At 47.9% G+C, this 281,216-nt stretch overlaps 2 protein-coding genes across 2 annotated transcripts; both read right to left on the bottom strand.

Moving 5' to 3' along the window:
* Nucleotides 1-2,798: 2,798 nt before the first annotated feature.
* MTMR10 (myotubularin related protein 10) lies at nt 2,799-41,516 on the bottom strand (the record flags this gene model as incomplete). The annotated part of the gene is made up of 16 exons (XM_080690820.1): nt 2,799-3,395; nt 3,965-4,147; nt 7,688-7,858; nt 8,638-8,807; nt 13,241-13,311; nt 13,917-13,986; nt 14,975-15,105; nt 16,680-16,768; nt 16,850-16,937; nt 19,203-19,371; nt 23,719-23,809; nt 30,423-30,565; nt 31,213-31,285; nt 32,146-32,282; nt 41,277-41,337; nt 41,457-41,516. The coding sequence occupies 16 exons, from the start codon at nt 41,514-41,516 to the stop codon at nt 2,799-2,801; spliced, it is 2,304 nt and encodes a 767-aa protein (XP_080546946.1).
* Nucleotides 41,517-50,771: 9,255 nt separating this feature from the next.
* TRPM1 (transient receptor potential cation channel subfamily M member 1) lies at nt 50,772-182,324 on the bottom strand (the record flags this gene model as incomplete). The annotated part of the gene is made up of 27 exons (XM_080691709.1): nt 50,772-52,032; nt 64,904-65,036; nt 65,954-66,156; nt 67,512-67,656; nt 68,585-68,605; nt 70,754-70,928; nt 73,385-73,636; nt 76,591-76,719; nt 81,891-82,022; nt 82,652-82,774; nt 83,631-83,859; nt 86,494-86,786; nt 89,830-89,859; nt 90,735-90,875; nt 94,045-94,095; nt 94,524-94,658; nt 95,888-96,058; nt 100,512-100,612; nt 106,191-106,263; nt 107,288-107,411; nt 107,821-107,995; nt 111,516-111,687; nt 113,192-113,316; nt 114,575-114,788; nt 123,926-124,121; nt 127,931-128,010; nt 182,250-182,324. 27 exons carry the CDS (start codon nt 182,322-182,324, stop codon nt 50,772-50,774), a joined length of 4,959 nt encoding a protein of 1,652 aa, XP_080547835.1.
* Nucleotides 182,325-281,216: the final 98,892 nt, after the last annotated feature.

The raw sequence follows: 281,216 nt of genomic DNA on the forward strand, positions 1-281,216 counted from the left end.
AAACAGGTGCTTACCGCACGGCCGGGTCTCAGGCCAGGGAAGGGGCACGCAAGGGTGTTCATCCAAGAGCCAGACCAAGGACCAGGGGACCGGAGCCCCGGCCTCCCGTGGACTACCCGAGGCCTTCCTGGGGGAAGCGGAACTCCCCTGCGTTGCACTGATGGAGTGGGAGGACACAGGGCCTGGTCTGTGGGCGCCAACGAGGCTGGACTACAGCCTTGTTTCAGATGCTGAGCAACAGGGGCGAGGATGGGCGATCGCCGGCGTGGGGGTGCTGTGTCTTCAAGCACTACCCCGTAGTAGGCGATTTCACACAGACAACTACAAGTCATTTGTGGAAATTTTATTTAGCGGTCAAAATTCCCTTCACATTCATTCTGTTGGACAGCAAGATCTCACATCTTCTGCCGGCCCTACTTCAACTGAGTCCACAGTTTTAGGCACAAAGTCAGGTTGTAACTACTGAGGTTACTGCTACGGCAAGCAGATTTGGTTGAAGTTGTGTTGAACGGTTTTCACCCTCTGTTAGTACAAATTAAAGTCCTCTCTTTAAATAGTTAGATACTTCTGGTTTTCCATCATAAAACAACACTAAGACACTATGTTTCAAGGCCGGCACCGTTTCAAGGCCGGCACCGGGCTCGGCTCGCGCTGTCTGGCCGGGCGTGGACCCGCCCTGGGGAGCAGGCGAGCTCGGCCACAAGGCTCGGCCGCCAGTGTCGCTCTTGCTCCGTGAGCCGCGAGCAGCTGCCCCGCGGCCCGGACGACGTCACAGTTGTTTCTCTTGTCATGCACAGTGACCTGTGGCACAACAGTCATGACAGAACAAGTATGCAGCAACCAAGACATCTGACTGCATCCGATTATGATGCAAAGATGCACACTGTGGTGTATTAATAGTACCTGATCTTTTTCAAACTTGTCTATTAACAAAAACCAAGTTTCTAAGGGAGTTGAAATAAATGTGAGGGAAGAAAATCATACAGAAATGGACGATCAATCCAAAACCTTTACAACAGTAAAGAAGCAGCTTGACGAGAAATGGAGAATTATTACACTTTGAATGGTAGGAGATGCGGTGGTGTTTTCAGGGGGTTGGGGCATATTTCTAACCAAGGACTATAAAATCTTTAATGACAAGGATGCTGTTTTTATAAACTGAGAATAACTCTTCTTTTTAAGGCAACAAGTTGGCTTTAAAAACATTAGGTTAATCCACAAGGTGAATTATCCTAAGAGATTTATAGGAACTTCTGTCCTGTTCAATATAGAGATGTTATTTTTATAAGGCAAAAAAATAGAAATAGCTATTTAATACATATAAAAGTTAAAACACTATTTTGGAAAAACTTTGTTGTAGGAAAGGAAATAAGCTAACTAGACACTTTAAAAAATTTCAGAATCTTAAGATGACAGTTTAAGAAATGTTAACAGTCAAATTAGAAAATGTCCATCTTTTAAGCAGGAGAGAAGGCACCACAGGCTGCCACGGGTGTGAGAGTGTGTGAGTGTGTGTGTGTGTGTGTGTGTGTGTGTGCGCGCGCGCGCGTGCGCGCATGTGGAGAGAAGGCACCACAGGCCACCATCAGCGTCCAACCGGGGGAGCTTGGGTGGGGACTGTGCGTGGCCAGCCAGGTTCTGTTGCAGTCTGGAGACAGGCATCTGAGTCCAGGGTACACTTTCTGTGCTTCTCAGCCTCTTGTAATATTGCTGTCAAAAGCTAGAGCGGGATGTGGCCCCAGGGAGCACTTCTCTAGTTATTAAAATTGGCAGTATTTTGAGAAGGACTTCTGGGCAGGTGCCCTATTTGTGAGCGCAGTAGTTATTTCCAGGGGGAAGAGCCAGCCAGCAAGTTGCCCAGACTGGAAACGCCAACAGGGACGCCCATCATGGCCTGGCAAGCCCTGTGGCCTGTGAGGCAGCAGCACTGCCTCACGATCAGCACCGCGGGCCGCTCTATCCCTCCTGGGGGCTTCCGGAGGGACAGGAATGAGGCTTCGGGGACCCCGGGCCATCGTATGAGGCTGAGCACGAGAAACCCATTCTGACGTGCAGTGGGATTTCAACACCCTAACTCCAGAAAGTGGAATAATATTTTCCTCTGTTATTCATTTCTTAATGTCAAAGGCACGTCTTAGTTTAATTATCCGCAATTAATGCTTGAAAGTTACAGTGCGTATCATTTTTCGGTTAGTCTTGTGGGATTAAAAGCAAACTCCTGACTGCAGAACACAGCGATCTAGGTCCCGAACAAGGGGCCTGAAATACTCAGCCCGGAACAAGGGGCCTGAAATACTCAGCCCGGAACACGGAGCCCTCGCTGGTCAGTTCAGAAAGTGCCGGCAAACCCAGGAATACCTACTATCATCTGCTGGGGGTTACCCGATGACCCTGGAAATCTACTAAATACCAACTTCCTAACTTTCCTGACAGTTAGGTCTTTGGATTGCTAATCTGAGTATCAGGTAACGGTCAGTAGGTGTTGCAAACAATGGGTGCAGACAGAGTAAATGAAACCGAGAAAACCTGATTAGTTTGATCAGTTATAAGAATGTGGGATGTCTGTCTGCAAACCACTTAAAATGGGCCAGAAATGTAAAGACAGAGGACATAAAAACCAAAACTTACATTTCTCTTAAAATAACTATGGGGAATGATTCAACATATCTTTAAATATTAGTGCAAACTTCAACTATTATTTTTACACATAAAATTATCAGTTTAAATGCCTCCGTTAGCAATTTCAATCCAGAGGGGAAAACTTTTGGCTTCCCTCAAAATGTTCCAGAGTCTCCATTTCAGTCTTCGTTTGCTAGTGTCTCAGTAGATAGCCATATTTTGGCCCCACTTAGAAACTTGCTTAAAGGCGTTCCTAAAATACTTCGCCTGCAGAGATTCCCCACAGGAGAAAACGGAAAGGACGAGGAGAGGAAGTCTGGGGTCCCCGCGGTGTCGTGGGGGCCCCGGGCTCTGAAGTACATCCTGCTCTGGTCCAGCTCCGCGCAGCAGGCTTCCAGGGGGCCGCTCTGCCGCTGCCGCAGCATCCTGCCGAGCACGTCCACTTCGTCGGCCAGCAGGGAGAGCTTGTGGAAGGCGGTGATGGGGCCCCCCAGGCTGATCTGCGCCTCGGGGACCCAGCGGAAGTAGCACAGTTTCCACAGCTTGATGTGCGCTCCAGAGAGGCGTGGCACAATGGCCCCGTGCAGGTCAGCGGGTTTGGAGAACCACTCTCTCAGGTAATGCTCCAGCTCGCTGCCCTGACCGTCGGCGGGCTGCCCTGGGTCTGGCTTTAGTCTCAGTATTAAGGAGTTTCTCCTCGGAGGTAATTCCTGGTCACTGAGGAGCCCATTCTTGAAGGAAGATGGCAGTCCTCTCAGCGTGGAGCTGTAGCTTTTCTGTGGGAACAGAGCTCTGAGCATTATTTCCTGCAGTGGCCCATTTCAAGAAACCCTAATGGTGCAATGGCTAGTTAGCGTTTAGAGGCAGTGGAGAAACTTCGGCTTCAGAGAGCATTTCTGTTCCTTCCCTGGTGATGCTACTCCAGTGCTCCTCCCCTGGAATCGTGCTGCTTTTAGGGCTGACTCTTCTGCGTCTGTAACTATACCTGAACCGGCATCAGCAGGGGAGGCTACCCTCTACATCAGCTTAAGTGCACATTTACAAGACTTATGCGTTGGGGGTGGGGGGGCACCTAGACTTGGTTAACTGCAGAAAAATGAACGGGCAGACTGTAGGGTTTCAGGAAACGGGGACCCAGGCTCAGTACAACCTGCCAACTCTCAGATGCTGATTGGGCTTGGTGTCCTTATACACCAAGAAATGTCAAGTTGAAAAGGGAGTGACCCTCAATTCCTACGCTCACAGAGTCACCATGGGAACCGGCTGTACTTTTAATATTCTTTCTGAAAAAGACCCGCGTGGCTGTGTGTGAGCATGGGGCTTTCGTTGTGCTGCTGAGGGTTACCTTTGTCCGCTTGAAAGACTTCGTGGAGCCGCTCTGCACACAAGGCGCGCTCCTCCCGATGTAGAAGGGGTTGTGGAAGAGCGTGCGGTCCTTGGCTGTGAACTGAAGAGACCAGTCCCAGACCGAGGGGAACCTCAAGCCCTTCTCATCACCCAACAGGATGTTTTTGCTAATAGCAAATTCCTGCAAAGTAAAACGTTGAGCGCATGTGAGAGGGTGCAGAGCGAGGGCCTCCTCTCTGAGGTGAGGTTCCGGACCAGGGCGCTGGGGTGAGCAGCATGGCGCCCCCTGCTGGGAATGTGGTGTCGGCCGAGAAGGGAGCTGGCTGTGCTACCGGGGGTGCATGGGAGCCGGCTCTGGGCTGGCCACATGGCCTGGGAGCAGGTTTCCCACCCCGGCCTCACCGTGGAGGCGGCCCGGGCTAGCTCACACTCAGCAGTGGCCCTTGGGAGCCGCCCCAAGGCGCCCTCGGAGGGTGGGAAGTGATCCTGTTTTCCATCCTATACCTGTCAGTCTTTCCAGATGTTTCTACAAAACCAAACCAAACCAAGAATTTCTCTGGATGAGTTAAAAGGCAAAAGAATGGAAGTCACTGAGGACAAACCCACAGCAGCCTCGCCCTGCCCCGGCCAGGGTCCTCGCCACCACGCTGCGGCCACCAGAAATGGCTGTGCTGAAGAAAGCGGGGTGTTTATAAGACTTTCATAAGGCCAGGCGTCATGGCGCACGCTTGTTGCAGATACCAGCAAAAGCCACACTCTCTCGGCATCTGCATTTTCGCAGTTAAATAGGCAAAATCTCAAAGTGAGAAATAAGCCCCGAGAGAAGGTGTGCTCGCTGGCCAAAAGCATCTTTCCACTTTTAGATATTCTTGCATAACTATTATTCTTCTAGTATTCTTTTAACTCTCTACACGAATTGCTCCGGTGATGTGAGAACAGGACTATGAAAGAAATTGAGTCTGAGGAAATAAATTCTCTAATAATTTGTCTAAACGTCCTTGGCTCTGCTCAAAAATAATAAAAACTGGCCAGAACTCAGATGCTGTGATAAGCACTCCAGCTGCAGCAATCACAAATGGCCTCCGACCCTCATTCCAATCACTAATTTAGGTTAAGCTATTAACTCCGGTAAGGTAGCTCAGTTTAAGGTAACTCTGTTTACCCTTGAGATCCTGCCTAGAGACAGAGAAGATAAAAACCTTGTGTGTGACTGTAAAGCAATTTAGTTGATAAACAACTTAGTTGCCCAAATACAATAGACTCAAGGAGAAAGATTGTTGACTTTTACCTCAGTATGAGCATTCATGGAGACAGAGACTGACCGCAGGGTTAGAAATGAATATGACAAAATAAAGGACAGACGTTCTAAATATATATGTATGAAGGAAAGGAAATACCGTGTAAGAGTAAGAAAAGCATTTTTGCATGAAGAAGAGCTTATCATAAGAAAGTCCCAACTGGGAAAGAAAGGAATTAGAAAGTTAGAAGCAGGTTGCAGAGGGTTTGTGACAGAGAAATGAATTATTAGAGATGAGTAGGCTTTTAATAGGCTTGTTGTCTAAAGAAGAGTGCTCAGCAGTTAAGGAAATACATCTGACAATTAAAACCAAGAACTTTGTGGTGTTGTTTGTGGTATTTTGTCTGCAAAACTGTGTTGTGAGTTTGCTTAAGGTTTCAGATTTAGAAGATAAGATGCCAACACCTGAAGAAACTCCATCACATCCACCTGAATCACCACATCTCCCCACACTTGCTATATGACTGAGCCCAAAAAGATGGAAAGTTCCAAGAAAGTTAAAGAAGATTCCCCGAGAAGCCCCCAAGCCTTGGGCATGCCTGTTTGGAACTGCTTATCTGCAAAACCTGAGAAAGAATCCGGAGGGAGTTAATCTCTCAAAGATCAACAGCAAGCTGAAGGACTAGTTTTATTACCTTTGTTTACATGTCATTCATTATTATTTCAAAGTGATTACACCCACCCCCTTCTTCTCTTATTATTAACTTTACTGGTGAAGGGTATAAATTTTGGGGGTTTTTTGTAATAAAGTGTCATTGGCTCAAGAAGCCTTTGTCCATCTCAGGTTCTTTTCCAAAGCGTCGTACCTAAAAACTTAAGGAATTCATAGAGGGTAAAGAACCACTGCAGATAAGATTCTGCAGAATTTCACCTGCCTTTTGCCCCATCTTTCTGAGGCTTCCGACCGCGAGTGGACTTGCCCCCCACAGGACTGAGCCCGTCGGCAACAGCTTGTAATCTCAGGGCTTGGGGGCTGAGACAGGAGGATCGCACAGGTTCGAGGCCAGCCTCAGCTACTGAGTGAGGCTCTCAGCAACTTAGTGAGACCCTGTTTCCAAATAAAGTATAAAATGGGTCTGGGGGTATAGCCCAGAGGTAGAAAAGCCCCTGGGTCCCATCCCCAGTACCACACACACAAAAAAAAATAAATAATTTTATAAATTTCTTTCTTTTTTTAAGGTACTGGGGATGGAACCCAGGGGGATTCTACCTCTGAGCCACATCCCCAGCCCAATTCTTTATTCTATCTTGAAACAGGGTCTCATTGGGTTGCAAAGGGCCTCACTAAGTAGCTGAGGATGGCCTCGAGCCTGCGATCCTCCTGTCTCAGCCCCCCGAATGCTGGATTACAAGCGTGCACGACCATGCCCGGCTTAAGTTTTTTATTTCAAATAACTAAAAATTTATTAAACACCAAAGTATTTAACTTTTTTTAGTTACTTGAAATCTTACTATATCGAGGTATACAAAACAATCCATCTTAAGTTATTAAAAGCTGAAATAAAGTAAAACATAAACCTCAACAACAGGGAGGGGGCAGCACCAGGGATGAATCCCAGGATGTGCAGCTCTGAGCTGCACCCTCAGCACTTTTTATTTTGAAATGAATGCTTGGTCAGTTACTGCGGCTCTCACTAATTGCTGACAATGGCCTCAAACCTGTAGTCCTCCTGTCTCAGCTTCCCAAGTGCTGGGATTACAGGTGTGAATCACCAAGCCTGGCTCCTCAGCCTTTAAAAAAAATTGTTTGTTTAATATTCCCTGTCTGTGGAGGGCCATGCTAGGCAAGTGTTCTACCACTGAGCTACACTTCCAACCCTCCTCAATCATTTTTAATGTTCCTTAGCAAAATATATTTAAAAAGTTACTTTTTAAAAAATGTGAAAGCTGAAAATATTTATCTCCAAGGAAAATCAGATTTTCTACCAACAGTTCCTGACTATTGACATCTACGGTGGCTCAGACTGGAGCACACAGGAGCGCCCTGGCTCCAGGCGTGGGAGAAGGCCAGGGACATGTGAGGGCTGTGACTCAGTCAAGGATGAGCGCGGCCTCCCTCGGGCCAGCCCACCACTGGTCCTCAGTGCAGTGTTTGGGAAGGTTAAGTCCTTTCAAGGAGGCACAGAACACACTATGCACAGATGGCCTCCCCAGCCATTCGGTCTACAGAGCTGACAGGACCAAGGCTGGGCTCCGAAGCCGAGCCGCTTCCCCTGCTGAGAAGTGGCCCCGGCCCCGAGAGCGGAGCTGCCTCCACCCTCCGCGAGGTGCCTTACGCTCACTACGAGCAACTTACAGAGGAAAAACATAAGACGTTCACTCATAAAATGAAATCACTTCTTGACTTCTGCCTCTGACGCACTGAGGACAGAATCCTTTACAGTCACCGACCACGCCAGGACGGAGGGGCGGCGTGGTACTCACCGTGCTCTGCTTCACCCGCTGGTGGGGAGAGTTGAACAGGAAGGTCCCAAACAGCGAGATCCGGGTGCTGTCGCACAGCACCGCCAAGTAGGTCTCCGAAAACTCGAAGGCTGAGGGGTACTGCTCCAGCAGCTGCCACGTGGCGTCCAGGAAGAGCAGGAACAAGGGAGACTGGCAAGGAGACAGGGCTACTCATGCGGCCTCCAGCCACACGCACCATGACCAAACTCCTGCTGCCATTGAGGAAGGGGCAACAAGAAAACACCTGGCCCAACGACTGCTTCCTAAACTAAGCTAAGGCCACGCGATGAGCAGCTGCACCACACCTAAGCGCACTTGGTCACGGAAACATCGCCACACTTATTTGCTGAGTAAGCTGAAATAGCAAGGCCAGAAGGCAAGCAGGCTGCCACCATGGAGAGCGAGCTGTGTGTTCAAGAATCTCCTGGAAACAGTACTGTAGAACTGGGAGTAAATACCAGATTCTATAATTAACTTGTGGTGGACCTTCTACGCTTAGAAAACATCCAGAAAACCTCCCCAAGTTCCAGAAGCCAGCTGGCCCAGCCTCGAGGACACATGGCGTCTCCCCAGGGCAGCCCTCCCGGCAGGCCTCCACAGGTCAAGGCAGCGGCTGCCTCGCCTGCAAGACACCACGGACCCCCCGCAGCCAGCCATGGCAGCCACTGGCGCCCGAGAAGCCCTGTTCCTCACCTGTGTGCTCTGTTTTAAGGATATGTGAAATTATAAAAGTGATTTTTCACCTACACAGCTATTATAATTTCTTGTAAGTATATCTACTTGGGTTCTAATCCAGTTAGCCTTGGACTAAGGAAGCTGAGAGGTATTAAGTGCAGTATTTTTTTAAAGCCCCTTCATTTTCCTCCATAATGACAGAAGTTTTGCCTGTGCACACCTGGAGACCGTTAACGAGACTTAGGACTTGTTACCTCTTTCTCAGATCTCTTCAGATGGTTGCATCTGTCCAGGAACGGAAAGCCTGCCATGACCCACTCCTTCTGTATCAGACTCTGAAATCCAGTAATGGTCCTAAAATACGGATCCAGCATCACTTGAACCAGAGAAGCTGTGAGACAGCTCAAGTCTCTTCCCTCCTCCTCTGTCAAGAAAATGGGAAGAAAATGATTACAATAAAGAGAAATGCTGACAGGAAGGAGAAGTAACCTAGGTAACTCAGTCCTCGGTGCCTGGCGGCCTTCGAAACAATCCACGAAAGGGAACCTTATCACATTTCAGCAACTCTGAAATACTGTCCATGCTGACACAGCCTAACTTGGTGTCGAGCAGAAGATGGTCTTTTCTACAGAACATGTGACCCCTCGGCACTTTGGACAACGATGGCTCTGCCACTCCCGTTTTGTTTGTCAAGTCCACTAAGTGTAACATCTTCCTACTGCAGCTGCACCCGGCAGCGACGCGGGCGAGGGTGAGGAGACTGTCCTCCGCGATCTGGAAAGGTAGCAGGCATTTCTTCCCTCTTTCAGAGCTGTTGTCCTTTTCAGTGAGGCCATAATTAACTGGATATCAAAGTCAGCCAAAGAAATGAGAAAACTATCACCCCTATCCTTTATGATTATAGATATAAAAACCACTAACAAAATATTAATAAATTACTCCAGGAATTTACCGAAGGAATGCAAGGCTGGTTTAACATCAGACAACCAAACTAACATTACATTAATATATTAATAAAATAATGTGATATGTTAGGGCAAAAAGAATATAATCATTTCATCGGATGCAAAAAGTTCTAAATTGATTCCTGATACAAATGATCAGCAAACCAGGAACAGAAGAGAATGTCTTTCCTCTGACTGGGAGCATTTACAAGACGCCCACAACTAAATCAGTGTCAGTGGAGAGAGATCAATGTCCCCAAGACTGAGAATTACAAGACAAAGATCAGTGGAGAGAGATCAATGTCCCCAAGACTGAGAATTACAAGACAAAGATGTCTGCTCTTGATCCTCCTGTGGTATACTGTACTGAAGGCTCCAGCGAGCAATTAGGCATAGAAAATAAATGAAAGAACCAGATAAAAAAGCAGGCGAACACGGTATTTGCTGACAACACTACCCAGTATGTAAAAAAAAAAAAATGCTAAGGAATCTGTACACTACTACTAGAACTAATAATAGATGCGTTCAGTACGATCACAGGACTTCTATACAGAATAACAATCTGAGTACGTATTAAGCCTGCAAATTAAATGAATACCTGCAATCATAGTAACATTTAAAAACAAGAGATTTAATATATGCAATATTTGTACAATGAAATTTTAAAAATATTGCTGAGTAGAACATGGTGGTATATGACTAGGTCTCAGCAACTTAGCAAAACCCTGTTTCAAAATAAAAAATAAAATAGGGCTGGGGGTGTGTGGCTCAGAGATAGAACTCTCTGGGGTCCAATCCCAGTACCACACAAACAACAATGGCAACTATCAAACACTGCTGACAAAATGCTAGACCCAGCTAACTAAGCGGAGAGACAGTCACTTCGTCATCGGCAGAGCCGCTGTGGACAGCATCCTCACCACACGCTCCTGTCCATTTTCACACCCATGGACATTCCAGGGGCTTTTATTTTCCTTTGGTGGGGCTAGGGATTGAACCCAGAGGCGTTCTACCTCTGAGCTACACCACCAGCCCTTTTATTATTTTTTAAAGTTTTTTAAAGTCAGACCTAGCTTTAGTAGGTTTTGTTTTTTCTGAGCCTAAGGTTATACAGAAATATAAAGAACCCAGAAGAGCTAAAATAATTTAAAAAAAAAAAAAGGTGGAATAGTTACGTGCCTTAATTTCTAAGCTTACTATGTAGCTATGGTACTCAAGATAGTGTAGTACTGGTATAAAAATCGACAAAAAATCAGTAGAATAAAATAGGATCCAAAGTAAACCCTTACCACTCAAAGTGCCAAGGCAACATACTAGAGAAAGAGCCTTAGCTGGGTGCCATAAGGCACGCTGGTAATCCCAGGGCTTGGGAGGCGGAGGCAGGAAGACCGCAGGTTGGAGGCCAACTTCAGCAACTTAGTGGGACCCTGAGTAACTTAGTGAGGACCCTGTTTCAAAACAAAAAAATAAAACAGGGCAGGGGGTGTAGCTCAGAGGTAGAATGCCCCTGGGTTCAGCCTCCAGTACTAAAACAAACAAAAATAATCTTTTTAACAAATGGTGCTAAAACAATTTAATATCTATATGTGAAAAAGATGAATTCAGACTCTTATCACATACAAAAACTCATTCAAAAGCTAAAGATAAGGCCAGGCGTGGTGGCGCACACTTGTAATCCCAGCACTTGGGAGGCTGAGACAGGAGGATCGCACAGGTTCAAAGCCAGGCTCAGCTACTTAGTGAGACCCTGTTTCCAAATAAAATATAAAATAGGTTTGGGAGTATAGCCCGGAGGTAGAAAAGCTCTTGGGTTCCACCCTCAGTACCACCAAACCAAACAAAACAAATAAAAACACAAAAAAAACCCTAAAAAAATAAAACGAAAACAGTAAAAAGTGTCCATGACCTTGAGTTAGGCAAATAGTTCTTAGACGTGGCATCAAAAGCATGATACGTAAAAGCAAGCAAATTTTACTTCATCAAAATTTTTAAAATTTAGCCGGGCACGGTAGCGCACGCTTGTAATCCCAGCATTCGGGAGACTGAGACCGGAGGATCGCGGTTTGCGGACAGCCTCAGCTACTTAGTGAGGGCCTCTCCAACTCAGTGAGACCAGGTTTCAAAATATAGAATAAAAAATAGGGCAGGGGATGTAGCTTGGAGATAGAATGCCCCTGGGTTCCATCCCCAGACCCCGAAAAAAAAAAAAATTAAATTTGGCCAGGCATGGTGGCGCAGGCTTGTAATTTTAGCCTTCAGGAGGCAGAGACTGGAGGATGGCAGTTCTTAGCCAGCCTCAGCTACTTAGTGAGGCCCTTTGCAACTCTGTGAGACCATTTCAAAAACTAAAAAGACTAAAAAAAAATTTTAATTTGTACTTTATTATTATTATTTTGTGTGTGTGGAACTGGGGATCAAACCCAGGGGCATTTTACCTCCAAGTTACATCCTCAGCCCTATTTTTTATTTTGAAACAGGGTCTCACTAAGTTGTGGAGGCCTCACAAGTTGTTGAGGTTGGCCGCAAACTTGGTGATCCTCCTGTCTCAGCTTCCCAAGTACTAGGATTACAAGCCTGCGCCACCACACCCAACTCAATCATTTGTACTGTAAAAGACATTAAGAAATTAAAGTCAAGCCGGGCGTGGTGGCGCAGGCTTGTAATCCCAGCATTCGGGAGGCTGAGACTGGAGGATCGCAGTTTGCGGACAGCCTCAGCTACTTAGTGAGGCCCTTCGCAACTTAGTGAGACCCTGTTTCAAAATAAAGAATAAAAAATAGGGCAGGGGGTATAGTTTGGAGGTCAAATGCCTCTGGGTTCCATCCCCAGACCCACAAAAAAAAAAAAAAAAAAAAGAAATTAAAGTCAAAGAGTAGGACACCCAAGACAGCAGAGACACAGGCGGGAGGAGACTACAAGTGCCTGGAGCTGGGACACAAGAGTCCTCGTAGGGTGATGGAAGGGCTCTAAAACCAAACTCAGGGTATTTACTGAAAATCACTGAGCCATACATTCAAGACGGCAAATTTTATAGTGTGTAAATGACACCTCAATGAACTCTCAGACTGCACTTTAAAAGTCGTAGTAGAGCAGGCTCCATATTTCTGAGGCTTTTATATTCCAAATGTGTAGAGCAATTGAGGCCAAGTGGGAACAGTCACTGGTTGGGAGGAGACAGCGCCTGACTGCCGGGCTGTGCACCCAGTGGCGAATTAAAGCACCCGACCGCCGCAGAAGGACTGCTCTGTACAGCGCATTGTTCTTTTTTCTAAGGGTTTTTACATCTCAGCCTTGCTGAAGTCAGTCAGGATGAGGAGCCTGTAAAAGTGTTCCAGAAGCTCCAGCAACATCCTGCACTCAGACACGGGGCAACGTGACTGTATCATAAGAAGGCAGTTTGTGGTAGCAAATCTTATCTGTAAACTCAGAAATTCTACTGGGGGTGAATTATTTATTGTATTACGTTATAACTTATTTCTACCAAATCATGCAAAATTCTCATTACTGCGAACTATTTATTGAACTGAATTATTTATCCAGTACAGTTCTGATAATACACTATTTCCTTAGGATAACAATGTAGCATGAGCCAGAAGGCATTTAAACTAAAACAAACTGCTATTGTTAGAATGACAGCAAGACTGGAGAGGACGCCCTCAGAATCCATGCTAGGCACGGATCTGCTAAGGCCCGTCTCCTCTAGAACTATGATGTATTTAAGAAAGGCTCAAAGCCGGACCCCTTCCTATTCTGCTGTGGTCGGCGTGCCCCTCCTTCCCTCGAATGACGTGGAAAGTCCGCAGTGTCCTTAGCAGCACTGTCCTACGAGACGGCTCAGATTCATGTAATTGATTTGAAAGTGGACAGTCACCAAGGTTGGCTGGCATGTGTCTTCAGGAATTATTTTAATTACCTTGTAGTACTACAGAGAGATGTTTGCTTTCTAGCATGTATACAAGTTCTGTTGAATGTTTAAGGAAGGCCCTGAAAAGGGAAAAGGAAAAATACCGTTAAGTATCAAATTTCAACTGCAAATAGATTTTAAAAGTACCTGCTGTCAAGCAGAACTCATCTTTTGTTACATCCATTCCTATTCAAAATCTTTAGAAATTCTTAATTTCTTTGGTATGGATAATTCTTCGACAGAGTATATTTTATGCTTTTATTGCCAGGGAAATTCATTAGTCCTTTATACAAAGGAAGGGGCTGACTTATACACAAACTGGTGAAATCTGATAAAAGGACAGGGGTGGAGGAGAGGGCAGGGGTGGCCGGGCCGGGCAGCAGCAAGAGGGGCCTGTGGAGACGGGAGTCCTGTATCTTGACTCTGGTAGTGCTTCTGTGTGTCTATACATGGAATCAAACTGCAGAGTAACACGTGCATAGGCAGACACGCGCACACACGAGAACACACATATAACGTGGTGAAGTGCGCGGATGGTCAGTGTCCATTTCTGTATTTAGTTACCTAAGGTGTCTGCACTGAAGGGAGAGAGAGTACATGGTTTTCTACTATTCCTGCACATCCTGTGAGTTTATAATTATGTCAAAATAAAAAGGGAAAGGGAAAAAAGTGAATGTTGACAAACCTGATGTATTCTAACCACCGGGTACTTTCCAGCGAAGACAGCCATTTTTCTTCAGTTTCTTCAAAAGGCTCTGTAATACACACGACTGCATATGTATGCATGCATTTATAAACACAAGTTGTTTTCAGTACACGATCGCTGTCAGAGTTAAGGACTACAGCACAGTTCCTAGTATTAAGAAGGCGTCATGCATTTTCCTTTCAGCACCAGAGCAAGTACCTAAGACATGTAACGATTCTACAACGGAGCAAATCAAAGCCTTCCCTGGGCCCTCCTTCTGCTCTCTGGCTCCGTGGAGGAAATCTCTGAGCTTCTCTCCCGAGAGCTCGAGAGTCCTGGCCTTCCCACGCCTCTGCTCTGGCCTCCTGACCCACTCTACAGCTTCTTTATTGCCAAGCCAGCGCTGCCTCCCATACACGTGGCGCTGAGTGCGCCCACTGTAGGAACAAGAGGGCACCTCCACCGCCTGCCCTGGGCCGGACCCTCAACCAAGGCCCTGGTGTGCTTTCCAAATACCTTTCCCCGGGAAAGCTCCCCTTGCAGCCAGCGCCCAGGCACCTCCAGACCTGCTGAGAGGCCTCCTGTCCTGGCCCCGGGCGATGCGTGCTCTCTCAAGGAGGATCCACCTATGCACAGATACACCGTGGGACCCCTTGCCAGGGCACCCCAGGGTCACCCAGGAGTTTGCTCAGCAGAGACTAGAACCTATCAGGCCCACACAGAACATGGCTCTGAAAATACAGCTGTAGGCATTAAGACCTTGACAAGTTTGTTTCTGAAGTTCTACTTGGCACACGCCTTTGTAAAGTATTCTACTCTACCTTCCATGACTTGAAGCAGACTTAACAAGTCATGTTTCCAATACAACAATGAAAAGTTTAAACTTCATTTGCTAGAGGCTGACTTTCCTATACAATAAGATGCAGGTCAAACAAGACCTCATGAGTCTTCCTAAATAGATCTATCTCTATATTTTTAAGGAACATTACTTCTCTGGAGAGTTTTCATATCATTCTTCCTCTAGTAGTTATATATACAAAAAATAAAAGTGGAATTACCATTAACGCATAGTTGCTTAAGTTTTACAAATGCCGCCTGTATTTCTTGAATATTAGGTAAGATCTTATCCAAATCTGTTTTGTAAACATCACTTCTCTGTGGATGACTTTTAGTTATTGCATTACAAATCCTAATAAAGACAAAATCCTTTAGTTACTATTCATTCAGTTCTTCAACCTAACTCATTTCTAGGTCTGACTTTATGGTAGTATGTGACACATTCACCTCACGAGGCCTACAGTCTAGTGAAAAACAGGCGTCATAACCTATAACATACACGTGTGCGTACGGGGAAGAGTATGATAACGAAAAGCCAGCAGGCTCCAGCTGGGCATGGTGGTGCACGCCTGTAATCCCAGTACTTGGAACAGGAGGACTGCGGGTTGGAGGACAGCCTTGACAACTTAATGAGATCTTGTTTAAAATAAAAAAGGGGCTGGAGGTGGTAGCTCAGAGGTAGAAGGCCCTTGGGTTTGATACACAGTACCAAAGGAGAGAGAGAGAGAAAAAAAAGAACCAGCATGCTCCAGAGAATGCCTGACGGTGAGTCCTGATCTCATCTGGACGTGACCGGGAACAAGCGGAGTGGCGGGTGGAGAGTGCGCACAGCCCGCAGGCAGCGCCAAGGACCAGGATGCAGGCGCTGGCCTGGAGGAGGGGAGCGGGCGGGAAGAGACGGCAGCCCGTCACCCAAGGATGAAGCGGGTCGAGCTGGAAGCGCCGGGACTCACAGCATTTCTGAAGGTAAAGATGACACTGTCGATGGGGCTGGAGGCGGGGAAGGCAGCAGCTGCCCCTCTGCTCCACGGGCTGCTGAGGAGGGAGGTGAGATGGCGAGCCCTCCACTTGGGTTTTGAACAAAGGGCCTTGGAGACGCCACATGAAAGATGTCAAATCAGAGCAGCTATAAATGCGTTGGCCACTAAAGCCACAACCCTGAGTGGACTTCTTTAGGATGGGAATGGGGGGGGGGGCGCGTGGCCTCGGACTCCATGAGGGAGCAGGGCGGCGGGCGAGGCGCGAGTGCCTGTCGCTTCGAGGGCTGAGAAAGGACTCCGACTTCTGCGACATCGAGGCTACTCACAACTAGAGCAGATGCTGCCAAACGTGCTGAAAAGCATTTCCCAAATATCTTAGCATCACTTTCCCAGCTGTTTGACTTCGGAGGCCTCAGAAAAACACTGAACTACAGGGAGCACTTGACTTATCCTGAAATGTCTCAGCTAGAAATCACTGCACTTTGAAAAGACACACACAAGGCGATGTTACTGCAAGACGCCAGCGAGCTCAGGCCTACGGGTGTTCTATAAACCAGAGAACTGATTTCTTCCCTTTTTTTGTGGTACTGGGGATGGAACCCAGGGGCATCTACCTCCGAGCCTCCCCCCTATATTTTATTCTTTATTTTGAAACAGGGTCTCACTAAGTGGCGGAGGGCTTCACTAAGTAGCTGAGGCTGGCTGAGAACCCAGATCCTCCTGTCTCAGCCTCCCAAGTACTGGGATGACAAGCATAGTCAGAAAGAACTGATTTGTTTACTAAATAATTTTTATATAATTTTAATGTTTTCATATGCTTCACAACATGGCAATTTATTCAGAGAATAATGGTGCTAGCTAGTAGGTCACGCCAACCCAACCATCTGCAGTTAGCCGGGGATCGCTGTACTTATTTGCCTAAAGTGGCAAAGCCATCCTCAGTCACCTCTGGTCGATCTTCCTCTGCTGCAGCGTGTCTTTGATGAGGGCCATTCGCACGAGAGCGCTGCCGTTCGCGTGGCTCCAACACCAGAGCTACGAGAGAGGCAGAATCCGGACTTAGCTGGGCAGAAACGCTGAACTTCAGCACCAGGACACCCGGCGGCAATCACTTACTGGCACCCTTCTTCCAACAAAAGAATGGGAGAAGACCTTCAGGTCTTGGTCTGCCAGAGAGCTCGGCACCACAAAGTATTCTGGGAGGCTGGAGGGGAGAAAAGAAGAGAGATCACAAAGGGAAGCCTGTGCTGCCGGCGGAGAGTGGCTCTGGGCAACCATCTACAATTAAACACATTTACCCCGCTCAACCTGGGCTCTACTTGGCAGCCAGTTGGTGCACACGCATGACCCTGGTATTTAGTCCACACCACGTGTGGCATGGTCAGTTCTTAAAAAATTAAAATGTATAGCATCAGAGAAATTCAGGAAAATAAAATGCTTCCCAGAATGACTACTAATGGAACATGGATGCGACAGGCCGGGAAGGCGATGTCAGGCAAACAAAGGACACAAAGTCCACAGCTCCGCTAGCCCCTCCTCCTGTCTGCGCCTACCACTCCCATTGCCGAAGGCCCCGTCAGACTAGGACGCTCTGGATAACAGCTGCCAGCGGCCAGCTCGGCGACCTCACGACACCCCTCCACTCTTTTCCCTCCGCGTGCCAGCAGGTAGGCAGAGGCAGGCCCTGCGTGTCACGGCGCGCTGGCCGCGGGCCCGACTCCAGGAGAAGCAGCGTGCACACGCTGTGTGCTCAAAGTGCCTTCCCTAAAACTATGCCTCAGAGCTTCGTGTAACCGGGCAGTGCCCCCACCCCAAAGCCGGCCGCCAGGAACCGGCGAGGACTGGGGTGATCCTAAGGCATTCCAAAAACATTACAAATACGGCCAGTACAAACGATAGTATTCAACTCAGAAAAGACTCCTGGTCATTTTTTCCTTTATGTGTGGTACTAGGCAAATCCAGGGCACTCTGCTACTCCACTACCTCCCTGGCCCTTTCCATATTTTATTTTGAAACAGGGCCCCATTCAGTTGCTAAGGCTGTTCTCGAACTTGTGATCCTCCTGCCTCAACCCCCCAAGTGCTGGGGTTCCAGATGTGCACGACCACACCCAGGACACTTTTGAAGGAGTCTAGGGAACCAGCCCACGCTTCTGGGAAATAAAGAAAAAGCAAATATTTACATTGATTTTCTTGTGTGAACTGTACTAATAAGTTGGTGAGAGGAAAGTTAACTGAGAGCAGAAAGATGACAGAATTGAGCAGGGCACAGAGGCATGTGCCTGTGATCCCAGTTTGAAAGGCTGGCTGAGACAGGACGATCGAGGGTTTGAGGCCAGTATGCACTACCTTAGTAAGCTGTTTCAAAACAAAATATAAAAATGGCTGAGGGTAGAGCTTAAAGGTAGAGTGCTCCTGGGTTTAATCCTCTGTACCACTAAATAAATACACAAAATTAGAATATGACCAAGCCGGGCATGGGGTTGCACACTTGTGATCCTAGCATTCGGGAGGCAGAGACCGGAGGATCACCGTTCGTGGACAGCCTCAGCTGCTTGGTGAGGCCTTTGCAACCCAGTGACACCGTTTCAAAAATAAAAACACTAAAAGATAGGGCTGGGAGTGTAGCTTGTAGGTACAATGTACCCGGGTTCCATCCCCAGTACTTGGAAAAAAATATGACCAAAAGTGATTCTTAATCAAATCACAGATCGGGAAAATTAGCCTCACTTCCAGTGAAAACTACTTTTGGCAGCTGAAGCCACAACTTCAAAGGGGACTTTGTTTTGGATAAATCGGGCTGACAGTCCCTGAGCTGCGGGTCAGTGAGCGCTATAAAGAAAGGTTCACACAGGAGAGCGGGAGGAGAGCCAGCGAGAGCAAGAGGGAGAGGACACACACAGACGGGAGCGAGGACGGGCTATCACACACACTAATGAAACACTCTTGCCCTAACGCTGAGCCTGTATCCAATTATCCCTCTACAGCTAACATTTTAAGGGAATATAGAAGGCAGAGGAACATGTTATAGGACGCCATCAGCATAAAACCAACAATATCTAGAATAAAAAATTCTAAGGAAAAAAATGAGCTGGTTTTGTCTACAAATAAGTGGTAAGTATAAAGGAGGTGGGAGGAGACCACCGTAAATGAAAAGGCTTGAGAGATATATCAATCAAATTCAACATAAAATGTTCTTTGGATTTTGCGCCTTTTTAAAAGACAGCTTCAAAATAAAATGCAATAAGCACTGAATCGATTATTGATGACAGCAAGAAATTACTGCTAACTCCTTTCAATGGCCACTGATACTGTGATTATGTTAAAAGCACTTATCATTTAGATAAAAAGCCATCAAAACGTTATTTAACAACAAATATTCCAGTAACCACACGTGAAAGCTATCAAAGGCAGGCTGACTGCTTTCTCAGAAGTCTCTTCCCGCTCTGCAGCGTCTGAGTTGGACTTACCAAGTGGATATCATGTAGCCCTCGTTGATAGAACAAACTCTCCAGCCCGAGGCACCGGTCCTCTTGATCTCTCTGTCCCAGTCTGAGTAGGTTTCAAACAGCGGGGTCCTCTGGCCGCCTCCAGGTGCGCTCCCTGCCGCACCTCCCGGTGCTCCAGTGCCGTTGCTGGCTGCAGGGAAGGAGCGTCACTGATCCCCAGCCACCCGCCGCATCTGCTCTGCGCCTGTGCCCTATGAGACTTCTGCTGTCGTCTCCTTCCCGCATCACCTGACCCTTTCCACTGAAAGGTCACTCAACCCTTCTCACGCCTTCAAATCTTCCGTTTCCAATACCAGCCTCTCGTCTACCTGCTCCGGAGAGAAGTCTTCTTTTCCTATTCAGCTTGCCTTTGAAACGCTCCCCAGGCTGACTGTGCTCTGCTGGCCCTGGGGGCTCAGACTGGCCTTCCTTAGCCAGGAGCCTTCCCTGAGAGGAGGCAGCGGGCCCTAGGGTGTGCACTCCCAGCTAGAGACCGCCTGCAAAGCACTGGAGACGGAGTGGCTGCCCTAAGGTCAGCGGAGCTGCCCTGGGGTGACGGAAGGCACACACCCTCTTGGCCCGGCATCTCACTCCAGGGTGACATCCCCAGCATACTAGAACCTGTCCACAGCCCAGCGTAAGACACACTGCCCTAACAAGTGTTTCTAGGATGCTAGCTTCTTGCCCCAAACTCTTAATGTTTGTTTTCCAATGGAATTAAGTAAACGTAAGTGGCTTCTCTTGAACTCCAAGGCTCACATGACTAGGCATTATTATTATTCGCAGCTCCCATTCTTCCCTCCAGGCACACACAACCCATAACTGCCCCATGCCCATTCCTACTATGACTAACTAAGTCCTGGTGCGAGGCAGTTATTTTCTGAGGACCATGATGGTCTGAGCAGAAAGCTAAGTGAAATTTTATCGCCATCTTGAAAACACTGAGAAGATGGCAGGGAGTCGATGTAATCACAGAGTGCAGTGAGAGACAGAGAAGGCCCCCGCTCACACACAATTTTTTTGTGTGTGTGTGTGGTACTGAGAAATGAACCCAGAGGCACTGTACCTTCGAGCTATACCCCCAGCCTGATTGCATTTCTTATTTGGAAACAAGGTTTTGCTAGGTTGCTGAATCTCACTACTCGCTGAGGTTGTCTGTGAACCTGCAATCCTCCTGTCTCAGCCTCACAAATACAGGGATTACAGGCGTGTGCCACCATAGCTGGCTTATGACTAAATTAAAGGGGGAAGAAACCCATATAATCAGCTCAGAAAGCCTAAAAACAATTTGATGGCATTTGAAATCTCATTAAAAAATCTTAAACATTTTGAAATAAAAGGGTATTTTCTTAACTTGATAAAGGGTGTTTATCAAAAACACACAGATCAGATAGAATCACCATCATCAAAATCAACGACAGAAATACACCTGCTAGCACTGTTGCTATTTAACATTGTACCACAGTTTCCAGCTACACAATAAAACAATCACCACCAAAAAAGAAGTATAAACATGCTCAAAAATTGGAAAGAGGTGCGTGAACAGTTTGGCAGCATACCCTAGTTGAGAGTCTAAGACGGAATATTTCTTAGTGTTTTGAGTTCCAGACTTTAATAAGTTAGGCTGAGAATGTGCTACTATGTAAGATTATTTTTCTGGTCAAATTTAGTCTGAAAATCTAAGAACATGCAGGTTTTTCTGAACACAAAGTGGAAACATCTACAGGCCCTGCGTTGCTTGCTACTCTACCGTTCTCTTTGTTCAGATCGTCCACGTTTCTCCCCAACTGGAACTCGGTCCTTCGCACACTCCGCATCTTCTAGGATGAGCATTCACTAGAGGACGGGTGCAAAGCTCACTGCCTTTAGAGCTCCCGACGCTTTCCAGGACCCTACAGGTGTCACAGCAGCGGCTTCTTCACAGGGACCACTACGGGGTGACAGCAACGACTGGCCAGCGCGCCACCGGGAGGCCCGGCTCCCTGACCACCACCTGATGGAGGTTTTATGACTTGACTAGGCTCCTAGACGAAGAGTGAAACGAGATACTATATGCTGCCTATGGTGGTCATCTTCTGAGACACTCCAGAAGCTGAACCCTAGACTGCTATGATTATTTTAGGGAGTTTCCATTGAATTGATCCTACTGAAGCATATAACAGCCCTGAGCAACAGGAAAGATAATAAAAGTGGTCAACATATGAAAAGAAAGCCTTCGATTATGGAGCAAAAACTAGAAGCAAAAAAGAACGGTGAAGAAGGTAAGCAGAGAGCTATGACGCTTAGCAAAGTCAAGAGGTGAGCCAACAGTGGCCCTTCACCAGCAGACCTGACTGGCCTGTGGCAGAGCCCACCGACTCATTGCTAAAGGCTCCACCAGGGCTTCAGATGCACCTGCCTGGTTAGGAACCACTGATATTGAAGAGACAAGAGGATCAATGGCCATCATCTACACTGAGAACCTCAAAATAACTGACAAGCGGCAAGCTTGCACGATTCTTAGGCTGTTTCTTTCATATGGATTGCATATTGTGTTTTCCAAATCAATACTGGAAGGAAAATCTAATACCAAGATCTAAGTTACTTTTCAGTAATATAAAACTAACAACTGTAGTTCACGGAAAATGTACATTTTCTGACACGAAGCTACAACTTCTGATGACATCACAGCATCTGTAAGCATGGTATCTGTCAGGACTAGGGTCACTGGCACTCAGCTTACAGACAATTTCACGAGGCTTTTAATATTTCAGTCCAGAACCGTAATACAATACCAATTTTATAACAAAGATGAATCTGTGCTTTTTGGACATTATTTGCCCAATAATAATTTGCATGATGAACACAGAGTCTCTGTTGTTTCTTTAAAGTTAAAAGAGGAAAATCCCAGAGTCACTGTGCGGGAGCAGGGGGGTGGAGCACCAGCAAACTGAAGCAGGCGCTGAAGACGGCCTCCTAAGCCTCACTTCTGGTTCAGCTGCTTGCTCTTACTGAAGGCAGCCCGGGTGATCACCAGTCACAACCTGACGATGATCTGGAGGCACAGATACCTCACTGTAGGGTCTGCTGTAGGGTCTAGGATGCTTGACTTATGAACAACACGTGAACTTACTTTTTATTAAGACAAAAACTTTTTCTTTTCTTTGTTTTGCTGGTACTGGGGTTCCTGGAAGCCCTTTTACCTCCGGGCTACACTCCCAGACCTATTTTTATTTTTGGAAACAGGGTCTCTTAAGTCAGCACGGCTGGCTTCAAACCTGCACCATCCTCCTGTCTCTGCCTCCCAAGCACAGGGATTACAATCATGCGCCACCACGCCCAGCAAGACAAAAACTTTTTAAAACCCTGCAGCACTCAAGCCCAAATTATAATGAATGACCATTTTGATACGAGAAGTTACATTTTTGTTCTCCACTTGCTAGATAAGATAAAAGCTGTTTCTGCAGTCATTATTTTCACACACCATCTCTATAGCACTGATTAGTATGTTTTAAAGAATTGGAAATATCATACGCCATCTGTGGATACTGTATACAGGTACTACATTTTAACATATTTACAATATAGTGACACTGGAATATAATTATACAGGTTAAACCACTACCACATGTTTAGAGGTAATATAGAATTCCTTATGTAACTAGCCATAGATAACTCCACTACAACTAATAACTGTAAGCCCAAACCATGCTGGGTGAGTGGCTCTTTCGCTGTAAACACACAACTGGTTTGTGTTCTTCCTTGGACGCGCAGAACACTTGCTCTGCCGGCCAGTCGAGCTGCAGCTGCTAACTCACAAAGGGCAGAACAAGCCATGGCCTCTGTGTTTCTCTTTCTTTGTATGAAATTTAAAGCCTGGTTCATTAAACTCACATTGCATATAAACAGGACATGCAGGATTACATAAGCATCCAGAGCCGTCCTTGGTGATATCACGGCTGGCACAGATATGCGGACACACCCATTTCATGGTCTCAAGGCTTGCTCAGTCGTGTCCCTGTCCTCAGGATGGATGTTCACCTCTCTTTCCTCAGTCTTACTCAGAAATGGAAAGTCAGCATGCTGACAGTGTTAATGAAGCCCACTAAAAGTCCTTAAGCATTTCAGGTTTTCCATGAGAGCACATCTCTCCAGAAAAGGTTATGCTGTTCAAGTAGCTTTTGGTTTCATACCAGTTTACCTAAAAGATAAGCCTGTTTTTAACTCAAACTACCAATTAAAAAGGGTAGGGGATAGACAAGCCAGTGACTGAAGGTAAAATATTTGACATGACTCCTATAAGCTTCTATTTACAGCTAGTTATGGATTCTTTTTGGTTGCTTTTAAGAAAAATATCTGACAAATATTAGCTCTTTTGGGATAAAGTGCTTAATTTTCTAACAGTCATGAAGTTAATAATTCTACAGCCACTAAAGATCATATACCTGAAGACTTCTGACAAACATAAGAATAAAATTTACACATGTAAAGTCATAATATTTAATATTTTCATATTTACCTGGATTGTGGTATTTTTTCCCAACATATTCAAATGCAAAGAGTAGCTGGAGGTCTGTTGGCTGGGAATAATGAGCTATTGCAAGGCATACCTAGGAAGAATTCTACATTTAGAATTGGATTAACACAGTTGGTTAGCGAAATGCACAACGCGGCCTGTCCCTAACGCGCCTGGCGTGACCGGAAATGCCACCTTGAGGCGGCCTCCCGGGCTCTCTCCTGACCTCCGCTGTGAAAGAGCCCTGGCCCTCTCAGGCATCCTTGTGCCCCAGACACGGCTTCATCTCCAGTTGGTACATGGCACGGGTTTATTATGGACTTCCTGAGTTTAATTCCAACTGGAGAAAAATTATATTCCAATATATAGAACTTGAAGCTAAAGAAGCATTTTTCAAAAAGGCAGCGACAACATATCCATTCAAGACAAAACAACACAAAAGTTTCGACCTGCTGGAACTTTAAGGCTTAATGTATGGCATGGCATTTTAATGTTTACACTTCATGGATCAAAAAAACATAAGCTAGTAAAGAAGCCACAATCACAAAAACTTTAAATTAGCATAAACCCCAAAATATGTAGGTGGCTCTGGGAAGTACCTCAAAACACTGTATTTACAAAAATGGCTTGAGACTGTGCCCTATAGTGGAAAAAATACAGGCTTCCTGGTCAAACAGACCAAGGCCCCAGTCCTCGCTCTACCCATCACTGCTACTTGTCTCGTGTGAAGCCAGTTCCTCTCGCCCAGCCTCAGTTTGCTCATCTGTGAAATGAACATAATACCTAGGTTGCTGCAAGGGTCAGCAGGTTTAATGCTGATGGTATGTGGTAAGCATTAAATGCCTTCAGAGGAACTCATTATGAAGAAATATGTTGTTAACTACTACCCTCAACTGCTGTTGGACAGAGCGAAGGCTGGTGCTCCGCGTAGAAGCCTGGCCAAGACCTTGAGAGCAGACGCCATCAAATGAGAAAAGACTAAAGAAGCAGAGTAAGACTGTGCAAGGCAGGCGCAGAGGAAGCCCTGACTTACCGAGGCCAAGCAGCACCTAGACGGTAAGCAGTCAGAAGGATACGCTTGCAGCAGCAGCGAGCAGGGGAGCGAGGGGTTAGGTGTACAGTCTGTGTCTGGGGCGAGCTCATGCCAACCCACTAAGCAGCAGTAGTGTCCTTGTTGCTTCAACTCTAAAGTCTTCTACAGGAGGAACATTCCTATCTTACTAAACTAAAATATACAACCAAGGGATCAGAATTCATCACTAGTTTTGGCCAAAAGGAAAAAAGAAAAAGCAGCTTCCTAAAACATGCACACCCCAATTCCTCAATGCCTACTTAGGGAGCACTCTATGAGAGTCCACTTACAAGATGTAGAAGACGGTCACCCACATCCCCATTCCTAATCCGCTCGGTCGTCCTCCTGTCAGCATTTCTAGGCGAAAATGGCTAAAATCTGCGCCTCGATCAAGCCCTCCCCACTTCTGACTCCTCTGCACACCGGCCACGTCTGACCCTCTCTGCCAAAACCTTAAGTCATACCCCGTCACGGCCCCCTGCGGCCTCTCGGCATTCTCGAACGGCAGAAGCCTGGAGCTCTCCTCTAGAGACGCCCTCTGGCTGATGTCTTGGACTGTCGGCTGTGGTTCCCAGGTGCCGGCACGAGGAATTCGACCTCCATGTTCTTCACAAAACTAGCATTGCTCACCAAACACCTCTTCCCGCCCCAGACTCCCCTCAGGAGTCTGTGGTCACAGAAAAACACGTGTGCACATGCTCCATCTGACCCGGCTCTAGGCAGCGCCTGGCCAGGCCCGTTCCTGGTGAAGCCTTCTCTGCTCCCAGGAGAGCAGGCTTCCTTGGAAGCGGCCATGTCTGTTCAGCACAACTCTCCTCCCAAGCCTTCCTACACACAGCCAGCTCCACAGGATTTATTCCACAAGCCCCTCTGTCATCTCAGAAATCGTGACAGTTCCAACAGTAAAGTATCGCTTGTTACCTATGCCTGTGAGCTGTGTATTCAAGGTATTTACATAATAGTTATGAATGTGGATAAAAAGTACCACATAGATGTTTTCTTTTAATGCGTCTACCATTAAATTCAATTCCTTTATGGTAGATGGCACATTTCTTAGTCATTCAACAAACACTGACTGAGCTTCTAGCACGTGCTACATCCTGGGGTTGCAATGAACAAAACAGACACAAGTCTGTGGTCTCACTAAGCGGGGAAGACAGACACCAACGAGACAAACATGGGCAGCAGTACATTAAGATAATTGCCAAGGGAGAAAAAAGTAGAGCGGGGAAGGGAGACAAGAAGTGATACTGAGAGCAAAGAGGGAAGCAGGCTGGAAACTGAGAAGCCTCAGAAGGCCCCCCGGCACAGGCAAGACCTGAAGCGTCTGAATCCTGCAGCGTCCCTCAGTGCACCGTGTCTGACGGCGGCTGCACTAAGAACACTAGCGGACGCCGTGAGTCACCAACCTATGTGAAAATGCTCATGGCCGATAATGCTAGAATACTGCCTTCTCTGAGGCAGCAGGAAGCGGGCACAGACTGTTCACACCAAAGAAGTGCACACATCACTGACGAAGACGCATATCTCTGGGGGCCACTCAGAAAAGACAAAAAAGAAAACAAAGTCTATTTGCAAAGCAAACCCCAACATAGCCTATTCCTAAAAAAAGATAAATAAATAGCCGGGCGTGGTGGTGCACGCTTGTCATCCCCGCGCTTGGGAGGTGGAGACAGGAGGATCGCGCAGATTCGAAGCCAGCCGCACTGGCTTAAGAGACCCTGTTTTCAAAAATAAAAAGTATAAAATAGGTCTGGGAGTGTAGCCCAGAGGTAGAAGGGCTTTCAGGAACCCCAGTCCCACCAAATAAATAAATAAATAAATAAATAAATAAATAAATAAATAAATATAATAGCATCATATTAGGTTAGGAAACAAAACAAATGAATGTATCTAATAGCATCTACGTTTAAAGAAGACTTAAAAACTGTGAAACAAACTCAATTTAATGACTGATGACGGCCGATTTGCTCGGGCGGGTGGGTAGTGAATGAAATCTGTGTTGTGCAGTGGCGTATTTAGAAGTGTGCATAATTTGTTTCTGCATAAACTAAGTGGGACTGCTGGGCACACAAACAACGGAGACAGAAGCCCGAGCTTCTGGACACCATCCATGCCGTCCTGGGTCCTGGAGAAGAGAAGCCAGGCACCCTTTCCGTCGTACTTTTTCAGACACACAAATCTTATGAACAAATCCTCGCTTCCATTCCTCAGTGTCTGAAAAACTTAAAAAAAAGGTCTCATTTCCATGTAAAATTATTCTCATTTCTGTAAGTATTCCTTTTAAAGAAATTCCAGGCCCCAGTCAATGGTTTCTTTTCTAAGACCAGGTGGGGGCGCAGCAGCGGAGCAGCTCACATCTTGGAAGACACTCAGGTTTCATCACACTGACAAGCAAAGCTGCGCTCCCCAAATTCTCTGTTCTGAAGCCTCCGAGGAGCCTCAGATTCCAGGCAAAGGTGGCCGTCCACATAGAGGCCACCTGTTCTTTAACTGGGCGAGCTCAAACAACTTCTAGAAAGCACCTCCAACCAACCAGAAAACAAGCTGGAGATAAAGGGAATGTATTGAGCTTACTGTCTATTTATTTAAAATTTTGTAAACCATCACAGATAATCTTTTTTTGCCCCTCTGCTTTGAGCAGATTTTTTTTTTTAATAAATGGCAATTCAAAGTTGCAATGCGGTGAGAGGTCCACTTCTGTATCATCAAATTCCTTCTTTCTCTATAAAGACCTTTTCCTAAGTTTCATTTATACTCCTGTGACAGCCCAAGGAGGAGGAGGATGAATATAACTGACACAGACCACAAAATAACCTAGTTTAGTCATAATACAATTAAAGAAAGCCAGCTAGACAGCCAGAGGGTTTAGAGCAACATTTAACAAAATGTGAACCAATTTTGAGTTCAAGAGTTCTATTTCTCTAATTTTTGGTTCTGAAGACTGAAGCCATGGACGTTCTCCCCTTAACTACACTGTCAGCCCTTTCTATTTTCATTCTGAAACACAGTCCCAGTAGTTGCTGAGTCTCACAATAATAATATGCTGCTGAGGATGGCTTCAAACCTGCACCCTCGTCTGTCTCAGCTTCCCCAATACACGGATCACATGTGTGCACCACCATGCCCAGCTAAGTTTTATTTCAAACAAAACCATATATTCCTTCAGTATTTCAAAATAAATCAATAGTTTACCCAGAGAACTCAAAATATACATCTGACGACTTTTACACAGCTTATAAAATAAAAATGTTATTCAGAGAAAATTTACCATTCAAAGGTTCCAGGATGGAAAACTTAGCCGTAGCTTCTGAATTACTACCCAATTCAAATAAAAACTGTTACTTAAAAGAATACACCAGAATTTCTGGGTTTGACTCACAAAGTCACCAAGCTTTGGTTGCCACATACGACCTAACTTTGTGTTTGAAAACATGTAAATCAGAGAAAAAAATTCTCTTAATTATATTTTCATGTCCCCGCCTGTGCCTGTATAAAACACAAAGGAGATTATTTCTTTCAGGTCTGAGGCAACCTGCTTTTTATAAGACACCGGGGAAACCATCTATCAGAAACGTGGTCCTGGGACAGCCGGGTGGCGGGCAGCTTTCTGTGTGCGCAGCTCAAGGGGGCTCCGCCAGTCTTTCGCGGCAGCGGGACAAGTACAGGGAGTGAGCCATCCATCCTCCAGCGCTCCCGGGTCCCTCCTTCAGAAGCTGCCCAGCCCATGCGAACCCACGCTGCACGCTGGGCGGGCTAAATGTTCACTGCTTCTGACTATCTTCTGAACTAAACCGAAACTCTTTATGAAAAGAAACTGCATTTTATACTCTTCTAATCTGTAAAATTTAGGGCACTGCCCCACAGGTCAAAAATGACCAAATATTCTAGAAGGCTCAAGAACTAAGTCAAACAATTATGATTTCCATTTACTAGAATATTGTCTGTCATCTGAAGAATACAGTAAACACAGGAGAGATTTAAACTTTCTGAGAGAGTACTGAAGCACTGTATCCATTTCTCACAGTATCCTCTCCTGACAATCCACAGGTTGGTCCTGCTGTGTCCCTGTTCTTAAGACACTATACATCTTCAAGTTAGCATTCTCATAAGAAGATTCCTGCTGCTGTGGTCAATGAAATTGCAAGTATAAATTTTGTGTGTGTGTGTATGGTAAGGGGGATAGAACCCAGGGGCCTTCTACCTCCAGGCTATGCCCCCAGACCTATGTTATTTTATTTATTTGGAAACAGGGTCTTATTAAGTTGCTGAGAGCTTCAGTAAGCTGCTGAGGCTGGCTTTGATCCAGTGATCCTCCTGTTTTAGCCTTTCAAGTATTAGGACTATAAGCGGGTGCCACCACGCCTGGCACCAAGTATAAATTTAAGTCTGAGAAAGTAACTTGGCTAAAGATTTTATGTAAACTGCATTACCTAATCAGTTCTAAAGCCTTTCCATATAAGAACAGGTGCATCAATTTTGAGACCCCAAATCGCCAACAGCAGAATGGAACGGCTGAACGGGGTCTTGAAAGTTATCAGTGAGGCATGCCACAAGACGGTCACGCAGGTCTGGGGCTGAGAACTTGCAGCCCCAGACCTGCTATCGCTCTGCTGGACAGTCCCAGTGGTCATGTCTTTCCAGAGATTTGTTTCTTGTAAAGAAACTATTGGTCCCAATTGTAAAAAAAAAACAATTGTACCACCTCTTCACCAAACTCTATGAAGATAGCTGACTTAAAATCTTTGACAGCCTCATTGGTTATTGACAGGAATTTTATTCCTATTTGTCTACTGACTGTGGGAAACTGATATGCCCTTGGTGGCACAAAGACCACTTCAGTCCTGAGAAACAGCAAATTCCTAGTCCGTTTAGACACTTTTGCTCTATTCCCAACATGTGGGGGCTTTTTCCCCCTGGAAATCCCACTCTATTTTCTGCATCACACTGAATCAGAGAGGCATTAGGTCTACCAACCCCATTCTCTGCCAAAGACAAAACATGGAACCAAAGAAGTGGAGATTTCTGCCCTTGAATTTTATTCCACAGTTGGTAATAAACATTCCTCAGAAGGTAGGAGAGAAATAAGCCAATCAAAAAGTGCCTAGATTTGAGTTGCCCTGTCAAGTATCACTCAAATCAATTCATTAAGGTTTCTATAACCACTAAGAGTCACTGGGCCTCTCCTATAACTAAACATTACCTAATACTATGTAACCTAAGTTTAGGTTTCAGCTTGTTGGTAAGGTTCTGTGGTACTGAATTAAAAGTTTTGCCAAACCGCAATTACAGAACATCTTCAACTTTTCAACCTTTTTAACCAAAAAATAAACTAGTTAGTAATGGAAAAGATAGGCTAATTTCCATATGTGAATCTTGAATATTTTAGGAACAGACAAAAAAAAAAAAAGAAAAAAAAGGAATACTTTAAAAGTAGACCCAAATTAAAATAAGGAAATAATTTTTGGCTTTGACTTAAGAAGCTATGCTAACTTTCTGTAAAAAAAAAAAAAAAAAAAGAAAGAAAAAGAAAAAGAAAAAATCCAAGCAATTGCAAAAGGAAGACTTCTACACAGAACTAAAATTGGTAAATGCAGCACAGAGCCTACAACTTGAGAAAACATAATGTTATTACCTTTTTGGCACTTTCAGGACCTGATTCATCAAAGCGAAATCTGACAATTCTGAAATCTTTGCAGTAAATAATTAACTCTGTTGGATTAAATTTCAGTTTCTGGTTGGGGCCTAGGATTTTCTGCTTCCTCTTGTGGTCATTTACTAAAGAAGAAAGAAAGAAAATATGGAAAAGTTTGTTGTTGTTATTCACTCTTCCACACATTAACAAACCTTTCATGAAAATCATCAGACGTTAGGTAGCTTTCACTTGCATACCGCTCTTCTGGAACCTTCACATCTGTCTATAATCCCCAGAATTCCGAGGGATGGATTTTTGTTGTTGTTGTTGGTGGTGGTGGTACTGGGGGTGGAATCCAGGGGCTTTCTACCTCCGGGCTATACTCCCAAACCTATTTTACATTTTTTATTTGGAAACAGGGTCTCACTAGGTTGCTGAGAGCCTCACTAACTAGCTGAGGCTGGCTTCGATCCTGTGCGATCCTCCTGTCTCAGCCTCCCAAGAGCTGGGATTACAAGCGTGCGCCACCACGCCTGGCTTCCAAATCTCCATTTTAAAATGATTTCTTGGCCTCTTTCTCTTTCACTTAATATTTTTGGGACCCACGGAATACTTCCAGAGTGGAATAAATTTTTAGCGACTTTTTTTTGGCATGAGGTCTTCTATGCTGCCCGGCTAGCCCCCTAACTCCTAGGTTCAAGTGGCCCTCCTGAGTGGCTGGGGCAGCAGGCGCTGTACTATTATGCCCCGCTTCAACTTTCTGAGGGGATACATGTAAGCCAGGACGTACCTGTGACAATCTGCTCAATGCATGTTAATGGGACGTCATGTTCTCCAAGAAGGAGGTTTCTGTAACGGAATTTCTGAAATAAAAAGTTTTGTTCATGTTTAATTTTTTTCTGAATAACTTCACACTGATAATACAAACCTTACTATTATATATGATGAGAAACTACTAACTTTAAAAAGCACAAAAAGCTTTTGCCTATGTAGGTAGGACCATTCCAAAGGATATACTCTTTGAAGACACACTTCTGTAGTTAAGCAGGGGTAGAGAGAAGGAAATGTATGCTGTATTCACGTTCTCCCCCCTCTCTCCCCACACTAATTTTAAAAATGAAAATTAAGTTAAATTGTGTGCCACAATAATACTGTAATATCCAAAAGATGTAGTATGATCAATCATTTAATAAATAAGTATTTGTATGTCTGGTTCTAGATAAACTGCCAATAAAATAATAAAGAAATATAGGCTCCTAGGTCATCACATTTTTGCAATGGAGACTGTAGAGAAGAGATTATTATATTTTTAGAAAAGAAAGCCTACTAGAAACACAACTCTTTTTTTTTTTTGGTGGTACTGGGGTAGAACCCAGAGGCTTTCTACCTCCGGGCTATACTCCCAGACCTATTTTTATATTTTATTTGGAAACAGGGTCTTACTAAGTTGCCGAGAGCCTCACTCAGTAGCTGAGGCTGGCTTCAAACATGCATGATCCTCCTGTCTCAGCCTCCCAAGTGCGGGGATTACAAGCGTGCGCCACCACGCCCGGATGAAACACAACTCTTTATTTTGAACTTTAATAGGATATATTCCCGACACCACATTAATCACATACTGATAACCTAGTTTAATTTCTCATACCTGGGGTTTATATGACAATATGTTTTGCTTAGAGTTGAAACCCTTGACACAGTTAAATAGTGTACAAATAAAGCATACTTGTAATGGCATCGGGTCGTCCGTAATGAAGGAGATTTTGAAGTTACTGCAGATCAGCTTCCCCCACAGATCGTACTGACTCGTGTCCGTTGCAATGCATTTTCTCACAAAGTTAACTTCATTTACAACAATCTCTCCTTAAAGAAAAATCACAAAGTGAGTTAATATTCCACCGCCAAATGCCAGCAGACCTGTGTGAGCTAGGAGGAGGGAGGACAGGTGCTGGGCACGCCCAGGGCAGCAGCCTCCCGCCAGGACAGCAGGAGGCAGCGCTCTCCGCGTGTGGCGGACGCTCTGGGCTCTGCGCTGCCCCACATCTGGATCCGCTCCCTGCTACTCCAGCACTTGTCGTTGTGTTAGAGGCATTCTGAAATCAGCTGCACCCTCTCCTGCAGGATATGACTTCACAGAATAGTGATGGTTTATTAACATGTGATGACATCTCTTTAGACTTATCTTTGATCCTTTTTGTAAGATATGAGAAACAGTATTTAGCTTTATTTATGTAAAAATATATTCCATAAAACCTGATCAAGTTTCCTCTACAATTAAATTATAACTTTGTAAGCAATAAAACCTTAACATATGGTTTACGTTAAAAGACCAAAACAACAGTTATAATATGATTTCAAAAAGAATAATTTTATATAATTTATTTAAAGCCTGGTCATCATTAAACCTTCATTTCAAGATCTAAAACTCAATTAGACCCAGAATCATTTTTAAGCCACCAGTCTCCATGCTCAATGATTAAAAAAAAAGTTAGGGTACTGATCTGCTCTGCCCATTTTTACCATTAAAAACCTTTAACAGTGAGGCACAGAAGCCGTTGCTGACAATCCCCAAATACATACCAATTCATGAACCATGAAACATCTCAAAACAGTCCTTTAACAAAAATTTTAATAAATGTGAGTTACAAGAATAACTTTTATTCAAAGTCCTTAGAAATTCCCAAGTCTAACACTTAAAGATTAAATTCAAATACGTTCATGTCAAATGTCTGGTTCAGGTGCTTGAGGAAATTTCCCTCTGAACACAGGCTCACGGCCCCATAGGCCGCGGCCTCAGCTGCCTCACCGCTCCAAGCACCTTCTAAGAATCCCGCATACACATCACTGCTGTATCCATGGGGTCGCTGTGGAACACGATTCCATTTCTTGGAATATTCTTTCTTTTAGCTTAATTGCCATGTTAAGAAAGCCTTAAAAATATCTTCCTGCCTAGAGTAAATACCGTCTTTGTAGCATCATATGCTTGTGACTATAGCACTCATCACAACTAGGATTTCATATACATATATTTAATGTCTACCTCACGTTCATGATTAATGCCTCAGAGGGAGTAGAAAAATGGAATAATTCTTATTTGATACCGACGTTTTCGTTTTAGTGAATAGAACAGTAGAGTACATGGAAGGTACTTGTTAAAAGTAAATGTTGAAGCCGGGCGTGGTGGTGCATGCTGGTAATCCCAGCATTCGGGAGGCTGAGACAGGAGGATCGCAGTTCGCGGACAGCCTCAGCTATTTAGTGAGGCCCTTTGCAACTCACTGAGACCCTATTTCAAAATAAAGAATAAAAAATTGGGATGGGGTATAGCTTGGAAGTCGACTGCCCCTGGAATCCATCGCCAGTACCTCAAAAAAAAAAAAAAAAGTGTTGAATAAATTAATAAAATCACTACAGTACCTCTGGTTTATCACAAAGTTACCCCAAACAGAATAGAAATCAGTAATCCAATATGGCCAAATGAGCAGGAAGTTAAAGACTGTTCAAGTAGAAGTACATGTAGGAAAAAAGCACACACAGAGCGACCTCGGCTCGCCTACACGTGCACAGAGCAGTGGGAGGCTCTCGCAATGGGAGCTTCTCAAAACTGTCCTAATTCTTCCAACTAGAAAGTCCAGCACCACCATGCCAGCTGATTCATAGACACTTCTTATGTATGTTAGACTCTTAAGTACATAAACGTTTCAGGAGTCATAGCACACCACCAGCTTTCAGGTTGGAGAAGAGGTGCAGAGGTGGTAAGAGCAGGGCTGCAGGGATCACGGCAGGCCCTTGCGGCCGCACCACTTCACTGCCAGGCACACAGTCACCACAGCACAGCTCGAGGCAGCTGGTCCTCGTACTGATGCACATGTGAAATGTCAAGCTCAGGAGGCAGTGTTGTCTGCTCACACAACAGCTATCTGCTTATAACTTACAAAGTAGGAATAAGAGCTGCCGTAAGCTACTGCCATGTACTATCTGCCAGCTAGGGAAGAAAGAGAAGACACAAAGCAATCGCTTCCTGCATTTTAAATCAGGTCAGGTGTGGTGGTACACACCTGTAATCCCAGTACTTGGAGGGCTGAGACAGGAGAAGCACAAATCCAAGGCCAGACTCAGTAATTTAGTGAGACTCTCAGCAACCTAGTGTGATCCTGTTTTAAAATAAAAAGGGCTGAGAGTGTAGCTCAGAAGTAGAATAAATAAATAAGGGAGGAAGAAATCATAAAATGAAATGCATGATAAAACCTTTAAGATTCCAGGGGAGTAGAGTTTTCATGGAGACTGTTCTGCTCTTTTTCTATGGTGCAGGGGCGTGCTAGGGACAGCTGGCCCTGGCTCCTGAGCCCCCACTGGGCTCATCTCTTGTGCGCCCTGCTCAGTACCACCTGTCACAGTGGACCTGTTCACACTGCCAAGCGCCTCCCAACACACCCCTGGGAAGCCACAGAGAGGCCTCACGGAAGGTACAGGAAGCAGGAAATCGGCTTGTATCTTGTGCCTTGCTTACCTGTGGAGGTAAGCAAAAAGCATCCCAGAAAAACTGTCTAGATGAGAGCCAAGAGTTTCTACCATGGCCTGAGAAGAAATCAGAAAAGTTTGTTTTCTCAAGACCCTTCCATCAATAAAGAAAACTGGGGTGGGGAGGGGGAGAATAGATCTCCAAAGGAATAGCAACCTGAAGACTAAAAATAAAAAAATCACGTCATATCACCTTTCACAACATTTACAACAACTTAAAAGTCAATCCACATTTAATAAGTACAAATACAAATTTCCCATAAATTTTAGTTTGGAAAATAGCTTAAGACAAGGCACACAGTACACAGTGGATGTGTACAGGCCTAAAGCATGATTTAAGGCATGGCTTGAAACAGGATGACCAATGACTCCAGTCTGCCTGGGACAGAAGGGCTTCACTAGATGTGGGCTTTTCAGCTCTAAGACAGAATGGGTCCAGGCACACTGGGACAAGTCAGCCATCTTAGCGTTAGAAAAACTCAGGAATTAAAGTGGCCTGTAAGATATTACAGTGAGCTGAGCTGACATGGAGGACGAAGCGTGGGGTTCTGTCCGGGTACTGACAGTCTGATTCCGCTGGTCACACACAATCCCAAAAAGCATATCAGGTGCCACATCCAGAAAGGCTGCCCAGTGGGGCGGGAGGAAGGCACAGTGCGGGCTGAGCCCAGGATGAAACCTTGAAGGGAGAGAGGAGGAGGGTGAGAGGGTGGTAGAGGATGCGTGCCCCCAGTAGCAGAGGCCTAAATAGGGACAGGCATGGTGAGGGGCTGGGGCCAGGCTGAGAGAAGCTGGCATCAGAATCAGGAATCAAGGCACGAGGTACAGTGCTGGCAAATGGCAGAGTCAAGGCACGTGAACTTTCCCCGCCGAGGAGCGAGTGATCTGAGGCGCACCAGCCGGGTAGCCTGGGGTGGAGGCGGCGTGAGTGAGGCGGGCTCTGCGGGGCGGAGTGCTCTCACACCTCAAGGAGCTTCAGGTAGGAGAAGACCTAATGCTGAGATGATCCAGTCAGCTACGTTGTGTGTGAGTTCAAATACCACACAAGTCAGCCTACAATGGTCTTCAAAGCCTATCCTCAGCATCACAGAAGACAACCAAAAGGCAGTCTTTCTGTCTTCAAGGGATTCGCAAGCCACCTGAGGAAATAAGACTTATGGTAAGGCAGAAGCAAGAACCGTATGTAAACGTGCAAACCACGACATAGTGAAAAGTAAACAAGACATCTCTGCAACAGTGGCTGTGTTCAAGCCCAGATGGTCCGGGCCTTCTGATCTAATGACAGAGGACCGACAATCAGCACATTCATTATCGAGCTAACATTTCATCTCCGCAGTGGAAGCGCTCTTAGCACTAGAAAAGGGAAGGGAGGAAACTGAGCGGGCACAGCCTGGGAGCAGGGCCGGGCTCAGCGGGCGCTCACCTCTCTGGCTTCGCTGGCCTCCCTCAGCTCTCAGAGCTGAGTGCCCTCTCCTGAAGCGCTGCCCCACGGAGCTGCACCTGCGTAGGGCAGGCCTTCTGTTCAGCATTTCACCCTCTGCCAGGCAGCAGGCAATGAGCCCGCGACACCTGCCGAGCAGGGGCACTCATGCCATTGGGTACAACATGCCAGCTCCTCTCCCTCCCACCCCGAAGACCCCAAAGACCAGCCCCAGGGTGAGAAGAGAGCAAAGTCCCACCTGCTCCCACGCCTGGCCCCTGCCAGCCTCGGCTCGGGAGCCCCCCGCCACTGGACGGCCCATGCTCTGACCTCATCTGAGAATGTGCCAGGCTATCGCCCAGCCTCCCAACAGTCCCAAGCGTGGACCTGTGGCCTACATCGCCAGTGCAGTCAGGGCCGTGCAGCCTGGGGCTGCGGCTCAGCCCTCTGCTCCTGCTGGCTGCGTGACCCTCAGCAAACCTCAGGTTTCTCATCTGTCAAAGGAAGCGGCACCTTCCCTAACAGGGTGTTGGGAGGAATTGTTGGCCTGTAACCTACACCTGTTAAGGAATAAGATCCATTAGCCCACTCCCCAAGACCTGGCATTTCAGCCCAGAGGGTCCAAACATGCCTAGGATGCGCTCAGCAAAATGACAGCCCATGGCTTTGTGTCTGCCGGACCTCAAGTACAGCGACAGGAGCGGCATGACGCCACCCTCAGCTCCTCAGCCTCCTGCCCTCTACAGGGCAGGCTTTCACCCAGCCAGAATGGTACTACACGCACAGTGGTGAGATTGGGGTGGGGAGCACAGAGCCCAGGAATCAAAGAACAGAACAGACCAGTCTGGGCAACACAATGAGGCCCTGACTGGAATCTGGGAAGCGCTGATCCAGGTCCCCATCTTCTACCTTGTCCACAGGCTGCTTGGAGCTGCGTGGGGGCCCTGCGGTGATCCAGGCACACCCCTCCAGCACCTGCCCCTCCTGTGCCGAGCCTGGCAGCTGGGAGGTGTTCACAGGCTCACCGAGCCAGTCCACCAGCCCAGCAGCTATAACAAGAGATGTGAGCATAGCCTAACATCACATGTACTAGCGTGTGTGTGTGTGTGTGTGTGTGTGTGTGTGTGCGCGCGCGCACGCGTGCGTGTTTCCTGGGAATTGAACCCAGGAGTATTCTAAAACTGACCTATACTCCCAGCCCTTTTACTTTGAGACAGGGTCTAGGTTTATAGTCTGGTCTCAAACTTGCAGTCCTCCTGTCTCAGCTTCTCAAGTACTGGGATTATAGAGGTGGGCCATTATGCCTGGCTTATATTACACCATGCTCTTGATACATACTTGCTGGAACATAAACACATACCCATACACATGCATACATTCACTTTAAAATTCATATTCTAGCTGGGCGTGGTGGTGCACACTTGTAATCCCCACGCTTGGGAGGCAGAGACAGGAGGATGGCGCAGGTTCGAAGCCAGCCACGCGCGCTGGCTTAGGAGACCCTGTTTCAAGTAAAAATAGGTCTGGGAGCGTAGCCCGGAGGTAGAAGGGCTTCCAGGAACCCCAGTACCACCAAAATAAATAAATAAATAAATAAATAAATAAATAAATAAATAAAATTCATATTCTACTTTCTAAAAACAGTGAAGTGATTTTACTTGTATATGATACGATCATCATAAGAGATTCATGTAATGATGGGACGATGAAGGAAAATCCTATGAAAGGAAGAACTCCTTTGACAGAGCACTTTATTTCAATTACAGGCGTGGCTGCAATTCTCTTGAGATGTTTGGTATGAAATGAAAGTCCTTCTCCTTACTCCTAAATCCAGGTGTTGGCCTGTCTGTGTGTGTGCATGGCTTAGGTAACAACCGAAGCAGGTGGTCTGAGGTCAGTCAGGTATACACTCAGTAAGTATCTCAGAGCTTACCGCGTTTCAGGCACTACGCTAGACATCAGGACCACTCGTTGAATGAGGTATATCTCCATCTCAAGGAGTTGCATGAATCGGGAAAGCCACAATCTAAATTAAATCACTAGTCATTTTCTTCAATTTTCCTTACTTAATAAAAGATGAGGGCCATCTTAAATTTAGCCTTGTTAAGTTCCAACAGGGCTCACAGTGATTGACTGCACACAAATAAACAATTGATTTTGTGTTCTAATTTTCATCCGCTTATTAAATTAAGAGTTCAAACTTCGGGCAACTGAAGTAGGATATCCTTGGACCCAAGGCATTGTGCCAAAACACAGCGTGCAATACTATATCTCTGAACAATTGCTTCTTGTTCTGTGTGCCTGGGTAAAGCCACAGGTGACTTGGCCAAGTTTTCTCCTGATTTCTGACTGCAACAAAGGCCAGAACTACACTGTTCAATCCCTCCTAGGGAAAGCCCTCTCACAGCCTAGGCCCTGACAGCGTTCCCCTCTTTTGGTGGTGCTGGCATTGAATCCAGAGTCTTGCATGTGCTAAGCACACATTCTCCACTGAGCTACTTTCCCAGCCACTTCAGTCTAGGTCTTTAGACCACCAATATTTCATTTACTTTTTTGGGGGGAGGGGTACTGGGGTTCCTGGAAGCCCTTCTACCTCCGGGCTATACTCCCAGACACCTTTTTTTTTATATTTTTATTTGGAAACAGGGTCTCTTAAGCCAGCACAGCTGGCTTTGAACCTGCACGATCCTCCTGTCTCTGCCTCCCAAGCACAGGGATTACAAGCGTGCGCCACCACGCCCTGCTCATTTACTTCTACTTGTCTTCATGGGTGGAATAGTAGGCTACAGGTCAAAAAACAGGCAACAGAGGTTCTAGTGGTAGTCACAGATGAGACATGACAGGCGAAGCGGGAAAGAGAGCACGAGAGGACAGTCAGACAGAACACAACCCAGAGGACAGGATGGTATGGGAAGGCCGGGATGCGAAGCTGAGACTAGTCCAGGTGTAGGGAGACGCACTATAATTCAGGATGGCTCAGTGGCATCAAAGCTATCACATAGTCATGTACAGACTGTAACATGAGGTTCAATGCCAGAAACATTGACACAGGTCAAAGGTCCTTAGAGCAACTCAAAGAGGATAGAGATTTGGCTGATGTTTCTAGAACACCTAAATCACTTGTAGTCAGCAACTGGGGAAATTCTGACTTTTAGGTGAAAGGTAAGTTTTCAGTAATTTTAAAAACAGATAATCAATGAAAAGATTGTTCAAGCTTATCGATGTGTAGTAATTACTGATATTTCACAAGCACACCTTAAATTTAAAAGCTAGTTGAAAAACATCAAGCACTAGTGTCGGTAGTTGCAACTGCATCGCTTATTCATGTCAGAGTATCGAATCCAGGAGGAGGAAATTAGAGCCCTGTCCAAAGTCAGGGAAGCCGAAGTTCAGTGGCTGGCAGGCATTCGTTTGAGATGAACACTGTTCCATTGCTACCTTCTGAGAGCCTGGAGTGACCAAGACCAAAACAGAGCACACAAATGGGGAGCCGAGCCGGGTCACTCAGTAACCGCACTGTTCGCGGAAGAAAGCGCGAAGGATTAATCAGTACACACTGCTTGCATGAAGAGAGCTGCCGAATGAAGGGAGAATATTTATAACTAACTCTCACCATAGTTTAAAAAACTTAAGAGTTCGCATCTGCCATATGGAACCCAAGACTGATGTTTTTAATATGCTCCTACTTCATATTTAAAATGTTTAAGTTTTCATACTCATTTGATGACAACAAAGTTCTAATTATTTCCCTAAATTTGGCTTTTAAGTAATGACTAAGATTTTAAAATATTAATAGCCACATAAACGGGTATTGGATTATATCCAAGCTTAAAACAGGTTTTCCTAAGTATCTGGCTACTTCTCCCAATCGTATTAAATAACTGACTTTTCCTAATTATTATATAATCATCACACAATTCAAAATACTAACCAGGTAATATTTTCGTGTACTCTAAAACGAAATGTCTGTCTATCCCCATTCCCTCTTTATCTCTAAGGTTCTAAAAGTATTATTTTATTTTGTGTGTATGTGACTGGGGATTCAACCCGAGGTTGAATCCTCCAAGCTACACCCTCAGCCATATTTTATTTTTTATTTTGAAACAGCAATACCAAGTTGCTGAGGCTGGCCTTGAATATGAGGTCCTCCAGTCTCTGCCTCCCAAACTAGGATTATAGGGATGCCCTGCTTAAATTTTGTTTGAAATAGTGATTCTCAACCTGGAAAAGATTTTGTTCCTCAAAAAATTGCGCGCGTTTTCTCCCCCCCCCCTCACACACACACACACACACACACACACACACACACACACACACCAGATGTGGCAATGTCTGGACACGTTTTGGTTGTGGCAACTAGGTTGAAACTAGGTGGCAGGGGCTAAGGGTACTACAAACATCTAGTAGTGACAGGGGCCAGGGATGCTGGTAAACTCCGCACAGCCCCTTCTTTACAACAGAGAATTGTCCAACTCCAAATGTCAACAATGTCTGTTCAAACGCAAACAGGCAAATTTGCAAATACAGCTGACAACTTCAAAAAATCATTGCTAAGCAAGTAACACTAGGCTCACTGAGCCTTGTCATTATTACAGAGACACAGGCGGAATAAAAGTTTCTTTTCAAACTACCAAACCACATTAAAATGATTTGACTATTAATGATGAACGCATTACGCCGCTGACAGATCTGAAAGGCAGAAAGTACTTTCCCTACCCCAGCAATTAAAAGATGTACTTTCTTTCCAAAGAACGCTTCGGAATACAAAAGAAAGCGAGGCGGCGACACTGACAGCTTCGCGGGCTCTACACGTCGCGCACGCCGATTGCCCTTCGCCAGCTCTCGGCTGGACTTGTGGTGGGGAAAGCTCGGCCCGCAGGGCAGGGGAGCGCGCGGGCCGGGCCCTGGACGCTCACCGGGCAGGAGGACCGGCTCCAGCTTCTTAATCTTCGGTTCCGAGCTGGTCTTACCCTCAGCCTGAAAAGCATTCGCAAAGTAAGTCTTGACACCTCCACGCCGTCCCCGGAGCCCACCCGGCGGGCCCCTCGGGGCCGCGCCCGGCCTCCCGCCGTCCCCCCGGCCTCCCCCCGGCCCACCTGGGGCGGCGGCAGCAGGTAGGACCTGAAGGTGGGTCTGGGCGGCTTGAGGGAGAACATGGCCGGCCGCGGCCTGGCGCTGGAGCTCCGCGCGGCCGCCCAGGCCCAGTCTGCGGCCCGCCCGGCCCGGCCGACTGACGGGCGGCGACGGGGAGGAGCGGGGGCCGGGCCGGACAGCGCCGCCCATCCCCGGAAGGGCCCGAGCGCGAGCGCGCGCCGCCGACGCGGGCCCTCAGCGCGGGCGCGGCCCGGCCGCCATCTTGGGGCGCGCGCACGGCGGCCCGCGGGGTCGTAGTGGCCTCGGGAGCGCGCACGGCGGCCCTGGGGGCGCGCGGATGGAGGGGCGGGGACAGCGGCCTCGGGAGCGCGCGCGGCGGCCCGCGGGATCGCAGTGGCCTCGGGAGCGCGCACGCACAGCGGCCCGCGGGATCGCGGTGGCCTCGGGAGCGCGCACGGCGGCCCCGGGGGCGCGCGGACGGAGGGGCGGTGACAGCGGCCTCGGGAGCGCGCGGCCGCCGGCGGAGTCCCGGCCCTCGGTGCGCTCGCGCCCGTCAGCTGGCCGGGAAGACGGGAAGACCGTTCTTTTCGAGGTCCTGGGCCCCGGGCGAGGGCGGGAAGGAAGGGGAGCCTTGCCCTCAGACTCTGTCTCAAGACTCGGCTGGGAGCCGCGCGCACACCCCCAGGCCCGCACACTCCAGGCCCGCACGCCCCCAGGCCCGCACACCCCCAGGCCCGCACACTCCAGGCCCGCACACCCCCAGGCCCGCCCGCCCCCAGGCCCGCACACCCCCAGGCCCGCACACCCCAGGCCCGCACACCCCCAGGCCCGCCCGCCCCCAGGCCCGCACACCCCCAGGCCCGCACACCCCCAGGCCCGCCCGCCCCCAGGCCCGCACACCGCTCTGCCTTGGCGGCCCGGCCCTGGGGCCCGCGGCGCCCCGGCTCCCGCAATGAAGCTCCGTCCAGAGTCCACACGTGGGGAGGGTCTCCCGCCGCCTGGGCCGCCCTTGGTCTCCAGGGAACCCAGAGACTTGGGGGGTCCTGGGGACTGGCCCCGTGACCTCGGCAGGCAACCCACCCTCCTCAGTTTAGTTTGCTGGGTTTTGCCCTTCTTGATAAAATTTAGTTGGAAAAGGATATTAAGCAGGTAAGGATGTAAAAGAGCAGGTAAATGGCCAAAAGCCCAGCAAGAGAAGGCTCTAGCGGTATGGAGGAGTTCAACTCACCAGAGAAGGGGAAAATGCCCGTCAGTCCTCTAAGGACAGAGGAACTTTATAGCAAGTTCCGAGCATTTCTAAAGTCTTACCAGTATTTCTGAAGTGGAGCAGCCTTCGGTGGGAGGGAACTAGCGATGTTAGGTTTTGGTGAATCTGTTTGAGATTGGGTCATTGTCATCCCTTGAAGAATAAAACCCTGATTCAGCATTTTATGATTAAGGTCACAGAAATCTCTGATGTGGCTATACAAAGCACAATCATAGATGTTGTTCATGTGCCTAACATTAAAAAATTGAGGCGCTTTCTCTGAAAGTAACTTATCCTAGATTCAGAACCCTGTTCATCTTGCTGATTAACCTGAGTAACACATGATTCTATGTGCCCCTGAACCACAGTGGTACTTTTAATATGTCGATCCCGTTGGATTATGTATTAACACCGTCACATATATTTTTTTATATGAATTTTGTTATTTCTCAACAGTAAATGGATTACACACACACACACACACACACACACACACACACACACACACACACCCCCACAGTGGTACTTTACTATGTTGATTCCTTTGGATTATGTGTTAAAACCATCACATACACATTTTTATTTCTATGAATTTTGTTATTTATTGTTGAGAAATACACACACACACTTCAAGCACTTTGCAGGTTCTTCCCTATACTTGCATAATTTATTCTGTGATCTGAGTTTTGCTGTAGAGGTCTTCTTAGTATCTACAACTCTAGTATCTATGTGATGCCAGGCATGGTGGCACACACACGTAATCCCAGTGACTTGTGAAGCTGAGGTGAGTGGATTGCAAATTCAAGGCCCTCCTGGACAAACTTAGTGAAACCCTGTCTCAAAATAAGAATAAAAAGGGCTAGAGGTGTAGCTCAGTGGTGGAGTACCCTGGGTTCAACCCCCAATACTGCAAATAATAATATGTGACCATAGAATTAAAAGGTAGAAAAACTCTGATTTCCATATATATTATGATTCAACACCAAAGTTGATGACATTTTCTGGATACCTAGTTATAGTAATCTACCCACGCTACTATAAGATTACTACAAACTAGCGTCTTGAACAACAGAAATGTATTTCTTATAATTCTGGATTCTGGGAAATTCAAGATTAAAATTCTCACAAGGGAGTGTTCTGCTTAGGGCTTTCTATCTGGCCTGTAGATGGCTACCTTGCTGCTATGTCCTCTCCTGGAGTGGAAGGCACAGTTAGATAATGAGTTTTCTGGTCTTTCTTCTTATAGGGACACAAATCCTATCAAATTAGGACCCTACCTTTATTACTTTATTTGACCTTAGGTGCCTAACGGCCTGTATCTAAATTTAGTCATACTGGGCCTTAGGGTTCCAATGTGTGCATTTTGGGGGGACATAATTCAGACCATGGCACTATTCTTGCAGCATCTCTGATCCGGATCATGACTACACTGCTTGATATAATAGTACCCCCTTCTTTGAGCCCTAATGTGTCTGTTTTGACTTGCTTCATCTGTTTTTCTGACTGTACATTGGTTTCCATTGTTGGCTCTTCTATCATGAAGAACAGTGACATCCGCTAAAGACCACTTTCTTTTCTTTGAGGAGTAAAAAGCTATATTTTTAAAAATATCTACTAGGTCTTGTGGACTTTATATATTCAGTCACTCATTCAGTCAGTTAAAAAGATGCATTGAAGGCAAACTGTGCCAAACACTATTCAGAACACGAAGAAGATGAAGTTCATACTGTCGTGGCATTTTCATTCTGGGTAGAAAGATATAAAAGAATTAATATATCACATGTTAGATGGTAACAAGTGCTATGAAAAAAAATACAAACACGGGGGGAGAAAGAGGGTTCTGATTCCCGGTGGGGAGTTGGGTATGATCAGGGAAGGCCTTTCTGATTGGATGACATTTGGGCTAAGACCAAAAGAAGAGCTTCCCAGACTGGGAGGTTAGCAATGCAAAGGGCCTGAGGTGAGAACCTGTGTGCTATGTTTGAGACCAGTGCAGCAGAAGCAGCCTAATCCAAGGGAGATTAGGTCAGAGGAAACCAGCGGACTGGATCACATGGACCCTGCAAGTTGAAAAGCTTCTGCAGTGTGTAGGCTGGGAATGATACAACCTGGCTTCTACTTTTAAACAGCCAAAGCATGGTGGAAGCTAGAAGACTAGTTGAGGGTGTGTGTGTGTGTGTGTGTGTGTGTGTGTGTGTGTATTATAATAGTCCTGATAAAAATAAGTGTTGGTAGCAGTGGAAGAGGTTAGAAATAATTATTCATGATGTCCACAAAACTATACCATTGTTGGAGTACATGTTCCTTAAGATGACTGTTAAGTAATTTTTAAAAATCTGTCTTTTGGAGGAGAATTCTGAGAAGATGGCAGCTGCCGAAGGTTTTCCCTCCCCACATAAAAACAAAATAACTGTATACTACAACTCAAAACCCAAGTGCAACTTGTAGAACAGAGCTAAGGGAAAGATAAGCCCGCAGTTTTCAAAATAGAAGCAAGTAGCAAACCAGAAGCCATCACAAGATGACAGCAAAACCAGTCATCCAGAGGACCTCAAAATGGATGAAAATTATTTTCTAGAAGCCCCAGTCAGCCAGGCTGAGGACAGCAGGGGAAAAAGGGAAGGGTATTTGCCTTCCACTAAAGTGTGAACATGCAAGAGGCTCATGGTGAAGTCTGGAGGGGCTGGAGTGGTAGAGCTACAGGAACTCTGGAAACAAACCTACTAGACATCTGGGAAAGGGATCCACGCTGAAGACAGACTGCTAGGCATGGAAGTAACAATGAGCAGAGCAGAAATGATAGAGACTAAGGAGGAAGAGAAGGTCCAGATGAAGATGGAGGACCAGACATCTCCAAAAGTAGGCTGGCTTAAAAAAAAGCTTTTAAATACTACACAATAAAAATAAGAGGTTCTCGGCAAAGTTATAAAACCTATCCTTAAAATTGCCTCCTTCAAAAAGATGAAGAAAATCAAGTTCACATAAAAACCATAAGAAAGTATGAAAGTCAAATCCCATTGATAATTATTGTAAGGAAAGAGGATAAGAACAGAACAACATTCCTACAGACACCAAAAGCACACCAGAAAGAGGTGCTCACTAAGCTGAACAAAACTACCATCCACTAGTTTAAAGTGAGCTAAAGCTGAGTGTAGTGGTGCACACCTATAATCAGCTTGGGAGGCTGAGACAGGAGAATCACAGGTTTGAGGACAGCTTCAGTAAGTAGTGAGGCTTGCATCAACCTAGCGAGATACTGTGTCCAAATAAAATTAGGGCCAGGGGTATAGTTCAGAGGTAGACTGAAATAAATAAAAATTGGGCTGGTTATGTAGCTTGGAGACAGAATGCCCCTGAGTTCAATCCCTAGTAACCCCCTCTGTACACACAAAATCAATAAAAAAGAGAGAAAACGGATTTGAAAGAAAGTGGTGGTGAATATCAAAGATAAGCAAAGAAGATTCAAGAAGCAGATGATAAGAATCCCTGGAGGAAAACAAGGTGAGGAAGAAGCTAAAGAAACAGCAAATACCACAAACCACAGAGTAAAAGAACTTCCGTGACACTAAAAACATGCATATATGAAACTACATATTAAAAGAACACTGCATCTGAGAATTTCAATCTAGACCTAGCATTAAACACATTCTAAAACTATTGTACTTTAAAGAAAGCATAAAACTAAATAAAATGACTTTTAGGTGAAAGAAAATTAGATTATCGTCAGAACCTTTTTGGGAGCAATGCTTTATGCCAGATCAAAAGGGATTGAAGCACAACACATAGATTAAATCCCTAAAACCATAATAGTGTTTTTGGGGACACTGGGGATTGAATTCAGGGCTGTTCTACCTCTTAGCTCCACCCTCAGCCCTATTTTATTTTTTACTTTGAAGCAGGGTCTCACTAAGTTGCAGAGGCTGGCCTCAAACCTGTGATCCTTTTGTCTCAGCCCCCAAAGTACTGGAAGTACAGGTGTGCACCACCATGCTCAGGCTTTAAAAAGATATTAAAAAGAAAAAATAAACCGAGTTGTCACTTTTGAAGGATGATAGAGAACTTTGTCATTACTTTGAAAACTGGCAAATGAATGGGAGAAAATGAATCATTTGTTCTGTTGGTTAGTATGAATGGTGTCACCAACTAATAGATGGAATTGTCTCTTTGGGAAGAATGCCAGCCAATAAATGAAAAAGGAGGAATATGAGTATCCCCACTTTAAACTGCCTGTGAATTAAGTAATCTAGCCTTTGGGCTACATTACCTCAGTAGCTACTGAGGTCACAAAAAGACAAGTAGGCACATGTGTCTCACGATGGGAGCAGCAACAGGACCTACACAGCCTTGCCAAAGGGATCAATCTAAACCTAAAAGCCTGTGAACTGAAACCAAGCCTAAATCCAGCAGTGCACAGGGACAGAGCATACCAGACTCCTCGTGAGTATTCAGAATGTAAAATTTAGACCATAGGAAATGTTGCAAGACAAATGGCACGTGCTCTTCAACGCATGCGTTGTAAGGAAGGAAAAAGGAGAAAGGAGATTAATGCAGATGTAAAAGAACTTCAAATCAAAAGCTAAAACTACAGTGCTAAGGAAATTTCAGATGACAAAACTAATGTAAGCATATTAACTTTAAAACATGTCTGCACATTTTTTAAACAGGTCCCTTGATATGACCCTTGATATGGGGAGCGAGTACTGGGCATTAACTCAGGCATTCTACCTCTGAGTTACATGCCTGACCCCTTTTATTTTTTATTTTTATAGTTTTATTGGTGCAGTGTAATTATACATCCTAGTGAGATTCAAAGGGTATTTTTTATTTTAAAACAGGTTCTCTCACTAAGTTGTTGAGGCTGGCCTTGAACCTGTGCTCTTCCTGTCTCAGCTTCCTGAGTCCTGGGATTATAGACTTGCGCTACCATGCCGAGCTGACCTCTCAAATCTGGTGGTCTTAATGACTCAACTGTAACCAATAAAAGGAAATGACTCCATATGACTTATGTCATAAAAAGTAATGACTCCTCCCTCCTCCTCCTCCTCTTCCTCCTCCTCCTCGTCCTTCTCCTCCTCCTCTAGGGATTGAACTCAGGCATTCTACCTCTGAGTTACACCTCTGAAACAGGGCCTCACTAAAATGCTGAGGGATTTGCTAAGTTGCTAAAATGCTGAGGGTGTTCACTGTCCTTGAACCTGTGATCCTCCTATCTCAGCCTCCCAGATGTTGGAATCACATGCATGTATCACCATACCCAGCTGACATTTTCTTCTTGTTCCTTGGGACACTCACTTTTGGAGCTCTGAATCACCACGTGAGAAATCTGATTACCATGAGACCACCATGCTGTGAGGAAGCCCAAGCCACCTAGAGGCCAGAATGGGTGCTCTGTACTGAGATGGAGACCCTAGCTAGGAGCCAGCCTTAGCTTTCAAACATGTGAGTAAAGATGTCTCAGGACTATTCCAGCCTCTGGCTGTTGAGTCACCTTCAGACACAAGACTTTTCAGCCAAGGCTGCGAATGCCATGGGACAGTGGTGTAGCATAGCCAGCCTCTGCTGGCTGGCAAGAACCAAGTATCAACACCTCTCCCCACTCCACATTCAGTGTAGCTACGCTGTGGGCTTGAAATTGGTGGGAGTATTTACACCAAGGAAATAGGCAAACACGTCCCACTTCCAATTGATACATCTCCCTTCCCACCCTCCCACCACCAATTCCTGGGTACTCTACCCAGTGGTTCTTTCTAGGTAAGAGGCCCTTGACCAAAGTCACCTTCTAGTGACTCCTGGCAGGAGGATGGGCCCCACTTTGCTGCTGAGACACTGGGAGACCTTATAAAAGGAACTCTTGTGGCTGTGAAGGCCCAGGGAATAACTGTAACCTTGGTTCTAGTCAGAGAATACCCCTTTCCTCCCCTCTCCACTACTTTATTTTGTGTGTATGCTCCTAAAGGTTGAACACAAGAGCATTCTACCTCCCAGATACACCCCCAGCCCCATTTTGTTTTTTGTTTTAAAACAGGGTCTCGCTAGGTTGCTAAGAGTCGCTACATTGCTGAGACTGACCTCAAACCATGATCCTCCTGTCTCAGCCTCTCAAGTACTGGGATTACAAGTGTGTGCCATCACACCCAGCTCTACTTTTCCCTATAGTCAAGAGTAGTGGTGGTCAGGTGGCCCTAAGAGTTACTAGTCTTTCTCCCCCACAGCTTCTGCAAAGTGTTAGTACTGTGATAGATGTTTGTATTTGTGAACACTCATTGTACTAAGGGACTAACTTCTGTCACACCTCACTGAACTGACGTCAAGGGGCCATGGGAAAAAAGGAAACACCCAGGTCTCAGATGCCTGCTCCAAGAACTGCCTCCTGGACCTAGTCCAACAAAGCAGCCTGCCCCAGATTTAAGACTATTTTTACTGAGCAATTGACAACAGATCAGCCAACTATGACCTTTGTACCAGCTTTACATAGGAACAGCCTTCACTCACAATCAGAGCATCCTAACTACTGCAAGCACTGGCTGGGCCAGTGAACTTTCTCTCATACTATTTCACAGGTTTCTGTCCTAATAAAACCCCCAGTCTTTCCTTTATTCCTTGGAGTTACCAGAGGCCACGTGGCCTGTGCGTGTTTGTCCCTGATTGCAATCCTATCCTTTATTCCCAAATAACAGTTCCTTTATGGGAGACTAACCTCTTTATTTTTGTTTGGCTTTGATGGTTTGAGCTTCTCAGCCTTGAGAAGCTCTGTGGCTCTTGAGCACACATCTTTAGGTCTTAGCTACAGCTTCTTGCCAACTATTGCCTAGACAGAGGTACAATTCATTTGCCTTTGAAAATGCATACTGAATATTTTATTTTCATTAACAAAACCCTTGGTTACTGTAAGTGGTGAGAGTGTGGTGCTTGATGTCACTCTTTACTTGTTCTACACTGTGTGATTTAAAAACAGGACAAACAACCATCAAAACACCTGGTATATATGGTTCCTGCTCACTTTTCACTTCTTGCATCTTGCAATTTTAATTTTTGCTCTCCCCACCCATCCTTTTTTTTATTTTTCTGTTTCTCCTTTAATTTTTTTGTAGTACTAGAGATTGAACCCAGGTTCAATCTCTATACTACCACATCTTTTTATTCTTTTTTTTTGGGGGGGTGATACTGGGGTTCCTGGAAGCCCTTCTACCTCCAAGCTACACTCCCAGACCTATTTTTACATTTTTATTTGGAAACAGGGTCTCCTAAGCCAGCATGCGCGGCTGCCTTCGAACCTGCGTGATCCTCCTGTCTCTGCCTCCCAAGAGCGGGGATTACAAGCGTGCGCCACCACGCCCGGCTTTTTATTCTTTATTTTGAAACAGGGTCTTGCTAGATTGCTGCGAGTCTCACTATACTGCTGAGGCTGGCCTCAAACCTGCGATCCTCCTGTCTCAATCTTCTGAGTACCAGAATTGCAGGCGTGCAGCACCATGCCTGGCTTACTTTCTTTTTATTCCCCCTCTCTTGCTTGTTCCTAAAGTGACCTGATGTTGACCTAAATACCTAACGGCATTTCTTAGGCTCTCTGGTGGCTCTCAGGAATAATAATAAAAAGCTCGCTGGGCGTGGTGGCGCACGATTGTAATCCCTGTGCTTGGGAGGCAGAGACAGGAGGATCGCGCAGGTTCGAAGCCAGCCGTGTGCGCTGGCTTAGGAGACCCTGTTTCCAAATATAAAATGTAAACATAGGTCTGGGAGTGTAGCCCGGAGGTAGAAAGGCTTCCAGGAACCCCAGTACCACAATAATAATAATAATAATAATAATAATAATAATAAATAACTCATATAATTTCTTGATTAACCAATTTATCTCTATTGTCACTTTCATTCTATCCCATTCCCACTAAAAACAATTCACTTATTAACATATGCTAACAAAATACTACTTTAAGTGTAGTACATTACAATATAAGTTACATCCAAATTTCTAACACTTTGAAATGAAAAAATTTTCAGAAATCATTGGTGTTTAGTTGGCCAAGATGGCACCCATTTGTGCATGTGGTTTTAAAAAAAAAACCCGACCAGATCAACATTCCGTTTCTGTGGCAGTTTTCTCTTGCTTGGCCTTCTGGCCTTCCATCGCCATTGTGGGCCCGACTACTAAGTTACACACACTACTGGCATGTCCGGATCTGTCTAACTTGCCCTGAACCAGCTTCGTAGTCCTAGGATGGCCATGTAAACTTTTTGACCTTAGAGATGGGAATCCCAAAGTTTGGTGTGGTTTCACAGACAGTAAGTTTTCCCTGTCCATTCTGTCTGTCACGGTGAGGGATAAGTGAGATAGCTGAAGAGCCCCTGCAGGGGCACAGTTCTCTTCTCCCTCTTCCTTTGGTTGTTCTTTATCCTCCACCAGCCCTGCAGCTTCGGACATGATGCAAGGGATCTCTGTGCTCCGAGACCGAGTGATCTTTTGGACTTGGTATTTCCACTCCGTGGTCCATTGCTGAACAGTCGAGGGGCACGCTTGGTCCATGACTGATCTGTACTCGGTGCTCCAGTTGTCAAGACCACTCACCAGCTTTCTTCCCTCAGAATATACGAAGCTTCTGGACTTCATGGTTTTGTAAGTATTGACCGTTTCATCAGGGTGATAGCGTGCAATTCTGGTTTCTTCCAAGGGGTAGGAAATCGTGCCTTCTATCTTTGCTGTTTCCACTGTTAGCTGAGTGTTTGGAAAATCTGACTGGCTCTGTCCATGCATACCATCTGTCAGGGAAATAGTCTCTTCTCTGGTGGAGTCGGCTTGCCTCCCACCGTCTTCAGTGGAAACCCCAATATCTGGGCCTACTCTGGGCTCTGCAGGGTTCTTGGAGTCCTCAACTGTGAGTAGACCACGGGCTGGCGTGGCTGGCGGGCTGGGGCTGGGCGAAGAGTGAAGGCTGCTCTGGCGCTCAGGGAGAAGGTGTATTTTCGAGTCTTTCTCTTCCTTCACACGGAAAGAACAGGTTTTCTTCCGGAGTCCCATCCCTGGTGACATGGAGAGAGAAGTGTCCTCCAACAGTAACTCTTCCCCATTGAAGTGGTAACGGTACAGGCTGTAGCCATCAGCACTGCCGATGCTGCTCTGCCGCAGGAGGAAGGTAGCATCACACTCTGATGATGCTCGGGACCGTGCCTGTATCAAATCCGACCTGTCGATCCCTGCAAGGTTTTCCAGAGCGTTCACCATCCTGCTGGATAATTCTTCAAGTTGGGAGAGTCGAAGATCTACAGTCTGCAGGGACGTCTTCATAAAGTTTTCTCTTTCGTTGATTTCTTCCAACCTCATTGACATATTTTCAACCCTGGCAAATACAAAAGAGACAGATTGATTAACTGAGATTAACCAAATAACATAAATGAAAAGATTACAGCATTGCTATGAAATCTTGCAGGCTTTTGAGAATCATGGAATTTTTAGGGTATATTTGTAGTCTTTACATGTCCTTAATATAACCATTCAAATAAGGAGTATCAGGAAATAATGGAAACAATAGTTAAGATATGTTTTTTCTAGTCTTTCTGTGAGATGTCTTCTGTATACACTAACAAATACTTGCTCTGGTGCTATTCTAGATATATTTAATGCCCGAAACAACTCTATGAGGCACTATTATTATCATGCCCACTTTATGGATGGGGCGATTAAGTCATGGGGAGCGTAGGTACTCTAAGGGCACATAGCTGATCAGTAGTGGAGCTGGGCTCTCAGCACAGTCTAGCTCCTGTCTTGGCTCCAGCCATTTTACCTTAGCTAAGACATCACACTGCCTCCAGCAATAAAGAGAGATTGAGCCTTTCCTCAGTATCCAAGGGAGATTGTTTCCAGGGCCCTTGGGGATGCCAGAATCCTTGGGTGCTCAAATGGCTCATAGAAAAGGGCATAGCATTTGCATCCAACCCACACAACATCCTCCCAAGGACTTCACGTCATCTTGAGATGACTGTAATACCTAATGCAATGCAAATGCTCCAAAAGTTGCTATCCTGAATTATTTAGAGAATAAGGACAAGAACTCTGAACCTTTTCAGCACAGATAGAGTTTTAAAAAATGTTTTCAATCCAAGGTTGGCCATATTCATGGATTGCTGAACCCACAGATGTGCAGGCCCAACTGTCCTAGCATGTGGTCTTTGGAATTTTAACTCTAGCCTTCAGTAATACATGGTTATAGCAAAATAGATAAAGTCCTATTTACATTTTAAGGGATGTATAAAATGAATTGTTGATAATTAAATTTGGGGTACCAGATGATTTTCTTGAGTGACAATGATTCATTCAACGGAAAAATACCAGTAATTTTAAATTGCTCTTTATACTTAATAGTTAACATTCTCTTAATGAGGTGACACATGAAAAGATTGTGGCAGATTATTAATGCCTGCTATTGGATGGTGTGTGTGTGTGTGTGTGTGTGTGTGTGTGTGTGTGTGTGTATTACGGGAGACTGAACCCAGGGGCATTCTACCTCTGAGCTATACCCCCAGCCCTATTTTATTTTTCTTTGGAAACGGGGTCTCACTAAATTGCGGAGGACCTCACTAAGTTGCTGAGGCTGCGATTCTCCTGTCTCAGCCTCCCAAGTACTGGAATTGCAGGCATGTACCACCATGACCAGTTATTGGATACTTTTTTAAAAATGCCTAGAAGACCAAGCAGCAGTCTATGAAACTACAATGTTGCCTGGACTAAAATCCATTGGAATAGGCCTTGTTTTATACTTCAATATGAACAGTAGGAATTCAACCTTAAACCTTTCAATTGGTTCATGAAATTTAACCTTAATAGACAGTGAGGTTATGGTCTGCCTTCCAAAAGTTGAATTTAAGTCGGGCATGGTGGCATAGCCTTGTAATCCCAGAACTTGGGAGGCTAAGACAGGAGGATCACAAGTTCAAGGTCAGCCCCAGCAACTTAGACTCTCAGCAACTTAGACCCTGTTTCAAAATAAAAAATAAAAAAGGACTAAGGGTGTAGCTCAGAGGTATAAAGCTCCTGGGTTTAATCCCTAGCACCAAGATGAATGAATGAATGAATGAATGAATGTTAGATTTGTCCTGAGGACAGGCATGGGAATCCGGGCTCAGTTGGACAGTATGGTGGTTTGTCCCAAAAGGTTCCATTGTGCTTGGATTTCTCCTCCTTTTCTTAAGAATATCCAATGTCTATAGCCTTAGCTTGCACTGCGGTCTGTGTTTATTTAGAAGGTTTCTGCTATCCTTTCTACAAACCCATACACATCCCCCATTGCTCAGCTTGCTTTCCTCTTACCCACACCCTGATGACCCCTTTCTTACCTTTTGGGCAGTGCCTGGTGCTTGTCCCTGCACTGCAGAAGTTTCTGCCCTGTGCCCAACACCCACTCCCGTTCCTTCTGCAGCAACGTGGCCTCCCATTCTCCCAGTTACTTTTGCTGATGCCACTCTCCTGTCGGCCACGTTGACAGCTGCACACCAGACGTTTCACAGAGTTCTGGCTTCTATTCTTAACTCTTTTCTTGGGAGAAAACTATTTATATGCTGTTAGGAAACCACATCTTTGGGCAGGAGAGGTCTGGCTTCCTGGAAGGCTGCCATCAGGAAAGACCAAATTCACCATGGAAGAGAAGTTCTGGCTTTCTTCTTTAAAAACCCTCTATAGGTGTTTGTTTTGGTATGGGACATTGAACCCAGTTGGGATTCTGCCTCTGAGTTACAACTTTCACCCTTTCTGTTTTTGTTTGTTTGTTTTAAACAGGGTTGCACGTATTGTGAAGGAGTCATTAAATTGCTAAGACTGGTATCAAATCCCAAGTAGCTGGGATTACAGGAGTGACATTTTATAGTATGTGTGAAAGAAGGAAGAAAGAAAATGTGTCTAAGTTCACTTATCTCTGAAATAATTAACAAAAAGTACACATTCTGAGCTATCTCTTTTGCTAACCATGTTTTGAGACTTCCCACAACTATTTAAAGTACGTTTCACAAACCTTGACATCCACACAAAGAGTGGTTTCCACTTCACGTGGGAAAGATCGGCTATCTGGTAATCAACTTGACAAAAGTCCTACATCTGTTTACATGTCGAATGGCAGGGAAAAACGAGGGAAACCCATCATTTATGATAGAGCTTACAGGGAGATCCGATGTATCAGTAGACATGCTATTTATTTGGCTTTCCAAGGTTTTTTTTTTGTGTGTGTGGTACTGAGGTTCCTGGAAACCCTTCTACCTCCAGGCTACACTCCCAGACCTATTTTATACTTTTGTATTTTTGGAAACAGGGTCTCTTAAGCCAGCACAGCTGGCTTCGAACCTGCGCGATCCTCCTATCTCTGCCTCCCTAGCTCAGGGTTTACAAGCGTGCGCCACCACGCCCGGCGGCTTCCCAAGTTTTAATTCAACTGTCCTTTCAGCACAGGGTGAAGTATTTTTCAGCGCAGCACCAGATACTAAAGTATTCCAGATCCAAGTGATTGTCTGGGCTCGGCTTTTAATTAAAGTTGATTCCCTCCTAAAGATGCAGTTCTAATCCAAAAGTACCGTAGTACCTTCTGAAAGACGTTTTCAGTTGTTACAATTTGGAAGCAACTATGAAAAGAATGTCTAATATTTATGTATAAGCTTTGTTATGAAGATAAACTTAATTTCAATAGGGTAAATGGGTAGATGTCAATTGATTGTTGACTCATCTAGTAAGTGGATATTTAACTTGAAAAAATGTCATGGTTTTATATTTATGTTTTATATTTGTATCTATGGTCCATTTTTAGTTAATTTTTTTGGGGGTGGTACTGGGGTTCCTGGAAGCCCTTCTACCTCCGGGCTACACTCCCAGACCTATTTTTACATTTTTATTTGGAAACAGGGTCTCCTAAGCCAGCGCATGCGGCTGGCTTCGAACCTGCGCGATCCTCCTGTCTCTGCCTCCCAAGCGCGGGGATTACAAGTGTGCGCCACCACACCCGGCTTTAGTTAATTTTTGTATGAGATCCTTTTTTTCTTTTTTTCTTTTTTAGCATGAGCATGTCAAATAACATTTATTGAAAAGACTATCCATTCTTCGTTGAATTACTTTTATGCATTACAATGACAATTTATGCATTGCTATGATATATAAATAATGCTGATTTTTGTGTGTTGACCTTGTATCCTGTAATCTTGCTAAATTTACTTAATACTTCCAGAAGGTTTTTTATGATTTGCCCCATTATGTTAACATTATGTTATGATTTTCTGCATAGACAATTACATCATTCACAAATAGGAATAGTTTTACTTTTCAAGATATGTGTCTGTTATTTCTTTTTCTTGTCTTATTACACTGGCTATGACTTCTAATACATTGTTAAATAGCATTAGTGAGAATGGCTCTCTTTCCCTATTCTCAGCTTCAGGGAAAAGGCAAGTAGTCTTTCACCATGTTAGCTGTCGGCCTTTTATAAGTTCCATTGATCAGATTGAGGAAGTTCCCCTCTCATTCTAGATTGCTGGGAGGTTTTATATTTTCTATTTTACTTTTTTATTATTATTATTAATGTTAAATTTTGTCAAATGCTCTTTCTATACCAGTTTATATAATCATGTGAGGTATTTTTCTTTACATTGTTAATTTTTAGGTTAAATTGATTGTTTTTAAGTCTTGAGCTAGCTTTTCATTCCTGGGATAAACTACCTGGATGTAGCTAAAATCAACTTGAGAGTATTTTTTTTTTTGTAGTACTGGGGTTCCTGGAAACCCTTCTGCCTCCGGGCTACACTCCCAGACCTATTTTTATACTTTTTTATTTGGAAACAGGGTCTCTTAAGCCAGCGCGGCTTGCTTCGAACCTGCAAGATCCTCCTGTCTCCGCCTCCCAAGCGCAGGGATTACAAGAATGCGCCACCACGCCCGGCAACTTGCGAGTATTTTATTGTGAATTTTTGTGTTTGTGTTTATGAATGAAAACTACATTAGTATATAGTTTTCTTTTCAAGTGTCTTTGGTTTTGGTGTCAGGATAATGCTGACTTTAAAAAAATAGTTGGGTCATGACCAACTGTTTTCACTTACTATAGATTTTATCGTAGTTGTTCTAGAGATTGCAAAGTAACATTTCACAGTCTAGTTAGCATCAGCATTTTACCAGGTCAGCCTCAGCAACTTAGTACCAAAAAATAAATAAACAAAAAGGGCTGGGGGGTATAGCTTGGAGAGAGGATGCCCCTGGGTTCAATTCCAAGTATCAAAACCAAAACCAAAGTACAATATAATATTATAAGATTAATAACTGATATTAGATATCCTGACACTTTTTGTCTCTTTGACTTGATTTTGAGGGGAAGAAACAGAACTATTTCTGATCCTCATTCTGTCAACCTTGGGATTCCCTATGAAATGTGCTTGTATTCAAATTGAGTATGAAGTTAGCCCCCAATTCCTCATCAGGCTTCTGTTGTCATTAGACCCTTAGAAAAAAATAATAATACATGTAGCATGATGGTGGTTTTTTTTTTGTTTGTTTGTTTTTGTGGGTTTGGGGCTGGAACCCAGGGGCATTTGACCTCTGAGCTACACCCTATACCCTATTTTTTATTCTTTATTTTGAAACAGGGTCTCACTAAGTTGCAGAGGGCCTAAGTAGCTGAGGCTGTCCGCGAACCGTGATCCCCTGGTCTCAGCCTCCCAAATGCGGGGATTACAAGTGTGTGCCACCACGCCTGGCTGTATGATGGTGTTTTGAGAATTAAAGGAAACTGTATGCATGAAAAGCTCTCCATGAACTCTAGGTTCTGTACATATACTAAAGAACACAACTGTGGGAAATATGGTATCATTGCAAATCTTCTCTGTATCTCGCCGTGTCTATTATTAAAGTTATTTGATTTTGAGTGTGATAACCCTAAACCTCAAAGTAGTTTTATGAAAATACATTTTTAGTAAAGGAATTGTAGATAATGTTTTCCATTTTACTGAAATAATAATAGGTACAAGTATATGGAACTTAACTTTTTTTTTCCTTGTGGTATTGGGAACTGAACCCAAGGGCGTTCTATCTCTGAGCTACACATTTGCCCTATTTTATTTTTTTACTTTGAAACAGGGTCTTATTAAGCTATAGAGGGCCTTGTTAAGTTACTGAGGCTGGCCTCAACCCTGCAATCCTTCTGTCTCAGCCTCCCAAGTACAGGTGTGTGCAACTATGCCCAGCTTTGTTATAACTTTTAAGAGATGTGTACAGCATAATTTTACTAGACTTTGCATAGACTCTATCATAAGGTCCAAATTCATATTCTCATGGTAAAAGTTCCTATGTGTCTTTCTTGAGGACCAGATGTAGACACTTGGAGTTCTGTACTAAGCCAATTATTAAAGTTTATTTTATGTGCAGTCCTATCTTTTCATGTGAAACATTCACCCTTCACCTGCAAGCCATCCTATAAATTGTATGGGAACATTTCCTTAATGATAGAGTTAAATGTTCACATAAAAAACACGACGTTAGTGGAGCTTGGTCCAGTTTGTACTTGAAGAACTTCAGCCCATGTTTCCAGATCCAGTGATCTTCTACACTTGAGTTCTAAGCCTCTTCCTGCCCTGTAATTTTATCCCAGATCTATAGATCATAAAGTTGCCTAATCCACTCTAAATTTTACATCCAGCTATTTTAATTTGCATCTACTTCTTTATATAGGACTGTCTTTTTAAACTTAGTAATTATAGGGAGAACACCCAGGATAGAATCATGTGCTGACTTGCAGTTTTACATATGAAAGAATGAAGGGAGAGCAGTAATAAGGAAGCAAGACTTAAGTCTCCCGGCTTTATTGTCCTTAGTAATGGTTACTAAAGAAATATTAAGCTTTGGGAGAGACCAGCTCTCTGCTGCCTTACTTATATACGCCAGCGTGGCTATACATTAGCCCTCCTGGGTTTCTAGAATTCAAGCCATAGAATTCACAGCCTTTTCTGCAATGTCCACTCTGTTCAAGCCAGAATCTGCAGCCGGCCACTTTAGTGAAGCTCCTTCCCATACCCTAGGTCCTCTCCCTCACTCCAGCCCTCCAGCAGTGCCAATCCCTCGCTCTTGTTGTCACTGCCAGGACTCCAGGGCTGGGCAAAGAACAGCGGTTCCTGGAGGCAATGCAGTGCGTGGATGCCCTCATTCCTGGACACCTGCTGGCTTTTAGGAGTGTAGTCCCCTTCAGCCACTGTAGCTCCTTTTCTGCATTCCTGCCTTTGATCTACACCGTGCCACTGGTCATAATCATGAGAACCACGCTGACCCATCTCAACACAAAAGCCATATTATCCAATTTCATTTGCATCTTCACTATTCCTGGTAAGCAATCCCTTTATTATCTCCCTTCCTGGACTATTTCCCCTAAAAGTCACCTCACTTGTCTGGGGTCCTCCCTCCTAGTTCCATGATGACAGTCTTGATGGGGATGGGTATACTTTTATCCCACTCCCATTTTTACTTTCTCTGTGTCCAGACTTTCTATTAGTATAATGCTCTTGGCTCCCTCCAGCCCCTTATTTTATTTTATTTATGTTTTTAGGAGGACTGCTTTTTGGGTTGGAATTTGGGGACTATGCTTGTCTTTCTGTCTTTGAAAATCAGTTGTCTGCAAGGCCCCCTGGTTCTCACATTGTCTTGCTCAGTGGTAAGCTCAGCGGGGAGACTGCCTCTTCCTGAGAAGGGAGGCTGAGGTGGCTACTGGACCTGTGATGAGTGGACATGCTCAGTTCTGGGTGTGTGTTTGGCAAGAACCAAGTCACACCCTCCAGTACAATTTTTACTAACAAAGTGGATCTTTTAAAAATCTTTGTTTGCCTGATGTCTGTCTCTCTCTGAATTGGCTCTCCAAGACAGACGAGGAACAGAATGTTGTTCACTGGGAACATTAAACCCCACTAATCCCATTCCTTTCCTGCATCCCAGCAGCCTTGGCTCCTGTGAGTTACAAGACGAAGGGATCAGCTGAGGTCTTCATCTTTCCACGACCTGCTCCACATCTGAAGCATCATCTCTTCCCTGTCTAGTCTGACCTCTCTTTCCGTTCTAGCTACCTTCTTGTCTTCTTGTTAGGGTCTCTCTTACCAGCATCTCCCACTTACATGGGAAGGGATATCAAATACGATCTCACCAGCAATTGTTGAATTGCTGATATCCTGTCAAGCTTTCCAGGAGTCTGAGACCTTAACCCAGATTCATACACACATCTCACACAAAACCACTTAACATAGAAAGATTAGGTTAATAAGAATCTGCTAGAGCCGGGCGTGGCGGCACACGCTTGTAATCCCAGCACTTGGGAGGCTGAGACAGGAGGATCGCACAGGTTCAAAGCCAGCTTTAGCTACTTAGTGAGGCTCTCAGCAACTTAGTGATCCCTCTTTCCAAATAAAGTATAAAATAGGTCTGGGAATATAGCCCGGAGGAAGAAAGCTTTTTGGTTCTACCCCTAGTAACACACACACACACACACACACACAATCTGTTATTGCAGGTTTAGATATTCTAAAACCCAGAGCTCCTTAAGTACAAGAATAATTGAATTTATTTTTAATTTTTATTTTTTGGCAGTAATGGGGGTGGAACCCAGGGGCTTTCTACCTCCGGGCTATACTCCCAGACCTATTTTCTATTTGGAAACAGGGTCTCACTAAGTTGCTGAGAGCCTCACTAAGTAGCTGGGGCTGGCTTCAAACCTGCGGGATCCTCCTGTCTCAGCCTCCCAAGTGCGGGGATTACAAGCGTGCACCACCATGCCCGGCTTAATAATTGAATTTAAAATATATGAGCCAGGTATGGTGGTGCATGCCGGTGATTCCAATAACTGAGAGACTGAGACAGGAGGATCACAAGCTTGAGGCCAGCCTAAGCAACTTTGTGAGACCATTTCAAAATAAAAGAATAAAATAGGGCTGGGGGTGTAGCTCAGTGTTAGAATGCCCTGGGTTCAATTCCTGGTAACACACACACACACACACACACACACACACACATAAAATATAATTTATGAGTTGCATCCAGTTTATTTTGAAATATCAAGTATCAACAAAATGAATGTAAATGGAAGTAGAAATATTAAAAAAGAGCAGGCAGTATATAGCAAAAAAATTTGAAAACCCAGACTAATATACTTATCATAATCAAACACTAAGTTTGCTTAGATTCCTCAAAGTCATGGAAAAAAATAAAACACACTATATGATAATGATTCTCATCATTTGGGAAGAGCAAACTAAAACTCCAACAAAGGGTTGTCCAGAAAGATTCCTTGCAACCCATAAAGGGATGCCAAACCATAAAAGGAACAGTGTGTTGGGTGGTGGATTGTCAGAAGACATGGGGAGGGCCTTGAGTGGTGCGTGATAAAATCCTATGTCACCAGTCACTCACCTGGAAGTAGAAGGTTCAGGTTGACATCTTCCCTGGCCATGCCGGTATGACCCGTCTATCATCTGTTCTCATCCCAGCTGCCCTCGGGCTCTCCCGAGATATCTCTTTGAGCAGAGACAATCCCTACCAACATCAGCCCTCAACTGGGCATTGCTAATATTAAGCATTGTTTCCTGGCAATTATGGGTAACATGATCCTTTGTATCTTGAGAAAGTGCTTTATTTTGTTTTGTTTTTTGGTAGTAGGGATTGAATCTAGGGACATTCTACCTCTGAGCTATATGACCAGCCCTTTTTATTTTTTATTTTGTAATAGGGTTTTGCTGAATTGCTAGGCTGGCCTCCAAGCTTTAATCCTCTGGTCTCTGCCCCCAAGTATGGGGATGACAGATGTGTGCCACTGTCCCCAGCCTGTTCCTTGTTTTTAATAGGGAAAATGATGTTTTGAAACTAGAGGAAGCATTGTTGATTCTGCTTTTTTGAATATTTCGTGAGGGGACTATTTAAGGTAGTACTGAAATTGTATTCAAATCAAGAGAGACAAAATTTGAGGGTCATTCATTCACTCACTTATTCAATCAATAACTCTCATTCCTATTATGTGGAGCGGTGCCGGTTTGAGGCATACCTTGGTGAACAAAATCTAGACCTGGTGTCTGCCCATATGGGGCTTAGGGCTGAGTGCTCCTGAGGTGTGAGGTGGTCATGGAAGATTTTCTTAAGAGCTGGCATCTGAGCAGGGAAGAAGAGTGAGGTGTACCAGGCAGAGGAAAGCATGTGCAAAGTCCCTGTGTCAGGAAGGACTTTGAGGAAATAAAAGAAGGCCAAGACCTGGACTAGAGAACCCGAGGAAGAGGAGAGTTGAGAGTAAGGCTGGAGTGATGTCTGAGCCTTGCGGCCCTGATAGCAGCAGGAGCCACTGTGGGGCTTTTAAGCAGACCTGGTGGACAGGAAGCTCAGAGCCCTGCCAAGTCTATAGAGTACAACCTAGATGGAAAGAACAGAAAGGCCCATGGAAGCTCCATGGGGGGCAGCTGCAGGAATGGACATCAAGGTTAATAGAAGCTTGTACTAGCCTGCTGGGGGCAGTGGGTGGGCTGTGATTAATCTGCAGGAGAAGTAAACAACCTAACGATCGATCGATCGGCAGCGAGGAAGAGGGGGACGCCACAATGACTTGCTGAACTAGCTGAATGGCGGTGCCACTCAGGGAGCCTGGAGCGCAGGAGAAGATGTACCGGTCTGGGAGGAGAGCAAGCTACGAGTGAGCGCCATTGAGCAAGGGACCCAGGCAGCACGTTGGGTTCAGTACTGTACTGCCTCTCCTGTGATGTTAACACTGAAGCCCATCACAAACCTCTTACTGGGAGACAAAGCGTCAGGTCTTACAAAATGCTGACACCCATGATAAAAATAAGTGGCTAAGGTCTTAGAGCGTTATGTGTAATGCCCAAGCACCCGAAGAAGGCCGTGGATATAGTTTCCAGCCAGGATTACTCAACAGACCCTCTACAGAAGCACGTGGCTAATGCGCGGACATCCCATATGAACACTTCGGTAAGACCGAGTCATGAGAATCGCTGTCTACAAAGGTACCTAGAGAATGGGGAGGCCTGGCCTGCTCCTCACCGGACCCTGCAGGCTGATGGCACTGGAGCGGGCAGCACGAGAGAGGAGCAGGACTGTCACCAACCGGCAAAGTGAGGCAGAGAGTAGAACAAACTCAACGGGTCAAGGAGAGTAAAGAATTAGCAGAAAAGTCTAGACTGTCTAAAGTTGGACCTGAAGAGTAATCATGCAAGTTAGGTACAAGTAACTAATTTTCTTTCCACTGTTGTACCTCACCCTGGCGCCTCAGCTGGCCTGGTTACAGGAAGGAAAGATCCCTTCTCCCCACAGGACTCCTCTTTGGGTCTCCTGGCATTCACCAGTGAGTCAGCCTGCCAAGATCTACAAAGGGAAGTGAGAGGGCAGGAATGTGCCCCCCTCCTGAGGACCGCAGCCAAGGGAGACAGGAAGGGCCGGGCTTCTGTTGTGTTTTTGTTTTTGAAAGGATGCCCGGCACACTTTCATTCCTATTACGTATGCATGCAGCCCCAAGAGAAAAATGCAATTTGGTAGTGACCTGATACCCACATTCTTGGAGCACTGGTCCAAGAATGGTAAAAATTCAAACAATGCTGGGGGCAGGAGGAGGGAGAGTGTAAAACAAAACACGACTTCCATTGTATATGGCTGGCTGTGAGTAAACGCAAGTTTATGCCTAATTAAAAAGTGGAAATTTTAGATGATTTGTCTGGGGTACCTTCTTTTATGAAGAAGTAATTTTTATATTTCAAAAGCTTAGTAATTACTGTTTGAAATGTCATGTCAGCATTTCAGAGTTTAAATGAAAATGTACTTTATTTAAATGAACAAAAGTTGGTACAAGTAATCTTTGGGTTTGGCTTGTTGGGTCTGGTTGAATGACAAGGTGACTAGGGCCAGGAGGGGAGGGGTGCCAACTGCCAGGCGTCTCCCCTCTGGCAGGCGAGGGCTAGACACACACCAGGTGGACTTCGGGGCATATCTGCACATTCTGTTATAAATGTTGGAGCTCTTGATTGATAATTGCTGAATGTCTTTTCGAAGTCCTGTTGTGCTTATGTTTGTGAATATGCACACACACACACACACACACACACACACACACACACACACCTCTATCAGGAACCTTTAATTCTGAGTACTTGTGGGTATAGGGATAAGCCAGAATCCTCCATGTTCCTCTGCCTGCCTACATTGTGAATTATACTTTTTGAAAGTATGACCAGTGATCAAGGTCTTTATTAGCCTTAAATTAAGGTTGTAATTAGGTGATAAACTTTTATTAAGTGTTGAAGCCTCTCAAAATTGTACCAGTATTGGGAATGGCTTAGGAAGATTTGAGAAAGCTCTGATTATTAATAAATATATTTCAAAATTGGGTGAGGGGCACACCTATGGAAGGACTTGGTTTCTGCCAAGAAGCAGGCAGCTATTGTGATGTAAATCAATCTAGCTAAAGGTAATTAACAAGTAGAGAGAGAAGGGGCGCTAGGACTTCCTCCCTCAGCCCCAAACAGTAACATTCCTATTTCACCATAACATCTTTAACAAAAATTATGACTTAAAAATGCAAATAATGGTCTATTGTTCCTACCCATCCTTAGATCCACACTTTCTATCCTAGGGTAAGGCAGCACCATCAAGCTTGGAAAATGTCCTGTCCCTCCCTGCCTTCACTTACCCACTCACAGCTTCATTCCTTCATGCAGTCATTCCTTTGTCAAGACTAAGCACTGTTACTCCATTTATGCCGCTTTTGCTGGGTTCTGAGGATATAAAAGTGTCTGGAAGACAGACACGACTCTAATTCCGTGGGCTCCACACCCTGGGGACCCACTCCCTACCTTCCCCAGGCCTCAATTTCATGGGAGCCTTTGCACCCTGCCCTGTGAGGTTAGGAAGGGCGTTTTAGAGGCTCAGCAAGAGGCTGGGCTACATGAGGAGGCCAGTCCCTGGGGAGGCCTTCGCCCAGCAAAGGACAACATGTCTGAGAGTAAGGATGACGTCCAGTACTGGTCACTTCTCTGCGTAAACACACAACTGTTTGGTAAAATCTGTCAGGGGTTTTGGGGGCCCTGGTATTTGCAATGCATGTTATCGATTACTTCCTAATAATACACAGGGACCTAAATTTGATGAGGCAGGAGAGCACGGAGTGCATGCTGGACTCTGGCCTCCCCTGGGCGCCAGTGCAGCCGTCCCCAAAGCCCTGGCCGCGGTACCTCTCGCAGGTGACCCGGATGCGCTCGTCGCTGGAGGACTGCTGCTCGTCCTCCTTCTCCCGGAAGTGCTCCTGCACGCACTGCTCCTCGAACTCGTGCAGCCGCTTCAGCTCCTCACCGCTGAGGAACAGCTCTGTGTGAGGAGAAGGGGCTCGTGAGAAACAAGCCAGGCCCCGGGAGCGGTCAGTGGCTGCCTAAGCTCCCTCCACCACTCGGGAGTCACGTCTGACTCCTCCAATTGGTTATGATGCGAAACACAAAGCCAAACTAAAAGAAGGCGGTCAGACACCGCAGTCGTCTGTTACTTTCTTGTGTGTGTTTTAATACATTGATTAGGAAAGTGAAATCAAGTAGCATTTCCCAGGGACCCTTTTGCAGGTTATTTTATGCACAGAGTCAAGTGTATGACATTATTTTCGCATTCTCTTTAGATGACACAAAACTTTTATTTGTTTGTGGTTCTGGGGATTGAACCCAGGGGCATTTTACCTCCCAGCTACACCCCGGCCCTGTTTTATTATTTGGAATCAGGATCTCACTAAGTTGCAAAGTTCCTTGTTAAACTGCCTGCCTGCCTGCCTGCCTGCCTGCCTGCCTGCCTTCCTTCCTTCCTTCCTTCCTTCCTTCCTTCCTTCCTTCCTTCCTTCCTTCCTTCTTTCTTTTGTGGTACTGTTAAATTGCTGAGATTGGCTTGGAACCTGCAGTCCTCCTGTCTCAGCCTCCCAACTACTGGGATTGTAGGCATGCGCCACCATGCCCGGGTAAATTAAAACATCTTGAAAGGAGAATTGAGTAATTATAGTAATGTATAGAGAAGAGATATCTGGGAGGTCTCTCAACTTCCATGAGCTGGCTTTCCACAATATTGATTACTAGTAAATAACAAAAAGAACAAAATAGGCAGAAAACAAGAAGTATTCTGCAAAGCACAGTGGTGAGAGCGTTGTGTTTTCCAAACATGTAAATAGTGAGATTTTTATGAAGGTATCTGATTGGAACAGTTTTGTTTTTAAATTAGCCCCAAATCAGAATGAATGGTCCTGAACATACTCAGCCCACGATCCCGCTCCTCCTGGTCCCCTTCTCTTTTTTTCCTGCAGCGGCCGCTGAGACGCATAGCGATGATGTAGATGTGGCTGAGGATGATCATGGGAGGGGGCAAGACGGGCCTGTCGTGAAATGTCATGATCAGCTGGTATCGCTGGAACTTCCACACTTGGTTGGATATTGACTTTACTTCGAAGAAGGTATTGCTGTAAAAAAAAATTTTGATTATTTTGATTTTGTATTCTGATTTCCCAGAGTTACTGATGTGGAAATAAAAATAGACAATTGAAATGTTCTTTTAGAAGTAATATTCTAGATGCCCCAGTTGGTGCGGGTCCTTCATTATCTAGTCTTGGTTTATCGATGTGTGTTATCCACACTCACTAACATTTTGCTGGAGTTAAGAATCAAGATGAAGTGTATCAAATTGTCAGCCATTTCTTTCTTAAAAAACCACCCATAGTCTACGAACTCATATTCCCAAGAAATTATATTCCTTGTATCTAAAGATATGAGCCATCCATCAAAGCATTGTGAAGTGTTTAAACTTTCAATTAAAACCACTAGGTAACTGCTTTTATGTTTTGTAACTGAATTAATTAATTACTGAACTTATTGGATTGAAGGTATGTCTTGTTTTAGCTTCCAGCAGGAGGAGTGAGCACAGGATTGCACTGTCGACCAACACTGGACTTTAGGAAAGCTGGTTGTTAGGATTTAACGACCTCAGTTCTCCCTCTCAGCCCAGGAGTTGGAACCAAGTTCTTTCCAACACTCCATTCAGTTTTAAGATTTTATGTTTCTATTAAGGATTTGTTTCTCTCATAATTTTCATCTTAGAAACTAAAATTTTTTTTAAACATTTATCTCCTTTTTATTTATCTTATAAACTCAGCCCAGGGGCATTCTATCACTGAGCTACACCCCCAGCCTTTTTTACTTTTTATTTTGAAACAGGACCTCACTAAATTACTATACATTGGCCTCAAACCTGGGAGCCTCCTGTTTCAGCCTCCCAAGTTTTTTTTTTCCACCATGTACTAAGAATTGCCAGTGTACTCAGTACATTATGCCAAGTGGACAAGTCTTATAGAATATTGATTGAATAATTTAAGCCACTTTTTATTAGACCATTTCTTCTACTATTTTATAAAAGATGATAAAGATATTTTATATAATATTATGGTAACTGAAACAGTGCATGAAATTAATATTGCTTTCTCTGCCTCCAATAACACACACAAAGCACAACTTGACACGTTTTTTTCTGCCTCGGGATTTTTGCCTGAGAAAATATTTTCATTAGGTTAAAATACACATAATAGTGTTAAAATAATAACCGTGAAAAAAAATCTCAGTGCGTTTAAGTGTTGACTCTTGATTGATGAACACCTTCACACCGATTAAGGTGGAACAAGAAAAGATGGCAAAAATTCTATCCATTGAAAAGCCCTCATGGGCTCATCTGCAAATACTTGGTAGCATGGGTGATTTCTGCGATTACACCAAAGACCTACAACGCCGTCACTATCAGCACAGGGCCTGCGGCCATGACACGCACTTGAACACGGCAATCAGCAGGTTGACCAGCAGGATGTTGGCCACGAGCAGGTAGCAGGCCATGAGAGCCGGTGTGAGCCAGGCGCCAGGGATGCAGGGGGGAAGCCGTTTGCCGTCCTCGTCATACAGGTTCTCACCGCAAGGCGCTGAAAAAGACGTTGGCCTGTTGGTCTTTGTTTTTCACATATTATGAGAAGAATAAATGCCAGCTCTCATGTTATTGAGTAACCTATTCTTAATATGATTTTTTTCTTATTGCACCCACAATAATTTTTTCAGTGAAAATTCACACAAAGGTAAGGAAACTAGCTGCACACAGAGTTAGTTGTTCTTCATTTGTCTTGTTTATAAACATTTCCCATCTCTTTGTTTTCACATATAGAAGTTCTTTCTTAATAACTAAACAGATAAATTTATCTTTGTGGTATCTTCCTTGTGTTATTTATTAGAAAGTTGTGTCAGCTGGGCACCGTGGTGCATGCTTGTACTTGGGAGGCTAAGATAGGAGGATCACAGGATCGAGGTCAATGTAGAGTAACTTAGTGAGATCCTGTTTCAAAATAAAAAATCAAAGGGCTGGGGCATGTAGCCCAATAGTAGAGTAGCCCTGGGTTCGATTCCTAGTACCTGACCCCCCACCACACAAAGTTACCATGTCTTCTAGCTACAACACAAGTTAACTTAACAATAGCTTATGTTATATTCTGGTTGGTTTATTTTGGAATATTTGTACATTAAATCTGAAAATAATTTTGTTCTGGGATGTGGGGTAGGGATTTTCACCACCTTCTCAAATCAATTGTTCTGGGGCTGTGTTTGAAAATTAATCTTTTCTTCCTTTGCTTATTTGAAATGCCACTTTTACACAGATCTCTTTCCCAAAGGAAAGAGACAGGATGGTTTTAACACTGAATTGTAATCTGCTTATTTTTTAACTTCCAGTTTAAAAAAGCACTGAAACCTCAAGTCAGGAGACATATTTTAAAACAGTATAAAAATATCAGTAAACATCTGAGCTAAAGGTTATTTGATAAACATTTTATGAACGAAATAATCAATTCCGTGCAGACTTACGGTTAATTTCCATGGCGTACACTACACAGGTTGGAAGGCAGGAGTTTTGTTTGTTTTATTTTCCAGTTGTGACCGGAGAGGAGAAAAGAAAACAAGATGGTAGTTGAGAGAAAAGTAAAGCAAAAGATTTAACACGCGAGTGTTTCACTCTTAAGAAATGCAAGCCTGGGAATTTCAGATTTACATTCGGGAACTGCTCTGTTTAGAAGAATTATATATATTATTAGTTCTAGGAAATATATTTCACAAGTATTTAGCTTATCACACGTCATAGGCAACAGCAAAAGCTCACTAGTTAAAAAAGACCGTGAAAAAGGATGTCAGTGGCAGGTGATCATTTTAACTTACAGGTCAACCAACCGAGCATTTGCTATATTCCAACACAAGTATCTCACTGACACCAAGAAATGTGAAATTATTATGTGATAGATATTGAAAAACCTACATTTAGTGGTGTTATTGAAAAATAATGTAGTAATATACCACTGAGTTTACCTCTTTATTGCCTATCATTTTTCATTTAATTTATAAAAACTCACCAATGAAGATAACACAGCCTATGTCTGGAGTCCAGGAACTTTTTAAAAATACCTATGATTAGCCAGCTAATATGCTTTTGAAACCAACTGGACTTCTATGTTCTGCCTTACCAGGCCACTGAGTAGTTGACTTTGTGATACTGGTGATGATTATGTGCTCAGAATCACGTTATAAAAGTTAGATAGTAGCAAGTGAAGTTATCAGTCTAACCCAGTGGCAGCAGTTATAGTGGCAACTCTGTCCTACATGAGACGGATGCTCAAAGCCTTCTATCCCCAAATAGCAGAACTTCAAAAGCAGCAGCTACGTCGCTATACCTGATGCTCTATGACACAGCAACATGCACATGAACACCTTGGTGCTGGTGTGAACGAGACTAGAGCGCCTTCCTCACTGGTGCACACTTCTCTGTGCTGGTGAAATAGGTACAAGAACACCTGAACTTCACACCCCTATGACACAGGAGACACTGGGACCTACCAGCCTGCCCTGCAGAGGAGCTGGGGTCTGGATTGCCCCGAGGTCGATGCAGGATGGAGGCTCATTCACTCTGCTAACCCCCAGATCACCTGTGCCAGTGATCATGGCGCACCTGTGTATGTGAGCTGAATAACATGGTATGTCATGTGTATATTTAAATGCATGACTGTGAAGATTAAGGTCACATACAGATATCGTGCACCAGAAAAAGTGTAAAAAATAAAAATTTAAAAATCAGTTAAAAATAGACAGGTGAATTTAAAACATTGAAAAGTAGCACCAAGAGTGAAGAGGAAATGGACAACTAGGTAGGAAATGGGCTTTGATGGCTGGAAGAAGACAAGAGTGGGCAGCACCCCCAAACCTCTCACCCAGTCTCCTTCAACTCTTCTGCAGGTCTCTCCCATAATCTTTAGTCTCTTATGTTTCCTGTTTTCTCTCCAGCTTTCACATAACATAAAACCCTTGATTTTCTGACACTGGTTGATTTCATATAGCATAATAATAGTCTTTAGTTCCATCAATTTTCCTGCAAATGACATGATTTTGTTCTTTATGGTTGAGTAGAATGCCATTCTGGATATATGCCACATTTTCTTTATCCATTCCTCTATTGATGGATATTTGGATTGGTTCCATGACTTGGCTATTGTGGATTAGGCTGATATACACAGGAGTATACATGTATGGCTATAGTATTATAACTTTAATTCTTTGGGGAAAGATACCAAAGAGTGATATAACTGGGTCATATGGTGGTTTCATTCCTTTTTTGGGGGGGGAGGGAGAAACTTTCATACTGATCTCCACAGTGGTTATACTAATTTACATTCCCACCAAAAGTATATAAGAATTGCCCTTTCCCCACATCCTCACCAGCATTCATTATTGTTTATATTCCCAATGATTGCCATTCTAACTGGAGTAAGGTAGAATATATTTAATGGTTTTTAGAATAAAAGAAATGACTGAGGCCTCAAAAGTCTACATCCTATCATCTGCCCTCATTTCTTCATAAAATAGTTGTATGCCTATGGCAAAATGAAAACATACTTTATCTCCAAATTAAATGTGCTCTTCCATTAATTTAGAACTTCTCATCTGCCTCGGAAGCAGGGAAGAGAGTCTTACTATGAATTCTATTCTTACGGTCTATCTGGTCTGCAAACACCTCTCCGTAGATCATCCAGTAGGGCATGTAGAAGATGTTCCGGGCCAGTTTCCAAGAAGGCTTCTCCTCTGGGTGCAAAATGGCTTGACGGGCGACTCCAAAACTCATCAGTACCACCAGCATGATGACCACAAAGTACAACATGTCGATCATCTGAGCAGGGGGAACACAGGTCTCTTACTGTCTTGACTTATGGGCCATGTTCACTCTCAGAGTTTTTGCAAATGCTTACTTGGGATAAAAGAAACATCTTTCCTTTATTTTCTTCCCATCCAGGGACTATTAGTTTTTTATATTTCATGCAAATGTATACATTTTACTCTAGAATATTGCTATCCTCCTCTCTCAATCCTCCTTTCTTCCCCTCTATTATTGCCCATTGCTATAGACCTAGAATGTTCCTCCAAAGCCCAATACTAAAGGCTTGGTTCCCAGCGTTCCACTACTGGGAGGTTGTTGAGCCTGTGGGATGTGGGGCTTGATGAGAGGACGTTAGGTTATTGGAGGTGTGGCCTTGAAGGGGACCCTGGTTTCTTCCTCTCTGTTGGTTTTTGCTCCCTGGCTTCTGATGTAAGTAGGTTTGCCTCACGATGTGCTCCCTTGCCACAGACCCACAGCAACAGGGTCAGTCAATCATAAAGCTGTGAAACCTTGAGCCAAAATAAACATTTTTTATAGGTTGCATTTTGTTAAAATGATGGAAAGCTGACTAATATATCCTTAAACACATGTTCTTATAGTAACTGTGTCTGCAAAGAAGAATTATGAGAAAAGATGGGAGTATATAAGAGAAGGTAAGGCGTGAGAGGAGGACATAATGACGCATATGAAAAGATAATGGATTGAGAGTAGATTCACTCATCTACTATGCAAATGCTGCGTGGTTTCAATGTGGGTACGAAAATGGTACAATTACTAATTTTGAACATCCCTTAGGATGCGGGCCCTTACTGGAATTGACTAAATGATACATCCCATAGCCCAACTTCCCTATAAAGACTTGTTTCTAAACGTAGAAAGATTCTTTCTTCTGGAGCCAGTCCTAACATTGGAACTATTTTGGGTAATGTAAGGATGACAAGCTGGCTCATATTCTGTGACTTGTTCTGGAATAAATGTCACAATGGATGTGTCTTGGCATATGTCCTGGAGTAAATGTCGCATAGAATACCTGCGTCCCCTCCACGCCCGAGCACATGAGCTGGTGACTGTCTAGAGTACAGGTGGGGAGATGGCCCTGGAACCTTGTTGTCTCTGCTACTACTACTACAGCTAGGGGGTTACCAGTCAGATTTTTGCCACAACATTCTGAAGCAGATTCAATCTCTCAGGATACAAAATTCAGGTCCTTGTACTCAAGAATGACAATACTATATTTCTTGCCATTAAGATTTAGAGTAAACTTTTTTTGGGGGGTACTGGGGTTCCTGGGAGCCCTTCTGCCTCCGGGCTACACTCCCAGAACTATTTTATTATTTATTTATTTATTTTGGTGGTACTGGGGTTCCTGGAAGCCCTTCTACCTCCGGGCTACACTCCCAGACCTATTTTTACATTTTTATTTGGAAACAGGGTCTCCTAAGCCAGCGCACGTGGCTGGCTTCAAACCTGCGCGATCCTCCTGTCTCTGCCTCCCAAGCGCGGGGATTACAAGCGTGCGCCACCGCGCCCGGCTAGAGTAAACATTTTAAGATATTTATTTTGATGCTGAAATCCTATTGCATCAAAACTTGATGTTCTCTTATGTCCTGGGAAGGGGCAGCAAGGTCTTTTAAAAGTGGAGGATATTTTCTTTTATCTTACTGTTAAAATATACACATTACTTAATAAGTTAGAAGAAAATTTTTAAATGACAGTGATTGGCCATCCTACAGTTTAAATATGGTATGGAAGCCAGGCATAGTGGCACACGCCTATAATTCCAGTACTTGAGAGGCTGAAACAGGAGGATCACAGGTTCAAGGGCAGACTCAACAATGTAGCAGACCGTCAGCAACTTAGTGAGACTCTGTTTCAAAACAAAAAAACATAAAGGGATGGAGGCATAGCTCTGAGGAAAAATGCCCTTGGGTTCGATTCTTGTTTGCCAAAAAATATATATTACATATGCCGGGCATGGTGGCGCACGCTTGTAATCCCTGTGCTTGGAAGGCAAGGCGGAGACAGGAGGATCGCGCAGGTTTGAAGCCAGCCACGCTGGCTTAAGAGACCCTGATTCCAAATAAAAATATAAAATATGTCTGGGAGTGTAGCCCGGAGGTAGAAGGGTTTTCCAGGAACTCCAGTACCACCAATATGTATATACACAGTATGGAAGAAAGAAGATGATATGTATTGAGTACCTGATATATATTGAGAGATAAATTCACATATATGTAGATTCATGTGGATACAGAATGCCCTCAACTCATAGTTATTTTTACATTTTATTACGTTATTGACATTTAGAAGAACCGTGTACCTCAAAGCAAAAAAACATTTCCTGTAAGAAACTAGCTACAAAAGAAAGACCAGAAGAACTCGACTGAAGCCACATCCCAGGCCTGGTCTGGTGTACCAATCACAGCCAAAACATCTCTGGTTATAACTCAGGCAAAGTCATTACTAACCATCTTTCCAATCATCATCACGTAGGGCCCCAGATATTTGTTGACACCAAAGATGTCCAAGACACGGATGTACCAGAGGATGATGTCAACACAGTAGATGACCCGGCCGTAGCCCATGTACGGCTGGTTCTGCAGGCGGAGGATGGCTCCAATCATGAACATGGAGATGGCCACAAGGTCTGTGATGTTCCAGTACTCCTGAAGCCACACTTTAATCTTCTGGCTGAGTTTTCCTGGCTCTGACATGAGGATCTGGAAATAAACCCCAAAGAATGGTAAACCAAAAGCACCCTATTGCAGGCCTTTTCTTCTTTACAATCTTGAAAAGATACAATTGGTGGGACAGTCCAGGGCATCTGGTCATTTTCTTGCCCAAGACCTCTAAACACTTATCTTCTTAGGCAGAGAGATATTAAAAGGGAAATTCCATGGAATCCTTTGTATTCTTAGATTTAGGGTTTTATAAACTCTCAGGAAATGCCTTCAAAATTATCTCCTTCTGGCTATAATTAAAGCAGCTGCCTTTTGATTTCTTTTCTAATTATTTGGACACATGCCTGTTGGCCCTTATTCCAGACTTATACAGAAGGAAAACTCTAGAGAGGGAATGAAGCCTGCGTAGTCACATAGGGGTGGGGGGACCCACCCAGTGGAGATGGCAGAATGGGGCTAGGAAATGTTATGTGCCAAAATTCTTTTGCAACTGAGACATGAGAGAACAGGGGAAAGTTGAACCAGATTTTCCCCTCCTTGATATATTATCCTTTCAAAATTACCACTGATTAAAAGGAGACTTCCATAAAGTAAAATGGAAAATATTTAGCAAGAAGCATGCTTAGGCAAGCAAGAGCCTTTGATAGGCACAGGTATTGCTGGAGCTGGCTGGAATGCCACATGCCAGTTGAGTACCCCTTTAATTTTGGAGATTATGGATAGATACTGAGATCCTGGGATTCTGAGGCTGGGACAGAATGATGGTTGTCTATTCACCAATCTAGGAAGGATTCAGGAGTCTAACAAGCCACACATCCTAGCTAATGACTGGAGCTATGACTGGAGGGCCTAGAACAATGTCTTAGTGGGTGGCCCATGCTCAGGAAGATTATGATTGCACTAGAGAAGGTATGTAGCACCCACACAATTTGAATGGAGCCTAGCTAAAAAAGGAAGAAGAGCCATACAGCAGAAGATGAGTTGGTTGTACAGTTTTGAATTTAGCACTCTGGTTTCTTGGACTCTCATTAGACTTAAGGTGTTTTAGTCAGCTTTTTGTGTCACTATGACCAGTATACCTGGCAAGCTCAGGTTAGAGGAGGAAAGATCTATCGGGGATTAGGCAGGAGCTGCTCAGCAGTGGGGCATGGAAGAGGAGGAAAAGTCATTGTCCACTTAGGGGTAGTGCTGGGAAAAAGAGGGGGAGAGAGAAGGAGGGAGAGAGAGAAGGGGGGGGAGGTGAGAGGGGAGAGAGGAGAGAGGAGGGGGGGAGAGGGGAGAGAGGAGAGAGGAGAGAGGAGAGAGGAGGGGGGGAGAGGGGAGAGAGGAGAGAGGAGAGAGGAGAGAGAGGGGGGAGAGGGAAGAGAGGAGAGAGGGGAGGGGGAGGGGGAGGGGAGAGAGGAGAGGAGAGGAGAGAGAGAGAGAGAGAGAGAGAGAGAGAGAGAGAGGGAGGGAGAGAGAGAGGGAGAGAGAAGAGGAGAGGAGAGGAGAGGAGAGGAGAGGAGAGGAGAGGAGAGAGAGGGGAGAAGGGAGAGGGGAGAGGGGAGAGGGGAGAGAGAAAATAGCTCCAGGAATATTCTCCCTCCCTCCATGTCCCACCTCTGAACCTGGCTGCATTGTCTAGTTCATGAGCTTTGGGAGACATTTTAAATCCAAGGCACAAGCTGGGTGTGGTGGTGCACGCTTGTAATCCCAGCGCTTGTGAGGCTGAGACAGGAGGATTGCCACAGGTTTGAAGCCAGCCTCAGCTACTTAGTGAGACTCTCAACAACTTAGTGAGACCCTGTTTCCAAATATAGTATAAAATAGGTCTGGGAGTGTAGCCCAGAGGTAGAAAAGCCCCTGGCTTCCACCCCCAGTACCACAAAAAATAATAATAATAAAAATCTAAAGCATAACAGATAGCATCATCTGAATGAGACCACCTGTCCTATCTTTTGGTTCAGTGGAAGAGTGAATTGTAACTCCAAGACAATAGTACTGGTTCTGTGTCAGTTGGAGAAAAGCTAGGAAATCATGCTGTGTGCTTTTGCAAGTTCAAGTTGATATTTTGTTGGGAGATGAGCCTTCTCTTTATAAGTGTACACAGTGGATTTAAATATGTGGGTGCTATTAGGAAGGAAAGTGCCTGGCCCCTATTTCCTGTGCCACCTGCAGAAATTTATTTCATGGCATGTCATTTTAAGTCCTCTGTGAGATAAGCACTCTGGGCAAGACAGCATCTGTTCTTTCTCAGCACTTAGCTACTGAGCTGAAAACCTCCTTCCTCTGTTTGCAGCAGATGCTGAGGCCCCACCAGGTCCCCTGGAGCTTTGCACCAGTGGGCATGCCCACTCCATCCTTTGCAGGTGCTGCTGCTAGGCCCATGCATGTCCCCTTCTGGAAGGTTTGCCCTTGGGCAACTGGAACTGCCTCTCAGGTGGATGCAAATGTTTGACTGGGGTGGGTACAAAGCTCTGCTATTTTCTCTCAAGGTAGCCCAGATTCTACAGTGCCCTATCCACTCATTATTAGGCTGGGGGCATATTCTACCTGGAACCACACCTCTCTCAGACATTTTCTCTTATGGCAGCCTCTCACTCCCTCTCACTGAGATCGCTCCTTTCATAGGTGTCTTGCGTAAGAATCCAAGCACAGACCACACGCGTACACAGCGTGATCCAAAGTCCCACATACAGCAAAAAATGCCGTCTCCTGTAGCCCTCCGTTTTAATTTCAGGTGCCAGAAAAATGGAGCCGAAACGTGTGCTCCGTTGTAGTAGTTGATTACTCTCAAGTAGCAGGCAACGTTGGCTGTTGCTTTTATGTGCACTCAGATCTGTTTTTATTATGAATATTGGAGGATAGGGTTTGTGTATCTAAAACAAGTGAATGGAAGAAAGGTGGGACAGTGACCCCCTAAAAAGACAAAGCCTGTCATTTCAGGGAATATTTTGCCACACGACTTGTGATTGAAGTCACGCTTGGGCTGGGTGAGCCTCTGGAATGATTACCTCTCGTATTTTTTCTAAGGCCAGGCTCACGATGTAGGAGATGACGATCCACTCCTGGAGAGAGGGCCAGCCGTCCATCCGCACCAGGATGACATAGTTGAACAGTAGTAAGTAACCCAAGTAGGATATCTGCAGGAGAGAGAAGCTGTTAGCAGCACGGCCGGGGCTGAGCTTGGAATCAGGACTTGAAACCTTACTGCGGGTCAGCATGTCTTCCAAAAGGAATTTTCACTTATGACTGGACTGACTTAGAGGATTGTGAAGTGGCAGAAACGATGATCAGCAGGAGAGTTTTAATAGTCTGTGTCTTCTATGTTCTCGGAAATTGGAAAACGTTACTTACTCCTTCCTGCCTCGTACATTTCCCTCCTGAATCTCCATCACTGAAGGGTGAGGTGTGAAGTTAGAAGGGAGGATGTGTTGATAAATCATGTGACCAGACCCATGGAGCTGACCTCACAGTCCCCTTGGCTACCCGTGACAAGTCTGCGTTATTTCAGTGACAAGACTGTAATAGTCAGTGAGCACCAGAGGTTTTTGTTTTGTTTTGTTTTTTGTTTGTTTTTTAAAAAAAATTAAAAAGAGGTAGAGTTGGAGGTGGGGGGAGACGCTGGGTCTCAGATATGATGGAAACAGTTTATATGAAGCAGATGGAACCTCCATGAAGCTGCAGAAGGCTCGGCTTCAGGATCTGTTGCTGGCATGAGCCCTTTCTGGAATCTTGGAGCAGGGGTACTAGCCGTTGTGTATCTGTTACTCAGTAGCACCCCCACAAGATCTCCCTCCTGACTGTGTAAGCTTTACCAGGATTCAGGTCAGATCTCCTGTGTTTACAGTGGTGCGGTTTAGCCCTGCTGAAGTACCCTTATGAATAGGGTAGGAAGGAGAGAGTCCTTGCCCTAGCAGGACTGGATTCTCTCAGGAATGCATTTTCTCTGGCAAGACTAGATGCTTATAAAGGAGGTCAGGTCCTTCCCCTTTTCTCTCTGCTATCATACCTGCTGGCCCTTCTACTTGGTTGGGATCAGGAGGTGAACTATTACGAGGTTCTCACCATAAAAAGCATCATGCCAGTGACCTGATCTGGGACTTCTAGAACTGTGAACCAATATAAACCTCTTTCCTCTATAAATTACCCAGTCTCTGGTATTTGGTGATTGCAACAACAACAACAAAAAAGACCCAAACAACTCCTTGTAGGCATAGTTGAACTAGAGGTCTCAAAATCTCTTAAGAAGTTGTAAAATATGCAAGCCCCTCTCCCCCATATCCAGAGAGAACATGCAGAGGGGCTGGGTGAGGCCCGGGGTAGAAAGCCTGCACTGGGGCTGTCAGCCTCTTGGCCTTGCCTTCCTCAGAGCATCTGTGCCTGAGCACTCCTGCAGGCCACAGAATCCGTGGTCCTCACTTGGTTTTGGCCAGAATAGGTGGGCAGCAGTGGCTTCACTGCTCCATCAGGTGTAGCTTCTAAGAGGTTGGGTGTCCAGACCCATGGTTGACCACTGTGGTATCTCTGCTGCATTCTACCTCCAAGCTACACTCCCAACCCTATTTTTTATTCCTTATTTTGAAACAAGAGCTCAGTAGGCTGCAGAGGGCCTCACTAAGTAGCTGAGACTGGTGGCGAACCTGAAATCCTCCTGTTTCAGCCTCCCAAGTACTGGGATTACAAGCGTGAGCCACGATGCCCGGCTTAAAGGCATTTTAAAAAACGATAAATGGTATGAGCCGGGCGTGGTGGCACACGCTTGTAATCCTCGCACTTGGGAGGCTGAGACAGGAGGATCACACAGGTTCAAAGCCAGCCTCAGTTTCTTAGTGAGGCTCTCAGCAACTCAGTGAGACCCTGTTTCCAAATAAAATATAAAATAAGTCTGGGAGCATAGCCTGGAGGTAAAAAGCCCCTGGGTTCCACCCCTAGTACCACAAAAAAAAAAAAAAAAACCCACTATAGATGTTAAGCAAAAAGAATGTGACTATTTTCTTTTGTGAAATGGTATATTTGGGGCAAGGATGGCCATATTCCTACCTATATAATATATACAATTCTAATACCAGTACTCAGGAGGGAAAGATATGAGGATCACAGGTTTGAGGTCAGCCTCAGCAACTTACTGAGACTTTGAGTAATTTAGCAAAGCCCTCTGCAACTTAGTGAGACCCTGTTTCAAATTAATTAATTAATTAATTAATTGAGACTTCCGGGAAGATGGCGACCGAGAAAAGCGGGGCTTAAGAGCCCCGCTAACAACCAATCTCCATTACCACAAAATCAGCGCCTTTCATAGCCAGAAAACACCATCACCAGAGAAACAAAAAAACCACCAGGCTCCAGAGAGAAAGCAGGCTGAGAACAGAGCTCAGAGCCACAGAGGAGATACACTGGCCTCACGCCCGAGGACGCGGCAGCAGCGCCATACTGCCGGCGGCAGCGGCGAATTCACCGGACGGCTACAGCAAGCCAAGGTGAGCCGCTGCAGAACAGCCAGGCGGGATTTCTCTGAAGCAGAGAGCATTTAAAGCTCCCAGTGGCTGAGCTCAGCACACGCTGCAGGGACTCAAAGTGGAACTCAAAACCAGAGAAGAAAAAATACGCCAGCCTCATGGCTGAGGGCGTGGCAGCAGCGCCATATTGCCACCGGCTGCAGCAGCAGTGTATTCACCGAGTCCAGTACAGCTACATCTGTGTACTCAAGAACAGTGAGTCAAATTGCGGGCCACAGAGGAGAAATCCCAGTACTGTACTCCCTGGGACTTGACCCAGTGGGAGAGGGGCGGTGGCAGAGATATCACACCATAGGAGAACGTGCAACGTGGCACCCCTCATAGTTTAAAGCAGCCTCTATCAACTCTCTGGGTTGGAGACTCTGTGATACAACCCAGTAAAGGAGTAGTGGGGTCTGAGATACTACAGACTTGAGATCCAGAGCACCTTAAATGAAGTCATAGTGACCCAAGGGAAGAACCCAAAGAAGGCACAAATTTCCGAAATCATGGGAAAGAGGAATAACACTGGAGCAATGAATGCCCACAACCCACAACATCAGAACCCGATAAAACTGAAAATCAGAGATTTCTAGAAGATCAAATCAGGAAAATAACTGTAGAAATAATAGAGGTGCTTCGAAAAGAACTCAGAGAGAGCCAAAAAGAGATAAAGGATGCAATTAATGAAGTAAAGGCCTCAATTCAAAGCACAAACAACCGATTAGACCACATGGAGAACAGAATCTCGCTCTTAGAAGATGATCATTCCAAAAATGAACGCATAGTTTCTAATCTAGAAAAAAATATCCGACAGCAGGAATCTGACATTGAAGAAATATGGGCCCATTTTAAGAGAGCTAACCTAAGAATAATTGGAATAGAGGAGGGAAAAGAAAGTGAAACCAAAGGGATCAACAATCTTTTCAAGGAAGTAATAGCAGAAAATTTTCCAAACATAGAGCAAGAGGTCGATACACAGGTCCAGGAAACTTATAGAACTCCCTTTAGACAGGATCGGAGAAGAGTATCCCCACACCACATAATTGTCAAAATGACCAATGTGGAAGCCAAGCAGAGAATCTTAAAGGCAACAAAAACAAAGGGCCAAGTGACATTCAGAGGCAAACCAATTAGAATCACTCCAGACTTCCCAAACCAAGTCATGAGAGCCAGAAGGGCTTGGAGTAACATATTCCAAACTCTGAAAGAAAACAACTTCCAGCCAAAAATTTTCTACCCAGCAAAACTTTCTATCAAATTAGATGGAGAAATAAGAAGCTTCCATGACAAACAGAAACTGAAGGAATTTATGTCTTCAAAACCAGCGCTAGAGAAAATACTCAAAGAGATTAACTACAAAGAAGAAATAGGTAACACACACCAGAACCAGAGAAACAAGATTTTCCATCCAACAGACAACTAAGATTGGTTATCTGTGGAGATTCATTATTTATGTTAGTCTTTTACCTATCTCTAAATTGTATTGTTTGCCTTTATTGTTGTTAATTTCTAGGATTTCTAGTTGGAATATTAATATACCTTCAGATATAGCATTTGGAAATATTTTATCCAATTCTATTAGTAACTTTTAACTCTGTTTACATTGTCTTTGGATATACAATATTTTTTTATTTTTTAGGGAGTTTGTATATTCTTCTGTTGCCTGTGCCATTGAAATCATATCCAAAAAATCACTACCAATTTCAATATTGTGAGGTTTTATGACCCAGATTTTCTTCTAAAAGTTTATAGTCTTAAGATTTATATTTAGGTCTTTTATCTATTTTGAGTTAATACTTGTATGTGGGATTAAGTAAGGGTCCAATTTTATTCTTTTCGATGTAATTATTATTTTTCAACAATATTTAGTTAAAAGATTATTATTTCTACCACCATATGTTCATGGAAACCTTGTCAAAAATAACTTGACAATATAGGGAAGAATTTAGCTCTAGGCTTTTATTTAACTCCAATGGTTTATATATCTGCCTTTAGAACAGTACTACACTGTTTCAATTATTGTAGCTTTATATGGTTTGAAATCAGAAAATATATATCTTCTAGCTTTGTTCTTTTTCAAGATCGTTTTGGGTATCTAGAATCCATATTCCATATTAGGATAGATTTTTTTCTGAAAAATAAATATATAAATATATGATAGTTTCACCTAAAAAAACAGAAAAAAAATATCCTCTGGTAAGAAAGAAAGCAAAAAGAAATATTGAAATGTTATCTTTAAGTCATCAAAAGCTTGGTATCAGACAAATGAAACTGTTATGTGAGATTATCATTTTTAATTTTGGGTAAATTGCTATAATACTAGATGTCAACCACTAAGCCAAGCATGGGAAGGAGGGATGGGGAGAGAATGGGGTGGGGATCGGGTAGGGGCTGACTGGGTGATGTGTGCATGTATGTCTACAAAAGTTTGTATCCCACTATGATGTATGAATACAGTGCACCAATAAAATAAAAATTAAAAGAAAATAAAAAAATAAAAAAATAAAAAATTAATTAATTAATTAATTAATTAATAGGGCTGTGGATGTAGCTCAGATATAGAATGTCCTTGGGTACAATCCCCAGTACTGGACTGAGGGCAGAGTATTTTCCTATCTATCTAATCTATCTTCTATCTTTACTGGATATCTAGATCCAATTTTAGTTAAAGGTCTCAGTCCTGTCTCTGTTTATAGAATTCATTTCAGTTCAATGACTATTTAGATACTCTTTTAGACCTTTGAAACTTTTTCTGATTCCAACATATCTCAGTATTCAAACTGGCTCAAGAGCAAACACCGAGGAGGCCTTACTGTGTAAAACCAGAACTTGACGATGGGCGCGTTGTAGAATTCACAGATCCTTGTTCCGATCGGGATGCTTCTTTGCCTTTTGTGCTCATTCTCCTCATCTCCTTTTCTTGAGCCTGTGTCTGCATTTGCATCCTGGAAAAGACAGCGCCCATGTGTGGTGGGTGGTAGCTACAGGGAAGGCAGCACACCCAGCAAGCAGACACCTTTTTTTGTGTGTGTGGTGGTACTGGGGTGGAACCCAGGGGCTTTTCTACCTCTGAGCTATACTCCCAGACCTGTTTTATATTTTATCTGGAAAGAGGGTCTCACTAAATTGCCGAGAGCCTCACTAAGTAGCTGAAGCTGACTTTGAACCTGTGTGATCCTCCTGTCTCAGCCTCTCAGGCATGGAGATTATAAGCGTGCACCACCACGCGCGGCAGCAGACACCTTTAATGAAAAAGAGTTCTAAGCAGGATGCATCTATGCACACCTGGCCTCCCAGTACCTGGGAGGCTGAGACAGGAGCTGATCACAGCCTCAGCAACGTAACCAGACCCTCAGCAACTTAGTGAGGCCTTGTTTCAAAATAAAACATACAACAGGGCTGGGTAGTAGCTTGGAGGTAGAATGCTCCTGGGTTCAATTCCTAGCATCAAACACACGCATAAAGAATTCAAAAAGTGCCCCCAGTTAATAAGATTTCTACTCCATGGTGAGGGTCATTGCAACGGTTTGTAAAATGGCAGCAAATAGGAACTCAGGATCAAGGGCCCACTGACCATGTTCTCCTCTTCTTTTTCTTTGCCGTCTTCATTTTCCTTGGATGTTTGGTAGGATAAATCATCATATGTGCGAAATTCCAGAAACAAGATGGTGGGGGGAAGAAGAATCCCCATGATGACCTATGAAGGGTGAGAAATAAGGCCCTTTTTAAGTGCAGCTCCTCGGAATCCGTGGGCATGGACCCCAGAACCACACCGGTCCCCAGGCCCCCAGCTCATCCCCTCTATAAACCGTGTGGTGTTTGCGTGGCCCCTGCACACACTGCCCCACTTGAAGTCATCTCGGTATGGCGCGTGGTAACTAATGCAATGGAAACGGATGTAAATAGTCACTGTGCTGTATTGTTTAGGAATAATTATAAAAGCAAAGGCTGTGTACTTTCAATCTGCAGTCGGTTGAATTTGTGAATGCAAAACCTTTGGAGATGGAGGTCTGACTGTATGGTTTTATTTTATTTCTGTGGTGCTGGGGATTGAACCCAGAGGCATTCTACTTCCAGGCTACACCCTCAGCTCTGTTTTATATTTTATTTTGAAACAGATTCTCACTAATTGTTGAGGGCCTCACAAAGTTGCTGAGGCTGTCCATGAACCTGCGGTCCTCCTGTCTCAGCCTCCAAAATACTGGGATTATACCACGCCCAGCCAATGACACTTATTTAAAACGTCTGAACAGTGGCTGGGGCTGGAGCTCAGTGGTCGAGTGTCTAACATGTGTGAAGCCCTGGGTTCAATCCCTAGCACTGCAAAAACAAAACAAATGATAAGAACATTCCCCAAATTAGGAACTGGGCATCTCTGGAATTTTCGATTTATTTAATATTTTGTAACTGCAGTTAACTCTGGGTAACTGAAAGCCAGGAAGGTCACTCGGACAAGGTGTGACAACTGGGGGCTTTGCTCTGAGCGGGGAGCCAGAGCCCGACAGACGTCACTGCCACGGTCGCCCTGCGGCCCCACGCTGAGCCCCGCGTACCTTCAGGCCGGGGTTCTTGCGCATGCGCAGCCTCCCCATCCACATGTCGGTCAGCAGCATCTGGCTGCAGGTGTGGGCGATGAAGTCCCGGTGCTTGGCGGCCACGGCCAGCTTGAGGCAGGTAGAGTTGCTCCAGTTCTTCAGCTCGTAGGTGAGCAGCTTCATGGCGATCTGCTCGTCGTGCTTGTAGGACTGATCTAACAGCTCCAACGCGAGCTGCCCGAAATCCCTGCAGGCAAGGACGGGAGCCGGCGTGAGGCCGGGGCCGCGAGCCCCTCCGGACAGCGAGGCTGTCCGGAAGGGGACAGACAGGCCCCTGGCCACGGCTGCAGGCAGAGCTTCGGGGAGGCCCAGATCTGCCCCTCACGCCCGGGCACGCCGGGACAGGGGGCCAAGCCCATTTCCTCGGGTCCGCGCAGTTCCAAAGGCAAGGACGGCACAGGCCAGTTCAAAAGCGGGGCCTGCGGGTGGGAAGGCGGCGAGGAAGGCGGAACTGGTGGGGACACCAGGAGGATTATGGGTGCTGGTTAGGTTCTGGGTTTTTTAAATTTTTATTTTTTGCGGTACTAGGGATCGAACCCAGGGACATTCTACCTCCAGGCGACAACCCCAGACCTTTTTTTCATTCTTAATTTTGAAAAAGGGCCTCACTTAGTTGTGGAGGGTCTCAGGGCCTCACTAAGCAGCTGAGGCTGGCCGAGAACTGCAGTCCTCCTGTCTCAGCCTCTCAAGTACTGGGATTACACCTCAGTCTGATTTTAATTTTTATTCTGAGACAGGGTCTTAGAGATTGTGGAGGACCTCACTAAGTTGCTGAGGCTGGCCATGAACCTGCAATCCTCCTGTCTCAGCCTCCCAAGTACTGGGATTACAGGTGTGTGCCACCATACCCGGCTGCTTTTTCTCTTGGTCTTGGGGATTGAGCCAAGAGGCATTCAGCCTCTGAGTTAGACTCCCAGCTATTTTTATTTTGAAACAGTCTTGCTAGGTTTCTGAAAGTCTCACCAAGTTGCTGAGGCTGGCCTCGAACCTGTGATCCTTCTCTCTCAGCCTCCCAAGTACTAGGATTACAGGTGTGCGTCACCATGCCCAGCTGTAGTTTTTACTTTGAAACAGGATCTTGCTAAGTTGCCTTGAACTTGTGATCCTCTTGTCTCAGCCTCCCAAGTAGGTTCTGTTACTTAATCTGGAGGCTAGTCATGCTGGTTTGTTCTGTTTGTGAACACTTAACAAGTCTTACTTTTAAGTTATGTGCCTTTCTCTGTATGTGTCCAATAATTCAAGAAAGCATTGATTACAAGAGAATTCAAGGTCCTCAGTGGTATAGGAGACAAAGTGTGTGGTCACTGGGTGCAGGGAAGGGCATCGGATTGCTACAGAGAGGACAGTGATGGAAGTTGAGGGGGAAACGAGTTGAATTTTGAACGTAGGATTTATTCCTCTTTCCACATGACCTGGATTTAAACATTTGTAAGGACAGCCATAATCGTCACCCATTCCTGCAGCCTTTTATCATGGCATGAGGGATGGAGAAAGCAGAATTATGGGCTGGGAACTGGCTTCCATGTCCCTTGAAGAGGGATGCTGTCCGCAGTACCGCGTGGCCCAGGTCCTGGGCTGTGCGGTTACACGTTGCCATATAAAGATGCTGGGAAGCAGCCGGGCTGGCGGCGCACGCTTGCAATCCCAGCATTCTGGAGGCTGAGACAGGAGGGTCGCGTTCGCAGACAGCCTCAGCTTCTTAGCAAGGCCCTTTGCAACTCAGTGAGAATAAAAACTAGGGCTGGGGATGTAGCTCAGAAGTAGGACGTCCCTGGGCTCCATCCCCAGTACCTCAAAAAGAAAAAAAGATGCTAGGAAGCAAGGGGTGCCAGGACGCTTCTGGAACCCACAAGCAGGCGACCGTGTCCCCATTTTTACAAGCCTCGGATTCCTAACATTTAGAAAGTAGGCTGGTAAATTTAGAAATTGCCAATTCTAAAATTAAAGCAGCAGGCTTCAGAAAACAAAGACATTAGGTGTTTGGCAGAGTAGTTGGTATCTGTCTCAAGAGTGCGTGCCTGTAAATTCATACCGGGACGTGGAATTTCCACTGCGGCATGTAAGGAACTCAGAAGTGGCTGCTCTGCCCAAACAACAAAACGCAGAGCAAGCCGGCAATCGGCCTTTCTTCTCAGCCTGCTAGAGAATTGAGGCCACAGGGAAGGCTGCTGGCCCTCAAAGCACAGGACAGACAGGTGAATGCAGAGAGTCACCGCCCAGCGGAACAGACACATCCCAGGAACCATGGCTGGGCTAGGAATGCCAGCTGTAATTGGTGAGTTATTGGAGGCTCAGGTGGACAAGATCAGAAGTTAAAAACTGCAGGGACAGCCAATCAGAGGGGCTGACTGGGTGCTAAAGTGCTCTGGTGTTAAGAGGGCACAGGGAGGGGAAGAGAACCCAGTTGCCTCAGCACCACACTCTCTTAGAAACTAGGTAAGCAGAGGCTTACCTGTAGGGAAGAGAAAGCCCCAACACCCGCCCCGTTAGCCATCTGCTCCAGCTAAGGGGGAAGAATCAACCAGATGCCCTCGTGACACTCCCAGTCGGAGGCACAGCTGTCCACCTCATCCATGTGTGTTTCTTCATGGAAATTCATTTCTGGGTCTTTGCATCAGAACTGAGTTTCAATCGTTTGCCTGAGGATGTAGGAACCCCAAAGCATGGCAGCCCAGACATATCCCAGGCAGACAGAAGGAAAATGAACGAGAATAGATGGGCAAAGCGGTGTGTGAACAAATTTTTAATGAAAAAGTACACGGCCAGACACTTGGGACGGCTGGGTGCCCGCCTGGCCCCTCGGGTCTCGCTAGACACCTACTTGGAATTGTTGTCCAAGTCCTGGGAGATGTCGTCCACCAGCTCACTCTCGGAGGACTCGTGGGCCATGGCCTTGTAGAGCTTACAGGCCACCAAGGCCTTGGCCATGCTCTCCTCCCCTCGCTGCCACAGGAAGACCGCCATTTTCTGGCGTTTCATGAGCACGGCCCACACCATCAGCTCGTGGAACGGGTACTGGAAGCGGCTCACGGCGGGGTCATCCACGTCAATGTCGATCTCCTCCTCCTTTTTCTTCTTTTTCTTCTTCTTCCCTTTGGCTGGAGGCTCATCATCCTGAGGAGAGACAAACACATGATTTTGCCCCTCTGGGGTCTTCTAAATGTGCCACAACATGTTCTGGAACTCCTCCTGACGAGAGGGAGCCCTTCGCGACAGAGGTAACATAGAGGCTCCTTAAATATATCTCAGGTATCCACTTGGTATGTTGATTCCTTTGAAAAGATGCATATGTTTATTATAGTAAGTAAACCATCTAAAAGCAGATGAACGGAGAAGGGATGTTACTGTGTGAGTAACTTACCCCCGGCGTTAGCACTTTTTAAGGGAGCCTTTAGTGAGACCACGGCAAAACTAAGACAACACCCCCCAACCCAACGCAGATGGCTCCCTGGTGAGGAAAGCGCAGTCCATCTCCTGGGGGAGTCTTCCAAGGCAGAGAAGCATCAACACTCGCTCTCCAGATGCAGGCAAATCAGAAATTAACAGGAAAAATGCAAAAGGAAGTAGAGGGAAATTAGGTTTCCTGCCAGTGTTTTTCAGGAACAAGCATTCCACTTGGCATGAGCCTGTCCTCTACCCATGCGGTGTGCGGGAAAGGCCAACATCCCGCTTCCTAAAGAGATTAGAAGCACGCTTCTGAAACCGGAGCGGGATGTGTAAGGAAGGCCAGTGGGGACCGGGAACTAGAGAACTGGCAGGGGGCCCGCAAGGCAGAGGCTATTTCAGGCTAAGTTTTAGCCTTCAGCAGAAGGCCAGAAACAGATACTGGCAGCCCTCTGTGTCCGTGGGTTCTGAATCTTTTTTGGATTCAACCAGTCCTGGATTGAAAGTATTTGGAAAGAAATTGCATCTGTACTGAGCATGTACAGACTTTTTCTCTTGCCCTTATTCCCAAAACAATACAGCACAGTAGTGATTTACATCGCATTTGCATTGTATTAGGTATTGTAAGTGATCTGGAGGTCATTTAAAGTGTAGGAGTGTGGGCAGGCTTTATGCAAATAATGATGTCATTTTATATAAGGAACTTGATAATCTATAGATTTGAAATATTCAGGGATCCTGGAACCAGTCCCCCACAGATGCTGAGGGATGATGTGCTTGCTCTTCTGTACACAACTTGAATACCAATTACCTACCCACCCTCCCCCTCTTCCTTTCGTAGTACTGGGGATTGACGTGGTGCATGCCAGGCAAGGCTTCTACTACCAGCCATGTCCTCAGCCCAATAACCCAGTTTTATTCTTATAGCCACTCTCAGAGGATGTAAATTCCTCCCGTTTCCTCAGAGGGAGAACTTGGGGCCCAAGGTCTGGATAGTACTCACACAGCTGGAATGGGCTGGGCCTGACTCTGATTTACATCACAAGTTGTTCACAACTAGCCCAATTCTTAACATATCATAATGATTTGTGGTAATATTTTTATTGAAATGATAGTATTTTGCCTCAGATTTAATTTTTTTTCGCTCTAATGTTCTAGTTTGGTCACAGTAAAACTAGAATCACAATTACTAGGGAAGATTGGTCTATATAAGTTAAAAATAAACGTGATGGAGCCGGGCGTGGTGGCGCACGCTTGTAATCCCCGCGCTTGGGAGGCAGAGACAGGAGGATCGCGCAGGTTCGAAGCCAGCCGCGCGCTGGCTTAGGAGACCCTGTTTCCAAATAAAAATGTAAAAGTAGGTCTGGGAGTGTAGCCCGGAGGTAGAAGGGCTTCCAGGAACCCCAGTACCACCAAAAAAATAAATAAATAAATAAACGTGATGGAAATTTTAAAATTTACAAACAGTTTTATTTTCAAATATATATAGATTATGATAAAAAAACAACTAGTGGCTAACACAAAATTTTTTATTTTATTATTTTTGGTTCTGGGGATTGAACCAAGAGGCATTCTACCTCCAAGCTGTAGCCCAATTTTATTTTTATTTGGAAACATGGTTTCACTAGGTTGCAAAAAGCCTAGGTTGCAGAGGGCCTAAGTTGCACAGGCTGGCTTTGAATTTACCATCATCTCCTGTCTGAGCCTCCTAAGTACTAGGATTACAAATGTGCGCCACCATGCCTGGCTCCTAACACAAGTTTTAAAACAGAAGTCCTTTAAAACTACCTTTCAACAACATAGAATCTTATTAAAATGTTAATTGTATGCAAATTCTCTTAATTGCCAGTAAAAGAATTTAACAAATAAGGAGCAATTTCCTCAAAATGCAAAGATCTGCCACCAAGTAATAAAGAAAAGAAAAACAACCCAGTAAAATGGCCCAAGATCTGAACTGGAAATAAGAAGAGAAATTGACAATCCCATAATCACAGTAAAACTCCTTAAACACACCTGACTTAGAAGTGAATTTGAGAAAATAGTAGTAAAGATAAAAGCCAGTGAAATAGCGGTATCACCATATTGGACCTGATGGGGAGATAGAAGACTTGTACCCACAGGGAGTTTCACAGAAAATCAACCAGGCATTATACCCCAATTCCTTTGAGATTTTTCTATCTCAGCAAATTCCAAATACCAGAAATCATGTAGTCTATGTTCAAGGGATAAAATTAGAAACCAATAATAGTAAGACAACAATAAAAGTCCGTGCCTGGAAAGGTTAAAATAATATACTTCTGAATAACTTTCTATAGAAATGGATAGCATTGGGGACAGAACCCAGGGGCATTCTACCTCTGAACTACATCCCCCGCCCTATTTTTTTTTATTATTTATCTTGAAACAGGGCCTCACTAAGTTGTGGAGGGCCTCATACCTACGATCCTCCTGTCTCAGCCTCCCAGGTGCTGGGATTACAAGTGTGCACCACCATGCCCAGCTTCTAGTGGGGTTTGTTCATTTTAATCTTCATGTGCTTTGGAGACCGGGGTCTTGCTAACACCAAAAAATGAATTGGGTAGGCTCATCCTTTTAAAAAGTGTATGTGATCCCTTTACATAATTTGGCTTAATCGCCCAGCCAAATTTTGGTGAGTTGTGTGGCAAATTTATTCGTGAAAAACAAACTTTTTCTTAAACAAATGCAAAACTAAAAGGTTTATCTACATTTGACCAAAACATCACAAAAGTATCAAAAAACAAATTCTACTTACTTCCATTCCCAGAAGCTTAAGGGCTTTAGGCTGCATAACAAAAGAGGGGGGAAATCAGTTTGCTAAGGTTAGTAGTAGTAATACAAAGAGCATAATAGTAGTATTGTTAGTGGCAGACATAATAATAAAGTATTTCACATCATTACTAATCAATGACAGTAGCCAAGGGGGGGAAATGCTGCTGTGATAGAAGTCAGCCGAGGAGAAAGACACACAGACATGTTCTGTCCTATCGCAGGTGGAACCAGACATGTTTTAACATCAGAGACTTGGAGCTGCGGAGTCGGGACGAGGGGAAGGCTTCGTGGCAGATCTGACGCTGGAATTGGGCTTTTCATAAGAGTGAGGTTTGGAAAGGTATGATCAAGGAGGGGTCGTGGCGGGCACAGGGATACACCTCGATTTGGGACGCTTGGGTGGAAGTATGGTGCTCCCACCCTATGGTGGCAGGCTGGGGACAGCAGGCAGGGAGCCCTGGATGCTGTGATCATGTGTGTGGCCGTGATTCTTGTGTGCGGCGGGGAGCCCTGGATGGATTCGGGCAGGGAGTGTGTGGTGGCGTGCCTTGTTTTGCAAGATGACAGCAGCTACATTGGAAGGGCGAACGGTAGGGTGGACTGGAGAGGGCAGAGGCAGTAGCTGTTTTCCCAGGAGGAAGCTAATGCGCCCAGGAGGGCAGTACTGTGCGATTGATGGGTGGTACCCCCTGACATGCTCAGGGATGAAGGAGGATGACTACTCCTGAAGCTGGGTGTCCATGAGGTTGGGAAAGCCTCATGTCGGGGAGTCAGTGCAGGAGGCAGGCGGGCGTGCTCAGGGCACGAGCGAAGAGTTAGGCTTTGAACAGGCTGAGATATCGGAAAGCATAGCAAGGCACAGAACACTGTGCATCCACCGAGCGCTACCCTCTTTGGTCCAAACAAGTTGTTGTACAAGGTCCGGAAACTTTTCCGGGTGTAGTTGCAGCGATAGGCTCCTCCCATGAGGTACTCCAGCACGAGCCCGATGTCGATGAGGCTGATGTGGTAATCGGGTGGAAGGTTGCTCTGTAAGAAAAGTGTTTCCATCAGGCACACCCCTGGCCCCAGTGGTCATTCCAGCCCCGACTTGGGAATTCATGTAACAGATGGGGGATTAGACACCAGTCAGTCTGTGGCCATTTGATTGAGGGTGGTGATGGGTTAAGCCATGTCCCACAAAATGGGTTAAGCGTCTCTAATGAGAAGAAAGGACGAGACGCCCACATGGTCGTAGGGTTGAGGACCTGGCACGGGGATGGCCTGACAGATTGGTCTGCAGTTGGCACGTGTGAGTATGAAGGAGGAAATGATATGGGCAGCTGGCCTGAGAGGAGTGTGGGTGAGCAGGTGTTTGGACAGCTGCTCGCAGGGAGAACTTAGCCATGGGGGGTTTGGGAGTATTTCATGCAAAAGAGGAAGACTGGGAGGGCGTTTTCCCAGGGCGTTTTGTAGCAAAAGCCAAGGGCGTTCTACCTCTGAGGTATACCCCCAGCCTACTTTAAATTTTATTTTGATACAGGGTTTCACTAAGTAGCTGAGGCTGGCTACCTGCAATCCTCCTGTCTCAGCCTCCCAAGTACTGGGATTATAAGCATGCACCACCACACCTGGCTTGTCCAGTGTCTTTCTAGGGGATAGAACCCCACTGCCAAGATCTTTTGTAAGAATACAAACACCACGAACCATGTGGTGTGACCGAAAGCTGATCATGGGGCAGTTTTGCATCAAAGTGGCAGAGGGTGTGTTGAGACAGTCAGCTGTAGAGAGGAGGAACAGCCTGCACAGAGGATCCCCAGGCATTAGCACCGCTCACTTCTGTCCTGGGTGGTTGGCTTATCCAGGGAGCAGAGCTGACCAATGTTTATAAGGCTTTTAAAAAAAATATTTAACAGCCGGGCGTGGTGACACGCGCTTGTAATCTCTGCGTTTGGGAGGTGGAAACAGGAGGATGGCACAGGTTTGAAGCCAGCCTCACTGTATTAAGAGACCTTGTTTCCAAATAGAAATATAAAAAAATAGGTGTCTGGGAGTGTACCCCGGAGGTAGAAGGGTTTCCAGGAACCCCAGTATCACACACACACATACAAAAATTTAGCTGGGTATGGTATCTCACGCTTGTAATCCCAGCATTCAGGAGGCTGAGACCAGAGAATCACAATTCACAGACAACCTCAGCTACTAGTGAGGCTCTTTGCAACTCAGCGAGACCCTGTTTCAAAATAAAGAGTAAAAAATAGGGCCGTGAGTGTAGCTCGATGGTAAAATGCCCCTGGGTTCCATCCCCAGTACTGCAAAAAAAAAAAAAGTGAGCCATTTATTGTGTGGTTTATTTCTTATGGCTGTAGTGATGGTGGTATCTCATCACACAAGATTACCTATTGCAATAGGAATAGGTACGTCAATTAAATCTTTAACTCAAACAATTTCTATTTGTTCCCCTGTTGAGATCCTTGACCATGTTGGAGGTTTCTTCTCAGCCATCAGGAGACTCGCCCTGTCCTAAGGAGCCTGCCATGCAGGGAGAGAGGCAAAGCTGTCAACTGCCCGACACAGCCATGGGCCACACGAGGGGAAGGGAAGAGGCCTTTGGAGGATGGGAACAGCTCCAGGAGAAGGCAGCAGCTTAGTTTGGAGCTGGTGGATCAGGAATGGTGGATGAGAAGAAGGAAGGTGTGGGGGGGAGGACACAGAGTCCCTGGGCTGCAGCGTCAGGGGCCGGGCTTAGTCTGGTGTGAAGGGCTCTGGTCACGCGGACACGGGCTCCTTTCTTGTGGGGAGCTTGAACTTCGAGCCACGGTCATTGGGAAACGGGAGATTTTAAGCAGGAAGCATGGGAGGGTGTGTCTCGAGCTCCAGGGGATTATTGAAGCCATTCAGGTGAGAAGCGGTTGGGTCTGAACTAGGCTAACTGCTGCTTTCACAAGTTTGTGTTTTCTAATATATCCTCCAGCTGGGTCCTGCGGGGCAAATAGGAATTCGTAAGTGGAAAACAAGGGCTCCCGCCAGAGGGTCCCTCTGGGCTCCCGGGTGCAGCGATTCCGTTCTGCTCCATGAATCATGTTCTCGTATCAGGATTAAATATTCGCATGAATTATTTCGGCCTATTTAGGCCTCTGACGGAAAAGCTTATCCGCTCGTTTGAGCTATCTTCTCTTGCTCGGAATGCAGTTGTACACATGGGGGCCCTGCAGGCGAGGGACCGCGCTCTTCTCGAGCCCAGGCTAACCCTCTCACCCGTGGCTGCGGGACAGAAAAGCCAGCAGAGCCCAGGAGATGCAGCCTCAGAAGTCACTGCAGCAGAGAGGGCGCAGCTGCCGTGTAGTGAGGAGGGGACAGGGGCTGAGGCCCTCTTCTGCAGCCCGCAGGGCACGCGGAACCAAGGAGCAGCCTCCTTGGGGACTTCTGGGAAGAGGCACAGCGCACGAGTGACAAATCGTGGCGTAGGTAGAGTGTGGGGCGGCCCGGGCTGGGGGAGGCAGGGCCCGCGTCAGTGCCGATCTATTATCCTGGGGCCACCCGACATGCTCCCGGCACACAAAAGGCTATCCTTAAGCCAGGCGGGTGGTTCATGCCTGTCATCCCAGTACTTGAGAGGCCAAGACCGGAGGACCGCAGGTTCAAGGCCAGCCTCAGCAACTTAGTGAGGCCCTTTGTAACTTAGTGAGACCCTCTTTCAAAATAAAGAATTAATCCAGGCATGGAGGCACACACTTGTAATCCCAGTGCTTGGGAGGCTGAGATAGGAGGATCATACAGGTTCAAAGCCAGCCTCAGCTACTGAGTGAGGCTCTCAGCAACTTAGTGAGACCCTGTTTCCAAATAAAGTATAAAAATAGGTTTGGGAGTATAGCCCAGAGGTAGAAAAGCCCCTGGGTTCCACCTCCAGTACCACAAAAAAAAAAAAAAGAAAAGAAAAGAAAAGAAAGAATTAAATAGGGCCCAAGGTGCAGCTCAAAAGTAGAATGCCCCTGAGTTTATACCTAGTACCACATAAATAAATAAATAAATAAATAAATAAGTTATCTTTTCTTTTCTAGTTTCAAGCACTCTTTATGACAAAGACAGGAATTCATTACCTCCTACACCTTAACTAAGAAGATAACACATTCTCAAGATTTAAAAAATTTGCTTTTAAGAAATGGTTTAGTGAAAGCTGCTGATGGGTAAGGAGTATAATACAGGGGGGAAAACTGACCTTTTTTACGTCCCTCACCAGCAGGTGAAGTGTGTTTGGCGGCCCCAGTCTCTGGAAGAGAAGCATTCAGCCATATTAAGCATGCGCTGTAACTCCTGGAGCAGAATTCTGCTCTAATGTATAGAATTAATGAAGTGTGGGGACAGGAGCGTAACCGAGATCAGCCTATGTCTCTTACGGCACAGAGCTGGTTGTGGTTAGGAAGAACCCAGCACATTTAAGTGTATGCGAAATGCCCTGTGCGTGGCGGCGCTCGCCTGCGATTCCAGTACTTGGGAGGCTGAGATAGGAGGAATGCAGGTTTGTGGCCAGCCTCAGCTACTTAGCAAGGCCGTGGCCAGCTGAAATGAGAGGGGAGAGAGAGACAGAGATGGGGAGGAGGAGGGAGAGAGGGAGTGAGAGAAAGAAAGGGGAAGAGGGAGGGAGCGAGAGACAGAGACAGAAGGAGCCGCTGCGCCTCCTCGCTCTGGAGCACTCACGGTGTTGTAGAGCTCCTCCAGCCTGGGGATGGTGAGGAAGTGCTGCATGTTCACCCCGTTTTCAATCAGGAGCTTCACAAAGTCGACCCGGTCCAAGACGAGCGCGTCCAGCATGGCCTGCTCCAGAGCGCTCACCTGCAGGGGCCGGGAGAGGCGGGTGGGGGCGGGGCGGGCGCTCAACCCGAGGTAGGTCCTGGGGCATGCTCCAGGGCGTGTGCCGACACTCTACAGAGTTCTCTGTTAAAAGCCATGGTGTGTGTGTGTGGGGGCACACGTGGGTGTGTACACACGTGCACGTGCTGGGGCTTGCACATGCAGGGCCAGCGCTCTACCAGGAGCTGCAACCCGGGCCCCTGGGTGTCTCTGTTCTTCTCCCGGGATAGCCACGTCTCATCTCCCCATTCTTTTCTCTTAGCTTGGCCCCTACATATGCTATTTAAGTTTATAAAGGATTTCCTTCTTTTTAAAATAAATGGAAGGGGACGGGTGCAGTGGTGTATGCCTGTAATTCCAGCACCCCGCAGGTTGAGATAGGATCGCAGGTTCGAGGGTAGCCTCAGCAACGCAGAGAGCCTCAGCTACTTAGCAAGACCCCGTTTCAAAACATAAATAACTGAAAATAAAAATTAAAGTGGCTGGGTGTAGCCTACAAGTAGAATGACCCTGGGTTCAGTTCCCTGTACTGCAAAATAAGTAAAGAAATTGAAGAGGGTTTGGAAATTCAGTACCATGCTAGTGTTGCCCCGTGGGGTTTCTCTCTGGTCTCCTTGCCTGGCAGTGCCCTCTGGCAGTTGCAGGGCCTTGTAGGAATGGCACAGGCCCCGAGGTGCCACGTGGTGACTGGCTATACCAATGGCAAGCATGTGTCCTGCAGAGGCCCTGTCTTGCCAGGTCCTGACAGCCACGGGACCCAGAGCCCCCACGCACGTCGGCTCTGGCCTCTCAGCCTAGACAGCTGTCACCCATACACCCCTTCATGGGCCCCGTCTTTCCAAAATGCTCTGTCGCACAGATGGGAACGACACAGCCAGAAATGATTTATTCCATCTTTAATGCAACAAGCTTCCGCACGTCTGCCAGGCAGAGAGAGCTCCTATAAAGCAGGATGCCCAGCTGTGCCCAGGCCGCTGTGCTCCAGCGGCAGGGGCCTGCGGGGTTACCGACGGCTGCACTGCACAGGAACATGCCGTTGTTGTTGGAAAACTGACGTTTCCCCATCCATGCTTGGCCCCTCCCCAGCACTCAGGGCCCTCCTGAGGCCAAAGCAGAGAGTGCGACCTGCCCCTTCCCTGGAGAAGGCGGTGACCTCAGCTCTGGTCCCCACGATGCCCAGGGAGCCAGAGCCAGCACTCGCACGTGCGTACCCAGTTCAGCAGCTCGATCTTGCGCGGGTCCGTCTCCTCCTCCACCTCCTCCTTCACCTTCCCTTTCTTCTTGCCTTTGCCTTTCCCCCGCCCCTTGGTGGTGGCCGTCGGCGGCTTCTTGTCCTTCTCGGTGACTTTGGTGTCCACTGGGGGGGCCAGGCTTCCCAGGGGCTGCGGTTCACAGCAAACAGTTGGGAAGAGGCATTGAGGCCCCTCGTCCCTGACCACTCAGCTCTGCACACTCACACACACAAACACCCGCACGCGTGCTCCCTCCTGTGACACATACTCACACTCACACGTGAACAAGCCCACCTGTGCAGTCATATGTGTGCACGCTTGTACAGTTTACCATGCACACAGCAAACACTTGCATCACATACCCACACAGCACACATATGAATACATCCTCTCTCTCTCTCTCTCTCTCTCTCTCTCTCTCTCTCTCTCTCTCTCTCCTCTCCTCTCTCTCTGTCATTGCAGGATTGCCGGCCTGGCTGTCTGATGGAGAAGGCCCCGAGACCACAGACCACTTACTTATGGACATCAATACGTACTTGGCATAACACGACAGCTTTATGTGTTTGCAGTGGCTGACATTCTGATTGGCATGTGTTTTTGCACAAAGGAAAGGGTGCTGAGAGGCACGCTCAAAGGCACTGAAGAGCAGGACCCAGCCACCTAACGTTAGAACGTGATTGTGAAGGGGTCAGAGATGATGGACAGAACCACAGATGCCTGTCTAGATCCAAACATGAACTGGAACTGATCGGTGGGTAAAGAAGCCCCGTCAGGCATCACAGAGCTGCATGTGAGATAGAAAGAGCAGACCTCCAGGGCACCGGGACAGAAGACAACAGAGGTGGCACCGTCCCCTGGGGTGGGAGGATGGAGGGATGCCCTCGTGCAGACAGAGCCCACGTTTGGATGACCTGCTCCTCCGGCTGATGCCCTCTGCTGCCGGACCTCTCTGCCCTCCCGCCGGCCTCTCTGGTGAGTTGTCTGCCTGCAGACACTGGCTCCCTCCCATGCCTTCCACCCCTGCCTCTTCCCCACCCGCCCCTGGCTTTGGTCACTGAGGTCTGTGCTGGCGTCCAGCTGCAGCTCATTTCCCAGGCCTCCTTGAGCTGGGCCCTCAGCATATCTGGCTCCACCGCCTGCTCCCTCCCTGAGCTCCGCTGAGCCTCCGGGCACCCCAGGCTCCCCTTGCCTCTTCCCTGTCTGGTCACTGCTTCTCATGGCAAGGTCCTTCAGCTCTGTTGCCAGCTCCCTTCCCTTCCACACTCCTGCCTCCCTGGGCAGCCTCACCAACCATGCCAACACTCGTCAGCTCTTTGCCAACAACCTCTCTGTCTAGCTTCAGTCCACCTGTCTTTCCAGAGGTTTTGCTGCCCACTCAGTATCCCTACCTGCACATCTCATGCCTCATAAACTCTGTTTTATTTTTTTATTATTCTGGAAATTGAACCCAGGGACATCTACCTCTGAGATATACCCCCAGCCCTTTTTATTTTATACTTTGAAACGGAGTCTTGCTAAAGTGCTGAGGTTGGCTTTTAACCTGAGATCCTCCTGTCTCAGCCTCCCAAGTGCTGGTCTCATAGACTCTTTAAGCTTTTATTAGTCAGCTTTCTGTTGCTGCAACAAAATACCTGAAGCTCTGTGCTGAATAAAGACAAGAGGCTTACTTAGCTTACCGTTTAGAGGATGAAAATCCAAACACCGTGGCGCTGGCTGGTGCCTCACCTGATGCTAAATGACACCCCATGAGAGGCCTCGCGAGGTCAGAGATCACAGGCAAGGCAGGAAGCCGGAGACGGCGGGGCCAGTCTCCTCCATTTATACTAAGCTGCTTTCACAGGAGCTAGCCTGGGTCTGGGGAGAACAGCCCTGATCCGTTCTGAGGGCAGTGCCCCATGGCCCCACTGGACCCCTAGACACTGCCACATCGGGTCAAGCCTCCAGCACGTGGTCTTCTGAGGGACAAACCTCTCCAAACCAAAGCAAAGCTCATCATATTCAAAACCACACGCAGGAGCTCCCCTGTAAGCTAGCCCTCCTCCACCATCCCTTACCTTAGTGAAATGGCAGCAAATGCACTAGTAATACAAGCTGGGAAACTGCAAGTCATTGCTGACATCTTGCTTTCCACCACCCTCCTCCATGGTTAATCCATCCCTACGTGCAGTTAGGTTGCATGATAAATATCACTCAATTCTGCCCAAGTCTTGCCTTCTTCTCTACCTCTGCTTTGGTCCAAGGTGCTATCATCCAGTTGAACGGCTTCGGTAGCCCATTAACAGGTCCCTGCTAGCCAGGCATGGTGGCCCACACCTGTAATCCCAGTACCTGGGAGCCTGAGACAGGGGAATCGCAGATTTGAGGTCAGTCTCAGCAGCTTAGGGAGACCCTGTTTCAGAATTTAAAATGGCTCGGGGTATAGCTTGGTTAAATTTCCTGTACCAAAAACAAAAACAAAAATACATTCACACACAAGCACAAACAAAACAAAAAAAAAAGGAAAAGAAAACAGGACTGAACACCTCTGCCATGGCACCCACTCAGTGCAATTTTTAGAGTAACCCTTAAATATGTGAATATATGTATGTAATACGCCCGTGTGAAGTCCTTAAGTGGGGCGGGGCAGAGATTGCATCAAGAGAAGTGTGTGCACTTGTGCGGTCTTGGTCAACATGAAGCTGTGCATGGAAGAGTCTCTGGGCTGATGCGTCATGCAGACAAGACCCCTGGCACCTTAGCTGAAAAAGTGACACCGTATTTAAAAATTGGCGCTGGGAAAACTGGTGCCCACATGCAAAAGCGTGAAGCTGGAGCTTCAGTCTACCCATGCAAAACCATCAACTGTTAATTCAAGACGAGTAAAAGACCTAAACATAAATGCTAAAGCTACAAAAGTCACTTCGAAGAAAACCAAGGGCAGAAACATCACAATATTAGACTTGACAGTTCAGTCCCCAAAGACACAGGCAATAAAAGGGAAATTAAGCAAACTGGACTTCCTCTTCTCTTCTCGCTGCCCTCAGCCATCCTGGCCCGGCCCGTAAGTTTACTTGAAATGTCCAGTTCTTTCTCACCTCAGCCTGTTCTCACGTGCCTTCCCTCTGCAAGGATGGCGTTCCCCGTCGCTTTCCACCAGCCAGCACCTAGTCACCTGCCATTTCTCAGGGTCTATGGCATGGACTGCATCCAGGCAGAGGAGCTACCCCTGCACCACCTCAGATGTGGGCTGAGCAGTCATTTTCTGGGAAGACTGTCTGTACATTCTTTTGTTATCCTTTTTTTTTTTTTTTGAAACAGGGTCTCACTAGTGAGACTGTGATATCTGTAGTGATGGCTCCTCTTTAATTTTCAATATAATTATTTTGTGTCTTTTCTCTTTTTTTTTTTCTTATTTACAGCTCAGCTACTAGAGGCTTACTAATGTCACTGATCTTTTGAAAGAAGTAGATTTAGATTTTGTCACTTTCTTTGACTGACTTTCTAGTTTTGATGCCGTTGATTTCTACTCTGCTTTTTATTATTTATTTTCTTTGGTTTGCTTTGTATTTAATTTGCTCTTCCAGTTTCCTAAGGTGGAAGCTTGGATTTTTGGCTTTATAACTTTCTTATTTGTTGTAAAAAAAAATGAGATGATTTTGTACAGCAGAATCCCAGGCATGTTTTGAGAGCTATGGTTTTAGAACCTGACATGAATCCTCTAAATCCCCACCCAGTGTCTAAGAGCAGAGCCTACTATGAACAACAATTCACTGTGAACCCAGTCTACAGAATGGACCAAAGAAGCTGCTTCGATTGAAGGAATAGGAGGGGACCTGGAGCTGCTTTTCATACTTGGTCACTGTGTGCACACACATGCGCACCCCCATGACACCCACAGCCACAAACACACAAAACATCCTGTCTCCCACAGCTCACACATCCCTCACACACACTGCACGCACACACATTATCTCTCACATATTACACATAATTTGAAAAATCAATGCCCTGAATAGAAACATTGGTTTTAATTTTAATCAACTATTTTTTCCTTCCATCCTTTCTTCTTCCTTCCTTCTCTTCCTTCTTTCCTTCCTCCATTCCTTCCTTCCTTTCTTTTGTTCTTTTCCCTTTTCCTTCTTTTCTCATTTCCCTTTTTCCTTCCTTTCTCTTTTTCTTTCTCTCCTTCCTTCTCTTCCTTCCTTTTTTCTCTTTTCCTTCTTTTCTCTTTTCTCTTTTTCCTCCTTTCTCTTTCTTTCTCTCCTTCCTTCCTTCCTTTTTCTTTCTTCTTTCTTTCTTCCCTTTCTTTCCTTTTCCCTCCCTCCTTCCTTTCCTGCCTTCCTGTTTAAAGGACAAAGGCCACTTTTACCAGCAAGGATAAAGGGTTAGGTGGCTGATTTCTCCTGGAAGGTTGGTCTCAGTCTGGTGCTCACAGCACTTGCTCCTTCCAGTTCTCTGCAGTTAAACAATGCAACTTCTAGTAACCCAAATAGATCCCCACGCCCATGGGATCACCAGGAACCCAGATGACTTTCCAGGATCATGTCACGAGGGGGAATACACTAACTCATTACATGTACAAAGTCACAGTAAATGATACAAATCGAAAAACACTTAGGTTCACCGGCCAGTGGGGTCCAAAGACAAAGATCTGGCTTCGTGCTATGTCCACACGGTTCCAGGCCAGCGCCAAGCTCAGCTGATCCGGAGCCGAAGCGTTGGTGCCTGGAAAGGTGACAAGTGACAGCGATTTTCACTCTGAGCTGGGACCCCTGGGTTTGGCAGGTGCCGGGCAGCTAGCAGATGCTTCCTCTGGCTCACTTAGTGCTGACCTGGAACTTAGCATGGCTGTTTTTCTCTTGCCCCATAGATTAGCCTGAATCAGCTTTCTCTTGCTCCTGAATCGGCTAAGAGTTTCCTTATTCTCCAAGAGCTTCCTGGGAGGAAGATGGCAGCAACTTCTTCCCATGCCAGCTCTGCACAGTCTCCTTGGGAGGGACAGAGGAGCGACCAGGCATTCAAGGCATTGTTCACAAAAGGGCAGGAGCCCTGGGACTCTCCAAATATTTGCCAGGCCAGGCCAGCGGAGATGCCCCTCCCAAGCACTCTAGCCCCCGTTGCACGGAGACCCGTGTGGCACTGCCAGGCAGCCAGCCCATGGTGACCCTCTTCTCCTCTCCTCCCTGCCCGTGCATGGCCTCGACCCAGCTGGGAGGCAGGAAGAAATGTGCCTCCCAGCGCAGACCCCACCTCTGCCAAACGCCTGGTTGAAGCCTGTCATTAGAGGTGGGATGGAGAAATTAGAGCCCTGTGGAATGCAGTGATTGCGAATGCAAACCCATTTCGTGTTTACACTCTGGGAAGATGCCCTCAGTGTACCCGTTATAAATGGAAACGTTATAAATGAATTCAACCCGGCGTGGTCCATGGGTACCCACAGACCCCTGCCCTGCAGAAACCCACTTGAAACCTTGTTATTCTAGTGTGGCTTTCTGCTGAGATCACCCCTGGCAGCCTGGCTGGCTTAGGGTTCTATCACCAACAGAAAGTTTCCAGTAAAAGAAGAGGGGGAAGGGTTTTCATAAGCAAAGCCCCAGGCCAGCCCAGCATTGAAAGGGCAGGTGTTTTAGTCAACCATTCTGGCGCTTTGACCAAGATACCTGACAAGTACAACTTAGAGCCGGAAAGGTTTATTTGGGTTCATGGTTTCAGAGGTTCAGTCCATAGTTGTCAGAAACGCTCTCACTTCATGGTGGCAGGAAGGAGGGAAAGAGAGAGAGAGAGAGAGAGAGAGAGAGAGAGAGAGAGAGAGAAGAAGAGAAGAGAAGAGAGGAGAGAAGAAGGAGAAGAAGACGAAGACGACGGCAGGAAGCAGCCTGGGACAGATACAGCCCCCAAGGCCACGCTGTGTGACCTACCTCCTGGACCTCCACTGTCTAAATTACCACCCAGTAATTTCATGTAAGCAACCACTCCTTCAGTAGACTTATCCACTGCTGAGATTAGAATCCTGCTTCAATGAGTTTACCTCTGAACATTTTTGCATTGTCAATAATGAGTTTTTTAAAAAACGTGCTACAATAGTTTAACTTAAAAGATCTGTATGGGCCGGGCGTGGTGGTGCACACTTGTAATCCCAGCATTTGGGAAGCGGAGACTGGAGGATTGAGGTTCGTGGCCAATCTCAGCTACTTAGTGAGGCCCTTCGCAACTCAGTGAGACAAACCTTGTTTCAAAAAAAATTTTTAAAAAGACTAAAAAATAGGGCTAGGGGTATAGCTTGGAGGTACAATGTCCCTGGGTTCCCTTGTACCGCAAAAAAAAAAAAAAAAAAAAAAAAAAAGATATGGTATGACCCGGGCGTGGTGGTACACACTTGTTATCCCAGTCCTTGGGAGGCTGAGATAGGAGATCTTAGGTTCAAAATCCAGCATTAGCAACTTAACAAGGTTCTCAGCAACCCGGTGAAACCCTGTTTCCTAATAAATAAAATCGGGCTGAGGGTATAGCTTGGAAGTAGGAATGCCTCTGGGTTCAATCCCTAGTACCTAAATAAATAAATAATAAACAAATCCAGTTTTTAAAGCAGCATATAGAGCCCGGCATTATTTCACCCCTTTAATATCGTCTTGGAGTTTACAGCTTACTTGTGCTCCATCGATGAGGCAGTCTGTACTCTTAAGTTTCAAAAAGATTTCTGTTGAGGATTCCTCTATTCCTGTAACTCATTTTTTAATCTCTTGTATTTATTTTTCCTACTTATCAGCATACTAGCAATCTTGTGTCTTAGAATAAGAGAATAAAGCTGGGTGCCATGGCGCTTACTTGCAGTCCCAGCACTTGGGAGGTTCACAGGTTGGAGGTCAGCCTCAGCAACTTAGATGCTGTTTCAAAAAGTAACAAACTAAATAAAAAGGGCTGGGGGTGTAGCTCAAAGGCAGAATGTCCCTGGGTTTAATACTCAATGCCCCCCGACAAAAGATCCTGACTTAGAATTGTAATGATAAAGATGTCAGCTCAACCTTTTATAAAATTTATGTTTTTCACTTAAAAATTATAGGCCAATATTATGGTTTGCACCTCTAACCCCAGCTTCTTGGGAGGCTGAGGCAGGATTACTTGAGTACAGAAGTTCAAGGTCAGCCTGGGCAACACAGGGAGACCCCCATCTCGGAAAACAACAAAAAGACTTAGAAAGTGTAGCCACAAAACTCTTGCTTTCGCCCTCATTATGTGAGAACAAAGGCCTTACTTTCTGTCTCTCTTTTCCCCTGCCTCCATGCCCTAAGATCGGCCTCACATGAACCGAACTCCAAAATCCCCAAGGAAAACCGTGAGCAAATGAACCTTCCTCTAAGTTACCTGGTCAGGTGGGACTACAGCAGAGGGAATGCTGACCAAGACAGACCTTACGGGGAAATGCAGATGTGCGCTCCCTTCTAGATCCTGTGTACGTCACCAGCGTGCTCTATGGTGTCTCCAGGAGCAGAGCCTTTTGTTATAGTAACACGATGTGACACCCATTATTCCAAATTGAAAGAATAAGGAATTTGATCTGGGCGTGATGGGGCACATCTGCAATCCCAACACTTGGGAAGCTGAAACAGGAGGATAGCAGGTTTGAGGCCAGCCTCAGCAAATTTAGAAAGGCCCTTAGTAACTTAGTGAGGTCCTGTTTCAAAATTAAAAAAAAAAAATTAAGCAGGGATGTGGGTCAATCTCTAGTACTAAAAATGAATAGAAAAGTAAGTTTGATCCTTCTGGGGTAGATATGATGAAGTCTATAAGAGCCAAGAATGATTACAAATTTCCAGACTCAAAAAAGACCCTAAAACATGCTACAAATCTTTTTTTTTTTTTTTTTTTTTTTTTTTTTTTTTTGGTACTGGGGTTCCTGGAAGCCCTTCTACCTCCGGGATACATTCCCAGACACCTATTTTATACTTTTTTATTTGGAAACAGGGTCTCTTAAGCCAGCATGGCTGGCTTCCAACCTGCCTGACCCTCCTGTCTCCGCCTCCCAAGTGCGGGGATTACAAGCGTGCGCCACCATGCCCGGCTAACATGCTACAAATTTTAATTTCTAAACAAGTAAATACCAGTCTCCATAATCCACTGAAACAAAAAGCTTCTGGAAACTTTATTCTTATTAAAGAGGAAGCCCCTATTGACAGTCCCAATGGGCCACACCCAGGACCTGGCCACTTCCTGCTGTGGCCCCACAATGAGCCGCTCTGGGGCGTCTTAGGCTCCGGGTATCTAAGGCCCTACTGTGGCTGAGTTTAGTCCACAAGTTTAGGCTTGGTGACTTTGGACTTGGGGTGTGTGTGTGTGTGTGTGGCAGTTTGGGTTTGTTATTTTGTTGTACATTTACTTGCTGGTTTAGTTTGTTGTTTGTTTTAGCTGCTGTGATGGCTTTGGACGGGCAGTGGCAGGAGAGAGTAGGGAGGCTGGGCCGGGCCTCTTGGCCAGCACTCCCTGGGCCTGCAGGGGCCATTATCAGATCCTGTGGGCCATTGGACAGGGCACCTTTGCCCGGTCAAACTGGCCATAGCCTCCCTGGGACTGAGACTCCCTGGGGCTGAGGTGGCCTTAAAGGCAGTGCCTAAGGACAGGTATACACTCCACCTCATTCTATGTGAAATGGATAAATTGTGGACATGGAGCACCGAATGTGGTCCAGCTGTTTCAATTGTAGACGTCGCCGACTACATCTATCTGTGATGGATCGCGTGTGTGGAGGGCACTGGCTCCCTGACATAATGGAGGAGGCGGCCCAGTGACTATTCAAGCAAATCCTGTGGGTGATTCGAATGGGGTCCAGCTGTTTGAGGTTGTAGACACTGCTGACTACGTCTACCTGGAGCATGTGTGCCGCAGGCACTGGCTCCCTGATGTACAGAGGAGGAGGCCTGGTGACTGTTCAAGACCCCATGTGCAGGGTGCTACTGCCACAGGAGGATGCCATGCACAGGGACCTGAAGCCTGATAACATCCTGCTGGACGAGAAAGGCAATGTCAAAGTCATGACTTCAGTGCTGAGCTGCCAGGTTATGGGGGTGAGGGGGAGGGCGGGAGATAAAGGTGTCCCATGGCACTCTCTGGTTCTGTGTCCTGAGTTGTACCACCTGCAATGATCCACCCTGGACCCAGCCAAGTAGCAGACCACTAAGACAGACAATACTCACTCCCTCTACCCGGCCATCGGCCAGCCCAGTGTGGACTTAGCTGCTGTAGGGACATGCAAACTGCCTGGGGCTTCTCCACGGGTGCAGTCCCAAGGCCATCTGGAGCCTTCTGGACATGAGCGGGACCCAAAGTCCTGCCTGAGAGCTACCTCAGAGACTTTTTCCTGGGAGATTTCCCCCTCATCTGAGATGGTTCTTAATACATTTCTGTTTCTTGCAAATCTAATAAAATCGATGATCCTGCTTGGCTTCCCACTCTGACTGTGCTGTCCAGCAGATAGCAGTAGAAGCTGAAGCTTGCTAAGGATCTCTGAGCAGAGCCCCAGCGAATCTGTGAGCTCAGAGAAATGCCATGTGTGGGGAGGGCTTGTCGGGGCAGATGTCATCCCAAGCAGCAGCTGAGAGGAGCGTCCCATCTGGATTTAAACACAAGTCTCCAAAGAAACTATATCTGACAAAAAATCTACCAGGAAGCAGAAACTGGCTGTTTCTCTGATGACTCACTCCATCTCCAGACCCAATCTGAAGTCTGGTGCCCGGCATCCTCCAACGTGCTCCAAACCCAGTACATTCATTCAAATTATTAATCCTGAGCCCTGTGGTGGCGCACGCTTGTAATCCCAGCATTTGGGAGGCTGAGACAGGAGGATCGCGGTTTGTGACCAGCCTCAGCTACTTAGGCCCTTTGCAACTCAGTGAGACCCTGCTTCAAAATAAAGAATAAAAAATAGGGCTGGGGGTATAGCTTGGAGGTAGAATGCCCCTGGTACATCCCCAGTACCACAAAAAAAGTAAATAAAAGTAAAACATAAAAATATTAATCCTGAAATTATTAGCTCAAATTATCAATCCTTCAGCAGATTTATCCACCGCTGTGAGTAGAGCCCTGATTCTGTTTTACCTCTGGACACTTTAGCATTGCCAATAACGAGCTTTTCCAGGGCCTGTCCTGTATCCACACCCTAACAACAGGAGTCAGCAAATTCATTCCCACTAGATGAGATTAGAGCCCTGGTTCAGTTATTTGACCTCTGGACACTTGCATTGCCAACACACAAGCCTTTCCAGGGCCGTATTCACACCCTAGCAAAGGGTCTCCCATTCCCACAGCTCACCTTTCAGCAGGGCAGTTAAAATCGCCATCTCCACGTCTTGCTGACCCTCAGACCCCATCCTAAACACGGTGATCTGAAAAGAGCGAATGGTGGCGAGATGAGGGTACAGAGAGGTGGAGTTGGAACAGGGAGGGGAGTTGAGGTGTTTTGTTTGTTTTAAGAAGCAACCACAGAGACAGATGCTTAACACAATGATTTTGAGAACTAACCCACGTGCCTTTGACTTCCAGGAGTTACAGCGTTGTTCTTGCTGACTAGAAATCCTTGCCTGAATTCTGGTTTTATCATCTACCTGATCTGCTCTAGGACACTCAGGATCTACCCTCCAACATCCACACAGCCACCAGGATGGTGAAAGTGTGTCAGTCAGTCACAGGACACATTCATAGGGAGTTGTAAACTTAGAATTTTGAAGACGTCCCATGATGGGCACAGGAGAGCCAATTCCTTACAAACAGTTAAGGAAATGAGAAGGGGAAATAATTTCTCCATTTGGAAGGTGAAATGATTCTGACTTTGTGAGCAGATCTGAAAAGGTGGCTCGAGCCTCTCTCCTTCAAGTTGTGTGTATGTTCGTGAGTGCGTGTGTGTGTGTGTGTGTGTGTGTGTGTGTGTGTGAGATACTGAGGATTGCATCCAGAGGCATTCTATCTCCAGCTACACCCCCAGCCATTTCCTCCTCTTTATATTTGAAACAGAACCTCACTAGGTTGCAAAGAGTCTCGCTATGTTGCTGAGGCTGTCCTTGAACCTGCAATCCTCCCGTCTCAGGCTCCCAAGTATTAGAATTACAGGTGTGCACCAGCACGCCTGGCTCCAAGTCTTTAACTCTTTTCCTACTTTGAGCATCTGAAGTGGGTGATGTGGTGCTGTCACCTCATTTGCTAACGTCCTAAAGCAGCTGGGTCCCTCCCCTGAGTGGGCTTATTCTGTTTCCAGCAGGTGGACATAACCGTCAACTTGGTGTGGGTTTGGAAAGTGTCCCTTGGAAGAGGCTAAAATCGGAATGAGTCCCTCAGGCACACATGGGCAGAATTAGGAAAGGAAATCTAATTCTCTGTGTGGAGCACACTTGGAAGCGAGTCCAAGACACTCACGAGCTCCTTCTTCTTCATGCACTCCATTATAATTGTGAACAGTTGTTTCGATTGCGTCTTGCCGTAATTAAATGTTTTCTGAATGGTAACGAGAAGCTGATCCCTGAGGGACTCGTTTATTACCCTGTTCAAAGGAAATGTGAACGAGAAGAAAACAGCGAGTCAGACTCGTTCCTGAGTAAATCAGACATCTTCATCCACCCAGTATTTTGGATCTGAAGCTTAGCTATGGGCGGGAACCCTAGCAGAGGAGACAAACAGGCGATGTGACTGAAGACTGCCTTTACACTCGTCCTCTAAGCCAGCCGCGTTGCGAACCTTCTAAGGATGAAGTGAGAACTCTACCCAAGAAGGGATCCCATGAGACACGACATCCTCCTGACTGCTCCCTGGCACGCTGACCTCTGCAGGGGGAGATCTAGCAAGTCTTCTTTAAACGCTGCTGGGACATCTCAGCAGATCTCTCTTCTTGGTCTAATGAGGAGGCTTGGGTAACCCACCCTTCACCACACAACGAGGCTCAGAAACCCTACCCTCCTTCTTCACAGTACTTGTGTGCAAAGGACAAAATGTCCGAGGTTCTTCCGCTGCCGTCGCACACCACCACGGGGACCGGAGGGTCTTCTCGGAGGTATTCCAAGACGACAGAGGCCACGTTAGGGCCTCCTTCCACCAAGACGCTCACGACGGGCACACCCTGCCCGAGCCCTGCAACACAAACCACGCCCACTGTTGGGACCAAGGAACCCCAGCTTTGAGGCCTTGCTGCCATTGCTGAAATGTGGGGATGGTGCACGCCTTACGACTTGATGGAGGCTTTGGGTGGCATGAATGTTTACCAAGATTGGGAAGGAATTCGGGCACACGATTGCTTTCATTCTTGCATCCAAAACTTATATTATGGCCTCACTGGAAAACCCAGAACCTCAAAGACCTTGAACTCCCTGACTCCCATGTGGTTGGACTCCGTACGTAACTCACCTGGCGCACCAGCTACCTCAAGGTGAGCTGGGGAAGGCGTGTTGGAAGATGCTCCTTGCTTAAAAAAAAAAAAAAAAAAAAAAAGCCTCCCTCGCTTCCCTACCCTGGAGTCTGAAATGTCCGCCTTGGATGGCTTTCCCTTAAAGAAGAAAAGGGGCCCTGGACCAGCCACAGGTGGGCTCTCTTCAATTCTATCCTCTCCCCTATTACCTTAAGACACCAGGCCAATTTCCAAACCACCATTCATAAAAGGTGAGTAATCATGAAACCTCCCTTTTCTCTCGAAGGAGCAGTAGGTCTAAAATATAAGAAAACATTTGTCTACCAAAATATGTTGTAAACTGTGTGGCACGGGACCGTGGTGTGCTGTTACCGTATCCGCCTTCAGTCCCTGGAATAAATCAGCACAGGTTGAGCGCCCCTAATTTGAAAATATGAAACCTGTAATGGAGAGCATTTCAGAATTTTGGATTAAGATGCTCAACCAGAAAAGTCTATGCAAATACTGGAAACCCGGAAAACTCTGAAATCTGATATACTCTGGGTTCCAAGCATTTTAGGTAAGGGAAACTCACCCTGTATATGGTCTATGAGGGAAACACAGGACCACTATTAGCCCACTGGGTGAGGACATACTTACAGAGCCTTCCCTCTGCTTTTATCAGATATTAGGACTCGCTGAGTACATGGCAGGTGCAGGCTACCTAGCTTTTGGTGCTAGAGCCAGCAGGGTGGGCTCTGCGGAACAGGAGATGGCTGGAGGATTCTAGGAAGCTGGGATTCTAGAGCAAGGAAACTAGGGACCGAGTTTGCCTACCTCACAATTTTACTCCTGGCCAGGACTGAATCTACAGTCATCCCTTGATATCAACTAGTGATGAGTTCTAGGACCTGTCCCCCTGCAGATAACAAAATCTGAGGATACACAAGTATCCTATGTAAATAGTAAAATAGTGTAATATGTTCACAGAACCTATACACATCCTCCTGCGTTCTTTAAAACGTCTCTGTATGACTCAAAATACCTAATACAGTGTAAATTGTGTGTAAACAGTTGTAACCCATATTGTTTAGGGAATGGCAACAAGAAAAGATAGTCTGTGCATGTTCAGTAAAGACGTCATTTTCCCCTCGAATATTTTCCTATCAGCAGTTGGTTAAATCCTCGGAGGCAGAACCCAGAGACATGGAGAGCCGGCTACATTCCAAGCGTGTGTCGCCTGGCGTCAGTTAGCTGCAGCAGGGATTAGTCGATTGACATTAACAATCAAATTAGGAAGTTCACACAGTACACAGCTGTCAGGAGTTCACGTAAAATGTGCTAGCACAGGTTACGAGAAGATACAAGTGTTTCGCGTGGATGAATTCAGTTTCTGGTTCACTTCCACAATGTATCTTGCCAACCAGGGATACCTAAGTATGTTGAATGACTTTGCTGTCTCCTACAGGAGTGAGTATAGTTAAATTCATTTCAGCAAATAAGCGTTGAAGGTCAGTTTTGTGTCAAGCCCTAAATAAGAGATGCTGGAAGCTGGACCAAGATGGCCTAGACTCTGCCTTTGAGATTTCCAACCCAAGGGAGGTTGGGATTGTAGAACTTCAAGAATGTGGTGGTCAAGTCACCTTCTTCTCTAGAAACAGAGCAAAACTGGCTCTTGTTGGCCCAGGCTGGACTCCCCGGAGCTCGTGCGGTGGGAGGTGACAACTGAGCGCCCCTTTGCTGTCCCCGCCCCACTCAGAGCCCTAGGCAAAGGATGACAAAGGGAAGCCCACAAGTCACACGGCCAAGACAGGGGGAGACGTGAGAGGCAAACAAGTCAAAGACGCGGAGAACGCCGCCGCCAGCCTGCGGCCCACGTGCCCAGCAAGACCGGACTCCTGGAACTCCACATCTTTTTGCATCGGCCATCACCATTCTCACCAGCGGAGCAGCACTGCCGCCCCTTATGCGCTACCGAGACTGTTTCCCAGGCTTAGACTGTCTTGCGTAAAAAATCTCAGTAGTAATGGTAAAACCAAATATTTTCGTTGAGATCTTCTAATAGTTGTTTAACAGTGAGAATTGTTGGGATATGGGCACGTGCCCAAAAATGATACCAGTTTTGTTCATTCTGACCAGTGCTCATGGTTTCCTCTGGGTGAAGCTCATCGCTCTCTCTCCAGTTCTGCCACAGCTATCCCTCGATGGTGGCTGAGCCACCGGACACCTGGACGATGCCCCATCAGGACCAGGGGCTGCTGTGGCCCCTCCAAAGACTTCCCCAGTTTAGTCTCAGTGAAAGACCCAAAGCTAGACGCTAGGCGTGGTGGGCACGCTTGTAATCCCCGCGCTTGGGAGGCGGAGACAGGAGGATCACGCAGGTTCGAAGCCAGCTGTGCTGGCTTAATAGACCCTGTTTCCAAATAAAAAAGTGTAAAATAGGCCTGTGAGTGTAGACCGGAGGTAGAAGGGTTTCCAGGAACCCCAGTACCACCAAAAAAAAAAAAAAAGAAAAGAAAAAAAGAAAGACCTAAAGCTACAGAGAAACTTGGCCATCATAGAACACATATCAGTTGATAGAAGGAACCATACTAAGTCATTGAATGAGAATTTTTTCCTGTTAAAGCATGTTTAAAATTCTTGGGAGGCTGAGACAGGAGGATCTCAGGTTTACAGCCAGATTCGGCAATTTAGTGAGGCTCTCTGCAACTTAGTGAGACCCTGTTTCCAAAATAAAAAAATAAAATAGGGCTGGAGATATATAGACCAGAGGTAGAAGGCCCCTGGGTTCCATCCCAAGTATTATAATAATGATGATGATAATAATAATAATAATAATAACAACAACAACAGGCCATCTTGGGCAACTTAGCAAGATCTTGTCTCAAATTAAAAAAAAAAAAGCCTGGGAGTTTCGCTCAGTGGTAGAACGCCCCTGGGTTCCATCTCCGGCAGTGCCACTGAAGGAATAAGTGAAGTAATTACAGGCACCAAGAACCAAGGGGCACCGGATGGGTGTTGTCATCACCATGGCAACCCCAGCTAGGTTGTTTCTTGTACCAACCTGTGAACTCACACCAGTGAGCATCAGTGAACACGCTTGGGCAGGAGGCTCAGGCATAAGGGCTAGCTAGGTAAGTCGTTCTCCTCCGAACTATTAAGAATCGCGGTCAAAGCTCTCCACACCCGTGGGCGATCCCCCCGCCCCGCCCGGTTTTGGTGGCCGTGGCGTGGGCCCAGCGAGGGCCCGGGCTCCCCAGAACTCACGCGTGTTGATCTTCTGCAGGGAGATGTGTTTCTCCAGCTGCCGGCGCAGCCTCACCTCGGCACCATACTTGCCCGCGGTGCCGTTGTCGGCCAGGATGAAGTGAGTGTGGGAATTGTTGAGCACGGAGAGCTTGCTCAGGGGGTTGGACATGGTCTGGTACACCCTGGTCACCTGGCAACGCACAGCCCAGGTCAGGGTCTGCAGCACGTGGACCGCAAGACCGACCAGCCCGGGCGGCAAGTGAGAGCCTGTGTCTGATGCCTACACTTCAGTCTCGTCCCTCTGTCCTGCCTATTGAAGGCCCCCAGAGTGCTATTCTAAGAGAGAAAAGATAATTATTATAATTTAATACTTTTATTAGTGCATTGTCTTTCTGTATCACAGAGAGATTCAAAGTGGTCCAAATGTCCGTGCGCACCGCCCTTGGTGGGTTCCCCTGCGTCCCATCCTGCTCCCCTTCCTCCTGTACACGTTGGTGAGGCGGTAGTGAGACCTTTGTACATGGACATAGCATTATTCCAACTGTTTCCTTCCTCAGCCTTGCTGTTTCTCCTCCTCGTCTCCCTCCCCCAGCCCCTTCCACCTGTTTCCCTGGTCCCTTTTCTCCTCCTCGTCTCCCTCCCCCAGCCCCTTCCACCTGTTTCCCTGGTCCCTTTTCTCCTCCTCGTCTCCCTCCCCCAGCCCCTTCCACCTGTTTCCCTGGTCCCTTTTCTCATTTATCCGAAGTCGCTTTTGTTTCCTCTTTTCCCTCTGGCTCCCACATAGGAGAAAAAATATACGACGACTCTTGACTTTGTGAGGCTGGCCGATCTCAGCATAATATTCTCTGCACTCATTCATTCATTTTGCCTACAAATTACAGTTTTGCTCTTCTTTGTGGCTGAGTAAAATCCCACCATGTGTATCTACCACATTTTCTTTATGCTTTAATCTGTTGACCGACACCCAGGTTGGTTATATAATTTCGCTCCCGTGAATTGTGCTGCAATAAACATGGATATCACTAGCATACCTCCATTGCTTTTATAATGACAACCACAAGTTGGGCACCTGGATATTTACCGCAGAGAAATTAAAACCTAGTGCCAGAAGGTCCGATACACAAATATGATGGCGGCCTCATTCACGACGGACCAACCGTAAACAATCCAGGTGTCCTTCAACAGGTCAACGGTCCAACCACCTGTGACATGTCCACGTGAGGGAACGCCATTCAGCAATAAAAAGGAACCACGGCTGCACTGACAATCTGGACGAATGTCCAGGGAGTTATCCAGAGTGCAGAAGGCCATTCCCCAAAGGCCACATCTACCTTGTAGGGCCCATTTACATAACATTCTCGAGACGGTAAAATTACGGAGATGTGTGGCACGCGGTGGTTGGCAGGGATAGGGAGGGAGTGGCGATGGGAGGGGATTTGGTGCAGATATCAGAGGGGCAGGAGGGATCCTTGTGTTGATGGCAATGTTCTGTACCCAGAGTGTCTCCGTGCCGATGCCCAGGTTGTGGTATGTTACGATTGCTTCCCAAGATGCTGCCACTGCGTAATGGGTGAAGGGTGCATCAAAGTTTTCTTACTTTTTTAGTTCTTACAACCCCATGAGAATCTATAGTGCTCTCGAAATACAGAATTCAATGTTTGCAAACTGTCGGTGACTTCAGAGAAGACACTTACGTCCTTTCCCACCAGGTCTTCCTTATTCTCCACCATGCCCCACGGAGCGATCCCTATAGCACAGACCCGGCCTCTGGACTTGGAGGAGTGGTCCTTCAGGGCGTCCCCCACGTGACTGATGACACCTGCGAGCAGCCACAGACCCAGCTTAGCTCCTCTCCCTCCCATCACAGCACCGCTCACGGGCTTCAGGGACATGTGCCGAGCCCCGCAGTCCCTATGAAACAGGGACGAAACATCCACCTGTCCATCATGTAAAGAAAACGGATGGAGAGTCGGGGCTCATAATAGCCAGTTACCCTGCTTTAGCTCCTAGAAAAGGGAAAGGAAGAACAGGAACCAAAGGAATAGGGTAGGGACTTCCTTTACAAGTTCCGAAGGCCAGTCCTTGGCTACATCCCGCTAAATAAGGAGCAGACTAGCCATGTCCTTTGCCTCTGGACACCTCTGTTCAGATCCCATAAAATGGGGAAGGGTCGTTAACAAGCTCATTGAAGATGAGGCTTGTCCAGGGCTCATGAGGTACAAAGAATGTGCCTAGCAGGTAACCCAGAGGCTTTGACTGTTGTCACTAGTATATTTCTGTGGTTCGGATGATGAGTCCTCTGAGGACCCAGTATTAATGGCTTGGCTCAGCCTGGGAGGCCGTGGAGACATTAAGAGGTGGGGCCTAGTGCATGGTCTTTGGGCCATGGGATATACACTCTTAATGGGACTGCAGGATTCTAGGTTCTTCCTCTCTCTCTCTCTCTCTCTCTCTCTCTCTCTCTCTCTCTCTCTCCAAGCCATGGCATTTTGTTCTGCCACAGACTCCTGCCATGGACTCCTCTGCCAAAGGCTTCAAGCAATGGGACCAACTAATCACGGATTGAAACATCTGTAATTGTGAGCCAGAATCTCAACCTCCCCCAGCCCTCTCATTGGTACTGGAGATTGAGCCCAAGGATGGTCTCCCTCCAAGCTACACTCTGAGCCGTTTTCTTTTCTCTTTTGAAACAGGGTCTTGCCGAGTTGTTGAGGGTCTCACTAAGTTGCAGAGGCTAGCCTCAAACCAGCAATCCTCCTGTCTCAGCCTCCCAAGTACTGGGATTACAGGCATATACTACTATGCCCAGTACTTTTTCTCTTTATTAGTTGATTGTCTCAGGTATTTGTTAAAGTGCTAGAAAGCTGACTAATACAATGATTACATTTGCTGTTTAGACAAAATGGGCCATACCAGAATAAAACAAGCCTGTTGAATAACGACTTTCCTTTTGTCGCAGTTAGCATCCATGTGCAATACATATTTTTTTTTCTGACCAGGATCATCAGGAAGTTCTTCAGGGACCACGGTGAGTTCTGGGTGTGTACATTTACAGCAAGGAAAGGGTCTGCTCTTACCAGTGCTGACGCCCCCCGTGAAGATCCAGGCCCCCGTGGTCATGGCGGCCTTGATCAGACCTTTCCCAAACACCTGCTTCAGCTTGGGCTGCATCTCAAAGTTCTGCAGACCTCCGTGCACTGAGATTAAGAGCTTGGGGAGCTCCAGCTGCCAGTCTTTCACCATGAGATGAAGCAGGGAATCCGGCTTGGTGTCGTAGGCTACGCGGATATACTGCAAAAGAGAGTGTCAAGTTCAGCGCCTATTCCGGGTTCTGCTTCTATCAGAGGGGAGCATCCATGTCTATGGAAGACCTGTCGTATGTGTGTGTGTGTGTGTGTGTGTGTGTGTGTGTGTATGTGTGTGTGTGTATGTGTGTGTGTGTGCGCGCGCATGCGCACGCGCCTGAGTCTATAGTCCAGTGATTAAAGGGAACTTTGTCAGAGTTTGCAAATGAAAGTACAGGAAGCACAAGGATAATGGTCTGAATGTTTATGTTCCTCTGACATTTGATGTTTGTAAAAGTCTTTTATTAATTTAATTTAATTTTTTAACTTTTTATTGGTGCGTTGTAGTCATGTAGTGGGGTACGAGATAACGGAGGCATACATGCACACATCACCCACTTGGTCCTTACTCACTTCCCGCCCCATTCCCTCCCCTCCCTTCGGCTTAGTGATTGACTTTGATATGTTTGTTAATGTACATCATGCATATTAGAGAATTCCCTCTTCCCTCCTCCCATCCCCTCCCTGTCTTCTGCATATTAGGGAGAGCACATGATTTCTTATTTTTTGTGACTGACTAATCTCACGTAGCATAATGTTCCCCGGTTCCATTCATTTTCCTGTAAATGATGTAATTGTGCTTTTCTTAATGACTGAGTAAAATTCCATTGTGGCTGGGCATGGTGGCACACACTTGTAATTCCAGCATTCAGGAGGCTGAGACAGGAGGATCGTGGTTCACGGAGCAGCCTCAGCTACTTAGTAAGGCTCTCTGCAACTTAGTGAGACCCTATTTAAAAATAAAGAATAAAAAATATGGCAGGGATGTAGCTTGAAGGTCAAATGCCCCTGGGTTCCATCCCCAGGCCCGCAAAAAAAAAAAAAAAATCACATTGTGTACATATCTCATAGTTTTGTAATCCATTCATCTGTTGATGGACATCTTGGCTGGTTCCATAGTTTGGCTATGGTGAATTGTGCAGCTATGAACATAGATACACATGCATTAGTTTGGTAGTTTGGCTTCCTGTCTTTTGGGTAGATACCCAGAAGTGGTACTGCTGGATCAAATGGTAAGTTTGTTGCCATTCTTCTGAGGATCCTCCATACAGTTTTACAAAGTGGTTGCATTAATTTGTAAACCCACCAACAATGTCTTAGAGTTCCCACTTCTCCACATCTTCACCAGCATTTGTTGTTTGTGTTTTGAATGATGGCCATTCTAGTTGGAGTTAGGTGAAACCTCAGGGTAGTTTTGATTTGCATCTCTCTGATTGCCAATGATGTTGAGAACTTTTTCATACATTTATTGGGCATTTGAATTTCTTCTTTTGTGAAGTATCTATTTAGTTCACTTGCCCATTTTTTATTGGGTTGTTTTCTTGAGTTCTCTGTATCAAAAGAGTAGGTGGAAAAAAACTTCTCCCGTTTTGTTGGCTTTCAGTTGAGGTTCTTGGTAGTTTACTTGACTGTACAGAAGCTCTTCAGTTTAATGCAATCTCACACATTGATCCACGTTTTAGTTTCTTGTGCCTTTGGGGTCTTGTTGAGAAAGTGTTTGTCTGTGCCTATGTGTTGCTGTGTTGGACCTCTGTCCTCTTCAAGGAGCCTCAAGGTCTCTGGTTTGATTTCCAAGTCTTATCCATGTTGAATTGACTCTAGTGCAGGGTGAGAAAGTGGGGTTTATTTCCATTTTTCTGCATATGGTTAACCAGTTTTGCCAACACCATTTGTTGAACAGGCTTTTTTTCCAGTGTATGTTTTTTGCACCTTTGTCAAAAATCAATTGGCTGAAAGTATGTGGACTTGTTTCCGGGTCTTCTATTCTGCTCCATTGGTCCATGTATCTGTTTTTGTGCCAGTACCATGCTGGTTTTATTACTATGGCTTTGTAGTATAGTTTAAAGTCAGGTATTGCGATTCTTCCTGCATGATTTTTGTTGCTGAGAACTACTTTGTCTATTCTGGGTTTTTTGTTGTTCCAAATAAATTTAAGGACTGAGTTTTCTATGTCTGTAAGGAATGTCCTTGGTAATTTAATGGGTAGTGCATTGAATTTGTAGATCACTTTTGGAATTATGGCCATTTTGATGATATTTATTCTGCCTATCCATGAACGTGGAAGATCTTTTCATCTTCTAAGGTCTTCTTTGTTTTTTTTTTTTTTCAATGTTTTCTCGTTTTCTTTATAGAAGTCTTTTACCTCCTTGGTTAAGTTTATTCTTAAGTATTTTTTTCTTGTGTAATATCTTGAGTGGAAGTGTTTTCTGTATTTTATTTTTTTTCAGTGCATTTTTGGTTGGTATACAGAAAAGCTTCTGAGTTTTTAAGATTGGTTTCATATCCAGACACCATACTGAATTTATTGATAAGTTCTATAAGCCTTCTGGTTGAGTTTGTTGGATCTTCTAAGCATAAGTATAGTATCATGTCATTCACAAATAGTGAAAGTTTGAGTTCTTTTTTCCTATTTGCACTACTTTGCTTTCTTTTTCTTGCCTTATCGCTCTGGCTAGAGTATCAAGTAATATATTGAAAAGAAGTGGTGATAATGGACATCCTTGTCTTGTTCTTGTGTTTAGGGAGAATTCCTGTAGATTTTTCCCACTTAATATGATGTTGGCCGTGGGCCTATTGTAGATTGCCTTTATGATATTGAGGTATGTTCCTTCTATTCCAATTCTCTTCAGTGCTTTTAGCATAAATGGATGTTGGATTTTGTTAAATGCTTTTCAGCATCTGTTGAAATGATGTGATTTTTGTCTTTGGTTCTGTTTATGTGATAAATTACATGGATTGATTTTTGTATGTTAAACCAGCCTTGTATCCTTGGGATGAACCCTACTTGGTCATGATGTGTGATTTTCTTGATATGGTTTCAAATGCGTGTTGCTAGTATTTCGTTTAGTAGTTTTGCATCCAAGTTCATCAAAGATATAGGCCTGTAGTTTCCTTTCCTTGAGCTGTCTTTATTTGGTTTGGGTATTTTTTTTTTTTTTTGAAGTACTGGGGGTGGAACCCAGGGGCATTCTACCTCTGAGCTATACCCCCGGCCCTATTTTTTATTCTTTATTTCGAAACCAGGTCTCACTGAGTTGCAAAGGGCCTCACTATAGCTGAGGCTGTCCTTGAATCATAATCCTCCGGTCTCAGACTCCAGAATGCTGGGATTACAAGTGTGCGCCACCACACCCAGCTTGGTTTTGGTATAAATGTGATGTTATTTTGTCTTCATAGAATGTATTTGGGAAGGTCCCATTTCTTTCTATTTCACAAAATAGATTGAGAAGTATCGGGATTAGCACTTCTGTAAACATTTTTATAAAATTTACTTGGGAAACACCATCTAGTCCTGGGATTTTTTCTTGGTAGGTTCCTTATTACTATGTGAATCTCTTTGATTGCTATTGGCTAGTTTAATTTTTCTATGTCTTCTTGTCTCCGTTTAGAAGGTTGTATTTATCTAGAGAGTTGTCAGTTTCTTCCAGATTTTCCATTTTGTTGGAGTATAGTTTTTCAAAGTAGTTTCTGAAAATCCTCTGGATTTCCACACTGTCCGTGGTAATATCTTCTTTTTCATCTCATATCTTCATAATTTGTGTTGATTCTCTTTTTTTGGTTAAGTTGGCAGTGGTTTATCTATGTTGTTAATTTTTTCAAGAAACCAGCTTTTGGGTTTTGTTGATTTTCTGTATTTTTTATTCTCTATTTCATTGATTTCTCCTCTGATTTTAATAATTTCCTGCCTTCTACTGGGTTTGGGTTAGACTGTTCCTATTTTTCAAGGGCTCTGAGGTGTGTCATTAGATTATTTACTTAGTGATTTTGTGTTCTTCTTATATGGGCACTCAGTGCTATGAATTTTCCTCTTAATACTGCCTTCAGAGTGTCCCAGAGGTTTTGATATGTTGTATTTCTATTTTCATTTGTTAATAGAAATTTCTTGATTTCACCCTTTATTTCTTCTATGATCCATTCTTTGTGTGTGTGTGGTACTGGGGCTGGAAACCAGGGACATTCTACCTATGAGCTGCACACCCAGCTCAATTTTTTATTATTATTTATTTTGAAACAGGTTCTCACTGAGTTGCAAAGAGCCTCACTAAGTAGCTGTGTCTGTGAACCACAATCCTTCAGTCTCAGCCTCCCAAATGCTGGGATTACAAACGTGCGCCACCACGCCCGACCTATGACCCATTCTTTATTCAGCAGTGTGGTGTTCAGTCTTCACATGTTTATACGATTTCTCTGGGTCTTCTTATAGTTGATTTCTAGTTTCATTTCATATGGTCTGAAAAGACATGGGGAAGTATGTCACATTTTTTGAATTTGCTAGTGCTCACTTTGTGGCCCAGGATTTTGGAGAAGGTTCTGTGAGCAGCTGAGAAAAATGAGAACTCTGCTGTAATTGGGTTAATATTCTACATGTGTCTAATAGGTTCATTCAGTTGATGGTGTTCTTTAGGTCTGGGGCATCTTTACTTACTTTTTTCTACAATTTTGGTCTAATGGTGTGAGGGGGTGTTGAAGTCTTCCAGTATTATTGTATTGGGGCTTATGTGTGACTTAATGTCACAAAGCATTTGTTTTATGAAAGTAGCTGCATCTGGGATTAGGGCATAAATGCTGACTATCATTACTTCCTCTTGCTGGATTGTTCCTTTTATGACCTTCTTTGTCTCTTCTAATAAGCTTGGGCTTGAAGTCTAACTTGTCTGATATCATAGTTGCTACTCCTGCTTGTCTTCAAGTTCCGTTGGCATGAATTACTTTGTTCCAGCCATTTACCTTTATTTTGTGACTGTCTTTACTTGTAAGGTGTGTTTCTTGCAGGCAGCGAATGGATGGATTCTGGTTTTTAACCCATTTTACCACCATATGTCTTTTTTATTAAGGAGTTGGGGACATTTATGTTCAGTGTGCTTATTGAGAGATGTTTTTTCATTCCTAACATATTGAGTTGAGATTTAACTTCTCTTTGAGGTTGTGTTCCTTTTTGCTTAGTTGTTTGCTGGGTGAAAATTTTTGTTTCCCTGGTTCTGGCATGTATTAATTATTTTTTCTTTGCAGTTAATCTATTTGAGTATTTTCTCTAGTGCTGGTTTGAAAGACATAATTCCTTCAGCTTCTGTTTGTCATGGGAGATTTTTATTTCCTTGTCTAATTTGAGAGATAGTTTTGCTTGGTAGGAAATTTTTGGCTGCTAGTTGTTTTCTTTTGGAGTTTGGAATATGTTATTCCAGGCCTTTCTGGTTTTCGTGACTTGGTTTGGGAAGTCCGGTTTGCTTCTGAATGTCACTTGGTCTTTTGTTTTTGTTGACTTTCAGATTCTCTCCTTGGCTTTTTTCTTGGTCAGTCTGACGATTATGTGGCGTGGCATGGTAAGGTATATAATAGAGATTAGAGATAGGGAATGTTTAGTAGTATTCTAGTAACAAATGTGGAGTTTTTAGTATAGTGGTATAAAGGGGATTTAATATAGGGCAAAGAAAAGAAGAGAGAAAAAAGGAAAAGAGAAAAGGGATGGAGAAAAGAGAGTAGGCATGTACAAAGGAAGAAGCTTGGGAGAGGGGTTGGGAATAGAGCACTCAAACAAGCAGACACACAAACACACAAAAACAAACAAAACAAAACAAAATAATGCAACCCTACAAATATGTCGATATTCAGCAGACTGGGCCTCTGCAGTCTCTCTCTGTGCAGAGTGCTGCTGACACCTTTCCTGCTGCAAGCCTGGTTCTCTGAGTTTTTCTCAGCCTATGCTGGTATCAATGGGGCTGGATCTAGTCTCAGTGGTAGATCACCCTCCATGCTTTCACAGATGTGGTCTCGATCTCTCCCTGCCTCTGTAGGTGGCGGATGTCTCTGAGATAAAAGTCAATGCAAGAGTCTCTGTTCTCCAAGCCAGGGCTGGGTAGGTCTAACTTCTCCCCATTCACCATGATTAGGCAGTCTCTGGTGATCCCGGAGAGCCTACTAGTTGGATCTAGTGTTAAGCGTAGGTCTCCCCCCCTCCCCACTTTGTACTGATGCAAAGTCTATCTGGGTCTCTGCTATGTCCAACAGCAGACTTCACCCCCACCTTCACCGGTTGAACTGCAAAGTTTCAGACCCAGGGAGTTTATTGCAGCTGTGCAAGTCCCTGGGGGGCCACACTGGGAGCTCTCCCATGGGGATGGCGGCTTCCCTTAAGGAATTGCTGAGTGCTGGTCTGGATCCCTGAAAGCGTGGTGAGCTCGGCCGCCACTGCTGCAAATTGTAGCTGGTGTTTGCACAGGAGGAACTAATGACTTACAGTACCAATGATCTGCAGCTGCTCACTACAAGTCCTTGGTTGTTTTCCTGCTGTCTCTGGAGTCGGGTGAGTGAGGTAAGACGGCACTGCTGAGATGCTCGCGGCCGCGAGGTGGGCAGGCTTCTTTTCTGGTGTTGTTGAACGCCACTTTGGACCTCTGGAGGACGTGATGGCTTGGCTGCCGATGCTGCAAGCTGAGCCGGTGTTTGTACAAGAGGAACTGCTGGCTTACAATTCCGATGGTCTGCAGCAGCTTAGTACAAGCCCTGGTTGTTTCCTCGTCTCTCTGGAGTCGGGTGCAGTGAGGTAAGATGGCGCCACCGCAGCACCCGCAGCTGCAAGGCGGGCGGGTTTCTTTTCTGATGATGTTGAGCATCGCTTTGGATCTCTGCAGGGCGTGGTGAGCTCGGCCGCCACCGCTGAGAGTCGTAGCCGGTGTTTGCGCAGGAGGCACTGATGGCCTCAGTTCCGAAGGTGTGCAGCTGCTTTCCTCAGGTCCTTGGTTGTTTTCCTGTTTGCCTCTGGAGTCGGGTACAGTGAGGCAAGATGGTGTCGCTGTGGAGCCGATGGCCGCGAGGCGGGCGGGTTTCTTTTCTGCTCTCTGATCGGTCCTCTAGCCTTCCTTTCCTGCCACCTTTGCTCTCTTTAAAGTTGGTGTTTTCTGGCTTTTGTAGAACGCTGTTTTTAAGGCAGTGGGGATCAGGCGTCAGCAGGACTGGTATGCGCTGCTTCCTTTGGTCACCATCTTCCTATGTTGAAATCTAATCCGCAATAGTGTTAAGAGGTGGGCTGATAGGAGGTGCCTCAGGAAGAATGTTCTGGAGGCCAGGGGAGTCTGCCCACCCCTTCTGCCATGTGAGGCTGCACATGTGAGACTCCACCCAACACTAAATCAGTGGGCACCTCCATCTTGCCATCTTGGACTTTTTTTTTTTTTTTCAGTACTGGGGATTGAACCCAGGGACATTCTACTTCCAAGCTATACCCTAGCTCTATTTTTTATTTATTTTGAAACAGAGTCTCACTGAACTGCAAAAGGCCTCACTAAGTAGCTGAGGCTGGCTGTGAACTGCGATCCTCCTGTCTCAGCCTCCCAAATGCTGGGATTACAAGCATGTGCCACCACGCCTGGCTTTTGTTTTGTTTTTAATAGTATTGGGGATTGAAGCCATTCTACCTCTGAGCTATACTCCCAGCCCTTCTTATTTTTATTTTGAAACAGGGTCTCTCCAGGTTGCCGAGGGGCTTGTAAACTGCTGAGTCTGGCCTCAAGCCTGTGGTCCTCCTGTCTCAACCTCCCAAACACTAAGATTATAGGCATGCGCCACCTATAGGCTGCTTCCATCCTTGGACTTCCTAGGCTTGTCTGTGAGCAGTAAATTGCTGTCATTTATAAATTATGTCATCTAAGACATTTTGTTACAGCAGCTGAACAGACTAATTCATCCAGATTTTAATTCTGGGATGAACCGTGAAAAATGTTTTGGTATATTATTTTTACTACATCAGCCAACATTTGGGACATATTTGTGCTAAAAAAAAATGACCTGTTGATATCTGAAACTCAAATGTAACTGAGTATCCTGTATTTTATCCCACAATCTTAAACTTGGAAGAACTCCAAAGCAGGCTCAGCTAGAGCAATGGTTCAGGAAGCTGGCCAAGGACATTGTTGAATGAGTGAGTGAGTGTGTGTGTGTGTGGGGGGGGGGGTCTTGGGCCCACATCTGGCCTTGGCCCCTCCTTGGGGGAAAGAGAAGTCAGTGGTCAGAGACCGGGGTCCCTGTGGATTGCTTCTGTGCCTGTGCCATATGTAGGGAGCCCCCACTTCGAAAGACTATACACTGTAGTACTTGAACCATGACTGAATTTTATTTGAATACTATGTTGGTCTAGTGGAGTCAAATGAAATTGCAAAAAATTATCTTGTCTGAGCATGTGGGAGTACTATTCAGAAGTAGCTGAAAGGGGCCACCATGCTGAACCCTCCACTCGCTGTGGGGTTCATCAGAAAGGCAGAGGGCACCCCTGTTTCCATGTGAATTTGAGAGACTTCGGTCCTTCTGGTAGCAACTGAGTGCAGGCCCAGGAAAGCTGCAGGCAGACTTTAGAAGAAAATATGTCCTGAGATTCCCAGCAGATAGGATGAGGTCCATTCTACCTCCAAGCAATACCCCCAATCCTTTGTTATTTTTAAAATTTGAAACAGGGTCTCGCTAAACTACCAAGTCTGGCCTTGAACCTGCAATCCTTCCGTCTCAGCCTCTCAAATATTGGGTTTACAAGCATGCACACCTGGCTTCTATAGTTACTATTTAAATTATTATTATTTTTTTTTTTAGGTACCGGGGATGGAACTCAGGGGCATTGTACCTCCGAGCTATACCTCCATTCCTATTTTTTACTCTTTATTTTGAAACAGGGTCTCACTGAGTTGCAAAGGGCCTCACTAAGTAGCTGAGGCTGGCTTTGAACTGTCATCCTCCTGTCTCAGCCTCCCAAATGCTGGGATTACAAGCGTGCGCCACCATGCCCGGCTTAGTTATTTTTTTTAAAGAATTTCTCATCACTGGAGATGGAGCAGTGAAATAGCTTCAGGGTTAAACCAGAGCCTGGTTTGTGAGTTCAGAGCTTTGGTGTGGATTTATGGAAAACTGTAGGTTTTTATAGTGAAGTTCAGTTTCCAAGTCTCCTGGCTGAAGACCCATGCGGACAGATAGATCTCTTGGCTTTGCAGTGAAATTTCTAGGAAAAATGAGCTACAGCCCATGAGAAAGAGCCAGGTGTCTGCTTGCCAGGGGCTGGGAGATGGGCCTCTGGTGGAAGCTGTGGTCCCAGGCCCGTCTTACCATGGCTTTATTGGAATACCCGCCGCCCTGGAATTCAAGGATCCCGTAGGAGTCTGTCGGGTAGCTCTGGGTGTGTTTGCTGACGGACCATTTTTCTGGCTGCGTCTCCACCTGTTTGTTCTCCTCTCCGGTTCTGCTGGGCGTTGCACTTGGCAGAGGGGGGACATGCTGGTTGGTGAGCTGGCCACAGCAACACCTGGAAAATGGCAGAGCAGGCTCATTGGTAGTGGCTATGTTGTTTGTTAACTGTACTGGGGATTGGACTCAGGCCTCTCTACCACCGAGATACATCCCCAGCCCTTTTTAACTTTTATTTTATTTTATTTTGATATTAGAGAGTGAACCCAGGGACATTCTACCTCCAAGCTAAATCCCTGTATTCATTCATTCATTCATTCATTCATTGATTGTGGCACTGAGGATTGAGCTCAGAAGCAGTCTGCTTCCAAGCTATACTGCCAGCCCTTTATTTTTTTTTTTTTGAATCTAGGTCTTGCAGCCAGGTGTGGTGGTACACACTTGTAATCCCAGTATTTGGTGAGGCTGAGACAGAAGGATCACAGATTCACGGCCAGATTCAGCAACTTAGTGAGGCCCTCTGCAATTTAGTGAGACTGTGTTTCCAAATAAAGAATAAAATAGGGCTGGGGAGTGTGGTTCAGAGGTAGAGTGCTATTGGGTTCAATTCCCAGTACCTGAGGGGAGGGAGGGAGGGAGGGAGAGCGAAAGAAGAGAGAGAGGGACAGATAGACAAGGTCTTGCTAGGTTGGTGAAGTTATCCTCAAACCTGTGATCCTCCTGTCTCAGCCTCCCAACTCCTGAGGTTGTAGGCATATGCCACCATGCCTTTATTTTTTAACAGGGTTTTTCTAAGCTGCAGAGGGTCTCACTAAGTCTTTCAGGCTGGCCTAAATCTTTTAAACCTCCTGTCTCAGTCTCCTAAGGAGACAGGATTACAGGTATGCGCCACCATGCCCAGGGAAGTGGGGGATTTTGACCACATTTTCTCTTTTCCTCCTGTTTGTGAAGATGAGTTTAGTGGCACAGGTGAACTGGGCCCACTCAGAGGTATATTAACTCATTAAGCATTAAGTTTTACTAAAGACAGAAATGCCCCCTAGTGATGGCCTTTTCCAGATAACTTACACATATTTCTATATATACCAGGCTATTTTAAACATATTGGATGGCTGTCTTTCCATCATATATATATATTGGTGGTGGTACAAGAGATAGACCCCCCCGGGGGGAATTCTACCTCTGAGCTCCACCCCAGCCCAATTTTATTCTATTATGTTGAAACAGGGTCTCACTAATTTGCAGAGCGCCTCACTAAGTAGCAGTCCTCCTGTCTCAGCCTCCCAAGTACTGGGATTACAGATGTGTGCCACAATGCCTGACTTATTTTAACTATTTTTTGATGTCTTGATGATATTCACATGAATTAAATATTCTGTGGCAAAGTACAATCACACCCTCCAAACATAGGCTTGGTTTCCAGAATAATACGTTGGATTCTTTGGTTGCTTAGGAGAACGTTTCCCTACTTGTCATACTGAAGGCCTATTTCCATAAGTACCCGTATGCCTCTTTCTGCCCGAGGCAGCTGGCCCTCTGGGCCGTCACCTGCCCTGGTTTCAGGGTTCTTGGTCTGCAGTGTCCCCATAACTCAGCCTCTCGCGCGCTCTTGTTGCCCAGCCTTTTTAGCTTGGTCTCAGGCCAGCTCCCTGTCCTCGCAGGCCGGCGGTTTCCTTCTTCACTCAGTTATTTTTGGCTGCCACATACTTCTATGTGAGCTAGGCCCATCAAGGCTTGAAGTGTTTGCTGGGAGGGACGGCAGGACAGCAGTCGCCTGGGGCCAGGACTTGGTGCAGATGGGCCCCGGAGGACCTGGGAGGGCGGGGAGGGAGGAAGCCAGGAGGACCGTGTCCCGCACACCATATTGGCAGAGGGGGGACATGCTGGTTGGTGAGCTGGCCACAGCAACACCTGGAAAATGGCAGAGCAGGCTCATTGGTAGTGGGTGAGGAGTCCGAGTACGGGAGAGCTGGGGATGGAGCCAGCCTGGGGACTATAGAGGAGAGGATGTCCGTAAGGGCCGCTCCCCGGCAGCCTTGGAGTTTGCTCTGCACTCTGGCTACTCCGTTAGACCTGGACCACCACTCCAGGCTTGCTTTCCCTCTCTCTCTCCCTTCCTTCCTTCCTCCCCATCTTCCCTCCCTTACTCCCTTCTTTGCTCCCTAGATGAAGTTTTATTGAGATATAATTCACCTACCACGCACTTGATCTACTTAAAGTGTCTGACTGCCAGGCGAGGTGGCACAGGCCTATAATCCCAGTACTTAGGAAACTGAGACAGAAGGATCACAGATTCGAGGACAGCCTCAGCAGAGTGGCGAGCCTCCCGGCAACCTAGTGAGACCCTGTTCTAAAACAACGGCAACAGCAAAGACGGGGCTTGGGGTGCAGCTTGGAGGTTGAATGCCCTTGGGTTCAATCACAAGTAACACACACACACACACACACACACACACACACACACACACACATCACTTGGTGTATTTCCCTCCATATATACAACCCCACTCCTCCTTCCCTTTCTTCCTTCCTTCCTTCCTTCCTTCCTCTTCTTTCCTTTCTTCCTTTGTTCTTTCCTTCTGTCCTTCCTTCCTTCCTTTCTTCCCATGCTTATTAGTGAGGTTGGTAGTGATACCACCATGTATGGACTCTAGCTTTTCCTACTGAATTTTATTAGATGTCTTTGGATAGATAGTTTTTAATTTGCTGTTTGCCTTTAAGATTTTTTCCAGGGGCTTTAAATAGGGGTGAGTTTTTTTTTCTTGGCACACTGTAATCATACAGCAATATGAAGTCCAGAGTGATAGACATAGGTGCACCAGCGTTCCTTGAGCCTTCCCCATCTCCCACCCCGCGGCCTCACCCTCCCTGTGCACGACATTGAGACTGGCATTGCTGATTTTGGGTGTGTACATCATGTCCACTGAGGTGTTGGGGGTCCAGGCATAGAGAACACGCAGAGCCCACATAGGAGGCCTGTGCGTGACCCGTAAAGCTCTCTCTGCTGCCGGCCACTTGGCATGTGGTAAGGCACTGGCAGGTGCTAAGGAGGGCTGCTGGCTGGTTCTTCACAAGGGGGGCCTTGGTGCCACTGAAATAAAGATGACTGAGATGTAATCAAGGGAAGACCTTGGTGACCACTGGCATTGTCCCACGTGGCGTTTCTTATCTTGAGGGATACTCACAGGGTTCAGGCAGAGAGAGGAACCTGCAGGATGGTGCATGGCCGTGGAGTGTGGGGGTGTGGGGCACTGTGATCGCACAGGTCAAGCAAATCCAAACCCGCTGATCTCTAAGAATCTATGTACTTCTGAATCAGTGATCCTGATGCATGGATTTTGTGGTCAACATCTGGAAAAATCATTTCCCCATATCCACACTCGGCCTCACTGGTTCTTCCCTCAGAGATGTGATGTTTTAGCTAAATTCATCTCTGATGGTCTGCGTGACTCTAGAAGGCTTTCTGTTCAGCTGATAACAGATACATTTTCACACAGGTGAGTGGACTTGTTTGACATTCGTGAACAAATTAAGCCTCTAGGAAAGCTGTAACCATTCACATCTTTCCTGTGATGGTAATTCCTTTAAATCTAAATTATAAAACTACTGAAGAGGCCCAGAAGATCCCCTGGGAATATGTCCAAAGCTCTCAACTCCTTGACCCCCTCAGGAATAAGGGAAACAGCATTAGCCTGTCTGGTTTTGAGAGCTCCCATTACAGCGAGTGGCAGGTAGAGCCTCTTTTCCAAGGCCCCTGTCATCTTAACAGAGGAGCTTATTAGCTTGATGACTCCTTTGGTAGTGACTCATTTGGGGACTAGATTCTGGTCACTCTCCTCTCCCTTTCTCACACATACTAGAGCAATGCTTGTCGGACAAGTGGTAGACAAGCCCTGGATAATGTCTTACTTACAACTTCCATCTTACCTGTTAGGGTCTTTGGTGCTGGGAATTACAAAGATACATTCTCTTTTGCAAAAGGTTTTCTCTATCCAAGCTTTCTGACCCTGGAAGAGAAAGAAATGGAAATTAAACTGATACATCTCCAAGCCATCACTTGCATTCATTATTATTAGTGTTTTGTGGTACTGGGGTTTGGCCCAAGCGTGGAGCACAAGGCCCACCTGAGATAATGGGACTGATCTTAATCACAAAGACCTGGAATATCCCAGGCCTTACTTTTGTCTTGTTCAGGGTTGGTAATTTGCATGTGTATCTCTCTTTTGTACCTTGGGTGTTTTGCACTTCTTTTTACTAGAAACTCACTGGGAGAGGGGAATATATAAAAAATCTTGTGTCCAAAATAAAGTGTTCGATTGCACAAGAAGCATCGATCCATGTCAGGTTCTTTTTAAAGCGCCGATCATAGGATTATTTTCCTAGGAAAGAACCGCTACAGATAAGAATCTGTAGAAAATCACTCTATCCTTCCCCACCTTTACTGAGACCATCGACCGCGAGCAAACTCGTGCCCCATTGGACTAGCTGGCCTGTGACACCTATTTATTAATTTTTTATTTGAAACAGGGTCTTGACAAGTTGCTCAGAGCCTTGCTCTGAGACTGGCTTTAGGCCTGTGATCTTCCTGTCTCAGCCTCTCAAGTACCGGGATTAAAGGCATGCACCACTGTGCCTAGCTTATTAATTTATTTTTATAAAATTAATATGTTTTTAAAGGAAGACATCTGAATAGTAACCTCCAATCATGGTGGACACACAGCTTGAAGGTCCTTAGCTATGGTGCTCTACAAGGGAAATAGTTTAGAGGGGATATTTATGGTTCCCATTTGCCGAGCCCTAATTCATCCACGTCCATCTGTTGAAGGGATTTTTGTGCGATATGATGTAGAGACTTCCAAGGACACAGACTTGCTCAGCATCTAGAAGTGTCAGCTGAGGGCGGAGGGCACAAGCTGAAGGGGCAGGGCAGCCTGGGGCCGCGTCCTGGGCACAGAGAGAAGGCCCCAGAGTGGCCTCATCCCTGCTGGGAGCAGCCGCGGGCCCCTGCTGGCCAGGTTCCACATGGCCTTAGTCACAGGAACACCCTCACACGGGGAGGAGGCTCAGAGAAGGAAGAGGAGCTCCCGCACAGGAAGGCCCGAAGCCCTGTCTCCTGCGCTCTGGAGTCAGCAGGTGGAGAGCGCAGTGCAGTGTGTGCGGGCGGCCAGGGCGCAGGTGCCGGACGGCCCTGGCAGGGCAGGTGGAGCCCCACACCCTTCTTGCTGAGGAACTGGTGAGCAAGGATCCTTGTGAGGCCTGGCTCAGTGCACATCTGTGGTGTCTGTGTATGTGTGATTGTGTGCTGTGCAATGTATTTGTGTATGTGTGATTGTGTGTTGTGCTATATATTTGTGTATGTGTGATTATGTGATGTACAATGTATTTGTGTCTCTGCATGTGTGTTTGTATATTTTGTTTGCAGCTTTATGATGTATTTGTGTCTGCATGCATATGTGCATGCTGATGTGTGAGTGGGTTTGCAGTGTGTGTGTGTGTGTGTCTGTGGCGCATGTGTGGTGTGTGTGATATAGGGGTGGCATGTGTGTGTGAGGTGGGTGACCATGTGGTATGTGTGCAGCGTGCCCTGTGGTTTGTTATGACAAGTGCAATGTGTGTGTGTGTGTGGGGGGGGTACGTGTGTGGTATGTGTGATATGGGTGTGGCATGTATGTTTGTGTTTGTGTGATTGTATGTTGTGTGGTGCGTTTGTGTCTGTGCTGTGCATGTGTCTGTGGTACATGTGTGGTGAGTGTGATGTAGGTGTGGCACGTGTGCTTGTGTGAAGTGGTGACCGTGTGGTGTGTATTACATCGGTGGTGTGTGTGCAGCGTGCCCTGTGGTTTGTTATGATGAGTGTGGTGTGCGTGTGTGTCTGCAGCTTACGTGTTCTTGTGCGTCTGTCTCCCGAGGCAGTAGTGGGCGGACTGGGAAACGGAGCTGCTTAGATAGAGTCAGAGCGTAGAGAAAACACTCAGCAGAGCCCAGGCCCGCGGCCGCCTGCCCGCAGTCTCCCTGAGGAGAGTCCTGCTCACACCCAGACTGGGTTGTGACCTGAGGGAGCTATTGGACAAGCCCATCGCTGCCCTCCGGTCACCCCAGACGCTAACCTGGGCCCCCTTGTCTCTGAGGGCTGTACTGACGCCCAGTGTCACAGAGGCCCCTGGACTCCCTTGTCAAGAACCTGGTGCCCGAGCCACTGCTTCCAGAGAGCCCTTGCCAGGCCCAGCGAGAAGGCTTCAGGTCCCGCCAAGCGGAGCCTCTCTGGGGAGATCCCAGTCGTTGTTCACTTGGCTTCTCTTTGAATAACCAAAATGATTCCAATCCCAAAGTTTTCCCTTCAAAAAGCAGCACTGGCCAGTTGCAGTGGTGCATGCTGGGAATCTCTGTACCTGGGAGGCTGAGACAGGAGGACTGAAGGCTTATGGCCAGCCTCAGCAACTTAGCAAGACACTCAACAGCTTAGTGAGACCCAGTTTCAAAATTAAATAAATAAAAAGGGCTGGGGCTGTAGTTCAGAGGTAGCATGTCCTTGGGTTCAATTTGCAGCACTACAAAAGCAAACCCAAACACTTTTCCCTCCAAGGAGTTTAATGGCTGCTTGAGCTCCACTTGGTTGTCCCCATAGCCGGCTGTATTTGTGCCAATAATAGGAAAACATCAAAAGCTGGGCATGGTGGCGCACACCAGTAATCCCAGTACTCGGGAGGCTGAGCTAGGAGGATCACAGGTGCAAGTAGCGAGACTCTCATCAACCTAGTAAGACCCTGTTTCTAAATAAAACTAAATGGGCTGGGGTTGTAGCTCAGAGGTAGAATGCTCCTGGGTCCAATCCCCAGTAAAGAGAGAGGGAGAGGGAGAGAGAGAGAGAGAGAGAGAGAGAGAGAGAGAGAGAGAGAGAGAGAGGAAGAAGAAGAAGAAGAAGAAGAAGAAGAAGAAGAAGAAGAAGAGGAGGAGGAGGAGGAGGAGGAGGAGGAGGAGGAGGAGGAGGAGGAGAGGGGAGGAGAGAGGGGAGAGACCAACTCAGAGAACACAGTGCAGAGCAGGGCTCTCAGCAGTCCCTGGCCCAGCCTTCTCCCCTGGAATGTTAGAAGAACCCAGTACAGAGTAGCAGAGAAGCGTGCTCACTGTCTGGGGAGAAGACGCACCTTTCCATTGGGCAAGCCAGGCCTCACTTCCCAGAGAAGCTAGGAGTGCGTGCACATGTTTGTTTATAAAAACACAGGGGTCACTGGACTTGGGCTATCTGCCAACCACAGACAATTAGAACTCTAAACAAACTTGAAACCCCCCCCCCCAGGAGTGGATGCTTTTTCACAGAGACCTAAGATAACAATTCTGAATCTGCTCTCTGTGTATTTGAAGACTAAACAAGTAAACCGATGTATTCTGGGTAAGTGGAGCTGGATCTCTAGCTGTTGGACAGGGAGCTACAAATGAGGAAGCGGGGAAGGTCCGACGGAACTCTGTAGCACTGGACAGAATTGCAGACCTCAGGATAAACTAGTCTGTAATACATAGAGGCAGATGTAAAAACAGATGCGAATGTGTACGTGTGGTCCCCTATACACACACCTACAGGTGGATATAAATATGTCTTTTGCTTAATATTACAGATCGCCCCAAAGCACCAGATACCGATGGAGTCACAGGGTCACCAGGCTCAGCGGAGGCTCAGCCCCGCCCGCCTCTGGACTTCATCAGGCTCTGGGTGGGGGCCGCAGGCACGTCTGCAGGAGTAGCCCGGGGAGCGCCGTTTCCATTCACTCACAGCTGGTGGCCAGGCCCTCAGTTCTCTGCCAGCGAGCCTCTTCACACGGTGGCGGCTCATGACACCTAGTCCCCATCAGCGCGAGCAGGCCGGAGAAGCCAGGCGAGAGAGAAATCCTGGTCTCTGCGTGTGTCCCGTCACCTTGCCACGGTCTACTCACTAGGCATGGGCCCCTCAGTCCATCCTTCTCACGGGAAGGATGACACAAAGCCTGATCGCTAGGGCCCAGTGGCCACCGGCCCGTGTGCCTGCCCCGCGTTCACCAGCATGTCTAAGAACAGTGGGCATCACGAGTATGGAATAAATAAATAAACATTCATCACGGCACTCCTGGCGAAACCACCGGAGAAGGTTGTCTGAACATGACCTGAATCTGCTCAGAACACATCACACAGCCCAAACCAAGAGACACCCATCAGAATAACCCGCCAAGACCCTTCACAAATGTCAAAGAAGCCCGAAAAATGGGAACGAAGCTGCAGAGACAGGACCTGGTCACGCCCGCCCCTGGCCACGCCCCCACTCGCTCCAGCCATTCAGCCCTCAATTCCTCTCTAGCTCCACCTCCTCGGCCCCGCCCCGCCCCGCCCACTCACCCCACCCATTCCGCCCTTGAGTCCCTCTCTAGCCCCACCTCCGCGGCCCTGCCCCTCAATCTCCACTCTCTTCCTGCCCCTCTGGGCCCCGCCCCTGCCCCTGGGCTCCGCCCCTACCCCTCTGGCCCCGCCTCTACTCTTCTGGGCCCCGCCCCCTCAGCCCTGCTTGTTCTTCCTGCGCTCTAGGCGATTCTATGTCCCTTTCAGCCACTCTAGGGTAAGAAACCAGCCAGGGGGCGCGGCTCAAGAGGCCTGTGCCAACACAGTGGGGGAATCAGAAAAGCCTGTCCTGAGCGCCTAGGTTTTATATAATCAAAAGGAGGAAATGCCTCCGGCCTCACAGAGTTTGAACTGCAAGGAGGAGAAGCTTGGAGAGTAAAATTCCACTGTGTGTCCACATCTCCTTAGCCAGCTGCCTGTCCAGGGCCGCTAGTTGGCTCCTAGCGTGGCCATCTGTGAAGTGCTGTTATAAGCGCGGCATGCAGGGCTCACTATAGTATTCCGACTTTGATTCTTTGGGAAAGAGGAGGAGTGGGGTCCTTGGTGCATATGGTGGCTCCATGCCTGGTCTTTTGAGCAGCCTCCAGTCTGATCGGGATAGTGGCTGTACTAATTCAGTCCCCAAAACAGCCATAAAGAAGGAACAAGATGATATCATTGGCAGGAAAATGATGGAGACTAGAAAATATTGTGCTGAGTCAACCGGTTACAGAAAGTCAGGAGCCGTCTGTTTTCTCTCATATGTGGAAGCGAGAGAGAAAATAGAGAACAAGAGGGACTTTTGATCACGGAGGAGGAGCAGAAAGAAAGCAGCAGCCCCGGGAGGCTGCGCCATGCATGGACGGCGGCAGCGGGAGGCCCACGTACGTTTGCACCGCCCTGAACCTCACTGTGATGTGTGATTACAGTGCACCAATGAAAGGGTGCGCGTGTGTGTGCGTGTGTGTTAAAAAGGCGCAGTAGTATGCCCAGGGCTCTTGTGAAAGTCTTTTCTGTCGAGGTGGCATTTAAAAGCCCTCGTAATGGAAGCGTCCCCATCTCCTGACGCCCGCGCAGGGCGCCTCGACTTTTCTGGAAGCATCTGCCCTGCCGTGTATTCATGGCCACCTCTGAGGAGGAGGGCCGGGGGCCGACAAGCACAGCCCTTCCACTTCACTGAAAAATCCGGGGTTTTCTTTTTTACTAACAACAACAAAAAGTACGCTAGCATGTGACTAACATACTTTCCCTGAGGGGGAAATGCTTTAATATTTAGTGTTAGTTTATTCTTCAAAGTTTTAAGGAGAATCTCTTCAGTTCAGTGCTGCACGTTATACCCTGTCCTCTAGAAATGTTCTAGAACTTGCTGGAACTTGCTGAGGATGAGCAAGGGGAGCGGGGCCACTTTTAGCCTGCAGTGTCTCGGGGACGCAAGGCCTCCTGCCATTCTCCGCCTCCGTCCATCCTCTGCGAATGGCCCCTCTGGGGCAGGCTCCCGTGACCCCAAGCCCTGCCCCCGTGACCTTCACCCTGTCCCTCCCCAGTGGCCTTCCCTCTCCACAGCGCCCCTAGGTCTTCCCGGTCTGTGCTCAATGCCTCTTTGTTTATCTTTATTATTTTTTTGCAGTGCTGGCGATAGAATCCAGGGCCCTGCACATGGCGGGCAGTGTTCTACTGAGCCACACCCAGCCCACTTGGTGCCTTTTAATGCCTGAGAGAATGGGTCGCCCCAGGAGCGACTGCCAGCCCTAACCAACACCCTCTCCCTGCAGCGCACCTGCCCGGCAGGGCTCCCGAGCGCGGCTCAGAGGCAGAGTTGTGGACGGTCCCTCCGGGCCGCGCTCCATGGCTGAGGAACCCGAGGTCGTAACCAGAGCCAAGGATCCTTGAGCCAGCGCGTCCCGTCCCTTGGAAGGCGTCGTGCTAATTCAAGAGTGACGGCGACTCTTTGAGGGTGGCACCCTAGAGTTGCCACCCACCCTGTCCCTGCAAAGCGTGTCTTTGTGAAACTAGGAAGGAGGACAGGGTCTCCTGTGGTTCCTTTACAAACCCCTCCTGGTCCTTAGGCGAGCAGCTCCCATTCCTGTGAACTCTTCCTAGCCATCAGGAAGGCTCTTTTTTTTTTTTTTAGGGAGTAAGTATTGAACCCAGGAGCATTATACATCCAAGCCCCCCCCCCCAGCCCTATTTTTTATTCTTTATATTGAAACAAAGATCTCACTAAGTTGGGGAGGGCCTCACTAAGTAGCCGAGGCTGGCCACGAACCTGCAGTCCTCCTGTCTCAGCCTCCCAAGTACTCGGATTACAGGCCTGTGCTACCTTGCCCGGCTAGGAAGAGGCCATTTTGAATAGCTCAGGGAGAGAAGACAGGGATGCTTGGTAGGGGACATTAAACTGCCCGCAGGAGTGTTCATCTCAGCCGTGGCGTCTGTCCACGTGGGTGAGGCATGCAGGCGTTGCGCTGGGGGTAGAACACCAGCATCGTCCCCGCACCTCACGCCCTCTGAGCTGTGATTTTTTTCTCATCTCTGAATCTGAGCCTCAGCTGGGGTAACATTTGTCCAGCCTCTGGAGGGTCCTAGATGTCACTGGGGATCTTGGTCCTCCCTCTGCTGAGGACCGTGTACCCGTGCTGGGCCTGGGGGAGCTGGTGAGACGACGAGACGGCCAGGCAGGAGTGGGCTGAGGAGCAACGGGAGCTGAGAAGCCGTCTAAATTTTTTTAAGAAAGAAAAACTTGCTCTCAATGTGTGTCCAAGGTGTACCAGTATTGGAATGGCCTAGGAAGATTTGGGAAAGCTCTGATTATTAATATATTTCAAAAGAAAATAATTGATATATTTCAAAATAGTTGTGTCAAAATGGCGGCAGACATGGGTAAAGAAAGGACTTGACTTCTGCCTAAAACAGGCAGCTATTCCAACGTAAATCAACCTAGGGAGGTACCTTACAAGGACGTTCACTACGTCAGAGTCACGCAAACAAGATGGAGGTCATGGGTATAAAAGGCCGAGTCTACGTGTAAGCCCTTTGGTGTATTCATTTCGAGCCACCCCCCCCCACCCACACACACACACATGCCAATGGGGCTGCGTTTCTATTTTCTGTATTTCTATCTTTCTAATAAACTTCTTTAAATCTTCAGCAATGGTCCAAGCTATGCATATTTATTCTTAGCTTAGGACAAGAATCCACGGTTTTTCTTCTGTTTGGGGTCGTTTTGGATTTTGGTATGGCTTGGGGGAAAGTGTGTCTGGGACCGTCGCAGGGGTTCCCGGGAAACAGTTTCCACAAACCATATTCTCCCGATCCATAACACAAGATATCTTGTGCACTCCGGGTGGTGGTCCAGGTGCACGCTGCAAATTATTCACTGAATTTCCTGCGGATTTATAGTAAGGGGCTGGGGAGGTGTGGATATCAGCCCTTCCGGAAGCTTTTCTTTAAAGGAAACTAAAAAATGGTGGCTGCAGGGACTTGAGGGGGCACTGGAGGGGCTTTCACAGCCGTCTGGAATGTGTTTACACACACCTAGGATGACCCGACTGGGCGGGAAGCTGGAGGTGGCAGGGACACCCTAAGAAGGCTGGGGCGGGCAGGGATGGGCTCGGGTCTGCTGTGAAGCAGGGTGTGGCTTTGGTCTGGAAAGGGGCAGCCGTGGGAAGTGGCTTCCAAACATAAAAGCTGGTTTATTGGTAGACGAGTCGCTATTTATTCCAGGGCCCTCTTTCTTGGGCCAAAATTAACAGCAAACCCCACAGTGAAACGAGTGATTTTCAGACCTGTTGAGCCAGAAGAAACACTTGTCTGGTGTGTATGTTTAGAGGACATGACTCAGACTGTCGCTGGTGCACGTGGGACCCAGTGGGCTGGGTTTGAGCCCTGCACAAAAAGGACAATTAGCACCGTGATTAACCAGGAGGGAGACGTGGCTTCGGGCTTCCCTTGATCGCTCTGGGTGGGGAGGGAGGAACGCGACTGGGGACTCTGCTCGGCTGCTGGGTGGCTGCGGCACCCACCTCTTTACTGAGTCTCCGGGACCTGCCCTTGCCTGGTTCCTGGGGGCCCCTGTGGGCCTCGCCTCGGGCAGCACCTGGACACTCTCCACCGCACAGAATCGAAAAGTTCCCCAGCCAAAGCACACGCACAAACCACCTTCCTGTGTGCACAAAGGCTTAGGCCCGCGACCATCCTTCCTGCTCCACCCTCCCGCCTGCTCAGCGGCTGCCCGAGGCGGGAGGCCGGGCCCAGCGGCCCTGTCTGGTAGGCCGGCTGGGACTCCCTGCTCTGCCCCTTCCTGGAGGCCCAAGCGTCTGCTCACCTGCGGGACACTGTGGTTTGTGTGTGGGGCGGACCCCAGGAGCCCACGTGTTCAGAGCCGGGGTTCTGGCTCAGTAAGCCTATAGGTGGGGCGGGGCTGGAGTGGCCGGGTCACTGGCGCATGGCTTTGAGGATTATATCTGCCCCTGGCATGTCTGTCTGTCTGTCTGTCTGTCTCTCTCTCTCTCTCTCTTGCCTTGGGGCTTGTGGACCATGAACTGAACCTCTGAAACAGTGATCCATATATACCTTTTCTCCTCTGAGATGCTCATGTCAGGTACTTTGGTGACAGGGCCAAAAAAAAAAAAAAAAAAAAAAAGCTGTTTCGCAGTGCGCATGCTCCATCAAACAAGCTCGCTCACTGCGCTCACGTCTGTAGGCTGCGGACTCCGTGAGACCTAAAGGACACCTGATCTGTGCTTATCACACGGTCCTCAGGAAGGTGACGGGGCTGGCCTGTAGGAAATGTCTGGCATCGCCACAGACAAGCCCTCCCGCCCCCCACCCCGCCATGGCCGCAGTTCCCTGGCCTCTAAGCCCCCAAGAGAAGACCTTCCACACCGGAGTCCCAGACACAGAGGTCAATCTTTAAGTCAAAGGAAGGAACACTTTTCTTTCTTTCCTTCCTTCTTTCGATCTGTCTCTCTTTTTTGGATCTGGGGATTGAACCTACAGGCATTCTACCTCCAAGGGACACCCTCAGCTCTTTTTAAAAAATTTTTCTTTTTTAAAACAGTTCTTGCTAAGTTGCTAAGACTGGCCTCAAACCTTCGATCCTCGTGCCGCAACCTCCCAAGTGCCAGATTACAGGCATGCACCACTCTTCCCAACTTCTTTTTACTTTCTTTTTGAAAAGTTGAGATATAATCCACAAACCCTAAATTCACCTCTTAAAGTGTACAGCTCAGTGACTTTGGTATCTTCCCAGGACTGTGTAACCATCTCGACTCGCTAATACCAGAGCATGGCCATCACTGGCAGCCCCTCCCTCCTCCCCCCTCCTCCCCTCCCCCACCAGCCCCTGGCGACCAGTGATCTACCTCGTCTCTGTGGATTGCCGTTCCTAGAATTTCTTCTGAACAGAACGATGCAGTGTGTGCCTTTGGGGGCTGGCTTCTCTGGCTTAGCCTGATGTCCAGGGTCCCCCAGGTTATTGTTCGTGTCAGTACATCACTGATTCCTACGCCTCAGTCAGCGTCCAGTGCAAGAATTTATCTATTGATGACTGGTTAGGTTCTTCCCACTTTTTGGCTACTGTGAAGAGTGCTGTTAGGTTGTCACTGTTATTTATAAAGGGAATACTAAGTTTGGCATGGTGGCCCATGCTTGTAATCTCAGTCCTTGAGAGGCTGAGACAGCAGGATCACAAGTTCAAGGCCAGCCTCAGCAGCTTAACAAGACCCTTAGCCACTTTGTGAGACCTTGTTTCTAAATTAAAAAGAATCAGAGTTATGGCTCTGAGTTAGAATTCTCTTGGGTTTAATCTTAATACAAAAGGGGGTGGGGGATAATGACTAAGGCCAAGAAAGAAGAAACAAGACATTCCTTACTTTGTTAATTCTTTGGTTTCGGTAGGGGATGTAGAGTTGTTCTGAAATGTCCATTGTCCGTGTTGCACTTTTGATTATCTTTTTTGTGTGTGTGGTCCTGAGGATGGAACCCAGAGACATTCTACCTCTGAGCTACATTCCCAGCCCTATTTTTAATTCTTTATTTTGAAACAGGCTCTCACTGAGTTGCAGAGGGCCTCACTGAGTAGCTGAGGCTGTCCGCGAACCACAATCCTCCTGTCTCAGCCTTCCGAATGCTGGGATGACAAGCATGCGCCACCACGCCCAGCTAAGTAGTAGTTTTAATTCAGAGCCATAACAGAATCAGAGAAATAAAACCTTATCAGGATTTGAACACTGGCTTTTGTTAAAATTATCTGGATTTTATAGCAGTAATGTGAGCCCCTGCCTGTTTGTTTCATGAGTTATCATTGTTCAGTTTGAAATCCAGCCCTGCAAGGTGATGTCCTAGATAAAGCATCCTTGGCCAGGTACCAGGAGCACCTGTCACTATCTGCCAGGCTGACCCCGCTCAGCTGCGTGTAAATGTAGTCTTCTCTCAGTATCTAAGGGGAATTGCTTCTAGGAAAGTGTTAGACATTTCCAATTCCTCTTTATGGGGCCAATCCAGAGACGCCAGGTGGGCACTGCTAATAGCTGAGTTTTGTAGCCGTGAGCAGCCCTCTCCCATCACAGGGTGGGACCCAGGGGTGGCCCCTGCTCTTGTGGAATCGTGCTGTTGGGAATGGGGGGGTAGGGATAGGCCTTGCTCTGCATATGGAGGAAGCCACAGTTTTGGGGTGTCAGAGCCTGCCTTTCCAGCTTTCCCCGCTTATAAAGTTCGGTGTCTGGGGTGTGCAGGCTAGGGCCGTCAGCTCTCCCAGGATGAGCCCAAGCACTGCACGGAGTCGGCTCTTCCTCCTCCCTGACTTCTTTCCCTGGGAACTTGCTCCTCTGCAGACCTTTCCAGAAACTTGCTTTTAGGAAGGGTCTAGAGATCCTACACGAGTGTTCCCAGAGTGTGGTTTGGGGGAAGTTGTGAAAAATGCAGGCATCTGGAAACCTATGGGATGGGAGGAACATTCTCAGAGCATTTATCTGTGACTAACACACAACCTGATTCTGAAAATGAGCAAATACGAGATTTCTCAAAAAAATGAAAGAAAGAAATACAAATAGTTAATGAGGGATTAATAATCGGGGTATATGCAGAACTTTTATAACCCAACAACAAAAGTATAAACCTGCTATCGTTTAGATCTTGAATGTCCCCCAAAGGCCCCATGTGTTAAAGGCTCGGTCCCCAGGGTGGAGCTATTGGGAGGTGGTGGGACCTTTAAGAGGCGGGGCCTAACGGGAGGCCTCTAGGTTATTGGGGGTGTGCCCTTGGAAGGGATAGTGGGACCTCAGCCCTTCTGCTGCTTCTCTTTTGCTCCTGGCTATGAAGTCAGTGGGTCAGCTCTGCCACACACTCCTGCAATGATGTGCTATGTCTGTGTCACCACAGGCCCATAGGCAAAGGGGCCAGCCCATCCCAAACTAGAAATTCAAAACACGTGAACCAAAAATAATCATCTTTTTTTTTTTAGAAGCTAATTATCTCAGGGATTCAGTTATAGTAACAGAAAGTAACACACAGCCTGATTTTGAAAATGAACAAACAACTCAAATAGAGATTTCTCAAAAATAGAAAAGACAAAGAAAGAAAGAAAAACACAAATGGCTAGTAAGCACACGAAAAGTTGCTCAACATCACCACTTAGGGAAATGCAGTAAAAAATACAGTGATCACCACCTCACACCCATTAGGGTACAGGCTCTGGAGGGAAACAAGAAACAGAAAATAGTAATTTTTATAATATGGGGAAATTAGAAAACTTGTTCATTGCTGGGGAGAATATAAAATAGCGTAGTCACTGTGAAAACCAGTCTGGTGGTTCTTCAAAATTTAAGCATAAAAGTAGCCTAGGGTCCAGAAATTCTACTGAGTACATACCCAAAAGAATTAAAAAGCAGGTCTTAAAAATGTGTTTGTTCATCTGTATTCACAACAGCGTTATTGACAGCAGTCAAACAGTGCAGGTGCCCACACGTCCACTGATGGAGAAGCGGGTGAACGCAACGTGCTATGTCCACACCATGGAATATTATTTAGCCTTAGAAAAGAAGGTAATTCTGACACATGTTACAGCATGGATGATCCTTGAGGACACAATATGAGGTAAATTAGCCAGTCACAGAAGGATTAAGTCCTGTATGATTCTACTTACATGTTGTACGCAGAGGAGTCAAATTCATATCAACAGAAAGAACAGTGGTTGCCAGAGGCCAGAGGAGTAAGAAATGAGGAATTGTTGTTTAACAAGTTCCAATGTTCAGTTGACAAGATAAAAAGTATTGTTGGGATGGTTTGCACACTAGTTTGAATGTACATCGTACCAGTGAATTGAACACTTCAAAATGGCAAGGATGGTAAATTTAATGTTATGTGTAATTTACCACAATTAAATATAAAAAAAAATCAAACACACAAGACCCTCGGTTTAATCTCCAGTACCATAGAGGTTAAAAAAAAAAAAGGAAAGAAAGAAAAAGAAAAAAGAAAAAAGAAAGGCAGAAGAAAGAAAATTTAAAAGGAAGGGGCTGGCATGTAGATTCACATTATAGCACTTGCCCAGCTTTAATCCACAGCACTGCAAAAGGGGCAGCGCACATCCCTGAGCGTCCTGGTACCCGCCTCAGAGCTTTAACAAGCCCCACGCTGATTTGCAGGCGTGGGCAGCGCGAGGGCCACTTCAGGTGCTGGGCTCGGTTGCTGGCCATTTGCCGGGGGCCCAGTCAAGCCAGGTCTCTCCAGGAGTTCGTGGCACTGGGGGGCGGGTCAGGGCCAAGGGCTCTGGGGTTGAGCAGGACGGCGGGCTGGGAAGCCTGATCTGCTGACCCCGTTTCAAAGTATAAAAACAAGGCTGAGTCTAAGTAGAGGCAGAACACCTCTGGGTCAACTCCCAGTGAAAAATAAAAATCGCCTTCTTTTTTTTTGAGGCTCACAGGAGGATGACAGGTTGGAGAACAGCCAGACAGCCAGAGCAAGTAGACACAGTGACCCAGCGGCCCAACGAGGCCCTGTTCAAAATAAAAAATAAAATGGGGCTGGGGATATAGCTCAGACGGAGAATGCCCTGGGAGTCAAGCCTTTTTAGTAACACACATACACACTATATACACCACACACACACACACACACACACACACACACACACACACACACCAGAGAAGGTGAGAGAGACAGAGAGACAGAGAGAGACAGAGAGGGAGACAGAGACAGAGACAGAGAGACAGAGGGAGAGAGTGTGTCAGTCCTAACTTAAGGCCCCTAGGTATTGAGGAAGAAGTATAGGTTAATGTCATTGAAAACTTGTTCAATGAAATAATAGCAGAAACTTTTCCAAATTTTGAGAATGAGATGAACCTTCAGATACCAGAGACATTTAGAACCCCAAATAGATGAGACCAGAGAAATTCCCCATGACCTGTTACGATGAAAATGTTATAATTAAATTCCAGATTAAGGGGATAAAAGTCTGGAATCTGCAGGACAGAAACCAGGTGACCTACACAGAAAAACGAACGAAGATAGCAGCAGATTTCTCAGTAGAAATTGGGTTTATGTGTGCGCTGAGTTCCTGTAGGCCTGTCTGGTCAATTGTTCTGCAGTGGCCAGAGGCCCAGGGCCAGGATCTAAGCTGTTCACATATTTATACGCAAATGTTCCCCACACATAATTCAGCATTTAGAATGTGAAGTCATTGTTTGAAAATTCTCTCTCTCTCTCTCTCTCTCTCTCTCTCTCTCATTGAGGTACATTCTACTTCTGAAACACTCTTCTAGCCCTATTTTATTTTTCTTTGGAAACAGAGTCTCACTAAGTGCTGAGGCTGGCCTTGAACCTATGATCCTCCTGTCTCAGACTCCCATATACTGGGATCATGGGTGTGTGCCACTGCACCTGGCTAAAAAAAAAATACTATCTTCAAAGCTTCAGCGGGTCCTTTGTAGCCTGGGCGGCCTCAGTGTCATGACCAGCCCCGCATCCGCGGTCCCCCATTAGCTCTCCAAGTCCCCACGTGGCTGGCGGCTCTGCTGGCTCCAGGTGGAGTGGGCAGACTCAGCCCTTGGGCGATCCCAGGGGGCCTGGGCTCCCCAGAAAGCTCAGTGGGCCAGAGGGCAAAGGACAAGAGCGAGCATTTCTTCCTGGAAGGCAAGGCGGCTGGTGTGGGGTGGAGGGAGGCAGGCCGTGGGGAAAGGCGCTCACGGAGGTGGATGGAGCTGGTGGAGGCCGGACGTTGGCTCCACCTCTCTCTCCACTGTGCTGGTCACGCGCTGCCCCACGGGAGGGAGATGCAGAGCCCGCGGTGGGTCCGCCGAGATCGTGAGCTCCCTGGCCGCGGGGTGACAGCCTGGGAAACTGAGGCTGTACAGTGCTAGGGGGTTGGGGAGGTGAGCAGGCACCAGCCCAGGCAGCTGCAGGTCTGGGCAGCTGGGTCTGACCCCATCCACAGCCCTGTCCCCTGTCCTGCGGCTGTGTGCTCTGGCAGATTCTAAACACCTTGTCCAGAAACAGGCATTGGCTTGTGAGCCCCTCACCCGTGGGAAGACAGGAAACCGTTCGGCCTTGCCCGGGAAACAGCAGGCACGCGCTCCCCAGCCCCGCAGCCACGCTGGGCTCACCCCGCCCTCCTGCCTGTGTGCCTCGGAGGTGCCTGCGGCCTCCACACCTGCAGCCATAAGAGCCCCAAGAACAACCCGGTGCCGCTGTGACAGGACCTCTGAGGGCTCTGTGTTCACACAGGGGAATACCATGAGCTACAAAAACCAGCTCCAGCTGCTAAGTGGATGAGTCTCGCGATATGGCGCAGAGCAGAAGAGACTAGCCAGCCGGGGGCGCTCACGGCGTGACTCTGTTTCCATCAAGTCCCAGATGGCCAGGCTGGAGGGGCTCAGAGCAAGCCCCAGGTAACAGAAAGGGACCCCCAAGGAAGCCCCAGAAGTCCTCCTGGGCCAGTGCCGGATACAAGATCAGTACACAAAGACCCGCTGGGGTTCTAGACACCAGAAAAGAGCAATCTAAAAGTGGAATCTAAAAAGACAGGTTTCATTTATAATACCGTTTTTAAAATTCGGGTATAAATTTAACCAGGGAGTTGAAAAATGTGTACGCTGAAAACTCGAAGCCACTGCTGAAAGAAATGGAAGAAAGACACACATAAATGTATTCTCCTTAGACCCAGCAGAATATAGAACTTCAGAGCCTGAGGACAAGATGGGAACTCGGGAACATTCCGACAGGATTAAAGAAAAGGAAAAAGAAGGACATGATTGTACTATTTAAGAACTCTAAGATAGCATGAAGAGGCCTAACTCAGCTAACTCCAGAGACCCACCATTACTCTGGCTGACGCCTTCCATTTTCCAGGTCCAGAATTCACACACACACACACACACACACACACACACACACACACACACACACACTCATACACGTACACATACACACACACACGCACACACGTACACATACATGCATACCCTGTAGAACATCCTGAAAACACTTTTCAACCAAAGGAAAAGAGAATTTTCTAAAAACATCTAATTCCCCAAATAAGAGGATTTCAGGTTGTTAGAAAATCATTGTGTTTTTTTTCCACTCTGTTCAGAATGAAGATGACCAGCCACTCAAAGGCCCAAGAGTCATTCTATTTCCTGTACTACTTACCGACTTTGCAAAGAAAATCCATGAGGTTGCAAAGAACCAAACCAAACCAAACTCCAAATCTACAGAACCGCCAAGCAAACACTTTCAGCAAACACGCACTGGACATGAGCTGGTGTTTCCAGTGACATTTTTCAGAGCAAAAAAAAAAAAAAAAAAAAAGCCATAGAGAGTGGCCAGCGTAGGCTAAGAATATAATTGTGAATGTCCTGAGTTTAAACTGGTGCTGGAAAATTCACAGAACGGTATCTGGTGAGCATCACTGGAGAGAACCCTTCCCAAAAATCAAACCCACATTTTTCAGGTCCCCTTATGGAGAGGCTGGGCTCCCTCTGCACACAGACAGAGCAGATCTGTCTCTTCTCCTTTCTCCTCACCTTCATTTTTAGTCTTACCCCTCATCAATCCAAGCGCAATTCCTGCAAATATGTCCATTCTCCTTTACCTCCCCCGCGATGCAAATTTTACTAAGGTTTAAAAAAAGATATGTTTTTTTTTTCTTAAAAAAATGTATTTGCTGTTGCGTGTGGTGCTGCATACCTGGAATCCCAGTACTTGGGAAGCTGAGACAGGAGGATCGCAGGCCCTCAGCAGCTGAGTGAGACCCTGTTTCAAAATTAAAAATAGAAAACAGGGCTCAGAGATGGACTGACCTGTGTTCTCCAGTACACCACCACAAGAAAAAAGAGTTCGCTGTAAAGCCGGGCATGGTGGCCACACTTGTAATCCCAGCATTTGGGAGGCTGAGACAGGAGGATCGCAGTTCCTAGCCAGCCTCAGCTACTTAGTGAGGACCTTTGCAACTCAGTGAGACCTGTTTCAAAATGAAGAATTAAAAAAAAACAGGGCTGGGGATGTAGCTACAAGTTGGAATGCTCCTGGGTTCCATCCCCAGTGCCACACACACAGACACACACACAGACACACACACACACACACACACACACACACACACACACACAGAGTATTTGCCGTAGAAAATTATTAAAGAAATAAAAAAAAGAAATGTACAATGAAATAAACATCACCCATAAGGCTTCTGTCCTAAAATGACAATTGATAACATTCTCACGCATTCTTCAGCTTTCTGCTACGACTAGATCAGACACGCGCATGCACGTGAAATGAAAAATATGATGGTTCTGCACGTAGGCGTCGAGCGTTTTTCTCTGTCATTTTAAAAGTGACTCATATTTCATCCTATGGAGAGACCATGACTCAGTGCCCAGTCTCCTGTTTGGGAACATTTGTTCCCTGTGTCGCAGGTTAGTAAAGGAGGTTGGGTAAATTGGACCATACCTTCAGTATTATTTATCTTAGGATGGATCCTAGATGTGGGATTGCTGGTCTTTGGCGCATATTACCGGATTGCTTTCCAGAAATCATTCACCGACTATCGCTCTCCTCACAGCCCAGTAGAATGCGGGTTCCTAGTTGAAATATCAGCTGGTAAAGGCGCAAGCTCCCACCCTGTGAACTGCAGCATTTGGGGGGAGTTCTAAGGAAGAGGCCAATTCCCCCAAAGGCAAAGAAATGAGGGTAAAATGCTAAGAAATGTTTGGCAAGCGGCTGCGCCCTGGAGCTGCGGCTTCGCAGCAAGTCCCCAGCGTTTAGAAACTGCCCCCTGGGGAAGCTCGGGACATCTGAGCGGTTTGGTGACTGGTGACAGAGGCTCATCCCCTCCGCCAGTCAGCTGCTGCGGACATCCTGTCCAGAGCCTCTTGAAAGGGACCCAGCCAGCAGCCCCTGGCGTCAGGTTCAGCTCAGCTGGGCGGGAGCAGGAGGCCCAGGAGGCCAACTGGGCACCGCTCGCCTGCCCCTAAGGGAGCTTACCTACCGCAGCCGCGGCCAAGGGATGTGAAGGTGCAGCCTCCTGCAGCCTCCTCTGTGGGCTGGGGTGGGAAGCTGGCTGAGGGGGGCCTGCCCTTTAAGGGGAGCAGCCCACATGAGGAGCATGTGAGCGCTGAGCCCTGGCCCGCATGATCCCAGCAAGGCCAGGGCCCCATGACCCGCTCCCGGGCCAAGAAAGGAACCCAGGGCCCCCACCCCGGCCACTGCGCGTGGGAGCCCGCAGAAGCTGCCCTGGGACCCGGGCGGGCGGGGCAGCCTCAGGCGTCCCACCTCCTCCTGCACCCAGCTTGACCTCCCCCTGCTAGAAATGTCAGCCTGGTTTGCATAATTGAGACAATTGGACATAATCATTCTTTCAGAAGCTGCACCAGGCGGGCAGTGCCCAGTCCCTGGCCAGGGGGGGAAGCAGAGGCATGTGGTACTAATCACTACTAATCCTTTCATAAGTCATCCGAGGTGGGGCCAGAGGTCGAAGTGGAAGTGAATGCAGCTACAAACGTGGCCTGAACCCTACATGACCCTCACCCCCACCTGGGTTCTTCCCATGCTCACTGGCTCCGCTCTACCAGCAGCCGGCCGGCTGGTATCCACAGTCACCCCCAAACCAAAACTGCCACAGGGGAGCTTTTAAGATTTGCCTTAACGTTGTGGATGCTTTTATTAACTCCTGGGCTTTTACAGCCTATCTGGAAGGAGACACCCAAACCCTACCTCCTCCGCATCTCCCTGTCTTTGGGGGGCTGCGTCTTCCCTCGCGTGTCCGGGAGTCTCGTGGGCAGAGGCCGTCTCCGCTTCTGCACAGAGGGCACCGCAGAGATGCAGACAGCTTGGGTGCAAGGGCAGCTAGATTTTCAGATGAGGACATGGTACCCTACCAGTGGCCCAGAGTGGCCTTAGAGGTCTGGGGGGACACTGAGCCGGCACCACCCTCCCACACCCCAGGCTGCGGGAGGTCATCTTTGAGCCTGGCAGACGCCCCCGGGACTCAGGAAGTCTTGAACTCCCACAGAGGACACGCTGTGTGCACAGGCTGAGCTGTTTTCTGGGTCTCCACCACCTTTCCCTTGCATTAGCTCCTCTTAGGTCCTCCCTCCAGGGCCCAAGGGAGGATGGTCAAGTGGCTGCACTTCTGGCGGCACAACTGAAGGCAGAGGAAGGGGCAGGGCCCTCGTGGGCATCAGGGATCCCCCTGGAGTGGTCAGGGACGGGCTCAGGCAGGATGAGAGCCATGGCCAAGCCTGTCCTGGGTGAAAGCACGGGAGCTTTGTGGTTGCTATACTTTCTTGAACAGCCCCCGAGGAGGCACACGTGTGGCAAGCATGGTCCCGGCCTGCGACACTGCTGGGAGGTGTTGGGACCACAGGGGAGGAACCTAGAGGAAAGCAGTTGGGTTGTTGGGGCTGTGTCCTTGAAAGTGATACCAGGACCCTCTCTCTTTGCTCCCCTGCTGCAGGGGGCGCTCATCTTTGCTTCACCATGTGCTCCCACCATGACATGCTGCCCTGCCACAGGACTAAATGCAATATGCCCTGAAACCATGAGCCAAAATTAACCTCTCTTTATACGTTGGTTGCTTCAAGTATTTTGTCACAGTAGCAGAAAGCTGTTTAACACATAGTCGATGCTAATGACTGGCCCCATCCTTGCCAGTTGCCAGCCAGTGCCTACACAAATAGGCCTTCTCAGGGTCATATAATATGGGAGAAAGAGGAGCCCCAGCCTTCCCGAAAGGGGCAGCCCTCCTCTCTGGGTCTCACATAGCGATACTCAAAACCGGGAGCTATGATGCCTCTCCCGGGGGCCAGCAACCCATGCGGCTAACTGAACACCGGGATGCAGCTAGTCTCCGTTGAGGTGTGACTTGAGCAGAGCAGGGATGTGGGACTGCCAAGACTGTGATGACAGGTTTGTACTGATTGCACATTGAAATACTTTGGCTACGATGAGCTGAACAAAATGCTGTGCGTTTTCTTCATCTTCACCTATTAACTTTTTCCAACTGACAACTAGAAACATTTAGAAGTCATATGATACCGGTGGATTGCAGCTGTGGCTCCCGTTATATTTCTGTTGGATGCGCTGGAGACGGGGTGGTAGTGGATCCTGAACAGAACGTCCGAGCCCCAGAGGCATCCTTCCCTGAATGTTGCCTGGTTCATCTGATGCATGGAGCCGGTGCGTGGGGACTACGGAGGGATGCCCTTAGTGTCTGAGAACCTCAGGTGTCTGGCCAGCCACCTAAAAGTCAACATGGCACTGGCCCTCACTGCAGGGGCGATGTGTTAAGCCATGATGGTGTGTGAGGCCCGTCTTGCCTGCTCTCTGAATATTAGCCCACTCTCTCCTCACCCAGCCTCAGACTTGGGCATCTTTCTTGTCACGGGGAAGGAATACGGGCTGAGGATCAGAGGGAAGGCGTGGCCTGCTGGTGGTCACAGTTGTGAGAAATGTTGGGACAGTGACCTGTGACTCACCTGCGTGGACGCTGAGAAGCTGGGGAGCCAGGCCTTGGGCAGCGGAGGCCCAGGGTGGGGCCTTTCCAGGTTCTCCTGAAACCAGACTCTGAGATGAGCCGGTGATGTGGCTCATGTGCCTTGGTCCCCTGCATCCCTGACCAATAGTTAAAGCCCGAGGCGTGTTCAGATTTAAGGCAGACTTTTGCCACAAGACTTTAACTGGTGGAGGTGTGTCCCTCCATTGAAAGACACGTAATGTTCATTTGTCCCTCTTTTGTGACATCGGTGACCTTAATGATGATTTGTCTAGCGCCATTAGGTCACTAGGACTTTGGAAATGAGGATTTTCTAGTTCAATGGTCTCATCTTTGGTTTTTGGCTGAAATTTACCTCAAAAGAGAAAGTTGCCCTGGCTAGATCTGGTTACCCCAGCCATAGTTGGCAGAGAAAGCAGGGAAGTAGATTTTGTTTCTGGAGTCAAGAGTTGTCTCCCTGGTATCCTTGTGACTAATGTGTCTCTTCTTTCAGAGTGTCAGTATAAATGCCTGGGTTTGAACACATTTGCTGCTTTCGACACACAGCGTTTGCTTTCTTTACTGTTGCTAGAACCGTCCTACTTTTGCAAGGCCCCTGAGTTGTCCTGGTACCACCCCAGGGAGGTGAGAGCCTGCCTAGCTGAAATGAAAAAGTGTTTCTGGACCATTTTCTGTGTTTCTTGACACAGATCTGGACTAAGCCGTTTCTCCAAGGAGTCCTGGTTTTCCCTAGTGGAAAATAATATTTAGAAACCAACAGCCACTTCCAAATTAAGTTGTTTCTTGGCCCCAGAAGGACAGAGAACATTGGGAAGAGTGACGTGTGTGTGTGTGTGTGTGTGTGTGTGTGTGTGTGTGTGTGTGATTTTAAAGAACATCTTCATGAGCTCAAACACAGAGATTTCCTATAACTTCTGTGCTAGTTGTTTTTTTGTTTTTTGTTTTTGTCACTGTGACCAAAATACCTGACAATAACCACTTAGAGGAGGAAAGATGAACGTGACCCATGGCTTCAGATGTTCCAGGCTACGGCCAGGCAGTTCCATTGTCCCCCAGTGCCCGGCTCGCAAGTGCCGTTTATCATGACGTTTATAATGACTCTTTTGTTCTGTCTTGCGTATAGTTGAGAAAAACAATACCAATATCATTGTTGGGCAGAACTCTTACTTCATGCAAAAGTGGCTAGGTTCTGCTGTTTCTCCTGCTCCACAAATGGTTGGAGTCAAAGTGGCAGGAAAATGGGTCTTATTCAAACCCAACTTTGAATATAGAGGAAATTTTTATGCTTCAAATCATCATGTTTAGAGATTCAGGGGCATGGATAACTGTTATAAGAGAAAAGGTGGCAAAGTGGACAAAGACTGGGAATACACATATGCAGATTAGATAGTCAGAGGACCTGCTGGTCTCAGCTTCCTTGGAACTCGCCGCGCCAGGGGCACAGCCCTTCAGCCTTTACACTCGGCATGAGAAATACAGTTGCCCCGAGGCGCTCCTAGGGCATCGATCCCAGGATGCTGAGCTCCATGGATGCTCTAGTCCCTTATACAAAATGGTGTAGCATTTGCATAAAGCCTATTCACACCCTCCTTGTATGCCTTCAATCATCTCCAGATGTATTATAATACCTAGCACAATGTACACGCTACGTAAATAGTTCTTACACTGTATACTTAGGGAATAGTGGTAAGATGCTGCACATGTTCGGTACATGCATCTTTCTTAACGTTTTACTCATAGATTGGTTGACTTCATAGATGCAGAACTCATGAGTGTGTAGGACCACCTGCAGGTAGAAGAGGAAGCATGCTGCAGGGAATGGGCTGGAACTGGGGAAGGGCTAAATCCGTGATGTGTGCCTCCACCACCCTGACACTTTAATGCTGTGTGATGACCATGCACCAATAAATTTAAAAAAAAAAGAAGCATTCCAGTCAGACCCGCCAACCAAGAGGAAAATATAAAGGGAGAGTTTGTCAAGGAAAAGAGGTTTAGAGGGTGGGTTAGGCGGCTTTCTGTTACTCTTACTGTTCTGTTACAAAACACCTGAAAGAATCAACAGAGGAGAAAAGATATATTTTGGCTCCTGGTCTCAGAGGTTTCAGTACAGTCACTGGGCTCCCTTGTTTCTGGGCCCAGGGTAAGGTACATGCCCACAGTCAAGCCAAGTTGCTAATGGCATCTAGAAAGCAGAAGGGGTGGGGACCCGGGACAACATGTTCTCTCCGAAGACATGCCCCTAGTGATTCACCTCTTCCAGCAAGGCCCCACCTCCTGAAGTTTCCCCCATCTCTCAATAGCACCACCAGCTGGTGACCAGGCCTTCAACACATGACCCTTTGTGGAGCATTCCAGATCTAAACTATGGCAGAGGGCTTCCCACTGGGCATATAGTTTGGTGGGAGATAGGGTGCAAATTTGAGGAATAAGAGCTGGAGAGAGAGGACTACGGGGCATCATGCAGGAGATAGAAGACTACAGGGCACCATGGAAGGCCCCCAGATCCTGTGGGCTAGAGCTTGGTTCCCAGGCCAGGACAGGTAATGGGCAGGGTAATCTGAGGACAGACGGCAGGGTGAGGGAGAGGAGAGAATGCCAAGAGCTCAGGCTCCTGGAAGCCCTGACCCAAACACCTTCCTTTCCAAAATCTTATTTGAGGTAAGGCTTAAATTGATATAAGAGCCGGGTGTGGTGGCGCACACTTGTAATCGCAGCATTTGGGAGGCTAAGACAGGAGGATCATGGTTCGAGGACAGCCTCAGCTACTTAGTGAGACCTTCTGCAATTCAGTGAGACCCTGCTTCAAAATAAAGAATGAAAAAAAGTAGGGCTGGGGTATAGCTCGGAGTAGAATGCCCCTGGGTTCCATCCCCAGTACTGAAAAAAAAATTGATATAAAACATTAGGTTGCTTCTGGGATTGGCCACAGAGGTGGGGTTCCACTTTCTAGACATCTTTTTAACTATTTACATTTTAAAACAAGACAGTATTGACTTCCAAATGACTCAATTGGCAGACCCTCTGAGACAAAGAAGCTGAAGGGAAAGACGAAAAACTTGAGGTTGCTTTGTAATTTGCAATTACATTTCATCATACCATGCCTCCACGAATGAAGAAGTCCGGGTGGTATCTTTGTAATAAAAGATAGTTATAAAAATAAATAAATGGATAACTAAACAAGGCAAAGACCAAGAAGTTTACCAGTGCTTTTGCTAGCCACAGATTTTGCCTCAATGTCTCAATGGGCTGACAAAAAGAATACTTAAATAGATAAAGAGTAAATAAATTTAATTTTCCATCTTGGGGAAAGTAAGATCTCTAGACTGCGTGTGTGTGTGTGTGTGTGTGTGTGTGTGTGTGTGTGTGTGTGTGTTACTGGGAATTGAACCCAGGGGCATTCTACTTTCAAGATACACCTCCAGCCCTATTTTATTCTTTTTTTGAAACAGGGTCTCACTAAGTTGTGGAGGGCCTCACAAGTTGCAAAGGCTGGCTGGAAACCTGTGATCCTCCTGTCTCAGCCTCCCAATTACTGGGATTACAAGCACACACCACCACGCCAGGTTATCTCTAGACATTTGGAATGTGGGCCTTGAAACTCCCGTCTTTGTGTGAAAGGCAGAACGTCTCCCCGGTGAGAAGCCCAGTTCAGCTAAGTAATAAGAGCAAGGAGAGAGCTCAGGGACCATGCTGGCCAAACATATTGTTCGCTCGCTGTTGTGGTTGGGATATAGGATGTTCCCTGGGAAGAGCTCATGTATTAACAATGCAAACTGTTCAGAGATAAAATAAGTGAATCATGAGGTTTCTAATCTCATCAGGGGTAAATTCATTGATGGATTAGTACATTCGTTAATGGATTGTTTGGGTAGTAAGGTAGGCAGGCAGGGCATGGCTGGAGGAGGTAGGTCACCAGGTGTGTGGCCTTGGGGGCCACAAACTTACATATGTTCCTTGTCCCCTCCCTGACTCTCTGAGCTCCACGGATGTGACCTGGCCTAACATGGACTGAATCTCTGAAACCTCCAGAACTGTTAGCAAATAAACATTCCTTCATCTAAGTTGTTGTCAAGTATTTTGGGTCCCAGAACTGAGAATGCTGGCGGAAACACTCTCCAAAGAGTCCCAGGCCCTTCCAATAACTTAATATCGGCAGCAGCCTTCCCACGCCGCACTCTGCCCTCCGCACGGCTCCAGGCCACCAGGAACCAGAACCCTAATGGAATGCTTTTGCTGAGAGGGGGACATGGGCCGTGAGACCCAGCCATGAAGACATAGGCAGAAAGACCTGACTTGGGCAACGCTTCCTGCCGGCTTATATGAGCTTTCTTTTCTCATTTCCTCCTCTTTGCTTTTCTTGATTTTCTCTCTCCTTAGTGGGTCATGTCACGATGCTGGCAGATGAGCGTGTGGAATGACAAACACATGGATGGAGAGGGACCTGCCAAGCACTTAAACCCATTTCAGTCTTCAGAATAAACTCCACAGTGAAAGTGAAGCCGGTGGCCTTCGCAGAGGGGGTGGCTCCTGCGTCCAAGCTCCATGGTTGTCTCCCAATGGTACAAGCTCAAAGCTGGTGTGGCCGTGTGGGCAGATCCCACACCCTGACACGAAGGAGGGCCACAGCCAGAGCAGCTGGAGCTCCAGGGAGGGAGAACTAGCTGACTGGTTCTCCTTCTCACCAGATCCCTGAGCGCGCATGAATCCACCTGCAGCTCCACTGACAGCATGTCAGGAGCCCCGGTGTCACTGTCCTGGAATCCTTGGGAATGTGAGCAGAACCTTCTGCCCTCTGGTGGGCCCGAATGGAGGGCTTCCCAGCACGGTGACTGCTCTTCAGTCTTCCCGCTGAGGCCAGGGCGAGCCTCCCACAACGTGGCTCTAATTACATGCAAGTCAGTGTGACCTTTTGAAATGTCTGTGTTCCCGAGAAGAAATCTGGGCAGGAACTGGGACAGGATTATTTTGCTTCAATTGGACTGCAAGCATCTTTTGTTTATGGCAGCTGACCGCAGAAGTGGAATAGAATCATGGCTGCACTGAACGATGATCACGAGCTGCAAGCCCACTGTGCTTCCCACGGGTCCCCCTGAAAGACGTCGCAGGCTGCTTGGGAAGGCTCAGCACACAGTGCTCCCCCTCAGCACCCAGCACACAGCTGTTCTTTCTATCTCATGCATGGGGCCCCTGGCAATGGGGGAGCTCAGAGTCAAGATGATCTCCGTCTAGTCTCGTCTCCTTTGAGTAGTGCTTCACAACGACTGAAATTTGGATTTTACCAATCTGGTGCCAAGGACCCATGAAGCAGAAAATAAAAACACACCCCTAAGAAGACTTGGGGTACACGTGGACTTGAAACAAAAAGTCCTCGCGATAACTCTTGTTACTTCAGTCCCTTGTTTAAGTTAGGACGCCAAAGAGACTTTATCAGAAAAAGGAGCAGACTCCGGGAGCAATGGAGGGTTTCAGGAGAGGAGGGGGAAGGAGACGTGACGAAGGCGACAGTTCAAAGAACGCCGTGTACACTATGAAGCTATCGGTGCCGGTCTCCATGATGTGTACAGGCAAGGGGAGGGACCCGGAGGGGAAGGCGCCAAGGGTGTACATGTGTTCCTGTCACACCCCATTAGGATGCATAATTACGATGGACCAACAAAAGTGTAATTAATTAACTAATTACTTTATGGTACTGGGGATAGAAGCCAGGGGCCTTCTACCTCTAGGCTACACTCCCAGCCTGGTTTTTATCTTTTATTTGGAAAGAGGGTCTCTAAGTTGCTGAGGGCCTCACTAAATATCTGAGGATGGCGATGAACCTGCGGATCCTCTTGTGTCAGCCTCCCAAGTACTAGGATTATAGCCAAGCATATAAGCATATATTTTTAAAAAGAATACTACTACAGAGATATCTCTTTAAAGAAAAAAAAATCAGCTAGTGGAAAGACTTTGCACTTTGAGGGTTTTTTTTTTTTTTTTCAGTACTAGGGATGGAACCCAGGGGCATTCTACCTCTGAGCTACACCCTTAGCCTATTTTTCATTCTTTATTTTGAAATAGAGTCTCACTGAGTTGCAAAGGGCCTCACTAAGCAGCTGAGGCTGGCCGCGAACCGTGATCCTCCTGTCTCAGCCTCCTGAATTCTGGGATAACAAGCGTGCGCCCCATGCCTGGTTCACTTTGAGCTTTTGATGAACATCTTTGGACCCGTCCCTGAAGCCCAGGCCATAGTGAGGCTTCTACGGAGGAAAGAAGGGAGAGTGCGGGGGGCACAGAGCTCTGGGGAGGAGCGCGCTCTGCAAGCTGCCGGCAGCAGAGGGGCCCTCGCGTTCTGCTTGAGAAAGCCCATGCTTTCTTTCCCAGTAGATTTGCAACTTGAGCAAACAACACACACCCAGGTTAGGGGATTGGCAGCGCCAGTCTCCAGTTCTCCCCAGTCCTGGGAGACTTCGCCTAGCAGAAGCCACTCTCCCATCGCACCAGCTCCTGCTGCCCAAGAGAACAATGCACCGTTTTTTCTAGCAGGAAGAGAGGTGGTGTCTACTTTGAGGAGCTCCCTAGCTCAGAAACGGTCCCCCTTACAGCATGGTGCCATTCCAGGAACAACATTCTCCATCCAAGTCCACATGACCTAAACTCGGGCAGCTCCACGGGCCACCTTTTCCTCTCGGAGATTTACAGTGCGTATTGGATATTAAAAGTTCTGCAGTGAAGAAAATACTTTGAAGTGACATAGCCTCTCCCCAAACTTAGTTGGCCATTCCCCTTTTATTCTGAAATACCTCTGATAGCCTCTCAGATCCTCAAAGGCACAAGGAGACGCTGCACCCCAGGTAACCAGGAGCTTCCCGACAGAGGTGCCCCTGGCTGTGTGGGCCACTCTCAAGGCCCTCCCCCACCCTGCCATGCTCTGCTCAGGGCCGCCCTTCCTGCCTCAGTCTCCCCACCTCTGCCCTTCCTGGAGCTGCCGACTCAGGTCTGAGGACCCCGGTTCTTGCTGAAAGGCCATGGCTGCGCCTGTTCGCTCTCACCCCGCAGGGTCACCCAGGCCTGCGAGCCGAGTGGGGACCCAGCTCCCGTCCATGGTGCCAGAGCACTGAATGCAATGTCTCACTCTTGTTTGTAAAGACCACAAAAATAGCTTTACTTTCATTTAATATTTGAACACTATCAATGTTTATATGCTTCAAGTATTTTTAAAATGTTTTTAATACTGGGGATTGAAGCCAGGGGCATTCTACCTCTGAGCTATATCTCCAGGCCTTTTTTTTTTTTTTTTTTTTTTTAAATTTGGAAACAGGGTCTTGCTAAGTTGCCAAGGGCCTCGCTAAGTTACGGAGACTGGCTGCAAACCTACGATCCTTCTGTCTCAGCCTCCAAAGTACTAGGATTACAGGCATGTGCCACCACGTCCTGCCTGGTTCAAGCATTTGAAAAACAGAGACAGGTTTGTGGTGAAGTCTCCCTCCCACACAGAAAAGTCAACTGCAGTTTAAACATCTCTAAATTTGGTAATAACTGGTTTGGTTTATTTTGTTACCATCCAAAGATTTTTCTCTGTGTACACACATGTAGATGACAGGTTTAGCAATGGAAATGTTTCTGGGGGGCCTGCTCCCCCGCTCTGGAAAACACTGCCCTAGTGGCAGGCCAGCCTTGGGTGTGGGGCAGCGGAGCGTTGCCTGATGGCAGGGACTGGGAACCTGGGGGCTGAGCTGGACCAACACCTGGGAGCAGAGGAGAGGTGGTGCTTCTCCATGACATGATCATATAGCCTGAGGCTCCTTTAGAGTGAATTATAGTCCCCTCTGTCTCTTCCTCCCCACCTCAGAATGGCTAATAATAGCCAATACTTTTTATACTTGTGTTGGTCTGGGCTTTTTTTGTTGTTGTTTTTTGGTTTTTATGCAATGACCACAATATCCGACAGGAACAACGTAGGAGAGATTTATTTTGGCTCATGGTGCAGAGGTGTCAGTCCATGGTCAGCTGTCCCCACTCCCTTGGGCCTGAGGTGAAGCGGAGTGTCGAGGCAGAAGGACGGGTGGAGGGAGTTGCTCCGCTCATGACAGCTGGGAAGCAGAGAGAGGGAGCGGAAGGTGCCAGGGAGGATGAGTGCCCTTCTGGGACACACCCCAGTGACCTGCTTCCTCCAGCGAGGCACCCCTAGTGCGTCCACCCTATAAGGCCATGAAGTTATGAATCTATTAGTGGATTAATCTGCCAATGAGGTCAGTGCCCTTATGATTCAATTACTTCACAAAAGCCACCTCCGGACATCACTACATAGGGGACAGAGCCTTCAGTACATGAGCCTCTGGAAACCCCCTAGAGACAAGCCATAGCAACACTCCTATAAGAACTTTAAATTAATCATCTTATTTTTACAAGAAATCCATTGTGGTAAAATACACATACAATTTACCATTTTAGCCGCTTTTAGGCGAACGGTTAAGTGGATCAAGCCCATCCATGTGGTGACGTTGGGGTACGGCCAGCACTGTCCATGTCTGGAGCTGTCCACCAGTCTGAACTCAGTACCCCCTGAACTCGAACTCCCCATTTTCCCATCTCCTATCTCCTGGCAATAACGGTTCTACTTTCTGTCTTTGTGAATTTGACTCTTCTAGGACTTCAAATATGCGTAATCATGACTTTTTTGCCCTTTTGCTTATCATAATACCCTCCAGTTTCACTCATGTAGCATCATGAGTCATTTTCTTTTTTTTTCTTTTTTTTTGGCAGGCTGAACAATATTCCGCTGTGTATGTCATTTGTCGATTCATTTATGTTGGTGGGCGCTGACGTTTCCACCTTTTGGCTATTGTGGATAATACTCCATGAACACTGGTTCTGGACCCGCCCGCCGCGAGCCATCCCGCGCGCTCAACACTGTGCATCTCCCTGCTGTGTCCCGCGGCTCCGTAGCTCCCCCGATGGGCATTGAGCCTGAATTCGCCTGACTCTGTTGGGGAAGTAAATGTGGGTCATTTCCTGGGCCTATTACTTTTCCTCTTAATGTTAAGACCAGTCCTGAGACTCTCAGGCTGTGGAAGTTGGGGGGCACAGTAAATTCTCTGTACTTTGGATTGGGGCCTCAAAGAGACACTTTGGAATCAAAGGTGAGCTGGACGTGGTGGCTTAGCTTGCAATCCCAGCATTCGGGAGGTTGAGACAGGAGGATTGAAGTTTGCGGACAACCTCAGCTACTTAGGCCCTCTGCAACTCAGTGAGACCCTGTTTCAAAATAAAGAATAAGCCGGGCGTGGTGGCACACGCTTGTAATCCCCGCGCTTGGGAGGCAGAGACAGGAGGATTGTGCAGGTTTGAAGCCAGCCGCGCGCTCTGGCTTAGGAGAACCTGTTTCCAAATAAAAATGTAAAAACAGGTCTGGGAGTGTAGCCCGGAGGTAGAAGGGCTTCCAGGAACCCCAGTACCACCAAAAATAAATAAATTAATTAATTAATTAAAATTTTTAAAAAAATAATTTAAAAAATGGGGCTGTGGTGTAGCTCAGAGGTAGAAAAAGAAAAAGAAAAAAGAAATTAAAAGTGGACGGTCTGTACAGGAATTGTAGCTCACCTTTGGCTTCTCTGCGTGACTCAGATCATCTCAAGCCTTATAAGTAAATTGAGGTGATCAAAGATTTCTAATGCCTCAAAGTACTTGAGAGAAAGAAATGAAAATCCTCTCTGGAGGAAGGTAAGATCACCTCAAGCCACAGATTATTTCTACAATAACTTTTAAATATAACTAAGGCACGCACAGTCAAATACAACCGAATGCTTTGAAATACAAAAAAAAAAAAAGCATGAAAAAGAACTGGCAGAAACAACACAAAAGGGAAAATGACCTCGAGGGATTATATATATATTGTCAGAAATAAATTTTAATGTAATGAGTTTTACATGTTCAAGGAGACAGAAAATTTAGTTGAAAGTTTTCATAAAAGTCCAAAAACTCTGAAGTACTTTATAAACAGCTTTTAAATTGTAAAACTGAAAAAAAATTCAATAACTGAAGTTAATAATCCAGTGGATAGCTTTAACAGCATATTGTGCCAGTTGAAAAGGGAAGCAGTGAATTGGAAGCTAATTATAGAAGAAATGATCAAGTCTGGGCATGGAGGCTCATGCCTTGAATCTGAGTGCTCAGGAGGCTGAGGCAGGAGGGTCTGAGGTTTGAGATCAGCCTCAGCAACTTAGCGAAACCCAGTTTCAAAATTAAGAAGAAAATGGGGCTGGCAGTGTGGCTTGGAGGTCGAATGCACCTGGGTTCAACCTTCAGTAAGAAAGCAAAACAGATCTTATCTGAAAGAGTGAAAAAAAAAAAAAACATAGAAGAGACAGGGAATTCAGCCAAAAGTCTACTTTTTATTAAAGGTGTTTATTGAACCCTAAAGGCGTAGAGAACAAATGAGAATAATAACATTCTAAAAGATAATTACTGCAAACGTCCCAAACTGATGAAAGACGTGAGCCCATAATTGAAAGATACCAAGCAAGGCCGGGCGTGGTGGCGCACGCTTGTCATCCCCGCGCTTGGGAGGCAGAGACAGGAAGGTCGCGCAGGTTCGAAGCCAGCCACACTGGCTTAAGAGGCCCTGTTTCTAAAAAAAATATAAAATAGGTCTGGGAGTGTAGCCTGGAGGTAGAAGGGTTTCCCGGAACCCCAGTACCACACACACACAAAAGACACCAGCAAACTCCAAGCAGAATAAACATGTAGAGACACGCCTAAACAAGCAGTAGTGAAATGGCTGACAACTAAAGACAAAGACAAAATTTTAAGAACTTGCAGATGAAAAAAGATTATCTTCACCAAAGCAGAAAGCTGCTCAAGACAGCTGACCGACTGCTCAACAGAAATAAGAAGGTCATGAAATGACGTAGTCAGGGTACCGAGACGGTTGTCAGCCTACGATTTTATGCTCAGCAAAAATATTCTTTCTACAAAGAGAGGCAGTAAATACATTCTAGGCAATCAATTAGAGACTTAGCTCCTATTGGGCCCACAGTAAAAAGACTGCGAATGAGCTGGGGGCGTAGTCAGCATGTGTGAAGGCCTGGGTTTCCTCCTCGGGATTGCAAAATAAATAAACCGTCACCACAAAGGGTGTTCTACAGACAGAAATGACAACATTATAGATGAAACCATGAAACAAAAGTGAACAAAGATGAATGAAGGTAGTAAATTTGTGTATAGCTGAGTGGACACCAACTATATGAAATCATAGCAATAAGCCAGGTGTGGCACACACCTGTATTTCTATTACTTGGGAGGCTGAGAAAGGAGGATGACGAGTTTAAGATGAGTCTCAGCCCATGTTTCAGGGCTGGGGGTGTAGCTCAGAGGTAGAATGCCTCTAGGTTCAATTCCCAAGACCACACACACACACATGCATGCACACAAAATAATAATACTAATTTCAAAAATGTCTTGTGATATTTAGTACATATATAAAATTAAATATCTGAGAAACATCTGGATTCTGCTTGGACATAGAAGATCTTAGAAGTCATCACTCCTGTTATCACAAGAAAAGGCTTCCTAGAGCCACTAGAAACTCGCAGTAGAGCCTGACTGATGTGAAGCAAAGAAAACACCCAATTCCAGCTTCCTCTGGTCTTTCCAGCTTTTGTAAGTGGGGGAGAAAGCTGAGGGGCAGTTGTGAAAGGCATAGCCTGGGGCGCGGGGTTGCTAAAAGACAGATCTAGTCATAGCACCTCAGAATGTTTTTCTGCCCTGTATGTCTACCTTACCATCATGTGACAAGGCTCCTGTGTAATAACAGAATCTTATAGCTACAAGGCTCAGATTATTTAATGAGTTTGTAGGGAATCCAAAGATAATAGGGAGAATTAAAGAGATGATAAAAGAAAGACTCAAATGCATACAACTATAGTAAACAGTAAATACAGTGTAATCTGTAGCCAGAGGAACATAAACCCTCCCCATATATCATGAATAGTTTTCAACAAAAAAAAACAAACAAGTTAGGCAAAAACAGCCTGAAACAACAAAGCAAGCAACAGAGCCAGACTCAGATAGAGTAGATACTTTTCAATCATCACACTAGTAATTTATAGTATGATTCAAATACTAAAGGATCTAATGGAAAACATAAGCAATGTGCAAAATCAGAGATAAAGTTCCAAGAATGAATCAAGAGTAAATTCTAGACCTAAAAACACCATAACAGAGAAAAAGTGCCTTGTATGTATTTGCTGGTAGACTGGGTATTCCTAAGAGAAGAATTAGTAAGTCTGAAGATGTAATAAGAACTTGCACAACATAAATGCAAAATAAAGAAGAAATAAAGAAGGAAGGAAGGAAGGAAAGAAGAGAAAGAAAGGAAGGAAGGAAAGAAAGAAGAGAAAGGAAGGAAGGAAGGAAGGAAGGAAGGAAGGAAGGAAGAAGGGAAGGAAGGAAGCACAATCTCTAAGAGCTGTGGAACAGTTACAAAAAGCATAACTACATTTTGTAGGAATACCAGAGGAAGATGAAATAGGAAATAGAATAAAAGAAATATTTGAAGTCATTATGGGTGAAATTTTTCCCAAATGAAGGAAAAACATCAAACTACAGAACAAGTGAACTTAAAAAATAGCAAGCAGGACAGATACCAAAAAACCGATATGTAGGCATATTAATTAAAACTGCCAAACAACAACAAAAATCAGAATCTTAAAAAGACAAGATGTTTTAGCTCATGCTACTATTGTCATAGGTTGGTGGGTTATAAATGATAGAAATTTCTCACAAGTATAATGGCTAGAAGTCTGATCAAAGCACCATATGATTTGATAAGAGCTCTCTTCTGTGTTTTGGATTTTTGACTTACGGTTGTGTATTTACATGGCAAAAAGAAAGCTAGCTAGCTACCTCTCTGTCCTCTTATGAGGGCACTCTTAGATGAATTAAGTTTCTGTTTCAGAAAACCCCCCTTCAGCTACGTGTCCGTTTCCTGAGAGGTGCTGGTCAGACCAGATAAGCTGTCATCCCCCTCCATCCAGACCTGGTCAGTTACCAGGAAGACTTGTCCTCTCCTGGTACACACCGGCCAATCAGTGAAAGGGACGTTCCCCATTGACCCCAAGCTAATTACCTGGCCACATGACCCCCTCCCGTGGGATCCAGCCAATTAGTTCAAAAGGCATTTCTCCAGCCTTTTAGCCCCCAGCACGTAACCCCAAGCTGGTTTATAACGCTGACGCCGGCCGCCCTCTCTCTCTTTCCTTTGTCTTCTCCGTCTGTACCAGCCCCCTCCCAATAAATCTCTTGGCTACCAGGCAGTCTCTGGTGTGGTCAAACTTTGTCCTTTCAGGCACCAGCCCCATTCAAGCTCATGGAACACAAACATTCAACTCATTGCATAAGAGACTAAAAGAACACCTTACCTATAGAGAAATAAAGATAAAGCATAGATAAGGATCCTTGTACAAAAATTAGAATGCAGTGAAATATGGAAAGTGTTGAAAATGAAGCCAACCACCTACATTTTGTATCCAGTAAACTATCCTGCAGAAAAGAGGTAGAAACAAAGGCTTTCTCAGACAAACAGAATTAAGAAAAAAATTTCACTACCTTGAAAGTAGACCTACCTTGCAAAAGAAATTCTTCAAGATATGGGTCAAAAATTCTACATGAAGAAAGGAAAGACGGTGTAGAAGGAATAAATAAAAATAAAATATTTTAATTTTCTTTTTAATTGTTCTAATAAATAACTGGTAAGCATAATAATAGCAACAATATATTAGGTGATTATAGCTTTGAATAACTAAAATGAATGACATCAGTGTTGTAAGGGGCAAGAGAGAGAAGTGGGACCACTCTGTTATGAGGTGGCATACTGTTAATTAAGAGCAGATCTAAGTGCATTGTAAACGTATACTGCAGAGTACAGGGCAGTCACTAAGAAGATAATTGAGATCACATAGAATGCTCAATTAACATGACAACAGGCAGAAAAAGAGGAGATATTTAAAAGAAGCAAAAGACAAATGCAGTAACTAGAAAATGCTTACAAATTGCCAGATGATAACCCAATTATATCAGTAATCATTCTAAATATAAATGGTTTAAATACACCAACTAAAAGACAGAGACTTTCAAAGTGGATGACAAAAAAAAAAGACCCAATTATACGTTGTCAGTGTACGTGTGTGTGTGTGTGTGTGTGTGTGTGTGTGTGTGTGTGTATTATACTTGGGATTAAAACTACCTCTTAGCGACACTTCCAGGCCTTTTTATTTTTGTCTAGAAACAAATTCTCACTAGTTGCTGAGAGTCTTGTTACATAGCGGAGGCTGTCCTTGAACCTGTGATCTTTCTGTCTCAACCTTCCAACGACTAGGCTTACAGGTATGTGCAACCACACCTGGCTATATGTTGTTAACTTTAATTTTAAGGATATGTATGTATTAAAAATAAAAATGTGGTAAAAGATATATCATGCCATCACTAACCAAAATAAAGTTGGAGTAGCTATATTAATTCCAGACTAAGCAGTCTTCAAAAATAGAAAACGTGGCCGGGCGTGGTGGCGCACGCTTGTAATCCTCATGCTTGGGAGGCAGAGACAGGAGGATCGTGCAGGTTCTAAGCTAGCCACTCTGGCTTAAGAGACCCTGTTTCCAAAAATAAAAAATAGGTCTGGGAGTGTAGCCCGGAGGTAGAAGGGCTTCCAGAAACCCCAGTATCACCAAAAAAAAAAAAAAAAAAAAAAAAAAAGAAGAAGAAGAAGAAAAAAGAAAAAGAAAAGAAAACATACTGGGGTAAAGAGGATACTAAGTGATAAAAACATCAACTCTCTAAGAGGATATGATAATCTTGAGTGTGTAGGTGCCCAATGACACGATATCAATCTGTGGGAGGCAAAAGTGATAGAACTGTAAGAACAAATACGCAAATCCACCGTCCGAGTTGGACACTACAAAGCCTTTTTTTTTTTTTTTACCAGTAATTTACAAATCTCATAGGTAAGAAATCAGGACAGAATTGAAATGAAAAGCACAACCCATAAACTGAATCTAATTGACATTTATAAAATACGTTATCCAGCCACAGCAGAATAATTGACACTTATGAAACACTCCACCCAGCCACAGCACTTGCCAAAAGAGGACATGTTCTGAGATGTAAAACACAGCTCTGTGAATGTCAAATAGAGTCCATGCGAAGTAGGCTTTCAAACAGCGTGGAATGAAACCAGAAAACAGTTAACAGATAGATGGCTGGGAAATCTCCAAGTATTTGCAATTAAACAACACACTTCAAATAATACATGGGTCAGAAAGAGCTTTCAAGAAAATTTAAAAAATTAACTAAATGGAAACATTGTATCAAAATTTATAAGATGCAGTGAAAGCAAAGAGAGAAATTTATAGAATTGCATACATATATTAAAAAAAAGATCCAAAGTCAGTCATCTAAGCTTCCACCTTAGCAAGTCAGAGCAAAAAGAACAAAATAAATGTATTATAGATATGAGAAAAGAAATATTAAAATTATCAATAGAAAAAAAACAAATGAAACCAAAAGTTGGTTCTTTGAAAAGGTCAATAAAAGTGATAAACCTCTAATCAATCTAACCAAGAAAAAGGGAAAAATAAATAACTGATATGAAAAATCAAATAGGTTATGAGTACTGACCCAAGGATAATAAAAAATGCCACAAATAATTCTATGTCCACAAATCTGAAAACTTAAATGATATTAACAAATTCTCTAAAAGCCTGTCAAAATTTACATAAGGGGAATACATAATCTTAGTAGTCCCATACTTAGTAAAGAAACTGAGTCAAGAATTAGTAAACTACCAGTAAGAAATTACCAGGCCTAGAGGTTTCATTGGTGAGTTATACCATATATTTAAGGAAGAAAGTATACCAATTCTTCTAGGAAACAGAGGCATAATGAACACTTCCTAACATCCTATGAGACCAACATTACCATAGTACTGAATCCAGATGAAGGTACTATAAGAAAACTAAAGACCAGTATTTGTCATAAATATACATGTCCGAATTCTTTGTTAATATATTAGAAAATTGAATCCAGCATTGTAAAAATGATGGTTATGTTTATTCCAGGAATGCAAGGGTGGTTCAACATTCAAAAATCAATTAATGCAATTCATCCCATGAACAGATTAAAAAAGAAAAATCATATGATCGTATCAATAAATGCAGAAAAAAATGGTAAAACTCAACATCCTTATGTGACAAACACTCTCAGAAAAATAATAGATTTTTCACAAATTGAGAAATAATCTCTACAATAAAACCTACATTAACATTATACTTAATAGTGAGAAACTCTTTCCCATGAAGATCAGAAACAAGGAAAAGAAATTTCCTCTCCTTTTGAGGATATCACTCCTTGTCAACATCATATTGAAATGACAGCTAATGGAATAAAAAAGAGGAGAAAAGGCACATCAAATGGGAAGGAAAAAATAAAACTAATTTTGCTCACAGATGACTTAATGGTCTACATAGAAAATCCTAAAGAATCAACAAAAAAGTTCTTAAAACTAATATGCAATAGCAGCAAATTTGTATGATCCAGAGTTGAGATAAAAGTCTATTGTTTTCCTCTGTACCAGTAATGAACAATTGAAATATGAAGTAAAAATACATACTACTACGTACATTAGCACTCAAAAGTGAAATACTTACTATAAATTTAATAAAATTTGTACAAGCATGAGAAAAACTCAAAACTTTGATAAATGATATTGAAGAAGATTCAAGTAAACAGGGAACTATCCCATGTTCATGGATAGAAAGATTCAATATTATTAAAATATCAATTTTTCTAAACATGGTTTATAGATTCAGAGCAAACCTAGTCAAAATCTCAGCAAGCGAGTGAGTTAGGTTTTTTGTTTGTTTGTTTCTGTTTGTGGGAATTTTTTGTTTTTGTTTGTCATTTTTTTTATACTGACAAACTATAGAACAGCAAAAGACCCAAATAACCAACATGATCCCGAAGGAGAACAAAATGAGAGGACTGACATTACCCAACTTTTAAGACTCACTATGTGTTGGAGAAAGGATAGACAAAAAGAGTAATGTAACGGAATAGAATCCCCAGAAATGGACCCACTTTAATAAGATACACGGGCCTTTGACAAAGACACAAAGGCGATGACCTTTACAAGAAATAAGGCTGGAACAACTGGACATCCAGACACTAATAAGTCACAGCAATCACTAATATTATAACCTTCCCAAAAAATTAACTCAAGATGATTCACAAGACCTAGATGTAAACCACCAAATTATAAAATATCTAGGAAATAGCATAGGAGAAAATTTAGGTGACCTTGGGTGTGGTGATGAATTCTTAGATTCAATGCTGAAAGAATGACCCGCAAACAAAAAGAAATTTTTTTTTGTCGTTGTTTATCTGGACTTTGTTAAAATGAAAAGCGAAGCTGGGCCTGGTGGTGCACACCTGTGATCCCAGTACTTGGGAGGCTGAGACAGGAGGATCGCAGGTTTGTGGCCAGCCTCTGCTGTTTAGTGAGGCCCTCTTCAACTTAATGACATCCTGTTTCAAAATTAAAAAAGAAAATAGGATTGGGGGTATAGCTCAGAGGTAGAATGCCCCTGGGTTCAATCTGTGGTACAAAGAGAAAAGAGGGGGAGAGAGAGAGAGAGAGAGAGAGAGAGAGAGAGAGAGAGAGAGAGAGAGAGAGAGAGAGACATCATGGAGGGAGAGAGAGAGAGGGAGAAGAAGGAGAGAAGAAGAAGGAGGAGGAGGAGGAGAGGGAGGGAGGGAGGGAGGGAGGGAGGGAGGAAAAAGAAAAAAAACTGGCACTTTGTGAAAGACTCTGAAAATACCGGTGACTAGGAGAATATTTGCAGAACCCATGTCTGATAGAGGTTTTACATCCAGTGTACATTGAATGCTTTTTAAAATTCAACAATAAGAATACAAAGAACCCCAATTTTTAAAATGGGCAGAAGATCAGGACACCTCATAAATAAGATACACACACATTGTTTATCATCAGGAGTAGCAGGGATTTTAAATTAATAAAACAATAAGATATTATTGCACACCTAGGAGAATGACTACAATCTGAAAACCCAACAATATAAAATGTCATCTGGGATTCAGAGGAACAGAAACTCTTACTTGTTTCTGGTCAAAATGCCACTTTGTACACTTTGGGGATTTCTTCCAAAGCTAAGCATGGTCTTACCATATGATCCAGCAATTTGGCTCCTAAAAGTATATTTATTACTTTTTTTTTTTTTTTTTTTTGGTACTGGGGATGGAACTCAGGGGCTTTCTACCTCCAAGCTACATACCCAGTCCTATTTTTTATTCTTTTATTCTGACACAGGTTCTCACTGAGTTGTAGAGGGCCTCACTAAGTAGCTGAGGCTGTCCATGAATCCTGATCCTCCTGTTTCAGCCTCCCAAATGCAGGGATTACAAGCGTGCGTCACCAGGCCCGGTGTAAGCAAGATGTCTTTAGTAGGTAAATGTGGTATATCCAGACAATGAAAATTCTTGGAATTCTTAATTTTTGAACAAGGGGATCAACATTTTTATTTTGCACTGGATTCAACAAATGTGGTAGCAGATTCCTGACAAGAGCCCCTCCAGCTTTGAAGCAAAGGAGCCTGTCTGCATCCGGTGCTGGTGGCCCGAGGGCCCTGGGGCGCTCACGGGAGTGAAGAGATTCCTCCAGAGACACAAGCCAAAGCCCAAGAAGAGCACCTTGGGCACCACTCTTCCAAACGCCCCGTGGCACTTTCTTGGCTCAGTGATGTGCAGACAGTGTTTGGGAGGAGCCTGGTAGTGCTAGGGCTTGGCAAGTCCCTCGTCCTGGAGGCTCAGCCAGGAGAGTTAGGGGTAGCCTGGGCAGGAGACCCCTGCCCATGAGCTGCGGGCACCAGTGTCACAGCAAGTGCTCAGCGTGTGCACATGGCTAGCTTGTGCGCTAAGGACCTGGGCAGCCTGGCCCTCTCCCCTTTGGATCATCTGCTATGATTCTAAGGGGGCTGGTGTTTGACAGCCCTGGGAGCCAGGGTCTGCCAGTTTAGCTCTCTGCTGCCCCCACCTGGTCTCCAGAGCCCACTGGACCCCCAGCAGTAACTTGCTTTAGTTTGTGAACTTTCTAAAAAATACATAGATGAAATGGTACAAACCACCATTTAAAGTGGCTCAACCTGATAGATTAGTTAGAAGGGTCTCGCAAGCCGGACTGGAGGGATAAGGAGGAGGGAGGACAGTTCCAACATGCACTTTGGTGGATGCTAAAGCTGGTCCAGATGTGTCAGTGGTCGCAGTGGCTTTGGGGGCGTCTGACAGCCGAGTGCGAGCACCTCCTGGCCCAGAGGCTAGAGGACACTGGAGAACATGTATGGTGGCTCCCATAAGCCAGCTCATCGGAGCAGGAGGAACACCCCAAATTGCTCCAGGGGCTGGCTCCTGGGGGCCACGTGCAGTTTCCACGAGCTCTCTCCTTGTGGCCTGGGAGCTGAGCACCGCCTCTTTTCTGTCTGTGCAAGGCTGGTCTGTGGCAAGGATGAACTTTGGGGAAGGGGGTAAGAACTTAGCCATTCTTTGTATCCAAGAGGGACTGGTCCAGGATCCCCAAGGACACCCACATCTGCTGCTGCTGCAGTCCCTTTTATAAAATATAGTGTTCACATATAACCTGTGCACATTCCTCAAACCTCCCCGGTCCCTTAAAATACCTAATGCAGTGTAAATACCATGTAAGTTGCTGGCGTGCTGTATTGTTTAGGGAATAATGATAAGGAAAATAAGTCTTCAGTACAGACACCAATTTTCTATCCCATACTTTTGAACAGTGGATGGTTGACCCGCACAGAATTGAACCTCTGGCTCTGGAGGACTGATTATTTATCAGGACGTTTTTGTGCAGGTCAGAAAGTCGCCCTTGCCCAGAGCTGCCTGCGTGGCCAGCCCTCCCTGGGGGCCTTCGGGCGCAGTTCCGTGATGCGGTACCTGTGAGGATAAAGCTAGAAACCATCAAGGGCCTCCAGACGTGGCCCGGGGCTCTGCCTGGCATCTGGGCAGAGCATCTATCCAACTATTTGCAGAGAGAGATGAGAGAGAAATGGGGTGGTGCACAGACGCGAGGAGCGGACTGTAGTGACGGGTGGCTCGAGGTCTGGCTGCTGGCTCCCCGGAGTGGTCAGGGAGAGGCTTAAGGAGGCTGTGAGCCCAGGGGAGGTGGGGACGTTGGGTGGGCAGGCTGGGAGCAAGGGCCCTGGGACCCTCTGTGCTCACAGCTCCAACATCAGCCTGGCCCCAGCTCTCTCCTGCCCCGGGCTGGGCTGTCCGTGAATTTAGTTTCTGAACCTCTTAGTTCATTTGCCTGATCTACTAAAGTGATCACTCGGTTAAACTGTAGATCCTGATATGGGTCCGGGCTCCCCGTATAAGCAGAGTGCTGCTCCTGACTGGGCTTAGCGGCCGGGCGGGCCTGCTTTTCTGGGATCAAGGTTTTATCCACAGCCCTTAATCACATGAAAGCAGTCTTAGGGGGCATTAGCCCTGGCCAGCTGCTGCCCCGCTGCCTGGGCCATTACGAGGATTACCCGCCCGCAGCGCCAGCACTGCCACCCGTGGACTGCAGCCGGGGTGACCACGTGGCTGAGCACGTACTCTGTCTCCTGCCTTCTCTGGAGTGGCCTCAGAAGTGACTCCTATTCCTACCGAGGATAAGGAGGGTAAGAATAGGCCAGGGGCCTATTATCCTGGCCCAGGAGCCTCTGTCTTCCCCGGAGGTCCAGGACCCCTTCCCCGTGGGCCAGTCCGAGGTGACCAACATGGTACCACGTGCACATGGCTTGCTGACTCAGCACACTGTCCCCCACTCCAGTCCAGACATGGCCAGGCACAGTACCCTTCTTTCACCTACTGTCTGAGAAGCCTTTATATGGTGATAGGGAGGCCACTGGTTACCCAACAAATGAGGATCCCCCAGTACTCCCAGCTAATTCTTTGCTAGCAACTATGGTAACTAGGGCAAACGTTGCTTCCCGGGCTCCGGGAACGTGGACGATGGAGGGAAGGAGGCGGCGCTGGTGTCAGCATCGCTGGCGTCCTGTGTGGGGCCGGGTCGCCTGTAGCGTTTTGTTATTCACCCTCCTCAGATGGACCCTTGGGCCATGGATAGAACATCAACACAGAGCCTCGTGGAAGTCAGAAGCTGGGGCCGGGAGACCCGCGAGCGCCAGTGTCCGCTGGGTCAGACACCGGCGCCAGGCCCTGCTCTCCGGAGCTTTCAGTCTAGGGGCGCGAATGGATGACTCTTGGACGTGTCACATAGGCGGGGCTGAGGACAGAGAAAGGGCCGATGGAAGCAGGTCGTTCATATGGGGCGGCCTGAGGAACGGGTGAGTGGGCCTGTAGCTGCCTGGGAACAGGTGCCGGCAGGGGAGCAGCGGGTGCAAAGGCCCCTCTCAGGACGGGGGCAGGAGCGGAGGGAGGCCCCGTGGCTGGGGTGCTGAGGCTGGGCGGGGTGCGCCAGGGCAGGCCAGGCCAGGTGGGGCTGGGGTGGCCAGACAAGTGCAGCCCATCGCCCTGTTCTTAGTGTTACCTTCCACAAATTTAGGGCTTGGGATGCTTCTAAGAATCTTAAATCATCTATGTTCTAAAATGCAGAGCTGCGCGCTATAATCCAGATGGGGTTCGGGACATGATGCCCCAAAACCTGACCACAGGAGACCAGAATATATCCCCCCCAAAGATGCATGTTTGATATTACGATTAGTGTGAGCCGGTTGTTGGGAAATTGGGGATGCAAGGAAAGCTTGGATAAGAAAACAGAGGTGACGCTTTCATAAGGGAAGCTCACATCTTTAAATAATCTCCACTCACAAAGGCCTATCTCTCTCCTCTCTCCTCTCTTCTTTTTCTTTTTCTCTTTCTTCCAGAAGGAGCAGGGTGACTCCACATCCCCAGAGATGCACAGTGGGCCCAGAAAGCACCAACCTAAACCTGCGCGGCACGCCGTGCCTTGCTGTGACAGGCCTCTCCCACACTCTCCTTTCTTTATTTCAAGAGCAATTGTATTTAAACCTGAAGCCGACAACAACTCTTTGAGCTCTCCTCTTGAGATTACTCATCTCACCGCATCATCTCCTCTGGACACGGCAGATATTCATTTTATTAAGCTTTCTTCTTGGGTTAATCTATTTTTTGTTTTGTTTTGTTTTTGTTGCAAGGAGTCTCAACTAAGATCTCATGAAGGGTAAAGGAGAAAATAAGTTTTCCTCCCCACAGTCCCATCTTTAGAAGCAAACACAGCCCAAACCCCTAGAATGTGTACACATCATACACACACACACACACACACACACACGCACGCACGCACGCGCGCGCACAAGAGTACATGGTTACTTAGAACATTAAGGTGCGTTACACCCCCCCCCCAAAACTAATAGGACTTTCTGGGCAGTCCATGAAGAAAACAAAAAGGAATAAAGATAGACATCATTAACAGACTTCAACATATTATGTTGTGTGTAATCAATCCATTTTATGTGCCAATTTTAAAAATCAAACATAAATAAAAAATTTAGATTAAAAGTAGGAATGCCCCCATGACACACAAAGCCATAGATGTAGACCAGATCACAAGAATGCAAGTTCCAGTTAGACCTAAGTCGACCACTTTAGAGAAATAATGCCAAAAGGGTAAGCAAACGAAACAACGATGAAGTCGCAGACTTGGGCATTTTTTATTCTGTTTCAGTAAAGACAAGCTCGCCATGAAGTCCCTGATGTGTGCACACTTGCGCTCTGTGTGTGAGCCGGGAGGAGGGTGTGGCCTGCGCTGTCTCTGCAGGGCCTGGCCCTGGGGGAAGAGGTGCTTCCTCTGGATGGGTGAGGGGCCGATGGCGGTCCACCCAGGCTGCCTAGGGTTTCTAGGGAGCCTGGGACCCTGGTGGCCAGGACCTGGCACCATGATTCCAGCAGAGCCCTTGTCTGCCCCTAGAGGGCGGTGTTGCATCCCATTTATCTGCAGACCCCTCCCCAGCTCCGAGGATGCTGCGCTAGCTCCTGAGCTATGATCCTGGCCCCCATTTACCCTTCCTAAGACACCATGCTAGCCTGGCAGAAGAAGCTGACTAAGAATCACATCATGTTTCTAGAAACAACTCTCTAGCTGATAATGGGGTCTCATCTGCCTTTGGGTTGCTGTTCTGAAAATTGAATTTGTGGTTTGCTCAAGGGCATTTCTTTTTATGGCATGGAATATAAGAAAGTGGAGAATTTTCCAGTGAAGGCTTATAAACAAGCATCTCATTTTACCGATGAGGGATCAGGAGCCCAGAGCAGCTGAATGGCTTCCCTGTGGCCCCTGAGCTGGATGGGAGCGGGGCCCAGGACCCAGCATCTCTAGCGCACTAGCCGCTGCCCTCGATTCGGTGCTAGTAATCCCCAAGCCGAGTGCTGAGGGTGCCAGGGAATCTCCTTGCCCTTTGGCCCGCTGTTGGGCGGCATGGGACTGCTCAAGGAGGCTCAGTCTTCTCTAAGACATTTCTCTGCACTTCTGCATTGGAGGAAGAATTACCAAGAATACACACAGACTGGAGTGGGGAACAATAAATAAATACTGTGACTTTTCTTATCAGGGGGATCCTCCTAGGACTGGCGGTGCTTTGAAAGGGCAGAGGCGAAGCGTTGTGTCCCTCTTAGGCAGAAGCCTTAGGCAGGCGCATCTCGTAAGGAATTTTAACCACTGTTATCTGTTTGGCTGCTGCTGCATGGTGTGAGGATGCTGTCTTGGCCACAAGATAGCATCTGAGTAGGATACACTGTCTGTCCTGAATGGACACCTGACGTCTGTCAAACAATGTGATGTTATAATCATGAAAACCTGACTTTTCTGTACCCCCAACTCTGTAACAAAGGGGCACAAAAGGCTACTGAGACTGAGGTCCAGGGCAGCAGTGTTTTCACAATTGCTGCTTGCCCCCATCAGCCAGTATAAAAGGTGGTAGTGTGGTGGGTACTGCTTCCTCTGCCCAGTAAATAATGTGACCTTTTTGGCACTTTGGAGTCTGGTGTGTCTCTGTAGGTCACCTTGCAACAGAGGGGCCAGTACTCAAGGGAGCTGGGAAGCTGTTGAGCTGCCCTCTGGGGGTGCCAACCAGGTTGGTGGCTTCAATCTGAGGTTCTTGACTGCTCTGCTTCGTGATGACAGCTTTTTTCCTGGGGCCGATATGCCAGAAGACTCGTGAGGCCCATGAAGGACAGGTCAGCAGAGACCAGGAAGGGAGAGGCAGAAGAGGGACAGGGAGAAGGGACAGAGATCAAGTCTTCCCCAAGATCTGAACAATGACGTGTCCCCCAACAGGAGAGGGTTGGTCCCAGGTAACCCCCAAGGTCTAACAGAAGGGCAAGACCACAAGACAACTTTCCTAATTCCAGGCCCTCAAATGGAATGCATTCAGTAGTAGATGCCATGGTTTGAATATGGTTTGTCCTCTCCAAAACACGGGTTAATATTTGATTGTCACTGGGGCCGTGTTAAGAGCTGGGGCTTATGGATTATTGTACCAGTATTAGGAAATGGCCTAAAAATATATGAAAAAGAAGTTTTGGTTAATATATATTTCAAAAATCGGTTTATAGAAAGTGGAGTTCAGATCTGTAAAAAAGAAAAGCAGTTACGGCCTGGTTACTGCCCGGCACTCAAGTAGCTGTTATAATGCAAAGTACCCTCTCTAAAAGTAATTAGCAAGTGGACAGAGGAGTTGGGACCTAGGACTTTCACATCCTAAAAACAGGTTTGCATAAGAATTCCCCAAGAGTATAGGATGAGGGCATTGACCTTTGTGAAAGGGGAGCAGATACCATGTGGCCCTTGACCTTGTGAATCATCCTGGTCTTAACAAAAGAAACCTAAGAAACCTAGGCTTATACCTGCAGTTAGGCAGGAAGGGTTTTTGCCAGGCCAGAAATCCCCATGACAAAAGAAGTCTGCAAGGAGTTAAGGGACAGACTTACACCTAGGTCATAGGATTACGTGGTAGAGCAAGATGGGGGACTTTGTATCTATAAAAAGCTGCTTTATATTTTGAACTCTGGTGACTTTGTTTTGGGCCATCCGCCTATACTATCCTGTGATAATATAGGGCTGTAACTGTATTCTTTTTTTTTTTTTTTTTTTTTTTGGTGGTACTGGGGATGGAACCCTTCTACTTCTAGGCCACACTCCCAGACCTATTTCATATTTTATTTGGAAACAGGGTCTCTTAAACCAGCGAGGCCGACTTCGAACCTCGCGATCCTCCTGTCTCTGCCTCGCAAGAGTAGGGATAACACACTTGGGAGGCGTGTAACTGTATTCTTTATTTTTATCATTATAATAATAAACTCATTTAAGTCTTCAGCAAGAGTTTGGGCTAGTGTATATCTATCCTAACTCAGGACAAGGACCCGTGTTTATGGAAACAGTTTCTGGGAGCCTGACAGAGGTCCCTGGGAACAGTTCTCCCAAACCATAGCAGTTTTATTTATTTTTTTATTGTGTATTTTTTATTGATGTATTGTAGTCATACATCTTAATGGGGTACAAGATGGTGGAGGCATACATGCACACATCACCCAATTGGCCCTTACCCAATTCCCAGCTTAAGTTTTAAAAGGGATGAATGTGTCATTCCAGGAATGGGTTGTTCTAAAGAGAGGTGGCCTCCTGTGTTGTGTCCCTCCTCTGGGGCACCTGTGTGGCCTTCTGAGGTCTGCCATGCTGTGAAGCCGAGGAGACCCTCACCAGTGCCGCTTCTGGCACCAGAACACCTTTCCTTCGTAAATTCCTTTCCGACATCATTTTGTCAGTGCACCAGGAAATGCACGAAGACTTTAGGTGCAAAGACGGTGGGACCCAATCTTTGGTAGTGTGTTATCAGCTGGGAGTGACCACAGGGTGTGGTGCGTAGCGCCCTCCCGCTGGAGCCGGCCACTCCTCCGTGCAGCTGTGCCCCGCCTGTGGGGGAGAGCAGACTCGTTCTGATTATGTAAATCCAAGTCCTGCCTCCACACTGTGCATGAGAAATGAGTGAGTCAGCTGCGTGGGGGTGAGTTTCAGTGGAGCATCAACGCCTCCCTCCGTGGAGGGGTGGCTTTGTTCTGTGAGAGGAGAGAGAGTAAACGCTTCATCTTAAAGACCTCACACCTCCCCAGGGACAGTGCAAAGACAAAGGGCCAGGGAGTGAGCTCATGCACAGGGAAATTTCAGAAGCCTGCCCCCAACCCAGTAGGAGCACTCGCTCCCTGGTGTTTCTTCCTGGGAGCTTGGTGCTCCTCCCAGGAGCAAGTGTTCAGCCCTCCCTGGAAACCTGACCAGCAGGAGGTGGCTGGCTGCTTCTACCAGCACGCAGGCGTGGCCCCGGGTCTCAGATCTACTATCTTGTTTGTGTTTTGTTTTGTTTTGTTTTGGTACTGGGGATTGAACTCAAGGACTGGTATTGAAAAATTGCTTTAGTATTGATGGGGATTGAGCCTGTATTGATTGTTAATAAGAGTGGTATTAATGGCTAATAAGAATAAGTTTTCATACTTGGGCAAAACACTAAAATCCTTGACTCTGCCTCTAGGCTGTCAGCCAAGAGCTGCAGTCAATATTGCTCTCGGTCAGCTAAAAGTTAGCTGTTAGCCCAGCTAAACGTAGAATGCTAAACTAAAGTTGTTGAGAGAACCCTATATTGTTTACCAAGTACACAAAAGAGTAGTCCAAGGCCTCCATATTCTAAAGTTGAGTTTACATAATAAATAACCGCTAGCAGATAGAGATTTTAAAAACTAAAACTCCCCAAGGACGAAGGAGAATGGTACAGTCCTTGTCAAAGAGGGCATGTACCACGTGACCCCACCAAGTAACACATCTCGGTTATAGCAAAGCCTTGCACCTAATGGACAGGCCTACACCTGCATCAACCCAGGGGCAGATAAAAAGATTATTGGTCAAGAGGATGGGAGATAGTGAATCCTTATAATCATAATGAAGGCTTACACTGGAGATAATGGGCAGGCCTACACCTACATTAGGTCAGGGGGCAGGTAGAAAGATTATTGGTTAAGCAGGATGAGAGATAGTGAATCCTTATAAAAACCGTTTAGTGTTCAAAAATTTCATTGTCTTCTTTTCTTTTTTCTTTTTTGACTTTTTGGTGGTACTGGGGTTCCTGGAAACCCTTCTACCTCTGAGCTACACTCCCAGACCTATTTTATATTTTTATTTGGAAACAGGGTCTCAAGCCAGCAAGGCTGGCTTCGAACCAGTGCTATCCTCCTGTCTCCGCCTCCCAAGCGCGGGGATTACAAGCGTGCGCCACCACGCCGGCATCAGTGTCTTATTTCCAGGCACTCCACTGTGTCCCCTGACACAGCGCTTTAGTGCTCTGTCCCTTCTTTCTACCTTTGTAATAATAAAATTGCTTAAGCTTGCAGCAGTAGAGTTCTGGCTATCTTTTCTAAACTAGCTAAGAACAAGAACCCACATCACCATCTCACACCATTACAATTCTATTTTTAGACTACACCCTCCCCAATGCCAGCCCTTTTTACTTCTTTTGTGTGTGTATGTGTGGTGCTAGGATTGAACTCGGGGGCATTCTGCCTCTGAGCTACACCCCCAGCCCAATTTTTTATTCTTTATTTTGAAACAGGGTCTCACTATGTTGTAGAGGGCCTGCGATCCTCCTGTCTCAACCTCCCAAGTGCTGGGATTAAGAGCGTGCGCCACCATGCCCAGCTCCTAGCCCTATTTTTTTATTCTTTATTTTGTAAAGGCCTCACTAAGTAGGTGGGGCTGGCTATGAATGAACCTGCGATCTTCCTGTCTCGGCCTCCCAAATGCTAGGATTATACGTGTGTGGCACCACACCCAGTTTGTTTCAATGTCCAAGTTTGTTGACTTGGAAATCTGAACTGATTCTATTGGTGAGCGTTACCAATTGCATAGTGACTTCTGGCAGCAAAACCTTTTCCATTTCTGTCTCTCTTCAGAATCTTAGCATCCTCTGCCTGCGTGTACCCTCTAAGCAGGGCCTGAGTGGTGGTGGTAGGGGGGACTCTGTTCTCTGGTGTCAGGAGTGGGGTCTCCTTCCATTTCATCCTCCAGTGCTAATTCTCACTCTCGTGTGTTCTGCAGACTGAGGTGCTGTTTCCTGGCCTGGCATCCATGAGTGGTCATACACACTCACATGGAAAAGGTTTCAGTAGAGAATTCTTAGTTAAGTGGAGGCTTCTTCCCTGCAAGACTTATCAGAGCCTTTAAGGCACAGGTGTGCACTGCAGAACTCTGACAGGGGACTCTGTGGTTGTGCTGGTTTGGGGCTGGCATGCCCTGGGGCTGGTGTTCTTGGGGAGCACTTGGTTTAGGCTGTCGACGGATCTCTCTGGGGTCCTGCAAAGAGGGATACCTCAGTTGCTTGTGGCTAGTCTCCATTTACCTGGGGTTTTTATTTAAGCCCTAGACCCTTCTCCCTCACTTCTCAAGCTAAGTAAACAAAGCAGCCAAGTGCTTCATGGCCTTTCTGGTCAGAGTACTCCCCAGAGTTCACAGGGATGCCTTCTGCCTGGCAGGGTCCCCTCCACGGGACCCCTTGGGTCCTCCTGCAGCTGCAGGGTGGCCTGCCCCAGGTCTCACCGCTCCTGGACATGCTGGTTCCTCATTCTAAGCATTCACCCCGTGGAGGTCTCCGGGCTTGGCAAGGGGCAGGTATGGGGAAACGATCAGGGCTTGGCTGGGGCAGATGCCTGCACGGTGCAGCCTGGTGGTGGGTCTCGGCTCCATAGTATTCTCGGGCTCGGTGGAGCCTGCTCACCGGGTCAGCAGTCCGGTCCCCTGGGCCACGCTTCGCTCTCAGAGGTCTTCTCCCCGCTTAGCTGGCACTGCAGGGAGCCACGCCCACAGGGCAAGTGACCCTGCCCATCTCCTATCTGCCTCCCACAACGCTAACCAAGCCCAAGGCCTTGGCCCCTTGGGCTGGGGGCACCAGTAAAGCACCCCTCCTGCCCCTGGGCTGAAACTCAGGGATAGGTAGAGAAGAGCGAGGAACCTGAGTAGGAACCACTGGAGGGAACCCCCTACACGCTCCGGAGACAGGGCAGGACGTGCTGCTGGGAAGACCTGCTGCCATATGGCTGGACAGAGCCACGGGCCTGTCCTCCAGCTCAGATGCCAGGCCACATCACTCAGGCCCTACACCCCTATCCATGGGCAGCAGCCTGCTGACTGCTCCGGAGGGATCATGGGATCTGGCGCCAGTTCCTGGGCAGAAATACCCCAGGAGTCCAGCCTGCCCGGCTCGAGGCTGTGGCCATCGGAATTCCATGGGCCTCAGTGCCAAAGAACCTTCAGAGCCCCGTGCCTCGGCCCCTGGAGGAGGGACGCCTTCGGAAGTGGCAGTTCGGTGCCTCAGGGGGAAGAGAGCCTGGGTGCAGTCCCTTGGGCAGGGTCCCATCTCTGGGGGGTCCTTAGCCTGCGGGGCCAGAGCCCTTGCCTCACCGGCTGGGGAGGGGCTGGCTGGGGTGTCCAGGGTCTCCTGCTCAAGGTGTGCTCAAGCAAGGGGTGCAGACACTTAGCTGCTGGCCACGACCAGAGGGTGCAGGGAGTCAGACCTTTGCTTAGGCGTGCTTTCAGCAATTTGAAGGAAGCCATACATGTCTGCTCAATTTAATAATTATTTTAAGACCCCAGGGCTTGGATTTGATATGTCTTTTTTTAAATGTATTTTTGGAAATCTACTTTTACTGCACAGTACAAAAGTCCTCCTCCTCCTCTCCTCCTCCCCCTCCTCTTCCTCTTCTCTTTCTTGTGTTGGGGATTGAAGGCAAGGGCATTCTACCTCAGAGATACTCCTTCAACCCTTTTTACTTTTTATTTTGAAACAGGGTCTTACTAAGTTGCTGAGGCTGGTCTGGAACCTGTAACTCCCCATTTCAGCCTCCCAAAGAGTGGGATTAGAGGTGTGTGCCACCAAGGCCGGCTTTGATTTATTCTTCTTTTTTTTTTTTTTTTTTTTTCCGGTGGTACTGGGGTTTCTGGAAGCCCTTCTACCTCCGGGCTACATTCCTAGACCTATTTTATATTGTTCTTTTTTTTTTTTTTTTTTTAGGAAACAGGGTCTCTTAAACCAGCATGGCTGGCTTCAAACCTGCACAATCCTCTGTCTCTGCCTCCCGAGCGTGGGGATTAAAAGCGTGCGGCATCACACCTGGCTTGATTTATCCATTTTAAGTGATTAACCAACTAGCCCGTGAAAAGTTTGTGAATAAACCATTCCATTGTTCAAATGAACGCACGCTTACCCAAGCCCTGATGGGGAGACTGTTTCTTTGCTTCTGGTTTCTACAGCACATGATACTGCCAGGTTGTATGTTTCCTTGAGTTCATGTACAGGAATTTTTCTAAGATGAAATCTAGGTTAGGATGGCTGGGCTGAACTCTTGTTTAATTTTGTTTGGGACTTTGCTGTTCAACTCCAAATTTTATATGCATCTTTTAGCAAAACAAGACATAGAGAAGGATGGAAGTGCTAGACAAGGAACCGCTCTTCCGCTCCCTGCGAGAACCTTGGAGGCTTTTCCTGGGCGCGGGCTGCTTTGGCCGTGGGGACCCTGGCAAGCTGGCAGGGCTCCAGGGGCCCAGGAGGTGCCCGGTCCCGTTTACTGTCTTAGGGGCCTGTGTGGTGCAGCCTGTGCGTCTGCGGCCAAGGGGAGAGAGCTGCAGTGGGGGAAAGCCGCCCAGCTCAGGAGAGTGTCAAACTGGCCTTGCACAAACACAGGGCCATCAGGTGAGCCTGGAAGAGCTCTCCATGGTCTGGCTGTGCTGTTTCCTCCCGTGGGGCAGCTAGTATGTTTCAGAGAACACAGGGCAGAGGGGTGGGGTTGGGGTTAGGAAACAGGGAACTGCACAAGCCAGCCCTGGGGTCAGAGGAGGGCCAGGCATGCCACCGAGTGAGGTGGAAACAGCCACCTCTGCCCTGTGCTTCTGGGGGCGTTTCCTGGAAGCTCCGTGCAGGAGAGCTCCTTTAAAGGCCATGGGTACTATCGAATTCTCCCATGAGTAATTTCACTTTGTGTCTTGAGAGTTGTTAAAAATAGGCATTAGGGGAGCCAGGCTGTTAAGACTGAACTACACTGGGTGTAGGAGTTCAGGAGTTAAGAAATACTTTTTTTTTCAGTGCTAAGGATTGAACCCAGGGCCTCACAATGCTATGTACATGCTATACACATGCTATGAACATGTTATGTACATGCTTTGCCAATGAGCTACAACACCAGCTGTTTGTGGGCATTTGCAGGGTAACCTTGCCATGTACCACAACATGTGTACCATCACACATGTACCACCACACGTGTACCACCACACGGTGAGGTTACCCTGGGAGCCGGAGTGTTGTTTTTTCTTGTGAACTTGGAGTAATTTTCAGTGTGTAGATCTGGAGGAATGATTGTGTGTGAGTGTGTGTGTGTATGTGTGTGTATGTGTGTGTGAGAGTGTGTATATGTTAGTGTGAGTGTTTGAGAGTGTGTGTATGTGTGTATGTGTATGTGTGTGTGTGTATATGTGGATGTGTGTGAGTGTGTATGTGTGAGTGGGTGTGGGTGTATGTGTGTGAGTGTGTGTATGTGTGTGTATCTGGGTGTGTGTATGTGTGTGAGTGTGTATGTGTGTATGTATGTGTGTATGTGTGTGAGAGCATGTGTATGTGTGTATGTGGGTGTGTAAGTGTGTGTATGTGTATATGTGCGAGTGTGCATATGTGAGTGTGAGTGTGTATGTGTGTATGTGTGTATGTGTGAGTGGGTGTGGGTGTATGTGTGTGAGTGTGTGTGTATGTTTGTGTATCTGGGTGTATCGGTGTGTGTGCATGTGTGTGAGTGTGTGTGTATGTGTGTATGTATGTGTGTATGTGTGTGTGAGAGAGCATGTGTATGTGTGTATGTGGGTGTGTAAGTGTGTATGTGTGAGTGTATGTATGTGTGTATGTGTGTGAGAGAGCATGTGTATGTGTGTATGTGGGTGTGTAAGTGTGTATGTGTGAGTGTGTGTATGTGTGAGTGTGTGTGTATCTGTGTGTATGTGTGTGTGAGTGTATGTGAGAGTGTGTGTATGTGTGCGTGTATGTGGGTATGTGAGTGTGTGTATGTATGTGTGTATGTGTGTGAGTGTGTGCATGTGTGTGAGTGTGTGTATATGTGAGTGTGAGAGTGTGTATGTGGGTAGGTATGAGTGTGTATGTGTGTGAGTGTGTGTGTGTGAGTGTGAGTGAGTGAGTGTGTGTGAGTGTGTGTGTGTGTGAGTGTGTGTGTGGGGGGGTGAGCACAAATGCTGTTTTTTAGTCTTGACCCAAGTCTGAATGCTTTGTCCCTTCAAATCTCCAGTTGAATTCTCTCCTCCCAGATCCTATCAGCTGCTGTGGTGTGTGTGTGTGTGTGTGTGTGTGTGTGTGTCGGGGGCTGTTCACAGGCGATATGCCAGGCGGAGGTCAACAGGAGACCTCGCATTGAAGAACAAAAGCCCGCCTCTTTCCAGAGCTTATCAGCAGGAGCCGCTGGGCCAGCTCTGCGCCTGGGGAGGCCGCGGACGCGGGCCGGGCCCCCTGTATAGCTGGCGGCTCCTCAGGCTCTTGTTCCTGCCAAATGCAGTGATAGATTTGTGAGTGTTAATTTACACAAGGCAGTTGGCGTGCATTGCCTCTAAAAAGAAGGCTGCTTCTCCTGCAGACTTGGGAAAAGCAGATGTGCCCCCTCCCCACGGAGTCCCCAGGGGCATCTCCCCTAACCCTGAAACAGAGGCTGGCTTTAGCTCTCAACTTAGATGAAAGCATGTGGTTGTTTCTCTTTGCCTTTTTGGGGTGTCAGAGACTGGCAGACACTGGCCTGGCACCTGCCCACCCAGGTTAATCACCGGGAGGCGGCGGCCTGGCCAGCTCCAGTGGCCATCCTCCATCCTCGGGTCCCCTCCAGGAGTCCTTCCAAGGCTGTTCGTTCACCCGGCTCTGGCGCTTCCTGGCTTCTATCCCCAGCGCTGGGGCACTGACTGGCATCTCGTGGGGCTCAGAATGAATCCAGAGGGAGGGAACATCTCTTCTGGCCTGCAGGGCCTGCTCCTTTGCTGCCTTTCCCACCCTCTGTGCACTGTGGGTGGCACCCCAGAAGAAGCAGAGATCCCCAGTGAGCTCGGGGGGCCCAGAGAGAGATGCCCAGAAGCCTCCTGCTTGGCTCCTCCTCCCCCTGAAGGTGACAGGGCCAGGTAAGGCGGGCCCAGGCCGCCTGGCTCTGAAAGGTCATTCACTGCCGCTCAGAGCACTCGGGGTGACGGTTTCTGGAGCAGGTGACAATCACCTGGAAAGAGTGTGCCCAGGACTCAGATCCACACGCAGGGCTGCATGGATGTGTCCAGAGGCGCGGGGAGGCCCTCTGTGTGGCCCTGTGCATCCTGGGAGCGGCCGGCTGTGCAGGACCTCGCTAAGGGTCCCTGGCCCTCCCTCCTGATAGAGGGGCACATCCGGCTGACCTCTCTCCTCTGCCAGAGTCCAGGGCCTGAGCTTAAGGCCCACGCCGGGTCTTCCTGGGTCCCCCAGAGCCCGCGGAAAGCTCCTACAAATATCAGACGCAGGATGAAGACGAAGGGAGAGAGTCCTGCAGCACCGGGCGGGGCAGCGTGCCCCTCCTGCAGCCAGAGCTGCAGAGAGAAGCAGGTCAGCTGTGGGACGGAGGACCTAGATGCCAGCTCTGGGTGCCCTGGGCTCCACAGAGGTGTCAGGCACAGTGGCAAGAAGGGGACCCGATGCAGGATACCAGTCTGGAAGTCCCTGGTCACAGCACTCAGACACCCAGAGCCAGAGACCCTGCATCCTTCTGTCCACCTGCCGCTGGCCACCCGCGAGGCTCACTTACCTTCTGGGACCCCGATGTGGAGCTCTTGAGGGAGCCCCGCTTGAAGGAGCCACTCATCTTCCTCCGGGAGCCCATGAGCCGGGCTTGCCTCCCCTGTGGCGGGGCTGCTGCAAGAGGCCACCCCACCCTGGGCGGAGGCAGAGAAGTAGGCAGCCCTGGAGCTGGGCAGAGGCTCTAGGCTGCTGGGGAGCCCAGTCCCCGCCTGGCTCTGGGCTCTCTTCTATAACATCTGTGATCAGGCTTAATCCCCCTCCCCCAAAGGTTTATAGGGGGCAGATTTAGTAAATGGCGATTGAAAGCAAATCTACTTTGAAAGTGGTGGCTGCAAAGGGTGGCCAAATGGGAAGGATTTGGGTGTCCAGGAAGGGACAGCGGGGAGCAGAGAGCCCCTCAGTGTGACCCCTCGGAGGGCGGCGACCAGATTCCCAGAGGCTCAGTGCCCCCAGGTGACTCCAATGCCCCCCGGGCCAGCCGTGGGCCTGCGCGCCCGGCCGTGCAGCGTACTTTCGCTCCTCTGTGAATTGGGCAAAGAAGCGAGTGTGTTTTGTGTGCATCCTGTATAAGTCATGTCTGCTCCCTCTGCTAGATGTGGGGGTTCTCTATCCTTTCAGGGGTGCCTGCCCTGCCCCTCTAAAGGGTCATAGGTCTCGGCTCTGCTGCTCTGAGGCGCGCACCTGCAGGCCTGGTGCGACCCCTTGCTGCGGGTCCTCGTGGGCCTCCTCTGATGCGCACATCAGCCCAACAGCAAAGGCGCACCCGGCTCAGAGTCCAGGGGCTGCGTGGGCTTGTTGGCATACACACAGCTTTTTAAGAACAGACAGGCTGTAGATAAATAAAATAAAAGATGAGCTGCGGAGTCCATGGCCATGACTTCACCTTGGTATCTGGCTGCATCTGTCCTCTTCCTCCTCCTCTCTTATTATTCTCCCTCCTCCTCCTCTTCCTCCTCCTCCTCCTTTCTTCTTCTTCTTCTTCTTCTTCTTCTTCTTCTTCTTCTTCTTCTTCTTCTTCTTCTTCTTCTTCTTCTTCTCTCCCTCCTCCTCCTCCTCCTCCTCCTCCTCCTCCTCCTCCTCCTTTTTCTTCTTCTCCTTCTCCTTTTTCTTCTTCTCCTTCTCCTTTTCCTTCTCCTTCTCCTTCTTTGTTCTAGAGATTGAACCAAGGTGAGCCCTACCACTGAACTATACCACAGCCCCTTTTATTTTTTATTTTGGAACAGGATCTCTGTGCTGGCCTGGGACCCGTGATCCTCCTGTCTTGGCCTTCCATGTACTATTACAGTCCAGCACCATCATGCCTGGCTCTGGTATCTGGGTACTTGCCCCAGGAGGCGCCCCGCTCAGCTATGGAGGTTCGAGGGGTAGTAGAGGTCCAAGGGGTAGAGGAACAACTTCTACCTGTTGGGGTCTGACTTAGGAGCTTGGGGTCCCCAGTCCCTCTCCACCCAGGCAGGGGTGGCCCTCCACGCTCCCACCCTCATCTCCTTAGCCCATGAATTTGAGCCTCTAGTCTGGACTACCCACCGTGTTTGCCAGGTGCCGGGGACACAGTAGTGAATTGTGGGTGGGAATTTTAGAGCTGATCTCATTCATGGGAACCAGGTAACTTAGTAAAATATACCCAAAGCTGCAGGCTGCTATGGGTCAGCAGCGAGAAGGGACAGGCTGGGGTGGCCACAATTTTATTTTATTATCTTGTTTTATTTTATTTATTTGTGGTTCTGAGGATTAAAGTAGGGGCTTTCTACCTCTGAACCACAACTCCAGCCCTATTTTATTTTTATTTTGAAACAGAGCCTCACTAAGTTACCAAGGCTATCTTCAAATCTGCGACCCTCCTGTCTCAGTCTCCCAAGTACTGGGAGCACAGGCATGTGCCGCCAAATCCACTGTAGTCGTAGTTTTAAGTAGGAAAGGCTCACATCATAATGTAGATCATATTGACAATGGCAGATATTCACACAGTACTTGGTCCCCCACCCGCTTTCCCTTTTTCCTCCCTCTTGACACTGAGTGTCCAGGTTAACAATGTTATGTTCACATGTATACACACATTTGAATGTAGCTCCTCCATTAATCAACCTCAGCTTCTTCCTCTCCTACCCTTCCTTTCTGGCTTTGCTGAGGTTTCCCCTCCATTGTCTGGAGTCCCTCTGGTATCCCTAATACTCCCCAGCTTGAGCATATTAGAGAAAACATATGTCCCTTCTCTTTCTGTGCTTGGCGGATCTCACTTAATGTAATGTTCTCCAGGTCTTTCCATCTTCTTGAGAATGACATGATTTTGTTCTTTATTGCTGAGTAGAATTCCATTGTGTGTATTTCCCATAATTTTGCAATCCATTCATCTGTTGATGGAGACCTAGGCTGGTTCCATATTTTGGCTATTACAAATTGTGCTGCTATGAACATGGGTATGCATGTGTTACTGTAGTTCTCTGATTTCAAGCCCTTTGGAAAGATACCCAGGAGTGGTCTAGCCGGATCATATGATGGATCCATTCCCAGTTTTCTAGGGACTCTCCACACTGATCTTCAAAGTGGCTGAACTAGTTTGCACTCCACCAACAGTGTAAAAGAGCTTTTGCAGGTTGAGCCAAGAGGCTGTGCCACACGGTTGGTGAGACGTGAGGAGGAAGGGAATTCAGGAACACGCAAGAGGCTCCGGGTGATCTGAGCCTGCCACGCCGAGACCCGTAGCGCAGTCCCCGTCCTAATTACCCACGGCCTCGTAGACCTCCGCCTGTGCTTCACTGCCCAGGCCTTAGCTCTCCTCCTGTCCCCGGGCAGATCCTCCACCCCGCTCTCTCACTCCAACCCCGGTGACTTCTCCCTGGCCCTCAGCTGTTACCAGGCTTGGGAACTAGGAAAACGCCCTTGTGCCTGGAAGTCCCCCATTCCAGCTGCCCCCCAAACTGTGGCCTCCTGGAGAGCTCGAAGGTCAAGCTGCTCAACATAAACTCCAAAGAGCGCCGTCTTTTAAAATTGTCCATCTGGTCATGTGCTGCTTCTGTAGAGAGCCCCCTGAGGGCTAGGCTGACCCCAATCCTCCTCCTCACCCCAGTATCTGGCCTCGCGGGCATCGCTCCGTAATCCACCTGCCACACGACCACAGCATCACTGTGTCCTCTGGTCCTCCTGGGCAGTATGTCACTCGGTTCCTGTGCGCCTCTCTCTCTGGGCCCCCTCAGACATCCTCTGGGTCTGTTGGGCTTGCTGTGACTCAGTCCTGTCTCTTTCTTAATTTTCAGATGATAGAAAAAGGTATGAAGTTTCCAACTTGTCTTTTGAAACCAGCACAATCCTAACATCACAACTGGACCAGGCACCTTAGGCGGGGTTGCTTGAGAATCCAGATGCAAAACTCATTACGGATAAAGTAAAAACCCGGGCCTGGTGGCGCATGCTTGTCATCCCAGTGCCTGAATTCCTGAGACGGGAGGATGGCAGGCGGGCGGCCAGTCGCAGCAACTTGTGAGGCCCTCCTCCATTTAGTGAGACCCTGTTTCAAAATAAAATAAAAAGGGTCTGGGAGTTATTCTCAGAGGTAGAATGCCCCTGGGTTCAATCCCCAGTAACACACACACACACACACACACACACACACACACACACACACACACGTAACAAAGTGAATCTATTGGACTTCTAGACAGTACCACCACATGATCAGCAGAGCTGCGCCTTATTCGACGAATGAAAGATGACTCGACCCTAGAAAATCCATTCATATAGTTAAGCATATTAACAGATTAACAAAGAAATTCCCTATGATCATCTCAGTACTGTCAAAACCATATGGTGCATCTCAGTAGGTGAAAGAGAGAAGGAGGGAGGGAGGGAGGGGGAGAGAAGGAGAGAGAGAGAGGAAAGAGAGAGAGAGAGGCAAACCCCAAGCTACCACTACAGAAAGCCATATTTGACAACATGTAACCATAGTTTCTTATTAAAACAGAAACAAACCCAAACTCTTAGCAACCTTTTATACAAGAAAATTTCCATAACTTGATGACAGCTCTATTAGAGGTATCCTGTAGACATCATACTATTTGGTGAAAATTGGAAATATGCTCAGAAATAGCAAGGACAGGACAAAGATGCTTGTTCTTCCCATAATAGTCAACATTTTTTCTGGAGGTTCTAATGAATGCAAGAAATAAGAACGATAAATATTGAAAATGAAGAAAAAGTGTATCTGCTCATAAAACACCAAGAAAACCTGCAAATGAGTTATTAGAATTAATAAGAAGTTTCAGCCAGATGATCAGAAACTAGGTCAACACAGAAAAAAATCTAATAAATTTGTTTCTTGTCCTCAAGCATCTTCAATTAGAAAATAATTCTCATCCAATTGCAAAAGAAACAATAAAATACTTTATATTAAGTCTAGCGAGAAGCATGTAAGATCTATGTAAAAAAATTTTTACTAAAGGACATAAAAGAATATCATGACAAGATATATATTCTTATTCATTGCTGGGATACTTTCTGGAAATCAGTCTAGAAATGTCTGTTAATTAAAGCATACATAATCTTGAACCAGCAACCCCTCTTCCTGGAATCTATCTAAAAGACACACACACACACACACACACACACACACACACATATAATTTGTGTGTATATATATTCAAGAATGTTAACTTGTAGTGCTGTTTGTGGTGACTGACGAAAAAAGAAGAAAATTAGAAACAAAGTCAGTGCCTTTCAAAGGAGAAAGAGTTTTGTTTTTTTTTTTTTTTTTCAGTACTGGGGATGGAACCCAGTGACACTCTACCTCTGAGCTATACCCCCAGCCCTATTTTTTGTCTTTATTTTGAAACAGGATCTCACTGAGTTGCAAAGGGCCTCACTAAGTAGCTGAGGCTGTCCGCGAACCACGATCCTCCTGTCCCAGCCTCCCAAATGCTGGGATTACAAGCGTGCCAACCACACCTGGCTAAAAAAAAAAAAAAAAATTAATTGAATAAATTCTGGTACATGCACACATGGTGGTATATGAAACATGCACACTACATTTAACACAGCATACTACTTACAACAGTATACAACCATTTTTTTTAAGTTTCCATGACAGTTGGAGGGGCTTCTACAATATATTGTTATGGAAATCAAAATACAGAAAGATATAGAAATAGGTATATCATCTGATGCAATTCTTTTGTAAAATGAAGTACATGTATACATGGACATAGATAAGCCATCATCTGTCTAGGGAATATTTATGAAACATTGAGAAACTTACAGAGGACACATAGATGCTTTGATTCTAGTTTCTAGTTTTAATTCTTAGAAAAATGATACATTTCTCATTTTAACTTGTTTCTATGGTGTTTACCTTCACATTCCCAATAATATGTTTTTAATTTTTTTACAATGTTAAACATTTACTGACTTTTTATTAAGGAAAATAAATATAAAGATATTGCACATAGCCAAGCATGGTGGCTCATGCCTAGAATCCCAGCACTTGGGAGGCTGAGGAGGAGGATTTCAGGCTTGAGGACACCAGCAACTTAGTAAGATTCTCTTTAACCTAGCCAGGCCCTGTTTCCAAACAAACAAAAAAGAACTGGGGATATAGTTTGAAAGTAAAATGTCACTTGGTTCAGTGAGACACACACACACACACACACACACACACGCATGCACACGCACGCACGCACACACACACGCACACGCACACACGCACACACACACGCACACACACGCACACACACACACGCACACACACACGCACACACACACACACACTTCACATCAACCTTCCCTTTCCTCCCCTACCCATACTTTTTTCCTATAGTCTTCAACATGGGGTATAGCATAGTTCTGGAGTTGTCAATATTTAATGTTTCATGACTTTAACTATGATATTATGTATATATAATTCATATAGCATTTCTTTCCAGTCTTTTGTTTTGCCTGAAGTTGAGACTTGTTGGCTTTTCCTTCATTTAATTATTTTTCTGGGGTTTTTTTTGTTTGTTTTGTTTTTGTCTTTTTGGTGATACTGGGGATAGAACCCTTTTACCTCTGGGCTATGCTCCCAGACCTATTTTACATTTTTATTTAGAAACAGGGTCTCTTAAGCCAGCGAGGCTGGCTTCGAACCTGAGCGACCCTCCTGTCTCCGCCTCCCAAGTGCGGGGATTACAAGCGTGCGCCACCATGCCCGGCTTTCTGTGTTTTTACTATTAACTTACCACTAAACTCCACGCCTGGCCTGTGATATTACTCATACTATTGTCAAATTGGTTGCACATTTCTTGCATTTCCTTCCTTGAAACAGCATTGCTTTACTCGAGTTGCTCACCAGGTGTGCATGCTACAGTTGTGGCACCAGGACTTATCAGGACCATCTTCCTGAGAGTTCCCTTTAGCTGGCTCCTGTATCAGATCTGTTCCTGTATCCCATGTCTTCCTATTTCTTGAGTTGCTTCCTTATTTGATGTTCAATAGCTTTGTGGTAAGAAATGTATGGGAAGTACAATTTTTTTAGATATTGCATATCTCAAAAATTCTGCATGCATAGCTGATGGATAGCTTGGCTGGGTATAAAATGATCAGACTTTAAATTCTTTTCTTCAAAACACCAAACTCACTGTTCTCCATTGGATTTAGCCCCCATTTTGTGTTGAGAAATGCTGTGTCATTTTGCTTCATGATCTTTTGAATGTGCTTTCCGTGATAATCTCTTGTGTACTAAAATTTTCATTTGGTTTACTTTATTATTTTTAAACAATTGTGGTGTATACTTGATGTATTCTTTTAGTCTTAAAGATTTTGTTATTCATTTCTAAGAAAATTATTAAATTATTATTCTTCCTTAAATTTCTCCCCCATCCCCTCAATCCCCAATTTTCTCAGCTTTTTATTTTTGAACTCTTATTATTAAGATATTGGGTCTTTTAGACTAATGCTCTGATTTTTGTTTTTATTTTTTTATGGTATGGGGAATGAAACTCAGGGGCTTTCTACCTCCGGGCTACACTCCCAGACCTATTTTATATTTTATTTGGAAACAGGGTCTCACTAAGTTGCTGAGAGCTTCACTAAGGTAGCCAAGGCTGGGTTTGAACCTGCACGATCCTCCTGTCTCAGCTTCCCAAGTACTGGGATTACAAGCGTGTACCACCATACCCACACCTGGTTTGCTCTGATGTGTGTGTGTGTGTGTGTGTGTGTGTGTGTGTGTGTGTGTGTGTTACTAGGAATGGAACCCAGGAACATTCTACCTCCAAGCTATTCAGCCTTATTTTATATTTTATTTTTATTTTTTGAAACAGGGTCTCGTTGAGTTATGAGCGGCCTCGCTAAGTAGCTGAGGCTGTCCATGAACTGCGATCCTCTAGTCTCTGCCTCCGGAATGCTGGAACTACTTGCTCTGATTTTTAAAAAGAATATTTTATCCATTAATTTCTTTCACTTTATCTTCTGATTCTATCTTCTGGAAGACTTCCTTAACTGCCGAGCCTACGGCGATGGGCCAGTTCATCTGCTTTTCAGCTTCCAGCATGCCTGTACATTTCTCAAGAGCTGCTGGGGTTCTGCTATCTATTTTTCCTTTAGGGATAATGCCCTGGTCATCCATTTGCTGTCATTTTAGTGGAGTTTTTGAGAGGGAGCAGAGGTTAATGCATATTTTCAATCCACTATGGTTAACCAGAAGTCCATAATAGATTTAAAAGCTTAGTGTTTGAGGGAGGAAGGAGTCAAAAGGACAGAGAGGAGTTCAAGAGAAAAATGGCTGCATTGAAAAAAGATGTTTACATTTTTTATGATACGTGTATGAAGAGGCATAATAATTTACCATAAATGTGTGTGTGCATGTGTGTGCGTGTGTACTTTGAGACGTGAGTAGAGATGGTTACAAAAGGCAGTGATGTTAGTAATCTCTGGGCGGTGAGATTTTGGGTGCTACTTATTTTCTTTTTCAAAATCAACCAAGGTGTTCGTCACCAGTTGAGTGGATAATGAAAATGTGGTATATATATATACATACATATACACACAATGAAACTTTACTCAGCCATAAAGAACAAAATTATATCATTTGCAAGAAAAACAAATGGAACTAGAGGATATTATGCAACATGTGATCAGCCAGTTGCAGAAAGCCAATGGTCATATCTTTTCTCTCTATATGGAAGCTGCAGAGAAAATAGGAAATGAAAAGGACTTTAGAGAAATAAGGAGAGAGACTGGCAGAATGGTGGAAGATTAGGGGAGAGAGGAAGGGAAGTGGACAAGGAAGAACTGATGAATGAAATGGTTCAAATAATGCCGTGGCCATTTGTGAAGCCATCGCTACCAATCTCGCTAGATGTGCAGGGACAGTGGCAGTGGGTTGGGTGTGGAGTGAGGCACACAGTGCTGTGTGTGCGTGTCCTTATCACTCTGAACTTCACTAAGATGGATAACTACAGTGCACCAACACAAATACATGTTTTTCTGGGTAAAAGAAAATATTAAATAGGCAACGAATTTTTACCTACTGGTAATTTTACCTAGTGGTACAGAGGAAAAATGATTATCTCCAAAGGGGCAGGTGTACTTCCTGGTCTCCTGCCTTTAGGAGACAGTTGCACATAGAGGCAAAAGGATTTACATGAAATTCTCACTGAAGCATAAATTAGAGAGAGATAAAAGTGCAAGCAACTTGAGTGTCTGTAAGTGAGGGAAGGATATGTAAGCAATGGTGCATCCGTATTCTGAAATACCGGGCAACTATTGCAAAATATGAGGTGGGTCAGTGCCCTGGCACACGTGACCTCCCAGAAAGATATATTGATAAGTGGAAACTTCAGGTTGTATGTAGTAAAAACATGTTATAATACCACTTATACAAAACAAAGGGTAAAGACTGGAGAGTCCTTCTCAAACAAACCACATCCTCCAAGGTTCTCCATACATCCATGGGCCTTCTAAGTACATGGCCCAGAGTCAGAGACAGAGCGGCCAAGAGTGGTGGTACACACCTGTGGAACCAGTACTCGGGAAGCTGAGACAGGAGGCTCACAGGCTTGAGGCCAGCGTCAGCAATTTAGTGAGACTTGTAATAACCCAGCAAGAACCTGTTTCAAAAAATAAAGGGGAGGGGTGGGGGTGTAGCTTGGAGTTAGAATGCCCCTGGGTTCAATCCCAGTACCACAAAATAAAAAAGAGAAGAGAAGAGAAAGTGAAAAAAGAAAAGAAAGAGAGAGGGGGAGGGAAGGAGAAGAGGAAGGAAAGAAACTAGAAGGGTGTGGCTGGTGGATGGAGCTGGAATTGTTGGGCTGGGCAGGGAGCTGGACTTTTGCTTTTTATGTGTTGCTTGATTTTATAAAAATTCAGTGTGTTAGGTAGTCATTGTTGAATAAAAATAATTAGGGCCAGGCGTGGTGGTGTACGCTTGTAATCCCAGCGTTTGGGAGGCTGAGACAGGAGGGTCACGATTCATGGACAGCCTCAGCTACTACTTAGTGAGGCCCCTTGCAACTCAGTGAGACCCTGTTTCAAAAATAAAGAATAAAAGATGGGGCTGGGGATGTCGCTCAAAGGTAGAATGCCTCTGGGTTCCATCTCTAGTACCACACAAAAAAATAAGTTAGGTATATACATAATTACATGTATGTTGATTATATGTTTGATATACTTTTTATTTCTTCATTCTTCTTTTATAAGAGAAGAGGTCAGTGTTGTAATTCCACTTTTCAGTCTCCTTCCTTAACCCTCTGGTGTGCCTGCACACCTTTCCAGTCCCCTTGCACTTGTCATACAGAGGCAACTCTGGCAGGTGCAGCCTTCGCTCAACTTCTCCCCGGGCCGCTGCTAAAGGGAGTCCCCAAGGAACAAAGGAACTGTGCCCCAAGGTTCCTGGCTGCTTCCACCCAGCAAAGAATGGGCGGGTCTCTTTGGCTTCTCTTCCTTTGAAAAGGGGCATCCTGCTTAGCTGGACACTGTGCGCTGTCTACACGTTGTGTGTTTGTCACATGTCTAGTTGAAATCAGAAGTGCTCACCTTGAAGAAACTAGGCAAGAAGACAACTGAGACAGTGGGCGCTGGCGTCTCCTCCCTCTCTCCTCCTTCGCCATCTTTGGCACATGAGTCCAGGCCTTGGCCTCTGAGGCTGGTGTTCTCATATGGGTAAAGAGGCTGGTGCTTGGGAAGAGTCTCTCTGACCTGGTGCCCGAGGAAGGTGTTACCGCATGGCACAGGGCTCCTGGCTGGGGAGTCGTTCATCAGAATCTGCTAATCATGTGACCCCAGCTCATGTATAAATTTATGGTCTTTCTTGACGCTAAAATCTAAACCTAATCTAACCCTGATTACTGGAAACCAAGTCCAAAATTATGTCGGGTCTTCCTTGGAGAAGCTTTCATGGACAAGGCTCGACAGGCCACACCTGGCCAAGGAGATGCGAATTGTGTTCAGGAAAGTCAGAACTCCCCAGCTTACAACCAGAGGGGCTTGCCCCAGTGTCTTGAGAAAACAGATGTGAGCCAGGCTGGGCAGGGCCAGGAGGATGAGGGCAGGGCAGGATGGAGTCTACGTGGGGAGCCACAGGCTCTGCTGGGAGTCTCAGCTGAGTTCTCTACACAAGGTGATCTGGACCAGGACAGACAGACAGGGCAAGGCGCCAATACCTCCCAGGCTGGTGGGCTTCCTAGAGTGGCAAGGTCATGCTGGGATCAGTGCTGGCAGCTATATGGTGGCTTCGAGGACAGCTACCCATTTGAGCTCCTAGGCATCTAAGTTCCATTTCCAACCCACCAGAAGGACTAGCTGCAGAAGAAAGGTTTCAGCCTGTACATGTGATTTTAATAAAGTGTGTATAGGTGAGGTGATACAACATAAGGAACTGGACTTGAAGTGATACTGGTGCGAGTAAGTAGAGGGAGACAGGGATGGGGCCCAGACCACCTGGACGGATGCCTGGGATGAGCCGACCGAGACAAAGGGGCGGTTGATTGTAGGACTTTGCCTCGTCATTCACCTCATGCAGGGAGTTCTAATTAATCTAAAATTCTTGTCATTAACAATTTAGCATACATACCAGTGTGACATAAAGTAAATACTTTATGTTCTTAGCATACAACTAAAAAATACAGAGGCTTCTCAAGTTAGGATGGAGTGACATCCCATTGGACCATCGTAAATGGAGAACCCCTTGAAGTCACAGCTTAGTGAGAGTGCGCCGTGGAGCACCCGTCCCTTCCCCTCTCTTGTGGCTCTCTGTGGGCTGTAGCTAGCAGACCTTTCCCAGTGCTGGAAAGAGGGCCCTACCATATATCCCCAGCCTGGGAAAAGACCCGTGTCCACCATCTGAAGTGCAGTTTCTACTGAACATCTATCATTTGCACCATTACAAGGTAGAGAGTTGTCAGTTGAAATGTGCGTGTGTGTGTGTGTGTGTGTTAATATTACTGAAGATTGAGCCCAGAAGCATTCTACCTCCAAGCTATGCCCACAGCCCCTTTGTATTCTTGATTTTGAAATTAAGTTGCTGAGACTTGTACAAAGTCACTGAGTTCGGCTACACTAAAGTTGGTCTCGAGGAGACTTGAACCTGTAGTTGTAGTTGGTTCCAGGACTCCCCAAGCTGTAGCCTTTGAACAACTTCACACACATACTGCCCGCCCCCTTTGGCTCAGGATGTGGGACAGAGCTAGAAGTCCTCCCTCTCTTGCCTGGCTCACTCCCCTCTCCACCCAGCCCAGTCTTGCTGGACTCACTGCCGCCTCCCCTGCCAACGTGCGGGGAATTTTTCCTTCCTGTATCTCTTTCCCAGAATCACTGACAGAGCAGTCATGGTTTCTTGGGAGAACTTTTTACCTTTCAACCTCAAGAACATTTGGCTCAAGCTGCTGAACTCAAGGGCAGAGGCAGGAGGGGTTGATTCAGAAGGAATGACCTCTAATGATTGATGTCATCCATTTTTGAAATTACTGGTTCTGTTTCATCCTGAAAAACATAATCCCTGCCACCAAGGAGCCTCCCTTCTGCCACAGGAAATACAAGTAAATATTTATCAGCCAGAATAAAATCATTACTCTGATTGAATTATCTGCCCGAAACAATCATCTCTCGGTCTCCATCAGGGAGGATCAGTCCCAGGTCAGCCTCCTCCCGCGTCTGTGGATTCTCACGTTCAAGTCCCTTATATAACATGATGTAGGAGCCAGATGTGATGGCCCATGCCGTCACATCCCAGGAGCTGGGAGGCTGAGACAGGAGAACTAAGTTCAAAGTCAGCCTCAGCAACTTAACAAGACATTCAGCAACTTAGTGAGACCTTGTTTCCAAATAAAAGGTAAACTAAGACTGGGATGTAGCCTGGATGTAGAAGACCTCTGGATTCCACCCCCAGTCTCACACACACACACACACACACACACACACACACGATATGATATTCACGTAGAACCTATGCACCCATGGACATCCTTTGGTATTCTGTGTGTGTGTGTGTGTGTGTGTGTGTGTGTGTGTGTGTGTTTCTGGGGATGAAACACAGGGGCATCCTACCTCTGAGCTACACCCCTAGTCCTATTTCTTATTCTTTATTATTTTTTGAAACAGGGTCTCACTGAGTTGCAAAAGGCCTCACTAAGGAGCCGAGGCTGTCCGCGAACCACGATCCTCCGGTCTCAGCCTCCCAAATGCTGGGATTGCAAGCATGCACCACCACGCCCGGCTTCCTTTTGTATTTGTGAATTCATCGTGGGTGATTTAGAAGACAAATATATTATCAGTGCCATGAATGATCTGTTGTACTGTATTGTTTAGGGAATGATGACAATGAGGAAAGTCCTGCAGGTTCAGTACCGATGCTGCTGTCGGTGGTGGTGCTGGTATTTGCCATCCACAGTCAGCTGACTCCCTGGATGCAGATGGGCTGGGTGTGGCAGGCTGGCTGTGCTCCCGGGTGCCTGGTGCTCCGTGTTGCACCTTCAACAAAGGCGACCCGGGACCGCAGCTCCGGAACTCTACGATCGCTCGGCTCTGTGCGCCACGGCCGGACGCGGCGGCACAGGCTGGGTCTCTGTCACACCTGCTGGGGCCTAAGAGCCTCCGATTTTCACCACGGGCATCATCTTTTGCCACACGGCGTCTGAGCCTTGTCCTCCGTATCTCTCCCTCTATTTTCTTTCTACCTCTCTGTGTCCATCTCTCTTCTTCTTTCTCCTTCTTGATGACCTGTTGCCCATCCCTCCTTAAAAGCCATCAGCCAGCCCTCCATGTGAGCAGGGTTCACATCGGAAGATTCAACCAGCTGCAAGCTGAAAATAGTAAAAGACAAAATTCATTTGTACTGAACATACACAGTTTCTTCTTCTTGTCATTTTCTGCTAAACCATGTAGTATAACGACTACAAACATAGCGTTTACATTGTGCTAGGTATTGTAAGTCAGGTAGAGGTGGTATAAAGTATAAGGAAGACGTGTGTAGGTTCTGTGAAGATACTAAACCATTTTATATAAAAGACTTGAGGGGCAATGGTATATTGGTTTGTCAGGACACAGAAAAGGCTTTCCTGTCCTAAAAGTCTCATAGTAGCCACACTCAAAGAAGAGCGAGGGCTAGGAGATTTTCTTGGCAGGAGGCATGCTTCTTGGGTAGGAGCAGGCTGCTTCTACAAGTGGCCAGCCTGGGATCTCTTGAAAAACCAGAGACCACAAGAGCCAGTGTCGTGTAAGGTGCCATTAGCAGTCCCCAACCCCAAATAGTGAAAAGAATTAACTTCACACTGAGTCAAATGTTATTACTCTTGATCCATCCCGGGCTTAAGCTTCCCGCATACTGATGGCAGCGTTCTAAATCAGGATTAAAGGCAGGCCTGTGGGCCCGGCCAGAGCTGAGCCCCGAAACGGGACCTGGGGATCACCTGTATCGAGAGAGAAGTCGAGGTTATCCTGCTGCCGGGGTGGGGAGAGGGAGTCTTCTCATCTCTGCGGCCCATCTGTCTGCCCACCTGCCCCCGTGTCACAGGACAAGAGACAGGTGGCCCTGCTCCAGGGGCCCGTGTGCCCCGTGCCAGGCAGGCCCCCAGGCTCAGCACAGGCCTTACCACGTGGGGCTGTGGGGCTGTGGGCAGGCTTACGTCCTCGTGTCTGTCAAAGCCCCACGCGGTCCCCTGATTGAATAAAAGGTCTTAATACCCAGTGTCCTCTGCAAACTATAAAATAGTCCATCCTGAAAGGTGGACAGTAGAGCTGCTATGACCAGGGTTGAAGGCGAGCAGACTGGCCACTTTTATTGTGACAAACCTTTGCGTGGCTATCCACAGACGTAGGCTGCTTTATTCTGGTATTTTCCACATTCATTAGTCCAGGGCTGTGTGTGCAAAGGATGGAGTTTGTTGCCAGGATCCCTGGCTTCCAAGGCTCAGGGGAGCTGCTTGGGACCGATGGCCCCCTTGCCTGCGTGGCCCGCGTCACACACGCTGTCTTGGGCTTCGTACACCGGGGGTCGCTGGAGTCGCTGAGCCCAAGAGGTTGCAGGGAAGAACAGGAGGAGAAGGCTGCCCAGGCTCTTCTGGTCAGGTCCTCTACAGCAGGATTTTGCCTTCTCAGTACCTTCTACAACTATTTTAAAGACACTTAACAAGGGAAGATCTGGGTCCCTGGGGCCATGCAGGGACCCATCCCCTGCAGTAGGACTCCCAGAAGTCTCTTGCCTACCCCTCACTGTCTCGTCTCAGCAGCTGGCAGCACTGCAGGGACCACTTGTAACAGTTTAGTCAGCCATCAGGTCCCCTCCTCCCTGCCCGTGTGAGGCAGAGAGTTGCCGTGCACGGGGTCCCTCAGACACATTCAACGTCGGTTGAGTCTGACTGTCTCCTAGCAAGCTCACAGGGGCACCATTAGGCGTGAGGCCTTGGCAGAGGCCGCACACATGAGGGTTCAAGTTAGGGTTTTGTCTGCTTCAGGGAAACCCCACCTCTGTGTGTTCCTTGCGGCCAGCGGCCGTGGCAGCCCCTGCCCCCTGTACACACACACGCTGCCCGCAGTTTTGTTTTTAACAGACAGGAAGGAAGCGCTCACTGAGCGCCGGTCCCTCACTGACACACAGCGAGTGCAGAGTCCCGAAGGCCACATTGGAAGTAGGCGCTCGGGTCTCCCTCGCAGGGAAGCGCGGGCCACCCCTGCTCGGTGACATTTGTGGTGAGTGACGAGGGCTGCCTCATCAGCTCTCCCTGCTTCAACGCCTCCCTGAGGCTTGCCTAGTCAAAAAGAAACCGCACTTTATGTCTGCGAGAGCCACCAAAACACCCAGCTTTCCCTTTGATGGAATCTAGGAATTCTGTTTCCTTCGTTAAGAAGAGAGCTAGCAGCAGACATCCTCGGGGCACGGCACAATTCACGTGAACTCTGAGAAGTCTGGTGTTGGCACATCGCCCGTTGCTCTTCAACGGAGCTGAAAGCAAAATTCTAGATGGTTCTTGAGATGAGCACTTGGAAAAAGAAATCGCCTCCATAGTATCACTTAATTTAATGTACCAGGGAACCCACCGAGGCTTGGGGGTGAAGATTAGAAACCTCCCAAACTCAGAAATGTCACTAATTTTTTTTTTCTTTTTGGTGGTACTAGGGATGGAACCCAGGGACATTCTACCTCCGAGTTATACCCTCAGCTCTATTTTTTATTCTCTTTATTTTGAAAGCATAAAGACCCTGAAATAAGAGGGGGTGGAACCCCATGGCAGTTGTGCAAGGAGCAGGCTGTGGTCAGGGCTGCCCCTGGATGTGCTCTGAGCGCGACACAGGGGACTCCTAACCAGCCTGGGTGCCGTGAGGTCCCTTGAGTGTGAGGACTGTCCCTCGGTTTCTGGGCAGCGGCCCTGCCGCCGGGCTGCCCCGCACTGCCAGCCTGAGAAGCTAGAAGGGCCCTGGCTGCGCAGGGAGGCTGGTGAAGCTCAGCGAGGGCTGCGGTGGCACCAGGGATGGACCCTTGTCCCCACCCGGCTGCGCCGCTCACAGTTCCGGGCTCTTCTCACCCACAGAAGGGCTCTCCACTCGGGGTGTCAGGGCACCTCTGCCTGGGACTTTGAGGAGCAAAAGAAGACAAACTGGGTTCTGAAATCTTTGTAGTCATTGCCAACGCTGCAGGTTTTACCCACGGGCACCAAGAACAAAGGGGAAGACATCGGTGTCATTCCACAAGAAGCCCTTGGTGACGCCTTAGCCAGCAACACCTGGACAGCCCGCAACCTAACATGTGCAGAATACACACTAGTGATTCAGCTGATTGCATGGAGGGTGTGTGTGTGTGTGTGTGTGTGACAGAGAGAGAGAGAGAGAGAGAGAGAGAGAGAGAAAGAGAGAAAGGATATCTTATAAAACAAAACAAAGAACACTCTACTGTCTATACCTACTATCTATACCCTAATGTCTACACCATGCCGCTCACACCAGGCAGATTTAGTTGAGGACTGTCAGAATGAGCGGGGCTCCTGGGCAGCCAGGGCAGGGCTTTCCACCTGTGGTCTACATGGACAGGAACGGTGTAAGCGTCCTGGGATGTCCTCTGGGAGAGCGTAGCGGCAGGTCCATCCAACTGGAGCTGCAGTTTCTGTGTAGAACTCCTGGGGTCTTGTTCGCCCCCAGTTCCTATAAACTCCCGGGGAGCTGACGCTGCTGCTCCTTGGGCCACGTGTTGAGCAGCAAGATTCTAGCTGACACTTTGGCCAGGAGGACTCCCAGCTGGCTGAGTCATCATGCCCAAGGGTCACTCGCGGGCCCACTGTGTGAACACTGCTGGCTGACACCCAGGATTTCACCTCCTGCTTTTGCCCTTTGGGCTTTCTTATGGGGTAAACATGTGCCCGCTTCCCTTGCTTCTAGGTGATATAGAAAAACGTGTCCTTTCTGGCCAGTAAAAAGTAACAGGACCCTGGGGAAGAGTCTCTTTTGCATCCCTGCTTAGGTGTCTTCTTCCTCTTTGTTAATTTCTTCTCCATATCCCTCCTCTCCTGTTGTTGACTGCCTGGAGCACAGACTGAATTCCAAACCTGCAGGTGGGAAGGTGGGTTGCAAGTCTGAGGGTGACACCCGTTCACTAGACAGGGGAGCCTGGGTTTCACAAAACCCCGGTTTTCTTCCCTCATGTTCTAGTTACCTAAGAAAACTCATTAATGTTTTCTAGATTCCTTTTTATGCTTTCAAATGAGATTCTAAACAATAATTCACATTTGGAATTTTCTTGGCCCACATGGGGAAAATTTCACAGAAGAGGCCACCCCAACAGGCTATAACATGCACTGAAAGCTTGCAACGTGGACTGTGAGTGAGCCTGGTATTTTATACGTAGTGACCTGTATCTAGCTTGCTTGGGGACTTAATAAAAACAGAATTGCTTGATAGGAGCAAAATGTAGCCTGTGAATTACAACTGAGAGTCAAAAACCACATGTGTCTGAAGAGAGGGCCATGACTTTCCAGGGCCTCCTGTGCCGGGTGTTTCCTGTGTATTAGCTCTGAGGCCCTGGGAAGAGCAGCTTCTGCTGTGATTCACAGATGAGCCGCAGACAGTGGTGGTCCACCAGGAAGCTGATGGAGCCCCTCACAGGGACCCCTGCTTGCCTAGAGCGCTCCCAAGGCTCTGGGGAAAGCTCTAGCGACATGGCCACGTAGCTTTGTTTACCGTGTTTATGAGAGAGTGTTCCAATTGCTTTGATTAATTGCCCCTAAATTTAGTGGCTTTAAACAATAATAATCAGAACTGAATTTCCTGTCTAGATAAGATGGCTTGGACGTGTCACTCCCTGCTCCTCCCTCTGTACTCTGAATACAAACACTGGAAATAATAACACAAAACAAACAACTCTTATAATGAAAACATACTGGTCAGGGCCCCGGCACTGGACAGGCAGCATGGAGGTGGGGCATCGTATGTCCTCTTCCCTCCGGATAGAAACAGATGGCCCAGGCCAGTGTCCCTGCTGCCAGTACGGGTGGTCAAGGTGGGCTCTCTTCTCCTCTAGTTAGAGGTGGAGTCCCTCTGGCAATAGCAGGTAAGCACAACAGAACCTTAGGGTGGACGGATCAGAAGCGCTGCTGACATCGGTAGCCAAAGCAAGGGCTTTTCCTCCCTACCAGGTGGAGGTGCCCTCTCGTAGCTGGTGACCCCGTGTCCTTCGTCATCAGAGGGGGTCATCAGGAGGGAGGGGCTGTGTCAGCACAGAGGACTCATCAGCCCAGGAGCCGTCTTTGTCCCTACAAGACTGGAGACTAAGATAGTGTCCTAGAAAGCTGACACGGTGACACGCACACCTGGAACCCCGCACTTGGATCACAGGATCAAGGACAGCCTCAGCAACTTAGCAAGACCCACAGTGACTCAGGGAGACCCCGTTTCAAAATAAATTAAAAAAAAAAGAAGGTTGGAGATGTAGCTTGGAGGTAGAATGCCCTGTGTTCAATCTCCAGGACCAAACAAGCAGGCAAACACCAGCCATTGGGCAGCACTATGAAGGCGGGGTCCAGCCACAAGATGAGTGTTCGCCCCTCTCCTCCAGTGCCAAGCCCAAGAAGAATGGTTGGCCCCGAGGGCTGGAGACTCCCTTCCCTCGCCTAGAGGTGCCAGGCAGCTGGGTGTGAGGAAGTTCTTTCTGCTCTGCAGGCAACACCTGCAGCGACCAGTAGGAGACTCAGCCACATGAGAAAAACCACACAGACTGAAAAAGCACAGCAGAAGCTCTAAAAATGAGATGCTATTGCAACCACAGCCCACAAAGTAGGTCACACCTGCACTGCTAAGCCTAAACAGGGTGGCCGCCTCCTACAATAAGAAGTTTAAATAGAACCTGGAGTTTCCTAACATAAGAGCCCAAATTGCAGGCGGAAAAAGAAAAAATCATTCTTCCTACCAAGAACCAGGAAAAATTGCAACTTAAATGGAAAAAAATATTGAGATGAATCAGATAATGAGATTACTTGAAAAATTATTTAGGGCAATCATGATAAAAATGATTTGAAAATGAATTTTGGATTCTTTGGAAACAAAAACAGAAAAGTTTAGTGAAGAAATAGAAGTTATAAAGAAAGAACCAAATGATAATTGTAGAACTGAAAAATACAATAAAAAATAAAAATTCACTGGATGGACTAAATAGTAGGGTGGAGATGGCAAAGGAAAGAAATTGAGTGTAAACAAATGGAATTGACCCAACCTAGCAACAGAGAGAAAAACCGACTGGAAATGAAAACTGACTGTGGGAATATAACAAAAGATGCAATATTATTATCATCAAAGTCCCAGAAAAAGAAGAGAAAGAGAGGGGCCAACAGACAACATGTAAGTACATGAAGACATCATTCAGTAGCACCAGCCAGTTGGGGAACGCAAATTAAAATAACAATAAGATGGTACCACATCAGCTATAACGATATGTAAAATTTTTAAATGGTAACAAGAATATGGCAGTTGAGGGAGTTCCAGGTTCTTCCTCCCTCAAGAAAACACTGATGCCTGACAACGCATGCACCAAAAAGAGCCCCATGAGAATCCTAAAGTGAAAAACCAAAGCTATCCGTCAAATGCTTAGCCAAGGAAAGGCTGCATTCAGAATGGCAGGAAATTTCATGCTGTGTTTGCTAGGCCTTGCCCCACCCACCCCTGGTGCAGCCAGACAAGATGAGGAGAAAATTGCCTGATTCCTGGCTCTCTCCTCAGGAGAGTGGGAAGATGGTAGAACTGGCTTGCAATGTTCTGACTCACCTGGGGGCTGCCCAGGGGATTGGCTCTGTCTCACCTGACTTGTGCTGCTAGAATATTCTGGTATTAGGGTGGAGGCTGCTGGAAAGTGGGGCTGGTGCTGGAGGAGGACCTCAGGTCTCCCAGCAAGGGAGGCCTAAGATCACAGGCAGAGGAACGCAACAGAAATCTAAGGCTCTGGGAAGCAGGAGTGAGACTCATAGGAAAAGTAAGAAATTCTAAAGCAGCTGTGTTTGTAAGAAAACTGGAACCAAAACTCACATGTGCCTGTGCATGTGCACGCACGTGTGAACACCCTCACACTCCCACACCCACAGAGGTTCAAGAGAATTCTGAGACAGCATGTGGGGCTGATTGATGGAGCTCTCCCCCTACACAGAGTCATCATGGGGTAGGGAAGGGAATTGGGGCTACTTATTTAATGCCCACATTTCAACAAAAAGTCACAAGGCATACCAAGAAACAGAAAACCATGTCCCATTTAAAGAAATAAAACAAATCTCCAAAAATGGACCCTAAAGAGACAGAGGCATCTTACATGACAATTATTTTAAAACAAAATAATTATAAAATATAAAATATAACTCTCAATGAGCTAAAGGAGAATATGGATAAAAACTAAATAAACTCTGGAAAATAATATATGAACACAAGGAAAATATCAACGGAGCGATAGAAGCTATAAAGAAAAAAGAATCAAACCAAATACAATACAGCAATTAAGTTGAAAAAATTGTCAAAGGAGTTTAATGACAGACTTAAAGAGGCAGGGAAAAAAACCAGCAATCCTAAAGAGAGATAGTTTGAAATTATCAAGTCTGAGAAGCAAGAAGAAAAAGAATGAAGTTAAACTATAGAGCTTAAATAACCTATAAGAAATGATCAAGCAGACAAATATATACAATTTGGTAGTGTCAAAAGAGGAAAGAGAAAAAGAGAAGAGTTTATTTGAACAAATAATGGCTGAGGACTACCCAAATTTAAAAAAAGAGAGGGATATATAAATATTAAGAAGAAAAGAAAGAAAAAATTAGGACGGAAAAAAAGAAATAAGAACTCCCCAAGTAGAGTAAACAAAAAGAGATCCACCCCAAAAAGGAAAAAATATATTAAGAAATCTTGAAAGCAGCAAAAAAAAATTTATTTGTTATATACATGGTAGACGCCATAAAGTTGTCAGTAGATTTCTTAGTAGAGATCATACAGGCTAGAAGGAAAAGCAATTATATATTTGAAGTATTGAAAAAATCTATGAACTGAATATATTAAATTTAGTAAAACTATCATTCAGAAATGAGGGAGAAATTAAGACATGCCCAAATAAACAAAAGTTGGGAAAATTTATTACCACTAGACTTGTTCTATAATTAATGCTAAAAAAAAAGTGTTTTAAGTTGAGACAAAAGTATGCCACACAAATGAAAATATAAAGCTCTCTGGTGAAGACAAGAATAAAAATATAAAACTTCATATTATTCTAATTGTGGTACATAACATCATTTTTAATTTTATAGGATTTTAAGACAAAAACCCAAAACAACTATGAACCCATGTTAATGGAAACAAGCTAAATAAAAATATAAGTTGTGATATTAATAATGAAAAGGAGGTGAATCTATAAAGGAATAGAGCTTTTGTTTTATATACAATTGAAAGTAAGTTGTTATCAGTTTAAAAGAGCTTCTTGAAACTTTAGAGTATATTATGTAATCACCATGGTGATCATACAGAAAATATCTACAGGGCTTGACACAGTGGTGTACAACTATAATCCCAGCTGAAGTATGCTCCAGAGGCCGGGCCAGGAAGATCACAAGTTTAAGGCCAGACTCAGGGACTTAGCAAGACTCTGTCTCAATATAAAATGTAGAAAGGGCTGTGGATGTAACTCAGTGGTAGGACACCTCTGAGTTTGCTCACCAAGACTGCAAAATGAATGAATAAATGAATGAATTAATTAATTAATTAATTAAACAAAAAAGAAAGAAAAAGAAAAAGAATATTGAAAGAATATCAAAGTGTATCACAAAGGAAAATAATAAGAAAGGAAATAAGGGTGAAAAAGCTATAAAACAATAAAAAGTATAATAGTAAGACTTTCCCTATTCATAATTACATGAAATATAAATGTATTAAAATACAAATCAAAAGTTAGAGATTGGCACAATAAACAAAAATTTAAAAATATAAGATCCAAATATGTACGACCTACAATAGACTCACTTTAGATCTAAGGATACATGTAGGCTGGAAAAGAGTCATGAAAAAGACACTTCATGTACACCAATCAAAAGAGACCTGGGGTAGCCAAATTATAATTTAGACAAAATAGACTTTCAGTCAAATATTTATATAAGAGGCAAAGAAGAAGATAATGTAATGATAAAAGTATTAATCCTTCAAAAAGATACGATTTTGAGTATATAGATACCAAATATCAGCGCTCCTAAATATATAAAGAGAATATTGACAGAATCGAAGGGAGAAAAAAGAGCTGCTCGATAATGGTTGGAATGATAGTAGGAGGTTGTTTTGTTTTGTTGATGGTGTTTTTTTTTTATTTGATTCTATTTAATTTTTTGGTTATATATTGAACCCAGGGGGATTCTACCTCTGAGTTACACCTCCCTCCCCAGGCCTTTTTATTTTTTGTTTTGAAACAAGGTCTAACCTGGTTGTTGAGGCTGGTCTAGAACCAGTGATCCTCCCATCTCAGCCTCTCAAGTACTGGGGTTACCACCATATCTGGCTATATAAGGATATTGTGATACTTGCCTTTAGTAATAGATGTAACAACTAGACAGAAAGACAGTAAGTTTCCATATAACTTGAAGAACACTGTAGAGCGCTAAGGTAACAGACATACAGGACGCTATGCTCCAAAAGAGTCAGACAGAATGGTCGAAATGAAAAAACTAAAAGCCAGTTGCTAAAGGAAAAGAAGAAACATAATACCCTTGACAAATACTAATGGAAAATTCTCAAAAAATTACCAGCCAACAAAATTGAATAGCTATTAAAAGGATTACATATTATAACCAAGTGGAATTTATTTTTGGCATGCAAGGATAATACAGCATATAAAAATCAATTTAATGCATCATATTAACACTACTGGGCCGTGCACTCGCAAAAGGGTAGGATGAAAACTTTAAAAATAAAAATGAGTGCTGGGCATGGTGGCGCACGCTTGTAATCCCAGCATTCGGGAGGCAGAGACGGGAGGGTTGCGGTTCACAGGCAGCCTCAGCTAACCAGGGAGGCTCTTTGCAACTCAGTGAGACCCTGTTTCAAAATAAAGAATAAAAAATAGGGCTGGGGGTGTAGCTCGGAGGTCAAATGCCCCTGGGTTCCATCCCCAGTAAAACACACACACACACACACACACACACACACACACACACACACACAATGTTGGTGCAGATGTATAAGAAATGGGTCACTTGAAGCCAGGGGCAGTGGTGCACACCTTTATCCCAGCTACCAGGGAGGCTGAGGCAGGATGATCCCAAGCTCCCGGCCAGCCTGGCAGCTTAGCAAGACCTTGGCTTAATCTTAAAAACTGGGTGAGGCTGGGTTTGCAGCTCAGTAGTAGAGAACCCTGGATTCAGTCCCCAGTGCTGAAAGAAAGGAAAGAAGAAAGTAGAAGGAAAAATGGATCCCTCATCCCTCGCTGAAGAAATACAAAACGCTCTACACACACTCTAAAGAACAGCTCAGCAGTTTCTGAGAAAACTAAACACGCCACTACCGTAAGACCCAGCAGTTGCACTTTTGGGCATTTATCCCAGAGGAATGAAAACTTCTGTTCACATCAAATTCTGTACACGAGCGTTCCCGACAGCTTTGTTTGTCATTGGCCCAGAGTGGAATCCAGTGAGCGCTGAGCGTGCCATACCCAGCAGCACCACGGGGCGATAAAAGAACAAGCGCGTGGATGCACACACAGCTTGGATGACTCTCGAGGGAATCCAGTGAGTAGAAGGGAGAGCCAGTGCCACGTGGTTACACATTCTGCATTCCGTTTAGGTTCTGGATTGATTAAAATTATAAAAACGGGAGTCGGGCGTGGTGGCGCACACTTGTAATCCCATCCTTAGGGAGGCTGAGATGGGAGGATCAGAGTTTCCGGACAGCCTCAACTATTTAGTGAGGCCCTTTGCAACTCAGTGAGACCTTGTTTCAAAATGAAGAATAAAAAAATTGGGTTGGGGTGTAGCTTGGGTAGAGTGCCCCTGGGTTCCATCCCCAGGACCACACACACACACACACACACACACACACACACACACAATTACAAAAATGGAAAGTAATGGAGTGGTTGCCTGGGGTTGGGGAAAGGTAGAAGGGAGGGGGATGTGTGCTCGTTAGGGCCCGGGAGCACTCCACCCACAGGGAACTGTGAGGGTGTCCCTACCCTGACTGGAGCTCATGCCCTAGGTTTTGCGAGACGTTACCACTGGCGGAACCACTGAAGTGTACAAGGGCCTCTCTCCATTACTGCTGACTCCTGCGTGTGCCTCTGCAATACCCTCCAAATGAACCTTTAATTTTTAAAAGCCGCAGCAATGGGTGTTGTCTCTTACAGTGTCTGCGGAGACAGTGTGATGGGTTATCATTGCTCTTGGTGTAGAAGATGCCGGGGCTCAGTGCCAGGACCTACCGGATTACCTGGGCTTCAGCCTGGGGAGACTGGTTTTTTTTTTTTTTTTTTTTTTTTTTTTGTGTGTGTGTGTGTGTGTGTGTCACTGGGAATTGAACCCAGAGGCATTACATCTGAGCTAAACCTCCAGCCCAATTTTTATTTCTTATTTGGAAACAGGGCCTCACTAAGTTGCAGAGGGCCTTGCTGGCTTGGTACTGGGGATGGAACCCAGGGGCATTCTGCCTCTGAGCTATACTCTTTTTTTTTTCCAGTACTGGGGATGGAACCCAGGGGCATGCTACACTTCCATCCCTAGTTTTTATTTTTTATTTTGAAACAAGGTCTCACTGAGTTGCAAAGGACTTCACTAAGTAGCTGAGGCTGGCAGCGAACCTGTGATCCTCCTGTCTCAGCCTCTGAAGTGCTGGAATGACAAGTATATGCCACCACGCCCAGAACTGGTGACCATTTTTAAGGGCAAGAACAACAAAACAAAAAAACAAAAACCACAAACAGAGAGATGGAAAGTACCAGTCTTTATGGCAGAGCCTCAGCAGTCAGCCAGCATACCTATAATCACAAATCTTATCCGGGTATGAAGAGAAGGGATGGAATTCATTTCTTAATGAAAACCAGCAAGATTCCAGAAGGGCAAATGTTGTCCCGGCCACTTGTGTTCGGTGCCACCTTCCCTACACATTGCGCCAGGGCAGAGCTGTAGGACCTCAGCCCCTCCCTGGAGGCTCAGAGGAATAGTCAGACTTTGAACCTGGGTCAGGAGCCCAGGAGCTGGGGGAGGAGAAGGTGAGATGGGACCGGGAGAAATTCACAGAGGACTTTCCCCTGTGCCCCAAGTCTGGGCGGTGTCTGGTGGCCTCCCCTTCCTTCCTTCTTGGGTTGCCGGCTGGTGCCTGGAGCCTGCAGCCAGGAGGGCGTAGCTCCCACCCGCAGTATGGGCGCAGGGTCAGGAGGAGGCGCAGTGCAGCCGGGCGCAGGCCAGGGCTGGGGCGGCCGTAACTGCTATCACGACACCTGCAGACGCTGAGGCCAGAACCCAAGGGGACGCGGCCTGGGCTCTTGCTGGAGGCCGCGCGTGTGCCCAGAGTCCCGACGGCCAGAGGATCCTCTTTTATCATTTTTGCTCTCAGAAAAATGACCTGGGAAAGATCAGGGTTTTGCAAATAGATCTTTCCTTCCCTCCTTCTGTCCACCCCCCTCCGGGACCTGCTACGGAGGACCAAGGGTGTCGGGGGACAGAGCTCAGGACAGGCCAGTGGGGGGCAGGATGGACACTTGAAATCACCCAGGGTAGCCATCGCACTCAAAGTGCTGGACACCAGGACCAAGCCCATCGATGTATGGTGCTGAGTGGGTGGGGGGACCCTCAAGCTTGGAAGGATGGGCACTGATGCTTCTTGCCTGGGGCAAAGAAAAGCAGGCACGTAGCAGTGTCCGCTCTTATCCATGAGGGACACATCCCAAGACAGTCCACAGATGCTGGAAGCACAGGGAATACCGAGTCTATACATGGCCTGTCTTTCTGTACACAGCTGTGATAAAGTCTAACTCAGGCATTAGGAACAGTAAGAATAAAGTTAACTACTGACAAACAGGACGGTTTGAGGACACAACGTACTGAAAGTCAGTTAAAACGTATGAATTGTTTATTCCCGGAATTTCCATCCAGCAGTTTTGGGCCATGGGTGACTGGGGGTAACAGGTACAGAAAGCAGCACCGTGGTGGATTCTTTGCTCTGGACTTGGCTGAGGAATCTAGGTATTAGCTCAGAAGAACCAGAGAAAGAGTGCAGATTGTGATGTAAATGATAAGGACTTTCATTACGAAACCAAAGCACTAAACTGTTTAATAATGCTTCCCACACTGAGGAACATCTGCGATCCCGACATACACAATTCATGGGGGATCTTCAAATCCAAACATTGCTTAAAGAATTCTCATGATGACCCCAGTTACCACAGCCCAGAGAGCAAAGTTTCTCCAAGCGTGTAAACAACGCTTTCAGTTTGAGAAGGGCTCGTTTGTCTTTTTCTATCATCTGAGCATAAATCTGTAAAAATCTTGGTACATCAGCATACTTGGTGACTTTTGCTGAAAGGAAAGCAAGAAAAATAATTTTACGGCGTAACTAACAACTTTTAGGAATTATGGCTTTATTATTCATGAAAGCAACACCGACCCATCAATAGCACACCTGGGCATACACAATAGCCAAACTCAGCCACATGTCCTGTGATATTCTGCCAAGTTTCAGTCACGTGAAAATGTAGAGTTTGACACCTATACGCTTGATTTATGGCTTTGGCATATTTAAACATAGAATCCAGGGGTCCTGGGCGCTGTTGCTTTAAGAAGCTGGCTAGGGCCCTGGGATGTAAGGACTTGGCTCAGTGGCACAGCTCCTCGCTAGCCTGGTCCAGGCCCTGGGCCCAACCTCGGTCCTGGAGAGAAAGAGAGGAGGGGGAGATGTACACCTGGAGGGTGTGTGTGTGGGGGGGGGGGGGGGGTTGGGTTGTCCTCGCCCAGCATGGGCTCAATGGCGCCGCCACGTGGCAGCTCCTTTCAATGACAGGAACATGTCCTTCCCCTGCCAAGCCAAGGCAATTTTCCTGTTTGGTTCTTGGGGATTTTTTTTTCTTTTTTTCTTTTTTGTTTCAACTGTAAGAGGAGAGGGAACCACTCGAGGGAAAATACAGGGCTTCCTATTTTAAAGTCAGGTGAATATCAGAGTGGTCGATTTTAGAAATGGCGCTGTTCATACTGGCTAAGAGCAAGGTTATCAGAAGGCCGTTCTGTGCCCGCGGTGGGGCGGGGTGCTGCTGCTCTGTGAGGCCCGGTGGCTTCGGGCAAGTTTCTCGGGATCTCCAGGCCTGTTTTCTGGCCGGTCAGTGGGAATCCCAGGCTGCCTCCATGTTGCCGGACACCGGGCCAGTAAGAGCTTGGCCTGGCTCCTGGAACTCAAGGACAGCCTGGCCTTCTGTGCTGCCCTGGCCCTCCCTCGCCACCTCTGCGCTCCCACAGGGCAGCCTGGGGTATGTGTGGGGCAGGATAACGGATCTCTGCTTCTCCAGGTGGCCTCACACCAGGGCTCCCAAGCCCTGCGGCCGGCGGCTTCCCTCCCTCCACAGTCAGGTTCTTCTCAACGCTCTTTTATGGCTGAATATCCAGCGCGCGCGCGCGCGCACACACACACACACACACACACACACACACACACACACACACTCATTCTCTCTCTCTTTCTCTCTCTCTCTTTCTTCCTCCCTCCTTCCCTCCCAGACACAGGTCTTCGTCCCACTTTTGAGAATGTGAGATGCCTGCCCTCCCTCCCTCCCTCCCTGGCAGGTCCTGCTGCCAGCGGCTCCCTTCTGCTCCAGGGACAGGCATCCAGTGTCCCTAGGACCTGACCCTCTCCCCCTCAGGAGCCTCACTCCCGCAATTACACCCTAAACACACAACCTGATTACCATCTCCTAATAAATATCACACCCTGTTCAGGCTCGCTCTGTCTTCAACCTTTAAAACAAACAAAATGAAACAGCACAGACACTCAGCCTGCCCTGGGGCCATGCTGCCCTCCGACTCAGCCAGGCCCCTGCCTCCCTGCCCCTCCAGGCCCCGCCCCTCCTGCTCTCGCCCCGCCCCTCCCCGGCACCTCCAGGCCCCGCCCCTCCTGCTGGGGTGGGGGCAACTTGTCCCCTTCAGGCCCTGTCAAAGTCATTAACAACCTCCCTGGGCCAAATCCAAGCTCTGAAGGCAGATGAAGGGAGGGAGGGGCGTTAAATGGTGAGGTAGCCCTATTGCAAGCCCTTTACCCCTTCTTGAGGGGGCCAGCCCTCCACTCCCCGGGACCGTCGGCTTGCACTGAGCAGAGTTCAATCTCGGAGCCTTAGAAAGTTAGAAGTGGTCCCCACTGCGAGCCCCCACCCGGTGCCTGGCCCAGTCCCGGGGTCCTCCGCCCGCCCAAGGCACCCAGCAGTCCTGGCCCTGACTCAGGGCTGGTACACGCAGGGGTCTTCATACTGAACCGGCCCCTCTTCAACCAAAAAGGGCGGCCTGCCTGCTGCTTCAGGTGTTGAGGGGCGGCCGCCTCAGGAGCTGCACAGCAGGACTCAGGCGCCCTGTTCAGGCGAGCTCAGTACTGTACCCCCAACTCCACCCCAAGGCCTCCCCGCCCTCCTGGAGGGGCTGGGGACCTAAGGAGGCCCCACTGGGCACCTGCTGACCTTCCCAAGCACACTGCGCCTACCATTGCAGCCGCCCCGCAGCCCCCTTCCATCTTTCTTCTGGAATCCTCCTCCTTGGGCCAAGCCATTGACCCCAGCCCTCGTCTCTGGAGTCTCCAGCAAAGAGGGGCCCCAGGTCTTAGCCTGCTGGGACCGGGGCAGCATCTCTGTGGACGCAGCCCTCCTCCCAGCACCCTCTCCTGGGTTAGGTGGGGTCCCCTGCCCCTGCCAGGACCTTCCCTTAGACATACCAGGGCAGCTTCTCTAAGGTGGCGTCAAGAAAATGAGAGGTCTGGAGACCAGAGGTCCATTTGGCACAGAGGCTAGGTCCACGGTCGGCTGGCTCCAAGGCAGCTCCTGACCACAGTGGAGAGAGTGGGAGGAGGGGCCAGGGACAGAGACAGTTCTCGAGTCCACGCCCCAGTGCCCCAGCCACACCTCACCTCTAAGCCTTGCTGCTTCACTAGCACCTGAGCTTTTCAGGGGACCTTCCATGTCTGAAACATAACAACAGGGCCAGGGCCACCTGGGGCCCAGCCTCAGCCTCCCCACACTGGGGCTGAGGCGCTGAATGGCTGGGGCTCCAGAGAAATGCAGAGGAAACCTCTGCCCCCTGCCCCACCCTTTGCCCCCTGCCCTCTGCCCCCACCCTCTACCCTCTGCCCCCTGCCCCCACCCTCTGCCCTCTGCCCCCACCCTTTTCCCCCTGCCCTCTGCCCCCACCCTCTACCCTCTGCCCCCTGCCCCCACCCTTTGCCCCCTGCCCCCACCCTCTACCCTTTGCCCCCTGCCCCCACCCTCTGCCCTCTGCCCCCCACCCTTTGCCCCCTGACCTCTGCCTCACCCTCTGCCCCCACTCTTTGCCTCTGACTTCTGCCCCCACCCTTTTCCCTCTACCATCTGCCCCCCACCCTCTGCCCTCTGTCCCTGATGGAGGATGAGCAGAGGATTGGTTGGGCATGGACCTATGAATGGGGGAGCATTCACTTCCAGGGGCCATTCACTTCTTCCACTAGAAGTCCTTCTTCCTCCACCTCTCACATCCTCACACCTCGCCCATGTGCTCCAGACCCACACACACCTACACACACCTCATGTCTGGAATCCCCTGATCTGGGGCGGGGTGCTCTCCTAATTGGCTTGCTTGGGCTCCGGCCCTTGGGAGGTGGAGATCTGGCAAGGGGTGTGGTGGAGGCGGAGCCCTTGGGGAGAGGGCCTCTGGGTCTCTTCCCAGCATCACGCTGGCCCAGAGCATCCACAAGTAAGTCAAGACCTCAGCTTCTTGGGGGCTTCTTTCCACGGTGGAACTTGGTTAATCTGCCAGCAGTTAAGTGGAGCAAATTGCCATGCGTTTCTTTTGTTGTTGTTGTTGTTTTTTTTTTTTTTTTTTTTTTTTTGCAGTACTGGGGATGGAACCCAAGGGCATTCTACCTCCGATCTATACCCCCAGCCCTACTTTTTATTCTTCATTTTGAAATAGTGTCTCCCTGAGTTGCAGAGGACCTCACTAAGTAGCTGAGGCTGGCTGCGAACCACGATCCTCCTGTCTCAGCCTCCTCAATGCTGGGATTGCAAGCATGTGCCACCACGCCCGGCTCATGGGTTTCGTGTGTGTGTGTGTGTGTGTGTGTGTGTGTGTTGTAATTGTTGAAACAAAGAGATTGAAAGTAGAAGAAGAAACACACACAGTAGAACTCTGGAGGACAAGGGTGCTGGGGGCCAGGGGCCATCAGGGGAGAGCCGAGCTCCCCGGAAGAGCAAGAGCAGGATGGCGTCTCGGGGAACTCCGGTCTGTCCACACCATCACCAGCAGGTGGGGACTGTCCTTGTCACCAGCAGGTGGGGACTGTCAGCTGCTTTCTGCCGTCTCAGCAATTCAGTGCTGGGAGTTTCTTGCCTAGAAGAAGCCAGTATTTGTCCTGGACAGACTCACGCCCAGAATCTGTTGGAAAAGAAGGGGTCTTTCTGCAGTTGAGCAGATATCCCCCGTACATCAGAAATGCTGGACCTCGGCTCCCATCCCAGGAGCAGCAGCTGCAGCTGGGGCTCCAGGACTGGCCCTGTCCTGTCTCGGAGCCAGCTGGGAAGTCCGGCCTGACACCTGGCTGTCCTCCTTGTCATCTGGAGCTGCGCTTCTCAAGGTGGCTGAGGCTGGGTCGTACTGACCTGCTGCCAAGACCCCTTCTCCTTCAGACGCTAGTGCTGTCTTGTTTCTGGGACGGTCTGAATGCTGGGCATGGTGAGACTGAGGGTCCTGACTACTGGGGCTCAGTGTCTCTGGGTAGAGGATCCACCCTCCCCCTCAGGGTTTCCCGGAGCATCTCTGCTGTAGGATTATTCCACAGCCCCAATGCTGCTGGGAGCCCCACATGTCTCATAGAGAGACCTGTCCCGTTGCCGGGCTCACCGTCTACCTGGGAGCTGTCTCCTCCACCCAGATATTAGCACTGGCATAATATTGTGCTTACAGCTTTTTCGCTCTCTCTCCACCTCTGCCTGCCTCCCACCAATTAGATGGACCATCAAGAGACTCAGTGAAAGCCATTGTGGTAGGGCATGCCTGTAATCCAGTCTTGGGAGGCTGAGACAGGAGGGTTGCAGGTTTGAGGGCAGCCTCAGCGAATCAGTGAGACCCTGTTTCAAAATAAAAAGTAAAAAGAATGGGGGTTATGGCTCAGAATGACCTAGTACCAGAGAGAGAGAGAGAGAGAGAAAGAGAGAGAGAGATATATTCAATGGACCCAGTGGGCAGTGGGCTTCCCCACGCTGGCTCCATTCAAAGACCTTTGCAACGATGCTGGAATCTCGGCTCTTGGAAGCAGGACAAGTGCAGGCCCTCCTGAGGTGCTATGAGGAGTCAAAGCCCGATCCGGGACCTGGGCTCCTTGTCTGCTGGTCTTAGCATCACCCCAACAACACCTCGGGGACATTTACCTGGTTTTTTGTTTGTTTGTTTTTGGTAGAAAAGCAAACCTCTTCGTGGTAAAGTGGCCCAGTCCCATCATGCCCTGGTCCTTGCCCCTGATCCCATCTCCTATGACTTCATAAAGGGGAATAAATCTGGTGTTTGGAGGAGGTTGGTCTCATGGCAAGTGGCAGTGGATTCGCTCAAAGTTTGGCCGACAAGCCAGCGTCCTGGGGTGCACTCTGCCCTTCCCAGGACGTTGGTGTCGATTACTCCATCTTCTGCTCCCCTGGGATTCTCCTGCCCAGAGGTGAGGCTCACCGGAGAGGACCTGGGCCTCTGAGTGGAGAGGCCGCCCAGCCAGTCAGGGACAATGGGCAGGAGGCTCTAGGATGGAGGCTGCGGGGCTCTGAGCTGCTGGGTCTCACTTCTGCCCAAGCCCTCTGGCCAGATGGAGCAGACAAGAAGTCAGCCACCCTGGGCAGCCTCAGCAGGGACCCCCCACCTCCTCCCAGCCACCTCCCTCCAAGCCAGGATGGTAGCTGGGGTTGCAGCTGCCAGCCGCAGTCTTGGTTATCAGTGGCGACAGTGACGACCTTCCAGGACACCCCTGTGTCCAAGCTCAGTGATGCTGTAAGGGGCAGGCCCTCTATCTCCTCCTGCCCCACACAGCGCATCTGCCGGGCTTCCATGGAACACTGTGGGCGGCACCAGTCCTCAGCACTCAGCACTGCACACTGCACAGGGTCCAAGCAGGAGGAAGCAGCAGACTTTCTTCTCATCACCAGGGAAACCGGCCCCTGAAAAGGTCCTTTCCCAGCTTATTCGGTCACGTGCACACAATAAGCCAATCACAGGACAGCACAAAGCAGCCGAGGAGGATGTTGTGGGGCCCAAGGGTGGAGCTGGTGGGTAAAACACACCAGAGCTTTTCCGTAGGCATCTAAAGTGTTGGTGGGCACGGTCTCGGGGCCTGAGCTCTCCACCCATGGGTTCTGACCTTATTTTTAGTAGTGTCAACCGAATGGGAGTGGAAGGAACCAGCTGGTGTTTGATATGGAACTGTTGATGGTGGGAGAAACCGCTCACTCATCTTGAGAGAACAGAGTAGGAGAAACTGAGTCTGAGTTTTTCCCACTCTCTCTACATAATATTTAAAGGAACTTAAGAGACAGTCTGATATATGGGGTTATTTGCACTCTACCCACCAACTAGTAAAAAGTCAAGCATTAGCGTGACAGGTGGGGAAATGAGACCAGTGGACGTTGTCAACAGTAAAGATGTGTAGTTCACTTTGTAGGCTGCAATAATGGGATTGTGGTTATGTTAAAAGGCGGGTGAGTCGTCCCCCTTTGGAAATATCTTGTACCCTGCTGGCCTTAGGGACTCCGATGGGCTGTGCCCTGTTTGCGTGTCATTTGCATATCCCCTCCCCCATAATCCAGGGCTTGGAGCTTGGCTGCTGGCCTTGTTTTGACTAATGAGACGTTAGTAAACATGATGCAGGCAGAGGCTTGAAAATCACTTGCACCCTCGGGCTTGCCTTCTCTTGCTGCTGGGAACTCTTGAAAGGCTGCCACGGTGGGAGCAAGCCCAAGCGCGCCTGCTGTAGTGGCCAAGGGAGAAGGGTCCCTGGCCCAGCTGCTGCTCAGGTGAGAGGCCATCAGAGGCAGTCCAGACCCAGGCGGCCACCCGGCTGCTCCCTGGCAGAGCCCAAAGAGAACAGAAGAACCATCCAGCGGGTCCCAGCCCCAACTGACCCACAGATTCACCATCCAATAGTGATTGGTGTTTCAAGCCACTAGCAATAGATAAGTGAGATAATTCTGAAGTGTCTGAGCATAAGATTACAGTTTTCTGGGGATTTGTTCCTGAGATGGGTTGGGTGGAGGCAGAGAGGAAACGAGATGGGTTCTGTGCTGGTAGTTATTGAACCTGGTCAGGGCTTCGTTCTGCTGATATCTCTACTTTTGATTAGTTTTAAATGGAAGTGTGTGTGTGTGTGTGTGTGCGCACGCGCGTGTGTTTTATACTGGAGATCGAATCCAGGGGCATCCTACCTCTGAGCTGCATCCCCAGCCCTATTTTATTTTATTATATTTTTATTTTTGAAATAGTATCTCACTAAGTTGCAGAGGGCCTTGTCAAGTTGCTGGGGCTGGCTTCAAACCTGCTGTCCTGTCTCTGTCTCCTAAGTACCAGAATTACAAGCATATGCCACCACGCTTGGCAGAAATTTTTATAATAAAAAAAGAAAGAAAAAAGAAGAGGAGTGGAGACATTCCAGCATATATATGTACATATATGTACGTACATACATGTATGTATATGTGTGTGTGTATATTCTGTGTTACACCAGCTGTCGAGGAGGATCTGATGCCACAGGTCTCCAGGAAACGATGGCTGGGCAGTGGAGAGCCAAAGGTCAGAGCCCCACAGGCTGCCGGCAGGGCCAAGACACCCTTGTTTAGCCACGCCCAAGGGACCCAGCTCCACACATGGTACCTCCACGACTTAGTGTGGGCACTGTGAGGTCTGCCGTGAAAAAACTCCAGTGGTGGTGGGAAAATGGCCCTAACCATACCCCTCCCCCCGGCCCATAATCCTACCTGTCCAGCTCCCTGCCAAGACCACCAGTGGAGAAAAGCCATGACTGTGTAAATATCCCTCCTCCTAATGCCCCAGACAAAGCCTTTGGTCTGTAAGACAGGGGCCCTGACTTTCATAGACTCTCTCTCCCGGTCAGGTGCCTTCTCCCAGATTTATCCTCAAATCTGTTCCTGCTGTCTGGCTGTGCACTCCTTGTCCCGATATTTACCAACATATTTACCAACACCTAGCACAAGGTCTGGGGGCCATTTGAAATCCAAACTATAACACAACTAAAGCAATTAAGACACAGAGAAGGCAAGTGAGTTCTACGATGTAACACCGCCAAGCCCCAGCAGACTTGGCTGAACAGAGCTCCCCTGAGCCCTGGGCCAGGGCCTTTCAACACCCCACACGCGCAGAGCCAGGACTCTGGTGTCGAAGGAGGACAGGTAGGACTCATTGCTTTTCTTTGAGAACGTCCTCGTGGCAGGTCTAAGGCATTAGCAATTGGTGAGACCTCTGATGACAAACGGCGTTCCTTTGTGGGATGCAGAGTTGTTTACCGAGCATTTGGGAAGAAAATACCTGTTCTGCCATGTGTGTTCCTCCCATGATGTAAAAGGCAGACGGGTGGGGGGAGCCTCCTGTCCACGCTCTGCTCTGCCGTCTGGCACCAAAAGCGTGTTCTGTTTTCCAAAGTGTGTAGTAACCGTGGCAGCCATAACCGGGCCGCGGCGAGGTCTGCCAGGACGGCAAAGGTAAAACCCCTCTCCGAGTCCAAATGCATTCAAGTTGTCTTTTTCCCACACATACAAAATGAGCAAAGCTTTCATTATTCATCAAATGGGGAAATTAAGCGCTGCAATTATCTGTCTATCGCCTCAGGACAGGCTGGGCACCGTTTAATAAGCCGTTGCTACGTGAAGCTGCAGACCGCTCCTGACCATAAGCACACATTAAAGACGGTTACTTAATAATAATAAAAAACTTCGAGGTCTTCAGAGGCACGCTTGGTTTCCCTGAGAACTTCTGAACCTTAGAACTCAGCTGGCGTTTAGGGAGAGGAAGGAAGATCTTAGAAGGTGATAACTGGGCCCGGGACCAAGAAGCCAGCTACACAAAGCTAAATTGCAATGTCTCCCATAACCAAACTGGCAGGCCCTGCCTTCCTTCACTGGGGAGTGGTGTTCCCTGGGAGCACCCAAGGGGCTCTTGGACTTAAGCTGATGATTGGGCTGATTCCCCCAGCCTCGGAGCCAGCTGGCAGACCTCAGAGAGGCCCACGTGTTGCCCAAGGCAGCAACTGGCAGCACCGTACAGCTCCAACAGGGCCCTGCAGGCCCCTCTGCCAGTGTGGGAGCATCCTGGGGCAGGAGACAACCCTCCCTACTATAAGGTGGCCTCCACTGACCCGGCCCAAACCACCAGGGGTTCTGAGTTTCTGCAGGTCAAACTCAAAAGTCACATCGATTTTTGTTCCTATTTAATTGCTATCTATTTATCACATGAGCATCTAAGACAAGGGGTCTCTGGGTGGGTGCTAAGGAGATTGGGGGCTCTGGACCCAGTGGGGGTAAGGTTCCTTTTACACCCTTAGGCACCCAGGTTTAGTTGGCCTGGGGGCCCACGGGCAGCAGGCCTGTCTGGAGAGGCCGGTGGGGGTCCCTTCCCTCACACCCCAGCGGGAGTTTGAAAGGAGCCCTCCTGAAGCACGTGTCGCATTCACGGGAAGGCAGGGGACATCTCCGGCTGAGGATGCGGCAGCCCCTGCAAGCCTCCTGTTTCAGATACAGAAGCTCAGCCTTCCCCGGGGTCCACAGAGGCCAGCCTCCCACAGCCAGCAGAGAGGCCGCCCCGTGGTTACTGAGGTGCCAAACTGCGCCCAGGGAGCCAGGGCGAGGGGCAGCGCTCCGTGAGGCTTGGAGAGCCTCGGCGGCTGCAGGGCTGCAGGCCGGAGCCCTGGGCGGGTCCCTGGAGGGCGCCCTTGGAACAGCCATCTGGGCAGGTGTCAGAGAAACGTTCCCAGGAGGGTGTGGAGGGAGGCCTGCGGCTGGCGCCAGGAGGCAGCCGGGGTGGCGGGGCTCCGCCCGCAGGGGGCACCGCCCAGACCCATGGGGGACCGGACCCCGCTGGAGGGGCGGAGGCCTCCCGCGCCCGCTGCCCAGCCCCCAGCCCGGGACCCACCGGGCAGGGAGGGCGCCACCCGCCCCGCGCCTCGCCGCCTTTGTGCGGGCGTGGGGCGCCTCCGGCAGCCCCTGCCCCTGGCGAGCGCCGCCGCGGCCCGCGCCGACCCACTTTCCCGCCCCAGCCCCAGGCCTAGAATAAACGTGGCCGCCGCCAAGCAGGTGCGAGCCGGGAGGGCGCGGCCCGCCTCCGCCCACCGCTTCCGGGGCGGCGCCGGGGAGAGCGGGAAGGGGAGGGACGGGGCGGGCGGGGAGGGGGCCCGGGAGGAGGGAGGAGGCCCGGGAGGAGGGCGGCGGGAGCCCGCCCCTGCCTGCTTCCTGGGCGAGGCCAGCCCCGAGGCAGTGTGGAAGGGCGCCCTGCACACCCCCTCCCAGGCCCTGCACCACCCACGGCCCCAGCCCTCCACGCCGACCCCTGCCTTCTTTCTGCAGGTCCCACGGCCAGGGAGCAGTTCCCACTGAGCCGGGTTATTGGAGCCTGGATTTCCCCGAGGCCTGGCCATTTTTAGCTGAGTGCACCTGTGCACCAGAAGGCCCTGGGACTTCTGCCCCCGCTGACCACAAGTGGAGCGATGGAGGGAGGGGAGAGGCCGAAGGTCCTGGCGGGCAGGGCCTTGCTGGTCCCGGCGGGCCCCTCGGGAGCCCTGACTGATTGGCATCAGATCTGGCAAAGTCACCCGTCCCGGGGCAGGGGCTGTGCCTGCCGAGCACCTAGTCCACCTCACTAGTACTTTTTCTAGTACTTTCCTGCCGGCATGTGTTAATACTGGTTAAAGGAAGTTAACTCAGAATGGATCCAGCGGCCAGGTGTGGTGCCTGAATCCCAGTGCTTGGGAGGCTGAGAAAGGATTTGCCGCCAGCCGCAGTTTCTTAGTGCGGCTCTCTTCAACTTAGTGAGACCCTGTTTCTAAACTGAGGAATAAAAAATCGGGCTGGGGGTGTAGCTTGGGGGTAGAATGCCCCTGGGTTCAATCTTCATCACCACATACAAAACACAAGAAAGAGAAATAGATCCAGTGAGAGGGAGTCGACTGACCCTTCCCTCCTCTCCCCCATATAACAGGCGTAGGTGTAAAGTTCTGCGCACTTGGCAACCAGCTTTGTACAGAAACGGGGTCAGAACATCATAAAATCTGCTGGGGTGAGCGCTCATCGGCCCTTGGGCTGAGCCGGTGACCTGTGTTCACTTGCTCAAGCCTCACAACACTCCTGAAGGTTCCTTGCCGTAAGCATCCCCAGTTCCCAGACAAGAAGCCTGAGGCTCAGAGCTCAGCCCCCTGCTCGGATCACACTGCTGCCCACAGGCAGTACTGAGTACCTAGTTCACCTCTCCAGTGTGGGCCCAGAGCCAGAGCGGGGCAACCGGGCTTCCCACATTTTTTTGCAGTCTTGGGGATGGAACCCAGAAGCACTGTACCTCGGAGCTACAGCCCTATTTTTACTCTTTATTTTGAAACGCTCTCACTGAGTTGCAGAGGACCTCACTAAGTAGCGGAGGCTGTCCTCAAACCTCAATCCTCCCGTCTCAGCCTCCTGAACGCTGGGATTACAAGCGTGCACCACCAGGCCTGGCTGGGCTCCCCACTTTTCTCTGCATAGTTTGGTGGATTGTTTTGCCACTATGAATATGTTTTTTTTTTTTTTTAAACTGTGGAAAGCTTCCTAGAGGAGGAACTGGCAGTTATGCACATTTGAGATTTTTACTGATTGTAAAAACCTCGCCGGCACCACTAAACGGTGGGGGCCTTGCCCCGACCTGCTGGTCCAAGCTCTACATTTGACCCCAGCCCTACAAACAAGCACCCTTGGTCCCCCTCCCCGTGGTGAGGAAGAGAGAGCCTCCAGACCAGGGGCAGAAGATGCACAGGCCTGGAAGGGAGCGAGGTGACATTCGGGCAGAGAGCTCCAGGGCCGGCGGATCCAGACCTGGGATTCCAAGTGGGTGTGCTGAGCACCCTGTACAATGAAATCCCTTTCTATGTTACTAAACCCAGAGTCCTCCTATCAGATATATATAGTCAATTTATCTTTTTTTTTTTTCAGGTCTGGGGATGGAACTCAGAGACATTCAATTTCCAAGCTACACTCTCTGCCCTATGTTTTATTCTTTTTTTTTTTTTTTTTTGGTAGTACTGGGGTTCCTGGAAACCCTTCTACCTCCGGGCTACACTCCCAGACTTATTTTATACTTTTTTATTTGGAAACAGGGTCTCTTAAGCCAGCACGGCTAACTTCGAACCTGCGTGATCCTCCTGTCTCTGCCTCCCAAGCGCTCGCCACCACGCCCAACTATTCTTTATTTTTGAAACAGGGTCTCACTAAGTTCCGGAGGGCCTCACTGAGGGACAGCTAAGGCTGTCCGCAAACTGCGATCCTCTGGTCTCAGCCTCTCGAATGCTGGGATTACAAGCGTGTGCCACCACACCCGGCTCAGTCGATTTATCTTGACCTTTTAATTTTTGCAATCTGATGGGGGGAAAAGGAAAGGAAAAGTATTCCATGGGTTGCATTTACGTTTGCTTTCTACTAGGGACGTGGGAGTGGAAACTGTTACTACAAATAAAATCCGGCTTCCCTTTCTTCTAGGATCACAGATCTGGAGCTAGGCAGATTCTGTGGAGCTGGACTACATTTCCCAGGCTGCCTGGCTTGTCCTCAAGACAAAATCCCCATCAACAGACTTTGGGGAGGAATCACTTCTGTACTGGACTCTTGAGGGAGGGTGTGTGCACTCCAAGCAGCCTAGAGTAGGGCTTTGGCGGCAGCCCAGCTGAGCTGCAGCAAAGAAACCCAGTAACACGGAGGCTAGAACTAGGTGAGGGCTCGAGACTTTTTGAAGTTACTTTACCCTCCTCAAAGATTCAGAATCACTTTGTGGGTTTGCGTGGCCTAACATTTTGGAAAGTATTGTAAATGAGGAACAGTATTTTTTATCTTTTAAAAACAGATGATCCTTTGGATTGCAGGCGTGCACCAATGCACCTGGCCTGTGGGTAGTTCTTGACACAAATAAGCCTTCTTTCTGGAGGGGACTGTCCAGCAACGCAGCCACCACTGCCTGCCTACTTAGGGTTGTGGAGATGGGGAAGATGAAGGCGAGAAGCCGCAGGGGTCCTGATGTTGGCGCTGTGTCTCTCATCCTGCTCCACGGTTTCCTGAGAGTTACCTGGCAGGGCCAGCATCTGTCCTGAAGGCTCCCCTGAAAATTTCTATCTTCAGTGTTGATGCTCCACTCAGCACTATCCTGGGGACAAACAGGGCACATTCTCAGCCCTTGAAGTAAATAGTAACCAGGTCCACGACCCGTCCCTTCTGAGCTGGCACCCCTCTTCCAAATGTGGGTGGTTTTAAAGATGACCGTCCACCTCAACAATACTGTAGGCTGCTTAGCTCTGCTGGGTTCAGCATTAACCTCATCTCCTCTACTTTGTCTTCTAGAAATTCTCCAATGTTCTGGTCTTCTGGTGGTACTTCTAACTTTCCAGGGTTTCCAAGCATTTGGTTTTATATTTAGTCTTCTGTTTCAGAAGTACCTGAATGTAATGTTTAATCAGCCACCTTGAGCCCGGTGGGAAAATGGCTGAAGGATGGAGGAGTGAGCACCGGATCTGGGAAGTGGGTAGGGAAGGGACCCAGGGCAGGTGCAGACCTTCCTCCAGGTCAGGGCTGTTGGGAGGTGCACCTGGGGGGCGGATTACGGGCATAGCACCCTACCTGCAAGAGTGCACCTGGGAGCTGGGTGAAGCCCGCCTCTGTGGTAGCTTCCCATGAGCTCAGCATAAGCGGGACCCCAAGGGCATCTGCCCACAGAAGGCTTACCAGATGTCCCTACTCTTTGGGCTTAATTTAGTCCAGGGGAGTTAAGCCACAGGAGCGTAATTGCCAGGAGGAAAGAACACGATGCCCACACTGTATCCAATCCTGGCCACTCACTGGGGAGAGCGAGGCTCACGTCTCCTGGGCACTGGACCAAATATGAAGAGGGAGGGTGCTAGGAAGGGTCCCCAGGGAAGGATGGAGGATGCTGCGGGGACGGTGGGTGTGGGGAGCACCGCTCTTCCTCCCGCCTGGGGCCTGACTGGTTGATAACATCCATCGGTCACGGTTGCCGTCTCAGGAAAAGCAGACAGAACCCTTTAAAGATGCTGCCCGCCAGCAGCAGGCGGCCTGGAGTGACCAGTCGAGGATCAGGGGGAGGGCTTAGGTTGCCTCACATTTTTCTTTAAAAGAAAATACTTCCCTCCTGAAGCAGGGCGGGGGACCGAGCTGCTGCGTGCCTTGGCACAAACACAAACCCAAAGCCAGCCCTCAGCTGCTTCTCTGGAGAGCCTGGCCACACCCTCCGGACATGGGAAAGGCTTTCTTCTCTGTTTCAAATGACCCCGTTTCGCCTTTTTTAGATGCAAATGTTTATTTGGTCTGACTTTGAAATACCTCCATGCAGCTGAAATAATTTCAGGCGGCCGTGTAAGAAATGACCACTTCCTGACCTTCTAATATGTGAACCCTTTGCTGGGGCCACAGAGGAGGTCTGCAGGACACCGGAGGAGCGGTGCCAGCCCTCCTCCCCAGGTGTCGGTGACGGTGGGGACAGTGGGCACCCGGCACAGGGCCTCAGCATGGCTCTGCAGGCCATCTGACTTCTGCCAATCGGCAGCTCTGGGACGGAGGGCCAGGAACCACGGGGCTCACCTTATTGGGGTCAGCTTGTGCTCTAGGCTGAGGTAGAGGGTGTGCAGAAATCTGTGATGGAGAAATAACCTTCTGCAAAGCACTGTGGGCGTGAATTAATAAAAGTGCAGTCATCCCAAGACAGGAGCCATGGCACATACCTGTAATCTCACAATTTGGGAGGCTGAGACAGAAGGATTGCAGATTCAAAGCCAGCCTCAGCAACTTAGCAAGACCCCCCCACCCACCCACCCAGTGTCTTAGTGAGACACTGTTTCAAAATAAAAAATTAAATGGAGTTGTGGGTGTAGCTCAGTGGAGAGCACTTCTGGGTCCAATCCCAAGTACCACCCTCCGTATGCCCAAGAGACTGGTTCCAGAACCCTGCAGGTACCAGGATTGAGAGTGTTCGAGTCCCTGATATAAAATGGCATAGTTGTTACACTGTTGTGTGTGTGTGTGTATGTGTGTGTGTGTGTGTGTGTGTGTGTGTGTGTGTGTGTAGGGACAGGTGTTGGGGACACTCTATTGTTTAGGGACAATGACAAGAAAAACAGTCTGCACATGGAATTTTTTCCTATTTTCCATCCAAAGTTGGTTGAACCCATGGGTGTGAACGCTGAGAATGTGGGGGGCTGGCTGTATCTAGAAAATATGGCTGGGGCCAAGTGTGGGTGAGTGTGATGTGGCCGTGGGTGGGCCCAGCCTCTCCTCTCCTTAGTACTCACTAATTTGGGGACGAGTGTGGGTCTCAGGGACTCTGTCAATGTCAGGAACTGCTGTAGTATTACCCATTTTATTTATTTTATTATTTTTTTGTGGTACTGGGGATGGAACCCAGGGGCTTTCTACCTCCGAGCCACACCCCCAGCCCAATTTTTTATTATTGTTTATTTTGAAACAGGGTCTCACTGAGTTGCAAAGGGCCTCACTAAGTAGCTGAGGCTGGCCGAGAACTGCAATCCTTCTGTCTCAGCCTCCCATAAGCTAGAATTACAAGCCTGTGCCACCGCACCCATTTTATAAGTAAGAAAACTACCCGTGAGAGTCTGCAGTCGGAACTGGAGCCGGAGGGGCATCCCCAAGCTGGTAAAAGCACCTGCTGCTTCCTGGAGGCTGGGCCACTGGTGGCACCCTCTACCCACTCTCCACTTGGGGGCATCAGCAGATGCGTTCCTGCTGGGCTCTGTGGTGGCTGCAGGCGAGTGCCTTGGGCTTCCCCTTGCTCTGCTTTGCAAAGACCATCCACCTCGCCTGGGCCTGGTCTCGGCAGCCGACCCGCAGTGGGAGCACCCGGGCTTGGCCCTCCGCTCCCGCCGTGCCTGCCGCCTCCTGCGTGGCTTCTCTGCCTTCTCTTCTTGAGATGCCTTCCCTGCCTAGAACCTAGCCAAGACCCTTTCTTTGTTGGTACTTAGGCATTTCTGCCTCAGACTCAGCAAGGCCCCTGCCAGGTGCCATGATGTCTGGCCTCCTAGCCCGGTCCTGGTATAACACAGCTGCTTGCCCCTGAGCCCTGGTATCTTACAGGGAAGGGTGGGGAATGCTGGAGAACACTGACTACTGGCAAGACGCAGACAGGAAGCTGGAGGGGCCCCCTGGCCTATTTCACACTTTGCTGGGCCAGACCTGCCTGGGATGGGAGGGGAGGCTGCGTGCAAGGGGCAGCTTCCCTTTGGGGCACTAAGGCCTGACCGTGGGGATACCTTAATGGGGACTGCTGGCTCACTCTGGTGCCTGAGATGGGCTCTCTGCTCACAGAGGCCAGGCCGGCATGCGGGAGAGGGACTGCTGGGGCTGGGAGCAGGGGCAGCTTCTTTCTGGTCTGGCCTGTCACAAGGCCATGGCGGTCAGATGTACGTTCATAGCAGATCCGCGTGGGAATTTAGAGGGAGAGGAAGGAGCCATCTCAGCCTGCAGGGAAAGATGGTTTACTCAATAGATAGATAGATAGGTTGCCGGGCGCGGTGGTGCACGCTTGTAATCCTCGTGCTTGGGAGGCTGAGACAGGAGGATAGCAGAGGTTCGAAGCCAGCCTCAGCTACTTAGTGAGGCTCTCAACAACTTAGCGAGACCCTGTTTCCAAATAAAATATAAAAAAGGTCTGGGAGAATAGCCCGGAGGTAGAAAGCCCCTAGGTTCCACCCCCAGTACCACACACACACACACAAAAAGATAGGTCTGGAAACCGGAAAAAATAAAAATAAAAATAAGTTGCCCATCTCTTGTTTTGACCAAAATAAATTCCAGAGGGATCCAAATGGGTCAAAGATTTAAATGAGAAAAAGAGGGAAACCATAAAAATACGGAAAGAAAGTGACTTAAGAATTTATAGTCTTAGAGGAAGGTGTACTTTTTGAATGTTACAAAAATCCTGGGGCCATAAATAGCACAATTGATTTATTCCAACCAGATAAGAGCCAGCTATTTCTGCGTGACAGAAAAACACCCTGATTAAAGTTAAAAGACAAATGGTAAACAGAAAAAAATATTAATAACACATTTCTAAGAAGGAATTTCCACGCAGTCATTAAAAAGAAGGGATATTTATGTCAAGGATATGAAAATAGTATCATATGCAGAATAATATATGCAACTGTGTCACAGGCAAAAGGCTGCTCTCAATAACAGGAAAGAAACCCAACCGCCACACTGGAAAACGGGCAACAGATAGAAATCCTTCCTGGGCAAAGGAAATGCTCCTGAAACTTGAAAATATGCTTGCTCTCGTTACAGTCGGAGAAATACAAACGGAAACATCGTCGTAGCTTAGTTTCCACCTATCAGATCCCAAAGTTCCAAACTCTGATCGCGGCTGTGCCAGGCGTTTGAGTTCGGATCTTGAATATCCCCCAACGGCCCATGTGCTGAAGGCTTGGTTCCCAGCCCGTGGGACTTAGGAGGTGGTGGGGCCTTTAAGAGGTGGGGCCTAATTAGGGGAGAAAGTTAGGCCACTGGGGGCGTGCCCGTGGAGGGGACACTGGGCCAATCCCTTCTCTCCTCCTCTCTCTGCTTCCAGGTAGCCATGACACGAGCGACTTCCTCCACCACAGGCTCCCGCCATGACATGACACACCGCGCTGCCTCACAAAGCAGCGGGGCCAAGCGATTCTGGACTGAAACCTCCAAAACCATGTGTCCGAGCAACCTTTTTCTCTCTTTACGTTGATTGTCTCAGCTGTTTTGTTACAGCCATGGAAAGCTAACACAACAAATGATGGAGTGCTAAGTTCTGAGGGAAACTGAACATCTCTGTCGGCATGACAACATATGTGTCCTGGCCCTGCAAGCCCACGTTAGGACTTCATCCTGAACACAGCGCATACACCTGCATGAAGACGCTGGTCGTGGAGGCTCATGGAGATATTATTTCTGAGCTGGGCATGGTGGCGCATGCCTGGAATCCTGGTACCTGGGAGGCTGAGACAGGAGGCCAACGTCAGCAAGTAGTGAGACTCTCATCAGCCTAGTGAGAGTCTGTTTTAAAATAAAACAGGGCTGAAGATGTAGCTCAGAAGTAGACTGGCCCTGGGTTCAATCCTCAGGAAACACACACACACACACACACACACACACACACACACACACACACAGAAATATTATTTTTGGTCATATAAGAATGGAAACAAATACTGCTGGCAGTAATATTAAATAAGTCGCATTGCATCTGTAGGATGGAATTTCCCTTCAGTCATTAAAAAAAAAGTACATTTAGATCTATAGTGTGATGCCCTCATCACCAATTATTTTATGAAAAAGAGGAAGCTGGTGAGCCAGGATGTGGAAGTATTTGTGAGTGTGGGGTTGTGCGTGTGTTTGTGTAGAAGTATAAAAGTTCCTGGAAGGGCACATCAAACATAGAAATTGGTGGGTGTGGTGGCACATGCCTGTAATCCCAAACTGTGGGAGGCTGAGATAGGAGAATCACAGGTTCAAGGCCAGCTCTAGTTTCTTAGACCCTCAGCAACTTAGTGAGACCCTATTTCAAAAAAACAATTTTTTTGTGTGTGTGTGTGCGGGTCTGGGGATGGAATCCAGAGGCATTTGACCTCCGAGCTACACCCCTTGCCCAGTTTTTTATTCTTTATTTTGAAACAGGGTCTCACAAGTTGCAGAGGGCCTCACTAAGTAGCTGAGGTTGTCCGCGAACTGTGATCCTCTGGTCTCAGCCTCCCAAATGCTGGGATTACAAGTGTGCGCACCACCACACCCAGCTTCAAAATTAAAAAAAAAAAAAAAAAAAAAAAGCAAAAAGGGTTGGGAATGCAGTGTGGAGGTAGAACTCACCTCTAGTTCAATCCCCAGTACCAACACCCCCAAAACAAACCATGGAAATTGGCGCCACATGTTGCCTTTGATTTCATCCGCTGAATGTTTGTGTGCCTCCCAGACTCTTATGTAGAAATCCTCACCCGCCTTTTCAACGCTGTGACCAAAATACCAAGGACAACTTATAGCAGGAAAGGTCTATTTGGCTCCTGACTTGGGGGGTTCAGTCGATGGCCGGCTGGCTCCCGGGCAGGAGCATCGTGGGCGCAGGGCAGGACAGGAAAGCTGTTCAGCTCACGGCAAACGGCAAGGGGCGAGAGGCAGAGAGAGGGGAGGAGGGAACAGGGGCAGCCAGCCGCAGTCCCCTTCCCCGGCCACACCCTCTGCCTACTGTCACCACCCAGGAAATCGTCCAAAAGCTGAGTCCCTCGGTGGGCAGCACATGGTTCAGACATTTCACCTCGGAACCTTGCCGCGTTGCCTGAGTTTTGGGGCGGCAATTTAGATCCAGACCACAATATGCCCCAGTGCGATGCTGTTTAGGAGGCAGGGTCTTTGGGGGTGATTAGATCACCAGGAATGGAGACCCCAGGATGATTTAGTGTCCTTTGGAAAGGAGCCCGAGTCCTATCTCTCCCCATCCGAGGACACAGAAGGTAGATGCGAGCCGTGTGAATCCCAGCATCCGGAAGGCTGAGACAGGACAGAGGTCCACAGCCAGCCTCAGCTACTTAGTGAGCCCTTTGCAACTCAGTGAGACCCTGTCTCAAAATAAAGGATAAAAAGTAGGTCTGGGCGTGGAGCTCAGAGGTAGAAGGCCCCTGGGTTCCATTCTCAGTACTAAAAAAAAAAAAAAAAAAGTAAATGCAGGTCCCCAGTGGACCCTGACCCTGCTGGCAAGCTGACCTTGATCTAGGACCCCCACTCTCTATACCTGTGGGAAAGAAACATCCGTCTTTTCTAAGTCATCCCAACTGGTCTGTGGTGCTTTGTTACAGCAGCCCAGGCTGACCACTATGTTAGGGAGGGGGCCGGGGACCAGGATGGGGGCTCCATCCCCTCGTCTCCACCTTCCTTTGAACATTTCCATGTGAACTGTCTCCTGTGGGGGACCGCAACCGCCTCCCTTCCCCTCCCAGCTTCGCCTGCCGCTGGCTGGGTGTGGCCAGCCCTGCAGCTCCCTGGGTGGAGTGGGCACTACCAGCCCTGGAAAGGCCACCCCGACACAGCCAGGCCCCACCTGGAAGGGGCAGCCCCGCTGAGGCCTGCAGGCGCGGGAGGCCGGGCCGTGGGACCCACGCACGGCTGCCTGTGGTGGATCAACTAATAAGATCACTCAGCCTCCACATGCTCCGGTGGGACTCCCTGTGGGCAGAGGCCAGCGGGGCAAGACTCCGTGCCCCAGGCTGGTGGTGCACCCGGGAGCCAGGGGTCTACACTGTCCTGGGAACCTCTGTGGTCCACTTTGGAGCGTAGAAGGGCAGTGCCACCCCACACGCAGGTGGGCTCTCTGGTCACCCGCTTTTCTCTGCCTCTTCATCCAAGGCAGATCTGTCTCAGGCCCTCCCTCCCTTAGAGGACCTGCCTCTCTGCCAGTCCCCTGGGTGAGATACAGAAACGGGACAGGGGAAGTGTGAAGCCGGGCGTGGTGGTGCACACCTGTAATCCCAGTACTTAGGAGGCTGAGACAGGAGGGTCGCAGGGTCACGACCAGCCGCAGCAATTTAGTGAGATTCTCAGCAACCTAGCAAGACCCTGTTTCAAAGCAAAAAATAATAAAGGACTGGGGTGTAGCTCAGAGGTACAATGTCCAAGGTTCAGTTCCCAATACTACAAGAAAGAAAGAAAGAAAGAAAGAAAGAAAGAAAGAAAGAAAGAAAGAGGGAATGTAACTAGAAAATGCTTTATTCCTACCATATAATGTACAGCTAAATGCATTATTTTCTTTAAAAATGTTTGACAATGTCCTGGTTATTAAACAAAACACCCAAGCTTACTGGCTTCCCTAAAATCCAGCTGAAATACACACCATGCCCATTTCCCAATATCTGAAGGGCACAGTCCTGGAAACCAGCGTCTGTGCCCATTGTCTGATTGCATATTCTGTGGTCTGGCCAGGCCCTGGGCCAGGATTCCTGCCCAGACAGCCCCAGGTGGGGGCAGGAGAGGACAGGTTCACAGCACAGGCTGGGTCCCCTCTGCTGTTCCTGTCCTGGTCACCTGAGCTGCCCTCTACGGGAGCCTGCGGCAGCAGAAGAGAATCCCAATTTCCCTTGAAGTTTTTTGTTTGTTTGTTTGTTTGTTTGTTTTAGGGGAACTTTCTTTTTTTCTTTTTTAATTTTTTATTGGTGCACTGTATTCATAGATCATAGTGGCTTTTTTTTGTGTGTGTGTGGTACTGGGAATGGAACCCAGGGGCTTTTACCTCTAAGCTACACCGCCAGACATATTTTATATTTTATTTGGAAACAGAGTCTCACTAAGTTACCAACAGCCTCACTAAGCTGCTGAGGCTGGCTTTGAACCTGTGATCCTCCTGTCTCAGCCTCCCAAGTATTGGGATTACAAACGTGCACCACCATGCTGGCTTCCCTTGAAGGGTTAACCCCCCACACACCTCACAGAGCAACTCACCTGCCCGCGTGGTGCACACCCACGTCTTTAACACGCTGGGAATTCTTCCTGTTAAGGGCAGACAGGATTTTTAAAGGTGAGTTCAAAGCAACCTGACAAGTTGGTGGGCAGATGGTACGCGGTACAGAGGCGGTCCTCCTTTCAAACTGCCATCCGCGGCACAGGTAGCAGCTGCCACCTGATACTCTCATAATTGCTATCTTGCGTCTGGGAACATCTCCCTCTGTGGGTGTGCCGCGAGGCTTGAGCGAGGCCTCGGGGAGCCTGAGCGCATCTCTTCTGAGGAGACTGGTGATGGGTTGTGCTCCGCTTGGCAGAGGCTCGCCCATGCGCAGGGGATGCCCTTGGCGGGCTCCGCACACTCACACGCAGGTCACAGCATCCCTGCACTCAGCCCCTCTCCTGGGTCTGTGTGGGTGAAGCAGAACCCACACTGGGGGCGGGGGCAGAGCTTGGCCAAGGGGCTGCCGCACAGTATAGTTAGATAGAGAAAGAGAGTGGCACCCTGAAGAGCTCGTAAATCGGTGTTTACAGCTGATGTCAAGGAGTCATGGGAGCTGTAATCCCAGAAGTAATAAATCCTTTGCAATAGATTTGCCAGGGTGGGCTGGGGTGCAGCCTTGGAGGAGATGTATGGAAACCCTCCCCCTGCTCTCACTCTTGCCCCCAGCCTCCATGACGTGAGCGCTGCCCACGTGTTCTTCCTTTGCCTCCCGCCCCAGGCCCCGAGGTCCACGGTCCCCGGCCTCCCATGGACTGAACCCGAAACCTTAAGAAAAAAACGTCTCCTGTTCTCTAAGTGATGTGGCCAGTCTTTAGATTATAGCTGCCAGAATGCTGAAGGAAGCACCTCATGTCTGCCATCTCCAGGCAAGGGCACCACCCGCCCGCTTCTTCCTCACAGCAGCCCAGGAGGTGGGATCTGCTGTTGTCCACGTTTTCCTGATGGGTAAACTGAGGTGTGAAAGAGGCGGTGAAGGGGAGGAAGGTGGGACCCAAGGGCTTCAGGGGCATCTGCCGTGTCCAATCCAGATGCCCAGGTGATTGGAAACAGCTGGCCCAGCACGACGGAGGCAGAGGGTTGATCCACACTCTGTCCCGCTGGCTCCCCAGACACCCCTGAAGGTTTATTCTTCAGAGAAATCAGAAAGTGGCGGCTCTGGGCTCAGAGATCCCCAGGGATGGCAGAAGGCAGGAGTGGGATTCTGGACCAAAGAGGGACTAAGGTCAAGAAGAAAGACTTAGCACATCAACAAGAACCATTCAAGCTCCTTCCCTTACTCGACTCACGGAAAGCTGACATCCTTGGACAGGTCACCTGTTCCCAGAGGGGAGCCTTAAAATGCGTACATAGGAAGGTCACCTTAACAGAGGTATCTGCTCCGCCCACCGGTCTAAAGCCATCTCTCTGCTGCCAACAACACGTCTTCAAAGGGCACTGGAGTGCTGTGCTCCTGAAGATACACAGATTGTCAGTGACCTGCATGGAACGCATAGGTAAAGCTGACCTCATAGGACAAAACAGATAGCACACAGAAAGCGACACTGGGGGAACCAGAGAAGGAAGCCAAAGACATGCTTAAAATGAAGCTCACTCACTCCCATTCTCTGGTGGTTGAGAGGGGATATTGCATCCAAGAATGGGTAGGAGGGGTAATCAATTCACAAGTAAGAGGACAGCCAATAGACAGAAGACAGAGTCAAGGAAATCTCTAGAAAAATAGGCGAAGGGATTGATAATGAGCAATAAAGGACACCCAGAGTGTCCCACAAGCATAGTCATGAAAGAATGGGGAAAAAAGAGGGGGAGACATTTCCAGCGACATAATACAAGAAAACTTCTGAGCCCATGATAGGGAAGGGCTTGTTAAAGTGCCGCCAAAATGAGTTTTTAAAATTCCACACGCCAAGATGTAGCATCATGAAATCAGAAGGCATAAAGAGAAAATGGTACAAGGTAGAGGTCAAGGGTGCAAGAGTATAACACACACACACACACACACACACACACACACACACACACACGGATTGGAATGGCGTTAGACTTTGCAGTAGCAGCACCAGAAGACAGAAGGCCATGGAATAGTGCCTTTACACTGCTGGTGGGTAATTATTTTCAACCTGAGTTTCTCTAGCTGGACAAATTATCTTCCAAGTATGATGTAGTAGTAGAAATGTATTTCTAGGCATGCCATGTATTTATATATTTTTTTTAATTTCTGCGTATCTTTTGTTGAAAGATACTGCAGGATGTGCTCCACCATAACAAGCAAGTAAGTCAAGGAAGAGGAGGGCCTGGGGCGCAGGAGGCAAGAGACATCACCCGAATCAGAGGAAAAGAGAAGCCAGGAGGGAGGCCTCCGGGAAGGAGGAACTGTGAGATAACACGGTGTGTTAGGAACAGATGATGGGTGCTTAACAGAAATATGGAAGCATCGGGGCAAAAGTTAGGACATTGAAAACTAAGGGCATGTTAAGAGGAAGCACACAGCTCTGGTGCCGAGGCGGAGCAGATTACGAGACAGGACCGAGTTCCTCACTCCCTCTGACTCTCCAGAGAACATGATTTCATTGTCCTGGGAATGGAAACACCGACCATCATTTCAGCCCAAATTTGTGACTTAAGAATGTATCAGGATGATTAAAAGAGGAAGGTGGAGACACGGTGGGCTGTGACTGCTAAATCTTCCACCGTGGAAATGGAAAATGAGCAGCTTATATCAGAGGATAATAAGTAAAAATAGCTACATATCCTTATCTTTTCAGAAGCACATAAAGTGTCACCTGGGACTGGGACTGCAGAACGGGAGGCAGGCAAGCGGCCAGGTTGCATCGTGAGCCTGAATGAATTGGACCATGCCCTCTGGGTGTGGAGCACTTTTCTAAAAATAAAAAAATAACTGGAAAAGGAAAGAAAGGTCCCGCAGGTGCTCCCTGGTGTTTCTAGTGTGTGGCAGGGCCAGCTGTGGGGACAGGAGCTACAGTACTTAGCTGCAGGGACACAAGAACCTGAGTGTTTAATAAATAAAAGAAGTCTCTGATAGAGACCCTGGAAGCGTAAATCCTGGGTGTGGAGCGCCCCGGGTCCTCCTCTTTCTTGGTTTACTTGCTGGTTTTGGTGGAGCGAACCCTCCAGTAGCCCCTAAGAAAAGAGCCAGGGGGAGCCATCACTCTTCGGCAGGACCCTTACCCAGTTACGGCGGCTGGATGGGTTGGTGGGATTCTCCTAAAGAATCCCAGCCCCACGTGCTGCGGTGCACAGAAGGCCCCTTTCTAGAGAAGACCGGTTCTCCTCAGCTTGGAGAAAGCAAGTTGGGGCAGGGCTCTCTTGAGGTGGGATTAGGACGGTGGCCAAGGGACCCACCTCTTTTAGGAAATGGTAAGGTAGAGGAGTGCAGGCCAAGTTCCCATCTCAGGCCAGGGACAGAGCTATGAGTTTCCCTGGTTTCTGTGGCTCTCTGGCATCTTGTTCCTGTGGCCTTGGCCTTTCCTCTGTCTTGGTGGACCCTACTGGTCTGCAGGGAAGGGTACAAGCGAAAACCAGAGAGATGAGAGGCAGAACTGGGGGTAGATCGCGCTAGGCAACTCAGCGGAGCTGGGGCAGACATGCTTGGGTAGTTGTTTGGGTTCACCTTGTCATCGCTGTGGCCAGACTACCTGGAATAACACAGAGAAGGGAAAGCTTATTTGGTTCAGGGTTTCAGAGGTACCGTCCACAGTCAGCCGGCTCCAAGGCAGACATCACGGTGGCACGGTGGAGTGAGGGAGGCTGAGCCCCACTCAATGGTGGCCGGTAAAAGAGAGACCAAGAGGCAGCCAGGGACAGAGAGCGTCCCCACGGCAGCACTCTGCTGACCTATCTCCCGGCCATGCCATGCCGCTGGAGTTGCCACCCTCCCGTGGATCGATCCACTGCTGAGGGTGTGGCCCTGAATCCATGATTTCACCTCTGAACGTTGCTGTACTGGGGGCGTGCTTTCCCCACAGAAGCCTTTTGGGGGACATTCCAAACCCAAGCCGCATCCATGGTGTAGCATTACCGATTACTGTGCAACAGATGACCCCCATTTAACAGAAGACAACAGACACAAATCCCCCGCCCAGGCTCGAGCGTCGGGCGCATGCTCTCTGGGAGCAGCTTTGTGGTTTTTCCTGGGTCTTGAGGCCTCTCCTGGGGTGGGGGTTCAGCTGTTGAGGAGGGTTCTTGGAAGATTGGACTGGGGCTGGAGGAACTGCTTGCAAGCTCACTGGTGTGCCTGTTGGCCGGACCCCCGACGTCCTCACCACGTGGCATCTCCAAACGTCTGCCCTCAGCATGCCCCCCCCAGAGCGAGTGATCCCAGAGAGGCAGAGAGTGCGACCAAGAAGGAGGCGTGCTGCCTCACCCAGGTGCATCCCGAAGGCCTCCAAGGGCCCGTGTGGCCCCGGGGTGGTCCTGGATTTGTGCGTCAAGGGGCGGGGCCCACTGGGACGTTTGGGACCTCGGGTGTATGCCCTTGACCGGGACAGTGGGACTGACCCCTGATCCTCTCTGTCACTTCCCACCCATGAAGTGTGCTCTGCCATGCACCCGCTTGCCGTGATACCCATGGGCGCGAAGCATGGGGCCGCTGGTCGTGGACCAGAACCTCCAAAACTGTGAGCCCAAAAAAAGCTTTTCTATTTACAAATGTGTCATCTCAGTTACGTGTTATAGTGGCCAAACTGAGACACTTCTGCCATATTCTATCAGTCCCAAGTACGTTGTATGTGTGTATGTGTGTGTGTGTGTGTGTGTGTGTGTGTGTGTGTGTGTGTGTGTGTGTGTGTGTGCGTGCATGTGCATGCGCTCGTGTGTTCCTGGGATTGAGCCAAGGAGCATTCCACCACTGGGCGACACCCCTAGCCCTGTCGTGCGCAGTGACGACTCTTACACGATCTTCCTCAAGCAGTTTTATTACCCCAGGTTCTTGTACAGTTCCCGCAAATCTTCTTCCCGTAAATCTTCTCTTCTCTCCCTTTCCCCCCAGAAATCTTCCCCTTATATAGAGCCCAACAGCCAATCAGCAGACTGTTCACGTGCACAACTCATGGCAACAGCCAGTCCATTGGCTGTTGCCCTATGGCATGCGGTGTTCCCGTGTATCTCATGCTCTTGTCGTCACTTCCTGAAAGCTGTTTACCACCTAAGTGCTCTGGGGAAGATTTCCGCTCAGCGCCATCTTAGCTCTCGGACTTACTGGCTGATGGGCGGGGCCCGTCACAGTTCCCCCTTTTTTGTTTTTTCAGACAGGAGAGGACAGAGGACTCAACCCCTGTATGTTTGGAAGGGGCTTCTAGGCCCACCACCTTTTGCCAGGGACGGGACAAGAATCAGTGGCAACCCGTATGCAGTTGAGCATGCCCTCCTCGGGATGCACCCTCCCGGGGTCCCGAGTGCAGTCCTAGCTGGCATCCTGTCATTAAGACTTTCCCATCGCCGCAAGCCATATTTGAGGGGATTGTCCCAACTCCATGGCTGCAAATGCCTGAGCTATGAGCACTTGATCTGTAGCGCGCTGACGGATTAGTTTTCTAAGACAGTAGAGACATAAGATACACAGTAAGACCAGACAAAGACCAAGAGCACCCAGTCCAGCCCACTCTTTTAAATGACGAGCTGCTTGTTGGATCCAGGACATCAAGGTGCGGGCCATCACCGGGTCAACTTGAGTAGTATTGGTTTTGATGATCTCCAACCGCAACCGTCTTGTCAAATTGTCAAATTTCGATGACCGGTTATCTGTAGGATATGCAGAAAGCTCGCAAGAAAGATTAGCGGCAATAAACGCATTATCATTAATCATGACAAGGGGAGCTAAATCCGTGCAACTGCCATTTATCCCACAAAGAAGCCACAGATCAAATAGGTTAGAATGAAAGGCCATGGTCAGGCTCTAATAAGTAAAATTATAACCTGCAAAAGTAGAATTTGCTCCTGTGCCAATTTTAAGGGGAAAAGGTAAAAGGATTAAGCGGGGAAGAACTTGAGCAGAATGACTCAAAGGCAATAGAAAAGAAAAAGCAGTCAAAAGCCCCCATTGTGGATCACTTCCTATCCTTGGAATTCCACAGTATCATGGTCCCCAAAAGAATCAGTCGATGGCTCATCATCCTTTTGTTTCACCAGACGAGTCAGCCGCTCTGGAACCCAGACAGGATCGGCGCCGTTCTGTGGAAACACACAAACAGAGCCTCTGGCCCATGTGAGCACTGGGTCAGGTCCCCTCCATTGCCCTGTGAGGGCATCCTTCCAACGCACGAAACCCTGGCTCGTACCCGAGGGGGCAAAATGACGATCGGCAGCAGTCTTGCCATTGACATCTAATTGCAAAAAATTCAAAGTAAAAAGGGCTAAGGATAGGCGCTGCTTCGGTTTCATATTGGTTCCAATTCCCTCTTTTTGTTTTATCAAGCATTCTTTAAGAGTACGATGGGCGCGTTCCACAATACCCTGTCCCTGAGGGTTGTACGGAAGGCCATGCTTTAGAGTTATTCCCATCTGTGAACAAAAAGATGTGAATTTTTGGGAAGTATAAGCCGGGCCATTATCAGTTTTTATTTCTTTAGGCATATTCCATGCTGCCCAGGCCTCAAGGCAATGATTGACGACGTCATGTGCCTTTTCCCCGGCATGAGCAGATGCATGAATAATTCCAGAGACAGTATCTATGGAAACATGGATATATTTCAATTTTCCAAATTCAGATATGTGAGTTACATCCATTTGCCAGAGATGTAGAGGGAGCAAGCCTCGTGGGCAAATGCCCACATGTGAGGGGTGTAAAAAAGGGGCACAGGCATTACAGGTTTTTACAATTTCCCGAGCCTGATGTCGAGGGATTTTAAATCGCTGTTGTAATGTTTTAGAATTTACATGATATTGACGGTGAAATGCCTGTGCCTGTTGCATTCGAGTAAGAGAAAAAATCATATGTATCTTGGTGAGTTTATCTACTAGATCATTTCCATATGTAATAGGGCCAGGTAATCCAGTATGTGCCCTAACGTGCTGGATAAAGAATGGTGTCTTTCTTAAATGTATATAAATCTGGATTTGGCTAGCCATAGAATGAATAGGAGTATGTAAAGAGAGTTGACCCGCGCATTCAAGCGATCTAACCAGATTAACCACATATTGTGAATCTGATAATAAATTGAAAGGAGAAGAAACTCTCTTAAAAATTTCTAAAACAATATTTAATTCAACCAGTTGTGGAGAGGTATGTGAATATTGGATGATAACAGGATCGCTTCCCTCTATTAGGTAGGCCCCCACACCAGTTTTGGATCCATCAGTAAAAATGTTAATTGCATTAGCTACAGGTTTGTTTTTAGTGACCAATGGGAAAATGAGAGGATGTTCCAGAACAAAATGTAACAATGGATCTTTGGGAAGATGATTGTCTATTTCACCACTGAAAGAGCACATAAGTATAGCCCAATCATCAATAGTGGCTACCAGCGTTTGTACTTGCAGAGCAGTGTACGGTACCACCAGCTTATCGGGCGTTCTGCCAAAGTGTTGGATGCACTGCTGAATGGCTTTAAGGGCAAGGCTTGCTACACTGGTGGGATAATATTCAACTACCTTTTGAGGGGAGACTTTGGGGTGAATCCAAAGAAGGGGTCCTTGTTGCCAAAGAACACTAGTAGGCTGTTTTTCAGTGGCCAGGATACAAGCCCATAATGGCTGTCCAGGGGTCACTCGACGGAGAGACGCTTTCGTAAGTGCTTGTTCTACTAATTGTAACGCATGGCGGGCCTCATCGGTAAGGACGCGAGGAGAATCTAATTGAGGATTGCCTACGAGCAGATTATATAAAGGTTTCAAGGCATGGTTAGGAATTTGTAAAAAGGGTCGAACCCAATTAATGTCTCCCAACAGTTTTTGGAAATCATTGAGGGTTTTTAATTGATCAGTGCGGATGATTAATTTTTGAGGCAGGACTGCATGGGGGAGAACAATGTTGCCAAGAAAGTGTATATTTTCTCCTCTTTGTACCTTTTCTGAGGCGATGAATAATTGATGAGTTTCCAAAATCTTTACAAGGTGACAATAAGCCTCCTCAAGTATGGAGGGATTTTTTGTGGTTAACAAAATGTCATCCATGTAATGAATACACCGAATTTCTGGAAATTTGGTTTTTACGGGCTCAAGAGCACTATTTACATATAATTGACAGAGGGTAGGGCTATTGGCCATTCCTTGTGGGAGGACCACCCATTCATATCTACTGTCAATTTCCTCTTGATTAATAGAGGGAACAGTAAAAGCAAAACGAGGAGTATCCGCAGGATTTAAAGGGATGGAGAAAAAACAATCTTTTATATCTATGCTGATAAGTGGCCACTCCTTCGGAATAGCAGAGAGGAGTGGAAGCCCTCGTTGGACTGGCCCCATAATCTGCATTTGGCTATTTATGGCTCGGAGGTCGTGTAATAACCTCCATTTTCCAGATTTTTTCTTTATCACAAAAATCGGGGTATTCCAAGGAGAGGTGGATGGCCGGATATGGCCTAACTGTAATTGCTCTTGTACTAATTTCCTTGTTACTTCAAGCTTTTCACGGGAGAGAGGCCACTGAGGAACCCATACTGGATCTCCCGTCTTCCAGGTAATGGGAATTGCCTCCTCAGTGGCTACTGCACAAAACCCAGTTCCTCGCGACCACTCTTTTCTTTAGTAGGAATTGGGCTTTTACATCCCTGGAGGTGTTTTCCCAGCCCGTAGGAAGGGTGGTAGCCCTGGCGAAGGAGAATATTATGGGCTTGGGGGAAATAAGATGTATTTTGTAAGGAATATCCCATGTCCACTAATAAATCTCTTCCCCAGAGGGAAACTGGCAGCTCCAGCACATAGGGTTCAAACTGCCCCTTATGTCCCTCCTGATCTTTCCAATGTAAAGCCCTAGCACTGAGGTCAGGGGTTTTAGCATAACCCAAACCTCTAAGTTCTCCGGTAGCCTTTTGAGTGGGCCATGAAGATGACCAATCTTTACAGGCGATGACACTTTTATCTGCCCCAGTATCTAAAAGTCCTAGGATTTGCTTGCCTTCCACGTCCAAGGTTATCAAGGGACGAGTTCCCATATCAAAGGCAAGAGATATTAACTCATTTCCTGAAGAACCGAACCCACCAATACCGCGTCGTCCCTCTGCTGAAGGAAACATACCATGTAGACTGGGAAGCAAAAGTAACTGTGCCACTCTATCCCCAGGGGAAATGGCAACGATACCCCGGGGCGCTGAAACCATCACTTTGATGATACCGGTATAATCCTCATCTATAACCCCCGGATGGACTACAAGTCCTTTCATGGTAGAGGAAGACCTTCCAAAAAGTAAGCCAACAGAATTAGGTGGCAGAGGACCTTGAAAATCTGTTTCAATAATTTGAACCCCCATTTGTGGCGTTAATACCAGCCTGGAGGTGGCACAGAGGTCCAATCCTGCCGAACCTGGAGTGGCTCGCCGGACTGTTCCGGAGGCTGTAAATTGGGCCACTGAGGTGGCTGTGTCTCCATGGCCCCATACACCTGAGGGTTCCCATATCTTTGTGGGCCCTGGGAACGAGGGCCCGCCCTCCCGTTTTTTGTCTGAGTATTTGATGATTGCTTTCCAGTATAGGGCAAGGGGTTGCCATCGATATCTTTAACCGAACGGCACTCAAAAGTAGGATGCCTTCCTTTTCTACATCGACGACAATACTCAGGAGGAGAAGGATAAGATTGGGACGCCCTACACTTAGGACAATCTCGTTTTAAGTGTCCTGTCGCTCCACAGGAAAAACAATTGCCATTTTTGGTACTATTCTTACTTTGTTGTCCGGAGGCCTGTATAATGGCTGCAGCAAGTCCTGAATTGGTTAAGGGTCCTCCGAGTTCCCTGCACACCTTCATCCACACCTCTAGGCCTTTATGTTTGTAAGGAGTGATGGCCTGTCTGCATTCTTTAGTGCATTGCTCATAGACCAATTGTTTAATGAGCGGCATGGCCGCGTCAGAATCCCCAAAAATTCTTCCCGCAGCCTCTACTAGACGGGCAACGAAGTCTGAAAAGGGTTCAGTCAATCCTTGAGTAATCTTTGTAAGGTTACCAGATACCTCTCCTTTGTTAGGGAGGGCCTTCCAGGCCTGGGTAGCGAGTCTGTTGATTTGTTCATACACCTGTTGTGGATACCCAAGCTGTTGATTAGCAAATCGTCCTTGGCCCATCAGCATGTCTATATCCCAGGCTGAATTTCCTGCTGCTCGATTACGTGCAGCTTGTTCAGTGGCATATTCTATATAATAAGCTTTCCAATCCAAATATTGGCCAGGATTTAAGGTGGCCCTAACCAAATTTTGCCAGTCTCCTGGGGTCATGGCATAGCGATGTAAACTCTCTATTATTGCTATAGTGAAAGCAGCTGACGACCCATATGTGCGAACTGACTCTGCGAGATGCTTAACTATTTTAAAGTCCAAAGGCTCATGATAACGATTTCCCCCCTCCTGCAGCTGGAAAACTGGGAAAGCTTGATTTGCTAAAAAAATTCCCGCATCTCTCCACATCTGACTACTAAAAGAGACACCTTCTCCTGCTCTGGGCGCAGAAGGGTTATACGGAGGAGGCGAAATTTCCTCTTTAATCAGTTCAAAAGCTTTCACTTGTTTACAAATGGCCTCTAATTCCTCCTCAGATTCATCCTCCCCCTCTGACTCTGAATCCTCCTCACTGGCCACTTTAGAGGAAGTTGAACGTTCCTCTTTTACACCGTCTAAAGCTGCCTGGCCCTCCTGCACAAATTTTCTAAAGCGCCTTTCTTCCAAACAGGCACGAATCAGCCGACAAAGCGGCCGAGTCCCTCCTGTGACAATACCTTGTTCTTCGGCGCGTTCTACGTCTCTTCCCAATTTATCCCAGCTTGCTAAAGAAAGATTCCCTGATACTGTAAACCATGGCGCTACCCTATCTATTTGTTCGAGAAAATCTTGTATTGTCTTGTCCCTAAGCTTTAGGCCTCTACTTTTCAACAAAGCTTTCAATGCTTTATGCAATGGGTGAGATGGACTATTTCCCATCTTGTCGAATCAGGACCAGCCCGATTCTCTAACTTACTTACACTAAAAAATATCCTCCTTAATGGAGCCCCCTTTGATCGGGGAAAATACAGCGCTGTTCCTCGCTTTTCCGCGAGCCTCGCTTATCCGCGAGCCTTATTTACTAAATATCCTCCTTAATGGAGCCCCCTTTGATCGGGGAAAATAACCCTCCGTAAACGGAGCCTCCTCCTCCCTTTCCGGAGTCAAGGAGTACTTACCAGCCGGCTGCCCTGGACTGCCGAGGTTCTGATCAAAGCGAAGGTCCCCGTACGGGCCAACCACTTGTCGCGCGCAGTGACGACTCTTACACGATCTTCCTCAAGCAGTTTTATTACCCCAGGTTCTTGTACAGTTCCCGCAAATCTTCTTCCCGTAAATCTTCTCTTCTCTCCCTTTCCCCCCAGAAATCTTCCCCTTATATAGAGCCCAACAGCCAATCAGCAGACTGTTCACGTGCACAACTCATGGCAACAGCCAGTCCATTGGCTGTTGCCCTATGGCATGCGGTGTTCCCGTGTATCTCATGCTCTTGTCGTCACTTCCTGAAAGCTGTTTACCACCTAAGTGCTCTGGGGAAGATTTCCGCTCAGCGCCATCTTAGCTCTCGGACTTACTGGCTGATGGGCGGGGCCCGTCACATAGCCCTTTTTATTTTTTATTTTATTTTGAAAAAGGGTCTCCCTAAGTTACTGCATGATGACTTCAAACCTGTGAATCCCCCTACTTCAGCTTAAGTACTGGGATTATGATTATTGTACTGAGGATTGAATCTAGGGGCATTCTGCCCCTGAGGTACACCCCCAGACCTTTTTATTTTATTTTATTTTATTTTATTTACATTACTGGCGGTGGAAATCATAGGAATTCTACCTCTGACCTACAACCCCAGCCCTATTTTTTATTCTTTATTTTTCAAACAGGGTCTTACTGAATTGTAAAGGGCCTCACTAAGTAGTAGCTGAAGCTGCCTGTGAACTGCGATCCTCCTTTCTAAGCCTCCCAAACGCTGGGGTTACAAGCGTGCAACCACCACTCTCGGCTTTATTTTGCTCTAAATTTTATTTTTTATTTTTATTTTTTGCACTGGGCATTAACCCAGGGGCATTCTATCTCAGAGTTACACCCACAGCCCTCATTTTTATTTTTGAAACAAAATCTTGTTAGGTTGCTGAGGCTGTTCTTGAACCTGCAATCCTCCTGTCAGCCTCCCAAGGGCTGGGGTTACAGGTGTGTGTTCTTGTACCCATCTGGGCCTGTTTTATTAATTCCACTTGGATGGTAGGACTGAAGTCCCAGAGAGACAGGCCTGGGTACTGGGCAACATTGACCTGTGGCCTTAAGCCTGAAAGGGCAGAGAGGGGAGAGGGAGAGGGAGAGAGAAAAGGGAGGGAGGGAGGGAGAGAGAGAGAGAGAGAGAGAGAGAGAGAGAGAGAGAAGGGAGGGAGGGAGGGAGAGAGGAGGGAGAGAGAGAGAGAAGAGGGAGGGAGGGAGAAAGAGAGAGAAGGGAGGGAGGGAGGGAGGGAGGGAGGGAGGGAGAGAGAGAGAGAGAGAGAGAGAGAGGGAGAGAGAGAGAGAGAGAGAGAGAGAGAGAGAGAGAGAAGGGAGGGAGGGAGAGAGGAGGGAGAGAGAGAGAAGAGGGAGGGAGGGAGGGAGAGAGAGAGAGAGAGAGAGAGAGAGAGAGAGAGAAGGGAGGGAGGGAGGGAGGGAGGGAGGGAGGGAGGGAGGGAGAGAGAGAGAGAGAGAGAGAGAGAGAGAAGGGAGGGAGGGAGGGAGAGAGGAGGGAGAGAGAGAGAGAAGAGGGAGGGAGGGAGAAAGAGAGAGAAGGGAGGGAGGGAGGGAGGGAGGGAGGGAGGGAGGGAGAGAGAGAGAGAGAGAGAGAGAGAGAGAGAGAGAGAGAGAAGAGAGAACACCCACCCTGATGCTGCCTTTACATTTGCCTGTTTCACTGTGAGCCCTGGGGACCTGCCAGGACTAGAAAAGCCCAGCCCGAGCTTCTGCTACAGGGAATGGGACAGGCATTAGCCCCAGTATGTCACAGATAAATATATAATTACAAATGAAAACAGTGATGGGAAAGCTTGCACCACGCCGGCCGGGTGAGGGTGAAATGGGCCTGCGGGGCGCCCGGCTGGGGCTTGGCTCAGGCCCAGGACGCACCTCTGGGGAGGAGGAGGAGGGCCAGCCGGGTAATTCCTGCCTGTCACCAGGATCAGGAAACCAAGAGACCTCGACCTCCCTTTATCTCCAGGCTAATGTTAGCTCCAGAGACACAGGCACGGAAACCCTTTGCTTTTTCTCACGCACATTGGTAATACTTAAAAGTCAAGAGTGAAGATGATGGCCCCCCAAACTAAAATAAACAAATAAATAGGTAAAGAAATAAGTAAATAAATAAAGGCAGACAACCTTCGGGGCTGGATTCCTGCACCAAGCAAGGTGTCTTCTGATAGGAAAGGTAGTTTCACCCAGAAACAAGCGTCTAATTATAGCAGCGCCATCTGCAGACCCAAAATAAGGATGATTAGCAACTCTTTCAGGTTTTTCACTAAGTCAGAACAATTTGCTAAAAATAATCGTTACTGTATCCGCAACGCCCCCAAGCAGCGTGTGTTTCCCAGCTTCCTCCGTGGTTTGCCGGCTTCATGGGGGCCGAGGCTGAGGGGGTGCGCTAAGCACCCCATTCCGGAGCCATCACGGGGGCAGGAAGTCAGTGTGGGGTGGGGGTCAAGGCTGGATTCCAGGCCTCCGTGGAAGGCCAGGCAGGCAGGAGGCCTGGGCTCAACAACTTTCTAAGAGCTTCTCAGGGGCTCTGGGCCCATGGCCAGGACCTGCAGTCCTGCTGGGCCCAGGGAAACTGGGCCAAAGCCTGGGACCCCAGCATGAGGGCCCAAAGCACAGAAGCCAGACACCAGCTCACTCATGCCATGTGGGCGGGGGTCCCTCTAGACCTGAAAGCTCAGGCCTCTACACAGAGCACCCCTTCCCCAGGTCCAAATTGCAGAGTCAGGAAGAGTCCCAGGGAGCACGGGGCCTGAGCTCAAAAAGGCTGGTGGAGCCGGGGGTGGTGGCGCACACTTGTAATCCCCGCGCTTGGGAGGCAGAGACAGGAGGATCACGCAGGTTCGAAGCCAGCCTCGCTGGCTTAGGAGACCCTGTTTCCAAATAAAAATGTAAAAATAGATCTGGGAGTGTAGCCTGGAGGTAGAAGGGCTTCCAGGAACCCCAGTACCACCAAAAAAAAAAAAAGAGGCTGGTGGAGGGATGGTGACATTTCACCCTGTTCACAGGACGCTGCTGTGCTGGGCAGAACCTTCGTGTGACTTGCAGAGAAGGGCACCTACTCTAACCAGGTTCAACGCACTGGACCTCAGAACCCACTTCCGTCCTGGGTGAGAGCAGATAGTGTACAAGCTGCACAACTGTGCTCGGCACCCAGTGGCGGCGGTGGTGTCAGAACCCATTTGCCCTCGCAATACCAAGAGCCTGTTCCCTAAACCTCACACTCAAGCCCCCGCCCAACAGAGCAGGATGGATACTCTCAACACTGCCCTGAGGATTTCTTTATGGCACTAGGCAGTGATGGCTAATGTTGATGAATAAGTTTTTAAGTTAACGGTTTTCAAACTGTGTCCTGGGGCTCCCAAGGGTTTCCAGGGGGAGTTCAGAGCTGAGTGGGAGAGGAAGGAAGACTGGGCACCGGGAGTTCTGGGCTCCTGCTCCAATCTGCTTCAACTGCTGTAAGTGCAACAACAGAAATGTTCATGGCGAAGCCAGGCGCGGTGCCGCACGCTTGTCGTCCTAGTACTTGGGAGGCTGAGACAGGAGGACCACAGGTTCGCGGCCAGCTTCAGTGAGGTCCTCCGCAACTTAGTGAGACCCTGTTTCAAAATAAAAAATAAAAGCCTGGCGTGGTGGCGCACGCTTGTCATCCCCGCGCTTGGGAGGCAGAGACAGGAGGATCGCGTAGGTTCGAAGCCAGCCGCTCGCGCTGGCTTAGGAGACCCTGTTTCCAAATAAAAATGTAAAAATAGGCCCGGAAGTGTAGCCCGGAAGTAGAAGGGCTTCCAGGAACCCCAGTACCACCAAAAAAATAAAAAAATAAAAAATAAAAAATAGGGCTGGCTGGGGGCATAGCTTGGAGGTAGGATGCCCCTGGGTTTGATCTCTAGTTCTGAAAAAAAAAGAAGAAAGAAGAAAGAAGAAAGAAGGAGAAGGAAGAGGAGGAGGAGGAGGGGAAGAGGAGGAGGAGGAGAGGAGGAGGAGGAGGAGGAGGAGGAGGAAGAAATGTTCATGGCGATATGGGGGCAGAGAAAAACCATAGGAAACCCGGGTGACATCCTCTGGATGTGGTCTGGGAATAGATGCTGTCTAGGTTTTACAGAAAAATCCACCTGCTGGGAACAACTAGAAATGTTGGAAGCACAATAAAATGTTCTCTTAAAAGCTTCAAAGAGCCGGGCGAGGTGGCACGCGCTTGTAATCCCCACGCTTGGGAGACTGAGACAGGAGGATCGCACGGGTTCGAAGCCAGCCTCAGCTACTGAGTGAGGCTCTCAGCAACTTAGTGAGACCCTGTTTCCCAATAAAGTATAAAATGGGTCTGGGGGTATAGCCCAGAGGTAGAAAAGCCCCTGGGTTCCACCCCCAGTACCACACACACACACACACACACACACACGCGCGCGCGCGTGCGCAAAAGCTTCAAAGAACAGGTCAGATAGAGGAGAAATGCCAGGCTGGCCTCTGGAGAAATGTGTGCATTTAAAAAGGTGAGAATCGGGGCCTTGGAACGCTTTGGCTCTAAGGGAGAGTGGAGGCTCAGGGCCAGTCAAGGCGGAGTCTCGGGGCCTTTGCACACTGAAGGCTGGCACCCTTGCGGTGGGGTCAGAGCATCAGGACCACAGGGTGCTGCCATGGGCATCCATGGGGGCAGCTGCACCGGATATTTCAACCAGCGGTGACTGAACACAGGGCTGTGGTATGCGGCCATCAGAGGGCTGAAAGGAGCAGTCCACGTGGAGTTTGCTTGCCAAGGGAAAGATCTTTCAAGGACGAGGGTGAAGTGGAGACCAAGAGCGTTCATTACCTACTCTTCTTGCAGGGAATGCATCTGAAAGATGGTTTTGGGGAGAAAGAAAGTGGTCAGAGGAAAGAACGAAGTACAAAGAAAATACAGGCGACAGTAAATAATACCCACAACTGATGGCATAAAGAGCTCTTCATGATATCTATGGGGTTAAGAAAACAAAAACATTTAAGGTTCCAGACCAAAAAATATACATATAGGCACAAGTTGTATGGTGTTCATTACAGCAGTGGAAAAGTGATTCATGTACTTTGTGCGGGTTGCTAGAATGCTGGGCGTGTCGTACAAATGAAACCACACGTGTCCTTTTGTGTCTGACTTCCTTTATTTAGCATGGTGTTTTCCTGGATCGTGTATACTGTAGCACTGTCAGTACATCATCCTTGTTCATGGCTGAGCAATATTCCATGGTGTGACTAGATCACATTTCGTTTATCTGTTCATCTACTGATGTAAATTAGCTATTTGATCATGACTCTGGACTTTAAAATTATATATATAAAGTAATGCCTGAGCAGATCAACCATTTATTTTGCCCCTCGGAACATCTCTTCTATTGAGCGTCTCTTCCATTACACGTGTCTCTGAAAACTAGGATGCTCACTTCCTCTCTCCTCCTTGGGAAGCTGTGGTCTATTGTGTTGACCACACTTACAATGAAGAGGTAAGCCTGCAGTTCAGTGCTACTGCCTGGTGCTTGTTCTTCAAGATTTTGTCACCTCCATTGCTCCCGTGGTGGCAACTCCTACTGGCAGCCACCGCTGAGCACAACAATGCCAGTTTTCCCCTCGCTGGCTGTTGCAGTCAACATCCTCACTGCTGTAACAAAAAAATAATAATAAAATAAAACAAAACAAAAGCCCTGATGACCACAACTTAGAGAAAGGAGTTCATTTGCTCACAGTTCTGGAGATTTCAGTCCATGTTAGGTCAGGTTACATAGGTGGAGCTCAGGGATTGGAATGGGGAACAGAGGGAAAGAGCACAAGACATATGTTTTCCCATCATGGAGGCTGAAGCAAGAGAGAGAGGGGAGGAGAGGAGAGGAGGGGAGGGGAGGGGAGGGGAGGGGAGGGGAGAGGAGAGGAGAGGAGAGCAGAGGAGAGGAGAGGAGAGGAGAGGAGAGTAGGGGAGAGGAGAGGAGAGGAGGGGAGAGGAGAGGAGAGGAGAGGAGAGCAGAGGAGAGGAGAGGAGAGGAGAGGAGAGGGGAGGAGGGGAGAGGAGAGCAGAGGAGAGGAGGGGAGAGGAGAGGAGAGGAGGGGAGAGGAGAGGAGAGCAGAGGAGAGGAGAGCAGAGGAGAGGAGAGGAGAGGAGAGGAGAGGAGAGCAGAGGAGAGGAGAGGAGAGGAGGGGAGGGGAGGAGGGGAGAGCAGAGGAGAGGAGGGGAGAGGAGAGGAGAGCAGAGGAGAGGAGAGGAGGGGAGAGGAGAGGAGAGGAGGGGAGAGGAGAGGAGAGGAGGGGAGGGGAGGAGGGGAGAGCAGAGGAGAGGAGGGGAGAGGAGAGGAGAGCAGAGGAGAGGAGAGGAGGGGAGAGGAGAGGAGAGGAGGGGAGAGGAGAGGAGAGCAGGGGAGAGGAGAGGAGGGGAGAGGAGAGGAGAGGAGGGGAGAGGAGAGGAGAGGAGGGGAGAGGAGAGGAGAGCAGAGGAGAGGAGAGCAGAGGAGAGGAGAGGAGAGGAGAGGAGAGGAGAGGAGAGCAGAGGAGAGGAGAGCAGAGGAGAGGAGAGCAGAGGAGAGGAGAGGAGGGGAGAGGAGAGGAGGGGAGGGGAGGAGAGGAGGGGAGGGGAGGGGAGGGGAGGGGAGGGGAGGGGAGGGGAGGGGAGAGGAGAGGAGAGACCATAAATAGTCCCCAAGACTGCAGCCCCAGGGATCCCTCCCTCCTCAGCCACCAAGCTCTGTCTCCAACATGGCTGTCTTGTCGCTGTGAGGTCTAAGGAGACATTCTTTGTTTTGTGGGTGTGGTACCAGAGGTTGAACTCAGTGGCATTCTATCTCTGAGCTACATCACTAGCCCTATTTTTTTTTTTGAAACAGGGTCTCACTAAGTTGCTAAGGGTCCCACTAAGTTGATGAGGCTGGCCTGAACCTGCAATCCTCTTATTTCAGCCTCCCAAGTATTGGGATTATAGGCACATACCACCAAACCCGGCTTAGGGAGACACCCTAAATCCAAACCAAATTATAGGCGCATTCCTCTTCCCAGCATAAGCATCCTCTGGCTTTCTCAAGGCACACAAACAGAAGATGGTGGGTGCTCCAATCTTCTAGAGCAGACCAGGTCTTGTAGCAACTTCTCCCAGGCTTTTACATCCTCCCTTCCTTCCAGGACTACCGTGGACTTTCTGGGCTCATTCTCTGACACCATCCTCTTTAAAAAGTGGGTCGTTGCTTTTCTCCAAGCTTCCAAGAGCCATCCTAGAAGCATACTGGAATCATCTCTGTGGCCTTCCCAGGGTCAAGTCCTGTGTTACGAGTGAACGTCCACCTACCAACTAGTCCCTCCTGCCAACGTCTTCTTCCGTTTCTATAGATACTCAGGACCAGTTCCCTCATCCACCATCCTTCCTCTGGTGCACAGAAGCCAGACAGTAAGCGCCTTCAGTGTGTAATCTCTCCTTCCTGAGCAGGCCCAGCCAAAGCCAGGGGCCAGCGAGGGAGGACTGGGGCACTGGCACTCAAATGGAGATCTGGATTCGAGAACCTTGAGCTCCCAGGTTCCCCTGTGGTCCTCTGGAGCTCCCTGGACTTCACTTATTAGAAAATACAGCCCTATGACTTGGAGACTATGCAGATATCTCCGTCGTAGCTGGTACCTTTTCAGTCCACGCTGCCTGTCCCTGGGGAGAGCCCCGTCTCCTCTCCTGAGCCTGGCCAGGATGGACAGACAGACAGGTGAGGAAGGATGGCCTTCCTACTTTGCTTTTCTCCCACCATGGGGCATTCCCTGACAGTGGAGAGGGGGAGATGTATAGTCGTGGTCAGGTAAATGCCAGTGTCCCTTTGCTGTCATGTGAGTTCTGACCAGGAGGTGTGGGTGATGAGCAATCCATCTCTGTCTCCTTTTCTTGGCTTTGCCTGTGCGTTCACCGTAGCATGCTGCTGGCTTGGCCCTCAGAGAGCGATTCAGGCTCCAACAGCATCTCCTCCCCGTCTACATGGCCCTGTTGCTTAGCCAAGTTGAACGGCGCGGGCTTATTCTCAGTAGGATGTGTGGGACGAATAGGGTTTTGGTTTTTTTGTTTTGTTTTGTTTTGTACTGATTGAACCCAGGGGCATTAAGCTACACCCCAGCTTTTCTTTTTTATTTATTTATTTATTTATTTATTTATTTATTTGTTTGTTTGTTTATTTATTTGATGTGTGTGTGTGTGTGTGTGTGTGTGTGTGTGTGTGTGTGTGTGTTCTACTGGGGATTGAACCCATGAGCATTCTACCTCCAAACTACACCCCCAGCCCAAATTTATTTCTTTGTTTTGAAATATGGTCTTGGTAGGCTGTCGAGAGTCTCACTTCTCACTGAGACTGTCTTTGAACCCATGATCTTCCCCTTATTAAGTGGCTGAGGCTGCTGCAAACCACAATCCTCCTATCTTAGCCTCCCAAGTACTGTAATTATAGGCATGCGCCACCACACTCAGCGCCCTTTTTATTTTTATTTTTATTTTGAAACAGAGTCTCTCTAAGTTGCTGAGGCTGGCCTTGAACCAGGCATCCTCTCGTCTCAGCCTTCTAAATACTGAAACCACAGGCATGCATTACCACGCATGGCCAACAAATAGTTCTTAATGTAGTCTCCCTTCCTGCAAGCTCTGCTTTGGGAGGAAGGAGATAGCAATCCAGGGATGTGGTTTTAGGACCCAAACTAGGTCAGACTAAGGCGGGGAAGACTCTCTACTGGCCTTCACCTCTCGTCCTCGATGACTGCTTGACATCTAGTGTCGTACTTAGTAGACTCTGCTCCTCTTCTTCTCCTACCTCTCCTCCCCACCTCAGTTCCAGGCTCCCCACCTGAATCTTCTGCAGGCTGGGAGTTGGCCCCTTCTTGCTCCAGCACCTGCCATCTCCAGTTCAATCTTCTGCTCCTCCTAGAACTTCTTCGCCTCCAGGGGTCTGGATTTCTGCACAAGGAAGGCATTGGGCTATTACTAGCCATGCAAAAAAACAAAACAAAACAAAAATACTTGTGCATTAGTGATTTTTAGAAAGAGAGAAAGATAGTAAGGTTTGTTTGTTTATTTTTATTTTTTTATTTTTTGGTGGTACTGGGGTTCCTGGAAGCCTTTCTACCTCCGGGCTACACTCCCAGACCTATTTTATATTTTTGAAACAGGGTCTCTTATGCCAGCACGACTGGCTTCAAACCTGTGCGATCCTCCTGTCTCCACCTCCCAAGCGTGGGGATTACAAGCGTGCGCCACCACGCCCGGCTGTTTCTTTATTTTTGATATTGGGAATTGAACCCAAGGGCATTTGACCTCCGAGCTACACTCCCAACCATTTTATTTTTTTATTCTGAAACAGAGTTTCGCTAAAAGTTGCTGAGGCTGGCCTCGAAGCCGCAATTCTCCTGGCTTACAGTTGTGCACCGCTGCACCCAGCTGAAAGATGGTGTGTCTTGGGCCAGTTCTTGCCAGGCAGCTCTGCCTGTCTCTCTGAGGACCACCCTCATTGGGGAACCATTAAGCATTCTGTGAAGAGGTCATTCACCCCTGTGAGAAGGCCCAGGAGAAGGAGGAGAGAGAGAGAAAGCTCTGAGGAGCCCAGCCTTTCCAGATGTGTGCATCTTCTTCACACAGGAACCAGCCATGAGCAAGGGTTCAACCTAACAGTGGATGCACGAGAGACCTCCCCAAGAACTACTTGGGTGAGCCTCTCAGACTCCCAGATCCATCAGCCAAAGAACAAATCCTCTTCCATTTACGCCGCTGTCTTAGAGTGGCTTGTTACGTAGCAGTAGATAACTCATACAACAACCCAGGCTGGCTGGATTGTCCCACCCCAGATCCGGGAGGTCGGGGTGAAGCCCTCCATCTGCCCGGTTCATGTTGGGGCCTGCGGAACTCCTGAAGAGGTTGAGGATTCACAGTCGACAGCTGGCCCTGTGGTCCACCAGCCAGGACAGAGGCAATTAAGGAACAAGGCTCCACGCAGCAGAGCCCAGGCTGCGGGAGAGGCTCCGATTGGGTGGTGGTGGCAGTGGAGGGGTTTCCTGCCTGAGCCCTCTGCTGCTCCCCACCCAAGCCCACGTTGCCAGCCCTGAGCCAGGTTCCACACTTGATCTTGTTCTGGAACCTCTCCCTCCTCTCCTGGCTCCATTTAGTTCTCCAGCCCCACCATCAGACCCCGTAAGCCAAGGTGTTTGAAGCTTCCTGCCACGAGATTTGTTCTGCCAGAACCTGGTCCCAGGGCAGCTCTGTCTCTGAGCTTTGCTCTTTCGCCCTCTGGTGGAAGATTTCTTGTGACCCATCTCCACCTGGTCAGACAGACCTGGCCTGGCACCCTTCACAGCACCCCAGCCCCACGGAGGCTCTGCCATCTGGGTGCACAATGCCATGCAGAGGGGTGGGGTGGGGTGATGAAGGGTGCGCTTGACTTCGGTCTAGGATGATGGTTTTACTCCCAGGAATACCTGAATACTCCCCACAGATCCCAGATCGCGGCTGTATCCCCAGATGGGGGAAACAGAGAGGGTAGAGGCCGGCTTCCACCAGGTGGGGATGAATCCCTTCTTCTTCAGCTGGCTGAGTTGCAGCCAAACAACAGTCTGCCATTGTCTGGCTTCCCTAGCAAGCGTTTGTCTCTGCGTTCGAGGAGCTTAGGTGCAGTTCCTACACATCTGAGTCAGTGCGTTTGAAAGTGGCTTGTTACACAGCAATCAATAACTCACTCATACCACAACCCAGGGTGACTGGAATCCCACCCCTTCCCACAACCCCGGAAGCCAGGGAAAGCTGGGGCTCCAGGATACAAAGTGTCAGGGTAAAGATCAATTGCAAAGCCCGAGGTGCTTCTGATTCTCCGTGGTCTATCTCCCTGCTGGGCCAAGCAGCTAGCTGGCCCTGTGTCAGGAGGAGATATCGTCTTCTCAAATGACATTGGAGACCCAGTCCCAAAAGTAAATGACTTGCTTCAGGTCACAGGGCTTATCGGTGATGGGTCAGGACCCGCCAACTGCTGCTGAGCCTGTGTTGGGCCCCCCAACCACGACAGTGGTGGTTTTTAAATATGTCTATAAGTCTTTGCTATCTCTACCATCAAACCTCTTCTCCTTAGCTGTTCCCATCCATGGCCACTGACAGGAATGGAGGCGCATACAGTGGGCCAAGCAATTACTTGGTATTTAGGGAGCCCCCACCCCTAGGTCCTTACGCAGGACGCTGTGAGCTCCTGGAGGGCAACGGGTGTGTCCTATTCATCTCTTTGACTCCCAGCACCTTGAACATGGCCTGCCACATGATAGCTGCTCAATGATTTTTCAGTAATAAAAGAAGAAAAGAAATAACTGAATAACTAGATAAATAAGTACGTTTCTTTTGTAAACAAATGAGAGAAGTCAAACAGGATTGTTGGCATTTCTTCCGAGATATTTATGGAGTTAGATACCTTGGAGTGATGTAGAAATGTGGCCAGAGCTTAGATTTCACCAATTCTTAACAGCTTTGCAACTGTGGTAAAGTTAAAGTTGGGAACCCACAAGACAGGATGTTATTGTGAATCTTCTAATATTTCCACATGTTTTCATCTCATTTCTGTTTCTATAACAAAATACCTGAGGTCATATATGTTATAAAGGAAAGATTTAATTTGCTCACAGGTCTGAAAGTCCAAGGTTGGGCAACCCCATCTGGTCAGACTCTGGTGAGGGGCTCCGTAGCTGTATCATAACATGGTAGAGGAAGTAATTGTGTGCGGAAGGGAGACATGAGACAGAAAGCCAGAGGGCAGGAAGGGGCCTCTTTTATAACAATGTATTCTCACCCAGGGACACCAACACTAATCCTTCTGAGGGCGGTAACACCTGCCCAGGCCCCACCTGTTAAAGGCTCCCATGACCGCAACACCGCCACATTGAGGATCAAGCACTAGTCCCTGAACCTACGGAGTACAAAGTTATCTACGCCGTAGCACCTTTCAAATCGGAGAAGATCCCAGGTGCTCTTTCTTAAGCCAACATAATAATCTCCCTTTTCAGGACAATCACAAGAATTTTAGACTTCACAAGTTTTACAACTCTGGATTAAGAGAGAATGTTCCTGTGCAGGACTTGCAAAATATTTTAACAGTGATAAAGTGCTTAATAAGACACGGTGCTTGGGGAAATGTCTTTGTCATTTGCTTGTGAGTAAATATTCTAAGTAAATATACTACCTGTATAATAAAATATACAATAAAATTTTTATTCTAGCCAGGTATGGTGGCACATATTTATAATTTCAGTATTTAAGAGGCCAAGACAGGAGGATGGCAGGTTTAAGGCCAGCCTTAGCAACTTAGTGAGACCTTGTTTCAAAATAAAAAATAGAGCTAGGTATAGCTCAGAGGTAGAATGCCTCTGGGTTCGATTCCTAGTGTGTGTGTGTGTGTGTGTGTGTGTGTGTGTGTGTGTATTTGTCATGCAAAGCCTGAAAACTAACTCCTATAAGTATGCACAATAGTATATTTAGCTGCATTTTGAGCTCACTAAATAAAAGGAATCATTATAGCACTTCCACATTTAAGCACAGGAAATTCCATTATGTGGAAAATGTACGCATACAGGTAACCCATCTCTCGCTGAAACTGAGCCCAGGAAGGACATTCACTATGGAGTCAGTACACACGTTTATTATGATTCACAGTCGCCCCTTGCTGTCTTGTGAGACGAGTTCCAGGATCCCCTTTCAGGTACTAAAATCTGCAGCGCTCAGCTCCTTACATAAAATGTCATGGTGTTTTGCATAGAATCTATGCGAGTCTCCCTTAGACTTCAAATTGTCTCTAAGATAACACCAAATACAATAAAGTTGTTAGGCAAATGCCTGTTGTACTGTACTGTTTAGGAAATAATTGAGAAAATAAGTCTGCTCAGAACAAATGCAATCTTTTGATGAATATTTTTGCTCCATAATTGATTGAATCCATGGATGGGAAGCCCACAGTTATGGAGGGCTAACCAATATTCATAAATAATAATGTGAAATAAAACAGCTTTAAAAAAGCAGTAGAAGTTCTGTAGCAGAACTGAGTGTGACTGGAGACCCGGTAACACGGGCTTCCTCTGTCTCGATCACTCACACTGGGAAAACCAGGTGCCAAGGGACAAGGATGCTCTGGGGTCCCGTGGAGAGGTGCCTGCCGCAAGAATTGGGACCTCCCAGCCAGGCACGGCAGCACGCATCTGCAATCCTGGTCCTTGGGAGGCCGAGCCAGGAGGATAGATGGTTTCGGGCCAGCCTTCGCAACGTAGTGAGACCTTGCTTCAAAATAAAAAATAACACTGGGCTGCGGGTGTAGCTCAGGGGTAGGATGCCCTTGGGTTCCATCCCCAGTACCAAAAATAAAAAGTAAATGAAAAAGGAGAGACCGAGGGATCCAGCCGGCAGCTACCTGGTAGGCTTGGAGGCAGACCTCTTGGTCCCTGCTGAGCCTTCGGAACCTGCAGCCTCCACTCGGGTCTTAACTGCAGCTTCAGGAGAGACGCTGGTCCAGAACCACGCAGCTGAGTAACGCCCAGATTCCTGACCCTTGGAAACCAGGGGAGATAATAAGTGTTTGTTGTCTGAAGCCAGGAGGCCTGGGAGCAATTGGTTACGCAACACCAAATACCTAATAAACCCATCCCGTGTTATCTTGTATCATCATATGCTTGGCATCACTCTCGCCTGCTCCAGGGAAAGCCTGTTCTGTTCCATCAAGAAATGAGAAAACTTCAGGGTTTTTCTACACCACTGCCTGGTCCGACCTCCAAGCAGTTGCTGAAGAATTTATCGAGAAACTCCCCTCTTTGCAAGGACACAGAGTCCCATGGCCTTTCAAGGCTACAGCCCAAAGCTGTTCTTGGTAGTTTTCACCCCAGAATACTATAAGATTCTATTTTTTTGTGTGTATGTGTGTGGTACTGGGGATAGAAGCCATGGGCTTTCTACCTCCGGGCTACACTACCAGACCTATTTCATATTTTAGTTGGAAATAGGTTCTCACTAAGTTGTTAAGAGTCTCACTAAGGAGCTGAGTCTGGCTACTTAGTGCAATCCTCCTGCCTCAGCCTCCTGAGTACTGGGATTATAAGAGTGGCCGCCACACCTGGCTACTCCAAGGTTCTAAATGAGGAGGAGCCAGCACAGGGCCTGGGGCCCTCTGCCTTGCTCCCCAGTGGAGACAGGAGAATATTGAATTTTGTGCTCTGTACCTGTGTTAGCTATTTTTTTTTTTTTTTTTTTTTTTGGTGGTACTGGGGTGGAACCCAGGGGCATTCTACCTCCGATCTGTACCCCCAGCCCTGGTTTTTATTCTTTATTTTCAAACAGGGTCTCGGTGAGTTGCAAAGGGCCTAAGTAGCTGAGACTGTCGTGAACCGTGATCCTCCTGTCTTAGCCTCCCAAATGCTGGGATTACAAGTGTGCGCCACCACGCTCAGCTCCATGTGTTAGCTATTTAAAGATAGATCAACTAAATATATTTAGAGTTGTAATTTATCAGTCACCAAACTCTGTTTAGGTGTTACTAAAAAAGAAGGTTCTGTGGCTCCGTCAGGCTGCAGCTGGGCGGCTAACCTGTCTTCGTGGGGTGCCTGGGTAGCATCTTAAGGATCTCAGAAGTGCTCTAGTAAAGAAGGGTGTTGAATCTGCTAAAACCTGAGTTTTCCAGATCTGTGCAACCACATAGCTACTTTTTTTGGTAAATTCTATATAAATAGCCCTGGCTATAAATAGCCAGCTGTGTGTTTTATGCCACAAGGCTGGGGACTGTGCCATTGATAACAGTCACAGCTACATGCTCTGGAGACCAGATACAGAGTCCAGGGGGAGGGCATAGGCGGTGGGGGCCATGCCACCAGGAGTGGGGTGGGGGGGCTCCAGGAAACGGACACACTGGGAGCCCAGGAAGGGAATCTCCAGAGAAAAGTCTCCTGTCTACAGCTCTCCCAAGGGCAGGGCAGGTCTATGATTCCTTCATTGTGTGTGTGTGTGTGTGTGTGTGTGTGTGTGTGTGTGTGTGTGTGTATGAGAGAGAGAGGTGTGTGTGTGTGTGTGAGAGAGAGAGAGAGAGAGAGAGAGAGAGAGAGAGAGAGAAGGGATTGAATTCAGGAGCATTCTGCCTCTGAGCTATACCTATTTATTTATTTATTTATTTATTATTAATTTTTTGTGGTCCTGGGGATGTAACCCAGGGGCATTCTACCTCCAAGCTACACTCCCAGCCCTATTCTTTATTCTTTACTTTGAAACAGGGTCTCACTGAGTTACAGAGGGCCTCACTAAGTAGCTGAGACCACAATCCTCCAGTCTCAGCCTCCTGAATGCTGGGATTACAAGTGTATGTCACCACACCCTGTTCCTTTTTTTTTTTTTAAACAGGGCCTCTCTAAATTAGTGTATGCTGGCCTCAAACCTGTGATCCTCCTATCTCAGCCTCTCAAGTACTGGGATTAAGTACTGGGATTACCTGCCTGCTCCACCATGGCCCAGTTTATTCCTGCTTTCTTAATTCACTCATTCACTCAAGATCCACTGCATCTGCGGCCTAACCCTAAGCCAGGCACAAACCCTCAGGAGGCTCGCCCCTCGGGAGGGAGGAGGGAGGCGTGCAGCCTCCAGACAACGCAGCCCTGAGGACCTACTTAGGGAAGCCTCTCCAGGACGGGGCCCCTGTCTACACACAGCGCGAGCCATGGCCAGCCAGGCGAGCTCGGAGCTCTCCCAGGAGCTCTGGGCAGCCCAGGGCGCCAGGAGCCCAGAGCAAGCAAAGGCTCACCCCCCTGGAGCCAGGAGGAGCTAGAGGAGAGATGCCAGGAGGCCCCGCCCCTGCCCCCCACCCCATGCTCGGCACTGGGGATGGGATTTCTGCATCTCCCGGGCCCTGGGCTGCTGTGGGGCCCACAGAGCAGGCTTAGCGGGAGCTCAGAAGGCGGGAGCAAGAGAGAAGCATCTATTCTGTTTATTTTTTTGTGGGGTTTTTTTTTTGCAGTACTGGGGATGGAACCCAGGAGCATTGTACCTCTAAGCTACATCCCGACCCTACTTTTGAGTATTTTTGAAACAGGGTCTCACTGAGCTGTGAAGGGCATTGCTAAGTAGCTGAGGCTGTCCGTGAACCATGATCCTCCAGTCTCCGCCTCCCAAATGCTGGGATTACGAGCGTGCACCACCACACTCACCATCCATCATGTTAAGATGGCTGTCCTTCTATCGTCCTACCCACCTAACAGCTAAGCGCTCGGGACCGCGGAATCCCTGACCCTGCTGGGCCCTTTACCAACAGTTCTGCCCCTGGCCAAGGAGGAGCCTGCTCCCAGACCCACACCTGGCGGCATCAGCTTCTCCTGGGTCCAGCTTCCCCCGTGGTTCCGGCTGCTCCCGCCGTACCAGCAGCTGCGAGTTCTTGGCTCCAGTCAGAATGTTTGATCAACAAAAATCATGAGTAGAATCATGATCCGTCCCCCATGTGATGATGTCAGTAGGTGTGGCTCTTGGCAGGTGACGAGGACATGAAAGGGGCCTTCAGGGTTGGACGAGTGCCCTTATGAAGCGTTTATATGCCTTTTTTAAGATCCCTCCTTTCTTCCAACACATGAGGATGCAGGGACAGCACTGGTGATGAGCCAGGAAGCCTTGCTAGACTCCAGCAGTTCCTTGGGCACGCAGCCTCCAGAGCTGTGATAAACAGCTGTGTAAACCTCTGTTGCCTCTAAGCAGCTGACTTTATGGTACTCTGATATGATATGGCGGCACAAATGGATGAAGATGAATCTTTGCCTGGGCCCCACACTGTGTAGTCAGTTCTCTGTGTTAATTCCCAGGCGCCATACTTATGTGCTTTCTGTTTTCCTAACTGAACCCAGATGGATTCGGGAAATAGATGCTCAAAGTTGGGTCTGTGGTTGCGTTGTCCTCCTGCGTATGGACTTGGTGCTCCTAGAACACGGGATGCTGGCGACCTGTGGCATCATGAGTGTTTGATTACCACCTAGGGCGGCTCGGAGGCAGCACCTAGAGAAGGGAGGCTTTGGGGCAGGAACTGCTGTGTGTGGGTGGAGGATTCCTGAATTTCCTGAAAAGACCCAGAAGAGAAGACAAACACAAAGATGGTGATGTTAACAATGATCATGATGATGAGGGGGAGAGAGGAAGGAGAAGGGGGAGGAAATGAAAGAGGCAGAGGACCACAAGGAAGAGGGAGGAGATGGCAAAGGGCATGGAGAGTGTGGACTAGATGAAAACTAAGAACTTATATTTAAAAGATTCACAGAGATTGTGAAAGGCAAGACACAGCTGGGAGAAGATAGTTACAACCCACGTATTTGACAAAGGACTCATATTCACAATACATAAAGAACTCCCAGAAGCAATATGAAGATGGCGGATCACCCAACAGAAAAAAGTAAACGTCTAAAGATCTTCCATGGGCACTTCACAAAAGAGCCCGTTCTAGTGGCCAATAAACCTACAAGAAAATGATCGACCTCATTACTCATCAAGAAAACATTAATTAAACCTCCAGTACGTCAAAACCACAATGAGATAGTACTTCACACCCACCAGGGTAGGTGCAATTTAAAAAATTACACACACACACACACACACACACACACACAAACACACACACACACACACACACACACACACACCAAGAAATGCTAGAAGGGACTTGGAGAAACTGGAGCCCTCCCACACCACGGGTGGGAACGTGGAATGGTGGTTTGGGGAGGGAAAACCGTGTGTTAGCTTGCCAAAACCACATATGGGGGATGAGGTGCCTTAAGCAGCAGGCACGTATTCTCTCTCAGCTCTTGGAGAACTCGCGTTTCCAGCAGGGCTGGCCTCTGAGAAGGGCTCTCTCCTCGGCTGGCGTGAGCGACTCCTCCGTGTACCTCCACATGGTCTTTCCCTCTGGCCTGCGATTGGTCTCTCTCTGCGTGTCCTAATGTCGTCTTCTCATAAGGATACCAGTTATACAGGATCCAAGCCCACCCTAGCAACCTGGCCGTAGCTTAGTTACCCCACCAAAGTCCAGCAGTCCCATTCTGAGGCCCTGGGCTTAGGGCTTCCACCTGGGACCCTGGCAGGACTCAGTGAAGCCCTAACAGCCCACCCCCCCCCCCCCGTCGCAGGCCCAGATGGCATCCTGCCTAGGAGATGAGGCACCGCTGGCCTGAGAGCAGGAGAAAGGACGTAGCATGCACAGCAGGCGCCTGGACGCCAGAGAAGGGTGGTCATGTGGGGGTCTACAAGGCAGAGGGGGACAGCACACCCAAGACCGTGGGGCGGCACGATTCAAGGCAAACCCCCTTCAAATGTGAGCTATCGAAGAAGCCAAAGGAAGGTGCCTTGCAGAAGTAGCAGCCGTGGCCAATGGGGGCCCAGCCTCCTGTGGGGGCATGGCGTCACTTGCAGGCTCTGGTCTCTCACAGGAGTCTAAGTGTGTGACCTAGGCCACCCTGCAAAGGCTGCTCCCTGTTACGGTGGGGCAGCAAAACCACCAGTGTGAAATGTAGCCGTGGGTTCTTGTTCTGAGCTATTTTAGAGAAAGAATAGCCCGAACTCTTCTGCTGTGGACTTAAGTAATTTCATTATTCCAAAGGCAGAAAGAAGGAACAGAAATTAGAGTAAAGCCCTGCACTAAAGAAAATGCAGTGGAGCAACTTGAACATACGTGACTGAAGTTCTGGGGTAGAGGGCAGTTTCTATAAAGAATTCTATCCCTATCTTGGCTTAACCAATCGTCTTCCTGACCCGACTAGACCCGCCCCTTCTCCGGGGCCGGTCTTTTGATGTGGGGAGTGGCTGTCTTACATCCTGATGGACCAAAGTCTTCTTCCTAGAGGTGTGAGCTCAAATCTTGAAGACCCCAGATGTGTCCCTCGGTTAGAAGTCAGGACTCTCTTGAAGGCTTGCGCCATCCTCCCACATCCTAGCCTGTCGGCTAGAATTTATTTTTCCTGGAAACTTCTCTGTAAAATGCAAAGGCCCTGGGCTACCTCTGTTTTTTGTTAATCACCCTTGGTGCCGGGAACTCTGGAGGCTTTCTTCCCTGTCTGAGGGCCTGCTCAACACCCAGGCTCTGACTATTTTCTATGTTTTAAAGTTAATGCCAAAGCATTTGAAGTCAGTACATTTTGAAATTAGTATCAAAGATGTTTTTGAAATTAGTTCCCAATACTGGCACACTCCCCAGATGGGCACCAAAGACACTCAACAGGAGATGGGGCCCGAGAGCATCCTCTGCTGGGGCCTGGGAACCCGTCCTCTATGGCTGCTGATAAACCAAGCCACTTTTCTGCAGAGTGGGTGCCAGAGAATCTTAGGAATCCAGTCTCTACTCCCTGCCCCGCATGACCAAGTCTAGGTTGAGGTGTGTTCATGCTGAAAGATGCGGGTCCTGGTGAGGGCTGTTAAGATGCGGTCAGTGTCCTGACACCGCAGAAGCAGGGACTTTGTGGGTCATGCTTTCTGCTCCATTAAATGAGGAAGACAGGGAGCCTGATATGCTGGGTGTCAGAGGATCCTGATGGGCCAGTCCAGTGATCCCAGCTGGGGCCTCAGGGTGCAGGAGGCTCTGGAGGGGCAGGGTGGCACGGGGCGGGAGAGGCTAGGAGCCAGCAGCAGCCTTGCCCACGCCTCCCCAGCTCCTCCAGGCAGGGCCCACAGCTGCCGGTTCTAATTTCTGAGACCAAGCATACGAAGGCCTTGCAGACCCCAGAGATTCACTGGGACTGGGGAGATATGTGGGGAAGAAGGAGGCTGGTGGGTCAGCCCAGGGTCATAGCAGGAAGCCCGTCCAGTTGTGGATGGCAGATCTGTTTATTTTTCAAGCTGATTCCAATGGTTTGTTTAGGATTGACCCCAGGAGAAGAAAAGTGGGGTGGGGGAACAGAAGCTCTTCTTACCACCTTCCCCCTGTCTTGGGGGCTCCCTAGCACCCTAGCATGCTTAGAGTTTCACATGGGATTTTGCTTGGACAAAAAAAGTTTGGCTGGGAGAAAGAGGTAGAGACAGACAGACAGACAGACAGAGACAATTAGATCTTTGATTAACAGTGATCTATTAGCCAAATTCTCCCCAGCTCCGGGGCAAGTGTTTAAGCACAAGAGAGAAACTTTGTTTTCTATGACTGTCCCCTCAGGGCTGGGCCCAGCGCAGCAGCAAGGCCTCCAGGAGGACTTGCTGTCCAGGAGGTCACTGTGCTGACCAGACTTGTAGACATCTGACAAAAACCAACATACTTCCTCAGCTGTAAGTCTGTAGCTGTTCACTGTAGAAACCACACAACTGGACTTGGAGGCGTTGCGATTTTGGAAGATAAACACAAGCACCTCTAAATAAATTAGGTTCGTGTGTGTGTGTGTGTGTGTGTGTGTGTGTGTGTGTGTCTATGAGTATTGTGTATTATATGTGTATTTTTGGGGGGTGGTTCTGGGGTTCCTAGAAGCACTTCTACCTCTGGGATACACTCCTACGGGGCTACACTCCCAGACCTATTTTTTTTTACCTTTTTATGTGGAAACAGGGTCTCTTAAGCCAGCGCAGCTAGCTCCGAACCAGTGCGATCCTCCTGTCTCCGCCTCCCAAGCGCGGGGATTACAAGCGTGCGCCACCACGCCCGGCTATTATATGTGTATTTGGGTGCTACTGGGGATTGAACCCGGGGCATTATACCTCTGGGCTAGACCGCCAGTCCTATTTTATTTTGAAACAGGGTTTCACTACGTTGCCGAGGCTGACCTCAAACCTTCTGTTCTCCTGTCTCGCCTTCCCAAGTACTGAGATTACAGGCATTTGCCACTGCTTCTAGCTACACGCACACACTTAGAGCACAAAGAGCACACACACACACACACACACACACACACACACACGTGTGTGCAACAGGAAGTAGTGGGAGCAGCTTTAGGGAACCCAAACAATGTCCCTTGGCCTCCAGCAGCCCCCAGCCCCATCTGTCCTACACTGAGCCCTGGAGGAAGGACCCCAGAGCAGAGAAGCCCGCGGGTGCCCCGTGTGTGCATGGTGGACAGGGTGCGTCAAAGAGACACAGAAGGGCCTTCCTGCCACCAGACGCCTTCCCCTGGCCAGCTACAAAATACCCAGCTCACCATTCCAGCGAGCTGGGCCTGTGGGAGCGCTTCTCCTGAAAAGACAGTGCTACCTGCACCTCTGAGGACTATCCTTTGAGGACTCTGAGCCAGAGATGGTGAGCAGAAAACCCACTGGGGCATCACAGGGAGCTGGGGGACTGGGCCACTCCCCAGGGGAGGGGCTTTCTACCTGAGGCTCCTGGGTGTGGGGGAGCGGGAAGCTAGAGGATGCTCCATCCCTCGCCCCTAGAAGTCAATGGGCTTCTAGGGCCCATTGGGAGTGGCTAGGAATGTGTCTGGCTGCAAGGGAGCAGAGACAGGCTCATGGAGGCTGTGGTCCAGGCAACAGTACATTTTAGAGCATTCTCTGGGTCTTCCTCCCATGCAGGGGCTCTCCACACTGGAGCTTTCCAGCTGCATCCTGTATCAGTGAAGCTACAGGTTCTCCAGCCCACTTGGAGAAGGTCACAGGCCTCCCAAACCTTGCAGAAGCTGGGAGCACAGAAAGCGGGGCAGGGAGTCGGCCCTGGTTTGAACCACGGCCTCCTGCACCATGCCTGTGGAATATGCTTGCATGTTGGCAAACCTGCAGGATCAGGGACCCAGAGACTGCTTCTAGGGGGTGGCACATCTTGGTAGCAGCTCCCAGGAGCCCTTGTGAAGGTCTCAAAGGGAGGCACTGGTCCTGCTGGCGGAGCAGGTAGAAAAAGAGCTGCGAAGAGGAACGGGGCAGTGCTGATTCCCAACGCCAGGATCCCCAGCCCTGGGCCCGCCTGGTTGTTGGAAAGGGCTGCCAGCCCAGTGCCTGGGGGCCATCCCCATTCAAAATGCCAGCCGTGCAATAGGTGATAAACCTGGTGCCTGCAATAGGTGATAAACCTGGTGCCTGACCCTAGAGCGAGGCCTGCTGCCTGAGACATTCGCCCTGCCCTAATCTTATCAGAACACTCCTGGGCCAGCCTTAGCCTCCACCAGGCCCTCTGGGGCACACGGGGCAGGCGCTTCACCACTGCATCAGTTAGTTAATAGGCTGGAAGGAGGCCAGGGTGACGTGAGCAGCCCCTCCGGGCAAGGCCCTGTCTGCACAGTGAGAGGCTGGCTCTGTGGGTCAGTCGTTAGGCCTAGAAACGAAACATTGCCCAATCCGAGGAGAAGCCACAAGAAGGAGAAGTGTGGTGTCTGCAGCCGGCCCCAGGGCTCAGCCAGTCTCCCTGCCTCAGCAGTGGGCGGGGCTGCACGCTTGTTTGTATTAAAGACAAGAAAAAGAAGTTTTGCTGGGCTGGGTCTGTTTCCAAGTCCCTGAAAAATCCACCTCCCCTAAGGGAGCGCAGCATTTGTTCAGGGCGGGGGCTTCTGGCTCTTTGTCACCCAGCTCTGTCTATCAAACGCCCGCGCTGGGGTGGAGGAGCAGGGCACCTCTGTGCCACCGCAGGGCTCTTGGGGTGGCGAGGGGACCCAGGCTGCAGGTCTCAGAGCAGAGTAAACAGCTGGCGCCAGGGCAGGCGGGGCGCGGGCTGTCATTGCACTGGAGAAAGCTCCTGGGAGCCAGTAGGTCTTAGGGAGGAGCTGTTTTCCTTTTAACAGAAGTGCACACACACCTTGAGTTTGCAGTTTGGGGTGGGGCCCTCCCTCCTGTGTTTTGGGGGTCCTTGCCATGGGCCTCTGGGGCTAGGCTGGTGGGCAAAGGCCAGGCTCTGAGGGTCTTTCTATCAGATACAGCTATCTGGTCATCCCCCTGCCCTGGGGCCCACCCTGCCTTCCTCCTGGGGCAAGGCTCTGGGAATCCACAGTCAGGCCAGCCTCTGGGGCGGAGTCAGCACAGGCCTCATGGGAGCCAGGCATCACCCCGCCAAGGACCCTGGTCCTGAGCGCTGCGGCTCCCCAGCCAGCCTCAGGCCCTGCCCGAGCAGCTGTCCCCACTCCCGCACCTGCTGCCTGCTGCACCCCTCTGCTTGGCCCAAGTCCTTGGCCTGCCTGCCATGCGGATGCTACAGCTCACACACACATGCACACACACACGTGTGCGCACACCCGGCACGCTGTCTACGCCTCCCCTGTGCGAGCCCTTGCCCTGTTTGTGTTGGCATCTGTCTTATTTTACTACCTGTCTCGTGTCTACAAAGCCACTTAAGGTCGCACCTGTGCCGCGTCCTTGGGGGGGGGGGCTTGTTTATCTTGGCCCACATGTGATCCACCTGACCCCTGCCCTCTGCCCTCAGGTCCTCTCTGCCACTTGGCACTTAAAAGCCCTTTGGGAGCCGGGCATGGTGGCACACACTTGTAATCTCAGCATTTGAGAGGCTGAGACATGAGGATCATGGTTAGCGTACAGCCTGTTACTTAGTGAGGCCCTCTGCAACTCAGTGAGACCCTGTTTCAAAATAAAAAATAAAAAATAGGGCAGTGGGTGTAGCTTGGAGGTCAAATGCCCCTGGGTTCCACCACCAGACCCACAAAATAAATAAATAAATAAATAAATAAATAAATAAATAAATAAAAGAAAAAGAAGGAAAGAATTAAAAAATAGGCGCTGGGGTGCAGCTTGAAGGTAGAATGACCCTGGGTTCCATCCCCAGTACCAGAAAAAAAAAAGCCCTTTGAGAAATGGCAGCAGCCTGTCAGCCATGATTATGGCGCCCGGGGGCCTGGCTGCTGTGCCAGAGAACATCAATGCCAGCCCCAGGCTGCGGTCCCGGGAGGAGAATCTTATCAAACACCTGCTCCCGGACTGTAGGTCCTGGAAGGGCCCCGTCCGCTCTTGAATAAGGTTTTCTCAGAAAAAGCATCAACTGGGGCATCGGGTGGGAGACTGAGGTCGAGCCACGCCTCCCCGGGGCCAGCTCCCTGTGTGCACCCAGGGCTCTCCTCCACGCCTTGGGCTCTGGGACTGTCACCAGGGACAGAATGGCATCGCCTCATGTCACTAAGCCTTGGCGAGGCTCCTGAACAAGGGCAGGAGCACACAGATGGGAGGACTGCTCGACCTCGCAAGACACACCCGGAGAGCCGTGAGGGTGAGACACCATGATGCCTCTGTCCAGCACAGAGCCAGTCACTAGTCAAAATGGCAGGGAAGCCGGGCGCCGTGACACAGGCACAATCCCAGGACTTGGGAGGCTGGACACGAGGATCACAGGCTCAAGACCAGCCTCAGACACTTAGCGCGATTCTCAGTAACTGATGAGAACTTGTTTCAAAATAAAAAGGGGTGTAGGTGAGCTTGGAGGTAGAATGCCCCTGGGTTCTATCGCCAATACCAAAATTAATTAATTAAGAAAATAAAAGAGGAACAAATTTTTCTGTCTTTTTTTTAGTTGACACATAATAATTGTACACACCTGTGAGACGCAGTGTGCTATTTCCAGTTAGGTATGCAATGTATGATGATCAAGTCAGGGTAATTAGCATTTCCACCACCTCAAACAGACATTCATAATGACCAAAATTCACAGTCAACCTTGGTTGTTCATGGATGGACATAGGCATAAAAAAAAGGTGGTAGCCAGGCACGGTGGCGCACGCTTGTAATCCCTACGCTTGGGAGATTGAGACAGGAGGATCGCGCAGGTTCGAAGCCAGCCTCAGCTACTTAGTGAGGCTCTCAGCAACCTAGTGAGACCCTGTTTCCAAATAAAATAGAAAATTGGTCTGGGAGTATAATCCGGAGGTAGAAAGCCCCTGGGTTCCACCCCCAGTACCACACACACACACACACACACACACACACACACACACAAATGTGGTATATACACACACACTGGAATAGTAGCCAGCCATGAAGAGTAATAAGCCCATCCTTTACAGAGACATGGATAGAAGTGGAGATCACTATGTTGGTTCAAATAGCCAGACACAGAAAGACACATACAGCATGCTCTCATTCATATATGGAATATATAAAAAAATCTAATTCATAGAGAGTAAAATGGTGGTTGCCCTGGGAAGGGGGTGGGGAAGGAGGAAGAAGGGAGGGTGGCTAATGGGTTCCAAAATACAGTTAGATAGGAGGACCAAGTTCTAGTGTCCTGCAGCACAGGAAGGAGAGGACACTTTAAGACCATTTATCATGGATCTCTTCTGTCGGTTGACAGAGGCCGTGGCACAGGTCACAGTAAGCACCCACCCCATCCGGCCCCTCCCTCCTTCCCTCCCACTGTGCTCTAGCCAGAGACCAGCATCTCTCTGGATGTTGACAATTGAAAGAGAAGGCTCCTTGGTTCCTATGGAGACCGTCCTGGGTGGTGGAAGATCTCCATCCTCCAAGGGGCAGAGGGAGGATTCACGACTGCAAACTTTTGGCAGTAACTGCTCTCCAAAGGGCATTCAGGGCTCTGTCTGTCCGTCACCACCATCACCATCACCAGAATTTATGCGTTGGAACAAATAAATTATCCAGACCACTTCAAGGCTGCCATGTTGTGAGGAAGCCCAATGCAGAGGACCACCAAGGCATCGACAGGTGAGGGGAGACTTTTTGGTCCTTTTAACCCAGCCAAGCTGCTAATTAAACACAGTAGCAATGGTGCCCTCAGTCAGGGCCATGTGACTGTGATGGTCTACAGAATCATGAGAAATAAGAAATCATCATTGGAGAAGGTGGGCTCTGTGATGATATGCAGCAGACATATTTGAGAGCCTCAGGAAATGGGAGATGGGTCTGTCATCATGACACCTCCTGGAAAATGTCATCATTGATGAAGACATTATAGGGCCACATTGTGGGTTTGGTGCTTGGATATTTTCAGCAGAAATGAGCTGCCAAGGAGAAGGGAAAGAGAAGGAGAGTAAGAGGGGAAAGAAAAGTAGAGTTTCCATGAGCCTAGGGCGGAGGATTGGAATAACAGAGCATCGGCCTACAGATTCAGAAATACAGCTGGATTTATGAAACAGAAGTTCTTAATTCTTGAGATATAGTTTGGTTCGAATGTGTCCCCAAAGGCTCATGTGTTGGAAACTTACTTTCTCAATGCAGCCATGTTGGTAGGTGAGGCCTGGTGGGGAGTGTATGGGTCACAGGCAGAGGCTTTGTGAAGGGACTAAGGCCTTTCTCATGGGAATGAGTTAGCCATCGCGGGTGTTTGGCCCCCTTTTTCTTGTACACACACCGATACACTTCCCAGCTGCCCAGACTGTGACCTAAGCAACATCCCTGTCTCATTTTTAACACCCCCTGTCTCAGACAGTCCTTAGAAAGTGACTGGTGGCTTGGCCAAGGCCGAGGTTCAGGTTGGCAGTTCAGGCAGGGGCAAAGCTGGCCCTGGAAGTTAGACAGTGGACAGGGTATCCAGGACAGTGCCTGGGGCAGAGCTGGGGCAGAGGCTCAGACCACAGGGTCCTGGGAGAGATGTGGGCAAGAAGGTTCTAGACTGGGGCTCATCTGCCTCTGTGGCCAGATGGGCCGAGAGCTGGCCGTGCTGCCCTGGTGGAGATCTACTCTGTGGGTAGTAAAGAGCCTACTGTGTGCCTGGTACTGGCCTACCTGGGGCTAGGCAAAGGTGTTCTCTCTGGACACCTTGCTTGCCCCCCTCCTGACTCATTTGCATGTTGAAGACTTCAGCTAACAACCAGAGTGGGGGCTAGAGGACCACAGCCCACCCACCTCTGCTCTCCAGCCCAGCACCTGGCAGGGAACCCCAGACACTGGCATACTGGCCTCTTGGGGTGCTAAGCATGGTCTGGAAACTCAAATCTAATCTGACACAGCCTGGAACAAAGGGGCATGACCAGGACAGACTCCAGGGGACCCAGGCCACCAGGGAGGGCCGTTTTCAATCCCAGCTTGGGCCTTCGGGGCTTTGGCTTCAGAAAGTTCAAGTGCAAAACAAAACTAACGACCACACCACCAGGCCCAGTTGGGAGGATGAGGTGGCCTTTGTGCTGGTGGGAGCTCCCCCGGAGGTAGGTGTGGCCCAGAAGTCTGCATCCACACACCCTGGTGTGTCTGTGGGAGCCAGGCAGGTACACAGGTTGTGCAGGGCTGGAGAGCTCTGCTTCTGGAAGCCGCAGGTGGGCAGCTGGCAGAGGGCTCACAGGCCCAGGTTGTGGGAAGCCGGGCTGCCAGGCTGAGGCGTCTGGACTTGGAGTTTGAAAGGCAAGCCTTTAGGAAGCCCCTACAGAAGCCTGGCCTTGTTTTAGCAACTAAAAATATAAAATAAAGCAATAAGCCACACTGCTCTGGAGAGGTGGCCTGGGTAGAGTCCTGGTATGGCTGTGCTCAGGGTGGCAGGCCGGAATCCTGCGTATCCTGCTCCTAGGCTCTTGACTCTTACCTCCCAGGGTGCTTTCCTCAGCTCCGCCAGGCCCTGCAGGTGAGAAGCTCAACACACCAGCCAGGTGGAGCTTCGTGTTGGCCCAGAACCCGCACAGGCGGAGCAGCCGGCCTGCTGTGCTGCCCTGAGGAGTGGAGATTATTTTGGGTTCAGAACCAGGCTGGATAGATTCTGCTTCCAGAGGAGCTTCTGCTGAAGCCCGGGTAGCTCCATCTGCTCTGGAGAACTGGCTGCGATTTCCGTCAGATGGTTCCTCAATCCCGCGCTCTGTTGCTCTACAGAGACCTGCCTCGGCCTGGACCCCACATCCCGCGGGCAGGCCGGGGCAGTTCCTCTCCAACGGGAACAGCAGGGACCAGGCGGCAAGTTTTCTGTTTTCTCTTGGTTTTATCCTGCTGTACCCTCACAAAACCTTGAGGGGTGGGGAGTGGGGCAATGTTAATCTCATTTTTTAAAGCTGGAAGCTTTGGTTTGCAGAAATCATGTAATCTTTCTCAGGGAATGAGACTAGCAAGCAGTGAAACAGGGATTTGGGCCTCCTGAGGCAGATCAGGCTGCGTCCAGGGGACCAGAAACTGCCTTCCTGGTCTGACTGACTCCAACTGCCTTGGTAAAGACGCAAACGAAAATGAGACTCAAAAGAACAGAGTCTCAGGCTGGGAAGGCATCCTCTGCCTGCATGTCCTGGGCTGGGAGGGATGACCCTCGCCAAGGCAGGTCCTGCTCTCTGTGGTATGGCCTTGGCCTGCACTTCCATCCTTCCTGCAGCTACTCTGCCCCCACCACCAAATGCACTGAGTTGCCAAGGGCCTCACTAAGTAGCTGAGGCTGTACAAGAACCACGATCCTCCTGTCTCAGCCTCCCAAATGCTGGGATTAAGAGTGTGCACCACCACGTCTGGCTAAATCTGATGATTCTTGACAGATGGTCTTCTGCAGCTGTCAAGATTCTAGGGGTGCACCACTGCACCTGGCTAAAGATCTCCTTTTAAAACAGAGCCAGAGCCAGGCGTGGTGGTGCACACTTGTAATCCCAGCATTCCTGGAGCCCTGGCTCCATCCTTTCCCAGGCAACAAGGTAGACGCATGTTCACTCACCAGCAGCATACTTCTGGTGATTCCCCTTTGGAAGGAACAACAATGGGTGAGCTGATGGTAGAAGGAGGGTCCCAGGGGCCTGGGTGTGGCCAGAGCTGGCGTGGGGAAGGAGCCAGCCCCTCCGGTATGTCCTCTCCATTTGGACATGCCGTGTAAGGGTCTCTGGGGCCAAGAGGCTTGTGATTAGACTTTTACAGCACAGATGAGACCAAGCTGGGCAGATGGCAGAGCAGCCCCATAGGTGCAAAAGCCCTAGGACTTCACCAGGATCTCAGGGGCTGTGGCAGGATCCAGGCCTGTAGGGTGGTTGTCAGCTTGCAAAGTACCATTGGAGGTGAAGTCCCACCCAGGATCCTACCTCTGAGCCTGAGGGCCACTTTTTTTATTGTGTTGGCACAAAGTTGCCACGTGGGTTAGCAGAGTTCTGGTTGAACACTTCACCACCCACGCTTGTCCCTGGGGCCCTCTGAGATCTGCCTGGTTGACCTCCATCTAGGCCTGGGATGGTGCGTGCCCGGGTTCCCCCAATGACCATGAACACCACTCCTGTGGATTCTGCTCCACAGTGACCCCCCTCTGCAGCTCTCTCCCTCCCCTCCATGGGCCTGGATGCCCATAGCCACGTCAGCTGAGCAGTGCCCACGTGGACCTTGACCTTCCTGCAGTCCCAGCATGTCCCTTCGGCTGGCTTGCACCGTGGTCCATCTGGTGTGAGTGATTTTTACCTATTTTTTGGATAAGCCAAGACCCACTGAATCTGTGTGTGGTAAGCAAGGAACAAGTGACCTGTAGGTAGAATCCAATGGACATGAATCTTCTATTCATGGAATGACCAGATGGCCCAGGCCCCCTTTGGTAATGTGTGTTGGTGTCTGCTTGACATAAATGCAGCCGCTTCTAAACTGAGGTCTGCTAGGAATGGAAAGGATGTTCCTTCCAAGGATCGCACCAAGCCATGCCCTGACCTGGGTGAACCCGCTCTCCCAAGACCCTGCCTCTGACATAGTTCGTACGATAGGTTTCTATTACCACCGCAAAATACCCAGGACAACTAACTTATCAGAAGGAAAAGGGTATTTTGGCTCACAGTTTTGGAGATTTCAAGCCATGGTTTGTTGGTCCTGCTGCTTTGAGTGATAGAGCAAAACTATTCACCCCATAATAGCCAGAAACAAAGAGAAATAAAGCAGAAGAGTCTAGAATTCCACAATCCCATTCAAGGGCACACCTCCAAAGACCTAACTTCCTCCCTACCAGGCTCTACCTCTCAAAGGCTCCATGACTTCCCAATATGGCTACGGGCTGGGGAGCAGTCCGTTAACACTGAGCCTTTGGGGCCTGTATTCACCAGCATTCTTGCAGTTATAATCTAAAAGACTGACCACGTAACTTAGAGGAAAGAAGATTTATTTTCTTATAGTTTCTGGTTATGTCCATATGAAGCCAGGGACCATGGATCTCAGGGCTTGGCAGCGGGAGAGTACACGAGCTGAACTCCTCAAGTCGTGCAGCCTGGAATCAAGAGAGTGAGCCAGAGAAGGAGAAGCCATACAAACAATCTCCAAGGTCGCACCCCAGGGGCCCACCTCCAGCCATACCCTATCAGCCTTCAGGTACCACCCAGGAAAATTTATTACAGTGGATTTATCCACTTCTGGGATACGACCCTCGTGACTCCATTGTGCTAATCCTGAATATTAATAACTGAGTTCTTTAGGGGACATTTCATATCTAACTACAACAGGAACACTTATCCAAGCAAGAGCAGACAAGGTGCTGCTTGGCTAAGTTTGTGTAATCCACTGTAACCGCCATGACACATTGAGTTTTTATAGAGTTCAGCCTTGAGAATTAAGTGGAGCTATGAGAAAGATCTCCGCCCTGGAATGAATGGTGGATTCTCCCAGGGTGGCTCTGATCACATTTGACTTGGCCAGGGGAGAGGCGGTCAGTCTCCAGGACTTCCATATCCCCCCCCCCCCGATGGCTCTCACCCCATAGGTAAGGGGCCCAGGATGGGGTCTGCTGACTGCCAACAACCGCACCCTAACAAGACCTTCGGGAAGTGGAGAAACGACCCAGTGAACGCGGCGAGCCAGACCTGAGACCCGGTTCCGTGCACTCCTCCCAACAAGGGGCTGTGGGGCCTGCACTCTGTACTGTCCATTCAGACCCCAGGCCCCACAGTCTCGAAAGGCTCCAGACGTTCCCTACCCTAATGTGCTCAGACATCCAAGAAGCCAAGTGGGGATCCCTTTGGGGATAGCCCGGAGGAGTCACTACTGCTAACACTTGCCGCGGGGTGCCAGGTCTGTCGTCAGAGAACCAGCCTCTTCTCCAGTCTGAGTCCCGAGTCTGAAGGACCAAAAATGGACCAAGGGACCATGACATAGGGCCTGGGGCTGCACACCAGGCCCCCAGCTCCTCTCTGACTTGTATCCACCTTGCAGCTGGCAAGGAAGCACCACCCCTGTCACCTATTCCACCAGGACCCCGCCTCCTCGCCATCGCTGTGGGGTTCTGTAGCAGCCTCCACAGCCAGCGCTGATCCTCGGAGGACAGCCCCACGGAGCTTCTCCACAGCACAGCACCCCTCCCGCTGTCATACAAGGGGACAACGGCCAGCCCCCTGCCTGGGTTCTCTGCCCGTCCACGTGTTGCCGGCTCTCTACATGCAGTGTGGGCTCCCTCCCGGTGGTCCAGAGCCGCCCGGTACCTAGCAGCTCATGTAGCAGGTAGTGGTCTCCCTCGCCTCAAATAAAGGATTTCAGATGGAAGATATGGATGGGGTAAGATAGGAGACTGAGCTTGTGAAATGAGATACCTGTTTCAGTAAAAGGCCTTGTTAGAGAAGGCCAAGGTGTTTTATCTCGTAAGTATCATGAATGGAAACGACCCTGCCGGCTTCCATGTGGTGGGCTTTATTTGGTCTGGACACCTTCTCCCTCAGGCGCTATGTATTTGGGGGTGGTTCCTGCTAGTTCGCACCATAGCCTAATGCCCTTGGGCTGTTTCTGCCAGTTTGGAAACTTTCCCATCGGTATCAGAGTGAAACCCAGGGCTCTGCATATGTGCTAGAGGTGGAAAGCCCCTGAGCCAGGTACACCAGGTTCCTTCTAGACTCAAAGAAAAAAGGCTATCTGAGCTGGGCATGGTGGCGCACGCCGGTAATCCCAGTACTTAGGAGGTTGAGACCGGAGGATCGCAGGTTCGCGGCCAGCCGCAGCAACTTAGCAAGATCCTCTGCAACTTAGTGAGACCCTGTTTCAAATTAAAAATGTAAAATAAAATAGGGCCAGGGGCGTAAACCAGAAATAGAACCTCTGGATTCAACCCCTAGTAACACACACACATGCACGTGCACGCACGCACACACACACACACACACACACACGTAAATAATTCTGGCCACAAAGGGGTTTATGGGCAGGGCTGTCCACGTCCGTGGTGAAGTGACTTCTCATTTCCAGTGGCCCCAGACACTTGCAGGACAGAACGCTCTGTCTCAGGGAGGCCAGGCCCCCACAGATGCCCCCTCTGCCCTGAGTTCCATCCTTCTTCTTGTACCCTCAGGACCCGGGCTGGGCACACACGCTTGGTCTTCCAGGCTCAGCTGGGGCTGCAGTTTCTGCAACATAAAACCCCTCCCTCCTAAGACCTAAGGCTTGGACGAGCCTCAAGGACATTACCTGGAGAAGACAAATCCTGTATGATTCCGCTCCTGTGCGGCATCTGGAGCAGCTGACTCCTGGCCAGAAGGAAGGTGCTGGCGCCAGGCCCTGGGGGTGGGAGAAGGGGACTTGGTGGTTGGTGGGGACGGTTTCGGTTCCGCCGGCTGAGGAGCGCCGTGGGTAGATGTGGTGATCTCTGCACAACAGTGTCCTCATGGCCACTGGGCTGTACAAAAAAAACGGTCAAGATGACAACACTTGTGTGTAATTTCCAAAAAATAAAATCAGCAGACTCTTCCCTCTTCCCCAGCTTCCTTCCTCCCTCTTCCTTCCCAGCTGGGCTGGTCTGTCTATGAGTCTGGCCACCTGCAGTGGTCCCAGGGAGCCAGCCTCAGTCTTTTTAGACAGTGCTTCATGGGAGGCCATGGTGTGATCTTTAAGCAGGATGGGGAGAGAACACTCTTACCCACCCGAGGGATATGTTCACGGGAATCTGAAATTGCAGTGTCTCCCCTGTGCCTCTCCACACACCCCAGGTCTCAGGCACCCAGCCCTTCCCTGTCTCAGTCTTACCCAACCCTAGGCCCCAGGGGAGGCCCAGAGCAAGACCAGGCCTGGGAGTAAATTCTGAGCCCCATCCCCCCAACACCATCCCCCAAACTGCTGGGAATTAGGGCTTCTTGAATGCTCTGGGAGACCCTCTGATTTATTTTTGTTTTTATTTTGTTTTGTTTTGTTTGCAGTACTGGGGATGGAACCCAGGGGCATTCTACCTCTGAGCTACACTCCAGCCCTATTTTTTATTCTTTATTTTGAAACAGGGTCTCACTGAGTTGCAAAGGGCCTCACTAAGTAGCTGAGGCTGTCTGCGAACCGCCATCCTCCTGTCTCAGCCTCCCAATACCAGGATGACAAGCGTGCGCCACCACGCCCAGCTAGGCCCTCTGTTTTCCACAGTTTGATTTCATTGGTCTTCTCTCTGCATCATCCTATAATGAGAGCTCAGAGCAGCCTGTCCCCCAGCTCCAGGCTCCCCGGACTCTTACATGCCAGGATGTTGAACCCATCAGGCCCCTTCTCCCCAAATCCTTAATGGCCCACCTCCTTGGAGAGGGGACCTACCTGATCCACCTGTTCCCCCTCAGCACGATCCGTGCCAAGACAAGTGGGCTGCATGGAAGACGGGCCGGTGTGGAGTGAGGAGGGCAGGGCCTGCGAAGGGGGAGAAGGGCCCAGCAGGCTATGCCAAACCTTCACCGAAGGCGCCAGTGGTCACTGGCTACGGGCGAGGCCCTGCAGATATGTATCATCCTGGGCAGGGGCTTCCCCCAAGGTGGAAGATGTACCAGTTTTGGGGAGAGGCTTCAAAATGTATTAATGTAGCCGGGCGTGGTGGCACCCACTTGTCATCCCAGCATCCGGGAGGCTGATACCAGAGGATCACGGTTCGTGGACAGCCTCAGCTACTTAGTGAGGCCCTCTGTAGCTTAGTGAGACCCTGTTTCAAAATAAAGAATAAAAAATAGGGCAGGGGATGTAGCTCAAAGGTCAAATGCCCCTGGGTTCCATCCCCAAACCCGCAAAAAAAAAAAAAAAAAAAAAGTATTATATATGTACCAGTATTGGGAAAGATTTTCAATTTTCAAATATGTCTTGGTAGTAAAAGAAGCCAGAAGCTTTGAGGAAAGGGCTGGAGATTTCCAGGCACCATGGGTAACTAGCAAGGGAATAGAAGAAGCGGGAGCCTAGGGCCTTTACATTTCTAAAAAGAGGCAAACTTCCTCAAGGATGTGGGGGAAATCACAGACTCCAGATAATACCTTTTGGAGTGTAACAAAAGGCCTGGGAAGATTTGGGCTGGAGACAGAGCAAGCTATCTCCATATCAAACGACCTGCCTTGGGATTAGAAGACTGGCTGTAAAAATACTCTGGTGCAGGAATCTTCAGTGAATTCCTTCGGACCACCCCCTCATGCTATAGCATGGGGCTGTGACTGTCTTCTCTATTTCTATCTTTTTAATAAGCTCATTTAAATCTTCAGCAAGAGTCCTGACCAGTGTACATCTGTCCTGAGTTGCGACAAGAACCCACAGTTTTATGGGAATTGTTTCTGGGAGCCTAACAAAGGTCCCCGGGGACTGTTCCCCTAAACGATAACCCTCACCCCAAACCGTAACAGGAGACAGTTATCGGGAGGGGCAGAGCATCCCCCGCAGCTGTTGGTTCCAGACAGGTGGAGGTGGATGTGTGGTCCACCAAGGAGCCTGCGGAGAGATTTGCATCCACATACATTTCTGGACCAGCCTCCTCCCCTCCGCCCCTGTGCCTCTACAGCAGCCTCCCCTCCCCATCCACAGGGCGCCAACCACTCCACATACCTGGCAGCGGGAAGTGGATTTATCCTTTTATCCTTGACTTATCTTCAAGAGGGAGGAGAGAGACCGCAGGAGGCAGGCGCGGGCGGCCACCCCTGTAGCCACAGCCGCACCAGCCCTCCATAGAAGGTGGCCCACGCTCCGGGCATAGTATCCTGCAGTCTCTGTCTCATAACCTTTCAACATTTTATCCTTGATTTTGTATTTTGCAAATGAAATTGGAGGAACCCAGTAAGGGTTCAAGGTCAGGCCCTCCCGGGCCAGTACCCAGGGCCAGCAGGGCTCAGGGGCCAGGTGCAGGGTCCCAGACATTTGGGGCCAGAGCCCTGGAACCCAAGAGGTCTCAAGTTTGTTCACTGTGTTTTTTGCTTCTGGCTGACACATGAGTCCAGGCCCTGGGCCAGCAGCCAGCAATCCAAATACGGTTGTCTCTCTCCCATCTGTCTGGGGCTCAGGGCGTCCCTGGATGCTCCTCCACCCTCAGATGCCCCCACCAGCCCGCACACGGAGTGCAGAGGGTGCTCTCAGGCCCCTGGGGGCCCCCGCGCTGTTTGTTTGGGTATGGGCTCTGTATTCACAGCGGGCCCCGCAGGCAGCGTCAGCAGAAGGCACGCTCTGCAGAGTGTGCAGCGAGCAACAGCTGGGCACACACGCCGACGACACACGCAGCCCGGGAGCCGCCTCCCTAGTGATCCCTCCCGGGCTCCTCGGGGAGGGGCCCGAGAACACAGGACAATTGTCACGGATCATGTGCTGGGGAGAGAGCCACACAGACCCGGGACGATGAAAACAAGCCTTTGTCCGGGCCCCGTCTGTGACACACTGGGCTTGTGTTTCTTGCCTTACGACAATTGAGTGAAACATTAAACCGGGGCATCAATTATTCAGATTTCACTGCGAGTCGGAAAACAGCAGGGCCTACCTCCCCTATCGGAGGGAGTCAGTCCCAGGAGGGAGGCTGTGGGAACAAGCAGGGCCAGGGCCTGGGGGCCGAGCCCCTGTGCCCAGAGTCCTGGCGGCTCAGCACAGCACCTGCTCGCTCAAGCCCTCCTCTACTGGAGCCCGCCAAAGGGCCTATCTGGGTGGCCTGGGCATACCCGAAGTGTTACTCTGTTTCAGACAGAAAAACACAACCCAGAGAATTCTGTAGGGTTCCAGGCACACACACACATGTGCATGCACTTATGCATGCGCGCACACACACACACGCCGCCCCTTTATCTCTCTAGTTGAGCCTTTTAGCCTCTCCCAACACACAGTCATGAGCAAGGCTGTGGTCCCATCCTCTGCTCCCATCCTCCTCCTTTCTATTATAAACACGGCACGACATCCACGTCTCCCAAGCACTGCTTCGTGTCATCCGGAGATTCTGACGGTAGGTCGTGTGTTTTGCTCTGCCCCTCAACACACCGGATTTTCTAATTCTCCGTGTTATTTCTTCATGGACTCAGGGAATTTGGGGGAGTATTTTGTTTAAATCCCACATATTTGGGGACTCTCCAGACATCTTGATGTGATTGGTTTCTCCTCGACTTCCTCTGTGTTCAGAGCACAGTTGGGGGCATGATTTCCGGCCCTTTTTGACATCGTGAGACTTGTTTATGGTCTGCTCTGGTGGAGCGATTTCAGCACTCAGTACAGAGAGAGTCAATCTCTTTCCCCTTTCAGTTCCATCGGTTCTTACCCCATGGGATTTTCGGTTTTGGTACCGGGGATTTGGGCTTTGGCCAGGGTCATTCTACCACCAAGTTATACTATGTCCCCGTTTTTATTTTATGTTTTGAGTTTTGAAGCAGGATTGTCGTGAGGATCTCGCTAGGTTGCTGAGGCTGGCTGTGGACCTGAGGTCCTCCTGCCTCAGCCTCCCAAGCACTGGGATGACAGGCATGCGCCCCCCCCGCGCGGCCAGTTCATGGTTTGCGTTGGGTTCATCTTGGTGTTGTACATTCAGTGGATTTGGACAAATCTCTAATGGCGTGAATCCATGGTGACAGCATTGCACACGACAGTCTCGCTGCCCTAAACATCCTCTACGCTGCACCTCTACATCCCTCGGCCTCCTGGATTTTTATTTTTTTAATTGTCTCGATAGTTTTGCCTTTCTTTTTCTTTTTATCTTTCTTTTTTTTTTTTTTTTTGGTATTGGAGATTAAACCCAGAAGCATTCTACATCTGAGCTACACCCCCAGCCAGCCCCGTTTTAATTGTTATTTGAAAACAGAGTCTCACTAACTTGCTGAGGGTCTACTCTCTAAATTGTGGAGGCTGGCCTCAAACCTGCAATACACACACACATACACACACACACACACACACACAAAGTTGTCTTCACGCAAAATCACACACACACAGAAGTTTACAACAGCATTGCTCTTAATTCCCCAAACTCGAAAGCAACCAAGATGTCATAAATTAGGTGGATCAATAAAAAAGCTACGGCACACCTGCTGGAATATAATTCAGTTCTAAGAAGCGAGCTGTTGAGGCGTGAGGAGACGTTGAGGGAGAGCAGCGCTTGTGTCTAGTGAAGCGAGCTGGTCTGAAGAACTGCACCGTTTGCGATTCCAGTTGTATACCATCCTCAAAAAGGCAGAGCTGGAGCCGGGCGTGGTGGCACACGCTTGTTATCACAGCATTTGGGAGGCTGAGACCAGAGGATCGCGGTTCACAGACAGCCTCAGCTACTTAGTGAGGCCCTCTGCAACTCAGTGAGACCCTGTTTCAAAATAAAGAATAAAAATAGGGCAGGGGGTGTAGCTCAGAGGTCAAATGCCCCTGGGTTCCATCCCAAAACCTGAAAAAAAAAAAGTATGTTTAATTTTGTAAGAAACCCCAAACTGTCTTCCAAAGCGGCTCCATCATCTTGGATCCCGTCAATGAGTGAGCGTTCCGGTGGCTCCGTCACCAGCGCAGGGTACCGTCAGCCTTCTGAGCCTTGGTCATTGTGAGAGATACGCCTCATTGTCTTGTCATTGTTAAAGCTGCATTTCCCTAGTGATGTGTGATACGGAGCATCTTTGTGTGCTCTTACTTGCCGTCTGTCTATCTTTGGTGAAAGACACAGGTTCCCCTCATTGCTGGCTCATTTTGAGACTTTCCATCACAAGTTTCTAGCAGCTTGTATATAGTGATCTTTGCCTTGATTCTGCTTAGGTCCCATGGCACTCTTTAGATTTGCAGTTTATATTTTTCCACTAAATTTGGAACATTGTTCATACATTTTATTTGCCATGATCACCTCTTTCAAAACTCCCACTAAAAATGTTATAAATCTTTTTTTTTTAAGGGGGAGAGGCTGCTAGGGATTGAACCCAGGGGCACTGTACTTCTGAACTACCCCCCAGCCCGTTTTATTTTTTATTTTTAAACAGGGCCTCACTAAATTGCTGAGGCTGGCCTCAAACCTATGATCCTCTTGTCTCAAGCCTCCCAAGTACTGGGATTACAGGTGTGTACCACAACTCCTGTCTGAGATGTTGTATCTCTTTTGTGTGAGGTGGGAGAGACTGGGGATTGAAACCAGGGACATTCTACTTCCGGGCTGGGGATGTTGTACCTCTTGACATCGTCCATTGGTCCATTTCTTTCAGCCGTGCTTTTTGTTTTTGTTTTTCTTTCTGTACTTTGATGTGGAGGATCTGGCACCTTGTCTTTAAGTGCCATTCTCTCTGTTTTCTTTTTCAGATTTTTATTCTGTTTCCTTTAACACACACTACACTGGGCTCTTCTCTTTTTGGCATAAAATTCTATGAGCTTTAGTACACATTTAGATTCTCGGAACGACAACCTCAACCAGGTTATAGACTATCATAATGCTTATTCACTGAAAAACACAAAACATTATTACAAGAAATGAAAGAAGACCTAAGTAAGTGATAAGACAACTCACATTTATGGGCTGGATGGCTTAATATTGTTACAATACAACTGCCCCAAACTAATCTGCAGAATCATCACAATACCCATCAAAATCTACCTACCTGCAGGATTTGTCACATTTATTAATCTGTATTAATTTATTATTCCTCACATTTCTTTTTCACCACATCTATTAATCTGCATATTCATCACACTTTATATCAAAACGACTAGAAGGTCTCGCCTCCCAAGTGCCGGGTTTCAGGCACGCACCACCACGCCCGGTTTACAGCGTCTTCATATCACTTTGATTGGAGTACTGCGCTGTTGTCTGTAGTATCAGCATAAAGACAGTCTCAGAGATCAAGAATTGTGTCTTTCTATGTTTTTAAGAGGTTGTGTAGAGTTGGTGTTATTTCTTCCATAAATGTTTGGCAGAATTCATCAATAAAACCCTCTGTGCTTATAAATTTCTTTTCAAAAAAAAACTTTTAAACTGTCAATTCAGTGTGTGTGTGTGTGTGTGTGTGTGTGTGTGTGTGTGTGTGTGTGGTGCTGGGGGTGGAAACCAGGGGCTTTCTACCTCCGGGCTATACTCCCAGACCTATTTTATATTTTATTTGGAAACAGGGTCTCACTAAGTTGCTAAGAGCCTCACTAAGTAGCTGAGGCTGGCTTTGAACCTGCACGATCCTCCTGTCTCAGCCTCTGAAGCGCAGGGATTACAAGCGTGCGCCACCACGCCCGGCTGTCAATTCAATTTTTAAAAGGATTTAACCATATATACACTTCTGGGCAAACAAGATTTTTTTTCCTTTCAGTAGCTTAAAAACATGTCAGCCAGGTGTGGTGACTTATACCTATAATCCCAGTACTTGGGAGGCTGAGACAAGAAGATTGCAGGTTCAAGGACATTTTCAGCAACCTTGTGAGAATCTCAGCAAGACTGTTTCAAAACAAAAAATAAAAAGGATTGTGTGTGTAGCTCAGAGGTAGAGCCCTGAGGTTCAAGCTTCAGTACCAAAAAAACCAAAAAAACAAAAAACAAAACAAAACAAAACAAACAACAACAACAACAAAAAAAACCTTCCTTCTATCCCCCATGGCTTCTAATGAGAAATCAACTGTCATTAGATGGTGGCAAATCCTTGAGCCCTTATTTAATATGTCATCTGGGGGGGGGCTCATTTTAAGACTTTTTCTATTTAGCAATTTTATTGTGCTGAGTCTGACCATGGATTTGCTTGAGTTTGTCCTGTTTAGAATGGACAGGGCTTCTTAACTCTGTAGGTTTATGTCTTTCGCTAGCTTTGAGAGAGGTTTCCAGCCCAGTGTTTTTGAGTACTATTTCAGCACTGTCATCTTTGTGTCTTGCTCTGCTGACTCCGATGCTGCAAGCAT

The sequence above is a fragment of the Muscardinus avellanarius genome (genome assembly GCF_963383645.1).
Source record: "Muscardinus avellanarius genome assembly, chromosome: 3".
Taxonomy (NCBI): domain Eukaryota; kingdom Metazoa; phylum Chordata; class Mammalia; order Rodentia; family Gliridae; genus Muscardinus; species Muscardinus avellanarius.